The 211642-nt window shown below is 36.0% G+C and overlaps 1 protein-coding gene across 3 annotated transcripts; it reads right to left on the bottom strand.

Moving 5' to 3' along the window:
- Window positions 1-2762: 2762 nt before the first annotated feature.
- Lin7a (lin-7 homolog A, crumbs cell polarity complex component) lies at window positions 2763-131844 on the bottom strand. Of its 3 annotated transcripts, none has more exons than XM_048358962.1 (6): window positions 131530-131844; window positions 90108-90226; window positions 49244-49315; window positions 46739-46948; window positions 15765-15983; window positions 2763-7847 (listed from the first exon to the last, which is right to left on the bottom strand). In XM_048358962.1, exons 1-5 carry the CDS (start codon window positions 131609-131611, stop codon window positions 15765-15767), a joined length of 702 nt encoding a protein of 233 aa, XP_048214919.1. In that variant the 5' UTR covers window positions 131612-131844; the 3' UTR covers window positions 2763-7847. The 3 variants fall into 3 exon arrangements, with proteins under 3 accessions (XP_048214919.1, XP_048214937.1, XP_048214927.1); XM_048358980.1 differs by lacking the exon at window positions 131530-131844 and adding an exon at window positions 49094-49168 and having other exon boundaries at window positions 90108-90127; XM_048358970.1 differs by lacking the exon at window positions 90108-90226 and having other exon boundaries at window positions 131530-131576.
- Between the last annotated feature and the right edge of the window lie 79798 nt (window positions 131845-211642).

Below are 211642 nucleotides of genomic sequence, written 5' to 3'. Positions count from 1 at the left end.
CACGAGGAGAGGAACTCAAATGAGAGAGAGATGATGACTTAAGCAATAGGGGTAAACAAAAAGAAGGAAGAATTGTCAACTCATTAGAAGCTGCGTGTGGCTTTCTTTTCAGGTGATTTTTTCCCCTTCTCTCTCCTTCTCTGAACTCAAGTTCAACTGAGTTAATTTTGGTTACTTGAAAAACAGAAAAGAAGAAAACTTTGGATCATCTAAGAATTGAGGAAGGTTCGTCTGAAGCATTATTTCTCATCTCTGCCATATGACTTCTGGCAGGTCAACCATATACCCAAACTTCTGTGATCATATTGTCTGTATTGTGCTAAAGAGTCAAAAAGGGCACTATCAACAACAAAAAAAACATTAAATGGGACTATCTCCCTGGGTTCCCTAGAGACAATGATCCTGAATCTACAAAGCTGAGTAGGTGCTAGACCTCCATTACAGAAAACACCCAGGGTAGCCCTCTAGGCATTTTCTTTATGACACACAGTTGGCCTTACTCATAGATTCTTTTCAATACAACAATGAAGTTAATAAACAAAAGCCAATGGGAAGTAAAGACTTATTGGACAGGTAGAAATTAAATCCTTTTAACATATTTTGACTTGTTTAGGGGTATTTCTGTTTATAATAATTTGTATGTAGTGAAAAACAGTGTCAGTGGTAGTCCATGTATGGTCATTTTCCCTCAGGATATTTTGTTTTAATTCTTGAGGAGAACAAAGGAACCAAATTAATGCCTGTCTAAGCTAGATGTAAAATGCTTGGGTATATTGGGCAGCTTTCTGTCAAATAACTGTAACAAATGTCTGTAATAAGTCAATTTATAGACAAGGTTTGTTTTATCTCACAATTTGTGCTTGTCAGTCCATGACTGGTATGACCATTTTGCTTTCCAGCCATGGTGAAGCAGCACTCCACAATATGTGCAGAAGCAAAACCACTCACCTTGTAGCTTAAGGGGGAGAGAGAAGAAGGGTCTGGGGTCTTTGTACCCTTTTCTAGAAGCTAGACTTGAAGAATGCCTCTAGGATCTACCTCCCAAGGGCTCAACCATCTATCTATTGTACTCTGTAGGTTGCTAAGCCTTTCCCACATAGGCTTTAAGGAGTACCTAAGTTTCAAGTCATAGAAGTATATAAATGTCAAATTCAGGGAAACTAAGGTTGAACAAAGACTTACTTTCTATTAGTAACATGAATCTTCCTGTGTTATAACAATGACAATAGTGGTAATGAGTCTCACAGTACACTGTTCCTCCTGTGGATGATGCCTGTCCTTGTCCAGTTACTGATTTGATATTCACTTTTAATTCTTGAGAATCTCTCCTTGGAGTAAGGAAACAATTTGGCTCTGCATTAAGGTCTTGTGTATAGAGGGATAAGGGTGGGAAGTCATGGTGACTGTTGTTGTAAATATTACATCAACCTCTACACTCATTCTGATGATAAAAACTTAGTTAGAAAAACCTAGTGAATAAAAGAAAAGTGTCATAGATTTGGGGTTCCTTTGTTTCAAAACTTTATTTTCACTTTTTAAATTATATGTAAGTACTACTAAGGCTTTTTATCTTCTTAAACTGCTTGCAACAGTGTTCTAAATTCAGATTAACTCTGAGGTAGACTCAACATAATCCAAAAGCCATTTGTAAATACAAGTGAAAGGCAGATCCATTAAAGATATTTTAAACAATAAGTACCTAATTAATGATGAAATTAAGCCTATAAAGACAGAACGGGCCTATCACAAGTTAAGAAAATTTAATTAGGGTTACTCATATCACAATGGAGGTAGTTGATGATGTGGATTACATGAAGTTTGGGAGAATAAGAAAAAAACATGGAAGATATCATTTGAAGTAGAGCTTACACGTTGAGGACTTTTTTTTTTTCAGGGAAGAGACATTCAGACAAAAATTTAAAATCTAGTTGGAATCCTTGGGATAATGTTTAGAAATAAGTAGTGGTCCACTCAGATTATAATACAAAATAAGAAGACAAGAGAGTAATGAAATACAAGGCAGGAGAACAAGGTTCAAATGATAGCTCTTACAGCCCATAGCTGAATGCTGACTCCCAACCCCCAGACCCACACCCCATTCCACACACATACTTTGGAATTGATGCATCATGATCTGATACCATCATGGAACATGACTTTATCATGGAGTACTACAAAACTTACATGTTAAGATCTAAGTTAAAGAAAAAAAAATGAGATTTTTTTTTAAAGACATGGAACTCCACAGAGTATTTCCACTAAGATTTCAACCTCCTAGTAGTTCAAGGCCTGTTGAATTTTATACTCGTGGTTGGGAGGGTATCACAGTATCGTTCTACTGTGATGTCATTACTAGTGTTATGGCTGTGTCTTAACTAAGAACAAGAACTCTTTGACTGAATGGGGATGGGGAAACCCTTTGGAGGGATCCTGAGCCTAGGGATAACTTTGGGAGGTGTTATTTAGCAACATTTGTTGGGAAAATTGTAGAGCATTGAGACAGAGCTGAATGATATCAATACCATGCCTAGCTGGAGCATACCACTTGGGAAATTTATCTGCATTCAAACTCACCCAAAGATGTGTCTTATTGTTGGTCAGAGTATAAAGGATAAACCATTCCGCCCACCCCCCCTTTTCTCTTTAGAACTTAAGAAAACAATCTCCTGGTAGAGAAACACAAGAAACTTAGCATCCAAATAGCTTGAACACCTTTAAAAAAATCCCTCTGTACATTGATAATGAAAACAAGACTTCCAGTCTGGTGTCTAATATTTTTACTTCCCAGCAGCATAATACCACTTTGGTCTGGATGAACCACTGCACAATTTTGCAGCTCTTTTAGAAAAAAAAGAAAACAATTGGAAAGACAGGATGTACATGCCATGGTGGGGAAAATGTACAATCGCTTAATCTATCCCCATAAATGCAACATCTTTATCTCTACACTGTGTATTTATTATAAGCCCTTAGGTCAGGGGTTTTGTTTCTTTCAGTTTGTGTAGCACCAAATGGACACAGTGGATGACAATAAATAATTCCAAGAAGACATTGAAATATTTATCACAAGTCAGAAATTTTCTGGATCTGTACTTTTATCCAAGTCCCTGGCTTGAAGCCTTCTATTCTTCATGAGAATGAGTTACAACATAAGATTGAGTTCTAATCCAGTTCATGTCACTGATATGATTTGAACAATGAGTAATAATGTTTTATCATCTTTTATATAATACTTTACAGCTTCGAAATACTTTTGTATTCAATGACACATTTAATGACCCATTTATTTTCATGTACTGGTGTCCCCTCACACAACAGGTGATGTAGATATGCGTGAGCTCTGTGTCAGACTGCCTGGGTTCAAATTCCACTGTCCACCTGTTAGCTGTGTGACCTTGGACAAATCACGTAATCTGTGCTTCTATTTCTTTGCCTATGAAACAAAAGCTACTCTATAGGGCTAATGATAGCATTCAACAACATAGTTCATGAGAGCTTTGAGCACAGTAGCTACAGCACAGCAAGAGATGAAGAAATGTTATGAATAAATTATTCCATATCTAACTCAACCAGGTTTTATTGGTCGTTTACAAGTAAACTCTTTGCGGGTATGTTTAGAAACACAAACTCACATAGGCCTTTGCAAAAAGCATTTCATGGTTTTCATGAGATGAGGGAATTTATTTCTTCTAGCATGTGGGAAGGAGACCCAGTGAATGGCCAACTCTAGTAATGACAGGAGTTAAGTGTGGGGGGATTTCTTACTGTAAGTTGACCAATGTTGTTATATCTGTCTTGTTTCTCATTGTGTGTCTAGAACATGGCCTGCATTAGGTACACAATAAGTATTTGTTCAATGAATGAACTCATAAGGAAATTTGAGTAGGTACAAGATTTTCAGCTCTGCTACATCTGGGAATCAAATATAAAGAAGCAACTTTTTCACTGCAGGAAAAGGTTTAGCAATTATATCCCCAATGACCATAAATCTTGAAGAAGATACAATAGTGATCAATGACACGACTTTTCTTTTTAAGAAGTTAACACTCTCCTACCAAATTTAGAAATAGCGTTCCATCTTTGGACAATCCATGCCAAATAGCTCCAGGAACTCTCATTAAGAACTAGAAATGCTGGGTTTTATACATTGTAAGAAGCTGAAATCCCAAACCTTGTTCCTTGCCTAAGGCTCTTAAATGCTTGAAACCTTTGAAGCAATTTGATTACAAATTCATATATGTGGGAGTCAGTTCTGCTTCTAATTATGGCACTAAGAAACGATAATGCCAACCAACACAATATGTGAAAGTGAAATTAGCAAGAGGCAGTCCATTTGCCTTTTCAGCTTTTCAACAATTAATTCATTCAACAAATATCCACTGAGTGCCTGTACTGAGCCGGAGACAATGAACAAGGCTATAGCCAAGGGCCTTGTTTAGTGGAGTTTGCAATCCTGAGAGGGACGGGATGAGTAGGGTTGTCTCATGGTTTGTAAGACTTTTCCTGATATCTGATGGCTTTATTTACAGCACAAACCCGCTAAAAGATGAAAAATTGAGGCATTATTCACATTTCCACAAATATCTAAACTTGTTTTAAAGTAATGTAGACAAAATGTTTCACATCTTGGGAGTCTTAAATGCACAGCTGTGTAAAATGAAATAAGTTCAGTTTGGAGTCTCAATTGAAAATTGCATTTGTAAACTGGGGTAATCAATCTCTAGCCAAATTCTTCAGTCTCAAGTCCTTAAGAAGCTTCTGGATGCTAGATTTTTGCATTTAGATGTTTGCATTGTCTTAAAAGATAGCTGTAGTTCACATAACTAGAGAATTCTTCATTGGTAAGTGATTGAGGAGGCACAATGTCTGTTATTCTTTCCTAAATCGACTGTAATTTCAGATCATTATCTCCTGGCAGATGGACTATTTCAAATGGCAAGAGAATCTCAAGATGTAAATGCTCCAAGGAAAAGGTTCTTGAATTCTCTAACTGAACTATGCCTTGTATTTTCCTTTGCTATCACAGCAGGAAAAAGATTTAGAAAAATATTTTCCCCTGTCTGCCCGTTTGAACAAGGGACAGAAAGAAAATTTCAGAATCACCAATTCACTTTTAATACTTGGTTTGCTATTGAACATTGAGCTTCATGTAAGAGCAATCTTAAATAGCTATGTCATCTTTAAAGAAGTAATATAACTTGAGACAAGTTGGTGGCTCTATAGTGATAGCTAATGACAAATAACATTTGTAGAATATGTAATTTTGCTCCCTTTTGCTCTGGTTCAGTAAAATTCAGTAATACTACAGGTGGCTTCTCTAAGTCTAAGGGATGGCTATTTTTAAAGCAAAATGTCCAAAGAAGGTTTGCATTTCTATGAACTAAATTTGAGTGAAGAAATTGAATGGTTTGTACATAGAGCCACCATGACATGCAATCTGGGTTACCCCTTCACTTCAACAAACATCCAGGCATACATTTATCTCCACTTTATATTTTACAAATGAAGCATGAAATACAAAGAGTTCTAGAAAACACAAAGAAAGCAAGATACCTGCTCAGTGGAGAAATGCTTTTGTAAAACCACAAAGATAGACTTGTATAAATGTGAAAAGATATAATAAATTTCAATACTTACTGCACAGTTAACAACTAAATGAAATCCTATTTACCTTAAGCTCCAAATTCATACAGTGTTTTGAAATGTGTAGAAACTACCATTCTCTCCTTACAAGAGTATACTGGGGATGAGAATCTTGTGGTGTTGCCTGAATAACTTTAATATTTCTTTGTTAAATGATAACTAAAAATATATGTTTTATTATTTTTTCTTATAAAAATGAGAACTATCTTTCCAACTGAATAATATGCATATAGTCTACATTCATTCTTCTTTGTCATGCTAGTTTCTTTTATAAACCTATTTTACATAACATTCTGAGTCTTCCCTGCCCCTACCCCTTCCCCACTTCTCTCTAGTAAAAAAAATGATATGTTTTAATGGATGGGAACCTGTTACCATAGTAGGACGTGGTTGAAATACATGGGAGCAGGCCCAGTTTCCTTGCTGTTGGTTGACTGACATGTGATATGCTCTGAAGAGCAATAAGAACAAGGGTACCACTCAAAGGCCAGCACTCAAAAGAAAACACACTGGGTAAGTCTGGCTAGTGTTAGAAGAGACACTCTAGACTCAACATCATATTTTTCTATTTTAGAAGTCTCTCTGAAATGTCAACTATAGAGATCTTGGGAAATCAATTTCTACATTTGAGAAAAAAAGAATATTCAATCATTTGCCATTTTTAGTGATCTATTGAGATTAGATAAACTGGGTAATTATTCCTTTTGGTAAATTTTAGCTATTTTTTTTGCACTGAAGGTGTGTTAGTGCCCATATTATTACTGTTTCATATTCATTCCATAGTAGGAAACCAGATTAGGTAGCTAGATTTTCCATCAGTGAGAAACTGTTCTCTGTATAAGTGACTCTAATAGATTTTTCCAGAGATGGCAGGTCTCCTTATCTATTTGTTTATAGTAATATGTGAAATTAAGCATGTTTTCCTCTAGAGGCATTGCCATCTGTCATACACAGTGCTGATATCACTGGTTTCCGTAAGCCTTATTTTAAAAGCAATGATACTTAGACTGTGAAAAATATACAGTCTGTATTTTGGGAAGCTTTTCTAAACTTTGTGTGTGATAATACAAGCATGTGCACATATGTATGTATGTATATATATACATACATATGTATATGTGTGTATACATACTATCTATGACTGTATTATTCAAATATGTAAGTTTTAAGCTCTAAAATGTCAAGTAGACTTCTATGACAGCACATCAGTATATGTAGAATAAATTTTGATTTCTGTATAATTTATCAAACAAACAAAAAATACAAAAAAGGAAAACACTGAAAACAGGGTTTTATACCACTGTAAGGATTAGTTTATGAGACTTGGGCCATTGCTAGATTCTCCTACTAGAGTCATACACTTTCATAAGAAAAGAACCCAAGTTAGAAACATATGTCCTCTGATGCTCTATGTATTTTGTGAAATAAATATATTATATTCTGTTAGAATTAAAGACAATAGATATAAGAAATACTTTAAAGAGGATAGTACTAAACTTCCTACCCTTTCTTCTAAGTGTTAAACTACAAGTGCCTCAGTCTGTGAATGCCTAATAAATGTATGAAAACACAAAAGCACAAAACCAAATTGCTTCAAGAACCTGAATTGAGTACGAACATAATGTGACAACTTGCCATTTTCAAAGGAATACAGATTGACTTTGCAAACGAACTGGTGTTCCCACTCAGACAACTCAGCAATGTGGATGGTGAAACAGGTCAGGGCAAGGGGTGATAGGTAAGTTTTCTTCAAATGGCACCAACCTTGAACTGATGCAGTTTGAATACCTGTAGACTAATGAGGGCTTTGCTCATCTCTGCAAATAATATAGACTAAAGATTCACTTTCATCCTGGCCCTGGGTTTATTCACTCAATAAAAGTCACAGACTTTAGGCTTTTCGTGCTGTTTCAGTCTAGTCTACAGACTGAATCTCTCTCTCTCTCCACACACAGAGAAATCCCACACTTCAGTGAATGAAAGGTCTATGTGTGTAAAGAGCATGCAAGCCAGGGGGATTCAAACCCAGAGAAAGACAGTGTCAAGTGGCCTTGATAAATAATTCATACACCATGTGTTCACAGCTTTTTGGCAGGTATAATTATCAGTGTCGTCTTTTCCTTTTACTAGGTGCTGGGATTCTGAAGCACATATTCAAATGTGTAACTATCACATGTTGGATCAAGTCGCTTTTCCTCAAGGACCTGGAAAGGGGAAAGAGAGTGAAGCAAAATCTGTGATTAGTATTCATTGATCACCAACAATATGCTAAAAATATCAAAAGAGCATGTGCTCTATAAGCATCCCGAAGAGTATTTTGGGCACTATCACTTATGACAGTCTTCCACACATGGAAATAAAATTATATATTAGAAAGGAAGGAATTATAAAAGGAGGCAGGAAAAGCCACAGTTATTCCCCAAAATGAAATAAAGAACAACCATTTGGAAACATTTCAGACATACATTTTCCCCCTACCATTACCAGATAAATGATTCTACTTTTCTTCCTGAAGGTAAGGTACAAATAACATCTTTATCCTCTTTGCAAGGCACAGAGTGTGAAGCTTTTTTTGAGATACAAGCTGGATAAACCAGCTTGACAGGCCAGAAACATCAGTATCCCTTCTCAGAAGCAGAGTTAAGCCTGTGACTTAACCTATAAGTTAGCCTGACAGCACACAGAGCAGAGTAAGCAGTGCTGGGGTGGTCAGATGGGGGTAACTGCTTCCCAAACACCTCCCCTAACACTGTCACACTGTCACTCCTCCCTTATTGTGGAGTCATTTCTGTCAGAAAGAAAATTGGTTCTCAATCTTTGTATTTAAATATTATTAAAATTTTTCTAAAGATGCTAACAAATGCCCAAAGCCATACACAAAACAGATTGAATAAAAGTGTTATTCCTATTCTGCACCAGTACTCTCTGGCTGCCCTGCCGTTTACAGATGTAAGAGAACCCCACAGACTGCAGATTGGACTGAGAACAATGCTTGGAGCCACTGTACTTCTCCATAAGTTACCCAACAAGTTAGTATTCAAAAGCTCAAACATTATTAACACTGTAACTGATAAATCACTACTATTACTACAGTCACTGCTATTACTAGCATTGATGAGTGGTCATTATTGCTGTACATTTTTCAAAGACTCTTGTGTATTTCTTGTTTCTTATATCATCACCAGCAGAGATGCGTTTACTGTGTCGTAGACTGAATGGCTTCTTAAAGGACACTTATTTACCAAGAAATAGGATCTGCAGCCTGAATTTTTATTAGTTAAATTATCCCAGTCACACATCCCAAGGGAATGGAACTGAGGACAGATGGAACGTGCTCAGGGTGTTGGAGCTTTGCTGCCTTCCTGGGGGAAGGCAACCCTAGGATCTGACAGCAGCTGAGCAAGCACCGATGTCTGAAGGGTGGGGCACTGATTTTTCCTTCTGGGAGAACACTTTTACAGCAAGTCCTTGTTTCCCTCATTCCTATGAGTTATAATTCAGAAGATTAACAATTCATTTCCTCCTTTGCATCTGAGGGTGAATTTTGTGGATCAACTTGCCTTTTCAGCTCTTCTTTTACACAATAGTGGGGTTTTGAACTCAGGGCCTAGGGCTTGCAAAGCAAAGACTCTTCCACTTGAGATATGTCCATGTTTTAGGTGTTTCTTTTTGTTTTTATTTTTGTTTTCTTGATAGGTTGACCAGGGGGCAGTCTCAAATCATGACCTTCTACCTTTTCTACCTACATGGCTGGAATTATAGGCAAGTATCACCATACCCAGCCGTCCCTTGCCATTTCTTAAATTAGACATGGTGATAGGCAAACTAGGGCCTCACAATCCCTCTTAAGTCCAATTTCTAGTATTCAGGATTTGTGAATCTACTAGATTTTGTATCAAAGGGAAATTCAGTTGGAAGATGAGATGATGGTAGCTCATCTACTTATGTTAAAATAGACTCTTCTAAAATTTTTTTTTGCCAGTCTTGAGGCTTGAACTCAGGGCCTGAGCACTGTCCCTGGCTTCTTTTTGCTCAAGGCTAGTAGTACTCTACCATGTGAGCCACAGCACCATTTCTGGCTTTTTCTGTTTATGTAGTGCTGAGGAATCAAACCCAGGGCTTCATGTATGCAAAGCAAGCACTCTAACACTTGGCCATATTCTCAGCCCAAAACAGATTCTCTTGAATAAGTAGTTGGACCCACTCCAATAAATAGTGAATGAAGAAATCTGGAGAGATATTTAAAATATGTTGAACTAAATGAAGATGAAAACATGGCTTAATGGGATCTACAGGGAAGCAATGTTTATGGGAAAATTGTGGCATTATCAATGTTACAAAAGAAGAAAGATTTAAATGTAATCACCTAAACTTCTACCTGTGTAACTAGGAAAAAAATTCTAATTAGGCCAAGGTAAGAAAAAACAAAGCAGTAATAAAAATTAGTGAAATAGAAACTAATGAAATATAAAAGGAAATTAAGCCAGGCATTGGTGGCTCACTCCTGTAATCCTAGCTACTCAAGAGATTGAGATCTGTGGTTCAAAACCAGCCATAGCAGAAAAGTCCATGAGACTCTCATCTCCAATTAACCACAAGAAAACAGAAGTGGAGCAAGTGGCTCAAATGGTAAAGAACTAGCATTGAACACAAAAGCAAAAGGACAATACCCAGGCCCAGAATTCAAGGCCCAGGACAGAGCTGAAAAATGAATGAAATTAATAACTGATCCTTTGTAAAGATCAATAAAATCAATAAATTTCCATTCTAGCCAGGCTAAGAAGAAAAAATGTCAGAAAATCCATTAATTACTAATATCAGAAATCCAATAGGGGCACTATTCAAATTGCCCAGACACTGAAATAACAATAACAGAACAGAATGCTCTGAGGCCCAGTTTGGTGATAGAAGCCTGTAATTCAACCCTATGGGATGTTGATGCATGAGAATCCAGAGTTCTAGGGCAGCTTGGTCTACATAATCAGATCTTGTTACCCTCAAAGTCCTAGCCAAAACCCCTAGAAATACTGTAAACAACTCTACATCCAACAATTTAACACGTGAGATGAGCTGGGCCAATTCATTCAAAGACGTAGCCTGTGAAAACTCATATAAGAACAACTGTCCAATGTAAATAGTTCTAGTCCAACAAGATTTAGAAAACGCAATGGCATTAATGACCATTCATAATCTGGTTATTGGATATCTAGACAATGAAACCAATTATTTAAAATGTATATCTAAGCTTATTACTTTGATACAGATTGCTCAATTTAAAAAATTTAGTTGAACAGGCCAGAGGTAGTCATGTCATATATGTATAATCCTAGATACATGGGAAGTGGAGATGGGAGGATTGCTGTTCAAGGCTGACCCTGGGCAAAAAAAAATGTATGTAACTACCTTTAGAAATAAATTAAAGCAAAATGAGCCACGTCAAGTGGCTAAGGCTAAACCCCAAGCCCCAACAACCTCTCTCTCTTTCCCTCTCCTATCTACACAAGCACATAAACCTACATAGACACATGCACATAATAATAGAAATTCATACAGCTGTAATGATACAGGTCTTCTAAGCATATCTTTTGGAAGTGAGGGTGACTTGAATGACCAAAAACTACTCTTTGAAGGCTAAGTTTCTGGTTTGAATGCTGGTCTTAATCACTTGCTAGCCATTGGCTCTTGCATACAATTAAAAAACTCCTCTACGTCTCTTTCCTATTTTAAAACAAGACTATAGTAACTAGTCTTGGGGGCTATGGCCAAGATTAAGTAGTATAATATATGTGAAGCACTTAGAAGAATGATTGGCATATATTAGTGGTTTCATAAATGTTAGCAAGCATTATGATCATTTCTGATTTAGTTTTCTGCTCCACAAACTCTGACTTCCTTGGGTTTCATCTAATTTGAGGTTTCCTTTGCAACCTGGTTCACCCAATGACTGGGCAGGTAACCGAGATAAGTATTTTCTCTGGGTCCAATCATCAAGGCCCACCCTCCCCTCTTTAAAATGATGGTAATAGAAGGCAGGGAGTGATTCCAGTGCAGAATGCCAAGGAAAGCAGAGTCTGCAGAGCAGGAGGAAAGAGAGCCCAGGAGAACACAGACAGGGGCCAGCCAATTTAGAAATTCACAGTGAGGCTGGCTTTGAAGGTAATGAGTTCTCCATCCATCAGTGGAAAGCCAGAACTGCAGTTTGCTTTTGATTTCCCCGCAATGTTGATATCTCAAGAAGTTTTCTTATTCCTTCCTTGTTTTTATATCCTTGGCAATCTTAGTGAAATACGAATATATCCTCGAAGCCACATTTTTAAGAATGTGGTATAACATGAGAAAAATATATTCAATTTTCTCTATTTACATTTCTATCATATAATTGTACAGTAATTGCACAAGATTTACATTTTTTTACATATCGGGAAGAGCAGTTTATTCTTTTCAATGCGCAAATGTAGAATCCATAGGAAAATACCATCAGTTTTTATTTCAATAAAATTTAGAATTGAAAGTAGGCACAATAGTCAAACTCCTCATGTATTCCATTCCTTCAAATTTATATATATTTTTTCTTTTCTTTTGATTATGATTCTTAAACTGTGCCGGTAGCTCTTTGCCCTTTTAGTTATTTTTCAGCTAGGGTCCCATAGCATTTGCCCTGGCTAGTCTCAAGCTGTTATCCTCCTACATAGTTCTTTTTCTTAGGTGGGGTGGGACCATAGGTGTGAGCTGCTGTACCTAGCCTGTTCTTTGAGTTAGTCTTAATAACATCCCCCCTTGGGCTGGGATGTAGCTCAGTGGCAAAGCACTTGCCTAGCCAAGTGCAACATCCTGGGTTCGATCACCAGTACCAAAAAAGAAAAAAATAATATCCCCCCTCCCCCATAATCCATCTATATTTACCTCCCATGTATCTAGGACAGATGGTTATAACCCACAAAGCTAGTCTTCCTTTTATTTTTTTCCACCAATTAATGATTGTTAGTTACTTCACTTTCAGATAATGATATTATTTCTGCTTTGGGGAATAAGAAATTACATTTTGGGGCTGGGAATACGGCCTAGTGGCAAGAGTGCTTGCATCGTATACATGAAGCTGAGGGTTTGATTCCCCAGCACTGCACATATAGAAAACAGCCAGAAATGGCTCTGTGGCTCAAGTGGCAGAGTAGTGCCAGCGACAGCTCTCAGGCATGAGTCCAAGGCCCAGGATGGGCAAAAAAAAAAAAAAAGAAAAAGAAATTACATTTCATCTGATAATCAGTAAGACAGCATCTGACAAGTGTTTTTTACCTGAACTTTGCTTGACTGACCCAACTTAAAAAAAAAAAATCTGGTTGGGTGTGGTGACCACTCACCAAGCTAAGGTAGAAAGATTTTGAGATTAAGGCTAGTCTACAAAGAAAGCCCTTGATGTTAAACATGTGTACGAGTGTGCACACACCCACACCCACACACCAGTTAAAAATAGAAACATAATGTAAGTTCTCTTTCAAGTGAAGTGGGCCAAATATATTTCCAAGTTCTCCTGATAAACAACTGTAGTTTGAATTAGTAAGTGTAACAAATTCTACTTGATCCTTAAAAATTGAATTAATTAAAAATGAAGTAAGAACTAATGAATGTCTGTTTGATTGAATTCACCATAAAATCCATGGATGACTTGACATGGTAGTGGTTTATTTGTACTTGAAATAACCACTACACTTACATCCCAAAGGACTATGACTGTGTTTGTTTCTAGGAGCATCTTGACAGAAGTAAATACAAATTCATGTTCATATAAATAGAACTCTATTCCATCCCATGCAAAAGAAAAAATGCAAAACAAAACACAGTGTGTCTTTCATTAGCATTTTAGAAAGTGCAAGTCTTTGGTAATGAAACAATAGGAATGCAGAGATGCATTCCTTTCATCAGATGGAATAAAGAATAAAGAGCTGAGCACATGACCCTGAATACACTGAAGACCAAACAGGATATTTCCAAATATAACTGGATAAATATATTATTGAAATTTTTGGTAGGATCCTAGAAGTCTGAAGAGAAACAGATGTTTCAAAAAATCACTTAAACAATTTTACCCAGCACCAATATTGTATATTCTTTAATACAATTGGTGTAAGACTGCATTTCCCAGGATGGAAAAAGCAATAGCATTAAGAGACAGCATGTTGCTCAATTTAAGAGGAGTGGATCGTCATGACTACCAAAAATATTTAACAGGATTCTAAAAGTTTAAATGGGAAACAGAGGAGAAGGTGCTGGGCAAAACATCTTGTCCACATCTGTTTATTACATTTCAACTCTACCATGTCTTATCCCCAAATACCTTGTCCCTTGGTCTACACAATCATATATAAACTTTCAGATTGTTTCTCCTTGTACTCAACCCTGGGCCAATCCTCTCCATAGGAGATAGAATAATCTTAATGGTACACGTATCAAACCTTGTCATTCCTTTGCTTAAAACCTCCAGTGTCCTGCACTGTAGTAAAATCTAATTTCGCTTAAGGCTGCACAGAGCTCTAGGTGACCTGGCCCTTACCTTGCTATTACTGTTCTTGGACTACTGTCTTTCCTCACTCACTCATCCTTTACTTCCCAGGGTTGCTCTTTGATCCTCAAACATTACTTCATTCTAGTACTTTGGCTCTAGCTACTTCCTCATTTTTCCCTTTCTGTGTTGTATTTGTCCTTTAGTTCCTTTGAGATTTTTCCAGACAACTCAATCTAAAGACATCATCTCTCCAGGCTCTACTCAAACATGCCTAGGTTAATGTAGGAAAGTGCTGATCATAAGAGAGTTTTTATTTTCTTGTTTATTCATGATCTCTCCCAAACAGAAAGTAATCATGAAGGAGAGGAAAAACTTTATCTGAAGCTCATTGAACAATACCTGTCCTGTGGTAAATAAGTATCTATTGTTGAACAAATATACTTTGGGAAATAGAATGCGCATTTCAGATTAAGACAAAATAATCCTACATATACAATAAAACCATCGGGCTATAAAAGAGGCTGATTACTGAATTTTCAGATGTGTCAGAGAGTAAAACCCATTCTGCTTCTTTTGCATGTCACAACAAATAAAGAGGTGCAGATTATTTCCAAGTGTTTCTGGTTGCACAATGAGTAAAGAGGATGATTTGAAACCATCATCTTTCATTATTACCTCCCTAAGAACATTTGAACTGCCTTTCAAACACACATTTGTAGACACCATAGTGTAATGATATCTAATGACTTAATCCATCTTTCCTAAGGAATAGCAAGGGAAACTTAAATAACTTGAGAACAACTGATAATGTTGATGGAATGCTTGGTAGAGAAAGAAGAAGAAAAATAATCCTACCCAACTTGCAAGCGCAAGCTCCCGTGGGGAATCTACTGCGTTTTTTCAGTTTCATTGTCCATACAGAAAAGCAGGTTGTTTTTGACATTTACCTTGAAATGTTTTTCAGGGATGAGGGAGCATGCATGATGCATGTCTATCACATGTAAAAACACACTTTCAATATTGTGACTCTGACTATTAACATTCTTCCATTTCTTGAAAAAGCACAGGGGAAAAAACCTTGAATAAGCCTTCTTTGTCATCCATTGGAATTTAAAGAAAGGCAAGAGATTCGGCTGTATTTTGAAAAAGTAACTCATATAACTTGAAAAGTGCTCAGATTATTAGCTCTATGGAGTTACTATTTCATTCTGCCAAGTGGACCTGTTTTCTGGTAAATTGTATCTCAGGATTCTAAAGGGGGCTTTCCCAAGGCCAGCATTGTGGGCAAGGGGATGAGTGGGGACTGGAATCTTGTAGAGATCTGGGTGAGCAGAGAGCTGCATTTTCTTAATTTGTACAGAGGCATCCTAGAGTCTGAACTTCTCTATTCCAAAGTATATTTCCAACAAATGTCTTGTATTTGTGGAAAATGTATTTTAATGACCCCCCCCCCCCAACTATTCAATTTACAGTTTTTTGAGAGTACTGGCTTTTGTTTGATCACTTTCATTCGGCCTCTTAGGAGGAGTGATTTTGCTTCAGCTGTCCAAGAAACTACATCTAAAGAATGTACATATACCAGGGGCCTCCCTTGTACCGAATAAGTCCCTCCCCTCCTCACCTATGACATGTGGTTCTGCTGTGTCTGTTGCTGCTGTTGCTGCTGTTGCTGCTGAATGAGCAATTGCTGCTGCTGCCGACGCCGGGCTGTCCGGAGCTTTTCAAAGCGAGCCTCCATTTCCTCTAGGACTTTTGGGGTGTATCTCACCACCAGTTTGACGCTGTCCTTAGCAGCCTTGAGTAGTTCCACTGCTTTCTCATGATGTTCTCCTTCTACACTCTGAAAAGACAAAGGCCTTTCCTTTAGGGAAGCACATAAAAGTTTATCCCTGATTGATAAGCTGTAATATGCTGTTAAAACACAAAGTTTGAATGTTGCAAATGGAATATGACACCATCTTTATTGTTATTTATTGTGTTGGTAGCTGAACAGTATGTAACCTAGTAAAGCTACATGAGGATAGCAATGCACAGGGAGTTCAAAGAGAAGTGAGAAACAAGGAAGAACTGAGTGAGAAAGTAATTGCAGTAACCAAAACACTAAAAACAAATAATTAAAGGCAAGCTCTAAAATAGGCCTTTTCATATCAGATACTAAAACTCCTGAGAATGTAAATAAAGTTACTGTTATTGATATAAGAAAATAGACTACACATAGCACAATGGATTGTATTAAATCCATTGTATTAAAAAATGATCGTATAATAACTGTAAAATTTAGACCAAAGGAGTAGTTTGTTAAATATAGTGCTAGAACCAATATCAACTATAATACAAAAGGAATAGTCACGTCAATACCAAATAAAATGTGTTGATAAAAATTTAATATCTAAAGCTGAAAACTGCTAAAAAATGAAACAAAAACATAATCTTGCAATGGAAAAAAAAATCTTAAATAAAAATACTAAGGGCAGGGCTGGGAATATGGCCTAGTGGCAAGAGTGCTTGCCTTGTATACATGAAGCCCTAGGTTCAGTTCCTCAGCACCACATGTATAGAAAAGGCAAGGAGTGGCGCTGTGGCTCAAGTTGGCCTTGAGCAAAAAGAAACCAGGGACAGTGCTCAGGCCCTCAGTTCAGCCACAGGACTGGCCAAGAAACAAAACAAAACAAAACAAAACAAAAAAAAAAACAAGGGCAGGGACTCACAAAATTAGAGTTATAAGGTTTTAAGTTTTTAAATCTCTAACATTATAAAAGGTCAAACAAAAGATTAGAAAAAACAAACTTGCAATCTTCTTATCAATGTATACTTTTATTTTTTAATAGGAAAAGCTCTTATAATGAACAATGAAGAAAAATGACACCTGTGGACAAGTTTTAAAATACTGATAAAACACAAAATACAAAAAATACATAATATAAGAAAACCATGAGAAGACAGATGTTCAACTTGCCTTATAAACAAAGAAATAACGATCAACACAAAATATCCCATTTTGTGTTAAAACGATGACTATATATTTTTAATCATGGTCTATAGACAAAGATGTCCAGCCATGTGACCCATCTGGTTACTAATAATGTAATAAAACTGGCATAGTTTCTCTAGAGAGCATTCTTATTATGCATTGAATAAGCTGCCTATAATGAATAATCTTCAATAAGGATAAATTTAATCAGAGCAGCACCAGCTAGGCATATCAGGGAAGTATGGTTAGCCAGGTGAAGCAGGCAGTTGGAAGGGGAACAACTGAACGGACAGAGCAGAAAGACAGGTTTCAGAATCACATCTGGGTAGATTCTGCCAAACTCTGCTTCACAAACAACCCTGTTCTGCTGGTTGACCTAGTTCTTGGTACACTGGCTAATGGTCCCCAAGGGGAGCATTCCAAATCTAAAGGTTATCTGGAGGACTCATCAACACATGAGCATAGTGTGGTTTAATGTACGCATTGTAAACCCCTCCCCCCCCCAAGTCACCATCTTCATTCTGAGAACACCTGATCAGGTAAACCCACTCCTTAGTTTCCGGTTCCTGAAAAGTCCTCACATTCTTAAAGGAAGCTGCACAATTCTGTACAGAAAATCAACACATTGATCTTCCTAAAGCCTAGCCCCATTAAAAGGCCATAGGCCTGGAGCTCAGGGAAGAAGCTACTTGATGGGGTTGCCTGTCCTCATCTTATCCTGAGATACCACATTTGCCTCAATAGACCGCAGTTTGTTACAATTTCAAGAGCCTGTACCCCAGTATCAGAGACATACATAACAATGCACACGTATATACATACCAGAGAAGTGAGATCAAGTATAACAGAAAGCAAAGTAAATAAGTTGTCAGTTCTTGGTTTGGGTTTTTTTGTTTGGTTTTTGCCAGTCGTGGGGCTTGGACCCAGGGCCTAAGCACTGTCCCTGGCTTCCTTTTGCTCAAGGCTAGCACTCTATCACTTGAGCCATAGTGTGACTTCTGGCTTTTTCTGTTTATGTGGTACTGAGGAATCGAACCCATGGGTTCATGCATGCTAGGCAAACATGCTACCACTAAGCCACATTCCCAGCTCGGTTTGGGTTTTTTGTTTTAATAGTTTTTTGTTTTGTTGCTAGTTCTGAGGCTTCCACTCAGGGCCTGAATGCTGTCCCTGAGCCTCTTTGTGCTCAAGGATAATGCTCTACCACTTGAGCCTCAGTGCCACATCCGGTTTTTTTCTGAGTAGTTCATGGAGATATGAGTTTCATGGGCTTTCCTGCCTGGGATGGCTTCGAACTGTGACACTCAGATCTCAGTCTCCTGAGTAGCTGGGATTACAGAAGTGAACCACTGGCACTGGCTCTAAAATTGTTTTTGAACATCACAACATAAATAATGGTTGGGAAAACTATGTTTACCCAAAACAAACACAAAGGTGCTTCTTCTCCTTTAAAAGTTCTTTGAATTGGAATGAGGAAGAAGCAAAGGGGAAGGAAATTGTAGTCAGATCATCTAAATGTGGCACCAGGTGACAGAGATGGCCAGTTGCAAATGGTTGGAATTCTATTTTTATACTTCAAACAGAACAGGGACTCCAGGTATATCTTAAACTGGGCCACTTGAGATTCATAATTACTACTAATATGCAGACTAGGAAATTTAGAGGAATGTGTACATTTGTATCATGCTACTGGAGGGTGGGTGTGAGTGGAGGAATAAAGAGCAATGAGGTTGTTAAGGCTAACTTCCAAGAATACTGCTTGTCATTTTGGTACCGAGCAAATATTAAGGGCTTAGGAAATGGCCATATTGAGCCCCAGAGGCGACTTACATAACCATTTCTCTGGTTTTAAATAGAAAGCAGAGGTTATAAATATCCTTCTAGGTAGAAGAAAATTTTAGCTATGGCTGGAGCCCACAAAAATAGGCTTGTTCACTGATGAGATTCATTTTTTAAATTACTCATTCAATCATTGACATAGCCACTTGATAGACTTTCATTAAGCATTTATGCTACTGATTATATTCTACTACATCCTTTAGAAGAACAGAAAAGAGAGAGAGAAACCTCTGACAATATTATATGGCTTAAGCCTTGCTTTGAGTATGCTTATAATTTCCTTGTGGTTTGTCCAAGGTGATTTGTTACTGCAGGGAGCATTCCTTTTAAAGGAAAACTTGGTGTCTGTATCCTTCTCTCATTTCTGTTGTTTAATTTAAATCTACATGTTTTCCTATTTTTAAAGTACTTCACTTGTTTTCTAGGTCAGTTGATGAGTCTCCAACCTATGTATGTATGTGTGTGTGTGTGTGTGTGTGTGTGTGTGTGTGTGTGTGTGTACACAAACAGAGAAATATGGTTGCCATGCTGCTTGCTCCTGGGGAGATATCAAGGGCACTTTCAAATCCCTCCTGCTCCCAAGTCTGCTCCCTCTCACACTAATTTATAAAGAGCAGACCCTAATTCTGTCTAATGCTTTGACTGGTTCACATGAAGACTGGATCCTCTCTTGGGGCTCACTGGAGCCAATGGGTCTCTTGGTTTGATTCTAACTTCCTGTAATAACCATTTTGTGAGAATTGTACTGCATCCAATTTCATTTCTACGATTGAAAATTACTTCATTAAAATAATACCAATTACATAATTAAGCAAGATAATGGGAACTAGGAAGTGAATTTTAAAGAAACTTGAAGGAATATAAGTATGCTTTTAGAATTTATCCCAGATGCTCTGTGACTGCTTTTTGTTTCTAGAAAACTGTCTTCAATCTTGTTTTATGGATTGTTCTTGATCATCCACTGTCTTTGTCTATTTTATGCTTTGGGGGTGGGATGAGCCATATGTTAATCTTCTTAACCTCTCATTTATCTCCAGAGTGCTTTTAGTCTTTCAGAACATTTTTTTTCTCCAGCTTTATTTCCCTTTATGGTAAGAACAAGAAAATGGATCACTTTCCCACAGAAGCCTTAAGAGAATTAATGAAATGAGGCCAATAGATCTGCTCCTTAGGGAGTATGAACACTTTTTACATGGGAATTCTTTTTTTTTTTAAATATGCCCAGTCTAGAAGTAGGAAATGTTTCCATTTCTTCCATATCTTTATCTTTGTCTTCTACTCAGAGAATCTGTGTTATTTCCATAAGTCCCCTCAGGTGATTCGGAGAAAGTCATGCCATTTTTCAGGTAAAGTAGTCTTACTTTGTTCTCCCTGATTTCCCTTTTAATCTCTCAGCATGCCCTTCTCCTTGTGATTATATGCGTAGTTGTTCGTTGCAGAGAGTCTTTATCTTTTTACTTTAAATTAATTTACCTTATTGTTATTATAAAGGTGATATACAGAAGGAATATAATTACTTGAGTCAGATAATTATTTTCATACCTTCTGTTCCCTCATTCTCATCCAGTTCCTCCCAGGAATTCTTAAGCTCCATAGTTTAGCATCAATTCTTGCTTTTGATTTCGTCTGTTTCTTATGCTGATTGAAAATATATCTTGCATCTTGCAAAATGTGTACAATCTCTTTGGAAATATGATGTGATTATTTATAAGTAGTTACGCTATTTTTAAAATGAAAGCTGTACATATAAAGCCTCCTGATTTAGGAACGTCCCTTGAAACAATGAGCTAGAGCTCCACCTAAACACTGAGAACTTGAAATATAGCTTTCCAAATAGGATGAGAATGAGCTTCTTCCATGAATTGAGGAGACCTAGAAAAACTTTGGATTTTAAAGTAAAACACATCAACTTAAAACGTGAAATTCTATGCTTGGGTTTCATTTGCTTGCTTTAATCATTCCTTTTTACTTATTATAACTTGAGAGCTTGAAATCAAACTGTTAGCATAAACAAAGTTAACATAGGATATACATACTCAAATATACCCAGGGAAAATCATGACTATAATATGGTCCTAAAAGAGGGAGAAAAACACCTTTAAGAGAGCTATACCTGTACCTCATTTCTGCCTATGCTGCCTCGAATTGTCTGAGATGAGTAGTAATGCACTATTAAGAATAGGTACTCTTGTGGGCTGGGAATATGGACTCTAGTGGTAGAGTGCTTGCCTCATATACATGATGCCCTGGGTTGAATTCCTCATCACCACATTTATAGAAAAAGCAAGAAGTGGCACTGTGGCTCAAGTAGTAGAGTGCTAGCCTTGAGCAAAAAGAAGCCAGTGACAGTGCTTGGGCCCCGAGTTCAAGCTCCAGCACTGGCAAAAACAACAAGAAAGCAATAAAAAAAAAACAATGGGAACTCCTATCCTGAAAATATTTACATTAATCTTCTGTGAAATCTTTAAAAATGTCCATAAAGGGGCTGGAATGTGGCGTAGTGGTAGAGTCCTTGCCTTGCATACATAAAGCCCTGGGTTTGATTTCTGAGCATCACATAGAGAGAAAAAGCCAAAAGTGGCACTGTGGCTCAAGTGATAGAGTGATAGCATTGAACAAAAGGAAGCCACGAACAGAGGTCAGGACCTGAGTTCAAGCTCCAGCACTGGCAAAAAACAGGACAAAACAAAAATGTCCATAAATATCACTATGGGACAGAGAATTCACTATTAGAACTATTTTCAAAATTCACAAATACATGCTAGTGAAATCTGAAGCTCATGTAAAACCATGAACACGATCTTTTATAATGTTTATAAAGGATTTTTTTTTCATTCAGAAAGCTGGAAAAGAAAATAACTCAGTAAATAACCAAATGCATATGGGTTTTTACCAGTAGTCACATGCAGCAGCAGGCACTTGGAATCTTATCATTTAATTCATTTGGTAGAAATTTAGCAAAGCAGTGGCTGGTAAATATTAGATGAAGCTGCTTTCTGATCTTTCAATAGTTTTCTATTTCCACACACTGTGAGACAGTACAATGTCCATTGTTTTGGATAGGTTTTATTTCCTGGTTTGTTGAGAGTCCTATCTGATAAGGGAGAGTCCTATCTGAATTGGGATTGTACTGTCTACAAAAATTCATTCATGTATCACCCAGCCTTCCCATAAAAATTGTATTTGGACTCTGGCTACATCTCAGACAAAAAGGATGCCTGTTCTAGGAAGGAATCATGCTATTTGTATGACATCAATTGCCAAATGGCCCATACTCAAGGTTTTATGCTGGTTTTTCTCTGTGGGGATTAAATGGGCATCACCATGGCTGAGTTAGCTACTAAAAATTGCTTAAACGGTTGGACACTCAAAGTTGGCATCTTGATTATTTTAGGCCAGCAGTGAGGCCATTAAGGCCATATGAGGTTTGTTAAATCATTTGGTACCCAATGGGAGATACCTGTATGGTATTCTTGTGGGCTGACTTGGCTCATCTTCTTGTATTGGTAATTTTATATGGACAGTGAATGATATTGTAACTATCCAAATGATCCTTGGTAGAAAGAAGGCTCCCAAACTAGGCAGGCATAGAGACAGGCTTATGCATAGGTTTCTGAGTGACATCAGTCCTTCTTTTGTATTAAAAGTCAAACAATGTTTTTAGGAGTGAAGGTTGTTAGTAGTATAGGGATATAATATCTTAGTATAGTAAAGTAGCTTAGAAACTCAGATCATTATACCTAAAAATGCCCTTAACAATCTTATTTATCTTCTTGTTTCTTAATATGTAAAGAAACCGATCCAGAGTAGCTAGTACCAAGCCCATTGTATGAATCTTTTAGTTTCAGGACTTATTATTGATGACTTGTCTTTTTCAACAACCCCACACAACAACATCTCTAGGCTAAATAATTGGACCTGAAATGGAAGGTCTGTTTCTGTGTGATGTGCAAGGAGGAAATAATGAAAGAGGGGAGATCTGTGGCTTCCTAAAGGCGATGGGCTGATAGGTTGTCTAGTGAAGAAGCAGACTCCAAAGACAGCACAGTGAGTGGTAGTAAAATAAGAGTTCCATGTTTTCCTGTAAGGGCAATGGTGATTGGCAATGGACTATTTTGTTCTGTTTTGCTTTCAGTTTGTAGAAATGTATTAAAATTGATAATATGTTTACTCTTGTGTTCCATGAACATCCATCTAGCTGCCTTTCCACCAGTAAGTCAACAAGCCTGTGGCTGTCACAAAATCCCTCAAAAGCTGACAGGAGAACAGAAGGTCTTCCTGCATTTATCTAAACATGAATTCTTAATCCTGAAATTAAGGGAGAGCACAGGATGAAACATTTTGAGATGTGCTATTATCATAATCTAAATCCTCAAATCCTAAGGAATGATAGAAAGCTAGAAGGCTGTACTTTTCAATGTGAGATTTGTTTCAGCCAGACAGATTATTTTGTTCCTATGATAGTTTTATCTTTTTTTCACTATGGAATTTTATTATTATTTGATCTGATTTTGTATGTTTATACATACAAATACATGTAGGCATGTGCACATAGGTGTATTATGACATTTAGTTTGATTGTTTTATATGTATTATATGTAATCTTTATACTAAGTCCATAAGAAAAGTATTGGAAAGAATAAGAATTTTTCCTTAGGTCCCCAGGTAGTAAAAAGAACAGACTGAGTTGAATTAAGATCCATCTTGTACAGAGACAAACTCTTACCTAACACACCATACCCTAAAACAAAGGAATGTAGACAAAGAATCATGCATTGTGACTTCCCTTTTTCTGGGAGATTTTTTAAGGCCAGTGGTTTTAAATCTCATTGTACAAAGTAACCTCAATATCCATACAGAGAAAGGCCAGGCACATCACTGTAATCTCAGACCTCTTAGGAGTGGCGGGCAGGAACATTGCAAGTTTTAGGTCAGTAGGGGTCTATTGAGAGAGTTTATAATTGGTATAATAAATTTCAGGCAGGTTTGAGTTACATAGTGAGACCTTGTTCAAAACAATATAAACAAACACATCCATAAAAAATAGCAAACCAAACCAGACCAAATAACTGAACTTTTGAACATTAAAAATCAAAGAAAATTACAGATGAAATGCTGAACATATAAACCTACGGTATTTCCTAGATTTGCCCTGTAAATTCCACAGCATTATTTCCTATGATTTCCTCACTAGGTTTCTAACTCTGATCAGCTGGCCAACAAGGAGTCTGAGCTATGCTAAGTGTGTATGGCTACCCTTTTCTAGGCTTTGACCAACCTAAACACTGAATGCCATGTTAAGCGTTACTGCCTTCCACAGTTATTGCAAAAGGAGAAAGATGGTCAGATGAAGGAAACCTTATCATTTTTGCCTTGATGTAGCTCCCTACTTAGAACAGTGTGTCACTAACAAGATAAAGAATTCATGTTGAGTTGGTATTCAATTCAGAATAGACTATCTATGGATAAACCCCAAGATATGTTCAGAAAAGAATTTTAGGATTCTTTCACCGTGCTCTTTTCTCAAATATGTTAACTTTCCTGTTCTTATTGTATTATCTCTTGCTTAAGTGGCAAGTTTATAAAGAAAAAAAAGGAAATGTCACATTTCACCTTGGAAACAATATGCTAATGCTCTCCCAGAGTTCCTACCTAAATGATATTATCTGTCTCAGTTCACTGTAACACCAGTTTCCAATCTCTCTGCTGCTAGGGTAGGGTATGTCTTATCTACCCGCCTCCAGGACAGCATCAATTATGCTTCCAAGAGTCAATGAATAAAACACACATGTACTACACATACATCTATTGGAGTGTTACTGTTGTTGTTGTTATTGGTGGTGGTGGTGGTGGTGTGTGTGTGTGTGTCTGTGTGTGTTTCTGTATGTGTGTGTGTATGGTCTCTTAGGCTAAGAAATAGTACTCCCAAGTGTGAATTTAAGTTCACACTTGGAAAGCATTTGGAGAAGTGGTTGGCATTTACAAAATCTTGGTTTAGGTTTGTATATGCTTTAGGATCACAGCAGCAACAAAACCTAATGCTGCCTTTGCTGTTGGCAAGAGGTGGAAGTTCCCTTTACATCATCTAGGAAGTAATTCAGTAAGTAAGTAAATGCTGTCTAGAGCTGATGGAAGAATATTTCAAAAGAACTTAGGTGAATCTATTGCTTTAATCACTCAAGTAATCTAGCAGTATCATTTCCATTCATACAATTGATATGCTAATTACAAATGATCATTAGTTATTCATAGAAAGCTATTGTCTCAGTCCCATCCCCATGTGACACTTTGACAAGGGAAGAGGACCAGGGAGCTGGAGATATACTTGGAGCATACTTAATGTGAGGGAATTTGAGAGAGGAAAATGAAAAATAATCCAATGCTAAAGGGCAAGGAGGTTGAAGGGGGAAACATACACATAATTACACAGATTTTTATCCTTTGAAAGAAGTTATAAATATAAAAATAAATTTTGAACCATGAAAGTGGAAAATGTAGTACATTAACAGTACGTCCAGAGGGCAGAAATCCTAAAATGAGCTAATATTTTAGAGAAAAATCAGCGTCTGAAATCAGATATTCACAGTTCAAACATCTTTTAGATCTGGAGACTAAAATTAGAAACAAAAGCCATTACTAAGTCTCAGTTGTAGCCCTTTGTAGTTACTTTGTGGAAACCCTTAATGGTTGTTAGGCAAAAGACTGATCCTTGACCCAAACCATTGCACTCATGCACACATGCACGCACACGCACACACACACTTGCGATCATATTCCAGAGAATAGATGGGAAATTTAGATGTTTAGAACAGTACAACACTGCCTGGAGCGTTCCTAGAAAATGAGATCTTTCTGTCTTCATTTGTGAGTGGTAGGTTTGATTCAGGCAGTTGAAATTATGGGGATCCCTTCACCAGCATTATTTGACCTGACTTGTGCTTCGGAAATGCAGGTATCGGCAGCTCATATATTCTCTCAATTTGCCACATGCTGATGCTGACTCTTGGGAGAGCTTTTCACAAAGATTAGTAATCTGAAGTGTCACAATTCACTATTCTCAATAAAGGCAGTTGTAGTACCACTATGTGACATTATACCTTGCCCTAGTAGAGACCCAAGGAAGATTCAGACTGGCTTTATGTGGTACTGCTATTTTAGGGGAAGTATGTGGATGTGGCAGACCCCACCAATCTATGCACAAGGAACTATGGAAACATACTCATTACTATAACTCCAGTTAACTAGAGTCTTATTCACTAAAATTTTCTCTCTGTAATAAAATAATACATAGCAGAGTCAGTATGACAGCAGAAAGACCAGCCCATGGGATCAGGATGCTTTTTGTTTGATTGTGGACAAATCTCTGACTAATAGTGTGACATCTAGAAATCCACCTTTCTCCTGGTTGAGTGTGGTGGCTCAAACCTGAAGTTTTACATAATCGGGAGACAGAATTAGTGGATCTATTGCAGTCTGAGACTAGCTGGGGCATAAAAGTTCCCAAGGCTCCAACTTAACCAATGTCTGGACCCAGTGACATGCATCCATCATCCCGAGAGATATAGGTAAGGGGTCATAGAAGGATTATGGGCACAAAGTGAAACACTACGTTGAAGAAAACCAGTGCCCAAAGGGGCTGGAGTCATGGTTCAAGGGGTAAAACTTCTGCTTAGCAAGTGGGAGTTCTTGACTAACAAATAGGAGTACCTCTCCTCTTCAAGCTTCATGAGGCCCATCTTGGTTTAAGCAAAGAAATGTCTTGGTCAAGACACTGGAGATGGTTTCCCACCTATCAATACTGAGAGTTTGCAAAGATGAAAGAGTAAGAAGTAGTGCCTGATACCCCTGCTACTTCTTTCAAAATTTTTCTTTTAATTGAATCAACAGCCCTGTGTGATCTGAGTTTACAGTAGAGATTAGGAGGAATGATTCTTATCTGAAAGGATGAGACATAGTACACCAAAAGACAGCATGAAGAAGGAAACACAAAAATGGGAGTCAAAGAGATGTTTGAGGGGCTGGGGATATAGCCTAGCGGCAAGAGTGCCTGCCTCGGATACACGAGGCCCTAGGTTCGATTCCCCAGCACCACATATACAGAAAACGGCCAGAAGCGGCGCTGTGGCTCAAGTGGCAGAGTGCTAGCCTTGAGCGGGAAGAAGCCAGGGACAGTGCTCAGGCCCTGAGTCCAAGGCCCAGGACTGGCAAAAAAAAAAAAAAAAAAAAAGAGAGATGTTTGAAAAAGTAGGTTTGAAGACAATCTTGTTGATTTTTCTACTCTGTAATTTTTCCAATAACCTGTCACCATGGGGCATTATTTCCTGCCTCCTCAATATTCCAAGGATGATCCAGACTGGTTTTAAATGGCTCTGCTGGTTTAGAAGGATACATTCAGATACACATAAGGGCCTTTACGTTTTTATGAAGCAGTGTTTTATACTTGAACATAAGATGAGATTCCTGAGGACAAACATCAATGCCTGCCTTTCAAACAGTCCACTGATTTTTATGACAGATGAGTGGCTATTGTGACGGAGTCAGGGCTAAAGACAGAGTTCTATGACTGAAACCTAGACAAAAGCTCAGCTGGCACTATACACCTGCAGTGGCAGCTATTTGGGAGGCAGAGTTTAGAGAACTACAGTTCAAGTCCAACTCAGGCAAAAAGTTAGTGAGATCTTATCTGGAAAATAAACTAAAACAAACAAGAGTTGGATGCATAGTTCAAGTGGTACAGTGATTGCCTTGCAAGTAGAGGCCTCTTTAAATTCCGATGCTTCCCTCACTTCCCCCCCAAATAAAAAGGAAAAGAAAGGAACAAAAAGGAATAAAAGAAAAGGAAAGGAAAAGAAAGAGCTACAGAGTTTGAGTGTGTGTGTGTGAGAGAGAGAGAGAGAGAGAGAAGACAGAGAGAGTGCAAGAAAGAGGCAGACAGCCACACAGAAAGGCTTAGCATATAGAACATCTGGAAAAATCCTGTTGCCATAGATAGCATGTTTTCTCTCCTAAGATGACAGCAAGTATTTTGTGGACTAATCTGGAATTCAATCATGACACTCTTCCTTTTCTCCTTCAGCATCTTATTCTAGTGATCTCATGAACTTCAAAGTTCTCTAAAAGGTATCATAGTGATAATAGATTGTTAGGATTGCTCAAACAAACCCTTCAAAAGAGACACTTCAATGTCTAACTTAAAAAACACACACATAGAAGTCCAGGCAATTATAAAACATAAGGGATAAACAAAGATGCAGGCAGAAGTTCTCTGAGCCTGGGGTTGTCAGATATATTTCTTGTGAAGTATAAAGTGGCATGGACATTTATGATGTTGTGTACCATGAATAATAAAACATTAATAATGCCTATAACATTTAATATAATTGTAGTGGCTCAATATTGCAGCTGCCTTCCTGTAGGAGAAGTGGAAATTTAAAGGATATTTCAGCTTTATTGTCCAATAGCTCTTGGTAATACACATAAATGTCTTTTTTAATTAAATGCACAACCACGGAATATTCTTTGCATTTGTCACCACTGATATATACTGGATTTTTTTTGTTGTTGTTTAGCCTAAATGTTCCAACTGGCTGAAACTTCCAACATGCCTCCATAGTTCTTGCTGTTATGAATCATGCAGCCACCCCAAACTAGAAAGCCTGGGACATCTTTAACTCTCTCCTCCATCCATCTCCAATTAACTACCAATACAGGTGGGCACTCCTTTACACCTCACTCTTTCCTCCATTTATTTCTTATAATGCTTTTGCCTAGATTGTAAAATATCTTTCATCTTCTCTAAATTCTCCTACAGACGTCAGATTGAGTTGCTTGGTAGTCACATGCTGGCTTTTTCTTTCTTTCTTTCCTCCAAATCTAGTGAGAAATAGAAAGAGCACAGCTAGGGTGGTCCAGTCCCATAGTGCAAAGGCCTTGCCACATTGAACATTTCTTCTCCAAGTCTAACATAGTGCACTGTAGTCATCCAACACTTCCCTAACATGACAAAAGCTGGCTCTGAATCTTAGCCCCAAAGGCTACAGCTCTGAGAAGTTTCATTATTTCCCTGAGCTAGTTTCCACAAGATGTTAACATCATATACTTCAAAGAACACATTTAAGATTTAGTGAATTAAATCCAAAATCTATTCACACCATCAAAAAACTCTATCAGCATTTATACTCTGGTATGATTATTTCTTGCTCAAAAAAAAAATGCAAACACTGATTGTTTTACCCTGGCAATCCTGGAGTGTTGACTTCAGGCCCTTATATTATCTAGGCAAATACTCCACCACTTGAGCCACACCCACAAGGTCCTTTACTTCCCCTGCTCATCCAGCCTCTCCAACCTCCTTCCTAAATCTCTCCTTGCCACTCCCATTCTAAACCACAGAACCATAGATGTTGCTCTTTATATGGTTCACACCTGGCTCTGTCATAAAATTCTCAGCTGAAACATGCTTAACTTTGCTATTAGAACCAGGCAGGTTAAATCTCAGGATGGGATAAGAAATATCCTCTTGGTAAAAATGCTAACCTATTGTCAACTCTTTTTATGAAATTTATGTCCCCACATTAAGGTGAAGGTATAAAGTGTTGCAGGCATTTTGCAAGTCAATTTGTTAATATATATTTAAAGTAATGTGTCCTCTTCCCCTTACCTGATAAGCCACATATCAGTATTCATGCTGGAAAAATACTTATTCATATACATAAAGATTTTGACTTAAGAAGTGTTTACAGTAAATAAACAAAACAAGAAACAAATGGCTAACAAACTAAATTTCCACAAGTAGAACCATGGTTAAGTTAATCCTTAAATCCATATATCAGGGAATATATTACAGCAGATAAAACCCAAAATATATGCTGACTAAGTCTATAAGACATGTTTCTAATCAAATGCAATCATAGAAAGCAAAGGGAATATCTTAAAATATTGCTGGCTTTAAAAACTTGCTTGTATGTCAACAATAGTCCACTTTGATTGAGTGTTTACTAACAGGCATTAGTCTAAGTGCCCTAAATTTGTCAAAATAGTCATTTTTCCTAGGAACACTGTGCAATGCTATGATGTCTATTTTTTATAAATGAAGAAACTGAGGTATAGAAAGGGTTAGAAAGCTGCCAGGGCCACATCTTTAACTCATAATCATCTATCTCCAGGGCCTGAGCTCTGAGTATTGACTTCCACTGTGTTGGAAATAACTACATGATCATGTGTGTGTCTGTACTTGAATTCAAAGAAAGATGTTTGGATTAATATTCATGATAGCCCTCATGACAAAAGAGAAAGGAGCTAGAATGAATTGAGGGGATAAGGGAAACAGAGTCTACTTTTATCTGATTTTAGTTTTTTCAAATGAATTAATTGTACATTTTACAGGAGTACATTTCAAATATTTTAAATACATCTACATATATGTGTAGCTAATAAATATTAAGCTAACTCATCTTATATTTTTAAAAAGTGACATCACACACATACTTATTACATATATGTATTAATATATGCATTTATCACACATGTACATGTATATTATGTATATGCATATTGTGTATATGTATATTATATATGTACACATACATATACATACATATATTATAGAATATACAATGATATGAGCATATAATACAATATAAATATATATAATAGTCCACTGCCATTGTGAATAAAACAGAATGTGGGACATTCTATAACAAATTGAAGTAGGTACAACAAATCATAATTTTGTTTAAATACTGCTTAGTGGCATTACTTTGAAATAATGCAAGCAAAAAGGAAAAAATTGACAACCCTAATTGCCTATATAATTCAGATGAAATAAAGGGATTTTTAGCTGAAGTACCTCAGAAATTATGGGTGCAGAGTATGATCTACGGAACTTTCAAAACACCAATTATAATGGAATGGCCCAGAGCTTGTGTTTGAACAATCACGACTGGATGCTTTTTCTCTTGGTATCATTCATATCCTGAAATCTGAGCTTTTTTCCAATTCATTTCCTCTCAGTTGTTCATGTATTAGTGTCAGCCTATCAATTATAAGATCTGGCAGATCATTCAAATTTCTGCAAATATGCTATAAACACATGTTTTCAATTAATCATGTTTGACTGGAAATGGTGAGAAAGGATTATGAACTACTTCATGTTTAATTTTTGCTTTTCACCTAATGCCTCCCAAGATATACAACTGCTTTGCTTCAGTCTTGAGAGACGTAAAACCCCAGGGAAAGTTACAAATCAATAGACCTTGGAATTTTTTTTTCTGAAATTAAAATGATTTCACTTTTCATTTATCTTTACATATAATTAATATTGATGGTCTCCTCCTCACCTCCAATACCAGTGTGTTATCACAAAGAAACACCACTATTTCCCACATACCACATTTATGAGCTCTGTCTTTTCTCACTAGACTTCAAATTATATTCATACCTGGTTGCCCTCCTCTAATCCTTCAAAACCACCTTTTCCTTCGCAGTCACGATTCAAAAATGCAAACTGTGCTGAGCACCAGTGGCTTCAGCTTATTATTCTCACTTCTCAGGAAGCTGAGATTTGTTGATCCAGATTCTATGCTAGTTTGTGCAACTAAATCTGTGAGACTTGTCTCCAACTACCCAGCAAAACCTGGAGGTGTCACTCAAATGGTAGAGCACTAGCCTTTAGCTAAAAAGCTGTGGGACAGCATCCACGCTCTGAGTTCAAGCCATCCCGCCCCCCTCCCACTTGCCACATGCAAATTGCATCATTTAACATTCTTGCTTGAAATCACCCTGTCCTCCAGTTGCTCAGACACAGCACCAAGTCTTCTGCATAGCAAACCTTGCCTGTTTAAATCTGCCCTTGCTTACCTTTTTTCTGCCCCAGTGAATGACCCTCAAGGCCCCAAACAGAACGTATTGTTTTCTCTAGAGTCTGGACACATCTGTGTTTTGTTCTAACTGAGACAGGCTTTTTACCTTCCTCCCTGTCTGTATGCACCTACCCTGCATCCACTTGCTTGTGGGGAAACTGTCTCAGCCTAAATTCTCACCTGCTTCCTGCCTGTTTGGGGTGCAAAGGTGACTTGCTCCCCCACCTATTTCTTCTCTATACCTTTAGGCGAAATTGGGCATAATGTCTTTCTCTTTTCATTTCACAGTAACTTAAACAATGCCAGGCCTATTAACATTTTGCCAAATGAATGAATGAATATCTAAATGGTCATAAGTTATTCTGAAACTTAGACACATTTTTTCAAATTAATGTCTTCCTATTTAAACCACAGCTGCTTCCTTCAGTAGGACCCCATCACAATGCCATAAATTACTATTTACTTAGTATTTAGGATGCGTTTGTGAATGTACTATGCTGTTTAAATACTAAAAATACAATCCCCCTCCCATCCTTACTTCCATCTCTTAGGAACAAAGAAACTATTTTTTTTTAAAGAAATGAGTCGTCTGTATTGATCTCCCTAGTGTCTGATCTAGTTTATATTTGGCTACTAGGCCCCTGGCCCAAGACTAAGAATGGGCCTAGGTGTGATCATTCCTTCTACTTCCCTGTCACAGAGCTGCTTTGACCTGTGCCCTGCACTCTTTCCTCCTGCCCCACATCCTTGGTTTGTCCTCCTTACCCAGTACTTGGTCCTTTTTCCCCTAAGTGTTTGTTGCCTTCTCAAGTTTTGATTTACTTATTTCACTCACTGTTTCTCTACCTTACTGTAATGTAAACTCTACAAAGATAAGCATGTTTTTTCAAGTTCCTTGGCAGAAAAGATTCCTGTCTGCCTCAGGCAGTGTAGAAGCTCAAACACATTTGAATGAATGGAAGAATAAACTCTGGGACTCAGCCTAGGCAGTGGCATACTTTGTATCTACATAGTTAAAGTTGCATGTAAGTAAATTCTTGATTATTATGATCATTATTTTAAAAATAAAATGGCAATAAAAATGATTAGGATTTTTTGTGGAACATGTCAAGTATGGACTAAATTATTTGCAAGCAACTGAAAGAAAATATGTTTTAAACACCTATAAATACAGGCTACTCCAGAAATTGACCTGTGCCCTGGTAATCAGCATCATATACATTTACATTATCCTTCCTGCCAAGTTCATCTCATGAAACAAACCGAGCTAGAATGGTATATGAACAGAGGCTCTACCGTAGGTAGGACTAATTAAGAGAAATAGCAGAACAAATAATTTGACTTATATATGAAATATTTGATACAATATAGACACAAAAGTAGGAGGATTTCTGGAAAAGTTGCCCACTCTCTAGCTTGATGGTCAGCCTCATTCAGACACATTTTAAAACAGAGAAGAGGGGATGGAATGGAGAGAGGAAGGGAAAAAGGAAAGGGAGAAAGGGAAGAGAGAGCGAAAGAGCTATATTGGGTTCCATGTGGGTAGTTACAGACTACTGAGTTTTCAAAGAGAAGCTGAGCTTTCTAATTTGGGCAGAATAGAAAGGCTGCAAGGCTATTTCTATTTCTATTTTTGACATATAGCACAATATTTTCACAAACCACCCAGAACTAAAACTAAGGCTATTTCTACTTAAGAAAAAACTTAAATTGATATTTCTAGAACTATTAGATAAAATAAAGTCCTTTAGAATATGATCTATGTTTTCTTTAAACTGTTCTGTTCTTAGCTCCAGGCATGCAATGTGGTTAATAAATCTTTTCTGGCAGTGTGACTGAGAACCTTAAGTCATTCTTACAATATTGTTTACCCATAGAGAAAGATTAGGCAAATCTAACAATAATGTGATGTCAATTATTTTTCTTTGTCTCCCTGGTAATTAGGATCAACTGGGAGGCTTCTCCTTGCAAATCCTTTGTTCTAGAGACAAACCATGCATGAAGTGCCTTTGTTAGACAGTTCCTTATCTGTTGAATTCCCTGTTTATCATGGTTTCATTGAAACCCATTCTAATGGCATATTTCATATAGCCTAGATTGTATGTTAACTAGATTTTTTTTAAGTATCCAGCTGCTACTTGGTTTGCATCATGAAATCTTACTAAGTTAGTGTAAGGTAATGGTTTTCAACTACAGATGACTTTTGCCTCTCAGGGGATGGGTGATGATGTTTAAAGACATTTTTAATTTTCATGGCTAGAAGAATGGAGATATGAACAGGATAAACTTCCTATGATACATAGAATAATAACCTTCTTCATTCAAAGTATCAACTGTTCTAATAGGAAGAAATCCTGGTTAAGACATAGGTAATTTAGCCCAAAGTTGACAAAGTCAATTCTTAGTTTTTAGTAGCATACATCAAATGTACAAAGGGTTTTACTTATGACAATTCCATATATGCATATAATGTACTTTGATCATTTACCTATTGTTATCCAAGTTTTAAATAATTTTAATGTGTTTGGTTATTCTGTTTACATACATACACATAATGTCCTTTTTTTAAACATAGTTGGATTAAAATATTTCCTGAATGGTATTGCTGTCAGTTTGATACAATTTAATTTTAAATTTGACTTTTAAAAGGGTAAACCAAATTAACATCTCTGCCTTTTTAAGTGTGCATGAGTTGTTCATTTTGCTACCTGAGTCCCTTGCCTCCCTCCTTAGAGTCTAGGCTTGGAAGGCCTTTCTTTACAAAACTCTGTCCTTCACTTCTCACATCTAATCAAGTACTGATCCTTTTGGGGAGAATTATCTCTAGATTAGCTTTCAAAACTCTTTTCTCTATTTCAGTTACTCTTCTGTCAATTAAGGCCTTCCTATATCTGTCTTGTTCTCCACTCCAACTCCAGTTTTTCCACTACTCCTTTATCCACCGCTTACCTTGTTGCCAGCATTGTTTATTAAAAATACAAATAAAACTGTATTCTGTCAATTTTCTGCCATTTTCAAATGGTAAGTTCTAGCTTCCTAATATGGCTCATGAGGATTTCTGCCCAGCCTCTCTTTCTCTCCACCCTACTCTCCTTAGCTATAAACATTATGCTCATGTGCTGGTGCATTTGTTATACTCTCTGGCTATAAGACCCTCTATCAACCTATTTCCTCTGATATTTCCATTAAAGTTTAAAGAAATAATTGGAAATTGCATTAAGTGACTTTTACAAAACATAGATGATACAAGTTAGACAGCTGCAGCATTTGAAGATAAATGTGGTGTTCCTCTGAGCTGAACCACATATTTTACAGATAAAACAAAAGGAAGATCACTACTCTAATTAACTTTTCAACTTTTAACAAGTTAAGACACTGTCACAATTGGAAATATGGTAGTGAAAAGGATAATTTAGATACATGGCAATAATGCTATAGTTTGTGTGGAAACAAAGTCAAATTTTCACCAAGGTAACATTTACCTCTCATTTTTTTCCTGTACTAGTATAATGAAATGTAGACACATTGGTTGTTGTTCTGCAAGCATTACAGATACAAGGATGAAGTTTCAACCCTCCGGCTAATGCTGGGATGCACCTGAATATAGGGTATTCAAATGAAGATATTTACTATCTCTTGGAGCTAAAACAGAGAATGACTTAAATTGGTCTAAGAGTTTAACTCTATTGTAAAAAATATTAAGAGATAGAGGATTTATTGGGTACTTAAAAATAGCTAATGTATTGATAGATATTCTATGAATTTATTTTCAGGTAAGTCTAATTGGGAAGCATTGTTATTTTGACTTTACACATGATAAAGTCATCACCATATTGCTAGAATATTATGAAACTCCTAAGAAAAAAAAAGAGAAATTGGAATTGAACTACTCCCCTTAAGGCACTGGAAATATAGGGCTGAAAATGTGGTTCTGTGGCAGAATGCCTGCCTAGCATGCATGAAGCCCTGGGTTCAATTCCTTAGTACCACATAAACAGAAAAAGCCGGGAGTGGTGCTGTGTCTCAAGAGGTAGAATGCTAACTTTGAGCAAAAGAATCTCAGTGCTCAGACCCGGAGTTCGAGCCCCATGACTGGCAAAAAACAAAACAAAACAACAACAATATTGAAAATACAAATTGCTGTTAGAGTGAACATCTCCAATTTTCAGGAGGAGAAAGGAAAATTGTCCAAATTTGTTGTCTGATGCTTAACCAGGCAATCCTTTACAAGTAAATTTCAATATAGAAAAAAAATTCACTAAAGAAAAAAATGCCACCCATTTTCTTAATAACTCTCAGGATGTCTTAGAAACCCTTGGCTTATCACCAGAATTCAAAATTGATGAATCCCATTGAAATTTCCATTGCTCTTAAAATAAAATGTAAACTTTTGAGCAATACTTCTAGGGGGCTGTTGGTTAGGTTCCCAATCAATCTTAAAGTTTTAATTTTACCTCACTGCTTGTGTCCAGGTTACTTTGATCTTTCAATTATTCCTACATGGAAAGCCATGGACTTTCTTACCTTGGTACCTTCATCTAAATTTTTCTTTTATGGTGATCAATGACTTTTCATTATTCTTAATCTCAGCTGAAATATCACCCTCAGAGAGTCCATTCCTACCAATTTTGAAAACAGTAACCCTTGTTCTATCACATGAGCATCTTTTCCTCTAACACCTATCACCTTATTTATTTTTGAGGCAGTGCTATATGCTGATGTAGAAACTCATCTATTTGGTGTGTCCCTCACCCCATCACTTCCTTCAGCCATCCCCCTAAGGAAAAAAAAAATGAAAGGACCCAAGAGGGAGTTTCACATTTTCCTATGCATATTTTTTTTCTCATCAAAAACTAGATAAGATTAGGGCTGAGGGAAAGAAGGAGTGGAAGATGATGGGCTTCCATTGGTGGCATAGGCAGAAGAATGGGGAAAGTACCTATAGTGTCACAAGAAGAAGGGCCTTGCATTGTCTGTTGTCAGAATCTGGATGAGAGTGCAAAATCCTCAGTATATGCTGTCCTTCTAGTGAAAAGCCCATAGCCTATGGATAACTGCTCCCAATCCATAGCCATGGACAATAGTAGCCACTCTGGATTTGTAATATTTACACATTATAGTAGTGTAGAAAGCTCCTAAAGATCTCAGATCCTATTTCCTGAGATCTATAAATGTTACTTTATATGAACAAAAGATCTTTTCGATGTGATTAAGTTGAAGATCTTGGGATGTGAAGATTATTCTGCACTATCTAGTGGACTCTAAAAGTAATAACAATTGTCTTTTTTTTTTTTTTTTTTTTTTTTTGGGCCAGTCCTGGGCCTTGGACTCAGGGCCTGAGCACTGTCCCTGGCTTCTTCCCGCTCAAGGCTAGCACTCTGCCACTTGAGCCACAGAGCCGCTTCTGGCCATTTTCTGTATATGTGGTGCTGGGGAATCGAACCTAGGGCCTCGTGTATCCGAGGCAGGCACTCTTGCCACTAGGCTATATCCCCAGCCCCAACAATTGTCTTTTTTAAAATTAGAGAACATGATTTGGCATAGCAGGGAAATTAATGTTGCCATGGAGGCAGAGACTGTTAGGAGGTGGCCATAAACCAAACAATGCAGGCCAGCAGAAACTGGAAGGAACAAGCAAAGGATTCTCCCTCAGGTCTCTAGATGGAGCATGGCTGTGTTGATTCTTATTTTGGGGCTAGTTTTAGTTGAAACTAGTTTGGGCCTGCTGGCTCCCACAGAATGAAATACTATCATTTAAACCATCAGGCTGGTGGTAATTTGCCACAACAGCTTTAGGAAATGAATATTTATTCCTCTGGGCAATGGAGAACTGAATAAAATCACTGGGAAAATATCCTTTAGGTTGGTACAAGTGGTGGATTCTGCATCACTGCATTGCTGTTACATATACAATTTATCTGTAGGTAAATATTAGTATCATCTTTATCATAGTCTTACACTCTACCAGGTAGAAAGTTCCATAGGGGTTATTAAAACTGCCCAGTTTTGTTGCTTGCTCTATTTCCAAGGCTTAGTTCAGTAGTGAAGAATAAAAATCACTATACAAATATTGGTGGATAGTTGAAAAGCATTACTAAAATAACATCTCAGTAATGAGGAAAAGAAAAAAGGAAAATTGGTTAAAGAAAGCTAAAACAATTGTTACAAGAAAGACTATATCAGAAGTTACCCATTACAAGCAAACTGAAGACAGGTTTGAGTGGGTGTGACCCAATGCTTTATGGGTAGCTGTTATTACTTGTTCCTATTGTACTGTTGTAACATTTGCCTATTCTTTTTAAATGAGAAGATCTCTTTCTCATGAGGCAACTGAGACTGAAATTGCCTAGAAAACTACCTGCTTAATGTTGCGAAATGAATCATGGCACCTGCTGCATTGTGTCCATTTGAAAGTGACTTCAAGAGGGGCTGGGGATATAGCCTAGTGGCAAGAGTGCCTGCCTCGGATACACGAGGCCCTAGGTTCGATTCCCCAGCACCACATATACAGAAAAAACGGCCAGAAGCGGCGCTGTGGCTCACGTGGCAGAGTGCTAGCCTTGAGCGGGAAGAAGCCAGGGACAGTGCTCAGGCCCTGAGTCCAAGGCCCAGGACTGGCCAAAAAAAAAAAAAAAGTGACTTCAAGAAAGAAACACACTTGCACATCTCTTAGCTCCTTTAAATGCAAGTGAAATGTCACATGGTGTGATCCAGAGAACAAAAAGTGTTCAGTACTTATCTGAAATCACAGCTTGCACTCCTATGTAACTGTAACCCAATCTCCCTCTCACTGGGCTGCTAAGAAAGGTAAGAAAACTGGCAATGAAACTTTGAGGCCTCTCATCTTTGAATTTAGTTCAAGATTGTCAGTGCACAGAGGAATTAAAGTTCGGGGTTCAATCCCTCATTGGTTTATGCCAATCCTCTCTGATAAACAAATGTGTTTTGACAGTACTGAGGACAGGGGCTCTTCAGTTTGTTTAGAGTGGATGGCAGCTGTTGATGCCACACTCTGGTGCCTTGATGTAAAGATGATTAGGTAGGCATGTATGAAGCAATCTCAAGCTCAAACTCTTCACACTCCAACAGTATTCTGAGACATTTTAATTAAATTTCTTTTACAAACTGCTACGTAGAAGTGGTTCTTAACTTTGGAAAGGTCAATGTCCTTTTGGAGTAGCTGAATGTACCAAAAATTCACTTACTTAAGTCCATAGAAGTTAAGAGAACTTCATCTTTTCTACATGATACAATGAGAGTACTATTTTTTCTCACGGCTGTGATACTTAATTGCCATTAAATGATGATTGAAAAAGCTAACCATACTCAGAATCCTCAGCTTTGCCATTCAGTAGCTGCAGGAGCTTAGCCAAGTTAATAAATTCATTCTTCTTCATTTTCCTTATTTGTGAAATGAAGATGATATTAATAGCACCTACCACCAAAGATGGTAAGATAATAATAAATTCATTATGTAAAGTGCAGCAGTGCTTGGCAGCCAACAAGTATTTATGGAGCTTCGACTATGTATACAGACTCTTCTTAGACTGGAGTCTAGGCAATAAACAAACATTTCTGCTGTCAATAGTACCTACTTCCTTTTTGTTAAATTACTTATTTATTGTCAAAGTGATGTACAGAGGGGTTACAGTTTCATATGTAAGGCAGTGGGTACATTTCTTGTACAATTTTGTTGCCTCCTCCCTCATTTACACCCCTCCCCCTTTCCCTTTTCGCCCCATGAGTTCTTCAGTTGGTTTGTGCCAAATAGTTTTGTAAGTATTGTTTTTGGAGTCATTTGTCTTTTTATCCTTTAACTCTCAATTTTGATATTCTCTTTCCCTTCCCTACTTCTAATACCAGTATATATAGTATCCAGGGTACTCAGATGAGACACAGTGATAGAATGGGGACAACCAGAGAGAGGGAATACAAGAGGATCATCAACAACAAAAAAAAAAGCTACAGTTTCACATGGCATATTGAAAGTAATTACAACTGTGATATAACACTCGTTTCCATAATATGGAGTTCATTTCACTTAGCATCATCTTATGTGTTTGTAAGGGCATAGCTATAGGGCTCTTGTGATCCTCTGCTGTGACTAGTCTAAACCTGTGCTAATTATTCCCTATGAGGGAAACCATAGAGTTCCTACTTCTTTTTTATAATGCCTACTTTTAATTGATTTCCAGTTTTCACTAAAATCTCACAGGGTATTTCATGACAAGTAAAACATAATTTGGAAGTGGGGTTCTGGTGGCTCATGCCTATAACACTAGCTGTTCAGAAGGCTGAGATCTGAGGATCACTGTTTGAAGCTAGCCCAGGCAGAAAAGTCTCTGTGAGGCTCTTTCCTCTAATTAACTACCCCAAACCCAGAAGTGGAGCGGTGGCTCAAAGTGGTAGAGTACTAGCCTTCAGCAAAAGAGCTCATGGACAATGCCAAGACTCTGACTTCTAGCCCCATCACTGACAAAAACAAAACAAAAACTTGGGTTGTATTTAATCTTCACTTTGATGAGATAAATTTTATGACTGTATTTCAGATTTTTGCTCTGGCATGCTGTAGCTTCACATAAGCTCAACTCTAGAGTTCTAATTTTTGTCTCAGCCTCATTCTGCACCTGACATCCACTTTGCATCACTAATTTGGGCTGTAAGTACTCACCCTGAGCTTGCAATAGGCATTTATAAAATTGGAAATATGCCAGACTTGAGGAAAATAATTTATTTTGTGCCATCCTTTCACTGTTATTCATTCATATGTAATGCTTAAAAAACCAATTAGCAATATGCATAAACTGTATCAGCTTTTTTTATGCTTAACTGCAAAGTTAGGCAAGTTGAACTGCAATCCTCCTTTCACCAGTGTCCTGAAACAAGCTTGGTTTTCAGAAAGTAATGAAAGACTCTGTGCAATAGGACATGTTCTTAAAGTTCTCTTGCTTGCATTTTGCCTTTTTACCCCCTGGCTTCCTCCTCACCTTCATTCTCTGCCAACAGTATTATTAAGATACCATATTTGGGGGTGGCATTTGTAAATTTCCCCCTTTTAAAAATTATTGTGGAACAATTATGAGTTAATGGCAAGTGAGAAAAAGTTATAGGAATATCTGATAAACCATTACCCAGGCGTCCCAAAGATTAACATCTCACAAAACCATAGTGTAATCATAAAAGCAGGCAGTTAATATTGTCACATCCCCAGAACCCACTCAGATTTCACTGGGATTGGCTTTTAGAAACCTAGTTTAAATAGAAGTTAGCACACCACAGCAAAAACTGAAATGCGTTCCTTATGTGTGCATTTTGGATATGGTCCTCTGAATATAGCAGTGTGCATTTGCTGGTGTGTGTGTAAAAAGAGAGACACAGATGCAGACAGACATAGACAGTGAAATAGAAACACACAGAGAAAACATTCTTGGCCCTACACATTTAATGATGGTTTAGATAAACAAGTGGGAGAATATTATGTCAACACTGCTAATAAACGTTAAAGTACTAAGTAAATAAAGCATATTGTACTAGGTTCCTAGTTTTCTCACTGAGGAAAAATGTCTTATGGGTTCTCAGATAGTAGGTAAAGCTGACTCTCCTGCCTCAGTGTATAAGAATGTGTGTGTGTGTGTGTGTGTGTGCGTGCGTGTGTGTCTATGCATGCACATATGCACTGCAGACATAAGGTATGTGATAGCCTCAGCAAAACCCCACAGGAAGACGTGAAATCAAAATTAGGGTTGGAAGGGACCTTGGGTACAACTCTTCCTACCTCACATGGTTCATGCATTTTAAAATAGTTTTGTTGGCTGGTCTTCTAGACTCTGAATAAAACTTCAGATGAGCATGTATTTTTGTCATTCATTCTTAGCTTTACATTAAGTGTACCTCATTAAAAGTTCATACAGAAACACAAAAGACACTGAGGGGGAAAAAAACACACAATGCTAGGTATATGATAAAACTGACTTCAAATTATATCACAGAGCCATAGTAACCAAAACAGCATGGCACAGGCACAGGCACACACACACACACACACACACACACACACACACACACACTAAAAGATATGTAGACTAACCAAATAGAAGATGAAAATAAGCTAATACAGGCATCTGATTTTTGACAAAGGAGCTCAGAGAATACATTGGAGAATAGACAACTTCTTCCACAAATGGTGATGGAAAATATTGGTTATTTTCAAGAAACACTGGATGCATTTCTTTTATGTTGTATAAAAGATATTTATATCAGTGTCCCTACAATCACATTAATATGCTCTCTCACACACATGCACATGTACACACACACACACACACAAATTTTCCTTGTACCATTCCTAAATTCCCTTCCTGTCCCCCAGAATTTTTAAAGCTTTTATTTCTACCTGATTCTGTATACATATGATTACTTTTCTGGCATAGGAACAGGACTTCAAGTAGAGTTTTTATTAAATTAGGCTTATTGTACTAAGCCACTGGGATTTTTTTTCTATCCTGACATATCACCAAATACATTTACTGTCTATGCTGTCTCCACTATGGATGAAACCTCTACAAATAGTCCTAGAGAGTTTATATTTAAGCATGAAAAAGAGAAAGGGAGATTATCAGGAAGCTTTAAATTCTAACTTCAACATTGTGAACTATTAACATTAAATTTTCATTAAGCATTCATCTGTAAGTAATATAAGGCTGAGGGCTGACATACGAAATAAGTATGCATATACAAAAGGCCTCTCTGTATTTGCCACAAAATTATATGAGGTGATTCAATATCTCATTTATGAAAATCCCATAGTAAGTATCTGTGGGGCCCCAAAGTAGGGAGAAATAAGCAAACAAAAAAACCACTATTGCTGAGCTGATGTAAGTTTCCTTCTGTTTTGACTCATAGAAACTAAAAGGAAAAAAAAATCAATTGGTCAACTGATGTGTCTTCTTTACTTCTGCTTATTGTTTGCCTTCTTTCCATTCTACTTTATTAGTTAACTTTCCATGTTAACAGTTCAATATTAACATGCTAGTTTTTTCAAGGCAATATAACATAAATGAAGCCAGGATATGAAAACCAACAAACAACAGACAAATAAAGATGATCAGACATTTAAGGGTTCTCTCCAAATGTTTAAAGAGCCATGGAATAATTTTATTTTTTAAGTAAGGCAGTTGGTAAATTTCTTCAGAGTTATACTGAAGGAACATTTGTTTTGGTCTTCCAAATCACTTTCTTCCAGAATTTGTTCTCACTTTAGAATGAGGCACCTCCCATATTGATTCTCCCAAATGGTTTCTTAGTAGAAATAGAAATCAGTCTATCATTTATTTATCTCTGTCTCTGCATTTTTCTCTCTGTTTCTGTCTTTTTCTCTCTGTCTCTGTTTTACTTTCTGTTTCTGCTTCTGTTTCTATATGTCTCTCTGTCTGTGTTTCCATTTCTGTTACTGAGAAAAACATCATTTCATTATTTTATAATTTTTAAAAATTAAATACTGCTACCTGCTTGGGATTGCTTATAATAAACTGAGTGTTAAAAGCCTGGAGATGCTTGACTGAATGACAACTGTTGTATGATTATAAGCAAGTCATAAAGTCATTAAATTTCTCATGTATAGAAAATTACCTTTGGATGAACACTTGATAAATATTAGGCACTGTTAAAATGTACACAATTTACTTTTAAGCACTTTAACATAGGCAGAGTACAATGTATTGTTTGATTGCATCTAAGTGCAAAATTTTAATCCATAACTTTAGGAGCTGGAAAAACCACGCTTGCATGGTCAGCCCCCCTTTGTGTAAGAAAGTCAATACATTAACCATGTTCTCTGAAAGGGCATTTTAATACTTATTTCAATGAACACATGATGTTGTGCCTAATGGATTTCATTGGTATTATTAGTGGTCTTTTAACTAGCATGACAAATGCTGCAAATGGATTTTAATTGGTAGTGTTACACATTTTAAATATATTTAGAATATTAAAATCTCTTGGGGACATGAACAGGATATAAAAATCTTAGGGTGTCTACAAAAATCACAGTAGTGTGGGAGGGGAATTAAACCACTCTACTTTCAACATTGAGTTTAATAGAATTTCTGGTTGTTTAGCCCTTACTCTAGTGTATTTGCTCTTCTGAGGTATGAAATCACCGCGCCCCCACCACCCAAAATTAGGAATTTGGAAAAATATCTGAATATTCTAGAAAGTGGAATTTCATCAAATTACTAGCAAAGGTTTTAAGAGTCCACTATTGCCTTCCTGTTAATGAAATGTTTATTTACTAGCAGGTCCCAATATGCACAACAGAATTTACAATATGCCATGTAAAACTGTACCTTTTTAATTTTTTAATTTTTTTGTCTGTTTGTTTGATTGTTTTGTTTAGTTTTGTTTCTCTTGTATTCCCTTCCTGTGGTTATACCCCTGCTACCACTATATCTTATCCGAATACTCTGGATACAGTTTATACAGGTACTAGAACTGGGGAAGGAAAAGGGAATATCAAAATTAAGAGACAAAGGACAAAACAAGAAACCATTCCAAAAGCAATACTTACGATACTTACAGTATAAATCAACTGCACAACTCTTTGGAGGGAGAGGGAAAAGGGGGAGAAGGAGGTGGGGAAAGAATGAGGGAGGAGGTAACAAGTTGAACAAGAAATGTACTGACTGCTTTACATATGAATCTGTAACCCCTCTGTACCACACTTTGACAATAAAGAAAAAAATATTAAAAAATTAAAAAAGGTTTATCAGTCAAAGATAAAATTATAGTAAATCCACCCTTACATTAGCAGAACAAGTGAAAAATGCAAAAAAATGGTAAATATTTTAGAAGGCATAAAAGCATTTTTCATACTTTAATTTTTACAAAAGATAATAAGAATAAAAAGTAATAAGTATAACAAGCAAAATTAAGAAGTATAATAGTATATATACATATACAGAAGTAAAATAATAAATATAACGAATGACGGGGCAAATTTTGAATATACAAATGTACCATTAAAAAAAAGATTTACCTCTAAGTAAGTTAACAAAAACAAACACCACCACCACAATAGAAAAAAACAGCAAAAAACAAGCAGTACCACTGGGGTTTTAACCCTCCCTCGGCTCAATGTTCCCCCTTTTCCTAGGAAAAAAGTACATAACTAAATTACCACAGAGTAGACTCTTAACTGACATTTTGAGGAACTTTAATTTTCAATCAGTGACCCTAAAGTAAGTTGCCATTTCACCCTTTTTTGATAGGGAAACTCAGACTTAGATTATCATTTTATACCCATAATCCTCTGGATACTGAGTGGAAAATCCAGGTCCCTTTGAGTCCATTGAGCCGCTGCTCCCTACTGCTTTCCATGTTCCTCACTTGGTCATTGTAAAGAATGGGCAGTGGTGCCTACAGCACTGCAACTTGGGCTAAAGAGGGGCTCTTCAGATCTCATCATGCATACTCAATGTCAATTACCTATCAAATTGATGTTACAAGCATCTAGTGCACAATTGTACAGATACAGGTATTAGTAAGATATTTAAGTGTTTTGTATTTTTTTTCCTGCTGCTTTAACTCTGTATTTTTGTTGTTGTTGTTTCTGTGCCCAGTATATTCAGAGAATCTATAAATTCTGAATCATGGGTGACTATGTGCCATGCATATCTCATTCTCTGTATATCCCTTTACAATAAAGCCCACCTCTTGAACCCTTATTTAAAATATACTTTGAAAACAGTTATAGTTACTGAAAAGTCAGTAGAAAGCTTATCTCAAAGCATGATGACATGGGAAAAAAATAAATAAAAATAATTTCAAAATTGGAATCCATGGATGGGTGATTTCAAGTTCATTGGAGAATAACGGCATCGAAACAAATGTTCCCCAGTAGTATACAACTAGGAGCCAGATTATAAGCAAAAAACATACACATGATTAAAAAGTACATAAGAATTTTACTCTGTATTTGCCAATAAAATGATCACATCCTGAAAATACCCAATTTTGAATATTGTACTCAAAACATGAATCAATAGAGCTACCAAGAACCTAGACCTATTTTATTTACTTAACATTAAATTCTTAGAAAAATATTCAATTAGTAGAGGGGAAAACATTCATGTGGTTCTGTTCATGTTTGTAAAGTGTATCTTAGATTACTTTATGTGTGACGTAAGTGGAAGTGCTGGAGCTTCGTTTCACAGGAGGCTATCTCTGTAGTAAAATAATATGGATGCAGTAAGGTTATCATGACAAACAAATAACATTTGGATTTTTGGAAAATAATAAAGTACACATACACTTTTACTTTAAAATTCTACACATTTTAAATTACTAAAATATTTCAGGAAGCTGTAATATAGAAAGTGAATAGATAGTATAATTAAACATTTGGGGGGTTAAGTTTAGACATTTTTATTGTAGTGCAGCTACAGATAGGGCATAATTTTGGGGGGTGAATTTCCCTTGTTCCTGTATCATTATAGAAAACATCAAAATTACTCTCCAATGAAAACAAAAGCACCTATATTATGAACACTTTTTGCCCTTTTTAAAATGTGTATATTTGATTAGAGTAATTCTAAAAGGTACTTTGAAATGATGATATTCTTTTAGACATTAACTCATTTACAGTGTTCTAGGGAAAAATTCTACATGTTTGTAGAGTTTCTTGGGATTAATTCCCAAACTGCTACTGTTTGTCATACCAGAACAAGATACAATGAAATTTGGAATACAAAATTACTGCTTTTACTGGGCGTAATATCCATGAAAGTTCAGGAAGCTGGTGAGTACAAAATTATAATCTGTCCAAGGATTTCAAGACTAACTTCATAATAGCAGACATTAAAAAAATGAAATGAAAGGGAAAAGAAATGTTCTTTGGGTGAAAAATCTCTAGTTATTTTATGAACATACCACTCCATTCACAGATAGCAGCTGGTCTCCTCTTTTGAGGCCTCCGTGTCTTTCAGCCACCCCTCCAGGGATGATGCGTGAGATATAAATTGGAGAATTTTGTTCTTTTCCTCCCATCACATTAAAACCAAGGCCTTCATCAGTCTTTGGCAGTTCGACTACCCGAGGGTGGGAGTGCCCTTCACTTGCTGCAAAAGCTGCAACTGTGGCCTGAAAGAAAAGACGGTCTTTTGGTAATAAAACAAGGGAAATAAGACAAGTCATACGCAGTGTAGGGAACAACTTAGGCAACTCTGTACATTTCTACAGCACTCTGTTAAAGGAACCAATGTCTTCATTTAGATACCATCTCTGAGTCATTTCTGTGGTGAGGCCCCATCTATCTATTTCCAGCTTTCCAGAGCTTATGCAACACAATAAACATCTCCCTTATGAATCTTTCACTATTACCTTAGATAACTGCAAATGTTCCTGATCTGGGACTCCAAATAATTTCTATACATGCACACTACCTAGTATTTAAAAAAATGTTTTTACTTTAAATATTGATGATCATATTAAATGAAGATTGTATGTGGTAATTTTCCCATTTGCCCATTGATGTTCATAAGTTCTTATTCAGTAAACTGATGATCACTTTTATACACAGATTCTTATGATACATATGTAATCCTGCTATTGTAAGACCACTGGTTTAATAAACAAGACTATTGGTTTAGTAAATAAGAACATTGATTTAATAAATATAGGCTTTTAAAAAACAAAACTCAGAATGACCAAAAGAACATAAAAATTAAAATGAACCTAAGGATTCAAGGCAATTATTTCATATGTAGTAACAATATTCCATGCTATTATGGGAGACCTTTATCTGACCCAAGATTTCTTCTCTATTTTCACCTTCATATTTCAAGTACTATAATGACATAGGCAAACTGAACATATGGAAAACATCATTAAATGTTGCAAAATTTTTATTCTAAAATTAATATATTAATTTCTTTAAGTAAATTTAGGGAAATAACTTACCATTCGTTCCTGCCACCCCCCCCCCCTTTTACCCCATGGAAATGAAATAATAGCATTTGAAAAGGTTCAGTCAAGAAAAAAAATTCTGTCTGCCTCTTATTTTCCACTTGCATTAGCCTAATTTAGCCACAGTTGATTAGATGCCTACTATAAAGGGATTTACTCAACACTGTGAAAATATTGATTCTCAACTACTGTACATTCTTTATCCACACACAGCATTATCACATCAATTCAGCATTATACTACTGCCTGCATCTAGTGAGAGCTAGTGGCTGACATGGAAATAATGGCTTGTTTTAGCTACATGCATTTGCTCATGCAAACCTTGTCATCATGCATAGGGTTTAATGGCTGACATGGATGCAATGCAGACAGCCCAGAAACAACCAGAAAATATTGTGCTATTGCAACATTATGCTGCTATCCTGCTGTTCTACATGAATAAGAAATGAGAATGGCAAAACACTACATAATTCACTTTCCCCTTAATTAAACCATGTAGGGATCATTTTTCTCTGTGTCTTTACTTGAGTACAAGCAAAGCATGATGCAATGGTAATTATACCCTCTTTGTTTTTTTTTTGTCCCAGTTAGAGGAAAAAAAAAGAAACCAACTTACAAATCTACAGTGTTCAGTTACAGAATGAAAACTGAAAAATCAGGTGAGAAACCATACAACAGGTGATATAACACAAAAGAACTAGAAAGAAAATTCTGATTTGATTCACTGAATACTTACTTTGGGTATATTATTACAAGACTAAAGCTTTTCAAAAAGCAAGTCATATTCTATTGTTAATATTTCTATAAGTTGTGAGATTGGAACAGCATCAGTGATTTTAGTTTAAAACTACTATTGTTTCCTAAGAATCTATAATTCAGAAAAATCTCATGATTCTATTACTATATTATTTTCATTTGTAGAGTCTCTGTGATATCTGGATCCAAGTTTTTAAAGAGCAAAAGTGTTCATTACTACAAGAGATGACTAGTCTCACATTTAAACAAATGCTAACATTCTTCAGCAATTTACCCACTGTTCAGCTGAATGCAAGGAAAGATTGATCCTGGGTCAGAGGTATCAGGTGAGCTCTGCGCATACTTAGCTATTGTCCTTTTATCTGTGCAGATAAATTCTCATGCACTGACCAGGATACCAGTTATTTCAGATCAGAGTAATGTGCTAGAAAAACAACTATTTTGGACAGTGAACCAGTAGATTTGCTTGTGCCAAATGGACATTTAGCGAGTTTAATGAAATCATTCTCCTTTCTTAAGCTACAGAAGCAGCAGAAACGTTCAATTTTCCATTAGGAGTTTTACCTGGAAAGTAGTACTGGTTCTAGACTCTGGGCTGCCACTGATGTCTAAATTCTCTTAGTGTACACACGAGAATACCTGAAACACACACGCGCACAATCAATTACTACATCACTGGGCTCAAGTATAGTTTTAAAGTTACTCAAGCCTTACCTTTGCTGTGGCCCTTGCACGGAACTCAGGACAGCCATTAACAGTTATCGTTTCATGCATATATTGATACACCTAAAATATTCACATGAAAAAGAATGTGTAAGAATTTTATGAATAGCAAGTTGTTTATTAAAGATAATATATTTTTTTAATTTTAGGACCCAAACTCTATCATGTGAAATAGGACTGAATCAATTATAGTGATGACTTGGAATAAACATATCTTTTATGTTTGGTGGCAGTTTGGAATAAGAAAGGTAAACACATTTACTTAAAAGTTTTAATCTACCCATTTTTCAATGTTAAAAACCTACCAATATTCAAAATCTACTTTTATATTTGGTTTTAGAAAAATTGCATGGTCAGTAAAGTTAATTTTTAACCATAGTTCTAGTTTTAAAAATATTATGCATTATGTGTCTAGTTACTTCCTGAATTTGGAAATATTTTCTAAATTGATATTCACAAAAGCAAAGGTAACAATCTTTCCCTTGGCTCAAATATACAACACGTTGGAGGGTATGTTGCTATAAATGAAAAATGTCATAATTTGAACATTTATGACATAACCTACTACATGAGCCTCTTTTACTCTAGTATGAGCTGGTTGGAACATTAGTGAGGCTATTGAACATAGAAAGAAAAATGGCATCCCAGAGCAATGACAAGGAAAGGGAGAGGTAATTAAAACTACTTAATGCAGAACAACTCATCAGGTTCCAGTTCATGGTAAAAGCTAGATGAAATAAAGGGAGGAAGTAACATTTCAATCCAGAAGAATGTTGTAAAAAACATAGGTTTTGCTAACTAGTTGGACCAAAGGTACAATTCTACAATACAACTGGTTAAAGGTATGGTCTGTTTCACTGTGCTGATCCTCTTTCTGCCCATTTAGAAAATGGATCAAGAATATTTACTTATTGGGGTCATTTTCAATTAAAATTCTTCCAAAGCATCTGGATGCTAATGACATTCTTTAAACTGCAACTATATTGATTTTAGATTATGGTTTTAGACCCAACTATAGAAACCTGTGCAACCTGGTAGATAAAACTGTTTTCTTGTTGTGGCTCAGGTTTGCATTTCTAGCTGGCCCAGAGAGGGTGGGGGCAGGGAGGAGGAGAGAGTGATCAGGAGATCTTGGTTCAAAGCTAGCCTGAGCATAAAAGTATATATGACTCCTGTCACTCATTGGCTGGACATAGTGGTGTTTGCCTATCATCACCAGTGACAGGATGGCACAGCCCAGACTAGCCTAGGCAGAGAGGAAGAGCCTACTTAAAAAATATCCAAGGTGAAAAGTAAGAGGGTGTATGACTTAAGCATAAGACCCTGAGTATTACTAAAGAAAATAAAAACAAAACAAAGCACTGTTATCCTTATACTTTGAGCATCAGGATTATAAAATGTATTGATATCAAAATAAAATGCCTCATCTTAAATAGACTGAAGTAGGAAGAATGACTAGTAAAGGCTTGAAGACACATGAAGAAGATAAGTTTATATATATGCATTTATATACTTATGCATTTATACTTATTACATATGTATTTATACAGATATAAATACACACATACATATGAGTGTATGCTCATTTTAAGTAACAAAGTTGAAAATATCTACTGCATAATGTACAGAGGAAAGAGTCAATCTCACATTATTTTGCAGTATGAAAAGTGGTCTATAATTTATTTTAATAGAAAACAAAATAAGAAAACCACTATTGAATGTTTGAAGGGGCATTTCTAACTTTCAGTTAATCTAATTTTAAGCATTGAGGTCACAGGTCAGTGAAGTGAATACAAATTTTGGTTCATTCATTGGTCATCAACCATTTGCTGAATGTCTGGGACTGCTGCTGTCCTACCATTTTTTGGCTTCCTCATTTTTCAAAACCATTTGGTTGAATCTCTATTAGCAGTGATTCATCTTTCTCTGATGACATGGTTAGAAGAAAATACGTAGAATTAACTAGGCTAGAAAGGCAGGAACACTATTCAGAATTTACCTTGTAGCTCAGGCCCTTCCACTAAACAAACAGTGATATTTAGTTTCTTTGGGGTATCTGAGTGATAAGAACAGGTTTACAGTGTGTCTAAAGAATTTCCATATATCAGTGCAAATTCTCCAGGTCGTCACAGTAGCTGCCACACATATTTTCTTGGAAAGGTTTTATTTTATTTGGTACAAACAAAATTCCACAAATAAACTCTACTTATTGCTCTAATAGTCCATTACAGGGAGAAGGATTTCCTTTGCTCTGTTAATAAATTTTCATATCTGATATTTCAATCTATCTTGTCTTTTGCTGAAAGCCTTACATTAGTGCATATGGGATCTTCTCCCAACACCAACATTATTCACTTCCATTGTCATTGCCATTTGCACACCTGACCATGTCACTACTGTGCTTTTGTCCATTTGTGACCTTACAGCAACAGTCAAATACCAATAGGAGCCAATTAATGGTAGTTCACACCTAATGCTATCTAGTCAGGAAGCTATAATTTGAGGATTGTGGTTTGAAGTCAGTTACAGCAGCAAAGTCTGTGCTACTTATATCTCCATTTAACCAGCAAAAATTCAGAAGTGGAGCTGCTGTTGAAGTCATAGGGATCTAGCCTTCAGCAAAAAAGCTCAGTTCCCAGGTCCTGAGTTCAAGCCTCTACACTGTGATGAGAATCCCCTTCCATCAGACGGACAGTTACTTATGAGAGTTTAACATGGTAATCAAAGGCAAATTCAGACTTTATAACACCTATGTTAAATACTCTCTGCCTCATTGAAGTATGACAAGCCACTTCCTGCTCAGTTGCTAGCCACTTGGGCTTCTCTAGGGTTATTCTGGTTAATATTTCCACAGTAAGTGACTTATTCAATTCTTCTCAAAGATGTTGATGAGGACATCCATTTAGCGAGTAATTAGTAGATTGTCATCAACTGATAAAGATAAATGTAATTATATAAGTACCCAAGATAAAGTAAATGCCCAACAAATATCACAAATTAAGGCTAATTATTCTTAACACCTCGATTTTAATTTAAAATTAGATGGGACAAACAAGGAGCAGAGCTGTCTAGATAATTGTACAAGATCTAGAGAAGAATTTGGAAGCAAAACTTGACCTAACCGAATGTTGTTGGTCAGGTTAGGTACTTGATTTCTCTGGGGATTAATGCTCTCACTTGAAAAATGTGCATTAACATAAAACTAACTTCTAACTCTTATAAGAAGGTTGAGTAAAATAAGAATAGTTTGCCACATATGGTTAACTACTGTTGTCACTTTACTTATTAATTAATTAATTTGATGATGTCAACAGAGGGCAAATTTGTCCACCAGGAGATACTTCGCAATGTTTAGTGATATTTCTAATTGTCAAAACTTAAAACTTGAAGGTCAGGAATGCTAAATGTCCTACAGTGTACAGAGAAGCCCCCACAGCAAGGAAGTATCTGCCTACATGTCCAGGGTACTGAGGTGAAAAACCCCGCTCTAAAGAAACAAGCTAAGGCACAAAAAATGCACTCATACAGCACAGAGTAAGGAGGTCTTCTAGATACTCAGTAAATAATTATTTTAGTAAATTATAATGTTTCTGGTTTGGATTTAATGAGGACTTACTTGGGTCCCATATAATGTTAAAGGGTTTTTTTTTTGTATCTTTAAGCTTTATTTTATCACTTTTATCAAACACACATTGGAAAGCATATCAACAGTGCATCTTATTTAAGTCAGTTTACAACAAAACTGAACAAGACAATTGTGTTTACAGAAAAAAATTTCAGCAAAAAGTATGCAGTAAGTCCATTGAAACACAGTATTCATATGTTATAGATCTATAGGAAAATTGAAAATAAATGTCCTTTGCTATTCAGAAAAAAAAGTAGTAAAGACTTAATGGAAATTAGAAATTTCGGGATTTGAGAAAAGAACTTCTTGGTACTGACACACATCTATCTACATGTATAGTCCCATTTAGTTAAACAAAAATAACAACTTACAAAATAAGACATCACAAAAAACAGAGAAACAGGCTGGGATGTGGCCTAGTGGCAGGAGTGCTCGCCTCCTATACATGAAGCCCTGGGTTCAATTCCCCAGCACCACATATATAGAAAATGGCCAGAAGTGGCGCTGTGGCTCAAGTGGCAGAGTGCTAGCCTTGAGCAAAAAAAAGCCAAGGAGACAGTGCTCAGGCCCTGAGTCCAAACCCAGGACTGGAAACAAAAACAAAAACAAAACAAAAAACAACAGAGAAACACAGTGCCAAGAAATGTCAAGACCAATATGCTATTGACACAGCTGGTAGAAATGTTAGACAGCTATTCATTGTATATTTTGATATTCTTATAGTTCTGAGGTGAAGGTAAACGAACAGGAGAGAATACTCCTCATTACAAACTTTTCATTTAGGCACCTTTGATTCATGGGAATTGGAGTGACTATACATCAAGTTAGCTGAAGAACTGTCATACAGGCTCACATCCGTCAGCTACTAAAACCTTTACTTTTTCCCTTAGTCTTGCTTATGTTAAGACAGAATCAAACCACTAGTACTTTGGCAGTATGTGGGAAAACAAAAACTTGCACATGTAACAAGCCTTTCTTTAGATTTTGCATGAAGGTGCATATTTTCATTGCCGTATCTCCATTATTAGATCAATAATATATTTACATTTTATATTATGTCCCTTTAATGGGTGGTAGCTCCAAATGTACAGTTCAAGTTGTGAAACCAAAAAAGGCTTCACTCCAAATGAAAATGAAGTAGCATTTGAATGTCCATCTATGATAATAATATACTAAGATCAAATAACATCAGCCCCATAGACTTAATTATCCATCATTCCCTTTCCCCCACAATTTGAGAGCAATCTCCAGTCTTTAAGGGAATTTATGTGAAAAAGATATTACTACATAGAATGAAAATGTAGTCCTAGATAATCAGTGATTTCCAATGCTTCGATTTGGAAATAGATGATAATTTTGGACAAAGTGAGGCCCTTAAATATCTGATCATCTAAATGGAAGCTTTTCCTGGAATATTCTTTGTAGGTAAAGTTGGATAAGAAAGGCACATTAAGAAATGTCTCCAGTTCTAGCTGTTAAGTACTGTGGAAGAGGTAGAAGTCTCCCCAAGAGAATTCTAGAATCACTGGACACAAAGGCCTAAATGCCACCCACCTCCAGCATGAAGACAGTAAATGGCACTTCCTTTCATTTAGTTTTGGTTTTCTGAGAATTAGTAAGGAAGGCTCAGGACCACAGGTATATTGCATAACATAGATCTCAAATCTCTACTCATTTTGATATTTCTGGAAGTTTTTTATGTTACTATTTTAAGCAAGTTAAAATAACTGTGCAATGTACTTAATTGTCCAAAGGGAACAGAAAATTCTTTATTCCGTTTTATGGTTTCACTACTAATTATTTTGTTATATAAAAGCAGAATAATTAGTAGTGAAACCATAAAACTGAAAAATGACTCTAATTTTAAAAAATGGTGCCATTAACCTTTAATGTTGCTGCTTATTTTAATAATTGGTTTATATTTCCAATGGATTCCTCAAAGATGTGACTTTTATAAGGTTGTAGGCACTCATTTGTAGAAATAATAACTTCAAAGAGGAAAAATGAGACTACAAATAACAGAGCATTTATACAGGATCCACAGGGCAGGTGGCCAAACCACCAGGGAAACATCTCTTTCCTTCTAGTTGTCCAAAAATGAATTCCTTAAGGCAGCTGTTCCTATGCTGACCTTGTTCCACAGAGTATTGGGAAGATGTCATTTCCAACTGGAGTAGAACTATTCCAAGGGACTGGATCTTCTCTACTAGCTTATTTTGAGTGATATTCAAACAAGATTTGGCTTAAAAATATTTTTTAAAATAAAAACATTGGTCTCTTTTTGTTTTTGTTTTGAACTGGATTTGCTTTCATAGGCTATCATGAAGTCCTTGAGAGGACTCGGCAATTTTTGAAAAATACTGGTAAAGTTTGTAAGCATTTTAAAGTCAGTTTTTTATCTCATGTAGGTCTTTATGAGGAAACTGGATCACTCATTTTAGAATCACTGAGTCTTTAATGTCATTGTCACATGAGCTAATCAAATGAACACGGAAGGAAAAGTTTAACCCAATTACTAAGAACCAACTTAATTGTCTTCTTTGATTGGAATCTTATAGATAGTAAAGGTTTGTCACATATACCAATAAAATATAGAAAGCCAATATGTATATAAAAAGCCAAATTTAATTTGAATTTTGGATAAACAATGAATAAATTTCTAGTGTAAGTAGGTCCTAACTAATATTTGAGACACAGCAGTTCATAGTTAATATGTCATCATAGATGTAATAAGGTAAACTAAACACTATTATACTAGAGTTGACAATGTAGTTAAGAAGTAAACAATAGATTTTGGTGATTTAGGCAAGAAAATGAAAGATTCGGTTTTTGACGACAGAATTTTGGATAATGAATTTGACATTGGACAATGTTCTCTAAGTTCTGATCTCTGAGAGATGTCTGGTAGACAGCTGAATTTGTAGGTCTGATAGAAGAAGCACATAAACTATAAAATGCAATTTTTAAGTCACATCTTTATTTGCTGTATAAATCCATTGGGTCTGTGGTTTCACTCAGAAAAATTTAGAGTAAGAAAGTCAGATTTTAAATGTCCAACAACTGTTTGTATACATGATTCAATCTAGGTTTAGTCTTCTATTGAACCTATGAAGCCATGGCCTCTGTGTTTTGAATTTAAAAATCTCACATGTACTCATTACCAAGTGAATTATAGCCAGTTAAAAGGGGGTTAATGAAGAAATAAATTGAAGTGATTTTTAAAGTAAAAGTAATTCATATGCATTACAGGAACTGTTCACAATATTTAACCTCATAAGCAAGAAATTCAAATCATGTATAATTCCCTATCAAGGGAAATATTGTTAATTCCTTACTTGTAGCTCCTTTTATTTATTGCTTTTTAATTTTTTTATTAAAATTTTTTCTTTATTGTCAAAGTGTGGTACAGAGGGGTTATAGATTCATATGTCAGGCAGTGAGTACATTTCTTGTTCAACTTGTTATCTCCTCCCTCATTCCCTCTCCCCCCTCCCCTTTGTCCTCTCCCCTCAAGAGTTGTGCAGTTGGTTTACACCAAATGGTTTTGTAAGTATTGCTTTTGGAATGGTTTGTCTTTTTGTCCGTTGTCTTTCAATTTGATATTCACTTTCCCTTCCCCAGTTCCGATACTGGTATAAACAGTATCCAGGCTACTCAGATGAGATACGGTGGTAGCAAAGGAAAGGAATATAAGAGAAACAAAACTAAACAAAACAATCAGACAGACAAGAAAAGAAAACGAAAAGTACAGTTTCACATGGCACGTTGAAAATAACTACAACGGTGGTATAACTCTTGTTTCCATAACGTGGAGTTCATTTCACTTGGCATAATCTTATGTGATCATATGGGTGTAGCTATTGGGGTATTTTGATCTCCTGCCATGGCTAGCCTAATCATGTACTAGCTATTCCGTATGAGGGACACCATAGGGTTTATGTTTCTTTGGAACTGGGTCACTTCATTTAATATGACTTTTATGGCTTTTAAAAAAATAAATACTTTTCATTATGGTTTTTATATCCTAACTTCTATTTGGAGTTTATGTAATCTTGGTAATTATGATATCTGGATACATGTTAATACTCATTCTACTTAAAGCTCCATATTGATCCAGTTTGGAGTCATCATAATTCACTACAGCTCTTCTCTAATAAAGGCCTTTTCTGTTCTCATGTTATGTACTAAACCACAAATATCTGTGTATTTTACACATGCTACACTATCTCTTTATGACAAGTTCTTTAAAGTGCAGTATAGAAACAAAGGTATATATGTTTCCAGTGTTGAGAAGGACTTGGCACACATACCAAATCCAGCCCAATACATGCTAATGATTAACTGACTGACTTAAAAGCAATCCATACACCCCAGAGAGAGACAATTTACAGCCAAATGTCTACAACTAGGTAAGTGAATTAATTGCAGTCTATCTCTATAATGGATTATTGCCCAACAATATAAAATGAATGACTTATTAATTCATGTAACAATATACATGGACCGAAACTATTTCTACTGAAAGAAGCCAGATGAAACAGATATGCTAAATAATGTTATGTATGTTTAGTTTTGCAGTTTTTTCTTTTTGGTATAATGTAGTGATTGGTTCACTGATAATTGTATACTGCTCTATCTACTGTCCTGAAATGACAAGGAGAAAATAAAGAAATGTTAGAATATAGTTGTTGTATGTTTTGAATAATGCATAATATGGAAATAAATCTATTTCAATAAATTCATCAATGAAGGAATGGATGTATGATATGCCATTAAAATTGTAAAAAAAATCTCTCCAATTCTCAGTCTACATTAGTACTAAGATCTCTGGGATTTTCATTTTAGCAACAGAATGGTTGGAACAGCATCATCACCAGACCGCAGTTGAATTGCCCAGTGGCTGACTGTTCTTTCCTGATGGGATTTGCTTTCCTGTCCTGAAAAGGAAGTCTTTAGAAATCTTCCAGTCCATTCAGACTTGTGAATGGTCCACTTTAATCTCTCAATAATGTCAGCAGGAATTGAATCCTTCCCAAACCAGAACAACTGGCTAAATTATAAATGTCTTTGGATTTGAATGAACTCATTTGCTTATTCTTCACAAACATCATACATATGTCATCCTCTGAGAAAACAGGGTCAGGACATAGACTTTGGGGATCACAGAGGAAGATAGCATCCTTCTTTCCTAATGAGAGATGAAGAGATTGCCAGAGTTTCTAAGCCTCATCCTATTACAAGTCCTTTTGATACACATCAGCAGCTTCACTTAGGACACTGCAGTCTGCTCTACTGCCTCCTTTAGTAGACCATTGAGTGTGGAAATGAAGATGTTGCTGTGTGTGCCCCAAGTGTCTGTGAAGTGCCCTTTATACCAGCTGACCTTGAGAGCAGAGTCCTCTACCGTAGCCTACAAACTAGTTCAGGCACTCGAATTCAGAGAATCATTTCTGTACCTGGCTGGCACCCTATGAGTCATATTAAACATTTTTCTATCTTGAGTGGTTACTGATATTTGTACATCTAGAGTTTGTTTCTTTAGGATTTAGATGAACTCATGGAACTGTCGAGCTTGTTCTTTTGATAAGAAGTTGCTTCTATAAATCGTCTAATGGGATGACATGGAGGTTGACATGCCATCGGATATCATTGCTTTGCTGTACTGCTGTCTCCTTGTCTTTAGCTGGTGAGCCTTTACCTGGTGAGTCCCCCAAGGGCACTTGTCATCAGTTGCAGAGGGTGACACCCACAGAAGCCCCATTTATAGTCTGCAGTCAATGGAAATTTAGTGAGCAACAAACATCTCTTGGAAGCTCATAGAATACTATTCAGTTTTGTTGCTCAGAAAGCAAGATATAACTCCACAGTACCTACTAGTCCCTGGAAGTTCCCTGTTGTAAACTCAAGACATTTTTAACTTATTATTTTAATATAGTGGAGATAGTAAGCATCTCTGATATTCACTTCATCTTATATTCCCTCTGTGTTGTGATTGGGTTATATTGGAGATTTAAAATGGATCTCTTTTGCTTATCAGATGGAAATTCTTTGCATAAGGGCAAACTGATATAACACTTGTTCTGAAAAGGTCTTCCTTTTCAATTTTTTTTCTTCTGACAGTCTCAGGCACGCTAGTCAATTGCTCTAAAAGTACACTATAACTTCAGCCCTTAAAATATTTCTTTGAGAGAACAGCAGCAACACATTAATTATATATGGAAATATGACCGGAATGTTTTTGCAAAAACCACAACTACATTTTTTCAGTGTTCACTTTTTTCTAATAAAAGGTTTATTAAAACACTATTTATACAGATTTTTCATGACTTCCCCCTACTACATTCAAATCTCAGAAGACAGGTGAAAGTCATAAGTTTAAGGGTGAAATACTTGTAGTAACTGCAATTGCTTCTGTGTTGAGACCAAATCAGGTGACCTAGACATAAAGTTCAGGATGATAAGGTAAATCAATTCCCAGTCAATTTGCATGTGTTGACCTCACAGCATTTATTGCATAATTTTTTTAAATAAAAATTGCTTCCATATCAAGAACACAACAAAAATAATGTGGGGAAAATAATGTCTGTTTATATTTGCCAAGTGAGAATGAAGACATTTGAAATCTTTGTTTGGAGAAAATGATTTTTTTATTTGCCAGGAAGTAGGCATGTATTTTCATTAGACACATTGTTCAAAAATCTCCACAAAGTAAAACATCTGCATCATTATCACTGCTGTCAGAAAAATTCTACAGAATGCAAAGCAGTGAATGCACTTTTTCCCAGGCAGCAGAAATGTCAGCTCTTTCAAAAGCACCCACCTGAACCCAAAACAAACTTCATTTAACTTTTGGAAGTGATATGCCAGGTTTAATTATAGTATGGAAGAAGAAAGTCACCAAAAAAAAAAAAGACACCTCACAACATTTTCATGTGAATAATATTTTATAAGGAATTTTTCTCTCCAAAGGAAAAAGTAGGCCAGTTTTATCAATGTGAAAGATGATTTGAATCAGAATGTATTATTAACCTGCCTTTGGGGATGAGAAAAACCTTGCCTTTGTGTTTCCATATCCTTCAAATTAAGTTATATAAAAATCTGAGTTTGTTTGGAAAATGTGGAAGGGGGAGAAGATCTGAGAAAGTTTTAATTAGGTTGAAGTGCTTCATTAGTACCTACCTTCAATCAGATAAATGCTAGCAGTTCAGATGGTGGCACAGATTCTCCCTGACACTCATTATTCCTGTCACATGGCCCATTTATTTCCATCTGAAATAATGATCAGCATCACTCAGTATTTAAGAAAAACAACCTTTCAATCCTGTACCTGTTACAAAGTCTATAGCTTCTTCTGTGTACATGCATTTTTAGTCTTGTACTCAAAAGAATAAGATTGGCTACTACAAAATTACTTATTTAAAAAATTAAGAAAATTCTTCATTGATAGGACCTGGAAGTGCAAAGCCCAGAAATCTCTCAGTCTACCATGTTTGATTTTCTGGATCAAGTGGCCTATGGTGTATTTGATGACACTTAATGATGACTTGAAACATAACTATTCCACCGTGACTAATATTACTTACAGAGGGAAGGAAATTAAGGCCTGAGTCTAATAATTGAGCAAGGGAGAAGATAGATAGAGTCAAAAAGAGAGAAGAGACCTTGAGATCTTTCCAGAAACTGAAGTTTTCTCTCACTAGCTGTCAACTTAGACCATGGTGTATGTGGCATGGTCACAAACACAGCCAGAGTGATTTATGTTGCCAAAAATATCTACTGTAGGATTCACAGTGATACTGAGATTTTCAATAGGGCAATAGTATTTTATGAATGTGAGGAGGAAGAGGCAGCTAGACTGAAATAAGAAAGACTGAAAAGTTATTTCTATGTGATGCTTACTGGGAGACAATGGTGAGACATCTTCCTTAAAGTGAGAGGAAGTTGGATGGACGTAAGTTCTGCCAGGATTCACATTGTGTGTCAAGTTTGCGTCTGTGTGGCTCTATGTAAATCAATGTAGCTATGGATCATTTTTTAGATGGTTTCCATATGTTAACTTGAGTACCAGGCAAGGGGATAGAATATTAGAGAACTCTAAAATATAATTCAAAAGACAAAAATGATTGTATGTAATATAGTGTGTGGGGGGGGATTTACGAGAAATGAAAAGAATAACTCACCTTTCTTTCTCAAAATTAGATATAGTAGAACCAATATTTATTTCTATTATGCACTCATATGCTTCAAAGACCAAATTTAATAAAGATGAAATAAGTCTCTCATTTTCAATCATTTTACATAAATGAACCTACAGGTTTTTCAAGAGATACAAAGCTTTCTAAAAGGAAATAATCAGTGAAACTACTCTGTGAACACTAATAGGTCCTTGATTACATTTGAATATGGTTCATTTTGACTGCTAAATAACTGACTTAGGAGTCCCTCTCAAAAACTGTGAAGTTATCTCCTTTTTTCTTTTTTAAATTATAGCTACTTACTATCATCTCTGTCTTCTTGTCCAGCCAACAATGTTTTTCAGTTTCTAGGCTTTCTTTTAAATGTTGTTTGTTTTTGTTACTATGAAATCAGAAATCAAAAGATACAATCCTAATGGCTCAAGCCAGATGGTCCCCCAATGTTATGGCACCGTGGAGTCACTTGGAGAATCTTTAAAATACGGTGACACCTGGCCAGCACCCACAGCTTCTAAGCAAACTGCAATAGGGTGAGAGTTGAGTGTGGAACTTTCATACATGCTCTCCAGATTTTCTAATGGGGAGCAAAATTTGAGAATCATTGGCTCAAACACAAGAAATGTTAAGATCGGGTGAAATTGACATGAAGTTTAGGTTACTCACTTGCCATCAAAATCCCAGGGGCTTATTCCAATGGAATTCTTAGTATGTTGTCTTTATTTTTGGAGATATTTTCTCATAATTCTCTAAAGGCTGCTGCAGTTCCAACAAACACATCTAGATCAAACATCTTTGTTATTGTTATTTTTGTTTCTTTTGCCAGTCGTGGGGCTTGATCTCAGGGCCTGGGTGTGGTCCCTGAGCTTCTTTTACTCAAGAATAGTTTTCTACCACTTGCCCACCACTTTCAAGCTTTTCTGAGTAGTTTATGGTATATAAATGTATCACAGACTTTCCTCCCTGGGCAGGCTTCAAACTGCGGTCCTCAGGTCTCAGCCTCCTGAGTAGCTATGATTTCAGACATGAGCCACCAGTGACCATCTTATCTTTGTTTTTCTTTTAAAAGCTATGATTCCATTCTTCAAAACCCATCCTCCCCACTCATGTTGGGTTTTCTGGATCAGGACTGTACGTGTGCTCCAGGCCTTAATACTTACAAGAGGAAGGAGACCAAGACACCTAGCTGAGATTAAACCATCCTATAAACCCTCATCACTGAGGGCAGGGGGTCTTTTTCAAGGCACACTGGGGAATGGTTAAGAGGTGGCTCAGGCATCTCACTGAATCAAATACCTGCCACTTACAGAGCAGGAGATAACTAGTTTAAAATATGGTGCAGCTGCAATATTCTGTTTTCCATATTATTTCCCACAACCTGATAGCCTTTTGGATAGGTTTCCTGTTATGTGAGATCTAGGTGGATTTTCTTTTTTCACTCTGCTCTTAACATGAAGACCGTGACTGAAAATATGGCAAAATCATGAAGATGTCAGGCCTCCGGAACATCAACTGGGAACAAATGTAATGCCCAAGTGTGTTTCTACAGGTGGTAAGATCTTCTAGAAAAGTGAATTGCTTTACCCGTCTTTTAAATCATTTTGTTGTGTAAGAGCTCAATGTCAGTAAAAATCAATTCTTTCCCATTTGCTAGTATTTGCAGCAATCTCCTTCATACCAGGGAATGTGTGAAGACAAATTCCACTGCGAATGTTATACATTGCCATTTTCATTTAGGTATACTGTGAGTTTATAGTCTCCATGAAAATATTTGTCTCTGAAGTATTACTATACTTCTACCAAAGAAAACCTGCTGAAAACAGTGGTTTTCAGCATCTTGTGGTGAAATAATGGATTGCTAGCAACTTGACGGAAACTTGGTAGCAGTTCTCTTTTTTCTGGTAGTGTTTAAATTGCTTCATATATATATATACATATATAAATGAGGCAATATGTATACACATATATAACACTTTGTAGGAAGAAAATTAAGCATTACACACATATACACACATGTGATCATGTATATGTGTGTGTGCGTGTGTGTATGTATTTCCATATGCCTAGTACCTAGGAAATCATTCACAAACTTCTTTGAATATGTCAGTGTTTACACAGCCAAACAGAAGGTCATTTGTGCTAAGAGACAAAAATAATACCAGAGTTTAGCCTTTCCACACCCTTACGTTTTTCATGTTTTTCTGATATAATTTAGGTCAGAATTTTCAGGAAAAAATTAATTCACCCATCAAGAAGTGGCAAGTATCTCATTGAATTGTCACTAGCCAGAGAGATCAAAGACCCTTTCTGAGCAGCTGCTCAGCCCCAGCTTTCATTAGCGAACTTGAAGATGCACTGCCTTCTGGATAAGACCACAAGTTTGTACCTGTTTCTGGGCTGGTTTCTCAGATGAGCTCCTGTCACACATGATTATTATCAGGGAGCACACCCTCAGGGAAATCTTAGACCAGAGACTGTTCTTTACTGCCAAAAGGCAGACTCGTTTCATCTCAATGACTCTGCACCTGACGCTTAAGGAAGATGGATAAAAATGTTCTACCCAAACTAAGCAATGACACAAATGCCAACAACGAGCTGGAAAATGAAGCAGAAGGTAAAGCTGAGCTGGGCTGAATATTACTTAGGTGGGAGAACATAACTGGGAAACAGCAATTTAAGCCAAATTATCCACATACATACATATTATATATAATTGTCTACATATATACATATATATGCAAATAGTTCAGGAGATCAGTGAATAGAATCTTCTTCTGTAGCTCAAGTAAAGGCTCTGTAGTAACTTATTTGGATTTCTGTTGACACATAAATGGAGCCTTTCCTTCTGCCTTATAGGATTATTAGTAGAGGTTTATCTGTGGAGCTGAACATGTTTATTTCCTTCTAAGCAATTCCAGTTTCTTTCTGCATGTCTAAGGGTAAATTCATCTTTAGGCAGAAGGCATGGTATTCATTTGAATACCATGAAAGAGGCTTAACACAATGGAAGAAGCCCAGACCCTGAAAGGTGCAAGGTTTTGGCAGAAAATTATGGATCTTCCCATCGCTTCATTTATTTTTAAGTCACAAATTAGGAGTTTTAAGATTAGACACACCCTTAGTTTAAGAAAACTGTTGGGAATCATTTCAATAAGTGCCATATTATGGAGACAGATGCTGGTGGCTATTCAGGAGGGTGAGATCTGTGGATCATGGTTCAAAAGTCACTCCATGCAGAAAAGTCTGTGAGACTCTTATCTCCATTTAATCACCAAAAATCCAGAAGTAGAGTTGTGACTCAAGTAGTAGAGTACTAGTCTTGAGCAAAAGCGGCTCAGGTACAGAATCCAGGCCCTTAGTTCAAACCATAGGAATGACACACACACACACACACACACACACATACACACACACACACACACACACACAAAACTATATTTTTGGAAATTGTTAGAAGTAGATGGCTATACAGCATGGAAATGGCAAAAGAATCATTTTAATTGAAATTAGCCAAATATTAAATATTCTCTCATATGTGGAATTCTAGATTTGAAAGTAAAATAACCAGGATCTTAAAGGGGTAATGGCAGAGGGGAGAGACAGGGAAGGCTGAAAGGAGAGGGTGATGGGAGAAATATAATCAAAGTATTTAATGTGCATGTAGAAAAATAGACTGATAAAGTTCCAATGACTCACCATCATAACCCTCGCTGCTCAGTAGGCTAAGATCTGAAAATTAGGTTTCTAACCCAACCTGGGTGAACAACAGACTTTTATATTTAATTAAATAGCAAAAGGCCAGACTTGGAGGTGTGTCTCAAGCAACTAAGTATCAGCTTTGTGGAAAAATGCTAAGCAAAGCAAGAACATGAGTTCAAGCCCCAGAACAGGCGTGTGTGTGTGTGTGTGTGTGTGTGTGTGTGTGTGTGTGTGTAATTTATTTATTTTATAAATTGTATTATATAATGTAACAAAGCACCTTCATCAATTAATATAAGCTACTATAAATAAAACTACAAAAATAAACTGAAATAATTATACAGCTAATAAGAGCCAACTCAATTGTCTAACCTTTCTTTGATTTGTAGCCTTTCTGGGTCTTTGTTAAGAAAGTTCCCTCCTGTGCCAAAGAGCCCAAGAGTTTCTCCTACTCCTTAGATTAGTGTTTTCATGGAGTCTGTTTTGATTTCTAGGTCTTTGATCCATTTGGACTTGATTTTGGTGCAGGGTGATATATAAGGATCTAATTTTAGTTTGTTGCATGTGTTGAACCAGCTTTGCCAGCACCATTTGTTAGAGGCTATCTTTCTTCCAGACTGTTGTTTTAGCTCCTTTATCAAAGATTAAGTAGGCGTAGTTCTGTGGGTTCATTTCTGGGTCTTCAATTCTGTTCCACTGGTCTTCAGGCCTGTTCTGGTGCCAATACCAAGCTGTTTTTATTACTATAGCTTTATAAATACAGCTTGAAGTTGGGTATTGTAATTCCTCCAGCACTGTTCTTTCTGCTTAGGATTGTTTTTGCTATTCTAGGTCTTTTATTGTTCCATATGAATTTCTGGATTGCTTCCTCTATTTCATTAAAGAATGGTGTTGGGATATTAATGGGTATTGCATTGAATTTGTAGATAGCCTTTGGCAATATTGCCATTTTGATTATATTAATCCTCCCAATCCAGGAGCATGGGAGGTTTTTCCATTTCCTTAGTTCACCTTAATTTCATTTTTCATGTTTTTAAAGTTCTCATAGAGGACTTTCACTTCTTTGATTAAGGTTATTCCTAGGTACTTTATGTTTTTTGAGGCTATTGCAAAAGGAATTGTTTTCCTGATTTCAGCCTCGGTCTTTGGGTCATTAGCATAGAGAAAGGCCGTTGATTTTTGAGGGTTTATTTTATATCCTGCAACTTTGCCAAAGTTTTGTTTGGATCAGCTCTAGTAGCTTGGGGGTAGAGTCTATAGGGTTCTTTAGGTATATGATCATGTCATCTGCAAAGAGAGAAAGTTTAACTACATCTTTTCCTCTTTGGATTCCCTTTATATTTTCTTCTTGCCTAATTGCTCTGGCTAGGAATTCTAGTACTATGTTGAAGAGCAGGGGAGAGAGTGGACATCCCTGTCTTGTTCCTGATTTTAAAGGGAATGGCTTTAGTTTTTCACCATTTAGAGTTATGCTTGCTGTTGGTTTGTCTTAAACTGCCTTGATTATATTCAGGAATGTTCCCTGGAATCCCAATTTTTCCAGGGCTTTTAGCATAAATGGGTGCTAGATTTTATCAAACGCTTTCTCAGCAATGAGTGATATAACCATGTGGTTCTTTCCCTTGCTCTGGTTGATGTGGTGAATTGCATTAATTGACTTGCATATATTGAACCAACTTTGCACCCCTGGGATGAATCCAGTTTGATTGTGGTGTATGATTTTTTGACATAGCTTGCAAGATAAACAGAAAGCCCACAGATTGGGAGAAGATCTTTACTGGCATTCAACGGACAAAGGCCTTATGTCAAAAATATATACAGAACTAAAAAAATTACCTTTCTCCAAAACAAAACTGCAAAGAACCAATAGGCCCCTCATCAAGTGGGCTAGAGACTTAAAAAGAGACTTCTCTGATGAGGAAATGAGAATGGCCAAGAGACATATGAAAAAGTGCTCTACATCACTGGCCATAAGAGAAATGCAAATCAATACAACATTGAGATTCCACCTAACCCCAGTAAGAATGTCCTTTATCAAGAAAACTAACAATAATAAATGTTGGAGGGGATGTGGCCAAAAGGGAACCCTACTCCATTGTTGGTGGGAATGTAAACTGGTTCAGCCACTCTGGCAAGCAGTATGGAGATTCCTCAGAAGGCTAAATATAGAGCTCCCCTATGACCCAGCAGCCCCACTTTTGGGTATCTATCCAAAAGACCACAAACATAATCACACTAAAGCCACGAGCACAACAATGTTCATCACAGCACAATTTGTCATAGCTAGAATGTGGAACCAACCCAGATGCGCCTCAGTAGAAGAATGGATCAGGAAAATGTGGTACATATACACAATGGAATTTTATGCCTCTATCAGAAACAATGGCATTGCCCCATTTGTAAGGAAATGGAAGGACCTGGAAAAAGTTATACTAAGTGAAGTGAGCCAGACCCAAAGAAACATGGACTCTATGGTCTCCCTAATAGGGAATAATTAGCACAGGTTTAGGCAAGTCACAGCAGAGGATCACAGGAGCCCAATTGCTATACCCTTACGAACACATAAGATAATACTAAGGAAAATGAACTCCATGTTATGGAAATGATTGCTGTAACAACTTTCAACGTGCCATATGTAATTGTAGCCTCTATTATTGATGATCTTCTTGTATCACCTTCCTGTGGTTGTACCTATACTTTCACTGTATCTTATCTGAGTATATTGGAAACCGAGTATACTGGTATTAGAACTAGGAAATTGTAAGGGAATACCAAAATCGAGAGACACAGGGTAAAAAACGACAAACAACTACAAAAGCAGTACTTACAAAACTGTTTGGTGTAAATGAACTGAACAACTCATGGGGGAGGGCAGGGAAAGGGGGAGGGGGTAGGGGGAATGAGGGATGAGGTAACAAACAGTACAAGAAATATATCCAATGTCTAATGTATGAAACTGTAACCTCTCTGTAATTCAGTTTGATTATATATATATATATATATGAGCCAACTCAATTATTCCAAGGTGCTATGTATATGTATGCATATATATATATATGTATGTATGTATATGTCAAGGCCCTACTTTGTCCAGAATTCATCTGGCAATTTTTCATATAACCCAATAATGCAAAACCTGAACTAATTATAGAATCAGGTGCTGTCAGCAAATATTTCACTTAAACTTTGGAGTTTATGGAGATAAAGTTAACCAGGTAATGGAAAAGATAAGACACAGTATGGTATGAGGGAAGTTAAAATATATGCTATCTATCTTTGTCTGAGGAAGCTTGCTGATTACAAGTTGCAATCTGCTAACTCCTAGTTGTTAGCAGATTCTCTGCAGTACCTCAACTTAAATGGTATTTCTCTTCTGCAATAAATGTACAAAATGCAAAGTAAGCATGGGAAATCCAATCCACATTTAGCAAAATCGGCACCTTTGTGCAAGTTAGACAAAGCTGGTCCTCCCTAGCTATCTGCCAAGAAATGATACTAATAAATATGCAAATCTAGGATGGCTACAAAAATGAACCATTCTGGATGTGTGCGGTGGAAAAATCTTCCTTGGTCCCCCCTGAAGAGTTACAGAAGTATCACTAACAAAATGACACCCTCTCTCTTCAATAAAAAAAACAGTCGATTTTCTCAGCATATGTGATCAGAAATGATGCTGTATTCACAGTGAGAGAATGCTGCACAGAGGGCATAGGACCAGTAGCTGCTGTAAAATGAACGCAAGTAGGCAGCAGGGGAAGCATGGGGAGCTAGAAATTGTTCCAAAGATGCACTGACTTACGAGTATGCACTACGTGCTTGGCAACATTTATGGTTTAGTTGGGGACTGCTAAAAAAGATCAACTTTCTTGTAACTAAAGAGTACAACACAAGAGGAAAACTTCTTTAGCTGACTAAGGCCACGCTATGGGCCTGAGTCATGGGCATCCACCTCCAGTTGCTAGATGGAAACAAAAAAGATAGTATTTCTTTGCATAGAAAAATAGTTCATTGCATTAAACTAGGTGTATCCTCCTTCACAATCTTGTGGTTTGGCTTTTCTTTCGCCCTTGCCAGTAGTATGAGGTGTTTGCATAATTTGGACAAGAAAGAAACATTGTAAGTTATTATTTGAGTGCCATAAAGTAAATGTAAATTCTTCTATAAATGGAAAATACATTCATGTAGAAATGATGTAAGGTCCAAAGACAACATCAGCTACACTTTTGAAGGAACTAATGTCAGAGGCAAAATTAAGGAGTGTCAGGCTAATAGTAAGGCACAGGGAAACATTGCATTCAGCTGTCTTCCCTCTTCCAGTCTGATGAAAACAGAGAGGGTGAGAGGAGGGAAGACAGAGAAAAAAGTAGTTTTATAACTCAGGTCAAAGATTAGTCAATGGTAACAGTAGGAAATATGAATTTTCCCTTGGACTTAGTATACAGAATATAACCAATTTATTTATCAATAAATCGTTATGTTAAACAGAAATTACACACATTGTAGTATCTAAAGTAATCTAAAATGTTATTTCTTTCCCAGGAAAGTAAAATCAACAAGCTTAGTTTCAGAGCAACTGCTTCTAACTTCCATTAATTGGGAAGAAACCCTCTGAACTGAAACATTTTGGTTTCCAGTCTGCACATGAATAAGAAAATATTGAAATATAACATATAAATGTTTTTCTAAACATTATAAATATTGCTTTCTTGAAAGGAAGTCAATATTAGTAAAGATTTTAGCTTTTAGGTTTGAATAAACAAACTAATTAGATACATGGTTAATAGATGGATATTTTGGTTATAAAACCACATCCAATTAATTAAGTGTCCATTGTCAAACAAATTGTAAAATTCAATGTAAAAATTTGATGGTGCAAGTTTTTCTAGATGGAAGTTTTATTATATTTAGTTTTCCAAGGAAAACTAAAAATAGATATATTCAATGACCACACCAAACCATGCTTATGCATGTATCTGAAGGAAAATAAGTTAATACAGAAGACAGATAACTTGCATACTCATGTTTATTGCAGCTTTGTTCACAAAACCCAAAATGAAGAATCAGCTAAAGTGTTAAAGAGCCGATGAATGGATAAAGAAAATATAGTGCATATATATGAAAAAACATTACTAGGCTGTAAAACAAAATCTGAAATCATGCCATCTACAAGAAAATGGATAGAAGTAGAAATCATTGTGTTGAGTGAAATAATCCAAACTCAAAAAGCCCAGTATTATATGTTTTCACTCATGTATAAATCTAGATAAAAATGGCAGATAGTAAAAGAGATAGACTGAAAGGAAAGATATGTAAATTGATATGCAACATGAAATATGATTGGAACTGTGAGATTATTTGGTGAGACTAAAGGGAGTAAGAGGGGAAAAAGAATAATGTATTGAAATACAATGTATCAATGTATGAAGATGGATAAGGAAACCCACTGAAAGCTGTTGAACAATAGGGGAGCAGTAGGAAGGGGAAAGAGAGCAATAGAAGAGAATAATCTGTCAAAAGTATAAAATATGCATGTGTAACAATGCTGAAATGCTTTTTATACAATTAATAGGCATTATAAAATGAATGGCAGGAAAATAAAACAGTCTGTTTGGGGACTGGGTACCAGAAAGAGGGAGGAGGGATAAGCTAGAACAATAAAAACTGTTTTATATATATATGATGAGGAGAGCTGGGCACCACTGGCTCACACCTGTAATTCTAGTTATTCAGGGGGGTGAGATCTGAGGATTGTGGTTTAAAGCCAGCCTGGGCAAGAAAGTCCGTGAGAGTCTTACCTCCAATCAACCACCAGAAAACTCAAAGTGGTGCTGTGGCTCAAGTGGGAGGACACTAACCTTGAGCTAAGAGCTCAGGGCCAGTGCCCAGGGCCAGAGTTCATGCTCCATGACCCACCAAAAAACAAAAAAAAAAAAGGTCATGAGGAGAGATGAAATGTCCCAATGTCTTACCCTTTCATGTCCAACTAATACATGTGAATAAGAATCTGAAAAAAATATTTCTAGAATCTTAATCAATGAATGGATCAAGAAAATATGATACAGATATGCAAGCAAGCGCAAGCATCTGTGTGTGTGTAACGGAATTCTACTCTCCATTAGACAGAATATTGTGTCATTTCTAAAGAAATGAGAAAACCTGGTAAAAATTATGTTAAGTGAATTAAGTCAGTCTCAGAGACACAAAGGTGGCATTCTTTTCCCTCACATATGAAAGCCAGAACTAGCTTATAAGCATGTAAGTAAATGCATTGGATATTATGCAAGTGGTTACAAATGTATTAACAAATATGGTAGATTCAAGTGAGAACTCCAATAGTATGATTTCTTAGAAATGCAAAGTAAAAGTTCAGCAAGATAAAAATCAGAAAACAGCTGCTCAATAGGGATGTGGTGAAGTTAAAGGGAGAGAAGTAGACAAATGAAGGGAAGAAGAGGAAAATGAAGGATGGGTCATAATATTGAAATAGGTAACATTGATTAAGATGTAATCATGAACTGCTTTCATAAATGGCAACTACTTTGAACAACTACATAAGGGTAATAAAACTTTATAGAATCTTACAACAAGCAAACATGAACTTCTCTGTGACTGAAAATTTAATGAAAGTAAAGTCTTTTTATAAAGTATAATATAAGCATATTAGTTGATACTTAAATTATTTTTTCATTCTTAGTCATTGTGATTATCTAATAATTGCAAAGAGAAAATTAATGTTCTGACCATGTTTGTTATTTTTTTTTAGGCTGTAGCTAAATGAGAGTTCAATGCTCACCATACGGAATTTCAAGTTGGAAAAAAATTCTTATATTGTTACATGACCAAATAGTATCAGATCTTACTTTTGAATCTGAAACTGCAAAAATATAAGTGAGATAAATTGATTTGTTTTATCCTTATACCATGATAATTAAATCCATACCTTGTTACCTAAGCCTATCTTTTCTAAGACAGAACCTTGAATATTAAGTATCATTCAGTGATTCTATAATTTATAGTTTTATAGTCATGGAGATCTTGAAAAATGCCTCCTTCAATTGTAATATGGTGTCAAAATTAATTAAGGCAAATGAACATTCTAAATAAATTTTTTTCTGTTAATTATTATTTGAATAATTATGGATGCTTGACAAGGTGTTTTGCATGAAATGTAAACAATGTGATTTGAATCATACTCATGAATGCAACTCTTCAGCCATAGTAATTAATAAATTACTGTCCTCTCTTGAGACTATCTTTAAACATTTAAAATATTTATTATTAAAAAGTTCTGTTGAGATACTCTGGTTTACTCATAATTTCCAAAGACCTCCAAATTTCTGAAGTATTGTTCATCTAATTTAATTTTCATTGGAATATAAGTAATGACAATCCTTTATAATATTTGAATGAAGGACATGTTTTTTAGCTTGTTCGAGAAAGTCTGTTTTAGTCAATACCTAGCAGTCCCTGTTTGCTCAGTGTTCAGTGATAATTGGTTAAGCTCTGTTCTGAACACAGAGATAATTATGCTCCCCAAGGTGAGGAAATGCATGATATCCAAAGAAATTGTAAGAGAAATAAATTACAATTAACTTTCAGAAACGAGGAGTGAACAATAACTAGAGAACACCTGATTGCCAAGAAAAATTAACATAATACTTTTTCGATCAAGGACCCTGCAAGGTAAGATTTGTTAATATTGCTGCATTTATAGTAAATGTTCTCATATTATCTCCATGAAGATTTGTTGTCTTTATAATAGCCCTGAGGATTCTGTGTTAACTGAGGCAAAGGAAGAACAAGAAGGCTAAAATTTAAAATAAGGATTGTTGCTATTAGTGACACCTTGATACAAATGAGGATCATGAATCATAATGCAATTTTTCATTTATTTTAACTCATTTTTACTTTTTATTTATTTATTTATTTATTTATTTATTTATTTATTTATTTGCCAGTCCTGGGGCTTGGACTCAGGGCCTGAGCACTGCCCTGGCTTCTTTTTGCTCAAGGTTGGCACTCTGCCACTTGAGCTACAGCTCCACTTCTGGCTTTTTCTATATATGTGGTGCTGAAGAATCGAACCTAGGGCTTCAAGTATATGAGGCGAGCACTTTACCACTAGGCTATATTCCCAGCCCTTAACTCATTTTTAATAAGTAGGGAATAACAAGTTTAATTGTCCCCACATATCACAATATTCTGTTATCATTGCTATCCATGGCACGTATGTGTGAAGTAAGACTCAGCATGCTTTGTTTTGGTACTTTCTGCATCTTGTTAACTCATCTGTAATTTATCCTATTAGGCAGTTATAGGATATCAAAGTAGGAAAAGGGATCTGTTTCAGATTTAACAGATTTCTTATTTATTTATTTATTTTTGGCCAGTCCTGGGCCTTGGACTCAGGGCCTGAGCACTGTCCCTGGCTTCTTCCCGCTCAAGGCTAGCACTCTGCCACTTGAGCCACAGCGCCGCTTCTGGCCGTTTTCTGTATATGTGGTGCTGGGGAATCGAACCTAGGGCCTCGTGTATCCGAGGCAGGCACTCTTGCCACTAGGCTATATCCTCAGCCCACAGATTTCTTATTTTTTAATACAAATGTTTGTACGTACCAAGTTTCTGGGGGGAAATAGGTCTATTACTTTATCAGTTTCATAAAAGGTAAGTATAACAAGTTCTCAGGTAAGTCTAGAGTTCCCTTTTAACCCATATGCATTAATTTTACATGAAATACAATTTTATATACTCACTATATGAAAATCTATGTATTATGCATTTGAAAAATATATTATACGTTTGTACTCTATACACATATATTCAAATACAAAAGAACTGAAGTACGAAAGAACTGACAATTTTTATTGTAATAATTTGTTGAGGGTAAAAGCTACTTTAAGATCTCATTCTGAGCTACAAGTTTTTAGTATGTTTTCCTTGGGTGTATGAACTCAGAGTCCAATCAGAAAACTCAAAAAATTTTAAGTGAAATTCAAGTATGTGTTTGTACACTGATGAAAATGTATCATACCAAAGAAGTTTTCCTGTGTCTAACAAATACTTGCTGAATGCTCATTTTCTGGCAGATATGTTAAGTGCTAATTTATTGTTATAATTAGTAGACATTTTCTAACTTTAGTCTGAAAGTTGTCTCTTCCTTAAAACCATAATTAACCTTAAGGAAAGGAATAAACCCCAGTGTCAAACATTTGAAGCTGTTCTCCTTTTTCAGACTAGTAGTCTGTAAGTCACCTTTTCCCCCTTCCTGTTCCCATTATACCTCAGGTGAAAAATAGCAGATTTGGAAGCATCACAATCTTTTCTTCATGGCAAAAACTCATCATTATTCAATGACCCATAAATGGCTTACTTTTATTACACACATACACACATATGCACACATATACACAGAGGCATGTTTACACATACACAAACAGAAAGTCCTTCCACTAAAATAAAATACTTAGAATGAAAACTATATGCTATCTCTTTTCTTGTACTCAGTGCCTTGGATCTTCAAAATAAGTAAAATAGTAGTTTTGATAAAGGGATAAATAAATCAACTAATCAGAGAACCCAGAAACAGATTTATGTGTGGGGTGTGTGATATATAAGGATAAAAGATTAACAGAAATTATGTATTATTCAATAAATGAGGCCAAAGTTGTCCTATGGAGAAGGAAACTTGGATCTATATACCTCCTGCTATATACAAAATTAAGATGCATGTGTGGAAAATTTAAAAAATGCATCAGTAGAAAGTATATGTAAATATTTCTTAAGTATTGATAGAGGAATATTTCTTAAATAATGTTCCTAAAAAACATCATCTACTTAAAAAGTAAATTAAGAATTTATTGGGCTGGGAATATGGCCTAGTGGCAAGAGTGCTTGCCTCCTACGTATGGAGCTCTTGGTTCGATTCCCCAGCACCACATATATGGAAAATGGCCAGAAGGGGCGCTGTGGCTCAGGTGGCGGAGTGCTGGCCTTGAGCGGGAAGAGGCCAGGGACAGTGCTCAGGCCCTGAGTCCAAGGCCCAGGACTGGCCAAAAAAAAAAAAAGAAGAATTTGTCCCTGAAAGGCACCTTACAGACAAGTAACACAGTAGAGTTGTGTTAAGACAGACTTCTGTTTTGGTGACAAAATATTTGTAATAATCAACTTAAAAGGAAAAAAGATTTATTCAGGATAATTGCTTGCATAGTTTCAACCCATGGTTGTATGGCTCACTGTTTTAGCTACTGGCTAGACAGAACATGGCAAATGGCAGACAAAGATGTTGAATATCTAGCAGCTGGGAGGCAGAAAGAAAAGGGAAATGGTGGATGCTCCAGTATCCCATTCTAGAACACAGCATTACAGATGTCATTCTTTCTACCCAGCCCTACTTCTAACTATCCTACTAGCTCCCAACAATGCCATTATCTGAGGAGCAAGAATTTAACCAATGGACCACTGTGAGTACGTGATTAACACGGCAACAAAAACATTTCCATTAAATCTATCATCAGTACAGAATTTTCAGTCAAAACACAGTTTAAAACACACGTGAAAATACAGACAGAAAAACCCACAAGTGATATTCATAGGAAAAGAAATACATTATTATTTTAAAAATTATTTTTAACTATCGGCAGGCAATTGTAGAGAGGAGTTTCAGTTCAACAGGTCAGTTTTCCTCCATCTCCCTCCCCACAAATACACCCATCTCTTCAATTTTCTTAGCTCCTTCAGTTTTCTTAACTCAATATTATGACTGTAATTCTGTCTCCATTTGTTTCCCATTTTTCTTTGCTCTCCATTTTTTTTGCCATTTAAATGCTGCTGTTTTCACATAAAGTTAGAGAACCACATAAATGTAAAAATCATAATAATTTTTGTAAAAGGGAGGTCGTAAATATTCACAGAGAATTTACTACTAGACTATCATTCAAAGAATAGATTTAACAGAATAATGCATTTCTAACACATTCTGGAAATTTGAGGAGTCTACCCCCTCACCTTGACCACACCACCTATCTGAAACAACAAATTGCAGTTTCCTGAATAGGCTTATACCATTGGAATCCTGCCCTGAATGCACCATACTTAAGTTAGTATGTTTGAATATATGTGCATATGACTTTTTAAATGTTTTGATTTGTAGTTATAATTTAGATCTACTTTCCGCATGTGATTGAAAACGTGCATCCTTTGCCTCTATAAGCCTGACTTACTTCAATCATCATCATTTTTCCAGATCTATTTCCCTGAAAATACTTAATAGAATAATAGCAGAAAATTTCACAAATCTTAAAAAGAAAAGCCCATGCAGGTACACAGGCTTTTAGAACCCCCAATAAACCAGATCATAAAACTAGATACCCATGACATATTATTACCAAAACTTTAATCACAGAAAATAGAGAAAGGAATTTAAGTTTGCTCATGATAAAAAGCCTAATACTTACATGGGGGAAAAACTATCTGAATAACAGCAAATTTTTCAGTGGAAACATTAAAAGCAAAGAGGGTTTTGGAATGATGTATTTTAAGCACTCAAAGCAAACAACTGCCAACCCAATATTTTTATCTAGCCAAGCTTTCATTCATAATTGAAGGGCAAATAAAAACATTCCATGATAAACTAAAACAACTAATCACCACTAAAGTAATACTACGGAAGATACCCAAGGACATCTTGCATATAGAAGATCAGTATAAATATGAAAAAAAGTGGTGAAATAATTGCAAGAATGGATATCGAACAAATATAAAGATCGAAATAAATGCAAATAATGACTACAATGAGATACCACTTTAGTTCATTCACTCGCTAAAGATTCAGAGGTCTTTATGTGTTGGAAATAATGCAGACATATATTTGGTTATCTATGCTAGAAAAACCAACTTTGAAAACTGAGATTACCTTTAATATACCATACATTCCAATGTCTTACGACCCAGAAATCCTACATCTGCCTGTAAACTCAAAAAAGTTTTCAGATATCTAACAAATGACTCAGATATATCTTATGTAACACTAATCCTAATAATGAAAGTTGAGAAACAACTTGAATGTGTACTTGATGGAAAATGAATTAATGAAGTAAGATAAGTCTAATGAAGTAAGATAAGGAATACCACACAGTGCCAAAACAAATAAACAACAATAAATGTGATTAAAAATCTTAGTAACTTGCTACTAAGTTTAAAAATCATGAAGATATTTCACAAGTATAATATATTATACATCATTTTAAATAAATATCTTTTAGGAAAATACATATGCAAAAAGCAAGGCCTAGTAATGATGAGGAAAAGATGTCAAGTTTTCAGCTTCAAATCTTGAATATTTCTCTGAAAGGAAGAGAAGAAGGAAGGGAGAAGGGGGAAAAAGGAATTGTTTTGCATATATTTGAAACATAAACAATGCTAATTTCATTTTGTTTTTCTTATGCACACCAGTAATAGCAAATTTTAGCAGTGGCCTGGTGAAACTTAACAGTGAGATTACATGAATAGACTTGTTTCCATGTATTTTGGCAATACTGAAGGAGGAAAAGGTTAAATGACTTGTTCCCTGAGGGGGGAAAAACAGTTATCATCTATAATGCTAAAAATAGAAGTTCTCATTTCTAGTCCTGAAATCTCAACAGAAGACAGAATGTTCACTTTATCTGACTGATTAAAATACTGTGTCTCCAAAGACTCTATAATTTTGAACTACTGTGTGAGTACATGTAATTATAAGCTTCTGGAAACATGCACTGTTTATTTTATCATTTGTAATAGAAAATAAAGGCTTGGACTGAGTATTTACATAACAGTGATGCTAACAGCCTTCAGAGTCTTTGTAGACTATTTGTAAGCATCTGTTTAGATATCTTTGAGATCACTGACCCATTACTGCAATTACAAATGGTTTCTGCAACACAGACCCTGTTCTGGCTACTACAAAGTGACATGATGATGGTGAGGAACCCTTTCTATATTGAGATAACTTTTTCTGTATGCAGATAATGCTGCAGAAACAACAATAAACTATGCTTTAAAACATTTTTAATGAGAGTTGTAGTCAGTCTGCTTTTGCCATTTCTCTAATTACATTGATCATACTCTTAGAAACTTCAGTGTGCATATTTATTCTTCATTAGTATTATTTCAATGGGTTTTACTATATTTGTATAATACATGTGAAAAGACAGGCTAGTACGCAAACACAGGAATATATGTTCCTCGAAAAAATAACATATGGCTGAGTTCTACAAGTAGGTATATTAACAAATTAGTGATCAAGCAAATGCAAATGTAGTACTAAGATACCAGTTTCCTGGTGATGATGCAAATGTCTTAGACATCTGAATCCTAACAGTGTTTGTTTTCCTCTCTTCATTCAGTCTTACATTTAATGTGTTCTCTCCATCTAGACCCTAGGTAAGATATTAACTAGTGATGCAAAATTTTCTCAGCTAAAAATCATAATTCTTATCAAAAATTAGTCTTTATTTTAAAGGTGAGGAGTAAAAGAAGATACCATAGATGCTTTTGAGAATCTAAAACCATGGAGTTATTTCAAATAAAGTCTACTGAAGTGTGTTGCTATGGTTTGAATGTGTTGGCTTCGAAATTCATGTATTGCCATGTGATAGAATTAAGACATTTCTGGTATAAAGTAATTGATTAGTCTATAACATTTCTTTCCTAATTAGATCCTAGTAAAAGAGGCACCAAAGCTAGCTTACTAGCTTTTCCCTTCTACCTTCTGCCATGTAAATATAAAACATGAAATCTCATCAGGTGTCAGATGCAAACAGTTTAATCTTGGAATTCCTGGTTCCCATTTATTATAAAGATAAATTGTTGTAACAATAACAATAATAGGCTAAACACAAGTGTAAGCATTTTTAAATTTTTGCATTTGACATTGAACTACTTCACCTATTGTATGGGATTATGTGTCTATTATTTTCCTTGTATACTTTGCTTGCTTTTTGGGAAATAATAATAATAAAATCCAAACCTACTAATTTTTCTTTAAATTTTAAATCATTATATAGAACTAATCCTAAAAAACAAAGTTTTCCATTTTGGTAGACAGTGTTTGTAGGTCATCTCCCTGGATGACTGACAACATACTTTGTGTGTGTGTGTGTGTGTGTGTGTGTGTGTGTGTGTGTGTGTGTGTGTGTGTGTTTAACTTTCAAGTCCATTAGTGCCTTTTTTCAGGAAGGGTCACAAGTTAGCACTGCTAATTTGTTAACTTTTCTTCCTCCTTTTTGGCAGGTATTTTCAAAGCACTCTACTAGACCACATGACCTGGAATTGTTAGATCTCATTCTTTAGGCCCAACATCTACAAAAATAATAAGTCTTCCTACATGCATTAATTGCTTTTGCAAATTGTCTTAAGCTTCTGACTTCCTTTCTTTTAAAAAATGAACAAAGTGAAATTTCCGACCCAACTAAACTGCATTAACTTTTCCTATGGGAAATCAAGACATTTTAGAAAGTAAAAGGAACACATTTTTTTTCCAATTTTTAAAAACAACTTTTTGCAAAGCGAGGTTTTTTAAAGAATAACTGGACATCTTTGATGCTAATGCAGCACGTGTTTGGTTAAAGTAGTAAGTGCTTCTGGCTTCTTCAGATTAATCAAGCTCCAACTTAGATCCAGACACTTATTTGTGTGATCAAAGCACTAAAAAAAAGGATCTGCACAGCCCTTGAGCTCCATATATACAGATTCCATATGTGTTCTGTACCAGATTTTTCCATTAGGAATTTTGCTTGAAGAAGAAACTTTTCACTGTCTGGAACAACTTGGCCTTAATGCTATCTGTGAGGCATCATTCACATGCATAATAAGACATTAGCATTCATATGACAGATAAAAAATTCAGAGTTTCCTGAAACAATGACACTTTTTACCCAGTTGCTCAAAAAAAAATGGGAGTAATGACAGCTCATATTTTCACCACAATTGGTTTCAAAATATTAGAGAAATGTCATGGTTCAGGAACAGGTTATACCAAGCCACACAGAGTCGTGGCTTTCATTTTTGTTCTGGCCCTATATAATCCACCAGTCCAAGCATTTCTAGACAACTTGACTTGATAGGGTTTTTTCTAGTTATTTATGGTTTCTTTGGCTCAGAAGGTGTCAAGACTTTCATGGTGGAGAAAATACAAGTTTGGGTAAAATTCCATCCTTCTAAGACTTGATATTTCTCCAAGGAAAAAAATCTATATTGTGGGATTTATTCTCAGGATTCTAAAAAATATATGTTTTCTTGACTGTATGTACTCCTTGGCAGTAAAGTTATTCACCCAGGGAACAGTCTGCCTTTTGTGTTCTATCACAGTTAGTAATGCAAATAAAATCAAAGAAAATGTAAATCATCAGTTTGCTTTGCTCTGACATTTGCCAACTTAAGCTATGTTTAATGTGAACAGAAAGTCATGCATAAACATAGTGCGAGATACATTTTTCCTTATTCCATTGAAAGCAATGCTATTCTAGAGGCCCTCATAGGAGGGTAATAATTTTACATTAGGCAGCCACGCTACTCAAAAGAAAAACATTAAAAACATATCAAAACATTTCAGAAAAGAAGGTGCAGTGAAAAATTCTTGTCTTCCTAGCACTCACAAGTAAACAAAAATGTTTAAATTTAAATACTTTAATAAAAAAAATATTTGCTAGAGTAAGGGGGTGGCATTGTCCATAAAAGAAATGTACCCTTTACCCTTTACCGTAAACCATGTGTATATCACCTATATAATAAAAGGTATCTTTTAAATTTTGCTATATTTTGTGCAAAAAGGAAAGAAAAAGTAAAGCTAAATAAATACTGTTGGTGAATCTATGTTACCTGTTACTTTGCTAACAACTGAAATCTCTATATGAGCTTCATTTTTAAATGTTATAAACAAAAATGTTTTCAGATATGTGTCAGAAACTAATGTTACAGAATACATAAGGAATTTAATAGTAGAAAATTCAACAAGCCAATTAAAAACAGGTAAAAAATTTTTCTCAAAAGAAAGTATTCAAAGGGAAAATACTCAATTTCACTAATCATCAGCAAAATAAAAATCAAAACCACAGTGTGATTACATTCTAGTTAGAATTGCCATTATCAAAAGCAACAAAGACAGCAAGTATTCATGAGTGTATGGAGAAAAAGAAATCTTTTTACACTGCTGGTGGAAATAAACATTTTACCAACACTCTGGAAAAGAGTAATAATTCTTAAAAATTTTAAAATAAGGCACAATTATAACACTTTGGGGTGTGTCTATGAAGGAATGTAAGTCACCATACAGTTGACATATACCTGCACACCCATATTTATAGCACCACTATTTACAATAGTCAGAATTATCTTTGGTGCTTATCTGTCAATGAATGGATCCAGAAAATGTGGCAGACATATTCAATGGAGTATTATTCAGCCATAAAGAAAATGAAATTTCATAGTTTGCTTGGAAATTGATGGATCATCCTGTTAAGCAAAATGATACAAAGTGAGAAAGACAAATCTCATGCTCTGTCTTTTTTTTTATTATTATTTTTATTATCAAACTGATGTACAGGGAGGTTACAGTTTCATAGGTTAGGCATTGGATACATTTCTTGTACTGTTTGTTACCTCGTCCCTCATTCCCCCTCCTCCTCCCCCTTTCCCTGCCCCCCCCTCGTGAGTTGTTCAGTTCTTTTACACCAAACAGTTTTGCAAGTATTGCTTTTGTAGTTGTCTTTTTTTTTTAACCCTGTGTCTCTCGATTTTGGTATTCCTTTTCAATTTCCTAGTTCTAATACCAGTATATGCAGAGTCTAGTCCTTAACAACGAATAGCAGGTAAGGAAAGCAGGATCTGATTGGGATTGGTTACTTGCAAGGGAGTAGAAGATGAGCTAGAATGTGAAAGAATATTAATATGGTTCTATACATGTATATATATACACATAGAGCTTTATAAATTGTATTAATGATAAGTATAATATATTTTATATTATATATGTAACTTTATATATAAGTATAGATAGATGAAAATAGAATAATGAAACTGTTGACATTGTTTTATGGGAAGGAGGAAAGATGAGGGGAAGTGTGTAGGTGAATTTGAGCAGGGCACCTTCTATGTATGTACAGAAATTTCACAATGAAACCTCTATACAACTACTATATGCTGATAAAAATGATTAAAAAAACATGAAAAATATGCTAAAAATAGAATTAGTAAGTGAACTAGCATTCTGACTGCTGAGTAGTCATATTCCAATTAAATTGGAATCAAAGAGCTATCTATACTTTGTTTTAACAGCACATTATAGCTAAGAATAAAAATCACTCTAAATGCCACAGTATTCAGCACTACAAATGAGTGAAACCCTGTCCTTTGGGGTGAGTTGGATGAACTTGGAAACAGAAAGACAAACCCTGCATAGTTCCATCATACATGATATCAAACCAAAAAGAAAAAAAAAAGAAGCGAATAGAAGGATACAGAAAAGAAGCTGCTCTGAGAAATAGAAATAAACAGTAGAATGGAAATGGAGAAGGAAGATGTGGGGGGAGGGATGATCAAAAGGCACAGAAATACAATCAGCAGAAATACCTTTTGATGTGCTGTTGTCCAGCAGAGGGACTGTAGCTAATAATAAGGTTTTTCAAAATTGCTAGAAAAGGGTCTTGGTAAAGTCACAACACTAATCAATGGCAAGTATATGAGGTGATGGGTATGCTATTTGAATTGATTTGAATGAAAGGAATATATGTATCAAAACATCAAGTGGTACCTATAAATAAAAGAAACTCCCATCCTTCTAGCCTCTGCTGTTGGTGCTGGAATATTTTTACACTTGAAGCAAATCCAGTATTGGATATTTCTACTTATCCCTTAATTTTCTTTATTCTTTCATTTTTCACCTAGTGTTCTGACACAGTTCTTTTCCTTCCCTTATCCAATCAAATACTGGGTGACAAACCTTATGTAATTGTATTCTCTTCATTAAATATTATTTTGGCTTTGTCTTTATATGACAATGTATCTAACTCATATATACAGGTTACATTCTTCTAAAAGTACTACAGTGTGTTAATATCTTCCTTTATGAAAAATTCTGCCATGTTTCATGATTAAAACATAGATTATTCTTTTCTGAATTAATATTTTTAGAACAATCTGGACCTCATCATTATTATCCATGATAACTATAATTTCTTAATTCTTTCCTATTTTAGTTAGGCACTATATTAAAGCATTTCATGTTTTCTTGCATTTTGCTTTTAATCTTCCCATGAAGTTTTCATATCTTATTTTTTCTCTTATAATAAGAAAATACAATTTTCTAAATTTTAGTAATATGAAGATTACACAGTTAAGTGGCCAAGCAAGAAGGCAACCCAAATTTTCCTGAATTCACTGTAAATACTATTTCTGGCCTTTAATAGTATACTACATTAATTCATAATTCAGCATCAGCAAGCCTATCTGCCTTCATCTTTTTCCTTCTCCCTTTCTTCCTCTCTCTTCTGTCTTTCCTTCATTTCCCCCATTTCCCCTTCTTTTCTTGTTCCTTCCTTCTGTCTCCTTTTCTTTATTTCTTCCAACTCTCCATTTCTCTAACTCTTCTCTCTTCTATTATCCTATTTCTATCTCCTCTTGCTACAATTGGTCTAAGTATTTGATTTTTCAGGGAAATTCATGGTAGGCTCTATCATGCAATCAATCATTAAGTCTCTCACAAAGCATTAGTTTGTCCTCAAGATTTTGTTTCACACAGTAAATTAAGAAACTCAGAATAGCATTGAGCAAAAATCTCACAAAACACTCTCATGCTCAAAAAATTATAAAATTAGGATTCAGTGTTTCTGTTTATTTTGCTTTAATAATTGATAGCAGAGTAAGGAATGTAGGTTTCTTTGTCTTGTGTGCTTTCTTAGATACAGCTTACAGACACTAATTTCTCCTTCTACCTGCTATTCAAGTCCTGATTTATTAAAACACTATACCTAAGGGTGATTTGTGGCTTTGCCTTATTAATATTACCATCTACTGACTGTGTAGTTCTATCTCAGACACCGTGCAGGGCGACTTTGCATATATGATCTCTTGATAACAAAGACAGTGTCATACTGGTAGGGTTCCCATTATTTGGAGCTAATAACAAATTCTAGAGAAATTAAAAATAAGTCAAGTTGAAATTCTAGCCTTGGTCAATTTGGCTGCAACACTGCGTTAATGATTTACTGTTTTCCCTGATCTGACAATGTGCCTCATGGTGACTTTTGCCACATGGCCCTGGAGGGAAATTGTACTACAGAAATTCGCAGTCTAGAGAGCCCTCAGAAAAGAAAATTTCAAAGAATCAACAACCTAATTAATAACTGGGCTAATGATTAAAGTACAGATTTCTCAGAAGATGTAACAATAGCCAACAGACACATGAAGAAACACTCAACATCTCTGGTCATAAAGGAAACGCAAACCAAAACAACACTGAGATTCCACCTCACCCCAATTAGAGTAGCCATTGTCAAGAATACAACAATAACAGATACTGGCAAGGATGTGGGCAAAAGCAAAGCCTAACATAGTGCTAGTAGGAATGTAAACTTGTTCAACAACTTTGGAAAGCAATATGGAAGCTCCTCAAAATCTAAACATACAACTGCCCGATGATTCATCAATTTTACTTCTAGGAATTTATCCAAAAGGCCACAAACCAGGATACAGTAAAGCCATCAGCACACTCATATTCATTGCAGCACTATTCATCATTGCTAAAGTACGGAATCAACCCAGATGCCCCTCACTGGACATATAGATCAAGAAAATGTGATATATACACTCAGTGGAATTTTATACTCCATTAGAAAGAATGATATTACATCATCTGTAAGGAAATGGAAGGACCTAGAAAATATCATTTTAAGTGAAGCAAGTCTATCCCAGAGACACCAAGGTTGTGTTTTCTCTCATATGTGAAAGCAAAATTGATTTATTTACGCACAAGTGCATTGGTGTATTAACTGAAATAAAGTAGATTTAGGGGAAAACTAAAACAGTGTAACTACTTAAAAATGCAGAAGCCATTATTGAACAAAATGAACATGAACAGGAAATGGATACTTGAAAGGGATGGGGAAAGGATAAACAAATGAAGAAAAGACATGGGGGAGAATGACATAAAAATTCAATGTATATCCTACAAAATTAAGAAAAGTCAGGGAAGGGATGGGTTGAGAAGACTGGGTGAAAAATTTTAAAGGTGTGACATTGATAAAGACATTTTGACTTGTTGAATGACAATTTCTTTGTATAACTACTCAAAGCTAATACGAAATATTTTTAAGTTAACATACAAAGAAAATGGAAAATCTCACTGATGAGGAAGGACACGTCAATATTAGATGGATCAAGTCTAAATTTTATAGCAGCTTCACTATATCTTTAAGTCTAAGACTTCCACATATAATGAAATGGTATAGGACTTCTAGGAGACAGGAACTGGTGCTGAATCAATAAGACATTCTATTATCAGTAAGAACAACAACAAAAAGAATAGGAGAAAGTAAGATATAATATAGAAATAAGTAAAATATATATCCCAAACCTCTCAAAAAAATCTATGAAGCATCTAATGGACACTAATTTCATAAAATTTTCAAAAGATGTATCAGTACTCAGTAAAAATAAATTTGTAAGCATTAATTTTTATTTTAATACCAGTTAAAATGTTAATTCTACATAGAACCTTTATCCAAGCTATTTATAGTGCACTGTCAGCCAGTCTGGTCAAGTTTATGCCATAATATGAGAATCTTAAAGTCCTGAGAGTGTTGAGTAATAAAGTTTATTTCTTCCTTTGGCTATATGTTCATTAAGAGTTGGCTAAAACATCATTTCCCAGTTTCTGCCTCTGAAACCTAAGCTGATAATGTATCATAGGTATTACTTGCTACCTAGCAAAGGGAAAAAACACAGGGACTCACTTACTCAGGCTTCCAGGAGGAGGTGAACTACAACTCACCCATTCCCATATTACTGGCTGAAGCCGCCAAACATGGCTAGTTTTAAAGGGGGATAGATATAGAAACCCAACTACAGTTTGAGATAAGAATAACTGGAAATTTTTTCTAATTCCATTGACAACCACAAAATGATGGCCACATGGAGACGATTTATTTGTTTGTTTTTAATTTATCATTATACCATATTAGAAAATACCAAGGTACAACATCTTCTGGCCAAAGGGGACCGCCGTTTTGGCTGACTACCAATTTGTTCTGCATTTTAGGTTCAAACATGAAATTTGTTAGTTTGGTGGATACATGTGAGTTCTGTCAAATGAAGAAAATATCTGTTTTACAAGTTAGTTTTAGAAATCACAGAAAAAATGGTTAAAATAAAGAAAACCTCTGATTTATTTTAAGATGTAGTTGTTTTTTGCTTTTTTTTTTAAAAAAAAAAACCTATCACATTTTACCAAATTATTTTCCTCATGTAAGTGCTACATGCCCAGAGCTGATTCAGTGGTGGTGATTTTCTTACTGAAATATAAGCAAAGTATCAGATTACCTCAATATATAATAATAATTGCAATTAAGCCCACAAAAGATAATTTTAGCAAAAGTTTACAATGTTAGTAGTGATGTGGTCTGTATCCATTCTCTATTTTTAAATTTTTGCTCTGATAAGTGTAACCGAGATCACCTTAAGTTACTAAGTAGGAGGTACTTCTGAAAAAGTCAGACAATTTTAACAAAATCTGAGCATTCTTTTCAAAAGAGCCAAAAATTTCAATGGTTTCTTGCCAGCATAATGGAGACCTGGCATGAAAATGCTCTTGGCTCAAATCAAGTTCATTTTCAGGTATGTACTGTCAACATTTCCTAGATTCATTTTTATTTACTGACTTTTCATATACTTATCTGGCAATGTGTACCCATATTTTATAATCTTAGGGAAGTTTTCATTAGCAAGATTAAGGATACTATTCAGAATTGTTTTATACACACCTGTTTTGCCATTACTTCTCATAGTAAATGTAAATCAGCATAGTGAGAATAAGAAAAAGACATCTCTACACAGGCAATTCCATACCATTGGTGTGAAATGCTACTCAAGAGAGAATGACATTTCACAATATCTATACAACATATATTGCCTTTAAGAGCAAAATAGTTACAAAGAAATTTATTATTAACACAAAATTACTCTTAAGACCTCAGATTTTTATCAAGTGTAAGGATGATAAATTGTATTGCTGTTTTTTCCTTCTGACATTTCTAGTTTACCTACAGATGAGTTTATAAACTTGCATGGACTCTAATGGTACACAAACTCCCTTCCTTATGATCAAGTTTTGTAAGACATGATGCCTACATAAATCTCCATATTTCCTTTTTGACTCCTATTTCCTGTTTTATTAGCATACCATTTAAAATTATTTTATTAGTGTGTATTCATTATACAAAATAATGTGTGGCATTGTGATATTTCTATATGTATAAATCATGTACTTAGATTAGCCTGTGTTTCTTTCAACAGGTATCTATACCACATTAACAACCTCTAACCTAGTTTCTTTCCTTTTGACTTTAGACTTCAATGTCTGAAATGTCTACTTAGACTTATATAAAAAAAGTGATCAATTTACTAGGCATAGAACAGAACTCTTAGATGATATTCTCCAAACCTAAAGCACCTCAAAAGACTTGAAGTTCATGATACCATTCATATAATTATTCAAGCCTAAACCTAAGAATCCACTGAAACTTCTCACACGCTGTCTATCCAGTACATCAACAATGTTGCTTTTGGTCTCAAAGGCATACCTGGAGACTGGCAACTTCCCTGTATTTTTACTGTTCTTACCTTTGTTCAAAAATCCATCATGTAAATTCTTACTTCATCTCCTTATTACTATGGTTGCTTATTCCCTTGTTTCTAAACAACTGTGTTCTTCCAGTGGCCAGAGAAACCTTTTCTGGAAAAAACCAGGTCTGGAATACTCCAAGAGTCTCCTATCATATTTAGAATCAAGGGCAATGTCCTCATGTAGCCTTCAAGGTTTATGTGATCTGTTCTCCAGCTCCAGGAAGCCTAACTTGTGCATTTTATTGTCTTCATACTGGCTTTTAGGATGTTTTTGTCAATGTTCTGAGACCATTCTTGTCTCTGAGTTTTTGTATTCATGATTTTGTTCTTCTAGAAGAGGTAACTCCTAGTACTTATGTGACTTGTCTTATCATTTAGTTATTTTTTTTCTGGCCTTCCTAACTTGAGTTTCTCTCTTCAATACTGTTTTAACTCTCTTTATTCACCTCACACTCTGATATCCTATTGTATGTGTGTTTCCTTAATCAGATTTATTTTTTCCAATTAGAATACATGTTGCTTGAATGTGGGTCCCTTGAATGGACCATGACCCTACAATATACTCAATATGCAGAGGTCAATATTGATACATCATCTCCTTTAGTAAGTTCTGTGCACTGCAAAATGCTACACCCAGTACAAGTAATAACATCTCTTAAAAGGAAATATTGACCACGGAATCTCAGGGAAATGACACTCAAAAGACAGGAAAAAAGAGCATAGGAAACTTAGCCTTTGTTGGACAAATTTTTCTCTGCCAAGAGCCATTTGAACATTTACAACATAAAATTGTGAGCCATACAAAATTATCCTTGCAGGCAGATGACTATGGGCAACTGAAAGAAAGCATAGAAAAAGCAGAGGTATCTGTCCCATCTTGTGCTAGATGACTTTGGGGGAATCTCATACATCCCAGTGGCCAGACATTCCCCAGCCTGGAGAGTGGTAGAGTTTAAAGGAGTTTCACTTAGGGGAGGCTCATAAGGTTTCTAGACATACTTGTCCCACTGAGGAAAAGCCAGTGGAAGAAAACAGGTACATTCAATCATTTCCTTTCAGCATCTGATCAATATGTAGGTTAAAACTTAGAGAAGTAATTATGGTAATTTACTTATGTTCAATATTAATAAAAGTTAAGAGTAGCCTACTAAAAACCAAGCATAGCATAAATCAAATCCCAGTGAATTTTACAGTTTAGTTGTGTTGTATTTGCTGCAATTTAGATCTACATTTTGTATCTCTGCCTTATGTAATTTCTTACTGGTAACATTTATAAAAGTAAATATGCTGGATTTATGAGCGCTATCCTCTGATTAATGAATCATTATCTAGTAACTGATAGGCAAGTTATAATTAGTTATTTAAAGAGTATATAGATGTAGCTAGCTATATAGATATAGATTATACAGTGCACAGGGCTTTTGGGCTTGTTAGCCTCTCCCGGCTCGGGTACTTACTTCTTTCTTTCCACCCTCCCTTTCTCGCCCTCTCCCCTAGTCATCCGACCAGCAGATAAGCTAGAGTGGAACAGGGGAGTCAGAGCCGACCTGGCGTGCACGTGGCCCGGCTGCAGATGTGTGCCCGCCTCCTTACCGCTAGAAGTCTGACGTACACATGTAACGGGGCTAGCTTCTTAGAGCAAACTAACTTTATTGAGACAAGGACAAGGGGAGATGATTCTGAGGGAGGGGTTTGGCCAGGATGTAGATAGGCTGAAAGGTATCACCTGACCCCCAAGAGCTATCTTCACTCGAGCGCGCAGAGCCAGGGCAGGGTTGGTAGGCGCCAGGCTGGCTAGAATGGGTTGGGGGCTGTTTGCCCAACCGGTTTCTCTGGATTCCGATCCAGAGAGGGTAGCAGGGCCGCATTCCCCAGGGCTGGGGGAGGGGCATCATGGATCCCAACACAGGGCTTTCCTTGAAATCAATTAAATTTATTAGTAGGGTCATTTCTACCACAAGTCAATGGTATGTTAAAGCTGTCACTCCAAAACACTTGTTTACGCTCACTCTTCTTGGGGGCCATTGGGCAGGAAGTCATAGCAAAAATTTCCTGTAAAATATGCCAGCCTATTCAGAGGCTTCCACTGTTGCACCAGACAGTAATGTTTGCCTAATTATAACTGTTGTCCATAGAAGGTTATTGTCTTAGACTTATCTGTAGAAGACTTGGTTGAATGTTCTTTCCTCTGAGAAAATCTTACTCTCATTAGTCATAGCCATTTCTGATCAAGTCCCTTATTTGGTAAGCTAAGACCAACATTTGCTTCTACAGAAATACATAAATTCTAACTGGTTCTAATTTAAGAATTTAGTAGGCTAAATTATATTTTATCCTCTCTCCAGGGAGCTAAAAACAGAAAGTTAAGATGACGTTCCAATCTTAACTGTTTCCACTGTGTTGAAGAGGCATGCTTTCTATTCAGAAAGCATATGGATGAATATGATTAACAATCTTAGTGTCCTACCTCTCGGATGGCTGTACAAAACTCACTCTGAAGCACCTTTTTGAGGGATTGTAGCTTGTGTACTGGTACTTCTCCAGATTCCTGTAGCTTTTCCAGTAATTCAATTGCTCTTGCAACATCTGAATGGAAAAAAAAATAAAAATGGAATGACATAGACTCAATTATGCCACATCAGCCAAACACCATTATTCCAACTGATGGTTATTTTTTTCTTTTGAGCGTTTTAAATCTATACTACAGTCAGCTGTATCTTTTCCAAATATCAACTGCTTATTACCTCTGAAAACAATGTGGAAAATGAATTGCAAAATCATAATATATAAATCACAGCTTCAAATGGTTTCACTTTTTGGTAAAAGGTCATTTTAAGTCTGTTCCATGTATTTTTTTACTTGATACACTTTTGATAGCATTTCACATATATTATTTTTGCCAAGAAATTGGCTTGAATCAGGAAAAGAGAAGAAAAAAATGTCTACTATTTATTCTGTTCCCCAAATAACCAAATCATTTCTGTCAATTTTACCTCTGAGGGACTTTCTGTCACTTTGACTTTGCTTTTCCCATACATTTATCACAGCTGCAATGCTACATTGACTAATATGATGATTTGGTTGATGTGCACCTCCTTCACTTGTCTATAAATTCTTTGAAGTATGACTTTAATTTGCTTGTTTGTCATCATATCCCTTGAATCTGGTGTAATACAAGGAACACATGTATGGCAAAGAGATAAATTAATGGATTCTCTCCATTCCACATCTACTGCATTATTCCACATCCTTTTCTTCTCTCCTCCATCCAGTTGTAATACATTCTACTATAATCTTTGTATGGATCACAAAGTTTCCTCCACAAAACAAAAATTTGATGACCTTTCACCTTTTACAAGAGAATTTAACACCAATGTCAATGGTCAATACAGTAAAAAGTGTACAATCTTCCATAGTCATGGCTACGGAAAATTACCATGAAAAAATAATATGATAAAATCCACTTAAAAAATACTGGCAGGGCTGAGAATATAACCTAGATTACAGCACTTGCCTAGCATATACAAGACCCTGGGCTCAATCTGTAATGGCAAAAAGACAAAACACATACAGGAATCTCTTCTACTCTGCTGCCTCAGCAAACACTTTACTGAAGTCACATGTTCATCTACATTGTTGGATATGAAGTTTTCAATTTTAGATGATTAACTCCAGAAAATGTCATATAATCTCTCGTTACATTATAAATCCTTCCATCTATTCACCTATTCAATAAGTTTAGCTTCTATTTTACCTGACTCTGTGTAAAAAGAATAATACGCTTACTTTAGGACTCAAAGGGACGCATTAAAAAGCAAAGCAAAACAAAACGAAACAAAAAAACAGATCAGCAATGCCATCAAACGAAATAGTAATATTTCAGAATTTGGATGGTCTTAGCATAGCTGTATTTAACTGAAGAAAATGACCAGAAAGTGACTTTATAGAATCTCTCCCTGATATCTTTATTTTGATTGCCAATTGTAGCCTAAAGCAGAATAAATCATGAAATCAATATGGCACTGTCAAGTTCCCAAGATTTGTCTCTTAGTACATAAACTAGAAGACAACATAGTCAATTGGACAGCACTAGTCACATCTAAAATCAATAAGGAACCAAGCTGAGACCTTGTGCACTTCCAACTGTATAAAATACTCCACCCAAATGCCCCATGGGTACCTAGAATTCTCAATATGCTTAGAACTGCGCTCATTTATTTTTTCCTCCTGAAACCAGTGCTTCTCTTCCTATATTCTATCTTTCCATTAATAGTATCCACAAGCAGCCTGCCTCCCAAGCTAGACCACGACATCATCTTTCACACTCACCCCCACACGCAGTTAGTCAGCAAGCACTGTACATGATTTTGGCAAAAAATTTAAAATGTCTTTGAAGGGAGCTCTTTCAATTCATTATTTTAGGGAAGCCTACATCATTCCTCACCTGTAGTGCTGGAATATGCCCTGACTGATCTCTTTTTCTTGTTTCAGTCCATCCTCCACATTGCTTCTAGAGTCAGTGTCTTAAACCACAGATCCCATCATTTTTCTCTTGTGCATAAAACCTTGCTGACGTCTCATTTCTTATAGAATAAAGTTCCCACCATTTAGAGTTTCACCAAAGGCCTTTAGCAGGCCACTGCTTCCCCTTCATCATTTGGTACCTCCCTTTGCCCATTCTCCACTTTGCAAATTTAGTTTGTTCGTATTCCTAACATAAGTCACACAATTCCAAACCTGTTTGGTGTGACTAACAGTTGTCCCTTATACCTGGAATGCAATTGACTCATCTCTGTTCCTGGCATAGGAGAGAGATACTGATAGAAGAGAATGTTGGGTTTTTTTCCCAATTTTTATTATCAAACTGATGTATAGAGAGGTTACAGTTTCATACGTTAGGCATTGGATACTTTTCTTGTACTGTTTGTTACCTTGTCCCTCATAACCCCCCTCCCCCTTACCCTTTCCCCCGCTGAGGTGTTCAGTTCACTTACACCAAACAGTTTTGCAAGTATTGCTTTTGTAGTTGTTTGTCTTTTTTTACCCTGTGTCTCTCAATTTTGGTATTCCCTTTGTCGTTCGCTGGCTCTCATGTGGTGTGCACAATTGTGCTTGTCACATGTGTAGTTAAGCTGTGCACTGTATAGACCAAGTACTTCAGGTGGCCCATCAATTTACAGCAAAGGCAAATAGCCACATGCAGGAGGCCAGAGAGAGAGGACCTCTTGGTGGAAGCAGCAACCAAGCAGATTCCCAGGTAAGACATGCAAGTGAAGAAAGGGAGAATGTTTCCAGTAAAGTGAATACGTGACTATGTTTGGATATAGTTGAAGCCAGGAACAGAGTAGCAAGAGATAGTGTAGACAGAAAACACACTGTGTAGTGTTTTTAGATTGTACAGGGAGGGCTGGGAATATGGCCTAATGGCAAGGGTGCTTGCCTCCTATACATGAAGCCCCGGGTTTGATTCCCCAGCACCACATATATAGAAAACAGACAGAAGTGGTGCTGTGTGTGGCTCAAGTGGCAGAGGGCTAGCCTTGAGCAAAAAGAAGCCAGGGACAGTGCTCAGGCCCTGAGTTCAAGCCCCAGGACTGTCCCCCCCCCCCCAAAAAAAAAAAAGACGTTGTACCGGGAAGACTTCATTTAAATAGCATCTTCAAGGCAGAATTAGTTGCTATCAAATCTTTATTGCCATGTTTCTTTTTTTAAGTTTTACTCATCTATTGTAATAGTTATTTGTGTCTGATGTAACTGTTTTTACTTGCTCCTTCCTTCATTCCTGCAGATATGTTTGTTATCAGAAGCAATGTTTTATCATTCTATCCACAGTTGGTTGTTCAGAACCTGACACATGAAAAGTGTTTAGAGCTCATTTGATAATTGATGGTTAATTAATTCATGAGACAGACTAAGAAAGTCAAATCTTAAGAGGTTTATGTCTTCAAGGACCCACATGTTTTCATGAATCCAGACCACCCGGTCACTGTTCACATTCGTAAAGACTTACTTGGGTCTCCTGTGGGAGATAGAACTAACTTAGAGTTTACATGCTGAGGGGTACTAACGATAAGAAAGGACACCAATTTTAATATTAAGTCATCCTTAACCTATACTGTGCACTGACAAAGTTATTCATTCTTAAGCCCCACCCCATACACTAGCCTAGAGTCTCTACATACAACAGAGGTTCTCTACCTTGGTTGCTTATTAGAATTACTTTGACAACTTAAAAACTAAAAGTCACAGATGCTAGGATGGGTCCAACCAAGGATTCTAATATGACTGCACATGGTAGGAGATGGGTGTGAGGCTAAAGGGGAACTGAAGTTGAAACCCTGATCTGGTCAGTATGGATGATTTGAAAGTTTCAAAATAAGTCTAATGTATAAGTAAGGTTGAGATCCTCTGCTACAGAATAGTGGTTTCACAACAGAAATGTGCATAAGAATTGCTGAGGAGAGCTTACTGAGATGCAGGCTCCTAACCTTTACTCCCATCTGATACATGCTGATTTAGAAGCTGTGAGAGAGAAATAAGGCCTCAATCCCTTCAAACATGCTCAAAGTAATTCTGTAATTGTTGGCTCACAGACTGTCAAAGAAAGAAAAGTGAGCAAAATGTTCTTTTAAGTTTTTTCATCTCAGCATTCCTAGACCCTTTGCACTCTATTATTACTCAATGCAGTGTGCAAAAAAGGATACTGAATGTGATTCTTCTAAGTGTCTCAGAATGATGGCTAAAAGCCTGTGGATCGAAGTGGTCAATGTTGAGTACTATTTCATTCTACAATGTAGGTCCTCAGAAAAGTCCAGTTATCTGAATCACTTGAGAAATCTCAAGTGGCCTACTATGCCTTGTCAATTAAATAACACTAGTTCAAAGTAGCAACTACTCATCATACTTTATAAAGCTCCCAGAAGATCTTTAGGGCCATCGAAGTCAGAAAAATACCATTCCAAAAAGAGTCATTAAAGAAACCAGACATACCTCTGTTAAGATATATTAAAATCTAGGCTATACTAGCTACTCAGGAAGTACAAACAGAAGGCACAGGGTTATCCTGAGAAAGTGTTATCTCAAACATAAAGGTGGTGTGGTAGTCATATGGCAACAGTCTCAGCCCTCCCCAAGATGAAGGTAAGAGATGATGGTCCCCAGTAGGGTAAAAGCGTGGCATTCTATGTTAAAAATAAGGCCAAAACAGGAAGCATGGCTCATGTGGTATAGGACTTGTCTAAAAAGGCCAGGGCCTCAAGTTTAAACCAAACTGCTACCAACCCACCCCTCCAGCCCCCCAAACCAAACCAACACACACACACACACACACACTCACATGCACGCACGCACGCACACACACCAAAACAAAACTATTCTAATTAAACTACCTATACCATAGGTCTTCTCCAGGTCTTGGAAGTCTCTGCCTAGGCATCCAACTATCTGTAACATCCTTAGAAGTCTAACTGTAAGAAGCTATGACCTTGCAGCTCTTGCATTCTGCCTGTTTGCAGTCTTAATACCGCATGGATGCCTTCCAGGTCTGGTACCTGGATTTCCCAGAGTCACAAGTGAAGCTGCACATGGACCCACTAGTGATTCAGCTAGAGTGGCTGAGTTCCCCTGAGCTACAATGGGACAGCAGAAACCCAGGTCAGTCAGTCAGTGGAGGATGCCCTGGCTCTCCTAGATCTCTGAACCTATGACAAGAGTGATAGTAACCTTGGAGAATTCTTAAAATAAATTCCTTCCATAATTTTCTCCCATTGATTGGTGATTACCTTATACCCTTTCTCACCAGGTATTTTTTTTAAAATTTGGACAACTTTCAAACTTGCTAAAAATCTTATCATTCCTCTTTGCCATTAATGATACACTTCACATTTACATAACTTATTTGCTATCATCACTATATATGGACAAAAGTAATCATATAGTAGCCTGCATTTATGCTGCCTAGTTTTTCTGCTATGTTTCTTATTTTATTACAGTTAAATTCTGTGTTCCACTAAGCCCTAGGATATGGGCATAATTCTACTAACTTCTTCTTTAAAAAATTATTCATTTTTAATTGTCCAAGTTATGTACAGAGGGGTTGCAATTTCATATGTAAGGCAGCACGTACATGTCTTATCCAATGTGTTACCTCCTCCTTCATTTTCCCTCACCTTCTGCTCTCCCCAAGCTCCCCCCCATGACTTGTACAGTTGGTTTTCAGCATATAGTTTTGTAAGTATTGCTGTTGCATTGTTTTGTCTTTTTATCCTTTGTCTCTTGATTTTGATATTCCCCTTGACAACTGGAAAACAAGGATGGAAATTGCTACAGTTTCTAACCCCTTGTTCCTCCATTAAGACTTCAGCAAATAGGCCTTTAAAACATGATTTCTATCATTTTTTAAGTCAATGGAAGGTTCAACCCGAGGAGGGCTCCATGCAGATGTTGCCACTCCCTGTCCCCTAGCCTGTCTAAAGTCTCCTCTCAGTGCCTGCATTACCTAGGTAACTGGCATACCTGGAGGCAGCCACCTCCACCCAGCTGTCCATACCTCCTGTCCCTGACCTAATGGATGGCCTGTGACCAAGATGACAAAGGGCCATAGAGAAGGGCAGACCAACCACCTATCCATGCCTTATCTAGGGGAGGGGCAGTGAGGTGTGGCCAGGTGAGGGGAGGTGGCTGCCTCCAGGTATGCCAGTTACCTAGGTAACCCAGATACGGGGCAGAGCCTTTAGACTGGCAGGGGCATCTGCCAGGGGAGGGAGAAGGGACTTACAATCAGGACCTCATCAGTCATCTCTGAGAAATTTCAAACTTTCCCTAACCTTCTGCTCTCTCACCAGAATTACCCATACTTAGGAATTTGCATCAATACAGATTCTTTATAACATCACTCAAATCTTCCTGCCACTCTCTACAAATTACCAAGTTCTGATGCTTTGTTTACATTTTCAGATATTTTTCACGACAACAATCTCATTTTATATATAGATTGGCAAATCTATAAAGAAAAGAAATTTTTGTAAAGGCTGAGAAGTCCAAAACCATGGTGCTGACATCTGACAAAGAGCTCTGTGCTGCATGATAGCATAGCATAACAGAAGAACAAGGAGTTTTGTGTGTGTGTGTGTGTGTGTGTGTGAGAGAGAGAGAGAGAGAGAGAGAGAGAGAGAGAGAGAGACAGAGAGACAGAGAGAGACAGAGAGAGGGGGGAGGGAGAGGGAGAGGGAGAGGGAGAAGGAGAGGGAGAGGGAGAGGGAAGGAGAAAAGAGAGAGAACAAGCTCCCTCTTATACAAAAGACTTTCTGGGGACACCCAAACCATTTCCTTAATAGCAGCATTCTTCAAACCACAAGAGCAGAGCCTCATGACCTCATCACCTCTGAAGCTTTCTATTATTATGATGATGACAATTAAATTTTAACTTTAGTTTCGTAGGGGACATGGAAAATATAACATAAAGAACATAAAGTCACTGTATGCTGAGATGTATACATCTCTTAACCTATTTTACCCTGTAATAACTCAAAATGGTAGTAAATATCTACATTTGGCAAATGAGAAAATTGAGGACTATAGAAGATTTAAGTAACTCACTAAAAAGTAGAAAATTTCAATCTGAAGTCTGGGTCTGAGTGATTGTAAACCCGACACCTATTATTTCTATTTCTATCACAGCTTCACTTTTAGTGGCTTTTCTTGACATTCACTACTTTTATAATAGCTCTGTGCTCAGCAGGCCTGCTTGGTCAGAGGCTGAGCTCTTAATTTTTTTTCTTTTTTCAATAAAGATTAACCCTTAGGCACTTACCAGTATATCTCTGGGGGTAGTATCCATTGATGAACAGAGTCACCCAGAGAGCTTTTAAATGATAAAGTGGAGTGGATTTCAGCCTTGGCTGCCCATTGGAATTACCTGAGAGAATAAAAAATCACAGATGCCTGGATCCTGCTCACCTATATTTCTAATGTCATTGATCTTGGACCCAGCCTGGGCGTGGGGAGCTTTCAGAGCTTCCCAGTGGTCATAATGCATAATAGTGATTAGAATCATTGATATGAAGTTGAAATATTCCCTGGACATTTTAATGCCCATGTTTTTATTTATGATACCAATTTCTGTGACCTATAGAGTTTATTATATCACTGTTCAAATTAGTTCACTTTCCTAAGTAGCACTATGATATGCTACTGTTATTATATTATAGAGAAGAAGAAACAAGGACCCATAGTAGAATTAAAATTACTTCGCCAAGGAATGAGGTAATCTAGTATGAGATTTGAGAGGTGAATTCAGTCACCTGGCTCTAAAATCTGGGCTACATCTGATATATGGCTTAGAAATCCATATATAGTTTATCTGTCTGCATCTAACGTTCTTTATCGTCATATTCAACCAACCACCATGGATCCAAAATATAGTTAGCTCTAATGACTGCATATATACAGACTATATACTGATATTATAATCATCATCTCATAAGCAATAGAGCCTAACAACTTTTTGTGTAGCATTCACATCGTATTAGGTATTGCGAGTAATCAAGAGATTATTTAAAGTGTGCAAGTGGATGCTATGCTGCAGGTTATTTGCAAACATAATTACATTTTATATGAGACTTGACCAAGGACAGACTTTGTTGCCTGTGGCAGGGGAAGATGGTATTATTTCTCTCCATACCAAGGGATGCTATAATTACAATCAGTCCAAGAACTTCCTTATCAATGGTTGCTAACACAATTAAGCTAATCTGACTAACAATTTTTTGCTTAGGTTCTTTCATTTTCAGCACTGTAAAAATTTACCCCTGGAGCTGGGTGCAGTGCTGACTCATAATGTTCAGATGGTTGGGTTCTGAGGATTGAGATTCTAAGCCATGCCAAGCAGACAAATCCAAGAGACTCTTAGCTCCAATTAAGCAGGGAAAAACTGGAAGTAGAGGTGTGGCTCAAGTGGTAAAGCACCAGATTTGAGGAGGGTGGGGGAAGCAAGAACTAAAGGCCCTGAATTCAAGACCCAGTACTGGATAGGGGCAATGGATGAGTGGAAGGAGGGAGGGAGAGTAAGAGGGAGAGAGGGAACGAGAGAGTGAGAGAGAAAGATTGATTTACAGTTTTCCTTTGGGCTATTTGCTTAAGAATTAAGTTCTAAAATAAAAGATGCTGATGTCTGCCTCAAAATCTGCTATGCATTCACCATTTTAGGTGGTTTTGATGAAGGATGTGTTTTGCCAATGCACCCTAAAGATTAGTGTTTACTATATAATCCAGAACAAAGCAAACTAATTGCCATCATTTACTCAGTGCTTGCTTAACTTACTTAGATCATCTTGCAAAATCCTCACTGGTTTATTAAGGGATTGCCATTAGTTCTACCCCATATCTAAACAAATAAGCGAACAATAAAAAAATATAAAAGCAACCAAAGCTTATAAAGATGCCTTATCAGAAAGACGCAGGATTCAAAACTGGCTGTATTTGATTCTAAGGCCCATGCTTGCTATTTTTCTTTGAAAGTGACACCTAATATGGGTAGGAAATAAACCGACCATGGGTACACAGACTTGATTTTATAAATATATCAACATGGACCATTATCTGGAACAGTCACAATGCCCATGACCCCTGATGGCATACAATATAAACTATATGTTCTAATTGGCAATACTAGATCACTAAAAATGAATAGCCCATTCTTAATGACATGGTTAGCAAGGAGACACGTTTGTGGAATACATTTTTTTCCAAATAACTACAAATCAAGGCTTCCATTTTTAGCCTTTAACTTCCATTTCCTCATGAGGATCAAGAAATGTTTCTCTCTTTTTCTATTTCTCCCCACTTTGGGTTTACTATTAAAAAAAAGTCTTTGCTAAATTAAAAAAAATGGAACTTAAGTGAAAAGAGCTTGCAATGATGTGTAGTCATTTAGTTAGCTTCTCATTCTTTAATGATGAGCTTTTACTAACTCCATTGACTTTTAGAATGTGGGGTTTAAGCCATGACTAATCTATAGTTGGAACTTGAATCAAGGGGGTGGGGGTGAGTCACCAAAGCTTTTGTCTATTAGTGCTGCAAAACCTTATTGAATGCTATGGCAAATGTGAAGTATCTATTCTGAAGCTATCCATAACCCTCTTTACTTCAAACTATCTTCTACAATAGAAATTAGAGAGTCAAGATATTTCACTTTCTAAACCAGATGAATTTTGCCAACTTATTATAAGTACTTGGATTGAAAAGGCCTCTGAAATGGACAAAGTGCTCACATATTTCTCAGAACCTTGGCCTCCTCTTTCTTCCTTTTTTTTCTTTTCCTTTTCTCTTGACAACTATAATCCCTTAAAGGGTCAGAAGATGAAAAAGATACCCTGTGACCACGAAGATCAATGTCCTGTCTTTAGGGTGGTAGGACAAGCAAAAGGAAGGGACTAAATTCTTGATGCATTTACTGGCCCTCAACTGCCCAATCCCATCATCCTTGTCTATGAGGCAATATATGCTTTACTGTTTGGTCTTCTTCAGCCTGAAACCATAGGCAAACTAATCTATGAAATAACCATGTTGACGTCAACTGCACAGTTTTAAGTTTCAAGGATACTGTTGGTGTTGCAGAGAAACTAGAATGACATATAGTGGCCTTTTGACTAACAAACTTAATGAACGGCTTCTTTATGTCTGTCATATTTGGATTCAGATTGAAATATGGAGAAAACAACATAAGAAAATCCAAAGGAAGAATATCCAGAAAAGAAGAATATCAAGGGTTAAAGAAACCCTGAGGTGTGGGAAGTTAACCTACAGACAAATCCAGTAACAGTGTGTGCTAGTAAGTCATTAACAACCCACTCTCCAAAACAAATAAGCAAAACCCTAAAGTCCTGCCCTGTGGTATTTACTGATTTCTGTGGCACAGATATTCCAAGTGGGTGTGATCTTACAATATGAAATCACTGCCTTGCAAAATCCGTGAGTATGTTGTAATCAGCTCTCATAAACTAAGGAACCACCAACCCTAACATCTGGTTGGCTAGAAAACAAGATTTGAGAAACATGCAGGGTCTAGATTTTGTGAAAGAAAGACAAAAGATAACATAAGAAAATTTTGATTTTGTATACTTCCTAAACAAAACCAGGCAATCTGATTTGAACTTTATAAACATTACTATGAATGTTAACTAAAATCTTAATTACAATGGACCAGGAAGGTGATCAGCATGGTACGGCCAGTGAATGATAGAAACTCAGGTTAGAAGGTAGAGTGGGGATGGTGAGATGTGAGCCTATTTAAAGCAAAGGTGGTAAAAGAAGAATCAGGGCTATAACCTATGCCACAGCTGTATGATGAGGGTCTCTGTGTAATGCCTGTCAGGCAGAAGAGGATAAATTAGTGAATGAAGTCACACACCTTCTCAGCACCAAATAAATAATTATTGAGATTCTGTTAACATTTAGTGAATGCCCTAAACAAAAAGACATAAAATTCCTGCAGACATAACTATTTTAAAAGTAAGTAATAGGGGTTGGGGGGATATGGCCTATTGGCAAGAGAGCTTGCCTTGTATACATGAGGCCCTGGGTTCAATTCCCCAGCACCACATATACAGAAAACGGCCAGAAGTGGCGCTGTGGCTCAAGTGGCAGAGTGCTAGCCTTGAGCAAAAGGAAGCCAGGGACAGTGCTCAGGCCCTGAGTTCAAGGCCCAGGACTGCCCCCCTCCCCAAAAAAAAAGTAAGTAATAGCAGGTTGGTATTTTTTTTTTCATTTTATTTTTTCTTCCTATGTAAAGAAAGATCCCTCGATTGGGGTCAGTAAGGGATTATCAAAAATATTTTATCACTGAACCAAGGAGAATATGATTGTAGGCTTGAAAGTCAAAGCAATTGGATAACTATAACCTAGCAATACTGCCCTTATAAAGCTCTTGTGATGTCTAAAAGAGAATATAGACATAATGAGGTTTTAATATAGATCCAATCTATATGTAGGGATGATCTCTTCTCCTGATCCTTTGCCACCAGAAGTCATCACTTCCTGCCATATTAGTGGTGATATTTGAAAAAGTGATGTAAAATTAAAGGAAGAAAATTACTGCAACCGCATTCTCTTTGATAAAGTGGCTGATTATATATCCTGGTGTAGGTATATTCTTATGGTTGAGCAACCAAAGGTTAAGTGCCACAGCTATCAATGCACACATCACTAGCTGTAAGCCAATGTTTTTACATGTGATATTGTAAGCTTCACTCTTAAAAATGTCTTAGAAATAATGTATGTGAAATAGTAACCCATTGCTTGCTTTTGACATATCCAAAGGGACAAAAATGCTCGATGAGATATTGTACAACAGAGTATGTGTGGAAATAAAATAAAATGGTCAATAATGACTTGTACTTCTAGTGCTGTGCTGAAGTAAAGCCTACCAATTTACAAGTCACTAATGAGACATGACAATTAGAGTGTCTGATTCATTTGACCATCTCTGCTTTGATCAGCCAACATCTTGTGATGTGCCTTAAATGGAGACTAATTGGTCAACCAGAGGAAGGACTGTTGAATTTAGATGTGTTCAAAGTAAATAAAAATATTTTGCTCATGATGCTGTTGAAAATACTCCAATGTATATTTCTGATTAACTGAGTGTTTTTTAAAATTATTTTTTCTCTTCCAGGGGATTTGACTCAATATCAAAGTAGATCACACAAATGAAAATTTTGACAATAGTAGAAATTTTAAACTATGAATTTATATTATGACAGAATCCTGGCCTAGGCTGTTCAAATTGCTAGACAAACCTACTGCAACCAAGGGAACAATTTATGTTACAAAATGAAAAGCTGTAGTTGCTAAGAGATTGTCTATAATGGAAAGTACCTATTTCATTTGAAAGTGATTACTTTCCCAATAAACAAATCTTTAGGTACATAAAGCTTAAGATTCATTTTTCTTTGTTAAACAATTGATGCTATGTGGTCTCACTGAATAATTTGTTCCTAGCATCTCTGGGAAAGATATTCAGCACTTTGTTCCTTTTCCTTCTTTCATTAAAAAAAATATCAAATTTTCTTCTTCAGGCAGCTAAGATTGAAAATTGATTTGCCTCCTGTTACCTGAGACCTCAGGAAGTCAGTTTTCACCTTACTATCTGGATGTAATTTCTTTCCTCCTCTTTATTATACTTGGTATCTTTTCTTCTTGTATTCACCCTTCATCTATGTCTTTATACCATGAGAACAACTATTCTACAGCCTTCCTCCTAACCACAGTGTAAGCATTCATGTAAATGAATACTTGACATGATTGAGTCTGAGGATTTCTGGTAAATTGGATCTAGGATGTATAGCTGTAGAAATAAATTAAAGCTACAATGTACCTGATAGCAGAATGAGATTAGTGGATACAACTAGCTTCCTGGACTCTGTGTGTGAGTGTGTGTGTATGTATGTGTGCGTGTGCGTGTGCGTGTGTGTGTGTGTGTGTGTGTGTGTACAATGTCATTCATTTAGTGCTTCCACGACCCCAACTGACATCTAACATCAACTGGAATTTTTAAAATAATCAATTAGAAAGCTAGGTAAGGCAACAAATTCTTTTCATAGATTTATGTTTAAATTGAGTCTATAAATTTTACTTCTGCCTTATCGACCCATGATCTCTCAGTCAAGACTAGTTAAGTAGTTAAAGTACCAGGCACAGAAGAAAGGCATTTAGATTTGCTGCATAGTGTATTACACAGAAAACCACATACCTGTTCTGACTGGGAGGCTGTTTCTCTCATAATTATTATCAGTAAGTCCCAATTCCCCTCTTCACTGTGCTCAGGAAATTGGAAGAGAAAGCCTATCAGGAAGTTGCTGGAGACAGGCAGACACGCAATCAAGTGAGGTGTTTCCAAAAAGCTTGTTATAAAGGAAACTACAAATTTAACTTTTCCTGTCCTCAAACACATCCCATACTACAAAATGGATGAATATTTTCATCCAAACTGACACTTTGATATATTACCCTGCTACCAAGCTACTTAATAATATGTTTCCTCTTTTACCCATCAGTACTGTATCATACTGTCACCCATTTCTTATTTTCTTCCTGGATTGTATGGTGAGGCCAGAGTAATGCAATCTACATTTTAATACTGCGATTAGAGGGCACCCTGGAGTTTGGTATGTGCAGCAATTATGGTGAATAGTTTGTGTATATTGTTGAGAACTTATATTCTAAGGTGATTATAGATAGATAGATAGATAGATAGATAGATAGATAGATAGATAGATACAGAATAGTTCCTCTTCATTATTTTAGAGTCTCTGGGGCTGCATTCTCAGATTTTCTATTGATGTTTCTTTTGTAAATCATATCTCAGCAATCAAGAAGAAAAAAAATAAGTGGCAATGTTTTACATCTACACAACAAACTCACAAGAAAGAGTCAAGTGGTCTTTAACCACAACTACAGCTACAGGATATATGGAATAAACTTTTAAGCACTATCACTAATTAGCTAGAGTAGTTTAAGTTTATAGTTTTCAATTATAAAATAAATTAATACATTGAAGCCTTATGAGGTACCAATCCCAGTCCTGTACTTTAGATCAATTTTTTTTTTTTTGCCACTTCTGGGGCTTGAACTCAGGGCCTGAGCAATGTCCCTGGCTTCTTTTTACTCAAGGCAGCACCCTACCACTTGAGCCACAGCACTACTTCTGGCTTTGTCTATATATGTGGTGCTGAGTATTCGAGCCCAGGGTTTCACATTTATGAGGTAAGCACTCCACCACTAGGCCATATTCCCATCCCCTAGATAATTTTCTATGTTTGAAAAATTTGTTTAAAAATTTATCTGTTCCTATTTATTTTTAAATCTAACTGAAAGTTTTAATTATGAAAATCCAGTTTAAACAGTTTAACTGCATGGATAATTTTGATTTAACACTGAGTTCTTATTTTTTAAATGTATGGATTTATGTTTATGTCAAAAAATGTTAGATACTTGTCATATATAAGAAGGCTCTGAGGTGCTGTGGACTGGTTAAATAAATCCAATCAGGAGATGTATCACATCAGCTGTTGTGGTTGAAAGGATATGTCCCAGCCATCCCAAGGGAACATGGGGAGATAGTCACTGACAGGAGAACACAGTTTATAAGTAGGTTTATTAGTGGGGCCATATTTCCCACAGGAGAGGGAGCAACATGGCGACTGCACCTTATCCAGGAGGTAGCTTCTCTGGGGCTAAAGGGGAAGTAGGTAGATCTTAATGGCCACTGGCAGTAGCCAGGGGAGGGAGTTTGGGTATGGGTGGATCTTGGGGATAATGGGAGGAGCTGATTACATAAGGTGGGAGGAGGGGGAGAATGCTAACAGTGGTGAGAACAATTAAAATCTACTCTCCGCCATTCTAAGAATATATACGATAGCTCTCTTAAACTTCTTACTTCTGTCTGCTAAAATTTCCTATGATTTATCTGTGTGGCCTACTGAACCCCAGGTAGCATTCAACATGTTTAGATTCTACATATGAGGTCATGTAATATTTCTGTGTGCCTGTCTCACTTTTTTGTAACACAGTGCTTTCTCCGTTCGGTTATTTTCCCCAAAGGATTGAAAGTACATAGGATCTAGAAAGTTGGGGGCCTATGAGACTTAAAATTATATCGAAAGAGTTACAAAACTCATGCTCTCTGAGTCAAATCCCAATCTAGCATTTTCAAGTTATGCTACTTCAAACAATCTACCCAACCTACTGGAGTTTCATTTTCAGCCAAATACTGGTAATATACCTCCCTGCTAAGAATTAAATAAGAGAATAAATTCAAATGCTAGCACTGCTCTTGGTTAATAGTAAATGCTCATATAAATGTTACTGCTTGTGATCATTACAATCACTTTTCACTCATCAGTCTGATTCTGTCCACCTGCTCTCTAACAGGAATCCTACTCAATGCTTTGCTTTTACTATAGCTGTCATTGTTCCAGCACACTTTTTTGAATTACTGTTTGCCTTATATCTTTCTGACATCTATGGAAATTTGGACCAGAAGGTATAAAGATATATCTTCTATATATGCCTAACCTATCATCTTGATCCAAATCATCCTTTCATTATTATGTACTTACTCTCAAAATGCATAGAATTATGGGGAAAAAACTTGATAGTCAAGAATCTAGATTTCTAGTTTTTTAAATTAGAAATTTGATGAATTTCTCTCAGCTTCAGCATCTTTGTCTATAGAATGGATGCTTTGAATGAGTTCAATTATCCTGGCCTTAAAGAATGAGTGGTCTGTCTGAAGGGACAGCCCATTTATCAATACTTCCATCCATTTATCAATACTTCCATTAATTAGTGAGACACAAACAGAAGTGATAAAGAGGCATAGATTTGCGTCCCAGGAAGGATGGAACCAATATAGTGTCACACTAATGTGGATGTTTAGAAGAAGCTAGTAAAGGAAGACTACAGATAGAGTAGGAGAGGTAATTAAAAAGAAAACAAACTTGCACATTATCCCAACCATAAATAAAGGATAATAAAAGTAAATGAGTTATTTAAAACTGTTCAGGACATACAGATAACCTAACTTAAATTATTGTATGTGCCTGAAAGTCATAAATCTGTTTAAAAGTAATTAGACTGCTCAAATTGAAGGTTTCCTATGATAATCTAATCAGTTCTCATAAACTTGGAGGTGAGGAAATCAAAGCAAAACAAAATAAATATTGCCAAGCCCCACAGGTTAAGCTGTTCTAAGTAGTCCAAAATGTCAGTGACTAAGAGCTAAGGATTAGGTACCTGAATCGCAAACCAGGTCTTTTCTCACTGTAGTTCTCATTACTGAATGGGAGTTCTCAAGATGTGTTTTTTTTCACTTAGTCTTAATTAAAAATGTAATTAGTTTTGCTATATACAGAAATGTAGCAGTCAGTTGAGTGAATCCAACAATTTCTAAGTCAAGGTGCACATAACAGTTATGTCTGTAATTCTTATGAAATCTATGTCTATAATGAGAGTTACAATAAGCGTTTAACCAATGGAAAAAAGTAATGAAGATAGCAAAAAGATATGCTATGATTTTGACATTGTGTGTATATTTAGTAGACTGAAATATCCAATTTAATACCATTGAAGGTCAAATGTAAGTAAAAAGATACTGTTGGTCTCACTTGACTTTTGCACAAAAACTTTTCGAAGACTTAAATAGTATGAAACAATTTGAAGTATTTTTAGATTTCAATTCCTACCTTTCACAGGTAAAGAAATTGACGTCAGGGATGAAAGAATGGCTCAAGTGGTACCGTGCTTGACTAGAATGTGGGAGGCCTGGATTCAACTCCCAGTACCGTAAACAAAATAAAATAAGGAGAAAAATAAATAAAAAGAAATTGAGGTCAAAGCATAAAGTAAAACTTTCCTGAGAATTTGACAAGAATAATTTGGAGAATAATGAGAGTCATCAAATTAAAAAATTACATCCAGAGAGAGATAACTTGAAGCCCCAAGAATAGAGACAGTTTCATCCACAGAGATGAGCCATTTCTATTTCACACTGGAGGAAATCATGATCCAAAACTTGCCTTTTAAAATATCATTCATACACTAAAATCCCAATAAAAATAAGTGTGATTTTAATTTTTTATTTGAAATAACAATGTTACTAAATAGCTTGTTATATGCTTATTTTCAATTTGTATATGCTCATGATTGTAGTATCTTTCCTCTAAACAAATCTATGTTCAGTTTTTTAAATAGGTTCATTTTTGTGGTTAAATTTTAAGAGATTATTATTATTATTATTCTGTCAGTAATGGGGCCTTGGGGCCTGGATGCTGTCCTTGAGCTCTTCCATTCAAAGCACTACTACTGGTTTTCTGGGGATTAATTGGAAATATGAGTCTCCTTGGCTTTCTTTCCCAGGCTAGCTTTGAACAATGATGCTCTGATCTCAGTCTCCTGAGTAGCTAGGATTACAGGCATGAGACACTAGCATCCAGTTAAATTTTCTTTTTTAATTATGGTTGTAAGTCTTTCATCAACTATGTTTGACACTTTATTTTTCTCTTAGTCTTTGTCTTTTAATTTGCTTAATATTATACATTGAAAATAAATAATTTTTACTTTATCATCATTTTCTATTATTATTCATACTTTTTCAACTTCTTGGTTTTACCCAAGAACTCAAAGGTTATCTTTTATCTTTTATTCTGCAGGGGTGTATTTTAGGTTTTACATTTTCATTTTTGATGCATTTGAAATTGATTTTAAGTAAAGTGTGAAGGATTGAACTTCTAATTTTCATAATGCCTTATCAAAATAACTAGCCTTTCCCACTGAGTTGCTTCGGAGCAACTGTTGAAATTCCAAATATATTTGTGGGCTTATTTCTGAACTGCATTCTATTTCATTGACCCATGGCGAATATCACTCTATCTTGATTACTGAGTTTTGAGGAAAATAGCAGCATAGTACCTATATGTTAGTTCATTCAGTCTTCTTTAACAAAACAGCATATATTAGGTACTTTATAATATAAATTACAGAATTTATTTAAGCAGTTCCTTGTAGCTGTCTGTGAGGTCCATCATCAAGTTGCTGGCAGATTGGAAAGAGATCATTTTCTACCTGCCCTTCTTTCTACTCTGTCTTCACAGTGGAAAAGGAATGAGGGAGCTATATAGGTTTCTCCAGGAAAGAATTTTGAGGTACTGGATTTCAATTTAGGCCTTCCCACTCCTAGACAGGCACTCTACCACTTGATCCATGACTATAGAACTTTTTTTTTCTCTCCGTTTTTGAAATAGGAGCTTGCTTTTGGTCCAGGCCAGCTTGGGGTGTGATGCTCTTATGTATGCTACCTATTGTAGGAGAAATGATAGTTGCCCACCACCACACCAAGCTGTTGATTGAGATGGGATATCAAGGTTTTTGTTTTTTTAATTTTTTGTTTGTTTTTTCTGAACTGGCCTCAAATTGCAATCTTCTTGATCTTTCCCTTTTAAGTAGATAGGATTACAGGTGTGTGCCACCAAGGACGGTCTGGATTTTTTGTTTCTCTCTCTTTTTAAAAAATATATACAAGCACTAGTCCCATTTATGACAGTTCTGCTACAGAGTTTAACATAATATCAATTTGTTGAATGTGAAGTTTTAATTTATTTTTAATGCTGACATGTTTATATAAGGACTGTGCCACGAAAGACCCAGATGGTTGGTACTAATTGTTCATGGATGGAAATATGTGTCCAAATAAATATGAGTCCAAATAAACTTTCTTTATAAGTTATCTCCAGTATCTTTCATTGCAGGAATGGAAAGTTAAACAACACAAAGTCAATAAAGGTAAATTTTAACCTGTTTTCCATATATGCCATCTATGAATGTTTCTGCTTTTCCTTGGCCATCTAATTACTCTAAATAATTGAACTTGGCATTTCATCATTGTTACACTGCTAGAATCTGCCTGTTCTCTCAGAAACAATCTATCTGCCTTTTGTTCAGAAAAGATTGCCTATTAAGAGTTTTATAAAAGAATCTAAGTATGTTCAAAATGTTTTCACTATGCACCTCATCGCAGTGTAAAACTTTTAAGTCCAAGTTTCTCGTCTGAGATCATCACCAGAAACAAAATTACCTACCTACCACCCCTTCCTACACTTCTGAAGCTTCTCAAAATCAACTTGTTGGAACTTGAATGTCCATTACAATCTCTTGAAGAATATGTCCCACCATCCAGATATGTAAGCCAGAGCAAAAGTAGCTATCTTTGGGGAACCTCAAATTTATTTTCCTTAGGGAATCCATTTTGTATTCTTGTTAGATTTACCATTTTGTGGAATGTATTAATAATTGGTTTGTTCTGTTTACCTTCCCTTGTCAGTCATTGTAATCTGCCTCAATAATTGCAATGGTTTTCTAATTAATACCTTCATTTCCATTTTGTCTCATTAGAATCTATTTTCAATTGAAAAGTATTATCCTTTTATTTTTCTCTCATACACTGTGCTGGTGGATGTTAATTCTTTATTCAGAACTCTTCTGTGGCTTTCCACTGCTTTTCAAATGAGAGTAAAAATTTTAAAGTAGATAACATAGCTTTGGGACATTGTGTCCTACCTCAACTTACTCCAGCACAGTGTTTCTCTTTGAACTGCTACCACAGCCTCATTCTTTTGTAGCCTCTGTAATCTTTCTTGCCACAATACCTTGTCTTTTTGTCTACTGTATCTTTCCTTATCTTCTTTACCACCAAATGCTTATGCTTCAGATCCCAAATCACTGCTTCAGGAAAGTTCCCTTTGGGAAAATTCTCGAGGTTATCCCTTCCATTTAGCATTTTTTTTCTAAGAAAAATTTCCAGCCAAGACATTTAGTTACTTAAAAGTAAGTGCTTTGTAGTACCACCTATCTTTGCTGTCTAGGATGATCATTGTTGTAATATTGCATTTACTATCATGATTATTTGAATAATGTCTACCTCTTCTAGATTGTAAACTCCATGAGAAAAATAACCAAGACTGTTTTCTTTTCTTCCTTGTTACCTAGTTTAAAATCTGTAACTTAGGGCTGGGAATGTGGCTTAGCAGTAGAGTGCTTGCCTAGCATGCATAAAGCCCTGGGTTCGATTCCTCAGTACCACATGAACAGAAAAGGCTGGAAGTGGTGCTGTGACTCAAGTGGTAGAATGCTATCCTTGAGCAAAAAGGAGCCAGGGACAGTGCTCAGGCCCTGAGCTCAAGCCCCAGGACTGGCAAAAAAAAAAAAAAAAAGGCAAAATCTGTAACTTAACAGGTACTAATTAAATCTTGAACAAAGAAATATATGAGCCAGAATAACAAGAACATGAAGGAAACATTTTGAGCTAATTATACTGTCCAATCCATTGAAAATCTACAGACACCTTTCAAAAGGTTGTTCAAGACTTTAAGTGTTGTCCAATACTCAAAAAGTAGAAGAAGAAGACAAAGAGTTTGAAGCCAATCTGGGCTACATAGTTAGTTCTAGTAAAAAGAAAAGAGAAAATAATAGTTAAGTGACTCTACTAAGTTCAATATTTTATATTCATATGTACATCAGAAACTTTTGAAATATAATCTTATAGGTTGGGTGAGAACAAGGGAAGGGTGACATTGCCCAAAGGGAAATGTACTTTTTGCCTGGCTGATGTAATTGTAACTCCTCTGTTTTTAGCCTTTTCAAATAAAAAAAAATTAAAATTTTAAAAGAAATGTAATCTTAAGAATTACTGGAGGGGCTGGGGATATAGCCTAGTGGCAAGAGTGCCTGCCTCGGATACACGAGGCCCTAGGTTCGATTCCCCAGCACCACATATACAGAAAACGGCCAGAAGCGGCGCTGTGGCTCAAGTGGCAGAGTGCTAGCCTTGAGCGGGAAGAAGCCAGGGACAGTGCTCAGGCCCTGAGTCCAAGGCCCAGGACTGGCCAAAAAAAAAAAAAAAAAGAATTACTGGAAGATTCAAGTTAGGAGATGAAGTAGAGTCTAGCGTGAGGAATTATTTTTATGTTTTATAAAGAAAATATTTAGTTATGTGAAGATAGGTACAGCAAGCTCTTATTTGATTATAAAATAATTTACTAAGGTCAGATAAAAAAATTTAACCCTATGGACCACTAAGATACCTTTCAAATTGTATTTCCATCTTTCTTCATTCATAAGTCTTTAGGCACTACTGACAAAAAGTAAACATTCAAGTACGATAAACTTTAATGGCTTGTTTAACAACATTTTGAATTTATACATAGCTTAGTTTCATTTCATTTAGGAGAAGATAAAGTGATATAAGCTTAGCTTTGTTTTATTTTCTAAGAAAGTAAAGTCTTAGTGCTTAATTTACATTTTTAATATGCAAGATGCGTTACTCATGTATAAGTTTCATTTGGAAGGTATCTTTTTTTCAAGTGGCTTTAACAAACAATTTCTGTGGTAACTTACTATTCTTATCAGCAATTATACAGAAACTGAGTAAATAAACCTAGATACAAATACCTCATCAGATTTTTATTGATGTTTTGAACTTATTTATTGTGGTATTACCTTTATTAAAAAGTATCTCTAACAGATAAGAAAACTACAATAGGTCTCTCCTAAGAATACTCTTCTTTCTACATGTATCTCCCATTACCATTAATTAATTCATATAAACAATATAAAAGAAAGTGAAAAATGTTTCTGCTGGTTTATTAAGCATGGATGGAGAGGTGACTTCCTGTCTTTACCTGACATTTCAATAATAGAATGCCAACTTGAATGCCAACTCAAATGCCAGAGAAATTTGAAAGCAGTGATTGAAAAGCATATTGTTTACCAGCAAATTATTATTTATACAAAGGTATTATGCTATTTTGTGTGAAGATGGAATTGAGGAAATATACCCAAAGTATTTTTCATATTCAAGAAACATTTTAATTCAATTAGTTATGAAATCAATATGGCTATCTTATTAATTACTGGTGAATACCTATTTCCTTGAAGTCTACATAAAATAAACATTACCAATATCTTTAAGTTGAAAAGGCCTTCAATATAATCCAAACAAGTTTCCAGAAAGTATAAAAAAATGATTTATATGAGTTCAACCACTACACGTGCATTTTTATTAGATCAGTTAATAAACTGCACAGTTAAAATAAGCATTTTAGGGGGCTGGGAATATGGCCTAGTGGCAAGAGTGCTTGCCTCCTATACAAGAAGCCCTGGGTTCGATTCCCCAGCACCACGTATACAGAAAATGGCCAGAAGTGGTGCTGCGACTCAAGTGGCAGAGTGCTAGCCTTGAGCAAAAAGAAGCCAGGGACAGTGTTCCGGCCCAGAGCCCAAGGTCCAGGACTGGCCAAAAAAAAAAAAGAAAAAAAAAGAAGCATTTTAGGAACTCTAAAAAATTCATTCCAAGCAAAGACAGCAGTAGAACACATGAGTTTCATAGAGAAAAACACAACAGGATTTATTATTTGTATTTGCAATTAAAATGACAAATGCAAGAATTCACCTGGCAAAGAGGAAGTTGAAGAAAACACAGGTGCCTAATTCACAAGCTACAAAAAACAGTATAAAGGTGACCATCTGGGGAAAGCTGGCTGACTTAATTTCCTAGGAGCTTACCGTCTGCTTCATATTTCTCTTCCAACCTCCCAATTCTGACCTTGAAAATACATCTATCAATTTTACTGCCTGCATTTCCCCAACATTAATGCAGGTAGAACTAACTGGGCAATGGTCTAAATAGCAAAGGTTATTTTGTGTTTATCTGATTTTTACCTCAGTTTTTAAAAATTTTTAAAAGTTTTGGCTCAAAAAGATGATAGTGTTTTCCCATCTTTTCAGCCTCTCTATAAATACCTACACTTTCTACGATACACCTGCTGACAGGCTCAGTTCTAAGGAGCAAGTACTTCATTAAGCTCTTCACAAGAATGTACAGAGGCAGACCTTAGAGAATGCACAGAAGAGAAGGTAGTGATTTAGGAAGACTCACCAGAGGGATGAGAAAGCTCAATAAAACAGGAGGAATTTCGGGCTTGTCAGAAAATACCAACTGTCCAAAGATCCAAAGTATGTGAGGATTATGTAAGGAGGCATCACATTTGGTTACCATGACAAAGGAATGAATTGAACTGAAAAAAATGAAGTCTTTTAGTTAACATATATATGTATATATATCATACATATAGCTCATATATGTGAGATATATGTACAAATACATTTTATGTGTATGATAACAAATATATCACATATATTCATTCACATATATATGTATCTGTAATCAGACATATATACAGATACACACACATATATGAATCAAACAATGTGTATTCAAACAAAAGTACTTACTTTCAATTACTTGTCATAATTTTACTCTAACAAGTCTTTTGCTGTATTATGCATAGTTTTTCAGAAAAGCATCTGCAGCCATTATGTATTCAGCATCCCGAACTCGTTTCTATTATTTTGAAATCATTCTTCATCAGTACACAGCACATGTTATCTGTGCTTCCAGAGCTACCTTCGAGCCTTGAACACTTTTCCCATTGTAAAAGCCCTCATTTATGCTTTGCTGTCTTTCAGCACTGGGAAGCTCATTAAGTCCTAAACTAAACTCATCAACTACATGGACCAAGCTGTTTCATTTTGACTTATTTTTTTTTTTTGCTTTCCTTATGTTCAACAACTACCACTCAACACAGAATTGCACATTATTTCTTTATTCCTTTACTTTTCCTGTTTTCTTGGCTCCTGAAATTCATATCAAATTATCCAGATTGCTACAGTAATACAGTCCAAAGAAATACCTTGTTATCGAGAACAGTTCTGTAGTCTGAATATCCCCTGCCAATTGGAGATCCACATAGTATTCTTTGGAGAGCAAATATTTCCTCAATTTCTTTTGCTACACTCCATTTTTTTCTTCATAAAATCTCTAAAAGTAATGTATATAAAACACCAACTCTCCCCATATACACAAATTTTCATAACAAATATATATTACAAATTATATCACTTCAATATCCCCAAATGTTCATTTTTCACAAGCCCACATGTCTGAAACCTTCATGTGTCACTCTATCATTCGTGACTTGGACCTGTTCTAATATCAAGCATAGCTTACCATTTTTTATACTACAGTTTTCTATACTCCCATCAAAGACAAGGGTTTTGTTAAGTATGTATTACAACTTAGCAATAAAGCAACCTTGCACATATAGCAATGGTTCTACTGAAATCCCTTTTAATGGCTTCAGATATTCTCTAAACTCTACCAAAGAAAATTATACTTATTTTTTGGTTCTTGATTTTGAAAAGCCTCTTTTAGAGTATTTAAAACTTCATGCATTGATTAATTTTAGCAAATTAACTTGTCACATTGCATTATTCTTCTATAATCAAAATGGTATGTGAAACAGCTGAAGAACTGGTGACCAGATATGGAAGAAAAAAAATCAGATTATCTATAATTCCTCATTGTCTTTACCAGTGTCAAAACACATATTTTATTCAATTTAAAAGAAAAAGCTGTATCTGTATCTGTATTTCTTTACTGTAACACATGTTATAATTCTAATTGGAGTATTTCTTTATTCCATACACAATTTTTCTATGCTATATTTTTTATGCAATACATAAGAAAGCATCTGATTTGTGTTAAACATTATACCAGGCATAGAACAGTCAACAAGACCTACTGTTCTCCCTCAAACACTATTGGAATATTGTTGCCTTTTCCTATGACTATGCTATTATTCACCAATTTTCATCATGGGCACCCCTCAATTATATAAAGACTGTCTTAAAAATTTTACTACATCTGGACTTTCTTCTTGCTCTATATAAAAGAGTATTTCCCCCTCTACATCCCCGGGCTCTTTCATGGCCTTAATTCTGCTTGCTGTTCATCATACCATTTATGCTCACATGAAGTACTATGCCTTTACTTATTTACTTACTGCTGTCTGCCCCTCACTCAACCTCACTAGAACAAAGCTCTGGAATACCGAGGCTCTGTTGTGTTCAGTACTGAAAACAGAAGGATCTAGTCTAGATTGAGGGGACAAGGAAAGATTTCTTGCAAAACTAGAATCCTAAATGCTAAAAGGACAAATATGAAGATGCTATATAGAGAGGTAAAGAGAAGAACTTGCCCAAGGAATACAATGCCAAGACCCTGAGTTTATTTGCTTAACAAACATTTATGCACTATCCAAAGCGTGCCAGACTATGTTTTAAACATTTGAGATGTAAGTTGTAGAGGGAAAGTTTATATATAAATATGTAGAATATGATCAGACAACATGTACTATGAAAACAAATTAAGAAGGGATAGAAAACAGAAGATAATGGGCTGGTTAGTTAGTTGTACTGGGTGGTTGGCTTTGTACATGGTAGACAAGTATTTCACCATGTAAGTCATGCTCTCAGCAAAGAAAAAAAAACTTTAGATAGGGTAGATATCTCTTCTGAGGAGGTGACATTTAGGTAGAGACTGATCAAATTTCATGTTGTTATTTGAAGAAATAATAGGGAACAGCGAAGTCAGGAAGAGAACGTTATATTTATAGATTAGAACTCAAAATATATGCCTTGCCAACTCCACCCCCTGTGAAAAAAAATAAAAGCAACTGCAGAAGAAAACATGAGTCCAAATAAAAAATGCAGAAGGCCAGCTAAGAATGTTGGACTTAATGGCTTTATATATGCTTATTTTATAGTATCTGGAAGTACTATGCCTTTACTTATTTACTTACTGCTGTCTGCCCTTCACTCAACCTCACTAGAACAAAGCTCTGGAATACTGGAGTACTGTTCAGTACTGAACATATCAAGGTCTTCCCAATTTCCAAACATGTGCAGAAACGCAGGGCTCATTCATGTGCTGGTTTTCTGTGTGAACTACATATTCCAAGCTTCTTTGTTTCATGTGTGTTGAATATTTAGCTGTAAGCACACTTTTAGTTTAGCAGGACATTTAAGTAAAACCCATGTAACCAGTTGTCTCTTAAGCATGCAATCTTTCATTTTACCTGCTTACATTTTATATCAATTTTTGAGTGGTGGTTTTTGAACTGCAGATAGTGTGAGATCTTCTGTTCTTTATTTCCTTCCTTCCACTTTCACCAAAGTGTCAGTTCAGTGCACACCACTATCCTTCCAGAATTACTTTCCTCTTAATTTCTAGCACCTGGAGATTACATTTCATCTGCCAAGCTAAGACATAGATGGGTTTTTAATTGTTAGATTTTTATCCACTACACCTTGATGTTTGTAATGGGAGAAGTTCTTGGTTGGCTCAGTCTGCCATACTGCAGATTCACCTAAATTAGTCTCTAAATTGCATTTTAATTTGAGTCATGTGCAACAATGTAGAGAGAGTTCTGTATAACAAAATAGTAGCATGGATATGAAAGTAAGTACCAAGACTTAAGCAAGCTACAAGTAATGCTTTCAAAGTCTGTCTTCCCAACTGGGAACACATTCTTTTTTATTCAACTGGGTGAGCATAAATTATGTCTCACAGTCAATGATTAAGCTTTGCAAAATAGTAATAATAGAGAACATAGGAATACATCTATACAGAGATGAGAGGCAAGTACAGTTACTTGCCTTTGGCATAACATTAGAAGAGGCACCAGGTATTATACAAGTTAAGAAAAACTCAGCAACAATTTTAACAAATGGATAAAAGGCCCAATGCAAGCCAAAATGACAGTGCGGTATTTCCCCTCTGAAAGTAGCAGGCTTTAAGGGATTTCCATTGAGGAAGAGTATAACAGCACAGAAGATCATTTCAAGTAGGAAATAGGGTAAGGTCAGAAGAGAGAGGCAGGGATTTTTTCTAATTTCAGAATCTCATGCCAATACTTTAAGAGGTTTTCTTCCAGTAGTAAGAATAAGGAACTTTCTCACATAGAAGCCTCCACAAATAGAAGGCAGAATTGAGTGTGACAGACTAAAGTAACCAGATTAGCAAAAAGTTCTATCCCTGAGACCCAAGCATACAGGACCTTCCAAAGACTGAAGCCTGGCCATGCATACAGCAGAGAAACCTGTTTGTTCCCAATCATGAGTTTAGCAAATATCTCATAACAAACAACAGTTTGTGCTCAAGGAAGGGTAGAGCAGAAAGATGACCTTTGGAATAGGTGCACATACACAGATTAAGATAGAGATCCTCAATGGCATAAAAGTCAAGACAATGTAAAATGCATTTTTTCATTTTCTATATTTGTAGTTCTTTAAAAGCAGGGGGCCAATCATAGGTTGTTTAGACTTTACAGATCAGTCTGTGTCTCAGTTACTCAACACTGCAGTGGTAGTACAAAAGCAAGCCACAGAAAAATTGTCAATAAAGGACCTTAGGTGTATTTCAATAAAACCTTACTGAGGGATACTGACATGGGAATTTAATATGTGTAATTTGTCACAAAATATTATTCTACTTTCAAATTTTTCAATCACAAAAATAGCAACATAGGAACCAGTTTTAAGCCACAAGATGAATCTGGTGCTGAAGCACCCAAATTTGTTAAATACTATTGTACTTTAAAACAAAAATAGAATCAAACACAGTGATAGCTGGAGACTCCAACACCTCACTCTTACCAAAGAATAGATCATCCAGGCAAAATTCAACAAAGACACTTCATATTTAAATGATGGAAGGGAACAACAGGAAGTAGTTCACTGTATATAAATTGTAGCCTTTAAAAAAAGTATTATATATTCCAAATGCTAGGGCCACTACCAACAGTAAAATTAAACATATAGAAAGGCAAGCAATTGAATATAAGGCAACTGATTTGGTAAAAACTACACATTTAGTAACTTTCTAATTTAAGAAGAGAAAAAAACTCATCTTGAAATAAATTCAGAAGACATTTTTAATAAGAAATCATTAAATATGTCTTTTAAATCTCTGAATATAATGGAGAATAATTCAAGAGAAATATACTCATCTTTACATTGTCTACTGGTGGTAATCGTTTGGTAATCTGTTGGATGAGAACATAGCAGTATTTGAAAAATGCATGACATCAAAAGGCATCAGTATCGGGCTGGGGATATAGCCTAGTGGCAAGAGTGCCTGCCTCGGATACACGAGGCCCTAGGTTCGATTCCCCAGCACCACATATACAGAAAACGGCCAGAAGGGGCGCTGTGGCTCAAGTGGCGGAGTGCTAGCCTTGAGCGGGAAGAAGCCAGGGACAGTGCTCAGGCCCTGAGTCCAAGGCCCAGGACTGGCCAAAAAAAAAAAAAAAAAAAAAAAAAAAAAAAAAAAGGCATCAGTATCTACATGGGCACCTAATTCACCAAAAAGTATGTGTTTGTGAGCCTTACCTAGGTCTGAGGATATGGAGGGATGCAAAAACTTCCCTTTGTGCTGCCAAAATAAGTCTCTCAGTACTCTCTGGGTACTGTATACTAAGCTTTACATCTTTAATTTTTTAATTTTAATTTTTACTGTCTTCCACTATTCATTTAAGAAGAAATCATTTTCTAAACACATATGCTGTACTATGAAAGAAAAGGAAGTAAATCCTACATGTGTAGGTTAAAAAAAGGTTAAAGTAAAAAGAAACTTGCTTAAAGAAATAAGCATGACGTATCTAGATAAAATGTCCTTAGGGTAGAACATCTCTTCCACATTTAATGCTAGGAAATACATTACTTGGGCCACTGAAATCCATACTATTACCTTAAGGTATGTGCCTTAATGATGATGGGTAAGCACAGTACATTTGTGCCCCGAAGGATGTTTAGAATGAATCCAGAAGGGAAAAGAGAAGCTGCAATTTTCTCCTATCCCTGAAATTCAGAGTATGTTGCATCCCTAAATCCTGCTCATTCTTCTCACTTGGAAGCAATGACTAGAGGGAAAAGAGAGCTTGGGGCCGTGATTACTACTTTTTCACATCCTTACAAGAGACTGTCAAAATCCCAGACCTATGAAGAAGTTTGTGCATTACAGATCACTGAAAGGTAATGTGGCAGTCACAGTCATCTCTCAGTTTCACTAGCACAGCCTGGGAATATAGATCAGAATCTTGCTGGTGCCTTCCAATAATGCTATCTATAGATTTTTTTTAATCTGTAGTACTTAGAAACTAATAAGAATAAATAATAAGTCCAACTATGCAGTAGCATCTGACATTTTCCAAAAAATATGGTAGATTTTTAAAAATACACTGTTTAATTTACTTCCATGAGCAAAGTATATATTGTTTTTTATAAGCACTAGACAAAGTACTATTTGTTTGGGGTAGGACAATATGCTCTTTTTTCCTTGCCCGTCTGTTCTTTGAAGATTTTGCATGTATTTTTTGCCTCTACTATTGCTTACAAGCTCATATTCTTCGGGCTATATTATAGATTTAAGTGATTCTGGCAGTGTAGCTTGGTAAACAAGCCCAACATCTCAACTAGTTGGAGCTCCAATCCCTTCTATTTAGCCCCTTCATGCCTTAATTCTAAATTCAAGTAATAATAATATATCTCTTTTGAGCTTACTTTGAAGGTTGTTTGAAAAGTTAAAAGTACTTCTGGTATGTAGTAAGTGCTCAATGTGTGTGAGCTGTTGTCATAATTCTTAAGACATAATTCTCATAAATTATATGGTAGATGTCTTTCTTTAGTGCTAGGATGTTAGCTCTAGCTTTATTTAATTCTTGACTTGGCACCTGGCATATAGTAGTCTCTCATTTTTTAATTAACTAGCTAAGTGAAGGAAATAAGAATGAAAGGAATGGATCACCATGCAAATTATGTTTCTTTATTTCCATAGAAGGATTTGAAAATAAACAAAAATAGCTATAATAAGCAGTATTATAAGCTTCCACACATAGCAAGTGGTGGACTTGCAACCCAAATTAATATGTATTTAAATCTAGAGGTTATAAAATTTTCATTTATTGAACTGGGGATAATGCATTCCACTAGGAAGAAGAGGTTGGGGATAACCTGTTGGTATGGGAGTGTTGATGTTCTAAGTGTGTGTGTGTGTGTGTTAGTTAATTTTTCACAGCAACCTTATGAGTTAAATACTCCTATTTTCCCCTTTACAGAGAACAACTGAAGTACAAAGAGAATGGTAACAGAGCAAGGATACATAGATCATAACAGCTAGGTCAAGGTTACAGGGCTAAGATTGGACAGGCATAGATAATCCAGCCATCTGGACTACCAACTCCTACCACTATTTACTGTATGTTTGCCTCTTTAGGCATCATGTGATGCAAAACAATGAACCAGCAATACAACAGAGCTCCAACGATCCCTTAGTTTTCTCCACCAACTACTTAGCACTTTTTATTTATTTATTTATTTATTTTTGGCCAGTCCTGGGCCTTGGACTCAGGGCCTGAGCACCATCCCTGGCTTCTTCCCGCTCAGGGCTAGCACTCTGCCACCTGAGCCACAGCGCCCCTTTTGGCCGTTTTCCATATATGTTGTGCTGGGGAATCAAACCGAGAGCTTCATGTGTAGGAGGCACGCGCTCTTGCCACCAGGCCTACTTAGCACATTTTTATAGCTGCATTTTGTTTAACTTATATTAAAAAACACCACTAAATTTATACAGAGAGTCTGAGTCATTACTAAAGAATTACTGAATTATACAAAGTCAATTCTGCAATTTTTTGCTCATACCTTGCATGCACAATTTCCATGCACAGGTTATTTACTAATTTGCAGTAGGTAACAATTCCAATTTTGAACCAAATAAACATAAGAATGTTTTTCTAAACAAAAATCTGTCACCTTATATCTTCTGCCCAGTTTCCTCATTTTACCCCCTAAAACTCTTAAATATTTGAAGACAAACCATTAATGTATTCAGCAAACATCTTTGCACTTGTCTCTGAATATTGTGATTGGCAATGGGTATATATTGATACATTGAAAAAAAACAAGTTTTTAAGGCATCAGCCATTTAAAATAATGTTACCCTCTTGCAAAAAGTATTCTAATAGAACTATTCAAAGTGGTTTTGAGTAACAACTAGGTCTGAAAATTTTATTTCCAGGCAAATCCAAATGCTGCCTACTGCTGGACAATCACAACATAAACATTACTCCCGTCTCTTAGCAGAGCATGTAGGCACCTGGCATTCTCTGCCTTTGCCCCTGGAGGGACGGTATGAGTACATGGTATCCAACACTCAGAAAAGAAATAGTGGTCATTATTGAGTGATTATTATGTCAGACCTGGCCTAAAACACTCTAAATATTTTGAACTAATGACTACATTAGTATTATTTTTAGTTTGTTACTTTACAAAGAAAACTAAGACTTAAAGAACTATCACCACTAAGCAAAAAATCTAAGATTCAAACTCTGGCAAGATGGCTCTAGAGGCATGGCTTTAAGCAACATTTAGCTCCCCAAACAAGACAATGGTTCACAAATTGTGCTGAATATGATAGAAACTGTAAAGAAATGGTATTTAAACATCACTTTACAGTTTGCACAGTACTTATCTTCCATTGTCTCATTTAACCTTCTCAATAACCAATAAAAACAGGTAGCACAACATTACTTCCACTCTATATGCTTTTGCTCCATTCCTGTCTTCTTTTTCCATGTAGATTACTTAACTCCATTGCTAGAGTGCATCAAGGGCATCAGCTTTGAGCATGCTTTCCTTATTCCTCCTCCAAAAATGCTGTGCTCCTAGGTAACTGAAAGATGTCTAATGCCACCTCTTCAAACAGCCTTCTCAGAATCTCAATGCGGAAGTAGCCTAAAATCCTCTTTTCTGTATGCTTTTCTTTCCTGCTAACTTGCTGCTCTCAGGAATCATACTGTTTGTTCACTTATTTAAATTACTTGAATGTTGATACTAACTGGAACACAAGCACCACCTCTCTAGCAGGGAGCCTGTCTATCCTGCATGCTTCTATGTTTCTCATAGTATTGAAATATTTGGATATAGGACTACCGATCTGATAGCAATGAGTGTCACCCTATGAAAAATCGCATATGCTTTATAATTCCAGTTAACCGATTTTGGTTTATAACATTGGTGAAATCAATTTCAGGACTAATTTTTGAACTTTAGCAAATTGCTCCATCTGTCATCACTAACTATTAACAGTGACATTGTCATCTATCTGATGGCCAGTCTTTATCAAGTTAAGGGAGGCCCCTTACAGATGACTCAAAGTTGTGTTTTGAAATCAAATATTAACATTACCTTCATCATGTGTTTCTCAGTATTTACTGGAATATTATGAGTTTGATCCTTCAGTCTGTGTGCACAGGAAGAATAACTCTAAAACAGTTCCTAATAGTGAACCATCCTTTCCTGAAAATGAATGATTCCCACCTGGTGAGATAATACTGCCATTATGTGGGGAATTTAGGCATTCATCTGTTTTTGTTTTGTTTTTTCAACTAACCCAGTGATGGGATTAGTGAGATAAAGGTTGGCATTTAGTGTCCACGCCCATGAATTAGAGGTATCAATACCTACCCTACAGGATAAATGAGTTTAGGGCCCCAATTTCAACATCTAAGGTGAGAAATATTTCTGGCACTATAATAATTTTTCATTATGTTTGTAACTAATATGATTCTGTTAACACAATAGTTGCTTAATTTTCAGGAATTCAAACATTTTGAAAATAATTTCACCTCGATATGTTGTATTATTGTTTCATGTTAAGAGTTAGTATTAAATATTAGTTACTAGAATTAAATGATTTCTAATTTTAAAGTGATCATTTTAACATACAGATAGATAATCATGAAGCTTCATGTGACTTTATTAAATAAAAATCCTCATCATTTTCCAAACTAACGACTGCTAAGCTGTATTGTTCCAGTGATATGCCAGTGTCATCAGTAGGAACCTAGTCACATTCTACTGTGACTGAATCTAATGAGTGAAAAGTACATTCATTTTCATTCAACTTTATCAATTTTACTGTAGCATGCTATTTAAGTTGGGTACAATTTGTGTACTTGATTTGTTGGCCAAATTATTTGCTATTTCTCTAGTCTATCATCAGTAAATATGATCAGATATAATCAGTGGTGCTCAGCCCAAATACTGGTAACGAGGTTAAACAGGACTAAAAATTAAGCATCTATAGAGCAATAAATCCACTAGAAACTCGTTAGAAATCCTCTTCACGTATATTGTTTTCAGCAAGGCTTCTGCAACACCAGAGGTGGCATGAGTATTGAGTGTGGCTACATCTCACATCTAAAACTTGACAGGATCTGTTCTCAGTGGTCCCACTGCCACTTCCTTTTCTAAGTGCCATTATCCTATTTTTTTAATGGGTTATTGTTTTGCTAGGAGACAACAACAAATGCACTGGTCTGTAATTTCTTAAAACACCTTTTTCAACTTTTAGGAAAGTCAGGTCATTTCTCCACTTTTTTGCTCTCATTTTCGTAAGAAATTATACTGAACAGTCCCTTAACACATTGACCAAAGTTTTAATTACAGTCCAATACACACAAAAGACACTAATGTTTTTCCCCACATTTAACTTGGATGCTTAAATCTTAGGAACATTCCAACTTTTATTATTCTATCCAATTTTTGGTAACTGTTATTCTTTTATTGAAAATAAAACCTAGAATATCTTTTACGGCAATGCATCAAACTTGAATATAGTGCCTGTAGGCAAGGTTACCAGTAATTGGAAACTCTAGTTTTCTATCTGATACAATATACATTACTATAATTTCACAATAAGTTAAAAATTCTTAAGATTTTTTTCAAAGTCATCTGAGAGAGAGAGGTGGGGGTTAAAAGTATAAATCAAGTGGTGGGATTCAGTGTAGCATGAGACCTGGGTTCAAAACAACAACAAAAAGACAACTCAGTCACAAACAAAAAATATTTGATCATATAGATTAAAAGTAAAGCATTAGTGAAATCAGTAAAGTGTTAAAAATATGATCACAATGATCAAAACAGTGACTTAAAATATTATCCATTTTAACTTGTTTATCAGGCCATAATTCCATCACTCAACCACTCATGGTTTCAAAAGTGTAAAACCTGCCAGTTGCCTGTGACTCGTGCCTTTAATTGCAGCTATTAAGGAGACTAAGATCTGAGGATAAAAGTTTGAAGCCATCTGGATCAGGAAAGTCTTTGAGATTCTTATGTCCAATTAACTACCCCAAAAGTCTCAAGTGGAGCTATGGCTCAACTGATAAAGTTCTAGCCTTGAGCAAAAAAAAGCTCAGGCACAGCACCCCGGCCCTGAGTTCAAGTCAGGATTGCCATGAAAGATTTTGCTGTATTCTGAGACTGTTTTATTCAATCTCTAACTACAGCAGCAGATGGATACAGGTAGTGGATATAAGGCTACAAATATTTTACATCCTTTCTTAGCTATGAAGATCTCTCCACTTGCTCAGTCACACACACACACACACACACACACACACACGTAGCAGAAAGTAACAACCTAAAATAGTACAATTTGATTAATTTAGATTAGAAGCATTTTGCCCTTTTAGTACTGAAAATATTCCATAATCGACATAAATTCTCATTATCCCCTACTAAATAGGTGGGACCCCCTAATCCTTGAAAAAAAGATTCCAGAAGCAAAATTATAATTTCATCAAAGACAGGAACATGTAAGATAAAAATACTTTTTAAATATCTATTCGTCATCTCTGGAAAACATGAGAAAGCATGCAACTACCACAGGTTTATGGACAAAAGCATATCTGCCTGCTGATTTGGAAGACTTTTTGTACAAGAGACATAAAATATCCCCAGCTCTTGTCATTTTCTTCCTCAGTCAAGACCACCAGGATCTATAACTTCAAAACCACCCTCACTGAGCTTAATTTTTATTTTCCCTTTTCCATATTCTTTTTCTTGTCAAATGGGGAGGGGAAAAAAAAAGAACTAATAAAGACTAAGAGAAGGAGAAAGCCCCCGTGGACTGTGAGCCAAAGCAATTTTCAGGCAAATACAGATTTTATAAAAGCTGGTGAATACAGCTGATTAGAAAAGCTATAGGCTGCCCAAGGCTTGAATTGGAAGATACATAAAGTAATAAGCTCTATATGCCTTGAAAGTGAAAAGGAAAAGGAAAAATTTTAATGTATCACAAATTTTATGATAACTGTGGCACCCACGGGATTTTCGCTGACCTTCAATTTCTGTTCTCATGTAGTTTTTTTCCTCCCATAATCTACAAAATAAAAGCTCTTAGCACTATACTAGAAATTTTAAAGGACAAGAATTTGATTTTCTTAAACAGAGAGAGAGAGAGAGAGAGAGAGAGAGAGAGAGAGAGAGAGAGAGAGAACCTTAATGTTAGTTTAATCAATATTTTAATCGCAATTTAAGAAATCCAAGAAATAAAAATTCCCACTTACATTCTTGCAATTTATCTCACTTGAATTTAACTCACCAAAAAGGGAGACCAGTATTTTACTTTGTGTAAGTCCTTAAATACAGATTGTAATCCACTCATCATTTTACCAGTTACCAGATTTTTTGAAAATTACATAATTTTAATTGGCTCCTTCAAATCTTTTCAGTGTTTCATCATACTCCATGTTTTAGTTTTAAACTACTATATTATAGGCATTTTTAAAAGGCTATTTGACTTAACTCTAAGGGAAAAAAGTAAGTACAAGTGAACGTTTGAAAGAGGTCTTTAATGTTATTCTTCCTTACCTTGAAAATTGAAGTGCATGAGAGTTGGAGCTACTATATTTTAAAAAGTGGCTAAAACCAGTCTTTAAGAGAATCAAGTGTTGCTATGTTCTTTAAAAGGAAGGATTAAATATCACCATTTAACTCCACTATGTTGCCTTGAGTTTAACTGAAGGTCATTTCTGTTTTTTGAGATTAAAATCTGAGCAAATCAATCACTGGTGTTAGGAAGAGGTGTTAGGTTAGGTGGTGTTAGGTTTAAGGTCTACAAAAGAAGAATTTCAACATTAATATCTTTATTGGCATCTTTGCTTTGCCATAAGTGTAAATGACATGTACTGTTTCTTATGCTGTTAGTACAAGCCATATTATATCATGACTCCTTGTATTCTACATGTAGATTTTTGTAGTGACTTGTAAATTACAGTGCTCAGTATAACTTTGGAAATCAAATTATGATATAGGATGTTTTAGCCTAGTAATATATAAAGAAGGAAAAAGCTAATCTGTACACTTCCTTGGCATTTATAACTACCTTTCTACCCTAGGATGCATACTAATAGTGTAATTATTTCTTGGTAATTTCAATTTTTCACCATTTTCTTGGTATACCAACCAGATGTTACCAAATTGCAAATGTGGAACTGCTGTTATATGTACTTTTTCTTCTTTCCCAGTGCTTTCCCTAAGCATCATAGTCAAATAACCCATCAATATAGCATTTAAATTTTTTTCAGTAGTTCTTCCTTGATCAATCTTAACCAAATTAGTCCTTCTCCATTAGTCTCTATCTCAGTAACATATTTATTTTCTATCTTTTTCTTGGTAATGTGTTTATTTTCTCCATCAACTTTATATTTGCAACTACTGTAATCTCTCAATTATGAGTCACATCAGGATGATACTGGCAATGAGCTTCATCTCTCTCATTTTCTACTACATGACTGTCAACTATTTTACACTGAGTGTTTTTTAACATTCCAAGGGTACCCACCTAAGTTCTCACTTGTGAGCATATTTCCTAAAATACCAAAAAAATTCCTTCTTCCCTCTTTCCAAATGTCACCAACTCAGGAAGATCTTCCTTGACTTGTATGTCCAAAGCAGCACTTTCCCATCATTCTCCTTTGCCAAGTATTATTTCTTTTCCCTAACACACACACACACACACACACACACACACATATATATATATATAACTATATATATGAGTGTTCATGTGTGACTGTCTAGCATGAAAACAAAATTTCATTTTTTTCTATTTTTCTCAGTAGCAGTACATAGTACTTAAAAGTAGCTCAATACTGATTTGCTTAATTAACTGAGCTCTTAGTATCTATCTCCCCACTTCTAAGGATATTAGAAGTAGGAATTTTCTTTCTAATATTTCTATTGTATCTTGTATACATCAGACAATGTATGAATACTGAATGAATGGATGGATTGCTGCTTATGTAGGAATGTTTTAAAAATCTAGCTCTAAGCTGGGTGCTGGTGGCTCATACCTATAATCCTTGCTACTCAGGAGGCTGAGGTCTGAGAATGTTGATTGGAAGCCAACTCAGCAAAAAAAGTCTGTGAAGCACTTACCTTCAATTATCCACCAAAAATTCAGAAATGGAGCTGTGGCTTATGGGATTAAGCACTAGCTTTGAGCACAAAAGATCAGGGACATTGCCCAGGCTCTGAGTTCAAACCCTAGGACTGGTATGCACACACACACACACACACACACACACACACACACACACAAACTTCCCAGTATTTTCCCTAATTATCATGAAAACTATCTTGTTAGTGTGTAATTTAGGGTCTGGCTTATAGTTGGCACTAAGTAAATAAGTGAATAAGTCTGGGTTTTTTGGTGAATTTACTACATGTAATTCTGATCAAAGTCAAAAATAATATATAAAACCACAAATGAAGAATGGGAGGAATGCAAAGACACAATGTATATCCTGAAGAAATTTAGAAAAGTAAGGAAAAGGGTGCATTGGACAGGATGGGTGAAAATGTTGAAAGGGGTATGATTGATTGTATTGATATACTGCTTTGTTGAATAGCAACTCCTTTGTACAACTACTTAAAGATAATTCCAAAAACAAAAATTCAAAAGAAATTTCAAAAACAAGATTTTTAATTCCTTTGTATCAATTAATTTCACAGCTCCCGTGATGAGGATAAAGCTCTCAGTCATCGCATATATTGTCATTAGGGTTTGAATTATGTGATCTGGGAAGTGTTTCACTGATTTCCATATTGTGAAAATATGCCACCTCCCCAAAAACACATGTTGCATTGAAGGAAACGTAAAGATTAATGTGTTTATGTGATAGAAATAAAAAATTTAGAATTGTTTAAAGATACTATGTCTTTAGAAGAAGTTGAATGTTTTATAGGAATAATAAATCAAGCATCTGCAATATAGTAATGAACTTTCTATGCATCCTGAGTATTTGTGGTTTTTCCAGAATGGCAGATTCTTTAGGATGATATCCATCTGGATACCAAGAGTCCGTTGTATCCAAGAGTGGGACACAATGACCACAGATACATAGAGGTCTGAAAGATTAGTATGATGTCTAAATGATAGATGGGAAGTTGAGGATTTTATGAAGTCATAGATCACTTTGTTACCCTGACTGCCTTCTTGGGCACAGCTTTGATCTTAATTCTTGCTTCCCAGAAAATACCCAAGGAGGGCAGTAGAGACTTCAGAGAATCTTACTGTCTGTATATATCTTCCAAATTTGAGACAGAGTAAACGTTAATTTTAACTTGCTTTATTTGCTTAAAACTTTGTCCTGAAGAATCAATCCATTTGGTGACAAAGGACATTAACAAGAACAATTAGATTTTGACATAGAATCTCTCACTTAATGGTAGAGGAACTTTTGAAACCCACCACTAGACTTCTTTTGTGCTTTCCATTTGTAAACTGAAGATACTGGAAAAGAACCAGTAGCTTTAAAATCATAAATTGTATCTTTTGATTTGTTGTGATGTCCTAGAATGGCTTCATCAAACATATTCTTTCTTCCTTCCTCTTTGCTCGCCTGCCACAATCCTTTCTGGTTAAAATAAGTACCTTTGGTAAGCTACTGTAACTGATGAGAATATATCAAGTGTGTTGGGTGAGGCAAAGCTAGGAATGATGGGGCTATGTTATTGCTATGTTATTGCTTCTTGCACTAAAATGTTATGATGATATGAATTCTTCCATAGAATACAACTAAATTCGATTACAGTGCCTCAGTTACTGCTGAATTTAGTTTTCTAACACATTAATTTTTTAAAAAAATCAAATCACCAGGCAGGATGACAATTGTCATCATAAATTCAAAGATGAATTCAGAACTGGTTTCTTCCTCTAAAGAACTCCAACCAATGAGGAGATGAAAGCAACATAGTGTGGTAGAAGCTTTAATGGGACCAAAACAGTGGTCAAATGTAAGTTATTTCAAAGGGTACTAATCAGCTTGGAATGATCTGAAAAATTCTCCCAGGAGGTGATCAAACACAGGCCTAATGCTAATTAATTGAATTATAGACTGCTAATTGTTCAGAGTATCAGTATCATCTAATCCAACTCCTGATGTGGAACAGAGGAAAAACTGATTCCCAAAGTGGTTAGCTGACAAAAACCACAGTGAGCACTTTTCTAGAGAAAAGCAAATCAGAAGCCCTTACTTCATTATTGCAAGGGGAGTGAGAAGTTAATCAAATAGTCATTCTAAGATAATAGTCTTAATAAGGGAGAAAATGCATATATATATATATATATATATATATATATATATATATGTTCCATGAACATCTATGATGTCAATAGTCCACCATTCCTAGGATAACAGTGTCCACCACTGTTGGTGAGGCCACATGGTTTCATGTAGTCTACCTCAGCTTGCTTCTAGTCAGAAGATATAGACAGGTACCATTTGGATGTGAACAAGAATAAACTTTAAGGCTAAATTATTGTCTACTTAGCACCTCCCCTTAACAACTGATTGAGGCCCTTCAGGGTTAAGATTAAGAAACCCAAAGTGAAATATTTTTGTTATAATGATAAGTAGAACAAGAGGTTGCTCGGGTTGGCAACCTTCTTGGGAGATTTTGCTCCTCTGACAGTTGTTTTACTTGGGATGTTTAATGACTGTAATTTAGTAATGGAACAATATAAGAGCTCATCACATTAAAATAGAAATACTTGGGAAATCCATAGTTTCTAATAGCTTGCCATCTGTTTGTCTCTTCCTGGCAATGGATTTATCCTGCTTAGCACAGATGATGATATTGGAGGTAAAATCATGGATTATACCATGGATTTCTCATGCTCTTTAACTACTGTTATTACTTTGCTAGCTGTAAATCACCATAGCCCAATATAAAATCAATTACTATTATTATTTAATTTATCAACTCCGATGCCCCATAAGGTTGCTAGGTTGCTATGGGCATCACATGAAATCGCTTCTTGCCTCAAGACTGAGTTAAAGTCACCCACCGAGGATCTCTCCAAATTAAAAGCCTCAAACTGAGTGTCCTGGCTTTTCCAGTGTACTCACAGCAGGATGCTCGTCTGCTTTACCCTGCTGTCCAATTTAATCTGCTAGAAAGAAAAATTTGAGAGGGACATCCACTAAATCATTTCCCTCTGAGCCCATCATCCCTAAATGGCCGCCCAGGGTCCTAAATCCAGTCACTGAGGGCAGAGATCAGTAGTGCCCACTCTCTGCAGAGCCCTGGGACTCTGGCGCCTTCCTAACTGGCCATAGGAAGCCAAGAAGGAAACTCAAACACGCAGACACAGGTACAGCCCCGCCCGGGCGCATCAGACAGGCCCTGGCCATCTCAGCTTAAGACCCTCTCTGGACTTGGGGAGGTCCTGTGGAGGGAGCAAACACCGGTTTCCAATCAAGTTCAAGGGCAGGACGCACGGGTCATAGGTCAGAAGTTACATTTAAAGCCACCAGGGCTTTGTCCCGGGGAAGCGCCTTCTGCAGCTCGCGCTGAGATTGGCAAGGGTGGCAGGAACTGAGTTACTCCCGCTCGGGAGCTGCAGGCAGGCAGGCGGGGAAAGCACGGAGGCCAACCATGGTAATTCGGGGTGCTAAACCCAGGCTTGGGGAGCTAGGCACCTGAGCTGCAGCGTCCTACCCCGGCCGGACTGAAGGTTCTCGGCGCTGCCCTTTAGGCAAAGAGCAGCTCCCCGCCGCCGTGCGCCCGGCCACCCCGGGGGAGCGCCCTTCCCGCCCCCGGCAGCCTCCTTGGCACGAGCGTCGGGACCGACCCTCGCCATCGGGCACAGAGACAAAACTTCCTTCCTCTTGGGTCCCCGGGGCGTGCAGTTGGCAGGCAGCTCCCTTGCCGGCTTTTTTGGGTCTCTGGATGGAGAGCTTCCCCAGAGCCTCTGCCGCCCCGAGCCCGGGGTGCCTAGCCCTCTCTGCGCATCCACTCCAACAAAGCCCGGCGAGGGGCTGGGAGTGGCGGCGGGGGCGCCAGAGCCCGGCAAAGGCACGGTCTTCAGGGCGAGGGCAGCGGGCAGGGACAGCGGGGACCCGGCGGGCCGAGAAAGGGGAAGAAAGTATCCAGCTCTGGGAGCAAACGCCTCCTTGATTCGCCCCTGATCCCCTTGGTCCTCCCTCTGCCTAGGCACGTCCTGTTGTCCCGGTGGGACTTGGCTGGGGACACAGGGGTTTAGGGGGACAGTGGGGACGCAGTGGCCCGAGGGCGAGCCGCTCCCTTACCTCTGTCCAGAGTAAGCGGCTGGACCACTGTCAATGTCGCCATGTCTGCTGTGGGAGCCGAAGTGACGCTCGGCTTCAGCATCAGCAACCGCTTGTAGTGAGAAAAAGAGGAGGAGATTGGGGGCGGGGGTGGAGAGGGAAGACGGAAAGGAGGGGGAGGAGGGGGAAGACAGGAAGGTGGTGGTGGTGGTGAAGAAAGCTTGGGTGGGTTGCTAGCCAGATGGAGACGCAACTGTTCCGCGGTGGCAGATCTTCAGATGCGGCGCGAAACCAAGCAGGTATTGGAGAGCAAGGACTGCATCGCCAGGCTGTGGCAGAGAAGGCTCTGCCCCGGAACTTTGCTCTCCCACCCCCCAGCAGAGCCGGCTGGGTGCAGCTGGATGGCTGCTTTCTTTCAACTTTCCCCTCAAATAAAAACGATCAGAAGGTAGTGCCAGGAGAAAGAAGGGTTTGGGAGGGAGATGGAGCAGAAGGGGAGGGCAGGGAGGGAGAGGAGGTTTTTGTGTGTGTGTGTGTGTGTGTGTTTTTTTTTTTAAACAGGTGAGGAGAAATTGTCAACCTTTTAATCTCATCTTCTTTAGGGAGATCATCCTTCTAGTGTCACCAGCGCTGGTGTTTCGTTGTAGTTGCTGTTAATTTCTGTTAAAGTTTGTTCTCCTCTTTTGGAATCTTAGTGTCTGTTAACTGACACAGCACTGGGTTCTATCAGCGAGTGGCCATTTATGGGTACTGTATTTAGGAACAATACCTAGATTACAATTTGGCTTTTCAAGCCAACTGATTAAAAATTGTTTCAAAATACAATAGATGAACATTGCTTTCTATCACCGAGATGGAAATATACTTACCTAGCCTCTTTCTGTTGTTGATGTAAGAGTAGCATTTATTCACAAGGTGATTTATTGATTAACATGTGCTGGGAATTGAGCCAGGATAGTCACCTGCTATGAACCAAGTCCTAAATTGGGAAATCAAATACAGTCCCTGTATTTTGTGGTTTAGTGAGGAAATTTTATTTTATTTCATTTGATCAGAATACAATTACTAAATTCTTCAAATACTAGCTGTATTGATCTGCCCCCTCCCCCCCAAAGATTAATTTCACTATTTTATCACATACAGTAGAGACTCTTATGAATCAGAGTATCTATAAGCATAATAGAGGTGACCAGTGCAGGATTGGAAGTAACCAAGTTCCCTTAATAATCCTTTTGTGACAGAGCTAAATTAGTTTCAGCTAGTAAAGAACTCTTCAAGGCAGACAGTGTTGTGCACTGAAACATTTGCATATAATCAATACCATTTCCTTCACATTACAATAGGAATAACTTCGGAAGGTCTTTTCCACCTTATTGTCCAGAGACAAAGAAAAAATATCTGTTTTATCTATGATGAAGAAATTCAAAGACGATTGGCCATATGCACACATAACAGACTCTAGGCGCACATAAAAAATCATTAATTGCTTTAGAAACAACTCTGGTCTTGAAAATCAACTCTTAGTTACATGCTTTGCTGAAGTCTCTTAGTTTCCTCACCTGTCATATGAAGAAAAGGTCACAGACAGTCTCATTTTCCCCCTACAAACTCACTGAGTTTTGTGAGGTTCTGATGGGGTCACAGACATGACTAGGCTTTGGAAATAGGAAAGAATACACACATTTATTCTTGTGCTGGAAAGCTGGCAATACTCCTAAGACTCATAAGGCATTGTCCTTTCTGAACACTGAACATTCTGATTGGAAGATTGATAGTGAGAAAAGCATGAAATATTGTGTGGGGCTGTTTCCCTAAACACCAGAGAAGATAAGCACTGGGGGGAAGGGGGAGTTGGAGAAGGAATCAGAAGCTATGCTTCAATATCTTTCTTTCTGTCTTTGAATCAGAAAGAAATTGTATTGTATACAATGATATCAAAGTGTGCTTTGAGGTTTTGCACACAATGTCAAATCTCATTAGTATTTGAGGATGAAAAGACATACAAATCCCTGGGCCACAAATGTAACTGTTTATAACCAATTTACTTTATTAGATATGTGTATCTGAGCAGCCTGATTCATAAGTCTAAAAGCCAGAATTGTACCTATCTCAATACACAGTCCCAGATTGTGAGGTTTAAGCATGCAGAGTTTGGGCATTTTGCTTCCTAATAAAATTTCCAGCATCAAATATTTCATAATGTATTTCAGAAGTTTTGAATGGTCTAATTGACACTTTGTTCTGTCATTCGTCCTATGTGTTGACTGCAGATCTTTTTCTTTCTGAAGATTAAAAGAAAAAGAGGAAGCAAAACACACCATGTACTCACCATTTATTATTTCTAGTAATGACAAGTTTAATGCTTTTAGCTTATGTCACCACAATGTAAAAATGATTGATCTGTAAGAATTTGTTTATATAATAAATATAATAATATAAATATAATAATAATATTGCTTCTCCAATAATATTTGTGAATTTTATTCTGAGACCTATACAAATACATGACAATTTCTTTAATTTTTTCTTGCCTAGATGTTTCTCAGGAACTGCCATTTCACTCATGTACCAAACACAGTGTTCCATCAAGGTCAATGCACTCGATCTATGCCTGTGCTGGTTTCTTTGATGTATGTTAATCAGAGAGTTGTAATTACACTTTTATCTTAGCTGTTTGTAAATACAATTACAACTCTTTCATTAAATGATATGTAATACCTTAGTTCAGTAGTAACTATATTTTCAATACAATTATTTCAATTACTACTTACATACTTTATTTATACAAGGTGTGGTAGTATGTTTAGTACTCTCTTTTCAGTAAGTATTCTTATTTCACTTTTGGGGATAAACTGAGGGTCCAATAGATGGAACAATTTACTTAAGAGTCCTAACATATGGAGTCAGAAGTTCTGTGTTTCTCAGTAAGAAAAACATTTTCGATATTTAGTATTTTGAGACTTTATTTTCAGAGTTTTAGGGGTGTGTGGGGGTGTGTGTTTATATACTCAAATATAAAGAAAGCTAGGATTAAAGTTCCAATCTATGTAAATAGGGCTTAATATTAAAACAATTGTTTGCTTTGAAATATAAAAATTCTTCTTGTTCAAAGTTGCATTCAAAGTAGTTCAGGTCTGTTTAACATAACTGAATCTTTAAAAATTATATGACAAAATCAAGAGGTTGGCAAAAAAGCATTAGCATACCAAAATGTGTTTAGGTAGATATAAACTGTGCAATGAGCACAGTTTTATATGAGAAAAAAACATCTTCACAATGAAATTTTTTAAACCTGGGTGATAGACTATACTTTTGACATGTTCAATGTATCGTGTTACCTTTCTTAATTCACACAGCTTTGTGAAAATAGTGTTAGATTACACTTTAGAATATGAATATATATGCTTTATAAAATAATCACAAACAAAACATCTTACTCCCATTTTATTCTTACATATTTTTCATAACTACTAATTTGTTGGTTCAACAAGATTCTAGGCATGCTTACTTCATGACAGTCACTGACTGGGCTATTAACATGAGTGAGAAAAGACTTTATACTCACTTGACTTTGACTTAGGAAGAAGATAAAGACAACAAAGAAGAATAAAGAATTAGTGACTAGGTGCTATACAAAGAATGAAAAGCTGACAGTTAAATTAGGCCCAGGAGTCACAGGATTGTAAAAGACAGAAATGGGGAAAAGGAGGGGATCCAGTGAACAGGAAAAGCCAGGAAAGGAGGACTGACCTAAGACACATTCTGGTAAAATGAAGAGTTTATTGTCAACAAGTAGAAAAAGAAGCTTCAGGAAGATCACCCAGAGTCAGACAGTGGAAGGTAATATAATTTGCAGAAATCTAATGATGTACCTATAATAAAATAAACTCGATATATAACCCATGCAAAGAAAACATTAGACATTATTCTGTCATCTGTAATAAAAATTATTATCATCAGAATGAAATGGAGAGCAGCTAATCAGAGCTGAATGCTAGAAAATTAAAGATGAAATGAAAATATTAAATATCAATTCTAATTTTTGTCATATCTTCAATGAAATAAAAAAAGAACTTTGAAAGAAGGAAAGCTAGACTCAGTAATTATGCTTCAGTAATATGGTTATAATTATATTGTGTCATTTTACCAATTATCATAAAAATAATAAATATAATAATTACTTTTTATGTGTTTCTGCCATATATAATAATACATATAATTCTTAAAGGCAGAGTGATTCTGATTCGGGATTGGTTCATTTGTGCTTTTTGACATATAAAATATAAAATGATGTTTTTCTTTCATTTGGAAATGGATATATTTCTATTTTCACACTTGGAAGTCATGGTTGATTTTAGTAATGTGTTTTAAATTCAAAACTCACATTTATTTTATTTTTGCTTCATAAGCTCATATTTCCCCATATTCATATTGACATTTCTTAGGCCAGTCTACAAGATAAAATGCATAAATGACAGATATTTAAAAGTGATACACAGCTCATATCTTTCACAATTTCTTTAAAATTATTTCCAAATTACCTCAACCCATAGTTAAATAGTTTAATTATTTGTTATGATTATCATCATCCTAAATTTTTAATATATTTTACTTTGAAGTCAAAAGTTATACAAAATGCTTAATAAGTATCTGTTTATGCCAAGAGTTATTCTGTGCTTACATCATAGTTTTGATGAAAGCAGATAGGTAGAATTGGAATAAGCATTGAATTAATCTTAGGAGCTATGGAGCACAGATATTTCACACAGTATCCTATGAATATGTGTGCTGTGGTCTAATGTAATTTTCAGCAACATCTCATTGGTATCTTTGCATTGGCCTTGGTGAGACTACACCCTGAGGATTAGCAAAGGGTATACATGAAAGTTTTCTTCCCCCACCCCTAGACAGCCAATTGTCTAATGTTTAGTCTGATCAGGAAAATAAAACCAGAAGTTGTCTTGAAATATGAAGTAGAGGAAGAAAGCTTTTTTATTAGGTGAAAAAACTCACATTGTACTTGGCAGAACATACATATGTATATACATATATGTGTAATAATATATGTATATAACATATGCATATACATTCTGTCAAGTACAATATATATGGATATATATGCACACACACACATATATATCTATATATGGAGCTGACATTTTATCAAGCATTGTGATTTTTGTCTAATTTTGATTATATGGAATTACTTAAGGACATAAGTAGTAAATTGACAAAAGGGCCATCCTCAAATTCTTTCCACATTATTACATAGTACAATGATTGAGGCTAATAAAAGAGTTTTCTCTAAGCATGTAGTGATACATATATGGAATGTCAGTAATTAGAAAGTTTAACAGTGAGATGGACCATTAGCATGGACTGCACATTGAAAAGAGAGTTTCACAATCTCATTAGTTTTTATCCTCTAATGCTCTAATAACAACTCCCTCCAAAATCTAAAATTTCAATTACTTCATATTTACATATGCTCTTTCTGAATCCAACCTCAAGTATAAAGAATTTCTCTGAACTTATTATTGAGCTCAATTTTTTTTATATTGTTCTACAATGGAATTTCTCACTCTTGGCTTTTTGGCCTTTTCTGGCCTTTGAGGTCCTGGATGGACATTGTCTTTCAGATGGGAATTTCTGCTGCATGTGTCCTTGTGTGCCCTGACACTGGGCAGATCTGCAAGGGTGATCTATTTCCTGAACTGCGGTGTCTCCAGGAGAAGTTTCCTCTTCCAAAGGTTTCTTCATTTTACTTCATTTTTCTGAGTTTTTATGAGGCCACATCTCACTGTACAGTCTAGGCCATATTGATCTGTGTATGACTTTCTAGTGACCTCTGAAGGACTAAACTAGTAGTGGAGAAAATGAGACCAAATGAAGATCTTAATGCTCTCATAGAAAATCCAGGTGTTTCTTATTCACGTAACATAAAACAGATATATAGCAAATCCTGCTTGCATATTCATAAAATATTCATGAAATATATTATCTAGAACCATACACCAAAGCAAATCCCGCAGAATTGAAAAGATAAATAAACCTCTGTGGTCTTCATCTAGATAGACTAATTTTGCCAAGTCTTTTATAAATTTTCTGTACTTCCTTTAAGACGGGGGTTTTATTTTGATAATTTAATCATAAGAAAATGCTTAAATGAGACAAAGCAAACAATCTAAGGCTTACCACAAAAGCACATTCATTCTGAATAATTGATACTAACAAGAAGTATCTATCTCTCTCTCTTGCTCTCTGTCTCTCCCTGTCTCTGTCTCTCTGTCTCTGTCTCTGTCTCTGTCTCTCTCCCTCTCTCTCCCTCTCTCTCAAAATCTGAGTAGCTGAAATCTGAGGACCATGGTTTGAGGTCACCCCTGGCAGAAAAGTCTGTGAGACTCTTTATCTCCAATAAACTACTCAGAAAAAACAAAAGTGATGCTGTGGTTCAAGTGGTAAAGCATTAGCCTTGAGCCCAAAAAAGTTCAGGGACAGTGCTCAGGTCTTGAGTTCAAGCTCCAGGACTGGCCAAAAAATGAAACAAAACAAAATCAACTAAGTTACTATACATCATGTTTTTATCTTGTCTTGGTTGTTTCAATTTACGATCACTTTCATATCAGTACCTTAGATCTACGTAATCCTTCTTATCTACTTCAGTACAACCCATTGAAATAGTCATTCATAAGTATACTTTTAGAGTGTTGCTGTCTTTGTTATCTCAAATAATATTACAAAAAATCTTGTTCATGTTACTTTTATGAACATTGATTCTACTCAGTTATGATCTTAGATTTTTAGTCACTCAATGTGACTATGGATGTTTTCAATGTTAACCTTACAGATTATAGTAACCATGACCATGCTATTTATGCTTCAGTGTATGTATTTTTCATATCCCACTTACTTCCTTTTGCTTACAGAAATTTTATATTTAATTGAATTTCTAAAATCCAAAATGATGTAAGGAAACACTACTTACCACTGACTGATGACTCGTGTTTCATTTAATATATGTGTGTGTGTATTGGCATATCATGCACTTTGTGGTAAAGCAAAGAGAATTACTGTAATATTCTGCCAGGAAATTGATAGTTTATATGTCCAAAGTAAAACAAAAATTATAAGACTACCCCAATTGAAAATATTTTTAAACTGACAGATAAATATGTATGTGCATATTTATCATGTACAACATGTGATACTAAGGCTTGAACTTGGGTCCTCCTGCTTATTAAGCAAGCATGCAGAATAAAACCACATTTACAGCAATGAATTTTGCTCATTATTTTTTAAATTAGGCTTTAAATTCCTGCATTGGCATGGACATAGGAATAATGTACTTGTGTTAGGTTTCATAGTATGGTCATTAGGATAACTGGCATGTTCCACCAGGGCCAGCTCTTAAACTCTTCATTGAGAAGGGGTCTTGTGAACTTTCTTTCTACCCAGCTGTCCTCAAACCACTACCTCAACATTCTCATTCTTCCAAGTAGGTAGGACTACAAGCCTGAGCCACTATCACTCAGCAGTACTTTTGAAGACTATAAAATATATTGTCAACTATAAACACTATATTATATAATAGACCTATTTGGATATTTATTTTATCAAATTAAAAGAGTGTAGGAACATGCCAATGACACAGAAAAACAATGATATTTAAATTCTTTCCCTCCCTCCCTCCCTCCCTCCCTCCCTCCCTCCCTCCCTCCCTCCCTCCCTCCCTTCCTCCCTTCCTTCCTTCCTTCCTTCCTTCCTTCCTTCCTTCCTTCCTTCCTTCCTTCCTTCCTTCCTTTTTTTCTTCTTGTGCTAGTATTACAGCTTGAACAAGGCCTGAGTGAAGTCTCTTAGTTTTTTTTTTTTTCTTTTGTTGTTGTTGTTGTTTGCTTAAAGCTGGAGCTCTACCATTAGAGCCACAGTAAAACTTGTAACTTTTTGGTGAATAACTGGAGATAAGGGAGTCTTCTGCCTTGTCTTGATTCAAAGGCTGGCTTTAAACCACAATCCTCAGACTTCAGCCTCCTGAGAAGCTAAGATTCCAGGCCTGATCCACTGGTGCACAAACACTACCGTGCTTTTCAAGTTAAACCGTAGCCCTGTTCATTAATTGGAGAATGCTTTGTGATGTAAAATGAGGAAGAATATGCTTTTGTTAAATTTTGTTAGTAAAACTCTAAGGACTATTTTAAAGCTAGTGCATATAGCACTCTCTACTGGCCTTGTCTTTATTGCAATGGAACCTCTGTCAAATTTGTAGTTATACAGGGTCACGAAGGCCATCTATCTCAAAGAATTCACCAGATTTTACTTCTTACTAGATTTTTTCCTTATGGTTGTTAGTATTTGCGTGTGTGCATGTGTTTGTATATACACGTGTGTATAAATAATCATTCATGAATTTCTGTAATAAAGTTAGTGGGGAACTCTGCACATGTGTTGTTGGCAAATAACTAGGTAGTAATTTAAAATAAGAAATAATAAATATTGTACATAAAAGACATGTGGTTTATTCAGTTGATAAACTATGTTTGAGGTGTTTGCTTTCCCTTTTCCTGGAGAAGACAAGTACAGGTCTTGCAAGAGTAGAAGAGAAAATGGTTGGCAAGATATATTTATATGAGGAAGCAACTGCCACCACGATGAGATTTTTTTTCTTTCCTCCTTTTTCTAAATCCTCTTGCTTCTATTCGCCTCCGCGCCCCCAAAAACCCTCCAGGATAAATCTCACATTTGTTTTTATGCACAGGAGAAATTTTATTATTAGTGATTATTTTATTAAAGTAATTGACTTGAGGGAAAGAGGGGGTGGTGTGTGTGTTTGTGTGTGTGTGTGTGTGTGTGTGTGTGAGAGAGAGAGAGAGAGAGGGCACTATTTTTCATTCATTCCATGGATTCATCTTGGGGAGCAGGGACTACTCTGTGCCAAGAACTGAAATAACACAGTATTCCAGACAAGAAATATCACAGTTATTTGCAGAATTATTACTCCATTAAAATAGGTATAAATGCTATTAAGAAAAGGAAAGTACGTGATGCAATGAAACCTATAGCTAGTATGTCAATAAATCTGAGAATATAGGAAAAAAACTTTTCCAAATAAGTAATATTCATGGTACGGTAAGAAGAATGATTAGCGATATAAGTCAAGCAAAGAGCCATGTAGAGAGCATTATAAAATCAAGAAGCACATGGGAGACACACACAAAAATGGTTAATTTGGTTAAAGAAAACAGCCATAGAATCTAGTCAACTAAGATAAAAATTACTGGTCTTGAAAGATACATTGGAGATGTTATATTTTATCCCAAGAAACACGGGTGGTAATAGGGGTCTTAAACAGAAGAATAAGAAAAATGAGCAAACTGTATTTTACCTTTGAATGCAAGATGAATGCAAGAGTGATTGAGGCATCGGTGTAGGTGTAAAGAGAATCAACCATTGAAGAGGCTGTTCAGCATACCAGGTGAGAAAGTTATTGCATTTTGAACTAGGAAGATAGGATTAAAATGATGGGAAATAAATAGATCCCAGAAATGTTTGAGGCAATACATGGCCAGCTCCAGGTAATAAGTTAGACAGAAGTGGCAAAATAGACAAGACAGCTGAAATGTTTCCTAGGCTCCTGGCATGTATGAATGGATAAATGGTACCAGGGAATTTTGAAGGAGGATAGTTTGAGGAGAAAAAATGAAATATACGAAGCTCAATGTGGCTTTGAGATATCGGAATAGTTATGGCATTACTCATAATGTATAAATCTATAGGTAAGAAGAGAAATCTGAATGGCAAGTAGAAACTTGGGAGCCATTCAAAATATAATTGAAGTCACTAGAGTGGAGAAAACTTCATAAAGAAAGATTGCTGAATGAGAAGATGATATCAGATTAAATCTTGAGGAAATTCTACATTTCAATGCATGTGAAGCAAGAGGATCCAAGAAAGAAGAAAATGAAATGGTAGGAGAATTAAGTTGGCATGCATTTTGATAAAAACACCAAATAAACGAGTGATTGTTTCACAAGTGAGACTGAGAGAATAAAAGCAGACACAAGTAGAGCCACAGGATTTAGCTATTAGGAGAGTCATTGAAGACCTTGTAGAGAGCTGCATTGATCAGAGATGAAGGGAAAAGTAATTTGGATTTATTTTTGTGTGTGTTTGTGTGTGTGTGTGTGTGTGTGTGTGTGTGTGTGTGTATGAATGAGAATCAGTGAAAGCAGTGAAATTATTTTGAAGGAAAAAGAAAGAACTGACTCTGTAGAAATTACTAAGAGAATACATCAGGGTCCTCAGCAAACACTATGTGGAAAATGAACTACACATCTTTTGGATGGGGATGGGAGGGAAAAACTGAAAAGGAGTAAGGAAAGGGGTGACACAGTTCAAAAAGAATTGTTCTCATTACCTGATTTGTGTAATATAACCCTTCTATCAACTCTACAATAGCAACAACAAAATGATAACAACAACAAAAAGATGTAGGCATGAGAGAAGAATTATACCCAGAAGCTCCACAATAACAATACATTTAAAAAAGAAAATGGGGCTGGGGATATAGCCTAGTGGCAAGAGTGCCTGCCTCGGATACACGAGGCCCTAGGTTCAATTCCCCACCACCACATATACAGAAAACGGCCAGAAGCGGCGCTGTGGCTCAAGTGGCGGAGTGCTAGCCTTGAGCGGGAAGAAGCCAGGGACAGTGCTCAGGCCCTGAGTCCAAGGCCCAGGACTGGCCAAAAAAAAAAAAAAAAAAAAAAAAAAAAAAAAAAAAAAAAAAAAAAAAAAGAAAATGAAAGGGGATAAAATAAATTACTAAGAAAGAATAATTTTATTTTCTTACCTCAAGTTTTTAGGTATCATATCCAACATAGATTTTCAGAATCATAGTGTTGCTACAAAGTAATATTTTTATTTAGACTACTGGACATACAAGTCAAAAGATTAATATGTGTATCAGACATACTTTAGGTATATACATGAAATTTAGCTTTCATTTTTATGTGAGATGTATATAAATGTTGGAGCTCTTGAGACAGAGTGCCTACCATTGATGTCAGTGGATATTTCACACTAGTTGATGAGAGAAAATATTTAGGGAATAAGAGAGATGGTAAATGAGCAAGTTAACAATTTTGTGTTATGTACAGCTCATAATTGCAGCTCTGTGCCGAGCTCCTACCGATTCAATGGGAAGTGTGGGTGGAGGTTAGTGCCAGGTTAATTGTTGCATTCAACATCATTCAGGAGAAAAAATGGAGATAAAATTGCAGCATTTATATTTCTGCCTTCCAATTTACACTCATCTCTACACTTGTTTTGTTTTCTTTCCTTATTATTTTAAAATGTACCCCACATTTTACTTATTTTTCCAACACTGTCCCTTTGGTTTATCGAAGAAATTTGTTCCACAAAGTTAACTTTCAAGGAAACTTAAAAAATAAGAAAAATGACATTCCTCTATTTATTTTCCATATGGAGTCAGAAATTCAGTTCCATGGAAAATATTACCAAGGAATCTGGCTGAAAAATAGCTGTGGTGAAGAAAGAGGCGGTTGCAAGATGTCCTCATGACATGCTAAGGATTGTAGTACACCAACAATGCTAAGCCTGTGGGTAATTTTAATTATTACCTGACAGGTCATTTTTCTTTTTTAATAGTTTTGTAGCCCTTTGGGATCCAGTCTCTTGAATACTATAGACATTTCTTCCATGTGGTAAAAGATCTTGTGACTTCAAATATGCAGCTTCAGGAATCTGGCTTTCAAGTTCTCTAAGAATGTTGTTCATCTTTACAACCTGATTTAAGGCTGAATTACAGCATCAAGTGTTAAAGGTTCTACTGTCTAGCGTACCATCAACTCAAGGCTGAAATTCTCCTAAAGTCTGAGCTTCACATTTACTATCAATATATTACTTGCTTACTGATTCTAATAGTTTATGTTTATGTGAATTAAATGATTTTGAATTTTATTCCTCATCCTATAGATATTGTTTTGCTCAGGTTCTCCCTTATTCAATGTTTATTTTAAATTTCCATGTGTATTTTATTTGTATATTTTAAATTACTATTAACCTTGCCTTTCTAAATTCGTATAGTCTAAGACATTATGATTTTAAGTCTGAAATAACTCCCTACAAAGGCTCAGATAGTAAAGCCTTACTGCCAGCTGGATTGGATTGAGGAGGTTCTGACTGGATGGCTGGATTAATCTGTCGATGGATACATAATTTCATGGCATCATTTGGAGGTGATAGAAACTAGTGGGTGGGCCTGATTAGGCATGCCTTGGAAGGGAATGCCTTGTTCCTGGGCCTCCTTTCTGAACAGTCTGCTTCCTGGTTACCATGAGATGAGCAGCTTTTTCTCAATGCTACTTTTCCACTATCATGTTTCCTCCTGTCCTCAGGACTAAAAGCAATGGTACCCGATGGGTCAATAAATCTTTCCTCTTTAAAGGTGTTTTCTCAGGTAGTTTGTCAGTGATGGAAAACTGACTAATATACAATATTGTTGCATACAGAAATAATATATACAAATGCTGAGGGAATTGAAATTAGCAAAAAAATACAGCTTTTCTCAACATAAATTATCATGTTTATTAAATAGAAGGTAACATTTTGAGGGACTGAGGGTGTAGCCTAGTTGTAGAGCAATTTCCTACAGTGTGCTAGCCCTGGCACTTAATCTGTAGCACCACAAAAACAATATATGAGCTAGGCAAGGTGATTCATGTCTATCACCCCCACTGCTTGGGAGGCAGATACCTGGAGGACTGCAATTTGAGGTTAACCTGGGGAAGAAGTTAGCAAGACTCTTATTCAAGAAATAAAATGTTGTTACATGTTTCTAATCCCAACTACACTGGAAGACCTACTTGAGAGGTTGTTAGGTAGAGGGATCAATTTTGCTCCAAGGCTGTCCTTTGGCAAAAACTTTAACCTTATCCAGAAAATAACTAAAACAAAAAGTGCTATGGGCATGACTCAAGTGGAAGAACATCAGTTGAGCAACTGTGAGGCCTTGAGTTCAAATCCCAGTACCATAGAATTATTAGCACAGGATAAATATACTTTTTGTTTTCTTTATTGGTCATGGGCCATGGTCCCTGAGCTCTTTTTTGCTCAAGGCTAGCCCTCTACCAATTTGAGACACAGTGTTACTTCTGGTTTTCTGATGATGAAGTGGAGATGAGAGTATCATGGACTCCCCTGTCTGGGCTAGCTTTGAACTATGATCCTCAGACTGCAGTCTCCTGAGTAGCTAGGATTACAGCTGTGGACCACCAGAGTCAGGCTAATGGTACATATTTATAAGGTACAGTGTAAAGCTTCATTCAGTACATATAGATACTATGCAATGTCAATCATGCTATTCAGCTTATGTATAATCTTAAAAATAAAGCTTACTGTTTCTATTTCTGAGAGAGCTCTGGAAAACAACTTTCTACCAAATTATAGATTTTAATGGATTTCTACAGAAATAAAATTTCAAATTAAATTTATAAGTCTGACATCTCATATGTATTTAAAATGTTAATTACTTTGCTTGCCTTATAATTTAAATCTAACAAACAAATCTTTGGATACACAACCATTTAACATTATCATTTAATGCTTATAAATCCAAATGCCTTCTACAGCCTAAAGGATTCTGTTATTTCATTTGATCATTGGTTTATGGGTGACTTTAAAGACTTCTTTTATCTGTGCAGAACTTGGGCAAATTCAGTTATTTTTCTGGATACAGCATATCTAAGTTCATTTTTAAATTTTGTTAATATATCTCTCTGGAATTTGGAAACATCTTTATTTCTACCAGGTTAGTTATTTTCAAATACACATTTTGTTATTGCCATGAGGGAATGCAAATAAGCTTCCTGCAGGATGACTTCTGGATTAAGTTTCCTCATCTCCCTGCTCTCTGAAATTCTTACTTCCTGAAGCATTTATTCAATGATATTCTGCTGTGAAGCATTACTTAGCAGTTGCCTTTTGGGTACATACAAGAGCAATTAGGCATCAAACTATTTACCAATTCTATTTTTGTCACTGGAATATTTGAAAGCAAAAACTCCAAGAATTTTTATTTTATAGTATTTTTAAAATATGAGAAAAATAAAAAATAGATCACTGCAATTTGTCCTCCATGTTGACAACAGATGGGAGCTTTTAGAGCTAAGCACTTCATTTCTATTTTCTAGTCACAGAGGGAAAATATTACAATGACATTTTCAAACTAGAGTTTTACAATTATCATCATGGGGCTGGGAATATGGCCTAGTGGGTAGAGTGTTTGCATCATATACATGAAAGTCCTGGGTTCGATTCCTCAGCACCACATATATAGAAAAAGCCAGAAGTGACACTGTGACTTAAGAGGTAGCGTGTAACCTTGAGGAAAAAGGAGGCAGGAATAGTGCTCAGGCGCTGAGTCCAAGCTGCAGGACTGGCAAAAACAACAACAACAACAACAACATATTTCTCATCATCGTGTACTAGAATTTCACCCAGTTAAGTTCTAAGATATAAATATCAAGGCATAATTCTTAGAATTCTCATAGTTTTTAAGCAAAAGACTTGGTTCTGTTAATTAATATCCAGTGTGCTCCCAAGAGTTAAGTCAACATGGAACAACTTATCACCAAATTGCATATCACTAAATGCCTTATCAGTAAAAGTCATAAACTGCCATATTTGTATATTGAGTTTGTTTTTGTCACAAACCCAGCACACAGTGGTGAATGAATAATGAATAAATGGAAAGAAAACAAGGACAAATAAGTGAACAAGTAACTGAAATGGTGGAGCTTGTCTAATTTCACGATGATGCTAAAAATATAGATTTCTAAATATTTATTTTGTATTTAAAGTCTCATATACTCACAAAAATGAAAGGCAGAGTAGTGTTATCTAATATATCTGAGCCCTAATGAATTGGTAAGTTATCTGTAACTAGCATATCCAAACACTGTGCTAAAGAGAGTTGGCTTTGCTTGTGTCAGTGGCTCATGCCTATAATTCTAGTTATTCGGGAAGCTGAGATCTGAAGATAGCGGGTCAAAGCCTGTCTGGGCAGGAAAGTCTGTGAGACTCTTCTCTCCAATTAACCACCAGAAAACTGGAAGTCATGCTGTGGCTCAAGTGATAGAGCGCTAACCTTGAGCTAAAGAGCTGAGGGACAGGGCCTAGGCCCAAGCTCCATAACCAATGAGGGGGTGGGGTGGTGGCTTCTACATACATTATATTTGTTTTACATTTATGGCATTTTGTAAATGAGGAGATTGTTTCTTTCTAGGGTTAAGTTCTAATGTCAGTAAGGTAAAACTTGTCTTTGGATTCCCTTCCATTCCCATAGAACTTGATTTGGTAGTCTATATTTTATATAGTAAATCATGAATACATTAAAATTTGAAGAGTGCTGTGGAAAACATATGATAGAACAATAGTCAACATCTTGTATTAAAAATGCAGCCTTGGTCAGTGACAGAATAGCTTTAGAAGAGTCCCTATTTGAGAGCTGCCTGCTGATGGTGAACTCAGCTCCACTCATCACACAGTAGCCGAGTGACCTTTGCAAAGTGATTTAATAACTCTTGCTTCATTTCCACATCTGTAAAATTGGATTGTAATTGCGCTTATAGAACAGGCTGTTGGGAGGATCCAATGAGATAATCTATGCAAAGTGTTTGAAACAGTAGCTGGCTTTCTGGGTGTTTCCTATTCCTTCCCAACTTTACAATATCTTTAAAATTGCTAAGACAGAACAAATGATGGATGAGAATTATAAAATGTTTCTGATGCCTGAAGGATTTACTCCATTCTATTTTAATAAATCAGTCTCTGTGTACTTAATGAATATAAATAAATAGTTTCTGGGGAGGAGGGAAGGAGATAAATGTGACCTGGCACACAGTAGGTAATACTGGATTTCAATTTTAATCTTTCCTGAGCAGATTGACATGCACACTATTCTTAGAAAAGAAATGATGACTTTGGCAGTGTGCAGCCTATTTTCCCACTCTGTCAATGCCTTCGGAAGCTCTGCTGGACAGCAATCAATGATGTGGCCCTAGAATTGTGAGGGCTAGCTTCTATGTCCATTTCAAAACTACCCATAATGTGATGGAGTCACTGTTTCAGACTGGTGAACTGTCTTCTCCTGTATAAACATTTTTGGCTGTTTCGGATTCATTCATGTCTACACATCCATATCATATCCAAACCCATATTAAATCCTCAGATAGTTACTCTTGTTCTATTCCTTAGTTAACAGTGTTCATGCTCATTCTCTCTCTTTCTCTCTCTCTGTCTCTGTCTCTCTCTCACATACACACACAAACACATACATACTTATGCATGTACATTCACACATTCTTATACAGTTATACGTATATATTATCATACATTGATACATACACACATACACATACACATTACTTCTAACTCCTTTCTTCTCTATTGACCCTATTAAATCTTTATCTTATAGAGAGATCAGACTCTTGAGGCAGTTATGTAAAGACAAGGACAAGGTTTTTCCATCCCCTGAGATGTAGAGGTGGTAGATATGTGATGTGTATATCCAGTCTAAGTGGCCCATTCGCTAAGCCACTGTGTTCAGTATTGCAGCATATCAGAGGTTTTGTAGTACACTTACTATACCAATAAGTAATCATGGTATACTAATCCTGTGACTCAAGAGCTAGAAGGGAAAAATAAAAATTATATTAAGAAAAATGTCTGTCACAGATGCAACTTTGTAACTAACATTGTAGACTGCTAAACACAGAGTACATCCTACTTGAATATGAATTATTTGTGGGCATTCAAGTATATCTATTATTCTGATTTAAATGACAAGGATAGGCATTTGAAAAATAATCATTTTTCTCTGTCCTACTTTTCTCTGGTGAAGGAGAGAAGGTCAGCCTGCAATTGACATTTTTGATTCATTTTTCTCTTTCTATTAGTTTTAACATGGTCTCTTTGAAGTGTACCTTTTCTTCTCATTTAAATGGGAAAAACAAGGAAAATATTGTTTATACTCACTGATCCTCTATGTCATATTTAAATAGAGACTGTTAATTTTTGCTCATCTTTACTCATGTGAATCTGTGTCAAGTATCTAAGACAAGAGATTATGTTGGCTAAAGCTCATTGTAATCATTTGTAATAGTTGATCCCCATGTCACAAAAATGTTTTCTTTTTTGTTATTTTCATTGTTATAAAATAGGATTCACTAATGAGATAAACAATGATCTCTGTGATTACTTAGAACTTGAGAACCCACTGTGTGTGTCAGGTACTCAAAGGATATCTACAAGCATTGCTTTATCTATCTTTTGTACATCTTAGTGAGGAAAATATTTGACATTTGCAGATAACAAACGAGGATACAGATAAGCCAAGGATCATAAGAACTTTCATAAGCAAAAATACAAAGCTCATTTTTTCTCCATTCTATCCAACTCTATCTTTCAAAACACTACATTTGAAAACCTACTGCAAATCATATCAGCATAGCAGCTAGATCATTCCATGGCTGAAGGCATGAAAGTAAACACAAAGGCCTATAGTTCAAAAACTACTGCCACCAAAAAAAGAAAACAAATCCCAAAATTCAATTCACATATCTCCATCTTAGTCTGTTCTTGGTTAATATTTCAGATATGAATATTCATGAGTAGCAACTGTTTAAATGCCAACTGCTTACCTTGCCAAGACTTTGAATTTACACGAATACATCTTTGAATAAAATTCTAATGTAACCAAAGTGAATTAAGGTACTACAATTGAAACAATGAGACTACAGATTGATTTATTGGATGTTACAATGTATTCTCTGTTTAAAGGATAACACAATAAAACATTCTTTATCATTTTTCCCACATGCATATAATTACTTTAAGAATCAAGCAGTGATTTGGATAACTATGCTTATATGAAGAGAAATGATATCTCTTTTTTCCTGAAGTCTTCCTTCTCTATTCATATGAACTGTACCCATCTTTAGATTCCCTTAAAAAGAAAAGAAAAAACCTTCAAGGATTCTCAAAGTACAGAACCAATGCCTTAAAATTATTTGCATTTTAAAAGACTGGAAATCTCAACTACTGTGAATGGCTCCTTTTCATTCTAGCTCTGTTTTTATACTTTGTTGTCCACATGCCTTTGAAAAGTTTGAGAAGTTTGGAAAACAGCAAAGGACCATATGCTTTAATCTTAGCTAGGGCCATTTATCTTAATAATATTTTGTCTGGTTGCAAAGGAACTTTTGACATATTTTTGTTCTCTAAAATGATAGCCTCAAACCAGTGTAAACCAGGGATATAAATGAAATATCTCTAAGGCATTCTCTGCCACTACTGCTTCATATAATTCCCAGGATCCATAGATGGCCCATTTTATGTTATGTTCTTTCTAAATTTTGTAATTTGTAACATTTTATGAAATTGTCTCATTTTAAAACTGACAAAAACTGTCTAATTTGCACCCCAAATTATGTTTTTTTCCTGTAAACACTGAACATTTAAATTTATTATTAATTTTTACATTTATATAACAAGTTTATTGAGGAATAACCCAATTCACAAAATTTACCTATATGAAATGTGTAATGATTAGCTTTAAGGCTATTCATAAAGTTCATGACTAAAAAGCTAGGAAAACCCCCCACAAATATGCATTAGCTGAACAATGAATTAATAATATCAAGTCAGGAACAAGTGGCTCATGCCCATTATTTTATTTAAGCAGGAGTTTGAGATCTGAGGGTTTGGTGTCAGAATCAGTCTGGTCAGACAAATACAAGTGACTGGAGGTAGAGGTAGAACACTAGCCAAGAGCAAAAGCTTGTGGTCCTAACCTCAATGCAATGCCCAGTATTGCACCTCCAAAACAAACCAACAAAAAAAGAAAGTTCATAATTGTAAAGTCATCACTGCTAGTTAATTTTAGATCATTTTCACAATCCTAAAAATAACACAGCATATAACTTAGGTCACTTCTTGTTTCCACAAATCCCTAAAACAACAACAACAAAAAAGGTGGGGGGGGGGGTCTAGTATACTTTCAGATACTTCGAGTCTTATCTAAAAAGTATGATTTCCTCAATTAAGGTTTCTCTAATTCTCTAGAAGATAAATCACGTTACACCATTTACCAGCTTTTTCTAGCAATTATTAGGAGAGCAGTTTGAACTTGGGTCATGTTACATTTAAATTAATGTCAGTCTCATTTACTAGAATATTGACCCTATGGGGGCATGACTTTAAGATTTTACAAATATGTATTTGTCAAATAAAGGAATGATGATAAATAACTGGAGAAAGACAATACTGAGACAAGTAAAACGAATTCCTTACCGCTTGACCAAGAACTTAAACGGTGTAACTGTCACACAATCAAAGTAGCCAGTCTAAGCTTGTCACTTTCATTCTTCACTGATTGAAATGTGAGATGTTAGTAGAAGATTCAAGTAATAATGTTAGTCAAAAGCAAATGAGATAAATTTATAAAGTCAGTTTAGAACTAAATAATATAAGCACATTTTGAAAATTATTTTGGCAAAGTCACATATTGCATTTCTAGCCTCAACAATATATGTGTTATGAGGGTATTACACAGACTACTTAGCATTTATTCCCAGATTTATAAAATCAAAGATGGATAGGTAAAATCACTTTGTTATCTCAAATAACTTGAGGATTAGCCATGATTGAACAACAAAAACAATTTTAAGCCAAAAGCAGTGTGATATGAAATATTTTTCTATTAGATTGAGGGAAAGTTTTTGAAAATATTGACCTGTGGTTAAATGCATTCAAAACAACACAGTTGGAGGTGGAAATTGCATTAGTCACCTAAGTGACTGAATTGCATACACCCTTTTATTTGTGTAGATAAAGAGATTTGCTGAGGATTAAATCAAGCTCTATCCATTTGGTTCTAGCACCAGAGCACAGGTTTGTAACACAGGTCTGATACCCTATTCTGGCAGGATCTAATGTAGCCCTGTGCCAAATCAGCTTTCCCTTTCCATAGAGATGCCAGCATGGCTTCACTTGGCTTAGAATTGTCATTTTAGAATCAAGTATGTTGTGAGAGACTTTAAATGCTTTAGATGATAGCTTTTTGTTTACTTTTTCAAAAGCACTTGAACTTGACCAATGCTGGAGACGAACTGTGTATCAATGTTACACTTTTTGCAATAGAAATGTTGTTACATTATAGACTGTGCAATTTTCTACCTGAAGGAAGTGATTTCTTAGAAAATTTGTGGTGATTTAGATTATATTTTCCATTAAATTTAGAATTTTTTCCTCCGTTTTGTACTGATATCCCCCACCCCCCAATAGAAGATTTCCATTTAATTGTGTGGCTCATTGAAATTTTCCAAAGGTTGTGTGTTATATTGCTTTTGGCTGGTTTACAAAACACAAAATTTGAATTAAATATGTCCCCAGTAGATTTTTACCCTTACTTATCCCATTCTGTTATAAACTGCTCTTACATAGAACCTTTGCGCAACTTTATTATATTCAGACTGGGCTGGGGATATGGCTAGTGGCAAGAGTGCTTGCTTTGTATATTCAGACTATAACTTAGTTTGTTTTTGTCTTTTATACTTAAAATAGAGTTACTTTAGTCTCTTGAACTTTTAAGGTAGGACTCTATTAGTTACAAATGCAGAAGCTTCTCAAGTTTTCAAGTAAGATGTTTTAGTATAGAATATTGTGAGAACAAACAAATTTAGAATAATTTCATATTTTTATTGTATTAAGTAAAATGATTTTTACTTCTCAACTTCTAAAGGACGATATGGGTATCTAAATACAATAACTGTTAGGGTATTTTCTTCTAAATTTTGAACTAAACACTAGGCTGGATGACAGTGACTTATGGCTGTAATCCTAGATATGCAAGATACTGAGACCTGGAGGGTAATAGTTTGAGGTCAGCCTTATTAGAAATTTTTTTGGTATTGTATCTTCAATATAACCAGCAAAAGACAGATCAAGAAGCGTAACTCAAGAAATAGACCACCAAAAGATTGAGTAATCCAAGCGAGCACTCAGCCCTGAGTTCAAACACTAGTATCATCAGCCCCCCCACAAAAGCTTAAATAGTTTTAACTTTGTAGAACAATTGAAAAAATGAGAGTTCACATTTATCTCACATTTATTTTTCCCCAACATTTGTATTAGTATGATGCATTTGTTAAATGAATATGACAAAATATTAGTCAACTATCATTAAAATTCCTAAGTCAAATCTTTATCACCTCATCATGACTTTTTTTGTGCTTCTAGGCTTTTTGTTAGAGAAACTACCTTATGTTGGTTGTGTGTTAGCTTCCCTTGACTGTGACAAATCATTTCCTTTCTTTGGTTTTGATTACCTTTCTTGACAACTTTGAGTACTATAATAGACAGTTTTTCATTGCTGTGATAACAAAATGTCTAAGAATAACACTGCAAAGAAGGGAAGATTTTTCTTGGTTCATAGATGCAGAAATTTCATGTCAGGGTAGAGGGAAGATTGGGAGGGGAATTCTTACAGCCAAAGAGGTATGGATTGAGTTCAAGTTACTTTGTTTTTTGTTTTTATATGCCATCTTTATTCCACTCTGGTGTCTTCCTATCTGCAACTCTTCATACAACAGTTCTTTGTTTTTCTTTTCCCAGCTTTGAGAAAGTTGCAGTCTATCATTTTAATAGGCTACTTAGATGTTCTAAGAGATGGGACTGTGACAATAGAACTGGTTCTGCTATAGGACCATAGTGATTGTCTTGCTTTTCAGACACATATTGTACAGCTATATAATAAAAATATAAAATTAACCAAAAAGGGGCTGGAAATATGGCCTAGTGGTAATGTGCTCGCCTCCTATAAATGAAGCCCTGGGTTTGATTCCTCAGCACCACATACATAGAAAAAGCCACAAGAGGCGCTGTGGCTCAAGTGGCAGAGTGCTAGCCTTGAGCAAAAAAGAAGCCAGTTAAATTAACCAAAATATTTTTTACTGGAGAATGCTGTTGGAAAGAGTCATTTAAAGTTATTTTCTAGCGAATATGGTTTATACCCCACAATATATGTATCTAAGTACATAACAAAGAGCCTGTTGGGCACCACAAGCCAGCATAGAGGATGGAAAATTTCAACAACTCTGTCCTCCATGGTCTCACATAGGAAAACAATGGGCAAAGATGGATAGGATATTTTAAAGATAGCATTTAACCATTAAAGAAAGGGTAGAATGAAAGTAAAAAACTAATCAAAAGAACAACACTAGTGTCATCCAAACTACTCCCTTAGACCATTTAAGTTATGTTGATCCAGATGCTTTTCATCTGTATCAATTCTGTCTTCTAGGTGTTTTAAATTATAACTCAGTTTAAAAGCCTCACATTCACAAATTCTATGATTTTATAGCATTGGATGCTAAGTGTATTGACGTCACAAAGCTCCTCTTAGGAAGACCAGTATTAGGAATAACCTACCTTTGCTCAGCCATGTAACAAGGTTACCTGAGAAATATATATTTCTCCTTCAAACTGTGGTAAGTCATAGATAATCAATAGAGAGCTGAAAAAAGATAATATATTAAAGGTAAATCACATAATCTCTTTCCTAAGCTATTGATGATCCTAAACTTGTCTCAAATGAACTAAATCTCTCCTTCCATTAGACAATTGATCAGTGATGAAGATAGACTTACAGTGAAGAAGTTCAAGGAGACACTAGTTCATAGAAATATTGATTGTTCACTACACACAATTCTAGACCCAAGAACATGTATATGAGGAACAGGATTAGAGTAGTGTTTTGGCAAAGATGGGTACGGAGGCTATACTGTTGGATTTTAGGAAAATATTTCAGAGCATAGTAAGATATTATGTAGTCAATATTAACAGTGACATCACCTCTGTTTTCATCCAGAAAAACAGAGACTATTGTTTTTCTAAGGTAGAGTTAATTGGTTACAAAAGGTACCTTTTGTAGGTAGTAGTTAATTACCTACAAAAGGTATTATCCTGGGTTGTGGCCTTGATTATCATTTATTGGGCAGGTGTTCTTATTGTAGCTTACTGAGCATCTGGGAGCAACTCCCACTGAAGATCCTGACTCACATGGCTAGTAGTATTTCTGCTGAAGGCACCTCCAAAGACGGAGAAATCCTATCACTGTGCTCCTTTATTCTAATCTCTGAATATAGCTTTCAAGTTACTACTACAATTCAAAGCTGAGTGTAGGTGGACAAGATAGGCATGTATGCCAATAAAAAAAAGATTCAAAATATACATAAGGGGCTGGAAATATGGCCTAGTGGCAAGAGTGCTTGCCTCATATACATGAAGCCCTGGGTTCCATTCCTCAGCACCACATATATAGAAAATGGCCAGAAGTGGCACTGTGGCTCAATTTGCAGGTTGCTAGCCATGAGCAAAAAGCCAGGGACAGCATAAAACAAGCATTATTTTAGATCTATGATAGATAGATGAAAGATTCACTTTATTTTCACAACACTGCATGGAGTAGCTATCATTATTCTATCTTTTTTTTTTTTTTTTTTTGCCAGTCCTGGGGCTTGGACTCAGGGCCTGAGCACTGTCCCTGGCTTCTTCTTGCTCAAGGCTAGCACTCTGCCACTTGAGCCACAGCGCCACTTCTGGCCATTTTCTGTATATGTGGTGCTGGGGAATCGAACCCAGGGCCTCATGTATACAAGGCAAGCACTCTTGCCACTAGGCCATATCCCCAGCCCCTCATTATTCTGTCTTACTCATGAATTAACTGACATAAAATGGGTGAAATTCACATAGCTGTTAAGAGGTTGAATTTATATTTGAACCTGGGAAATATGATTCTAGAGTATTTGTTTGCAATTGTGCTGCAAGTCAACAAGCACAGATACTCTATCCCCTCATTCACTTCTCCAAAACAAAAATATTGTGTCTGTTCAAGTGTTTTTGGTATATCTGCTGAGCTATTTCACTGGACCTGATCTTCACTTGCTTCTGTTATTCGTCAAACTAGACATGGTTGGATAGTTTCTACTCTTTGGGTACCCAATAATGTCAATAAGTAATTTCACATTGTTTCTCAGCCCTGAACAAATTCCATTAAGCAGTTACTATTACTACCATACTGGTCTCAGTGTGAAAAGAAACACTATTTCCTTATTCCTTGTCTGTCCATACACAACCTAAGTACCTCACGCCCAAATGGAATAGATCCTTTGCTTTAATCTCCTATAGCACAATTATAATGTGTTTATAAATACTCATATTTTGCTAAGTTCTGGAAACAAACAATAAAACATACATTAAAAAAGTAACTATGTTAAAATATTAGACTGCTTTTGTAGTAGACCAGTTCAAGCCCATTCTTGTGTGTGTGTTTTGTTTTTGCCAGTCCTGGGGCTTGGACTCAGGGCTTGAGCACTGTCCCTGGCTTCTTTTTGCTCAAGGCTAGCACTCTGCCACATGACCCACAGCGCCACTTCTGGCCGTTTTCTATATATGTGGTGCTGAGGAATTGAACCCAGGCCTCATGTATACGAGGCAAACACTCTTGCCACTAGGCCATATCCCCAGCTACTCAAGCCCATTCTTGAAGAATCTCAGTCATAGTCACTGCTGCCTGGCCTACTTTCTGTTGTGATTCTGGAAATGGTTGAGGTCAGGTGGCTGTTATCACATGGATGTTTTTGAGTTTGTTTATCAAGATTATAACATTCTGATTGACTTCTCCAAATAAATAGTATGGGGCTGGGGATATGGCCTAGTGGCAAGAGTGCTTGCCTCGTATACATGAGGCCCTGGGTTCAATTCCCCAGAACCACATATACAGAAAATGGCCAGAAGTGGCACTGTGGCTCAAGTGGCAGAGTGGTAGCCTTGAGCAAAAAGAAGCCAGGGACAGTGCTCAGGCCCTGAGTCCAAGCCCCAGGACTGGCCAAAAAACAAACAAACAAACAAATAAATAGTATGGATGACAGGTAGATAGAAGACAGATAGACAGATTGATAGATAGTAGGTAGATAGATAGACAGTAGATAGATTTCCTTCAGAACACATCTTACCACCAGTTTTATACCTGATACCTATGAGTCCTATGAGTATGCCATGACTACAAACTAAAATGCCAAACACCAGGATCATACAGTATTAAATGAAAAGTAGTTTACAATCTTACATTGACCTTCATTAGGACTACATTGAAATACATATATATTAAGCTTCAATAATTTATATTACTGGAGGGAGATCATAAAAATAGACAAATTTGATTATTATAACCTATTCATGTTTTGTTCACTAACTACAGGAAGTTATTTAGAAAATAAAACAAAACATACAGAAATTTTATATGAATATTTTATGTAGTACAGTCTTCTTTCATTCACATTTCATTTACTTTCTTATAATTAGGGTACTCACATATTTTTGTCAGTTATGCCAAAATAGACAACTCTCTTTTTGAATAATCATTAGGGCTTAGATAGGGTTTTACTAACTTTGAGACCAGTTTTTTCTGGAATTCTTAATAAAATGACAAGACAATATTTATATTTGGAATAACTCAATAAAAACATATGCTTTACACAATGGAATAGAATGATATTTTTAAAATTAATACCGAGCAGACATCATCATAAAATGAATAATTTTATATTATACATATCAAGATTTACAACCTTTCATAATGGTTACATTGTGAGAACTACACACATCATTAGACTTCTTCCTAATTGTTCAATGAGATAAAGAATATTTAAATAATTTCAGGCTAAACTTACTTAACTCTATCTTTCATCAAGACTATTCCTTGAATTTGTTATAGGAAACAAGCTCTGAGAAATTAGTTCTAGTGTTATATATATATATCTTCTTTACAATAATGTGAATGTTTTATTTCCTTGTTTATATTTTACTAAGCAGTTCTTTGCAAATTTTCAAACATTTAAATTCTGAAATAAATCTATTCTAAATTCAGTAAAACTGAAGTTGCTCATCTTAGACTTATTTACTAAAGTTCTTACCTTTATCAATTGCATGAAATTATCTATGCCAGCAAATCTCAGAGAACACAAATTTAAAATCCATTTTCCTTTACAGACCACTTATAACTCTATTTTTGCTGTTGGAATTTAAACGATATATATATATATATATATATATATATATATATTTTTTTTTTTTTTTTTTTTTGGCCAGTCCTGGGCCTTGGACTCAGGGCCTGAGCACTGTCACTGGCTTCCTTTTGCTCAAGGCTAGCACTCTGCCACTTGAGCCACAGCGCCACTTCTGGCCGTTTTCTGTATATGTGGTGCTGGGGAATCGAACCCAGGGCCTCATGTATAGGAGGCAAGCTCTCTTGCCACTAGGCCATATCCCCAGCCCCTACTTTATATTTTTTAAGACTCACCACATTATTTATGCCAAGCATGGTAAAAATTGTTAATAGATAATAAATGTTCTATGTGATTAAATTGGTATAGCCCACACACAATCTGAGCATTACTTTATCTTCACAGGCAGATTTAATATGTATTCATATATATCAAAACTTCAAATTTCCAACAAGGTAGTACACAATTTTTTTGATATTTTGAAGATATAATTTCAAAATTAAACATATTCTATAAGATTCTCAGATTTATTGTAAGAGGCAACCTAAAAAGTGTTTTTGTTTGGCCCAGTGAATTAATTAATTATAAGCCTTCAAACTTTGTATCTGTGGGTTTAGAGCTGATCTGAGCTATTATTCATTGCTGCAGTCACTTTACAACCATTCTGGGCTCCAAGAGAGATAGAATTCACTGATGAGCATCTTGTGACAGAGAGAAAACTACCCTTCAAACAGGAAAAGCCTTCTTATCATCATAAAGAAGATAACAAAAACTTCAGGAGATCCCAGGCCAGGAAACTTGTGACTTCTCTGTCTTAATAGTAAAGTGATATCAAATTTTCTGAAATTCCACAAGGAACAAAGACTGAGATAATGGTCAATTAGGCCACATCTGTGAGTGGGGATTATTTTAACTATGTATACATACTTTACTCATCACCTGCCCCCAATTCTTCCTATTTAACCTCATCACATGGCAATCATGGGAAGACAGCACTTCAGTACATCTTCAATCATCTTCAGCATTACAGACATTGGCTTCTGATTAAATAGAGAGAATTAGGGCCAGGATATAAGGAAGGTATAGTTAAAACATCCCCAAGAAACTGGTACCACCTCGTTGAGCATCAACTCAATCCTTGGAGGAATTCCAGAATTGTTATCACTTTACTAGCTAGACAGCCCTGAAACAAGTTGCCTGGCAGGTGATCTCAAGAATTTTGGGCTGATTCCTTTATGATTATCATCTTAAGGCTTTGCTTGTTTGAGGAGTAGCTTCTATCTGTCACAAGATGGAATCAGTGAGTTCTATCTTTTCTGGAGGCCAAGGTGATTGCAAAGTGAATGTCCCAATGAAGCCATGTTGGGCTGGGCTCATCAGTGTTCATGAAATGTTCTAAGGTCACCATTTGGTTCCTGACCTGAGTCTCAGATAATCATGTCCCACAATTTTAGAGGCTTAGCTCTTCCTTTATGAATAACTTCCCAGAAGAGAATACACAATCTTAACAGCAAGTATGCTGCTATCACTGGAGATCCTGCCACGTCCATATTGAGAGGGGGAAGGGGAGTGAAAGGAGGAAGGGAGGGAGGGAGGGAAACAACAAAGGAGGAGAATGGGGAGGGGGAGATGAGAGGTGTGGACAAAGGAACAAATAAATATTCAGAAATAGTGTTTTAATTAGAAAGGTCCCCAAAAAATTCCTCAATTTCCCTGAAGGACAAAGAATAGGAGAAGGACACTTGCTTTATTTACAAGTAACTGAATAACCTAATACAATGTTCCCAACAAAGCAATTTATGTACAAAATAATATTCAAATTATACTCCTTTCTGTTAAGCTTCAGCTAAACCTTTGCATGTTTTAATTTTTTCTTACTTCAGAGTATGACTAACATTTTTCACAACAAACCCAAAAGAGTTAATAATTGTATGTCATTCATTCATATAAGTGTAATTTATACAGTGTTTGTTCCATTCCATTGACCATTCTAGTTGCTGGCAGTAAAAGTGCCCAATCCATATTTTAGTTCTTTTAAAATGATACACCATTTTCTAGATTATTTATTTGTCCCAGTGAAAATATTTCTGCAGATAAGGTACCTCAGGAGCACAGAGAAAAGATCCATCAGGCAAGTTGACACAGCATCCATTCCCAGTGCTATTTCTCCAGGGCAATGAGAATTAAATTCAATTCCCTACATTAATTTGTATTCATTTTCTGTCTATTGGTGACCTTGAAACCATGAATAGCCATAATTCAACTGGGGGTTGAACCCAGCTGGAACTCCCCTCCAATAATATACTAAGACCACAGAAAAAACTAAATCCTACCCAATTACAGCTGCATCTTTATAATCCTTTCAAGTGCCCCTACTGCACACAACTGCTTATTATGATGGATGGATCAATGGATTGTCTGTTGTTTCTATAACTTGCATCATTACTCCTCTCTGTTTATGGGTGAAACAGTGGACTGAATAGCACCATTAAGTTGGAAGATAGTAACACAATGGCTTTTAGAAATTAGTGCTGAGGATATTATTTGTTAACTCTAGACAGCCATTTGACTTTACTGTTTATAGGGTAGGAAGATGGGTACATTTGTGAGTTGAAGTTGAAATGTAGAAAATACTTCACTGAATCGGGATTCATGCAGACCTAACTAGAACGGTCAAAAATAAGGAAGTAAAATTAAAATGAAATTAATAGAGTTTATTCAGAATTACTAAAGTGATAGAGTGTGGTAAATCATGGATTGCTTTACTGAAATTAATGAAATTTTGTTTAAAAATTAAATATCTTCATAAGTGTTCATTCTATAGTTTCTCAAAGAAATTAATATATGAATATGTACATATGGAAATATAGCTACATATGTATTCTCTTTCAAGTGCTCAAGTGTATTCACACATATTCTCTCATTTATCTTTACACTAGTCCCTGGAAGATGGGTTATGATTATCACTTCCTTGGAAATTGAGAATGTGAGGGGAAAAGGGATTAAATGAATAGAAGCAGCCATAGATTGATTTGTAGCTTTAACATCTTACAAAATAAAAATAATGATTAGGTTACAATTTATTTTAGAAATAATGGCTTCCCAGAGCTCTTAAAGGCAATATTTATCACTTTAGACTTTATCTGATAATTATAAAATGTCATTACCCTAGAGGATCATAGTTTATTTCCCAAGATATAATCCACCTAAGAAAATCATGCCTAAATGATGTGCTAAATACTAATAGAATTCTGATCAACAATTAAGTGATGAAGAAAATTAAAAATTTTCTGCATATTCAGGCATGTTTGAGTAATTAATTTATAAATAAATGTCAGAAATGCAATTCACATTTTCTGATACACTTTACTATTCCAAACACACCTTCACATAATCATTCACTTTCAAATGTGTCATATTGAGAGGTTTCATGAGGATGTAAAATGGCTCATATACAATTCAAATTACTTTTATAACCTTGGTTGGAATTTAAAAAATGGAGGAGGGGGGAGTCCAATACGGTTTAGTCACAAAAAGAAACAACAAAAACTCAGACAATAAGTAAAACATACCCTAACCCTTGGTGTACCAGATCCTCTAGTCTAGGGAGGCCAGCCTAGGAAAATGGTTTCATGTACTTCCTTACCCAAGCAGGACATCTCGCAGTAGTCAGTCTTCATTCCAGCATTTGTCTCTTCCTCTCCTCTCCTCACAGTATGACATTGTTTATTCTCTGCTGATCTTAACAAACAAAACGCTTTAGAAAAAAGCGTCAGAGGCAAGACAAAAGAATCATTTGTTTACTCCCTCTTTGTTCTTCCTCTTCTATGTCTATAAAAAATAAAGCTATGTACACATAATTCAAATATGGTTAAAACCTCTCTCCTGAAGAGTGTATTTGAGAGACAATCATTTCACTGTGCACCTTTAGCTTTTTAGAAACATGTATTTATTTATTTCTCTTTTTAGCACTTGCACATTGTTTTCTATACTGATACCATAAACCTCAACTACACCCTTGGGGCCTCCAAGTCATTCCAGGAATGACTTGAATCTAACTTAAGACAGACTCTTGAATAACAAGGGCGGGGATTGATGGCCAGGTGTAGAAAATAAAGTCAGTTTTGTTCCAAGTCCATGAACTTGGAAGTTCCCTAGATATAGAGAGTAGACAAATAGGGCATCACAAAGGAGGGCACAACTAACAATAGGATCATAGTATCATGAGAAAGAAAAATTTGTGCAGGTGTCTGAGAGCACATACTCAGGAGAGCTTTCCTACCATGAGAGGACAAAGTGAGGTGGAGACTAGACTCTTTTCTAAAATTGAACCCACTTCTCAAAGTGTTAATATGGGCCAATAGAAAATAATGAAACACAGACAACATCCAGGAAGATTTTACACCTCATAGTATTCAATTAACGGAGAAAGGGGAAGGATTTGTCCATTAGGAAATAAATTGCTAGCTGCAACATCTTGGGGCTGTGCCTTTCCATCAGACACTGCATCTGGGAAGACCTTCATAAAAGTCTCCTTTCTGCTGCCAATCTGACAAGATTCAAGTCTGTTCTCTAGGCTTGGACAGGAATGGTTTTCTCATAGGTGAAGCATACCCATTGGAAATGTAAAGGTACTGGGAATGTGAAGTATATAACACACTGATTGAATCTATAGAACCTGTGGGCTTTATCTGGATTTTCCTGCCATCCTCCCTCAGATTGGAGGTGTCAGTGGGAGGAGCTCTGCATTTGCCCATGAGAAGCATAGAGGAGAACATTTAGCCTTCTGAGCAACATAGATCAATCACCTTCCTTCCAAGTGCCAGGGAGAATCTCAAATCCACTGTGCCAGAAAGCTCATTGGCCATTTGGATTGCACACTATTAGATATTCTAAATGGCTGCTTTATTTGCTGTCAACACAGAACAAAGTGTCTTTGGTGGGACAAGGCACTGGAGTTTCTTCTCGTTGGCTAGTTTTAAAATTTGGTTTTGATAAGAATAATCCTCTGTCTCAGACCTGTCAATACAAGCTTTGTGATAAAAGGGTGTTCAGTGAATACAATACTGATGACATTTTCAGATTTGGAGTAAATTGCTTTACACGTCTCCATGCCTTCAGTGTGGCTCAGAGCCAATGCTGAGAATCAGATGGTAATGTGAGTCATCACATCCTTACACTCATGTTGTCTAGGCAAAAATTACTCTGATTGAATTTAGACCAGTCCTGAGTATTGGAGGTAGAAAGGCAGGATGAATGGAAAATGAAGGGATGTAAGAGTTCTCTGTGTTAATGGGGTTTATTGTTTAGTGCTTTTCAAATCAACTAACATCTTTGAAAATAACTTGTTTGTTTTGTTTTGTTTTTGGTTCTGGTATTAGGGCTTGAATTCAGGGGTCTGATGCTCTTCGCAGGCTTTTGTGCTCATAGCTGGTGCACTGCCACTTGAGCTGTGGCTCTACTTCTGTCTTTTTTTTGCTGGTTAATTGCCTTTTGCTGATTAAGAGTCGTTCAGATTTGTCTGCCCTGGCTGTTATTGAATCTTGATCTTCAGATCTCAGCTTCCTGACTAGTCAGGTTTCTGTCTTTTACTGTTTCTAATTTTGTTTTTATGGTATACAGCTTCTGTTACAGTGTGAACTCAGCTGCAGGAGACCACTAATATGTATTTGTCATATTCAAGAGGTGTTTTGTGAACTCTTTATCTAAACTGACCCTTCCTGTCTCAAAGCACTACACCTACTACCACTCTATTTTATTTATAAACTACAGAGATTTCTGATATTTCCGAGTTCATTTGGTTTTCTGTTTTCTTTATCTGATACTTGTGAGGCCAAGCACTCTAGCACATAGAAAACTTCCCAGATGATTTTTATTTTTATTTTTTGGTGGTACTGGATTGGAAATGAGGGCTTCATGCTTTCTGGCCAAATGCACAACCACTTAAACCAGACCTCCAATTGATTTTTCTTTAGTTATTTTTGATGGGGACTCACACTCTGGCCTGGGCTGGCCTTGGATTGTGGTCCTGTCACATGAATGGGAGTGGACATAAGCTTCCATGCTCAGATTGCTTGTTCAGATAAAGTCTTGGTAATTCTTTTACTCAGAATGCGCTGGAACCACAATCTTCACGATCTCAAATTCTCTGACTCTAGTAACTAAAAATATGGGTGTGGGCCACCACACCCTAAACTCTTGTGGCCTAAACTCTTAAGGTCACAAAGTAAAACTTTGGTGAATGACTAAATGAATCAAGGATGTTATAGCTCTTAAGGATGTTTTCTTCAAGAAAGTATTTACTTGTTTATAATCTTCTTTTTCATTTCTTTATTGTCAGAGTGATATACAGAGGGGTTACAGATTCATACGTAGGGCAGTGCATAAATTTCTTATCTAATAAGGAGGCTGAGATCTGAGAACTGCTGTTCAAAATTGGCCCAAGCAGGAAAGTCAGTGAGAATCTAAACTCCAATAAATTACCAAAAAGCTGTGAGTGAAACTGTGTGCTTCAAGTACTAGAGTACTGGGCTGTGGGGGAGGGAGAGGGGTGAGGAGAGAGAGAGAGAGAGAGAGAGAGAGAGAGAGAAAGCACATGCACGCTCAGGGACAATACTCAGGCCTTGAGTTCAAGCCCTAAGACTGGCACACATACACATAAAGAAAAAAGGAAAGAAACGAAAAAGAAAGGAAGAAAGGAAGAAAGAAATTTTACTGTCAGACATTAATGTGTTTATTTTAGTTTTGAATTATAGAAACATACTTGGCAAATAATAAAATAGCACTGTGCTTATTACACCCATATCTCTTGCAAAGGGGAAACAATAACTTAGTTTCTTGCATTTCTTAAAAATCTATGGAAATCCAGCTAATCTTGACTACAATTCAACAGAGGCAAAAAAGAAACAACTAGTCTAGAAGAAATAAGACATTCAAAGTTTAGGCAAAAATATATAAAACTAGAAATATGATCAGCTAGACAAAAAATTCAACCTATTTGGTGAAGATACAATTAGATGGGTACTGGAGCAGAGAAAAGGTCTGAGTCATTTATTGGAAGGAAAGTTGTAACAGAAGCAGGGGCTATTCTACTGTGGTAACCCCTGTAACAGATAATTTTCTAGTTCATTACCTCATGTGGAACATGATGATTAGGATCTCTTTCTTTTAATTTATAAGAACAGACATGGTTTAAAAATTTCTACCTAAAAACCAAGAGATTGTCAATAATTACATGAAGTTAGATTGAAATTCAGTGTAGCCCATGACCTGAACAGCCAGAGCAATCTGATTGGGAGAAACCCCATCTCAAATTTCCTCTTCTGTGTGATCACTGACATGAGATCTTTTGTAGGACTGTGAAACCTCAAATTTGTTTTGACTCATGTGTATAAAGAGAAACATTATTTTATTCAGAATTCTTATATTCAACATTATCCAGATGATTTTAATGTAGTGAACACCCATATTTTAGTTGTGAAAACCTGTGTTTATTTGTTGGGGATGTTGTACATTAACACAGCTTAGCCTGGGAGATCGGGGTATGGTGACACAGGAGGTAGACTTCCTTGGTTTGCAAGTAAAGTCACTACTGCTGAAGGCGTTGATGTTTCCTTGACAGGAAGGGATACACAAGTACTGGCTGTCCATTCTGAGATCTTTCTGCCAAGAGGAGATCAAGTTAACACTCTAGAGTGTTCCTTACACTTCACAAACTTGAGGAAGTCACATGGGCACCATGTGTAAGAAGACAATGCTTCTTCTTGCTCATCCTGGACAGCTTCAATTATCTCTGTAAGAACAGTGTTGAGGATGAAGGGAGTAATAGAGAAACTCATTGGAACATATGGCAAAGTGTGATGGAGGAAAGAAATTTTTATAGGAAGTAATCTAGAGATGTTGGCAGAATAAGAAATGGGCATATCAAAATCAGAAGAAAAAAATAACACTCTTTAAACTTCTTTTTATCTTCCTCCTCTCCTTTCTTTTTCTTTCTCTCCTCTCTTCTTCCCTCCCCCTTTTTCCCTCTCTCAACTAGTATTAATATTTTATGTGTGTTGAAAGTATTGCTAAAGTGTTGGAGATTAAGAAAAAGAAACGGCTGGGCACAGTAGCTGACACAATTCAAGCTACTCAGGAGATATAGATAGAAGGATTTTGGCTCAAGACCTGTTTAGGCAACAAACAAGTAGAGTAAGAAGCTACACCAATAAGCAAACTAGAAATAATAAATAGTGATACATACCTATAAGCCCAGCTAGGAAAGAGACAGAAGTAGGAGGATAATGGTCCCAAACCTCATGAGATGTTTACTAAGATAAAGTGAACATGTAAAGGTATGTGTCAAGTGATAGATTGCAAGGCTACATATGTGATATGTACAAAGCACATATTAGTAATACTTGATGAGGTTACTCACATCATAGATGGCTCTACTGAAGATGATAAGGCATTTTCATGCTTCTGCATTTTTCAGGCCAAGACTATGAAGCTATTTTATTGCTGGTTGTCACTTTTTGAGGACAGAACATGAGTTCCCCTAACAGATGGAATAGGAAGTAGAATGTATCACAGTCTGTGAGTCTCCATTTCCACATCTTTTCTCATCAGTGGAGGCTGACACATTTTGGCAGCCAAGAGAACAAGAAATGGCTTTGATTGGTACCCATTAAGCCATCCCCAGAAAGGAGCCTAGAACTTCCAGCAGTGGAGTAACTGAAAGTACAGTTCTCCTCTATCATCACCAAACATGCTCCACTCCACTTCTTCAGAATCTTTTTTTTTCAGTACAAATGCACATGTACACAATCATAACAAATAGTACAAATAGTATATGTTCACATTTGATTTGGGGTCTATCCAAATACAATCCAAATACAATAAGGACGGTGCATGGAATATTCTTAGGATTTTCTGCAATCATAAGCACAAAGCCTGTCTAAATGAGTTCAATAGGGTAAATGGTACACAATAATATATTTAAGGTAATAGTTAAAATTAGACTTCCTGTTGAGTCTTCTACATAGATGATCTTATTTGATCTTCCAAGAAACCTAGAATGGAATGCCTGGTTTTGTTTCCAAAGTGACATATGAAGAAAGGAAGAAAGTTTACTGTGAGAGTTAAAGACAAGCTTTCTCTCCTTTCCTCTTTTTCACAATGCTTTGCTTATACAAAAGCTCGCCAACAGACATATGAAAAAGTGCTCTACATCACTGTCCATAAAAGAAATGCAAATCAAAACAACATTGAGATTCCATCTCACCCCAGTTAGAATGTCCTATATCAAGAAAACTAACAATAACAATTGTTGGAGGGGATATGGCCAAAAGGGAGCCCTACTTCATTGTTGGTGGGAATGTAAACTGTTTCAGCCACTCTGGCAAGCAGTATGGAGATTCCTCAGAAGGCTAAACATAGAGCTCCCCTATGATCCAGCAGCTCCACTTTTGGGTATCTATCCAAAAGACCACAAACTAAATCACACTAAAGCCACCAGCACAACAATGTTCATCACAGCACAATTTGTCATAGCTAGAATCTGGAGCCAACCCAGATGCCCCTTAGTAGACGAATGGATCAGGAAAATGTGGTACATATATACAATGTAATTGTTTGCCTCTATCAGAAAGAATGACATTGCCCCATTTGTAAGGAAATGGAAGGTCTTGGAAAAACTTATACTAAATGAAGTGAGTGAGACCCAAAGAAACATGGACTCTATGGTCTCCCTTATAGGGAATAATTAGCACAGGTTTAGGCAAGTCACAGCAGAGGATCACAAGAGCCCAATAGCTATACCCTTATGAACACATAAGATGATGCTAAGTGAAATGAACTCCATGTTAGGGAAACGATTGTTATATCACTGTTGTAACTACTTTCAATGTGCTATGTATAACTGTAGCTTCTATTATTGATGATCTTCTTGTATCACCCTCTTGTGGTTGTACCTACACTATCTCTATATCTTATCTGAGTATATTGGAAACCGTGTATACTGGTATTAGGACTAGGAAATTGAAAGGGAATACCAAAATTGAGAAACACAGGGTAAAAAAGAAAAACAACTACAAAAGCAATACTTGCAAAACTGTTTGGTGTAAATGAAATGAACAATTCATGGGGGAGAAAAGGGGAGGGGGAGGAAGGAATGAGGGATGAGGTAACAAACAGTACAAGAAATGTATCCAATGCCTAACGTATGAAACTGTAACCTCTCTGTACATCAGCTTGATAATAAAAATTTAAAAAATAAAGTTTTTCCACTGGGGGAAAAAAAACTTGGGAAGAAAAAAAGCCCATGCGAAGTTCTATCAAAGCCTTGCTGAAGAAATCAAATCAATACAATTTTCAGAGAGGTTGATATTTTGAGGCAAAATTGGAGAAGCACTGGTAGCTTTAAGAATTAGTAGGAGTTTGTCTGTAACATAAGCATTGCAGGCACAAGCAAAACTGTTAAAATAACATAACGTTGAGAAGGATAACAGGTGATCAAGACCCGGTGTGTTAAAGAGATCAAACCACAAATCACTTTTTGAACCAAACTTGAGTATAAATTGGCTTGAATAGGTGATAGAGAATCATTGAAGAATTCTGAGCAAAAGATGAGTTTCTATTCTTTATTTAAAGAAAATACACTTGGTGGCAGTGAGAGATGGATTGGAATCATATAAAGGGAACCACAAACTTTCATAGCGTATGACATAAATAGGTCACAGCATCAACTAGTTTGACAAATACTGTCTTCAAAGCCACACAGATATGAAACAAGTTTTTACATAATAAACTTGTGACCACAAAAATATCATTGAACATGCTTTAAAATCTGTTTTACTACTTAAAATGAGAATAACAGTTCCTACCTTATAGAGTTAATTTCTTTATAAAGTATAAACTCTTTAGACTGGTGCCTTGAAAATATTGTGCACTAAAATTTATGAACTATTATAGTGAGAATGTTTCACATATTACTTGATATATAGTAAATTTTCAAGAAATGGTAGTTTAGCTGAGTGCCAGTGGCTCGTTCCTGTAACCCTAGCTACTCAGGAGGCTGAGATCTGAGAATCACTATTTGAAGCCAGACAGGGCAGGGAAGTCCTTGAGACTCTTATCTCCAATTAACTACCAGAAAACTGGAAGAAGAGCTGTGGCTCAAAGTGGTAGAGTTAGCCTTGAACAAAAAACTCAGGGACAGCACCCTGGCTGACTTCAAGCCCCATGACCAACAAAAAACAAAAAAGGCAGCTTTTGTCTGTATTGTTATCAACATATTTATCAAACTTTTAAATTGTATAACTCAGACATAGTAGCAACATATGCTATAGAGAAATAATCACACAAAATAATTCATGTTTTACATATACCAAGAACAAGTGAATATAATAACTGCTCATTGTTTTTCCTAGATAAAATACAAAAACTCAAATTCTGTTCCCTCCATGAACTCCCTCAAAGTCCCAGATCACCTACAGATGAACACCTGATGGATGAACAAAGAAGGTGGTTGTAGTTCCGAACATGGGTTAATCTCACTCTTTGGTAGATATATCTAGCGAAGCCACAGAAGTTGTAAGACATGGAACATGGCAGCATGAGAGAGGAAAAGGGACTTTGATGGATTCCAATAAGAGTTCATGTAACAACAACCCATCTCTTATATATGTGTTTAAAACTTAAAATCATTGTGCAGGGTGTGTATTTCACCATAACTTTATCAAATAGGCTTCAAGTAGTAAAGCAAAGAGAAAGCACTAGAAGTTATCAAAAGGAATGGAGGTTTGCCATAAGGAGTTAAAAGCTTGGACATTCATGAGGTATGGGGTGTATTGGAAGAGTAAAGATCAGAAAAAGCCTCCATAATTGTCATGTCTACTGCTAGCTTTCTCTGCAGGTTTAGGGCATGCACAAATCCACTATGGATGTCTATCACATCTTGTTTTCCCCAAGACAAATGGTTTGCTGGAGAGTTCCCAGAGGCTGCTGTAAAACTTCACATCTGCTTTGGCTCACATATATTCCTCTGCTGTCCCAAGAGCCATAAGACATTTTTCAGTCTCTTTCTGGCTTTCCATTTCCACATGAATGCTTCTTACTGGTAAATCTAGGCCAGCATCCAGAAGACAAGGGAAAAAGACAACAGAAGGCTCCAGGAATGGCATCATGTTACCAGCCATCAGATAAACGGAAAATAGCCTTTGTACTAATCCAGCTAGCACATTGTCTTGCAAAAAATGCTACCTTAGCAATTTGAACAAAGAATGATGAAATTTATATGAACGTATATATATGCATATATATTTCATAGCTCACTAAAAGGAAATGGAAATATTATTTGTAGACACCAGTGACTGAGACAGTCTTTTAAATGGTGTCAGAATAATTGGTTATCCACATAAAAAAGAAAGGAATCCATCCTCACCTTACATTGTATACAAAAGTGAACTCAAATGTGGATAGGGTATAAATATCAAATCTAAAACTATAAAAGTTCTCAGAAAAAAAATGCTTACATTTCTGTGACTTTGAATTAACTATTACAGCAGAAGTATGAAAGTAAAATTAGACCAGACCAGGTGATTTTCATCAAAACAAAAATTTCTGTTACCCAAAGGCAACATCATTTAGAAAGTTAAAAAGATTAAGAAAATAAATGAAAATATATTATTTATGATTTTGAGAGGGTGCAATGATAAAAACTTACATCTAGTAAAACTAAAGGCCCTGCAGATGAACTCTAAATTTTAAGTCTACTATATATTCATTATCATAAGAGAATAAAATGAAATCTTAAGGTTTACAATTTACTAAAAAAAATGTTAACCTGGAAAGAATTTGGAGGAATATGAGTACCTTTTGTATTCATTATATTTCAGTTGAAGAAAGAAATTTATTGCGTTTAGACTTCTGATTTTTAACACCACTGTGAAGGTGGCTAACTTTTTTAGAAGAGAATAATATAAAATTATTTAACAAATTATTTTTTCAAAAAAATAAGAACTCAGAAAATATTTGTGTTGAAAATAACTAGAAAAATATTTTGCATGTTGAAATTTCAAATAAAATCTATGATTTTCTTGAATTCAGAATTATTGCAAAATGTTATTTTCTTCACATGCCAATAATAAATTCTCTAAACACTGTAGATATGTCCCTTTCACACTGGCTAATTTAAAAAGAAAAGTAATTATGATAAATAGAAGAGCCCTTAAATAAACATCACAGTATTCTATATGACCATTGTTTTCTTCTTTTTCTGTGCTTCGACTCTTTTTGTGCCTTACTTCTATAATGTCTTTCCAAATTCATTTTTATTTCTAATGAAACTTTTAACACCCAAATGTCATGATGTCATTTTTCTCTCATGCTATTTTATGAAGCATTGTATTTTTAATCCTAGTACCCTGTGAGATCTTTAACCATCTCCTTCACTTTATACATCTGCTTATTTGACATACAAATATTTTTGTAGCCATTCAAGGACAACTAAGAAAAAAAGTTAGTGAGGTTTCATCTGAACCAATAAACTAGATGAGGCAGTGCACGCTGGTCACCTCAGCTACACAGGAGACAAAAGTAGAAGGTTCACAATTCAGGTGTTCTGTGAAAACAAATGCACAATCTCTGTATCTTATCTGAGTACATTGGGAACCGTGTATACTGGTATTAGAACTAGGAAACTGAAAGGGAATACCAAAATCGAGAGACACAGGGTAAAAAGACAAACAACTACAAAAGCAATACTTGCAAAACTCTTTGGTATAAATCAACTGAACAACTCATGGGGGAAAGGTAAAAGGGGAGGGTGGGGGGGGGAATGAGGGAGGAGGTAACAAACAGTACAAGAAATGTATCTAATGCCTAAGGTATGAAACTGTAACCTCTCTGTACATCAGTTTGACAATAAAAATTAAAAAAATAAATAGCAAAAACCAAAAGGACTTAAGACCTAGCTAGCTAGAATGCTTGCCTCACCTGAGGCCCTCCGTTTAAATCCTAATACCAGCAAGTAATGTTTTCCTTTCACTCAATCTTGTTCTTTGATACAACACAAATTCATACAAATGAAAACTGTATAGGCTATCAGTGAGGTGAAACTAATTAAAAATATAGCCATTACATTTCCAACCCCAGGAACTCACTGATTGAATGTGGCTAGGAAGACCAACCAACAAGCATCCTAGATTCCCTGGTATGATATATCATGTACCAGATAGTAAGCGGAAATTGCTATGAAAATCTAGGAGCCTGCTACCTTGGCAAAGGTTCCAAAGTGCCAGTAAGAACTATGACATGTTAACACATTTCCTCCAAAATGAGAAATAATTTATACATCTTGTAGGATTCTAAAACTGAGGAAAGGCCCCATTAGATTCTGAAGGAGACAAGTATTCTCATCTCTCCATCAGATTATATTTAAGAAATTCTAAGAAGTCTCCTTTAACCACCTTTATGAGAGAAAAAGTTTCAAAGGTTGATTATACATGGAAAAGTGATTTGCCACAATCAGAACTATACAATTATTAAATAATAACTCACTTGAATGGTGTCCTCAAAGACAGCTGAGATGTTTCACTTTCCTAGTCACAGAGATGATCATTTAGATATGTGCCTATACATGCCTAACAACAAATCTAAGCTAAACTAAACTAAAGCAACTAGTTTGCTGGGTATCAAGACCAGGAAGAAATATGGTGAATGATTAGCAATAAGGCCACAGAAGAGGAGATAGATGGAGGATCATAAAAAGGGGGGGATCTCTTAGGTCATTTTGAGTATTATATATGCTTCCTATACACTGACTCACCCAAGACAATACACCACAAAGGAAACTTCTAATGTTCTGTAGATGAGGTGCCCTATTCTGTGATGTCCAGCTCTCTCAAGGGCCACCCTCAAATGTGCCCAGTAAATTCAAGAACAAGGTACCCATACTAGTTCAAATGCAATCCAAGAGCCCAAATGAAAGCTAAGTCATTCATTTGGTACCAAGCCCCAGGATCGACCTATCACCTGTTGGCAATGGGACTCCATTGGATTTTTATACTGTGTTAAAGAGAGCAATTTAAACTCTTCAGAATAGACATGATTTCTAAGGGAGGAATTCTACCTTAATGGAAAGCAAAATTTCTATAAAACTAAGTTGAGAAGGCTTCCATAATGACTTGTGGTAAGAAACTAACAACAGACAGTGAAGGGGTTGGTTGAACAGTTAGGGGAGAGCTGATTTTCATTATTAAGGGAAACTGAGTCCTGTGCTACACAAAGATTGGGATATGAAATGGAAGAGATTCTCTGGGAAACTTGCCTCCTTTCCTCTGCAGCCACAGAAGTCCACGGAGAAGAGTAGTAAGTGAGTGCAGCTAGGATTATGAAGGATTAGGGCATCCTACCAGGTAAAACCACAGCAGCTTAAAATATCAGCTGACAACAGGAAGATAAAGAACATTTGGCAAAAGAAGGCAGCTATTAATGTTCTATTAAGTATCAATTATTTCTTTAAATCCAAGTACACAAATTACTCTAGTACATAGACATCCTTTCTAGTAATTGAGAAGTTTATTTGTGCATAATAACCTAGCTCATTTTATATAGGATTTTGGTAGTAATTTTATAGTATGTAGATTATATTTTACCATCAATTTTTGTAATTACACTAGAAGATTACCAAGCATTACCCTGATTTAAATAAATTAACCAACAGAATTAAGAAACTTTATTTCTTTTTCTTTTTAGGGAGAGGTTGAGTACATTTTTATTTGAATAAGAAATAATTGCCATACGATTGAGAATGTCAGTTTTACTGTAGCTTATGAATTTAAATAGGTAAGAAGCGTTTCTATAAAGATTGAATGGCTGAAGGAGCAACTGTGTAGCGTACCATTTTCTTGAGAGCAATTGGCACATATTCTTTATTTTTTTTTCTGGCCTTCATCATATCACAGTGGCTGGAGGCCTAGGAAACCCACTTCCCAGAATGCTTTCCCAGCTAGTTTCTAATTTAGAGCTGAGTAGAGGTCACAGAGTTTGAAAGGTCAAAGTCAAGAAGAAATCAAACCTTTTTGTGTCCAGCAGGAAAACCTGGTGCCTTTCAACAGATTGTGATTCTTTGCAGCATATTTGGTTCCTTGGAAATCATTCACCTGGTGTTCCTCCAAGGAGGTTCCTGTGATTGCTGACAATTCTTAGTCCTCTCATGGCTGCTGAAACTGAATAATAAGGAGCCCTCTGCATGACTCCAGCTCCTTTCTCCTTTCCTATGGATTACTAAGATATCTAGTTCCCTTGATTAAAATTTCTTCCTGCTTGAAATACCAAATGTTTTTAGGTTTTACTTTAAAATTTTTTGCTTGAGCCCTGACAATTACCATGACATTGTCCAAATTGATCCTAAGAAATTGAGATGTGGCAACAATACTAGAATTTAGCTTTAAACTTTTTCAATGAAAATTTGCTAGGTCAACTCTTCCCACACTGAGCAAAGAAAAACCTTCAGCAGGACGAAAAATGAAATCACATGACTGATTCTTGGGAACTAATATATACTAAAAATATACTGTACAACATACTTATATTGAAGTAATACTTCCTGAGTGCTTGTCTTGTGCCCAGACTGTTAAGAACTGTACTGCATAATTGTTTCATTTAGTCTGTACAAAAACCATGTAAGGAACATACTACTGTCCATTTCTTAATAACATAAAAACAGAAGCATAGGAAACTTCTCTGACATTGTATATATTGACAATGGTGGAGGCTACATTTATATTCAGGCATTCTCCAAAGGCTTTTTTTTTTATCCTGAGTAACAAGCATTTTATTGACTGAAACATGGAGCAAGGTGAAGCTGCTTTTCTTTTTTTAAAGGAAGATCATTGAGTGAGATGCTGCAACTTTTCTCTTTTTCTGGGAATTCACTTCTGATCACTACACTGTGCTGCTTTGTAATAAAATAAAGGTCAATCCAAGAATTGCAACCCATAAAAATGATTAACTTGCATCGTAGAGCTGAGCATTGTTTTATATAAAACTAAATGTTTTCAGAGGCTAATTGTCGGACACAGATAAACAACCTCTCCTCTCTAACTTCCCAAACAACCCTCTCCTCACTTCTACCACACCATTGCTATTGACTATTTATTATAAATTTTAAGGATAATTAAGTTACCATCTAACACTAGCCCAACAGGTATTTAGCTAGGCACAGTACCAGGCATCTCACATGTGTAATTAATACAGTTCTTACCATTACTGTTTATTATTCATATTTTACAGACTGGAAGGTTGAGATCCAAGTGATTAAGTGATTTGCCCATGCAAAGGATGGTGAGTCTGCTATTTATGTGTGCTCTCCTGTTCAAGATACTTTCACCATGAAGGAAATGCATTGGAGACATCCAAATTTAAGGTTTCCTCTTTGTTCTCTCTATAAATACCTTTGTGAGAATGAACTCATGCCCAAGACCCAAATTAAGCTAAAGTGGCAAAGGAAAGGAGGACAGTAACCTAAAATAAAATCTACTTTCTGTTTGGTGGATAGTGAGTTTTTATGGGACTCTTCTGTTTCTCAAAAACTCTGGATTTATTTTCTGCAGGTGGAAACCTTTACTCTCTTAGTTTAAAAAGAAGAGGGAACTATCCAGGAAAGGAAATGCTCTGCACTTGTTAAGGCAGACATTTGCAGATAACTTGATATTGGAAGCAACCTGAGGACATTTACTGGCCTTCTCAGGACTGTCTTTGTCAAGTGGTATAAATGCTCAAAGGTTCCAAATATTTTGAGATTTCATGCTCCATAACTCTAAAAGGAGAGAAAATCAAGAACTGTCAGCACATTGACACACCCCAGGTTACTTTGTTCTTCTTTGTGAACTGCATTAAATATATCAGTTGGAGAAAAGCCTTTCCCTATTTCTGCCACTCTTAATATGAACCAGGTTGCATCTTTAGCTACCACTTAAAAGTCCATGGCTTCCTTCAGAAGCAGTTATCTGTCAGGTGACTTATTTTATATTCTCTTAGCTTCCTTTTAAACTTTGTGGCATTTACCAGAATTGCACACCTTTAAAATGATTTGTTTTATACTTGTCTTTCTCTTAGTCCTGGAGTCTATGTTATATTGTATGCTAGAGAAGTTGGCTAAGTCATGATACCTATGAAGTAACAAAGGTTATAGCCACAAGGTATAATAAAAACAGGGAAGGAAAAATCAGATAACTAGTGAATAGAATTTTCTGTTGTAAATTTTTGATGGACACATTTCTGAACCAGAAAATAAAATTCCCCAGTTTTAGCCAGGTTTTCAAAAATCCTGCTCATGGAAAATTCTTGAGTACATATTGTTGAACCATTGGGTTAAGAACCAATTTCACTTATATACACTTACTACATGTGCATTCAAATACAGGGTAAACTATCAAGAATGTTTTTTCTTGGAAGCAACCTAAGTAAAGACCAATGACCCCATTTTGCAAAGAAAGAGGTAGATGTTTGAAGTAACACAGTTCCTAGCTCCAAAGATGAAATAAAAAATGGACCTTAAAATATTCTTTCCAATAAATAGAAGATACTGCTAAGTTTCATAAATTTCCACTGGGCAGCAAGTACCCTCTGTTGAAAGAAGTAGAAACAGACTCTGCAAGCAAAAATGAATTGATAAAAATGCTTTAGGAACATGTGAAATAAAAATGAATATGAATCAGGCATTATTCAGGTCAACCAAGGGGCAGCCTTGGAGCAAAACTCCTCCAACTTTCTAACTGCATTCAGCTTTCATTTTACTAGCAGATTAAAATGGAATAGTGAGACCATGCCACTGACTGCTGGTTTCCTGTAGCAATTCTCTGAATGGTCTGGGATATTCTCTTTCTCCAAGGTGTAGCTATATGAGTGAATGGTAATGAGTTTTTTTAGGGAAGCAAATAGTGAGACTGAGTATTTAAGTGTACATATTAAATCATGAATTGCTAAGATATCTGCACAAATTGATAGTAATTTTAAATTATCTAACTCTTCTTTGCTAAATATTCTCAGCATCTATTTTCATGCATATTCTACCAAAGTGATAAACACAATCATCAACATTCTAAAGCCTTTTTTAGCCAGTCAACTTTTTCTCCTAGGAATAGTTTCTGGTGCTATTTGAAGACAAGAGATAATGAAGAATGCACCATCACTGGCTATGAAAGAAATTGGCTTAATTTCCTAGGTGACCATCACTAAAGGAAATTGTAGTGTTTTAAGCAAATTGAAATGGGTTTCTTTGGAAAGGGAAAGTTAGTAGGATAGAGTAATGAAGGTTATTTGATGTTTCCTAGAATCTCTCTATGTAACCATTTCTTTTTGTCCTCACTCTCCCTCTTGTTAAAGAATTTGGAACACTCCTGTATTAGCTATTCTTATATGGCTACTACAGAAAGATCTGGTAAAAAAAAAAAAAAAAAAAAAAAAAAAAAAAAAACTTTAAGGAGGGAAGACTTAGCTCACAGTTTCACAGGTTTTATCAGCAGGGAGAGTGTAGCAGGGCAGAACAGCTCACATCATGGTAGCCTGGAAGCAAAATAAGAGAAGGTTCACAACAAGAAGGGAGCAGGGGAAGATATTGCATGTGAGAGCATAGCCCAGGAATCTATTTCCTTCAACTAAGCCCCACCCAGTTCCACCATCTCCCCTTAGACTATCTGAAGTTTGAATCCCTCCAGGGATAAAAGCCCTCCTGATCTCCACAACCCCTTCCCCACCATGGACACATCTCAAGGTTTGATTTACTAATCACCTACACTTTTATCAACTCAGTCTGGTCAATAATAAAAATTAGTCATCACTACGATGAATCTAATTCTATTATAAATGGCAAGCAAATGTTAGTGTTTCAATGCTGTAAAGATAGTCTTTGGGGCTTTATTCTTTAATTTTAAATCATTTAAGCACAGTAATGATAAGTACTAAGAGGGGGTTGGGAATATGGCCTAGTGGCAAGAGTGCTTGCCTCTTATACATGAAGCCCTGGGTTTGTTTCCCCAGCACCACATATGTAGAAAACGGCCAGAAGTGGTGCTGTGGCTCAAGTGGCAGAGTGCTAGGCTTGAACAAAAAGAAGCTAGGGACAATGCTCAGGTCGAGTCCAAGGCCCAGGACTGGCACACACACACACAAAAGTATTAAGAGTTTCAGTCTAGACTTCAAGTTAATGGCTTAGGGTTGAATAGAATCATAATCTCAGTCAGAAATGTGAGCCTCTTGTGAAACTTGAGAAAGTAACTGAACCATAAATATAAATTTATATTTTATTTATCCCAATATACCACAATTGTTATTTTTTCCTCTTACAGCCAAGGTAAAAGTATTAATGACACATTTTATACTCTTTTTTGCATGGAGAGTTTAGTCACTTGGTATAGAGATATGAGAAGAGTGGCTCCTCTGATGACCAACTTTCAGTTTATCTTCTTTCTTTTGAAGATGTCCAATGTGATGCCAATAGTTATCCCACCCAGCAGTCTTACATTTGTCATGCTTTGGGTACGTTCGTTGCTAGATTTCTAACTGACAATAATTACAGGTCATTTTAATTGTCCTTCACCGCTATTTATTTCAGAATCCACATTTCTCTAAGTCCCCACTGCAGGCAATCTGTGTTCAAGTGACCATTTCTTAACCACAGCACTTTGTTTTTGTGTCCATAAGCAAGAACACAGACTCTGCAGACATTAGGCAGAAGCCATTTCCCTGGAAGAACTAGGATTTGTTCAAAATTCATAGGGAAAGCTAGCAAATCCATCTCCGGAAATAAGCAGGCACCAGTAGGTCAAGTGTCAGGAAACACACCCAAGGTCGTGCTAATAATCACACTCATAGAATCTTGGAGAGATTCTCAATAATGAGACACAAAATCCAACCGCACCTGCAACCTGGCCTCACTACCCCACGTTCAGGATCAAAGTTGATGCTTTGCTCATATATTATGGTCAAGTGTCATGAGCAGGTATTTGAAGGGATTAGAAAGAGGTGGCCTTTGGACACTTAATCTAGTAGGAAACATAATTCTCTCTTATATAAAAGGATTTCTTCCTAAATAAAATGAGTAAGATACTGGATATAAAATGAAATCAACTTTTCATGACAAAAACACTCAAGAAATAAATTCAGTGGAATAGGTTCATCTCCTTTTGAGCAGAAGAATTTATGAACTATCATTAATGTGCTCAAAAAAAAACTAAGGCCTCACTAGTTTCTTTCAGATGTGAGATTTTTGTGTTGAGAATAAAATATTTTGTTAAATATTTTAAACTAAAATCCGTATTTACTTCTTTTCAATGGCTTAATAATTTGTTGTATTTTCCTCTGTCGAGTATTATTTTTAAAGTTTCTTTGACCAAATTATTTTGAAATGGTAAAGAAATTTTTTCATTAATTGTGGCTTTGACATTAATTTTATTTTATTTTTTTTCAAATTTTTATTATCAAACTGATGTACAGAGAGGTTACAGTTTCATACGTTAGGCATTGGATACATTTCTTGTACTGTTTGTTACCTTGTCCCTCATACCCCCCTCCCTCCTCCCCCTTTCCCTTTCCCCCCATGAGGTGTTCAGTTCACTTACACCAAACAGTTCATAAAAAGATAGCAATGCTTTAAGGCTATTGTCATTAGACAACAATTCATAAAAGAATGTTGACATGTGTTGTTTTGTACTTCGGGAAGAACATTTAATTCAAGATATAATACCTTCACATATTTTTAAGTGCACAGCACAGTATTGTCAACAAAAGAAACAGTATTGTGCAAAACTCTAACTTTGATGTTCTCAGGGCCTTAAAGTATCTAAATAAAGGAATCATTTAGTTCTTAGAATAGCTTAAACAAACAGTGTGAAAAGCCTTTGTTATAATACCCAGGCCATAGTCTTCAACATTTGTTTTAAAATAGAAGAAGAAATGGCCACAGAATTCCACTATCTATGGTGATTTCAATGTCACTATACAGATTTGAAATACATTTATACTGTTATTTGTCATGTCATTGCTTTCAAAGGTGGGAAAAATAATAGCTACTATGCTGCATCTTACCCATGTTTCATTTTCTCTATGTAATGAAATGTGAAAATGGAATGACAATTTAAATGAACATTGCTGGGATCAGGGGACTGTGTAAAACCTCACCTCACAAACCAAGAGTCCCTTAATGAAGAGGAATGTCTGTGTGACACAGCACAGCTAAATTGTGACCTAAAGACTGGAAGATACATAGTACTAAGGCACAGTGAGTGGTAATCTAATTTTGATTGACTCTCAACAGAGACAGCACAAAGATCAAGTGATCACCGTAACAGGCTGTAATCTATCCCTGTTTCCTCAGCTGACTCATCAGGCTATTTTTTAAACTATTCATAAACATTATTCATAGCTAACATAGTTGTTGATTAAGATAATATTTGAGTCATAATATAAAAATAAGCCCAACATTACGAGACTTAGCTATGACTTTATGTGTGGTATTTCTCCCTCCACGAATTACAATTAACATTTTTATTAAATGCCTACTATGAACACATGGTATTAAGCCATATACCTAAGTGATTGATTCAACTTCTGCATAATAATTTCAAATGCCAATTCGGTAAATGTTTCCCAGCTGATTATATGGGAAGCAATTTGATGTAATCAGCCAGCTAAGTGACTTATCTCCACCTGGCATATTGCTATGTTCTTCATCCTGTATCTGTCACAAGTGTCAAAATGAGTTAGGACTCCAGCTGTTCTGGAGTTGAGGCACCCACCTATTCAGTTATAGAGCATTTTGCTTCACTATTCACTGAGGAGCACCTAAAATCAGAGAACAAACACAACTGCATTTGGGGGCATTTCTCTCCCAGAGTGCTATGCGTTCAAGAAGAACTGGAAAAAAAGCAATAGATGTCTTTTTTAATTTTTTCATAATATTGAAGGTAGTAAGAAGCAAGTTACAATAAGGATCTCTGCTGAGGGAAAATGGAATGGCAATTCTTTACCAGCACATCTCATTTGGATTTCTAGCTTACTCACCTCCACTCCTTACAGTACATGCATGCCTCTTTATTTATTTCACTAATAATTTAGGATCTGCACTGGGAGCATGAATCTATAGAACCAAAGACTTCATTATTATTTTCAATGGTAAGATTCTCCCAAATACATCACTCCACACAACTATACTCCTACTAAGAGGGCAACATAGAAACTCATGAAAACATACCTTTGTTGGTCAATTATATCAAAGGGCACACTATCTAATAAAATAACCAGGTATTTTACTCCAAACCATGCTTCAGTACTCAGAGGACTTCCGTGACACTATCTTAGAACAATTATAATAAGTATATTATATATCATACATATATGTTATAACATACATGTGTACATATAAAATATATACACGTATTTTGGTAGATGTTTGTATGTATCCATGATGATTATGCATTATGTCATATATTCATACTTTTTAGCCAGGCACTGGTGACTCATGGCTATAACCTCAGGAAAATGAGATCGGCAGATCACAGTTTGAAGCCTGTCTGGGCAGGAAAGTCCTTGAGACACTTATCTCCAATAAACTACTCAGAAAAAGCCAGAAGTGGCACTGTAGCTTAAGTGATAGAGTGCATGCCTTATACAAGAAGAAACTCAGAGATAGTTCCCAGCCTCTGGAGAAAAATAGGATATGCACTGAATTTTATGATTGCATACTCCACCCCTTTCTATCTTCATTTGTCTGTTTCCTTCCCCAGACTGCAGCCCCCTCCCCTTTTGAGTACTCATTTCCTGGTATTTATTGTATTAGACTGTGAATTAGGCTTTCTACAAAATTACATCATTTGAGCTCTTCCCGGAATTGACCATACTTCAGTTAATACATTTATGCACACTACCCTGAAGTGTTTAGTTACAAATTTATAAATTAATTCTAGCCTCCACATATGAAAGAAAAACACACATGCTTTGTCTCTCTGGGTCTGACTTATTTCACTTAAAATGATTTTCTTCAATTCCTTCTATGTCTTTGCAAATGATGCAATATCATTCTTTCTAATGGATGAGTAAAATTCTATTGTGCATATATACCACACTTTCCTGTGTTTTATTTTTTTTTTCAAGATTACATAAAGATGTTGAGTTCAGGGCTTTGAACTTGCATGGCAAGAATCCTACCACTTGAACCATGCCTCTAGTCTTTTTTACTCTATACATATTTGAGATACGTTCTTGAACTGTCCTAAAATGCCTTTCTCCTCTTGACACTTCCTGTTGTAACTAGGGTGACAAGTATGTGCCAACATGTCCAGTATTATGTTGAGATGGAGTCTTGGGCATGGTTTTGTTCATACTGTTTTAGGATCATGATTCTCCCAATCTTGACTCCCATGGAGTTGAAGGGGTCAATACAAACCAACGTATTCTGAAGAGATGTGAGCCACTAGTGTTCAGTTCTTTCTTTCTTTTTTATTTGGAAGATTTTTTATTGGAAACTAACAAAATCCAAGATTCAAATTTGTTCAGATTCAACTCAATGAAATGAGTCAGACTATAAAAGAAATCAGAGAATACAGTTCTTCAGAGCATACAATTAATTAAAAACTGGTAAAAACAAACAAACAAAAAAATAAGACTATTCTTGTGATTTTCTAACATTGTAAAAATTAAAGATAACTCATAGAGGGGCTGGGGATATGCCCTAGTGGCAAGAGTGCTTGCCTCCTATACATGAAGCCATGGGTTGAATTCCCCAGCACCACATATATAGAAAACGACAAGAAGTGGTGCTGTGGCTCAAGTGGCAGAGTGCTAGCCTTTATCAAAAAGAAGCCAGGGACAGTGCTCAGGCCCTGAGTCTAAGCCCTGGACTGGCAAAAAAAAAAAAAAAAAAAAAAAAAAAGACATCTAGATAGAGGGCTCCGTGCAGGTTGGTTTTTTTTGTTGTTGTTGTTGTTGTTGTTGTTGTTTTTGGTAGATTCATTCCAGTTTTAACATTGTTCTACAAAATATATTGTAATCTTGCTATCATTATTGGTACAACTCCTTAAGCACCAACTCAATATAACTTTTAAAATTTTAATTACATATTGAATAGACGTGGGATATACCTAAACGTTAATTAATTTTAAAATAGCCTAGCTGATGAAAATTTTCATTTAACATTAACATCAGTAAGGAGGAGATGCTATAAAAAGCATGTTCTTACATTTCAACCAAAAGAAACTAGCAGAAAGAAAATATCTTCTCTGTCTGAGCAGATTGAAGTCACTACAAATATTGGACAAGTTCAGTCTCCAAAACTGTAGCTATGTTTTCTTTTTCCATAGTCCTTCTTGAAACCATATAAAGTATCAAGAAGAAAGGGCCAGAGATTTCACAGATACCTCTTAAAAACTAGGAAGTTTGGGAATTATAGAAATTATATACAGATATTAAAAGTACATGGCTCTTGTGAAAGTGGGAGAAGAAGCTTCTGGGTTCAGGTAGTAATGGAAAAAATGGAATTCCAGATTACAGATGACAAATTAACAGGAAATAATCTCTCTCAGAAGTGATATCATCCCAGAGCAGGAATTTGCAAACTTAATTTAAAAACTTCTCAAAGCAAGTATCTGTTCAAAGAGAGATGGATGCTGAATTTATAAAATTCTTTATATGCAATATAAACAGAAGTTAGGTCCTCATAGTGCATAACTACAGGTATATTTACAGCTATCGTAATACCTCCAAAGGGGTATTATTAAGAAGGAACAAAAAAAAACACACTAATAATCCATTAAAGAAGACAGAAGGGAATAAAACTATTTACAAAAAGTAGGAAAGTAGAAATAAGTTGGATCAAAAGAAAAGGTTGGTCACATAAAAAATTTGAACAGAAGCTTATCTGATAATAAGTATGAGACTTGTGATTTTGTTTTTATGTTTGCCTGTGTATGTATTAGAGGGTTAGGAAAGAGATACATTAAAATAGTACGTGAACTCAGGTAAATGTAATCAGATGAAATGATAATTAGAAAAAAAATGAGGTACAAGTAAGACAAGCTTTATTTAAGAGATCAATATTCTTAGACATACTCAAAAATTTGAAAATATTATTGGAATCGATAATTATCTGAACGTGTGTGTGTGTGTGTGTGTGTGTGTGTGTGTGTGTGTATGGAATGGAACACTGGTTCAAATGTCAAAGTGCCTGGCCAGTAACTGCAAGGCCCTGAGTTCAACCAAAAGAAAAATTCTGAACATGCTAACCATCATAAAGAAAAAAACAGGGGCTGGGGATATGGCCTAGTGGCAAGAGCGCTTGCCTCATATACTTGAAGCCCTGGGTTCGATTCCCCAGCACCACATATACAGAAAATGGCCAGAAGTGGCGCTGTGACTCAAGTGGCAAAAAGAAGCCAGGGACAGTGTTCAGGCCCTGAGTCCAAGGCCCAGGACTGGCAAAAAAAAAAAAAAAAAAAAAAAAAAAACATTATTAAGAAACTGTAGGAATTGTGTGCAAATAATTCATAGTTAGGAAAACTTTCTAAATCCTGGTGGGATCTTGAAAGATTTTGTGATATTGATTAGTTTTGAAGATGAATATCTTCTCTAGACCACCATATCTTCTTTGTGTATTACACAAATGAAATGTAAACAATTATACAACCTGGGCACCAGAGCATTGTTCTTGTGACCTAATTGGGAAGCTGAAAATGGGAGGATAGTGGTCCAAGGTCAGCTTATTGAGAAAAGATCTCAAGAATCCTTCCCAAACCATAGGTAGACATAGTGACCAGTACCTGTCATCCTTACTATGTGAGAGGTTGAATTTGAGTGGATTGTGTATTCAACCCAGGCTTAGTAGGTAAGTCTTCACAATTATCTCCATGGAAGGGAAGCTAAATCTGGTGGCTCATGCCTGCATGATCATCAGTAATAGGTCACTTATTAAGTGGGTAGTGGTGGTAGGTATGCTAAAGGGCAGGAAGTCATTCCCTATTGTAAAAATAATAGTGTGGAGGGGATGGTCAAATAGGCCTAGATATTATAGTTCAAGTGACAGAGTATCAGTTTAACAGCATAAGGCCTTGAATTCAAACCCCAACACTGTCAATTTTTCAAAACACATATTTTGTAAATTCTTAATATTGTAGGGCCTATCAGTAGTGCCTATAGTGCTTTTTAGGTAATTAGGTTTTTTGAGATAAGTGAAACTGACATTCTCTTCATTCCATCTCAACAACCTAGAAGAACACTCAGAGAAAACTCATAGTTTTATTGCACACATTTGTGGATTGCATCACATTCACATTGTGAAAATTTTCTGTTTATTTCTTTCTATGTGTTGGAGGGGATTTAGATGTTGGAGTCATAGAACCTGTGCTCTTCAAATTTTTATTCTGGCACTTAGAAAGCTGACAAGTCTCTATCTTTATTACACACACACGAAGATTAAGCTTTACTGTGGAATAGGTGTAAGGATTACAGCAGATGATTTTAATTGCAATAATAGCATAAATAATATATGTAAAGTACCTCCCATAAATTAATCATGGCTTTGATGTTCATTCCCTCTTGCTTCTCTTGCCAATCTCCATTCTCATTGTCACCAGCAAGTATCACTTCAGATTCTCCTTTCATGTGTACAAGAATCAGCACTCTTTAATGACTGAGACTTATTCTCTTTGAAATCTGAGAAAATCAGGAAATCTAAAGAAGACACATCAGGAAGTGTTCAATAGCTTTCCAAGTGAGATTCAAAGCTAAACCAAAGTTTTCCTAGTGTTTCATATGAACTACTGAAATTCTTGTGGATACTACTTGAAAGTAGCACTTCAGAAACATCACCAAACTAAAAAATTTAGACTAATTTTTAAAGACTTTGCTAAATTTGTTTTTCATGAAATAAAACCAACTATTTTCCTGAATGTTATCATCAAAGGATTCTAATTCCATATTATTGTGCTGAGTTTGCACATGCTTTCTATCTCTCTCTCTCTCTTTCATACATACATACACAGTACACACAATGTAATTATTCTAAATTATAGATTCCACATTCTTTTTATTTATACACTCTTTAGAAAATTTAACCTTAAAGAAACATGAATAATAAGACATAGTAGAAGTGATGTTCAGACATGGAAATGGTGGGGATACAAAATATACATGTGAGATAGACTCAGTATTATAATAATGGGAAAAACCCATGAATAATTGCTTTAGTTCTCCATTTTTCAAGTGCCTCAATCAACCTTTCATTTCACTGTTTTCTAAATTAACTTTACTTGCTCTCCCTATAGACTGACACCACAGAGCATATATTAAATATGCAAAAAAGTTGCTTTATAATGCGTTATCTTCACCAAAGTAAATTAAGGTCTTCTCAAAGAAACATAAGGTATAGGGAGAATGCTAATAAGTTAAATGTTTATTTTTGTAGCATCCTATTTCTACTACAAACAACAATTCATAAAGCAATAAATAACTGAACAGAACAAAGCATTGGCTTTAAAGACCGCATGAGCAGGTGTAAAGAGATGCAACAGAAGCACTGGCGATTGCCTTTCCCTTTGGGCATTTGCACTTTACATATTTAGTATGAGTAATTTGTCTGGGATTGCGACTCTCACAAAGGAAATAACCTATTGCAGGAAAAAGACTTGGAAAGGAGAGGTAAATTGTACGTAGGAATAAATAGCATCTTGTGCTCCCACGACCACATCTAACAAGGGGCCATATTAGTATGCAGGCACTTATGTCATATTTTTTCCCTCTTTTTTTGTTCTTGGATTGAGGTATCCCCATGAAACTCATTACATGTTCTGTTTATACAGCTGACAGTCCATTCAAGCGTGAATAATCTAAGGCATAAACAATGTTGGTATTAATATGCAAGTATTTTTGATGAAACATGACATAATAGGTAACTAAAAATTTCTGAACGGTTCCCACTGACACCAAAAAGAACATTGCACCACTTTGGTTGTGTGTAGTTAAGGAAAATTGCATTCTAAGCCCTGAATGCTTATGGAAACATAAGAGCTCTTTAAAATGGCTAAATTCTCATGGAGTTTTCAGGTATTAACATTATGGATATTTAAAACAAGAGGATGAGAAAGTTCAAAGAAGTCATTTTAAATTTTATTTCCTTGATAACCATTATGATAGTATTTTATGATCAAAATAACAATGAAGAAATTGTTGCTTAACACATCCTGAGGGAGAAATTAGCTGTCATTAGGAAATCGACAATCTGAGATTTACACATTCATATCAAGTCAGAAAATGGACTATCTATTTTGAATAGGCAATTGTATAAATATATCTCAAGAAAAGAAATCCAAAGCAAAAACGAGGAACATAACAACTAACACTCATCAGATGGGCATAAATTATTATATGATAGCATTTGTAGGGCAGTAAAATTAGTAGTTTACTGGTAAGAATGTCAATTTGAAAAATCCCTTAGGGGAACAATTTGGCAATAGCTAGTGAATTAGAAGATGAGCATGTCCTTTATCTTAATATCTCCATTCCTAGCTAAGACTATAAAGAAAATTACACCTTACACATGAAAGCTGGTTGGATGTACTATTTGTGTTAGTGAGAGTTGGTCTCCATGTGTTCATTGATGTAGCAAAGACAAAATAAAACTGTAATTCCCACCATGCTTAAAATCTAGTCCTCAGAGATGTTTGGGAAATGTTAATGCATAGATAAAATATCTCAAACAAAAAGCACAAATATGCAAAGCATGTGAAAATAACCAATACCAAAATGTTAAATTATGGCCCAGAAACAAAGAATATGAAGATGTATCTTACACTTGTGAGTCTAGGGTATTAAATATACATACAGTACGTTTTCCCATAACATAGAAAAAAATGATTACAAATTAGCAAGTAAAAAAAAGCCAACACCAAAAAAATAATATGACCTGAAAAAGCAAAGCAATATGTCAAAATCATGTGAAAGTGACAAAATTAATTTACAATCACAAATATAGTGTATATTATTTAGATATCATTTCATACCCAGTGAGTTAGCAAAATTAGAAATAAATAATAAAAACAAGTGGGGGTCGGTAAATTGACATGGAACTATTGATGCTCCTAAATTAGTTGCCTGATAAAAGTTAACAGAACTAGTTTAGACTAAAACAAACTTGGCAATATTTAATAAGTTTGAAGATGGATTCACATTTTGATTAAATCATTGCAACTCAAGGCAATTACTCAGTGAAATTTTATTACATGTTTTCCACTGTACAGGAACAAAGTATTCATTAGTGTTTTTTTTTTAAATTGTACCACTCTAAGTTTTTAAAAAATCTAATTTTATGTATTTATTCTCTTACTTTCTTAATGCCTTTTATTTCATATTGAATTAACATAGTTTTGGTATCTATTTTCTTATTTCGTATGTATGTATGTATGTATGTATGTACAGATGTTCTATCTTCCTAGAGATTATCTATTCTGGTGCTTTTTATTATATGTATATGATTTCATTGTTTTTTTATTATGGCATTTACTCTTTTTTTTTTTTTTTTTGGCCAGACCTGGGCTTTTGACTCAGGGCCTGAGCACTGTCCCTGGCTTCCTTTTTGCTCAAGGCTAGCACTCTGCCACTTGAGCCACAGCGCCACTTCTGGCCATTTTCTGTATATGTGGTGCTGGGGAATTGAACCCAGGGCCTTATGTATACGAGGCAAGCTCTCTCGCCACTAGGCCATATCCCCAGCCCCGGCATTTACTCTTAACGCTGTTGTCTTGTTCCTGTTTTTAAAAAGTTTTTTTATTTTTTCTTACAAAGGCGATGTACAGAAGGATTAGCATTGCATAAGTCACGTAAAGAGTACTTCTTTTTTTGGATAATGTCACCACTTCCCTTGTTCTCGACCAATTTTTTCTTCCCACCTCCACCCACAATTTGTATTGTTCATTTTTAACATAGTGTCTAGTGAATACTACTGCTGCATTTGTTCACCCTGTCTTACTCATTTTTGTCTGGTTATGTTTCTTGAGTTTTCAAGAAAAAATTTATTTCACATGGATTTTCTAATTTCACAGAGCTCCTTTGTTCATTACTTCTGCTTGTGGCCTGAGATTTCTGACTTTAGCCAGTCTCCCCACTTATGCCTGGATATCACCTTTTCCTTCCTCCCTGGTATTTAAGTCGTATAAACTTGAATGCCACCCCTGGCCTTCTACACCCTGGAATTGGAACTCAGTGGGCCAGCATCAAATCCTTGGTGAGGACTACAGTGTTCCCATCTCTGTAGACTTCCTTAAGGTAAGCCTTCACATTTACCTACAACTAGGGAAAACCTTACCTCAATCCAGCTTCATACTGGGTGGTGATGTCATCTCAGGACTTTATGGCAAAAATCCACTGGCTGTTAGGATGCCACTTTTCTTATTCTCGTCTGTGCTTTATTGCTTTGCTTTATTTCCTCTTTCCTCTCCATCTCAACACACACACACACACACACACACACACACACACACACACATCATATATTGTTTCTGGCTAGTGATGTCTCCCATTCATTTATGTGTGTGTGTGTGTGTGTGTGTGTATGTGTATGTGTGTGTGAGAGAGAGAGAAAGAGAGAGAGAGACAGAGACAGAGACAGAGAGACAGAGGGAGAGAAAGAAGGAGAGGGAGAGCGAGAGGGAGGAAAGTTACATTTGGACTGGTTTTGTAACTAGATGCTTTTTCTGAAATTTTATAAGCACTTGGGAAGATTGAAAAGCTGAGCTATTACTGAAGCCTCTGTCTTCTCATAGTTGTTTTTTTTTTTTAACACAAGTCTTTGAAAACCACTAACAATGTAAATGTTCATCATAGGAGACTGGATAAATAAATTGCAATGTGCAATGAAGTGCCACAGTCTTCAAAATGAATTAACTAAAGTATACCAAAATTAATATGGGGAAATCATTTCAAATGTTAGTCTTTAAATATTAACATGTTTAAGTAAATCATCATGTTTCCTTTCTCTTCTAGGAATAATTTTAAAGCAAAAATAAAAGAGAGAGAGAAAAGTAAAAATAATATGTACCTCCACTAGCTGCATATAAAGCCACAATACTCCATGGCTTCAAACAGCAATTATTCTGCAGGTTGTCTGGGCTCTTCTTGCAAACCTGCTTCGGGCTGTGGTGACAGTGACAGCTGTGTTCCTCACTGCAGGTCTTTGTGTCACACAAGGTAGTTCTGCTTCATCTGTCTCTTGTTTTCCTGGACCAGTGATCTAGTCAGGGTGTGACAATGTTAGAAGTAGAAAAAAGAAAGAATAGGAATACAAAGACTGTTCAGACGCAGACCTGGAGTTGAAAGATGCTCATTTTTGTTCATACATAGTTAGTAAGATCTAATAATATATTCAGAACCCACGTCAATGAAGCCAATGGCAAAAGTTGAGTATGAGGGGATGTGAGGGAACACCAAAATGTAATTCATTCATGATCCTAAATTCCATTTTTGACAGGTCTGCTATAAAAATAACCTATGTATGCAGTAGTTCATGTTAATCTTCCCACAGAAATTGAGCTCAGAACAGAACTATCTGGAATGAACTGAATAAAAGTGTAGAGGAGGGGCTGGGGATATAGCCTAGTGGCAAGAGTGCCTGCTTCGGATACACGAGGCCCTAGGTTCGATTCCCCAGCACCACATATACAGAAAACGGCCAGAAGCGGCGCTGTGGCTCAAGTGGCAGAGTTGCTAGCCTTGAGCGGGAAGAAGCCAGGGACGGTGCTCGGGCCCTGAGTCCAAGGCCCAGGACTGGCCAAAAAAAAAAAAAAAAAAAAAAAAAAAAAAAAAAAAAAGTGTAGAGGAATCAAAGTGGATATGGTGTTAAGAGATCTCAGACTAAAACACGCAGTTTTCTTGTAGACAAAGTTCATTGTGAATATACAATAGTCAACTCCCTCCTGAGTTACCACAAGTAGAAATCTGTGGCCTGAGGTCCTGTAAAACTTTTAAAAAGTGTTAGGAATTTGAATCACAGAAGGAGCTCATAATTGTAGGAAATAGTTGGTCTCTATGGAAGAAGCAATGGAGCAATCTCTTGTATATAGAAACCAGACAGATTAAAACAGGAGCATGAATTTTAACACATGAAGAATGTCTATAAAAAATAAACATAGTTCATCTGGAAAATGTCACCTAATATTTCTCCACACTGAAAAAGTGACAAAGTTGTAAACTCTGAGAATAATATGCAAAATATAAACTAAAAATTATGAAAGGATAAAAATATGTAAAACTGATAATGAGAGAGAAGAATTTAAAAATCAAATTAGGAGAACAAGAACAAACCTTCATAAGAACAAAGAGGAAACTAGAAGGTGCAAAAGGGAAAATAGAAACTGGAAAAGTGAGAATAATGAACATCAACAACATACAGGGAATATGAAACATAATAGATGGAGATGATAAAATTATTAAAAGGTGGTTCATGATCAGGGTTCTGAAAAACAAAAGTGAGTATAACAAATATTTAAAAGGTTAATTCAAGTAAATGTTCATGGAAGACTTGAACTTACAAATTGTAAGAGCATCATACCATCTTAATCACTTTAAATGTTACATTTTATGAGACTGAAACGCTACATATTAAGCAAAAACCCCTTATCTCCTATTCCTTTCAGCCACTCTTAATCAACATTCCACTTTTGAATCTGTGATTCTGATTACCTTAAACCTTCATAGTAGTGGAACTATATCCATGTTTGTTATTTTGTGATCAGCTTATTCACTATTGACTTCCTTCTAGTGAATAAATATATGATCAAAGCCATATCATTTTATTTCAAGGACAAGTTTACTCAGACTGAAAATTTCTTCTTGAATATCCTGTCTGTCTGTCTGTTGTTTGTCTGTCGCCTGTCTACCTACCTATCTACCTATCATTTATCTTTTCCCCATCCTATCCCCGTTCTCTTCTACCAGAGCCTTTATATTGGAAGAAGCAAGTGGAAATGTTGTGAGCTGTCCCATGGAGAGGTCTATGTAGTACAAATTTTTAAAAAGGGGCTCTGGCCAATAGGTAATGAGGAACTGAGTGAGTTTTATTAGCTTCTAAGGAATCCTGCCAACCACATCTGTTAGCTTCAAAGCAGATCCCCTCTGCCCCAAGCCAATCCCATAGAAGAGAATAAAGAACTGACCTAGCTCCAACTACAGCCTGTTAAGTGTTATTGAAGTCGAAGAATTGTTATGTGTGCAACAGATTGTTACTATCACTAACATGAAAAAGGACGTATTGTATATTATATAAAATATCCTACATTTCTATCAGTACAACAATGGTTAAATATGTTAGGGCTCATTCATAGAATAAAGCATGAAGCCACACTAAAAAAGAACAAGGATATTCTTATGAACTGATACAAAGGGTAATAAAACATGACTCCAAAGTAATGATCAGGACCACGTACATACCATGCTACCACTTATTTATGCATTTAAAATATTTCTAGAATACACAGGAAACTAGTAACCATGGGTACCTATTTTGGAGCATTGAAGTGGGTGGAAACTGGATAAGTATAGTAGTGGGAGGAAGACTTAACTGAACAGCATTTTTACTTACTGATTTCAGTCATGGGAAGCACACAAATGTTTTACTGTTTTAATTTTTAAACAAGTAAAATATAAAAGGGAAAAGCATTTACTTTGTAACAACAAACCATAAATTTGAAAATAAAATGAAATTTGCATTCCTTGTGGTCCATATACATCTTAATACTAGACAAGTCAACCATACCTTGTCTTTTTATATTTGTTTATATAGTAATAATTCAAAATCATACAGATGGATACTTAATTCCAAATTAAGCTCCAGGTTATTTCTGGAGGGAAAAAGAGGTGAGTAGGATTTCAGAAGGAGATTCTAGAGGAATTTTAATTTGCAATTAGGTCAGATAAATTAACAAAGATCAAAGAGGACAGATATATGAAAATATGTGGTGAGATCAGGCTCAGGGATTATTCTTAGGAAAGTAATTTAAGTACATTTTATGCCCAATTAATATTAACATTAATTGGGACTCTGAGGAAACATCATATGTAATTATAGATGCCTAAAGATGGGTTTATGGACCTATTAAAGAAGGTTAAAGCAAAGAAATATAAATGTCTCTCTATCGTGAATATTAGCAACAGTGAAAGCAGAAGTGTTAGTGTGGTTAAAATCCATTGACACGTAATTATACTACCAAAGCAGTTGCATATAATGTTCATAAGTAGTAAATCAATCTGGAGAGTAGCTAGGTCTCATTTTGTAAATACAAAACACTATAAATGGCTAATTTTTGCACTTTCAAGCTCTACATACAGTCCTTCAACTGTTCTTTCCATGATAATTAATCTAGATTTTGGTAAACCGTGTGTGTGTGTGTGTGTGTGTGTGCGTGTGTGCGTGTGTTTAACTGCTTCAGTTTCTTTTAAATTTGAAATTCAAAATTTCTGCCATCACTAGCATAAAGACATAATTTAACAGTAAAAATACTCAACACTATGGGCACTTGAAAGATAAATCAATCAGCTTGGTGGAGGCCACGTTGAATGAGGTTGTCTACTACTGTTTATAGGAGATACAATACTCAGGTTGGTTCCCTACTATATCATTCAATCCCCAATCTCAATAAATGAAACTAAATTAATTTATTGGCTACGTGATAGTGAAAGAGTTAGTTTGAGGACTCTGATCTAGCACAGGTCCCTCAACATCTCTGAACCCTGTATTTCCAACTGTATTTTTTTAACCAAAATGGCTTACAAAGATATGAAAATGAGAACTGATGATCATGTATCTTTTCTTATCTGCCCTGCCCCTCAGCAAACAGTCCTTAAAATGGCATATATACATATTTACTTCAATTAATGGTATAAACTCAAGCATCCATTCCTAGCATATTGGGAAATGGACTCAGGTTGTCCGATAAAGAATTAACAGAAATGAGATTCAGCAAATGTACAGTATTCTCATTGGAGAGCATAATGCCCTAGTTAGCTCCATTAGGTGCACATGAGAATGTTGACTCCATGTTGCCAGACTTGAGAATTTTCATGATACATTGAAGTTTGGTTTACTTTTTGAATGTCATATCTCTTCATTTTAAGTGCTGAAACTAAATTTTGTTTTAATAACATTATATGAGCCAAATGTAATTATATCTGTAACTAGATAGAAGATGTAGGCCAAAAGTCTGCAAACTTGGATCATACTAAAATTTCCTAAGAGAAAGAATTGAAATGCTGAGGTTAGGGACCAGAGTTTAAGGTCTCATTTGTCGATTGCACACATGTATTGTAACACATTTAGTTGGCACTCATGAGATGTATACAATTTAACCCAGAATGCATCTGTGAACCATCTAGACTCAGCCCGCTTATCATACTGAGTTGTGGTAAATCGACAGGGTCTTCATGAAAAATGAGAGCCTCGAGGCAGTACTTGAGGAATTTTAATCGTGGGAAACCTGAGCACATTCACATTAATAGGTGGAAATGCAGTGATAGAAGGATAGACAGGGGTTCTGAAAAGCTGAATGAATTTCAAGTTCTACCTTACCTGGCTTCCTGAGTATTGGGGAGTTGCTAATTATCTGTAAATCGCTATTCTCATTTCTCACATTAGTTTCAATTTGTAGCTAGGCATGTAGCATTCTTCTCTTCAGATTTGACCATGTGCCTAAATCCTAGCTAATATGCATAAGGAGAGTAGTGAGTGCAACTTGAAGGCAATATTCTTAAGTAGAGTCATTTTCAACCCTCTCTCCTTGCTAGTTAGAATGAAATGTGGAAACTTCTGGAACTGTGAAGTGTCTTTAAGAATGAAAGCTCCTGAAAGCCTAATAACAAAGCAAGGCCTGGTCTGGAAATTTCTGGATTCCATGACTAGGAGAGGGAAAGAAACAGGGCTTTTGTCTTTTTGAGGTAATTTTTCTATTTGTTGGTTGCTATTTTTTCTCCTTTGTGTTTTCTATTACTCATTGATGTCACTTTACTTCTTCAGTTAGAAAATATTTTTTAAATGACAGGAATTAACATATAGTTCATATGATGTCTTTGTACTTAGTATCCCACATAATTTAGCAGAAATATTGAATAATTCCATAATTGTGTAATAGTTTGCATAGTCACATCTACTAAAAGTATGAAAATTTGGTTACTTTTTAGTATTTTTACAAATAGATCATTTCTTTTTGAGAAAGTATGATGATGTATATCCCACAAAAATGAAATATCTCAGTATGTATTAGTTCTAGCACTTTAAGTCTAATATTAAGCTATCAATAGTGTTCAAATGTTTATGGGTGATTCTTTGTGCCGGGCTAGATTCACCTCCCCTGGGTCCGGGGATGTTAAGATTATTCTCTCTTAAGTGTGTTCCCCTTTTCACCCTCTCCCCTGGGTGCCTGACCTGCGTGCGCCCAAGGTGGAGTGACAGGGACACAGGTAAGCCCCAGTGCATGTGGCCGAAGGAGACTCCCCAGGCCCTTCAAGAAAGACACTCACAGACGCATGGGAGTCTCCGAGAAGACCTCAAGGGCGTTCTGTTTATTTAAATGAGGAGTCAAGAGATATACCCCAAAGGTGGGCACAGGAGACGGGCCCCTGATTGGCCACAAGGGCTGTCCCTCAAGTGATGTCAGGGGACTTCCTTTGTGGGCAGAGGCCCAGCCCCACAAGGACTGGGTTCAGGGGTCCCTGGCCATCAGACAAGCTCGATCCCCAGGGGCGGGGGCTTCTCTTCCTGTTAAAGGCAGAAGGGGAGGGGACAGGCTAGAGCCAGCTGTGGCCTCTTAAAGGCACAGCTGTCCCCAACACTTTGAAACAGGTGTTTGACATTAGCCTCTACTGGATTAATGTTTCCCAAAGTATGATACTTTAAATACCATTGCTAAGCTGGGTACTGGTGGATCACAACTGTTAATCCTAGCTACTCAGGAGGCTGAGATCTAAGGATCAAGGTTCCTTCATCAGCCTGAGCAGGAAAGTCCATGTGACTCTTATTTTCAATTAATCACCAGAAAAATGGAAGTGGTAGTGTGGCTCAATCAAAGTGATAGAGTGTTAGCCTAGTAAAAGAGCTCAGGGACAGCACCCAGGCCCTGAGTTCACAAATAACAGATATACATATACATATATATACATATACATATACATATATATCTTAATAAGAAATGGATAAAATATGTATCATTAGGTTGAAGAATTGCTTATAGCACTTTCTAAAAGTTATTTAATAATTATATATTTCTATAGGGTAAACTGATATTTTGATATATGTTTACATTGTGGAATGACTAAGCTGACTTGTGTCCATATTTCCTCCTGATTCCCAAAACACATTAGACTAGAAAAAGCCCTGAGCTATCTCCAAAATCAGGTAAACAAAAGAATTTATCTTTGTTTAATCAGTTATTCCTATAGTGCATTTGACCACAATATCTTTCTTCAGAAGAGGGCTTGGGAAACGGTTTTGGATGAGGTACTTTTCCAAAATCTTTACTTTATATGTCCTGCTGCTTCTCCATTTAGGAAAGTAAACAAAGCCTCAAGGTAACAGCTAAGTTAAAATCAGCTTGGTATTTCACAGTACATTCCACCAGAAAACTGTTTGTACACCTCAGCTTGAGGTTCTCAGAGGAAAACAAGAATGATTAGTGAACTGTGTTTAAATAGCACACACTTCACTTTGCCATTTGGGCTGTGCTTTGGTGACAAAACTCTGTTGTTATCCAAAAGTAGCATTGTCATATGAAGAGCATCAGGAACTTGACATACATTCTGTGTTGTATATCTGTGGAGACACTATTTAAGGAGGGAAATTTAGTGGTTGCTCCTACACCTTTCCTTGGCCATGAACATCAGTCTTCTATAGACAAAAATATATTTGTTTATTTTTATACCTGTGAAAATGGAAGCCAGAAACTAACTCAAGTGAAACAAAAGTTCAGTACAATAAAATTCAGTATAAAAGTAGGCACCTGGTATGCAGAAACACCTCCTTTTTTGGTACAACATAATTTTTGGTTGTTGTTATTTTATCTGTTTTGTCTACTAAGAGAAATTTTCTACAGAGAGCAGGCAATTCCATCTGGTAATTTTTTACTCTATTACTGTAAAGAAAAAAAGGTTCTATTTCCTACCACTGTAATGTGTCTAAAGACAGGTGTTTGTTTTTTTGTTTTTTTTTGGTGAGATTTCCATGATAGTTCCTAAGAAAACAGGGTATTTTATTAATAAAAAAAAAACAACCTTTTAAGAAAATCAACTAAAAGCTATTTTCATTATGTTAAGAAGAAATGGGAAGAAATCAATACATATCAAGAATCATCAATCCATAAAGTTACTCAGAAACCAACATATTTTGAAGGGTACTCTCAAAAATAATTATTAACATTATTCCTCTGGAAATTGTGAACACTAAAATGCTACAAAAGTCTATGTTACAGATGCATGGGTTTTGAATGCATAGAACAGATGGCAGATTTTCATTCTACTCAATTGACTTATCAATAAGTAGATGAAACATACAGTAATTTTTAATTTTAATTTAATTTGCATTTACAACTCTAATTACATACATTGGAGTGCTAGCTACACTTAATAGAATGCCTTTACAGGAGCCTAGGAATAATAGCATAGGATTATAATTGATTCAAAGCTATTATTCTTCAGAAGGCTTACAAATCATAAACAATAAGCTAAAAAGATAGAATATTTGCTCAAAAACAATTTGTCAGCTTCACATTTTAAAATGTATGAAGGGTAATATCTAAATGTATTTTGCAATAATTAGCACTGATGCATATTCCTAGGGCAAAACACTAAATATTGGTAGGTATTCAAGAACATCTGTAGGTAGCACAGGAAAATGCCAGTTAGGTTTTCTAGCCAAAATATATTCCACTGGGCTATTAGTAACCAAGATGAGAGGGACCAGTTTTAGTTATTTCTGGAACTTGCACATGTACAAAGTGTGTGTGTGTGTGTGTGTGTGTGTGTGTGTGTGTGTGTGTGTAACTCTATGGAAAACATCCTGGCATAGACCTGAAGGTTATGTTTTAATTTAAATTCAGTGGCTTACTTGCCCAGAACAGGATTTTTTTTTTGTTATTTTTTGTTTTAGTTAATTAATATATTTACTGTCAAAGTGATGTACAGAGAGAGGTTACAGTTTCATATGTAAGGCAGTGAGTACATTTCTCATCTAACTTGTTTCCCCCTCATTCTTTCCCTACCTTCTTCCCCTCCCCAGTTCCCTCCTCCCACCTAGTTGTACAGTTGGTTTACAGCATATTTCCTTCTAAGTATTGCTATTGCATTGGCTCACCTTCTACCTTTTGTCTCTCCATTTTGAAGTTCCTCTTCCCTTTCCTCTTTCTGATAAATGTATATACAATACCCAAGATAGCAAAATCAGTTACATTGACATCTGGGGTAAACCATGAAGAAGAAAGACAAAAAAAAGGCATAATTTCACATGGTACATTGAAAATAGCAGCAGCAACAAACCATTTATTTCCATAACTTGAGTTCATTTCGCTTAGCATTATCTTATGTGTTCATACATACATAGCTATTGAGCTATTATGATCTTCTGCTAGCACTATCCTAGAAATGTACTGTGAAACAGTGTGAAGGTTCCTCAAAAGGCTAAACATAGAGGTCCCTTATGACCCAGTAACTCCACTTTTGGGCATTTACTTAAAGTATTACAGGCAAAACCACACTAAAGCTACCAACACAACTATGTTCATCACAGCACAATATACTATTGCTAAAATATGGAACCAACTCAGTTGCCCCTCAGTAGATGAATGGATCAAGAAAATGTGCTACATTATACATAATGGAATTCTATGTCTCTATCAAAAAGAATGACATTGCCCTATTCGTGAGGAAATGCAAAGACTTGGAAAAAAATCACTAAGTGAAGTGAGCCAGACCCAAAGAAACATAGACTCTATGGTTTGCCTAACTGGCAATAACCAGTATATGTCTAGCATAGTACTAGCAGAAGACCATAGCAGTATTTCATGAAGCCCTTGAACTTTTAAACCCATGCTATCCTACAGGGATAGTTTAACATGGGCAGCATTCGAATGTTTCTTCTAATGACTTCTACTATTAATTAGTATATAGAGTTCCAAGTACCCTATTTTAAAATTCAGCCTAACATTTCATTTCAATGTATTGACTTAGTCCTCTAAAGAGTTGAAAGACTATTACATTTTCAAAGCTTCTCAGTGCTTTTCCTATATTTAATAGAAACAGCCAATTGAAAATAACCACTGTGCACCCCCCCCCCCCGGGAAAACTATTACATGATGTCCATTTTCTGAGGTATGATATAATCATAATTCATGTAGACTTTTAAAATTGCCATGCAGACCTTTACAAATGGTCATTTTAATGAGAAAAGGATTCTATGTTCTATGGAAGCAGTGAGGTCCTGGCTATTATTGTCTTAGCCTTGTAAACCATACTGCTTTCAATGGTGTATTCCACGGATGAAAAATTATTTGTTTAATATTAAAAATAACATTTTAATTATATATGATAAATTAAAATTTTGCTAAAATGAAAAAAAATTAAATAAATAAATAATTCCACTTAGCAAAATTACTTACCTGCATAAATGAAAAATAGCTAGGGTAATTTAGTTCTTAACAGCTTAAAGTCAATTTCAGTATATGCTAGGCTTTAGTGTCCTTGTTGGTCTATCTTTCTCCTTTCTATTATTCAGTTGTTAGATCTCATTTCATTTGTCAGTCTGTACTGACTGACCACACCAGAAACTTTTAAACAAATTTTGTCGAATGCAGGCTTGAATTCTCCAATATTTCATTGTTTTGTCCTTTAAGTTTGATGTGTCATTAAAAAAAACCTTAATATAATCACTTTTTTGAAATGTGTTTTATTATATGAAACGTAGAATTAAAGGCCTAGCTAATTTATAAGATGCTAAAATTTGGGATACCAGGTGTTTTAGTGGGTTGAATGTCTTAAATATCTTAGTGTTTTAAGAAATATATTGAATATTTTACTTAATCTGGACACTGGTGACTTATGTGTTTAATTCTAGTTAGTCAGGAGGCTGAGATCTGAGGATGATAGTTCAAAACCATCCAAGGCAGAAAAGTCCAATGAGGCTCTTTAATAAACTACTAAAAATCCAGAAGTAGCACTGTGGCTCAAATGGTAAAGCACTAACCTAGAGCACACAAAGCTCACTGAAAACACTCAGGCCCTCAGTTCAAGCCTTAGGACTGGTGTGTTTGTGTGTGTGTGTGTGCACGCGCGTGCATGTGCACAAAATTATACACAATTATTTATTTGAAAGCGTTCTACTTCATCTACACTGCTTCAGCTTTCCAAAGCCTGTCTTTTATCAGCAATGATTGGTGCCACAGCTGGGTGTTTATAAAAGTGGAAAACAAATGTTTGCAATTAAATACACACAAAAAAGCTACTTTTAGTACTTAATGTTTCTTAATATCCTACTTGCTTCAGTCTTCGTTGATTCTCACAAAACTAGCATTTCCTTTGACAGTAGTGGAGAAGTAGAAGTGGAAACGTCTTTAAATTGTTCTTAATATCAGTGATTTTTGTTTACTACTGATTAAGATCGATTTTTTAGATGGATATTTTATATTAGGCACTACAATGACTACTTTATATTACCCCTTTATGTCCAAGGAAGATTTAAGGTCTGTGTTCTGTGAAGCAGGACAGCAGGCAGTGGGACAGAGACAAAAGATGGGAGCCTACTCTAAGTTTCTTCTGCAGATTGACTCTCAGATTAGATTTAAGGAAGAACGCATTTGAAATTGAATACACGTAATAGATACTTTTTTTTTTGCCAGTCCTGGGCCTTGGATTCAGGGCCTGAGCACTGTCCCTGGCTTCTTTTTGCATGGCTAACACTCTGCCACTTGAGCCACAGCGCCACTTCTGGCCGTTTTCTATATATGTGGTGCTGAGGAATCGAACCCAGGGCTTCATGTATAGGAGGCAAGCACTCTTGCCACTAGGCCATATTCCCAGCCCACATAATAGATATTCTTAAGATTTTCGTTCTCTTTAATTCTTTCTAAGTCTGCATGATGGGGGTTTGAGCATCAATCTAAAGACCATAAAGACAAAATTAGAACCTTATCTTTTCATTTACACCCCACTAGGTCTTCCACAATAATATGTAGAGATGGATGAGTAGTTCATTCAACAGATCCACATTTGTATAAACATGATTTAGACCATTTAATAGCTTTTCTTATAGTCATAAAACTGCCTGGTAATTTTGATGTAAATTTGTGTTTCTGGTTTTATTAGATATGACATAAAAATTCTGAACTTAGTAGTGACTTGTAGTATTGCTCAATATAGAGCCTAGAGCCAGTTTAGAATCCATAAACGCTCTTATAATCTGCAAGTGTTCAGGTCTTTGAAATTCTAGCAAGTGGATGTAATCATTAAGAACACTGATAATCAGAAAGAGTCTGATGGGGGTCAATCATAGCTCCTCCACATGCTACCCATGGATCATTGAGAAAGTTGCCTTACTTCTCCGAGTCTCAGTTTCCTTATCTGCAAAATGAGATCATATAATGTGGCATAAAGTGTTCATATCTTCTTAGGATGAACTTATTTCAAGAAAGATATTACTTACCCTTAAAGTCATTAAGTCAAAATGATGTTTCAGAATAACAAAGAGTCCTTACTATTCCAGTGTGAGCAATTTGGACATAACAAAAGCAAAAATAATCTTGAATACTTCAGAATTAATTGTATTAACCATGATGCTCATTTTTTCCTGTACATATAGAAATGAGAAAACTTACATAGCTGAAAACTAATCATCCCAGTACAATTACATAATTTTATTTTAACTGGAAGTCGAAAATACATTCATTTTACAAGATGAAATTAAATGAGAATTCTAATTGGAATGAGTATTTCCTAATAAAATTTGATAAAAATGAGTTGTAACAACTAACAATGGTTTTCATTAAGCCAGACTTCTGAGAAACTTGAAGCTTTCTATTGCTTCTGACAGAAAATTGTCCACTAGAAATACCTTAGCCAACAATAAACCATACATGGGAGAGGAAATTATAATTAAGGAAAAAAAACCCAAAAGTTACATTAGTATTCTTTGGAACAAAAAGAGAATATTTGAGTCTATGTTGAGTGCTATCAACCTCTAAGATAGATATCACTTGTAAAAATGAAGACAGTAATTGAATCACAGTTTTCTTAGAAATATAATGCTGAAGGCCCATTGCTGAAGGCTTAGTTACTTTGGTAACAGTACTAGGAAACAGTGGAACTTTTAAGATGAAAAAACTAGTAAGAAGGTCCTTAGGCAATTGGAGTTATGTCTTTGAAGGAGATTGTGGCTCCTTAGCCCTTTCTTCTTCTTTGGTTACCTGGCAATGAGTTGAGCACTATGAGCCACCATATACTCTTTTATTAACATCTGGCCCCTCTGCCAGAATCTTAATATCAAAGGGCTCATCCAATACTGAACTGGAACTCCTGAAATTGTAAGTCAAAATAAAGCTTTTTTCTTTGTAAGTTAGTAATTTCCGGTAGATATTATAGTGATAGAAAGCTAACACAGTTCCAATTTTAGGGTAAAAAATCATTTTCTGGCAAACTTATCTGGTTTAACCTTAATTTTCTACCCTTTTCAAGAGTGCTCATGTGCTCCCATACTCCCACTGCACTGTCTTATGCTTGATTAGTTTCTATCCTTCTAACTAAAATATTCACTTAGTATTCTTGTTCCTGTATATTTCTATCAGTGAGCAACATGATTGACATGTAGCAAGGGACTAATAAATTCATGTTAAATTAATGAATTGGAAGGAAGCACCTATTTAGTACCAAGTATAACCTGAACACTGTGCCAACCACTTTATATACATTATCTCACCTAGGTCTCCAATAAACATAGGTAGAATAAATATTAGCTGTTTCACACATGAAAATAAGAAACTTGACCCAAAAATCACATGGCCAGTATGAGACAGGGCTGAAAACAGTGTCTGACTCTACAGCCTGAGTTTGTGACTTCTCTATGACTATAATTATTTCTTCCTTTCTTATTTAGGCCTTAACTTTTTGTTGACCTGGGTGTGAAGTATTTGACCTACATTGAAAGTCATTGAAATTATTGGAGAAAGACAAACAATATTAAAATATCTTCATATTTCCTTTTTCTGTTGTTTCTCCTCTTGGATGAGACTAACATATTCAGTAGCACTGTTTACATTTATAGTTTAGTCATTTGTATTTTCATGGCGTGTAACTCAAATTCTGCAGATGTACAAAATAGCATGAATAAAGGGCATCTTAATTGCTAAAAACTAATGGAAAATACACATAATAGTTGAAGTAGTTACCTACTTTTGCTCTTTGTGAATCTCTGATTGCATAAAAATGTATCCTAACATTTTTAAATTAAGGTTCTATCATCAAAGCAATCTGGTGTGGGCTATCCTCTTCATTTGCAAGTTTCCTGATTATTATATTATTACTTTCTTAATGATAATTTGTGTTTTTGTGAGCTGAAGGAAGAATATTGCCTACAAGGTTCAAATCTCTCATATATAGACTTTGTAGTAAATTTTGTTATCAAAACACCAAGAGAAAATATAGCCGTTGATTTAAACATTTCCATGATTCTTTACTTTGAATTAATTAAGATCTACAATGCGTTGTTTAAATGTTATTTTCAAAAGTATTTGTAGAGAAAAAATTAGGTTTTAGAGTTTTAAAAAGATACATAAAATGTGATTATAAATCAGTTACATAAAATTTAAATCTCCAAGATAAATTTAATTTTGTTGTTATTGCATAAGTCCTTATTTTGCTCTAGATAATTATTTTGACTTTCATAGAAATGGAAGAATTTAATTATCCTAATTATAGCTTAACAAGGACTGCTATTTTCTTAATTACAGCAAATGTATTTAGAATGTTGAAGTACAAATTTATTTTCCTCCACAGAATCATATAGAAAGCTACAATGTGTAACCATGCCAAACCAATGGATACTACAAATAATACAGACAATAAAGAAAGAGGGATGGATAACTGTTAGTTAATATTCTAAGGTTGTGTGTGTGTGTGTGTGTGTGTGTGTGTGTGTGTAATCAAAGAATATATTTTCATGTTTAGTGAGATGTCTTTTTAAGCTAAAAATATTTTTATACTTTATGATTTGCACATTTTCTTATTGGTTTTGTTGCTGTTCACAGCAAAAAGTAGCATTTCTATCAAGATCCTAAATCATCGCACCCTGGAGGGTGAAAGATGGAGACTTCCATTTAGCTGAGCCTCTGCCTTTCTTTAGTAATTGATACAAATTTTGACACTTCAAAAAAAAATCCACTTTGAAGTCACCCAGTCCAAAGTTAAACCAAACCATAAGCACAATCCGTAACAATATTTCTTAAGTTCATTACATTTTCTAAGACAGGTTACTAACTTAGTATTCTTTGATATTGATATTTATTCATTTTAATGTGGTTTACATCTTTTAAGTTCTAAGTTGGTACCAATCCTGCATGTCTTTTATTTACTTTTCTTTTGTGCTGGTCCTAGGGCTTGGACTCAGGGCTTGGGCACTATCTCTGAGCTTCTGCTCAACACTAGCGCTCTACCACTTAAGCCACTTTCAGTTATTTCTGAGTAGTTTATTAGAGGCTAGAGTCTGAGGAAATTTCCTGCCTGGGCTTGCTTCAAACTACTAGCCTCAGACCTCTCAGCGTGCTGAGGAGCTAGGATTACAGGCATGAGCCACTACTGATGGGCTTGAATATTTTATTATAAATAAAAAATATAAATCCAGCAACAACTGTTTTTACATAAGAATTCTAATTATTAATATAAGGAAAATAGAAAATCACCATCACAATGCCATTACTTTAAGTTCCACAAGTAAGATCTGCCAATTAATAAAAGCGGTTGGCAGAAATACAAGCAGAAACAGGACAGTTGCATTGTCTCAACGTATCTCTAGCAAATATTTATTAATTATAAAGGTAAACATTGTAAGCATACACTAAAAAATCCTAGCAAACACTACCTTAGCATCATGTTCAAGAGGAACACCATCAGAAACACATTAGAACATTAGGTATCTTTTCATTTAGTTGTCTATGTCAACCTTCCAAATATGTCCCAACTTTAGTTTTCTAGACTGTTTCCACTGTATAATCTTATACTTGTTTACATTAAAGAGAACATGTGTTTGCTGCCCCTCTCCCCCACTGTCTAGGGTTCACTCAGAAATTCATATTGATGATTTCTGCTTCTAATTTAGATCTTAGTTAAAATCTCATTTAGTTAGTTGTTTCTGTTTTATCTTCCAGTTTGTGACAGTATATCACACAAATGAATATTTGTTTGTATTAATACTTTCCCTTTCCAGAGAACATTCATAGAAAAAAACATTATCTGGAGGCAGAGATGAGTAGGGAAAGTAATGTCTTTCCAAGTCACTGATCTTTTACCTAAGATATTTAGGTTGGATAGTTTAAGCCTCAATAACCATTGAGTGGCTAGGAACTGGTGGCTCATGCCTGTAATTCTAACTACTCAGGAGGCTGAAATCAGAGGATTTTGGTTCAAAGTTAGCCCGAGAAGAGAAGTCCATGAGATGCGTATCTCCAATTAAACAACATAAAACAGGTAGTGTTTGTTTGTTTGTTTTTTCCTCAGTCCTGGGGCTTGAACCCAGGGCCTGAGCAATGTCCCTAGCTTCTTTTTTTTTTTTTTTTCTCAAGGCTAGCTAGCACTCTAGCCTTGCCACCTGAGCTACAACTCCACTTCTGGCCTTTTTTGTATATATGTGGTGTTGAGGAATCAAACCCAGGGCTTCATGTATACAAGGGAAGTACTCTTGCCACTAGGCTATATTCCCAGCCCCAAACTGGTAGTTTTATTGTGGCTTAAAAGGTTAGAGCTGTGCTAGCCTTAAGCAAAAGTGCTCAAGGAAAAGCTCCTAGGCCTTGAGTTCCAGCTCCACAACTAAAACCAAATAAAAAACCCACTGGGAGAAAAAGAGAGAGGAGGTGATACTGTTAGAAAAGAAATGTACTCATTGCTCGACTTATGTAACTGACCTTTACAATAAAAAAATAAAAAAGCAACCCACAGACTCCAGTTTGTGAAAACACTGCTCAACAGGGCTATAAATGAATGGAGATGTTTATCATATTGTACTAGGCCCATTCAATTATTTTTGAACCTTCAAAACTCCAAAATGTGATTTGAGATGTTAAACTTCTGCTGTTGGTGGTGGTAGGTTTTAGTTCTCTAATGCAGACTGGAAAAGCGAAACAAAGATTATGAATGATTAGGCTAGATACCAGTGGCTTGAGTGCTTGTCAAGTCGAAAAGGAAAACTAGAATAACTTGAGTTAAGGTGAGAATCAATGTGGAAGTTCCAACAGAATAAAACAGTTTGAAAGGGGAGTGCAGCATTAACATACTCAAGTTATCTCTGGCTTAGGTACATTGATCATTCATAGATGTCAGAATGAGCAGCAAATGGTTTTGGTAAAGACCAGAATGAGGACAGTCAAAATGCCAAAACCTTATGGGCATACAAAGACACTAACATTCCTCCTATATTCTGTTTTTTTTTTTTTTTTTTTTTTTTTGCCAGTCCTGGGCCTTGGACTCAGGGCCTGAGCAATGTCCCTGGCTTCTCTTTTGCTCAAGGCTAGCACTCTGCCACTTGAGCCACAGTGCCACTTCTGGCCGTTTTCTATGTATGTGGTGCTGGGGAATCGAACCCAGGGCTTTGTGTATACGAGGCAAGCACTCTTGCCACTATGCCATATTCCCAGCCCCTCCTCCTATATTCTGAAATCTCCCCACTCAATCTTGATTGCATTGTTTTTGTAAAATCTAGTCTTTTCCATATTATGTCAGGCTCTTCATCACCTACAATTCCTACCTCTAAAATTCTATGTCAACCTTCCAAATATGTCCCAACATTAGTTTTCTAGACTGTTTCCACTATATAATCTTATACTTGTTTACATTAAAGAGAACATGTGTTTGCTGCCCCTCTCCCCCACTGTCTAGGGTTCACTTCACTCAGAAATTCATATTGCTGATTTCTGCTTCTAATTTAGATCTTAGTTAAAATATTACCTCTTTAATAAAGTCACCTCATTGCCCTTTAGGAAAAAATCATCATAGCTCAAATGTTTACCTAAAACACAATTGCTCTTTATTAAATGGATTAATGAATACCAATGAATGAACATATATGGCACTTATAATTTGTGCATATCTCCACTCAGAGTATCTTAAGAGGTTGGGAGCAAGTGAAGGTGCAGGAAGTTACCCAGTATCTGGAAGGTTTGATGTGAGTCAGTGAAGACATGAACATAACTAGCAGATTGAATTCATTGGCAGAAATTCACAAAGCAAGCAATTCTGCTATATAATACAAGAAATAAAATTCCAAGTATATATATATATATATATATGGCTACTACATGATTTCTAAATAATATATAGATAATTCCATTACAAAGTTATTCCTTAGATAAATGTATTTGATATTGCATTAATTCTTTTAGAATACAAAGCTTCAGCTTTGGTAACTTTGAGACCATTGTTGCCCATAATTTAGACCATTTGTTAACATTAAGGTCCTGTCTTATTATTACAGATTATAGTTTGGTTAAAATCAGTACATTGAGAATGCGTGTGTGTGTGTGTGTGTGTGTGTGTGTGTTTCGTGGTTGTGAAGGGCAGTAGGGGTTTGGAATAGAACTCAAGGTCTTACATCTAGTAGGCAGTGCATTCTACTACTTGAGCCACTCTTTGAACTGGTTTTTATGTTAGTTATTTTCCATGAATAAAGATGTCTGGCTTTATGCTTTACCGAAGATACCTCTTTTTCCCCCACTTTATCTTTCTTCCACTTTGAAACTATATTTGAGCTGAAATCTTCATGTTGTTTTCAAGCTTCAAAAAGATTGCTCAATTGTTTGTTACATAAGAGCAGTTCTTGTTTTGGTAAACTGGCCTCATGTTTCATTTCCTAGCTTGATTTCATACTCACCCACCACATCACCAACACACACACACAGAGGTATGAAAATTGTAATGTAAATTGTTGCTAGGCAATCAATTACACATTACAAAAAAATAGTATGACAGAGGATATTCTTTGTCTCTTTAATCATTTGCTACCATGATATTTGAGGGTTTTTTGTTTGTTTGTTTGTTTGTTTTTGACAGTCCTGGGCCCTGAGCAAAGCCAGGCTTTGCTGGGCCCTGGCTTTGCTCAAGGCCACTTGAGCCACAGCGCCACTTCTGGCCGTTTTCTATATATGTGGTGCTGGAGAATCAAACCCAGGGCTTCATGTATAGGAGGCAAGCTCTCTTGCCACTAGGCCATATTCCCAGACCCCCATTTGCTACCATGATAATGAGACCATTTCTTATATACTTAAAATATTACGACAATTTGAGTAACACAAAGATGATTTTCTTGGGGAATATAAAACAGAAACTACATACTTTTTTAGAACTTACCTCTGCAGAGGAATTAGAATGAACTTTCAGTGATGTTGGTAATTTGATAAAATATATTCATAACTTTTATGGACTTTACAGATATACTGGTGATCTTTTTTCTCAGTGGTAAATTGCTATATAGATGAAAAATAAAACAAAAACAAATGTTTGGAAAGATGATTAGAAATATTTGCCTAGGTTACTTCCTTCAAGTTTTTCTCAAATAGAAGGGCTGATGTATTTTCTATATAGAAACAATGTTTAGATTTTTAAGTGAAAAAATAGATTTATGAATGAATCCTATTATTTTCTTTGTCTGAAAACTGAATTGGAATTGTTGAGCTCTTTCCCATCCATTGGCATGTTGTTTCAAAATAATTCTTTCGTCTTGCTACTTTTCTTGTCTTTATTAAAAATACCATGTGAGTAAAAAAAAGAAAATTGCAAAATAATTTTAGAAATTTTAAGACTATTTTTTATGTGCCTATCCTAGGTCTTGAACTCTGGCCTGGACACTGTTTCCAAGCTTTTATGACCAAGGCTAGCACTCTACCACTTGAGCCATAGCTCCTTTTCCAACATTTCTTTTTGGTGCAGGAGATAAGAGTATCATGGACTTTTCTGCCTTGGTTGGCTTCAAACTGCAACCTTCTGATCTCAGTCTCCTGAATAGCTAGCTAACATTTCAGGCATGAGCCATAGGCACTTAGGACTATATTTAAGCCATAAGAATGAGCATATTTTCCTTAAACTCTTTGCTAAAACAGAATATATCTGCAATATTCCTATAGAATCAGATGTCAGTTCAACATTACCTGCTTCTGAAATATTGTGAAAACACTTCCACTTGCACTGCCCAAGTTTTTGTATTATCTAAGAAACAAGGTTATAATCAGGAGTAATACTTGCAGTCAAACATTGGGTTAAATATGGATTTTAAAAAAAAGACGTGTAATATCACCAGCAGAATGCATGACAGAAAATGTACAATTGTTTTAAAATTCTGTACTTTTAATCTATTCTCTTTCTTCCTCTCTCTCCTAAAAAGAAAGTGTTTATCTTGTGTTGTTGAGGTCCAAAGCTAGGAGGTAAAATTTGTAAACAGAAAAAAAAAAAAATCAGATGGGTGTATTCAGTTCCTTGTTTCCTTTTCATGCAGTTTCTCACTTCTTGGTTCGTATTTATTTATTTATTTATTTATTTTGGCCAGTCCTGGGCCTTGGACTCAGGGCCTAAGCACCATCCCTGGCTTCTTCCCGCTCAAGGCTAGCACTCTGCCACCTGAGCCACAGCGCCCCTTCTGGCCGTTTTCCATATATGTGGTGCTGGGGAATCAAACCAAGAGCTTCCTGTGTAGGAGGCAAGCACTCTTGCCACTAGGCCATATTCCCAGCCTGGTTCTTATTTTTTGAACATCTTTTTCTTATACATTAAGTATCTAACTACTGTTTATTCTCCTTATTCCTTCTTTCTTTCTTCCTTCCTTCCTTCCTTTCCTCCCTCCCATTCTCCCTCCCTCCCTTCCTCTCTCTCTCTCTCTCTTTCTTTCTTCTGAATTTCCAGTTAGAGACTTCCTTTGTTTTTTAAAAATCTTTTAGTAGTTGTACAAAGTGATGTCAATTCCACATGTCAATTCATGAGTACAATTTGTTATGACTAATGTCACCCCTTCCTTCATTCTCCTAGCAGGTTATCACAGCTTTTCATTCCCTTTAGTCATCTACCTCTGTACTCTCTCCATTATCTTGCCTGTTCTATTTACTAGAATGTTTCCGTCAGATAATCTCATCAAAGAATCTTGGTTAAGATACTTTAAATGTCTTCTTGTAAAATGCATTACTTAGATCATTTCTTTTATATCACGAAATAATGTGTATGTTGCATCTAGGACAGTTCTAGCAGAAGATCACAATAGCTCGATAGTTATGTCCATATGAACATATAAGATGATGCTAAGGAAAATGAACTCCAAGTTATGGAAACAAGTGGTAAATCATTGTTGTTGTTATTTTCAACATACTGTGTGAAATGATGCCCTTTTTCGTTTGTATTTCTTTCCCATGGTTTTACCCCTGATATCACTGTAACTGATTTTAGTACTTCGCATATTGTATGTGTGTGTATTAGAATTAGGGAAGGTAAAGGGAATTCCCAAATTGAGAGACAACAGATAAAAAGACAAACAAATCCAACAGCAATACTTACCAAACTACATGGTGTAAACCAACTGTTCAACTCATGGGAGGGAGAGGGAAATGGGGAGCAGGAGGCAGGGGAAAATGAGGGAGGAGGTAACAAGTTGGATAAGAAATGTACTCACTGCCTTATGTATGAAACTGTAACCACTCTGTACATCACTTTGACAATAAAAAATGAAAAACATAATGTGTATTTCAATGCTAGTGTGTTTTTTTTTTTGGCCAGTCCTAGGCCGTGAACTCAGGGCCTGAGCACTGTCCCTGGCTTCTTTTTGCTCAAGGCTAGCACTCTGCCACTTGAGCCACAGCGCCACTTCTGGCCATTTTCTGTATATGTGGTGCTGGGGAATCGAACCCAGGGCCTCATGTATATGAGGCAGGCACTCTTGCCACTAGGCCATATCCCCAGCCCCGAAAGCTAGTGTTTTTAAAAAGCAGAGTTAAATACTGAAAAGATTCTGAATACCCTATCTCTCAAATATGTTTTAAAATAGTATAATAATTACATGCATGTTTACATTAAAACTTTCTTCTGAAATATCCTGATTGTGAAATTTCTGAACTTTGCTGCAGTTCTGAAATAGCGAGGCTTCGAACTACCCAGGTGCTGAGCACTTCACTCCTATTGAAACCTTGTAAAAATTCTGTGAAGTATGATTATTAAACTCAGGTTATAGAAGTAAAAAATAGAGCATAGGGAAGTTAGCAAACATTTCAAGTCTGAGCACTTAATAATTGTCAATTTTTTTCATAAATATGCTCTCCAAGAACCACTGGATGACACTTGAAGAATTTTCTCAGCAAGGTAGAATTTACTTCTGCAGAAGGTTTTGCCATCAGCCAAGTATCAGGCAAGCAAGACAAGAGCAGGCAGGCTGCTCCCCTACTTATTCCTAAAGCAGCAGGCCCCGCCCCTCTTCTCAGATTGGTTAAGTGAAGTTTCACAATCTGCTTGGTATTGGCTATTTCTGCGAGATCATTTCTTTATAAATTTTCAAGTTACAATATTTGCTAGGTCATTTCACTCTTTCTCACCTAAAATTTAGGAATACATATTTTTACATTTAAAATTGGAAATATTGTTGCAAGTAAGGCAGATGTGTGTGGTAGAATATCAAGGCACATGGTTGCATCTGAAATGCAATAATGTGTGAGAAACAACAGAGCTTCAAACACATTAAAAACTTAGTAACTCCTTACCTCTCTCCTTAATTT

The sequence above is a fragment of the Perognathus longimembris genome, chromosome 1 (genome assembly GCF_023159225.1).
Source record: "Perognathus longimembris pacificus isolate PPM17 chromosome 1, ASM2315922v1, whole genome shotgun sequence".
Lineage (NCBI taxonomy): Eukaryota > Metazoa > Chordata > Mammalia > Rodentia > Heteromyidae > Perognathus > Perognathus longimembris.
This window is presented reverse-complemented; position numbering and strand designations above follow the sequence as displayed.

Excerpts from the sequence above, each read along its gene's own strand:
- Lin7a (XM_048358962.1), bottom strand. The coding sequence starts at position 131,611 with ATGCTGAAGCCGAGCGTCACTTCGGCTCCCACAGCAGACATGGCGACA. Across the intron at positions 49,316-90,107 it reads TTTGTACAGCCATCCGAGAG|GTGTATCAATATATGCATGA; the intron begins GTAGGACACTAA and ends TGAATATTTTAG. Across the intron at positions 46,949-49,243 it reads GTGCAAGGGCCACAGCAAAG|GCCACAGTTGCAGCTTTTGC; the intron begins GTAAGGCTTGAG and ends CTTTTCTTTCAG.